The sequence below is a fragment of the Mustela putorius genome, unplaced genomic scaffold (assembly GCF_011764305.1).
Source record: "Mustela putorius furo isolate JIRA1106 unplaced genomic scaffold, ASM1176430v1.1 tig00537227_pilon_pilon_pilon, whole genome shotgun sequence".
NCBI classification, from domain to species: domain Eukaryota; kingdom Metazoa; phylum Chordata; class Mammalia; order Carnivora; family Mustelidae; genus Mustela; species Mustela putorius.
Genome location: NW_025422368.1, coordinates 5,643,009 through 5,912,540, shown reverse-complemented (window position 1 = coordinate 5,912,540; position 269,532 = coordinate 5,643,009). Strand labels below are relative to the sequence as shown.

The following is a 269,532-nucleotide window of genomic DNA, read 5'->3' as shown; positions in this document are numbered from 1 at the left end:
CAATCAAAGCTGGTTTTTATACCACTTGGGTTGAAACCTTCGTAGCTGCTCCCCTAATTGGGTTTCCCTGCAGCCACTGTGTAATGTCTCCACATTGCTGCGGCTGCCTCTCAAAAGCACAGATCTGGAACTACCACTCCTTGCCTTGAAAATCATCAAGCCCATCCAATCTCAATCCCAGGCTAGCTTAGCTCCTATAACACCTGGCTTCTACCCAGTGAACCACAGCCCCAGGGACCACTTTCAGGCCCATAAACATGGTCTAAGGAGGCTTACAGTGTTCTGTTCCCTTGGATTCTCCTTGGTTCCCCTACTCCTGCCCCCCGCCCACCGCCGTGGTAGTTCTACCTATCCTTCAATGTTCTTTTGAAATCCCTCTTAGCCCTGAAGGCCTTTCCAGACCTTCACTGCAAAGAACATCTCCTTCCCCTGTTCTCCATTTTACTCTGTACCTGTACTACTGGATCACTTGCCCCGAATTGTGTTTGTTCTATCTGCCAGCTCCTCACTATTTACTCCTCTGTCTCCACTCTGGAGTGTGAAGAGGGATTTTGTCTCGAGGTCATCATCACACATCGGGACTCCGGGCAGTACCCTGAGTGATTGCTGAATGAGTGACAGACAGATGAGTGGACGGCAAATCCCTGGTGCAGTACAAGGACTTAATCCTATTTATTTGAGCATGCCAGTGCTTTGCATATGGTCTGTACCCTGTGTTCTTAGTAAGATCCTTGGAAGCTTGTTTTATTCACTTTGATACTCTCACTGCCTAGTGTAGAGCACAGCCCCACAGTAGCTGCTCGATAAATGTTTAAGGACTCAATAAATAATTACTCATTTAATTTGCTCCCAGAAGCCTCCAGAGAGGCCAATGGCTTTGGCAAACAATGTTTTGTATGTGTTTCCTGCCAGTTCTGAGAGCCCGCCTTAGCAGGGCAGTGACAAATGTGTCTTGGAAGCATGGCACTACTAAGGGACTGTGAAGTGTGGCAGACACACCGGATTAGGGCTGTTATAGTGGTAAAGCATTTAACACAAAGCTGTGGCTCTCCGGGCAGAACCACAGCCCAGAAGAAGCCTCTGAGGTAAGAGAAGGCCGAACAACTATAGAGGAGCAGGATCACTCATTCCTCAGGGAGGGTCTCACATGGTTTCTGTGTCCACAGCCCTCTGTGCTGGGAGAGCAAGCTCTGTGAAGGCAACTGCCCGAATAAAGGGGGTCTTAGGGAGGATGAGGAGGGGCTTCCTGAGGGGAGGGCACTTGAGCTCCCTTACTAAGCTTTCTGGAATGGGGTGGGAATTGTAATAGCTTCCAACTGGTCTCCCTACTTCCCCCTCCCAGCCTCCATCACTGTTCTTGTCCTGGTAACCGCCCCGTCTGCTTTTTTTCCCGAAATGAAGTATAGTGGATGCACAATGTTATATGAGTTTCAGGTGTACCAGAGCAATGCCCTTGAAGTGTGGCTCAGATCATGTCACTCGTTTGCTCCCAATTCTACAGTGGTTCCCATTTCATTCAAAATAAACATGGCTGGGGCACCTGGGTGGCTCAGTGGGTTAAAGCCTCTGCCTTCGGCTCAGGTCATGATCCCAGGGTCCTGGGATGGAGCCCCGCTTCGGGCTCTCTGCTCAGCAGGGAGCCTGCTTCCCTTCCTCTCTCTCTGCCTGCCTCTCTGCCTACTTGTGACCTCTCTCTGTCAAATAAATAAATAAAATCTTTAAAAAATAAAAAACATGGCTGCTGTTCCTTCAGCGTGAAAAAGAAGTCCTTCCAGTGGCCTGCGGGGCGCTGATCTCTCCCCCTCACCTCTCCCTCATCACTCCTTCTATCCCCTTCCTTCACCTGGTACCAGCCACACTGGAGACTTGCTGGAACCTGAGTTTGGCAGGCATGCTCCCACCTTGGCTGTTCCCTTGCCCAGCATGCTGTCTTACCCCATGGCTCGCATCTCACCTCAAGACTACTCCACTGTCACCTCAGTGAGGCCTGATGTGACCTATTTTAAACAGTAACCCCTTTATTCTGGTGCCGTACCCTCTTGAAACGCATGTTTCTCCATGGTATCTTTTACCCTCTAAAATCCAGTGTATTGTATTCATTTTTCATTTCTTGTCTTTTTCCCCTCAAAGGAATGTGGACTCCATGAAAGCACTTAAAAAACCTATTTTCAGGACGCCTGGGTGGCTCAGTTGGTTGAGCAGCTGCCTTCGGCTCAGGTCATGATCCCAGCGTCCTGGGATCGAGTCCCACATCGGGCTCCTTGCTCGGCGGGGAGCCTGCTTCTCCCTCTGCCTGCCATTCTGTCTGCCTGTGCTCGCTCTTTCCCCCCCCCCTCTGATAAATAAAATCTTTAAAAAAAAAAAAAACCTATTTTCTTCAGAACTATATCTTTCATGCCTAGAACCATGCCCAGTAGTAAGTGGCCAATAGGTTATCTGTTGAATGAATGAATGAATGAATGAATGAAGGTGGACGCCTCGCAGGCTTGAGGAAGTCTATGCGAAGGGCCTCCCGGCAGAGTTCCTAACAAACAGTTGCCTGAAGAATCATTTGCAAGGAAAGATCTCCGAACTGCAGAGCTCAGGACCCTGCAGGGGTGCTCCTCTCCCACTGCGGGAAAGGACTCCAGCTTTACCAGGAGTTGTCTGCAGGATCGAGATGTGCAAGGTGAGTCAGAAATCCCTTGTCTCTTTCCCCTACCTTTGCCACACTTGCTCTCTGCACTCAGCCGAGCACCTTCTCAGGGGAAGCCCACCAGCCTCACTTGTGTCTTTGGGTAGTTGCCTTATTGTAAATCCAGCCCCTCTGAGTCCAGGCCCGCAGAGGCCTGAAGCAAGCTCTTTGGCGCTTCCTTGTGGCTTCTCTAGGAAAGGATCTCTTCTGGAAAGTGAGGCCCCAGAAGCCAACACAAGGACGCTCTGAACAGGGGTTGCAGGGGAGGAAACCTGAATCTTCCTGATCCGACCCTGAATTACTGGCAACACTCCGCCTCTCACAGACATGGCCACCAGTGATGATGACCGTGTCCTCTGCAGAGCCCTGACGGGGCGGGGCGGGGGGGGGGGTGTCCCGGCGGGACTCCGGCTTTGGTTGTTCCAAGCTGGTCATGTTTGAGGAAAGGATTTGGAGCGACAGATCCCAGGGCCTCCCTTGAGGGCAGTGAGGCCAGTGACTAGTATGTCTGGCCTCCACCTGATCTGCCTCTTTCCAGTTCACAGCCAATCAACAGTCTTGGAAGGGTGACAGGGCCACAGCCGGGTTCAAGGCGGGGTGTGGAAAGAGGGGAGGGTCTGGGTGTGGCATGGTGTGGGGAGTGATGGTTGCTGGCTGGGGACTGGAGGGCTGGTGCCCACTGTGTTTTGCAGGTAACAGAAACCTGTCCAAGCTACTATCAGTCTCCAAATGGGGAAACGTCCTGCAATGCTCCTGGGGTGTCTTGTGGACCTGTAAGCAGGGATACAGTTGGGCCTCAGGAACCATCTGGTTGAGTTGCTAATAAGATTATTTCTTGTGTTTCTATGTAATTTTTTTTACTTTCTGGCTTCTTTCTTTTTCCTTCCTCCCTCCTTCCCTCCCTCCCTCCCTCCCTTCCTTCCTAGAGAATATCCAAGTGGGGTGGGGGGGCAGAGGGAGAGAATCATAAGCAGACCTTCCACTGAGCAGAGCCAGACAACGGACTGGATATCTCATGACCCCGAGATCACGACCTGAGCCAAAATGAAGAGTCAGAAACTCAACCGACTGAAGCATCCTGGCGCCGCATCTTTCTGGCTATTTTCTTTTCTTTTCTTTTCTTTTTTTTTTTTTTTTTTGGCTATTTTCAAGATGTTCCCTAATTTTCTGTGTCAACGGTTTGACTGTGATATGCTATTGTGTTTTTCTTTCCATTTATCCTGTTTGGGGTTCTCTGGGCTTCTTGGATCTGTGGTTTGTTGTGTTTCGTTAATTTGGGATTCTGAGTGATCATCTCTTCAAGTATTTCTTCTACCCCATTCTGTCTCCCCTGGGATTTCCATTACATACGGGTTAGACCAGTTGTCATTGTACCATACGTCTTGGTGCTTAGTTTTGGGTTTGCTCAATTGTTTGTTTGCTTCTACTTTTTGGGAGACAGTCTGGTTCATTTTTGTTGATCTAGCTCCGTTCACAGATTTTTTTTTCCCCTCTGCTTTTATCCTGTTGGATAACTCTGTTGAAGGAATTCTTCATTTCTGCTATTAATGTTTTCGCTTCTAGCATTTCCATTTTTCCATTTGTTTATAATTTCCTACTCTTTGCTCAAATTCCCCACCTGTTAAGCATGTTGTCCACCATTTCCACTAGACTGTTTATAGTAAATATAGCTATTTCAAAGTCACCAATTGATAGTTATATGTTAGCCATGCTCTTTTGTATTTATTTTTATTTTTATTTTTTTTAGAAGCTAACTCTTCCAATCATGCAGTCATGTTCATCCTTTTTCTGACTTTCCAAGTTGGCCTCCCCAGTCCTTGGAAGACAAGACCCGGCACGGCTTTCTGCTCCCTGGCTCTTGGCTGGGTTGTCTTCAAAAGGTTTTTGTCCTCTCCACTTTACCAGTACTTCCTTGTAGGTCGTGCTTAGGGCTTAAAGCAGGCCCTTTCCTCATGTCCCCTTCTCCACATTAGTATTGGCTTGTCATTTTGGAAGCCCCAAGGCCATGGGCCTCACAAGCAGATCTATGGCCAATCCCTAAATCTGGCTTGAAGAAATATGCCAAGAAGTATTCCTTTCCATGCCTCAGGCTTCTTGGAGGTTTTTTTGGGAGGTGGAGGTGATATCTTATTTGACCACATACATCAAGTTTGCTCTGAAAAAAAAAAAAAAGAAGAAGCTCATATCAAAAACCTCATAACTTGGGGCGCCTGGGTGGCTCAGTGGGTTAAGCCTCTGCTTTCGGCTTAGGTCATGATCTCAGGGTCCTGGGATCAAGCCCTGCATCAGGCTCTCTGCTCAGCAGGGAGCCTGCTTCCCCCCTCTCTCTGCCTGCCTCTCTGTCTACTTGTGATCTTTCTCTCTGTCAAATAAATAAATAAAATCTTAAAAAAAAAAAAAAAACCCAAAACCTCATAACTTGAAAACACCATATATATCATAGAGAGACAGAGATAGAGGGATATCTCTCCTTGGTGTCCAAACCTCTTGGCTTTCCAGCTTGGACAATCCACAGCTTCTTTGCCTTCAAGGAGATGGACCGTCGACAAAGCAGAAGAATCTGGCAGACATTCTGCTCGCTTGCCAGAGTGCTTGCTAGAGGATGTCCAGAAAGTCCCAAGTTCACCATCACCAGACCAGGTGTAGCCACTAGGCACCTTAAGCCCAGTGCCAAGAGCCTATAAAAACGTACAAAACCCTTAAAATGTCATTGGCTTCAAAAAATCTGTAAAAACATTAATATGCAATTGTTGACAAAACATAATACTGTCAGTTTCATTACACTGTCAAATTTAGTATTAAAATATCCTTGTTACATTTACAAAACTTGTTAGATTTCATCCCTATGCATGAAGATCGTTGAGGAGTCACAGCCAACGACATGTTAAAAAAACTCCTAGCGGGTTATTTCCAAAGCAAAGTTATATAAATCCTTTCAAATTATATAAAGCAGTGCATTTAGCGTGAGGGCATTTTATTGTGGGGGATACCACTGGGGCAAGGTGTCCAAAGAAAGAATCAGCCTGGGACCTGAAAGGCCAGGAGCGGAGGGGTTGCCTGAGCTGTCCTGTGTGAGACCTGCATCAGGAACACCTCTCACCTTCCTCTCCATCCTTGCTGTGTGCTAAGCCATTGCTCAGAAGTCATCTTCTACTCTGACATCATCGAAAGGCCAGCTGTTCACATCCCATAGCCTTTTCTTCCTTCCAGAGTCTCGACCTTGAGGGGAAGCCTGGATAGCACGGTTCCTGATAAACAGAGTCACCGGATTATGGGTTCTCTGAGGACAAGGTCATTTCCTGACCAATGTCAGGAAAGGTGCAGCTGGGCCAGTGGAGAAGAGGCGAGGGTGAAGACCAAGTTCAAGATGGGGCAGACAGCTGTGTGCCACGAAGGGTGGGACGGGCATCAGTGCTGGTTGGCTGAACTCACAAAGGTAGTGTTGTAACTGCATCGAAGACAATTTCCAGAGATGGCCGCCTTGGCCCACACCATCTAGATCTGGAACTTGTGTCCTCTGTCTTCCCTCCAGCCCTCACTCCTCAGAGACCTACACGCCTCTGCCTCCCACCCAGTGACGCTTGGCCTTGACTGGTCCTTGATAATCACCTTTTGTTCTTATCTTTTGAGTTTTCCCGCTACTTCTCAGCACAACAGTTACTTATCTGTCCAGGACTGTGATTCAGTGAAAAGTTACTGGTGTCTGCCGGCCACTAATCGTGGCCGTCTCAGCTTGTTGGCACCCAAAAGGGTAGAGACACTTCTTGGGGAAAGCGCCCCAGTGGGCTTCTCCAGGTCAGGGGCTAAGTGGTCACGGAGCTGGCTGGGGAAATGAGTCGGGGAGGGGTGGGTTTTCAGCGACAACACAGAAATCTTTAAAAATAAACACACCGCTATTTTATTTAAAAATGTACAGTTTGGGGACCGAAGGAGGAAAGTAGTGTTTCTCAAAGTTCCAGAACTACTTAGCGATACCCAGGATGTTTGTGTAAAAACACCAGCTGGGAACCTGCCTTTGAAACAAGTTTCTATGTGATGTTTAGTCACCCTGAAGTTTGAGAATCACTGACAAAGGGAGGAGTGAGGACTGAGATTATCTCGATCCTTCTGGCTTTTTAGAGTTCCAGGAAAGGACTCATTGGACTTCTTACAAGCGAGCTCAGCTGACTCATCTGGGGCTTCCTGGTGTTCCTTTCTGTCAGCTACCAAGTCACTGAAAAAGTCAATTCAATTATGGGTTGGAGAGCAGCTGAGAGGAGGCCACCCAGCCCACCCAAGAGCTTCCCTCGTGGCCTCTGGGAGACAGTACAGGACATCGCCCAGCCTGGATCCCGATGTGGAACTGCTCACCGTAACACTTGTGCCACATCCTAGGGGCTCTACCTCTTGTCTCACATCACAGGGTACTTCCTCTTCCCTCCCCTTATCCTTTCCTGCTCCTTCCTCTCCATCAGGGTTCCTTCCTCCCCACTCCCTGCTTGCTCATCTCCTTCCCCAGAAACAGTTACAAGCCCTCTCGTCAGTCCGTCTGCAGCAGGGTGGAGGTCTGTGTGAGTCTGTGCTCGCTGCACCTTGGCGGAACACGTGAACCACCGAGCTTGGGCGGTGCGGGAATAGTCTGCGAGCTGAGGAAGGCAGAGCACTTAGAATCAGCCTTGAGATTCTTCTGTCACAGCAGACAGTGTTTGGTGTGTGCGGGCACTCAGTGATCTCACCTGTCAGACAGGAAGCCCAGGGGAGAGGTTTACAAGACAAGGCAGAGCCAGCTCTTGGTGGAGGGGGTCTGCTGGTTTTTGAGGGACAGGGCCTTTCTAGTGTCCCAACCCATGGAGGGACAATGAAGAGCCCTTCCCCGTGTTTTAAGGGGACACGCCAGGGACCTGTAGATGAGACAGGCTGTCCACCGCAGACAGGAGAATGGGGAAGGCAGTGTGCAGCTTATCCCTCCTTAGGAGACTAGATGGTGCTGTGACCTGGGCCCTGGGAGCTGCTGAGGGTGACAAGAACACTAAGAAATGAGTGACCTGGGATCACACCACAGCTGGATCTGAGGATCCTCGGTGAGCCAGGGACAGGTGGCCAGAGAAAAGGTACCCTCTAGTAGGAGTGAAAGCGGAGTGTGTCTCCATGCAAGGAGCCCTTGCAAAGAAAGCAGCACAGCCAACCCCACCATGCCCCCAGGCAGCAGTAGCCTGGGCAAGCAGCAGAGAACTTTCATTAGAGAGTGGCCGATTCCCACGCCACAATAATGGGGTCCCAAGACAACGTGGGAGCCCCCGCACTGAACCATTCCGGACCAGCCTGACATGCAGGGAGGGGACACCCATCTGGGATGTGGAGCAAGAAGACAGAAGAAGCAAGGCTTTGCCTCTACACCTGATAGTATGAAGCACTGAACAGAGTTGTATCGAATTAAGAAAGGGGGGAAGAAAATTGTATTCACTTAAATTCCCCTGGAAAGGGGAAGCTGTCTTTGCCGGGAACAATATTTTGATAAGTGCATAAGCCTGAAGCTGAGATCCCAGTGGAGGCCTGGGTGTGGGAGGAACAGCTCTGCAGGAGACAGGAAGGAGTGAGTTCTGCATGTTTTGCCAGAGAGGGGGAAGAAAGGAGGCTGTCGCTCAGTGCCGTTCGCCGAGAAGCCCTTTCTTTCCCCATTACCCCGCCACCCGCCTCGCAAATTTTCAAGGGTCAAATGGAGTGTGTGTTCTTGATAGTCACACATATTTATGTGTGGGGGAAGAACAAAGGCCTGAGATTCAAGTGGACGCCAAGCCAAGCCCAGGCCCTGGCAGGGATGCAGAGAGAGGAGGAGCTCCGGGAGAAGAGACTCTACTATGGGGGGCCTTGGGCAAGTGTAGCCAAATCTTAGCAGAGCGTGGCCCCAGCTGACCTCTGGTTTCCTGAGTTCTGCCACAGTGTTGTTTTGGTTACGTTCAATTAATTCTGTTTGCCCTTTCCAACTCAGCTAACAACATACACACATACGGACACACACATATCTCTTAGCCACTCTCCACGAACTGGAAGCCAGGTGTCTGTGTACCATCTGGGACCCTTGGGCCTGCTTCAGAGCCAAGGGCCAGCCTTGTTTGATCTTATTATGTCATCCTCTCTTCCCTAAGTCCCCGTCTGGAGGGCAGGGCAGTAGCCGCATCCGATAGCCTTGGTTCTGGTTAGATCTAGACTAGCAGGCCTCAGTGTCCTCTCCCTGTCAAAGATCTATAATTGGGGCAGGGTTAGGGCCACAAGGGGCAGCTGGGATTGTCTCCAAATGTCTAAAAAGACTCCTTGAAAGAGCCTTGAGTCTTCAACAGTGACATCTTCAAGCCTGGAGAGCCAAAGGAGTGTGGAGGCTCCCTAACTAGAAAAGCCTCCTGTCAGCCCACTGAGTCCTGCCCCTTCCCCTCAACAGTTCTTCCTGGGAACAATTCTCGAAGGCAGTAAGGAAATGAGAACGCCAAAGACAGGTCCAGGCCCAAGTGTCAGCTTCATCACAGGATTCTTGGTCTCCCTCATCTCTCCATTCCTGCACCTGGTTTTCTCAACGAGAACGACCCCCCCCCCCCATCTAGGGCAGAATTCACCTCCTAAGCCAACTCAGGAAACAAGTGGCAGCTCAGGCAACAAGTGGGCAGTTAAGACTTGCCTAGTGATCTTCTGAGACACTACGTGAAGTCCTGTGAGAGAACTAGAATGGTGGCATGGGGACCCAAGCTGATGGCTGGTGAGGCAGCTGAACATCTCTATCTGATCTGGTATGATAAATGAGGTCGTTATGAATGTCAGGAAAGTGGTCTCTTGGGTTGTTGATCTGAGATGGTGTGCACTCTGGCCCCTGGCCTTGGTGGGAATGTCTCCCCAAATCCGGATTAACTGCCTAGGCTTACACCTTACCAGGTCTTGAGGGACTGTAAGCTTCTTCGATAGGAAGGCACATCCAAGGCCAACAGCTGGGGAATGTCAGGGCACCCTCCAAACTGGTCCCAGGTCAGTCTGGGGGGAGTCCTCTTTTCTATTGGGTGACTGAAGGAGGCCACATCAGTTCTCCAGATGGCCTCCATCTGGTTCTCCTGCTGGCTGGGGTGTGGAGGTCGAAAGCATAGAAAAGACACAAAAAAGTTAGATACACAGAGAGAGATCAAGAAACAATAAGCTCCCCAAGTCCGTAAGGCCCAAAACATTGGGTCTTGTTTTCTTGCCCTCTCAACTAGTTGTCACCACCGTCCTGTCACCTCGCTTCCCCTTGACCCTAAGCCTCATCTCCCTGGGGCTTCTCTGGCTGAGGGGCAGCTGGAGGTGCGCTAGGACGGCCTCTGTTCTTCTAGGCATGTGTCCCAGGGATGCCCCACACAGGGAAGGATGTGTGTGTTCTTGACACCCCCCAGAAGCTCATGGTATCCCTGTTTTTTTTTTAAAGATTTTATTTATTTATTTGACAGAGAGAGAGAGAGAGAGAGAGAGAGAATCACAAGTAGGCAGAAAGGCAGGCATAGAGAGAGAGGGAAGCAGGCTCCCTGTTGAGCAGAGAGCCTGATGCGGGACTCAATCCCAGGACCCTGAGATCATGACCTGAGCCAAAGGCAGAGGCTTAACCCACTGAGCCACCCGGGTGCCCCTCATGGTATCTCTTTCTGAGCCTGGAGGTTACATGGTGGGAAGGATCAGGTTTATTTATACAGACAGATCAATAGCAGGTGCTGGACCAACAATGCTCAGTTGCAATTTAAAACCTACTTGACCTGGCTGGCTTCTGAAGCCCATGTCTTGTTGTTGTCTCACACACACACACACACACACACACACACACACACATGGGCTTGTGAGCCAATGGGCAGAGTCAAGCAGGGTGGCTGAGAAGACAGGCATCTTGCAGTTCGTGAGGTAAGCTTGGCCTGTCTTTGTCCTCACCAAGCTGCCAGTCTCCCCAGTCTGGCCATCCCCAGTCTTGCTCCTAGTACCCCCACCCATCCCTCGGGCTGCCCGTCACCTACCGGGCCCGGCGCAGGGGAGCACATTCCCAGGGCTTGGGCGTGAAGCGCTCTGGGGACTGCCTGCTGAAGGGGCCACAGGAGTGGATGCGCCGGAGAAAGGATGGGGGTGGCTTGTTTTTCCTGGACTTTGGGTTGGTGATCACAGGAGTGTGCAGATGGATGTTCCACTCCAGCTGGAGCTAGAGGAACCAGCAGAGAGGCATCACAGAGACAGGAATTCATCCCCTCTTGAGAGCACAGCCTGACTTGGGGCTGAGAAGAGAAGGTAAGCCCCAGGGAATCCCTCCATACAGAGACTCCTGGGACCCCCGAGTATCAAAATTTCCTAAAAATTCCTTGAAAAAATTTTTTAAAGATTTTATTTATTTATTTGACAGAGAGAGGAGACATAGCCAGAGAGGGAACACAAGCAGTGGGAGTGGGAGAGGCAGAAGCAGACTCCCCATTGAGCAGGGAACCCGATGTGGGACTCCATCCCAGGACTCTGGGATCATGACCGGACTCAAAGGCTGATGCTTAACAATTGAGCCACCCCGGTATCCCAAAGCTCCTTGACTTCTTATTTGCTAGGTTAGCTCCTCTTTTCTCCTTTGTTGTGGAGAAGCTGGACAGTGAGCGAAAGAGCAAGGAAAAAAACTAAAGGAAGCCAGAGCAACAGGAACTCGAGACAGCACGCAGGGCTCATGACATGAGCCTGAGCTGTGCCTAGAATGCTCTGGGTATTTTTTTCTTCTGCCCCTGCCTTGGCATTGAGTGAGGAGTGAGGGAACCCTGCCTGTCCCCTTCCTTCTCAGCCTCAAAACCAATGTAGCAAGTCAAGCTACCTATAGCAGATGATCAGGGCTAGGGGAAAGTGGTAGGAAACTGAGTTGAGAGAATAGCCCCACAGCCAGGGCTCCTCCAACTGCCCAATGTCAGCACTTATGCTGTGTGCCTCAGCACACAGCTTCCCCCAAACTCAAATCGCCCTCTTGGCTCAACCCTCCTAGGGAGGACTCCCTGTGGGTTCTGAACCAATGCTGTGATTTCCCAATAACCCCCCCCCCAAACTGTCAGCTAGCCCTCTGTGGACCATGTCAACACTCGCTGCTTCTCTGAGCCTGCTAGCAGGGGAAACTGAAGCTGGCCCACAGAGAGTATGAACAGGTCAAACCCACAGATCAGGCCTCAAAAAGACTTTGTACTGTCAACAGCAACACCAAAACCCAGAAGGCTATGAGCAGAGCTGTTAAAATTGAGAAGGAAAATAATTCTAACCTAGACTTCTGTCTCCAGACAAACTGTCCATTCGGAGTGAAGGGACTGAGTGAAGACATTTTCAACCAGGGTCTCAGTGATTTTACCTGTCAGGAACCTTGGGCAGGAAGTGATGGGAAGAGACCTGGTATCTGGAAGCCAAGGGAGCTGTCCCAGAGAGCAGCAGAGTGAGACCCCGGCATGTAGGTGCCAAAGACAGCTGTGACCAAGCCGGAAGAGCAAGTAGAACCCAGAGGAGCAGGGCAGAGGGACCCATGAAGCAGAGAGAACTTGGGCACAAAGCTGGGACTGCAGGGTCCAGCTGCCTCCCCTCTCCCCAAGAGTCCTTCTTCTATAGCTCATTCTGAGGGCCTCTCTCTCTGTCTCCCAGACTCCCCCATATATGGAAACTGGAAAGTTGCCCTTCCTCCCACTCAGGCACTTGCAGCCTTCGCCTCCTCTTGCCTCAGAGGCTTTCACCTGCCCTCTTAGTTCCTTTCAGCTGCCCACTCCCCAGTTCTACTCCAGAGCCCCACTGGCTTACTTCCTGGCCCTGTCCCTCCTGATGGCGCTGACCTCTGGCAGGGGAGGCCCACCTTGGGGAACATGGTCGCCATGCTGCTCAGACACTCTCGGCGCTTCTCCTCCAGGTCCTTCTGCTTGTCTGCCCAGGCCTGCAGCCAGAGGTTCTGCAGGTGGTCGATGTTATCCAGGAAGACGTAGAGGTTCTGGGCCTTGTAGGCAGTCCCAGTTTCCCGCATGACTTGTATGTGGTCAGTGACTTCCTGTCTGGGAGACAAGGGAAGTGACTTCATGGGTGAAAGGGATTCCCGTTCCCCCAAGTCTGTTAAGCAGAGGGGACTCTGTGTTGTAGATGCTGACAGCAAGGAGAGCAACAGAGGCTGTTGAAAGCCAAGGAAAGCAGGAGGCAGAGAAGTGCAAGGTGGTGGCAGGTGAGGAGCCATGGGGCCTGGCTAGAAACAGAGAGAGAGAGTAAGGCAGGCCGGGGAGCATAGTAGGTGCATTAGGGACAAGGTGAAAGGAAGAGAGGAAGAAATAAGGGAGCGGGCTTTGAGGAAAAGCAAGTTGCTGACCCGCCAAGGCCCCAAGGCCAGACATCCTTTGCCAGTTCCCTCCCTCAGGGGACCTTGTCTGGGGGGACCTCTCCATCCCCATTCGCCCTGTGCTCCTCCTATTTAGGTGTTGGCTCTGCCCACACATGGCGGGGGGCTTGGGCGCCAGGGGTACCTACCGGAGGCTCTGGAAGCGCCTGTAGAGGATGTACCTGTGGCACAGGCACTGCAGCCGGAGTGTGCCGAGCTCCATGGTGGTGGTGGTGAGCTCCAGCGCCTTGCTGCGCAGTGAGTGTGGCAGCCCCGGCTCAGCCTCCTTGCTCAGGAGCTGCAGGTTCTTCCTCTGGGCCTCTGCATCCATGTGGTATACTTTGCCCTTAAAAGCTGCCGGGGAGATATGCAGCGGAGGCCGGGACACCTTTTGGATGGAAGTCCCTGCAACAGGGAAAGAGGCTGATTTCTTGGGCTTCATGGGAACCTGGGAGGCCCATGGTTTCTGGGTAGACTTGGCGGAACGCAGGTTCCTCTGGTGTCTGGGGGCAGGCTGCGGGGTACTAGCGGACCTAGGCTGGCGTGGCCTCCTGCCTTGGTGAGCAGACTGGGCCCGGCTTGGGGGAGGTGCCAGGGATGTCTTCTCCAGGTCTTTCCACCGCCTGGTGGTCGTGAAGATCATCCTCTCCACGTCCTCGCCCGACCGCTCCAGGTCTCTCCGTGGGCCCCCGTGCTCCTTCTCCTGCTGGCCCAAGCTCTGCTGCTGCTCCCTCGCCGCCGCCTCCATCTCCCACTGCTGCAGTTTTTCCTGATGCTCCTGCTCCAGCAGGGCCCATTTCTTCTGCCGCTGCAGCCACATCGCCTCCTCCTCCAGCCACTGCTGCCTCTGCTTCTCCCAGCTGAGTTCTTCTTCCCAGTGCTCCACCTTGCTCTCCAAGGCCACCTTCTTAGAGCTCTCCGGGGACAGCTGCATCCTAACACGGTACTTAATTTGGAGTCCTTCCTTCTCTTGGACTGCTTTCTGGAAATCCTTCTGGTCTTTGACTTGGTGGCCTGGACTCTCTGCTGCTAGTCCTTCCCATTTCTTAGGAAACTTGTTATCTGCTGGGGATAGCAAGATGGGCTGGAGACACTCAGTGTCCTTGCTGCTGTACACATCGGCAATCCTTGCATGTGTGGTCATGGTGGAAAGTGCCTGAGACGTTGAAGGCCTAGTACCACTGTCCCAGGCTTCGGTCATGAAACCTGGGGGCAGTGACATAAGCAACCTTTCCTGCTGGGTTTTCTCCATGACTCTTTCTTTCTTTGAGAGGGTCTCTTTCTCAGTGGGGCCCAGGAGGTCGATCAAGATCTTGGCTGGTTCTTCTGCTTGATCTCTAGCAGACTGAGCCTTCTTCAGCTGGAACTCTAAGGCATGCTTTATCAGGAGAAGGTCATGGTATTTTCCCCCTAGAATTTCCACCTGCTTTAGTAGGGCATCCCTCTTGCTCTGTAGAACTTGGAGGGAATTCTGGAAGTAGAGCCTCTGGCTGCTGAGTTCTTTGGTCATCTCTATTTCCAGGTTCCTGTATTTGGTCTCTAGGTTACTGTTCTCTTTGTGCTGGAGGGTCAAGGCCTTGTTGAGGTTCTCCACCACAGCAGACATGTACCGGATGGCTCTGATCTCCCCCTGGTTGAACATGGTGGAGTCCAGGAGCTCCTGCAGCATGGACATCACCTCAGAGACCTTCATGCATGTAGTATGCTTGTCCTGGAGCATCTGCTCTGGGCTCAGTGGCTGAGGGTAGGATGCAGATCTGGGGGGGCTTTGTTCCCACCAGCCCCGCCAGAAGGTGTGTTTGGATACTAGGAGAGGTGGAGAGAACAAAAGCAATAAACTTCTATGGGTGCCACTGATTATACAGATTCTCTACACCCTGCTTGGCCAAATTCCCCATCCAACACTCTTAGGCCTTTGGCAAGAATAAGGAGCTGAGGCAACACGTGAGACCAGGGGAGATATTGTCAGGAGAGGTCTCTGCCAGGCTCAGAACTTGCCCAGAGCTTGCCCACTGGGGTCTGCCAGCTCCAAGGCACCTGCAGGGCCCATGGGGCCTGACACTATCTAATTCAATGTATTTCTAATCCTACATATTTCCCTGGAGTAAATTTACTTTTCTAATTGTGCTACTTCCCAGCCTCAGTATCCATGTTTGGCTCCCTACTGTCAACTACCCAAACTCTGGAAGCCTACCTGGGACTTAGATTCCAGATCATCTGAGAAGCTTTGTTTCCCTTTCCCAGTTACCACTAGACTGTGTAGTGAATTTGCCACATGATTCCGCCACTGTTCACACATTGGGTTTTTTAATGACTAATGTCTTCTTCCATTAGGGGGGTCATGAACTCTTTTGATACTTTGATGAAAGCAAGGACCTTCTTAGGAAAATGCACATAAGTACAGGCCGTGCACTCTTCAAACCCATTCATAGACTTCAGCTCCTCAGGACTGGGTCATGGTCCTAGCAGTATTCCCTTGATCTATGTATGTAGGTCTGTAAGAGTGATTATCTTGGAGCATCCATTCACTTGTCCATTCGACAAACATCACTGACAGAAAAAACACTAACTAACTTTGGATGACAGGCTAAAGGGTACATGGAAATTAAGTGGCACTGAAGTCAAGCTAGCACTTAGCTAATATTGTCAGAGAGGCCATATGGCCTAATGGTTCAGAGGTTGAATTCTAGAATCAGATAACTTGGGCTTGAATCCCCTCCTTACTATTTGCTTTAGGCAAGTTTCCTAACCTCTCAGTGCCTCTGTTTCTGAAAAATGGGGATCACCACAGCATCTACTCATAGGACTTCACTAAATCATGCATGTTTAATGGCAAGCACAGAACTGGGTACCTAGTAAGTGCTCAGTAAGTAATCCTTAAGAAGAAATCAATAGGACACAGCCTTTGCGCTCCGGGAGTTTATAATCCAGCAGAGAAATGCATATAAAAATAACTATTTTTCAAGACATAATATGCTAAGGATGGTAGGAGAGACTGTCTCCTTCTTGCACACCCTTCCCTGCTTCCTTCCTCCCCCAACTGTCAATCTTGCTTGATAGTTGGCCATGATAATCAATGATAAAACCCTAATATGACCGACCTACATGCCTACTGAGCATGGTTCCAGATGCCTCAGACCCAGTGGTCCTGGCATATGGGCAGTGCGCTCCTCACTTTGTGTATGACAAGAATGAGGTTCTCAGGGGTGCCTGGGTGGCTCAGTGGTTTAAAGCCTCTGCCTTCGGCTCAGGTTATGATCCCAGAGTCCTGAGATTGAGTCCCACATCGGGCTATCTGCTTAGCAGGGAGCCTGCTTCCTCCTCTCTCTCTCTCTCTCTCTCTGCCTGCCTCTCTGCCTACTTGTGATCTCTGTCTGTCAAATAAGTAAATAAAATCTTTAAAAGAAAAAAAAAGAATGAGGTTCACAAAGACGAAACAACCTGTTCAATGTCACACAGCCCGAAATTGGCACATGGGATTCAAACTCAAGTTCATCTGACTGTGAAGCCCATGCTCTTGAGTAAGATTAAAAAGCCAGAAAACTCAAGTGCGGGGTCTGGTTTTGCCACAGTTTTGTTTTATGGTTCTTCTTCTCTGAGCTTTAATGTTGTCATCTATAAAATGTAGGAGGAGGGGAACCTGGGTGCCTCAATTGTTAAGCATCTGCCTTAGGCTCAGGTCATGATTCCAGGGTCTTGGGATTGAGCTCCGCATCAGGCTTCCTGCTCTGTGGGAAGCCTGGCTCCCTCTCCCACTCTCCCTGCCTGTCAAATAAATAAATAAATAAATAATCTTTAAAAAAGAAAACAAAATGTAGGAGGAGTAAATAATCTCAGGTCCCTTCTAGGGCTGATACAAGTAGAATTTCAAGGTTGAGCCACGTTGTTGATTGACCATTTCTGGAGCAGCCACAGTTGAGAAGGTTCTAGAAGGGCCTCTGGCTGAGTCTCACCAGATTTCTTGGCTCTGCAGCTGGATTTGGAGTAAGGAAGGGATGGTCTTTGGGATCCAGCTGCATACTCCATCCAGCCTTTCTGGCTTATTAGCCTTGATCTCCCAGGACCTCCATGAGGCTACAGCCCCAGTAAGCACCAACAGGGACCTGTCTTCACATTATTCCTCGCCACAGCTCAGACCTGCTCAGTGCTCAACTTGGGTTCAACAGCCCAACCCCTCACTACTGCCTCTCCATCTCAGATAAGGCTTTTGTTAATGGAGAAGAATCAGAAAGACCCCCCATAGACCCCAGTATGGGACTTTTTCCTCTGAGATGGCATCCACCCCCACCCAATCTCCCCACCCCTCCACGCCTGCAACCTACTTTGTGTCCCTTTCTTTTGTCTTTCAATGAGAGTAGAGCAGAGGGAAATGAGAGACTCGATGCCTCCTTTGGTGGCAATGAGGGACAGAGGTAACACCTTCTCCATCACCTCAATCCATTCATCCAGAGCTTTCTCTTCCTCCTTACCCTTCCTGTTCCTGAGCTCATAGGTGAGACTGTCACCTGTAAATGGAGTGGGGGGTATAGGCTGAGTGCAATCTGTCCTCTAGGGAGCCCTAAGGAGTCCCACAGCATGGGGGTTACACCAGCAGGCTTTTAGGTTGGATTGGATTCACCTCTTACTAGCTGTGTGGTGTTGGGTAAGTTACTGATTTCTGAGCCTCGGCATACATGCCTGTGAGAGGGCTGGATGGAAATTAAATGAGATAATACATGTGAAGTGATTAACATGAAGTCTGCTGTGTAGAAAATATGCAATAAATGTTAAACTGTGTTGTTGTTTAACTATAAGCCCAGAGATGTGTCTGTCTTTTTTTTTTTAATGATTTTATTTATGTATTTGACAGAGAGAGATCACAAGTAGGCAGAGAGGCAGGCAGAGAGAGAGAGAGGAGGAAGCAGGCTCCCTGCTGAGCAGAGAGCCCCATGCAGGGCTCAATCCCAGGACCCTGGGATCATGACCTGAGCCGAAGGCAGAGGCTTAACCCACTGAGCCACCCAGGCGCCCCGAGATGTGTCTGTCATGTTTTGCTCTAAATCTCCTTTGCCTAGTCTGGTATCTGGACAATTAAATGAATTAATTGGAGTGAACAACTCTGCTTAGATCTTGGGGGGAGCTGAAGGACCACAGAACTGAGAGCTCCTTGGGGGCAGGGCAGTGTGACGGGCATGGGGCCCATCCCTATACCACCTTACGCCAACATTGCAGCATCTGCCCAAACTCATGGCAGAAGGTCTTGTGAAGGCATAACTCTGATCTTAATGCGGGTAGCACCTAGCTCTAGGGCTGCGTCTAGATGGTCCACATTCAAGTGGCTATACCAATTGTTTACAGCTGGCATCAGTGCTGTTTGGCCCAGTGCCCATGAAGTAAGGGTCATTAAGTACTTTGAATATCACCTGTGGGTTCCTCTATACACTACCTGGTGTGTTCCACCAAAAAAACCCTGTTAGAACTAATAAACAAATTTGGTAAAGTTGTAGGATACAAAATCAACCTACAAAAGTCTGTTGCATTTCGGGGCACCTGGGTGGCTTAGTCACTTAAGCAACCAACTCTTGATTTTGGCTCAGGTCATGATCTCCGGGTTGTGGGATAGAGGCCACAATCAGACTCCACATGGTGTGGAGCCTGCTGGGGATTCTCCCCCCCGCCCCCGCCACTCCTCTCCCCGACTGCATGCACATGTGTACATTCTCTCTCTCTCTCAAAATAAATAACAGTAAAGGTCTCTTTAAAAATCAGTTGCATTTCTATATGCTAACAATAAACTATCTGAAAAAGAAAAAAATAATCCCCTTTTCAACAGCATCAAAAAATAATAATATACTTAGGAATAAATTTAACTGGGGAGGTAAAGGACCTCCACACTATAAACTGTAAGATGTTGATAGAAGAAATTGAAGAAGACACATATAAATGGAAAGGTACTCCATATTTATGGATTGGAAGACAATCTGGTTTAAAATATCCATACAACCATCTTAGAGCCGTCTACAGATTCAGTGAAATCTCTAACAAAATGCCAACAGCATTTTTCACAGAAACAGAAAAAACAACCCTAAAATTCACAGAGAACCACAGAAGGCCCCAAATAGCCAGAGTGATCTTGAGAAAAAGAACAAAGCTGGAGGTGTCATACTATCTGATTTCAAACTGTGCTACAAAGCTATAGTAATCAAGACAATATGGTATTGGCATAAAAAGAAATACAGGGATAAGTGGAAGAGAATCAAAAACCCAGAAATAAACCCTTGCATTCATGGGCAACTAATATTTGACAAGCAAGCCAAAAATACGCAGCGGGTGAAGGATGGCTCTTCAATGAGTGATGTTGGAAAACCTGGACATTCATGCAGATTGGACCCCTATCTTACACCATTCTCAAAAATTAACTTGAAGTGGATGAAAGACTTAAATGTAAGACCTGAAACCATAAAACTCTTAGAAGAAAACATAGGGAAAAAGCTTCTTGACATTGGTCCTGGCAATGATTTTGACACCAAAAGCAGAGGCAACAGAAGCAAACATAAACAAGGGGGACTACATCAAACTAAAAAGTTTCTGCACAGTAAAAGGAACCATCAACAAAACAAAATGATGGGGTGCCTGGGTGGCTCAGTGGGTTAAAGCTTCTGCCTTCAGCTCAGGTCTTGACCTCGGGGTCCTAGGGTTGAGGCCCTCGTCAGGCTCTCTGCTTGGCTGGGACACCTGCTCCCCGCCCCCCAACCACCTTTCTGCCTACTTGTGATCTCTGTCTGTCAAATAAGTAAGTAAAATCTTTTTAAAAAATGATAAAGGCAATCTACAGAATGGGAGGAAGTATTTGCAAACAGGTTTATCTGATAAGGGGACAATATCCAAAAGAAGGTGCTCATACAACTCAATAGCCAACAAAACAAACAATCCAGTTTTAAAAAACCGGGGCAAAGGCCACACAGAAGCCATGATAAAGACCAAAGGAGGGGGACTCCCGGGTGGCTCAGTCAGTTGGGCCACTGCTTTCGGCTCAGGTCATGATCGCAGTGTCCTGGGATCGAGTCCCACCTCGGACTCCTTGCTTCGCAGGGTGCCTGCTTCTCTCTCTGCCTCTGCCTGACACTGCCACTCCGCCTGCTTGTGCATGTGCGCTCTCTCTCTCTCTCTGACAAATAAATAAATAAAATCTTTAAAGGAAAAAAAAAAAGAACAAAGGAGGCTGACCTGTTCTCAGAAAGCTTTCCTTTCATGCAAGCACCCAGCTTCCAGAAAGTGGCCCCTTGAAAAGTGACAACAACTTAATTGCCCAACCATAGCCATTCTGTGGCTACACAAGAGTCATACCCATATCCCTTTGATCAAATTTTCTGCACTAGCTCCAACACGTTCTGAACTGGTTTAAGTGTAAATGGCACAGAATCAGTTATCAAACAGCCTTTCAACTTGGGGAGAAAACTACCTACTGAGGTTACTCTCAGAGTTGTCCTGGTGTTGAGGAAAGCAGGAAAATGTGTGTCCCCTGTTGTGCTGATAAATGTGTCCAAGCCATGTGTCAGTGTGGACCTGGCTCCACACTGGAGTGGACCTCCACACTGGAGCCAGTGTGGACCTGGGTCCCGCTGGGACAGGACCAACATTTCCAGAGATGAGGAACCAGCCGTGCAGAAAAATCAAATGGCTTGCCTAAGTTCATACATCTCCTAAATGGTGGAGACAGACTCACATCTTCCCCAGAGCCAGTAATTTTAACCACAAAGGTATAGTGACTCCTGAAGTTGAAAAGGAGCTTTAGTGAAAGTGACAATAGTCCGTGGCCCTGAAGGGAGGGAGGGCAGGAGGCCAACAGCACCGGACAATTATTAAAATAAGTATCTTGAGAGATATTGAGGGCACACTAACATTAGAGATGACAACTTTAAAATGACACCAATTTGGACACACTTCTTTTGTTACTTGTCATATTAACAATGTAGAGCCAGAGTGTATTTATGATTCCTCTCAACCTTATGATTAAATACGTATATGAAAGAAAAAAAAGGCAAAAGATCTGAATAGACATTTTTCTGAAGACCCACAAATGGCCAAAAGGTACATGAAAAGGGGCTCAACACTACTCATCATCAGGGAAGCACAAATTAAAACTACAAGGAGATATTACCTCATACCTGATAGGGCGGCTATCATGAAAAAGACTAAAGATAACAAGTGTTGGTGAGGATGTGGAAAAAGGGGACACTTTTGCGCTATTGGTGGGAATGTAAGTTGGTACCACCATTTTGGAAAACAGTATTTAATCTAAAAATTAAAACAGGGACCTCGGTAGCTCAGTTGGTTGAGCAAACGGCTTCAGCCTAGGTCATGATCCTGGAGTTCCAGGATCAAGTCCTGCATTGGGCTCCTGGCTCACCAGGGAGTCTGCTTCTCCCTCTTACCTTCCCCCTCTCATGCTTGCTGGCTCTCATTTTCTCTATCTCTCAAATAAATAAAATCTTAAAAAAAATACAATTACCATATGATCCTGCAATCCCACTTCTGGGTATATGTCCAAAGGGAATGGAAGCACTACCTCCAAGAGATATCTGTATGCCCAGGTTACTGAAGCATTATCCACAAGAGCCGAGACATAAAACCAAGCTAAGTGTCAGCTGATCAATGAATGGTTAAGGAAAATGTGGTACACACAATGAAATATATATATTTTTAGTTTATTTAAGTAATCTCTACCCCTAATGTGGGGCTTGACCTCACGACCCTGAGGTCAAGAGTCCTATGTTCCTTCAACTGAGCCAGCCAGGTGTCCCCTTCATGCAATGAAATATTATTCCATCATAGCGAGGGAAATCCTGCTATTTGTCACAACATGGATGGAATTTGAGGGTATGGGCCAAGTGAAGTAAGTTGGACAGAGAGAGACAAACACGGTGTTATCTCACTTCCATGTGGAATCTAAAAAGCTGAACTCACAGAAACCGATAGTAGATGGTAGTTACGAGGGTCTGGGTGGGGGTGGGGGCAATGGGGAAGTGTTGGCCAAAGGGCACAAAGTTTCGGACATAAAAAAGTTCTGGGGTTCTAATATACAGTGTGGTGACTGTGCTAACCATGCCATATTGTAATATGCCATGCTTGTAATTTACTAAGAGAATAGATCTTAAATGTTCTCAGCAGAGAAAAAAAGGGCATCTTGTGAGATGATGAATGTGTTAACTAACCTGATTGTGACAAGCACCACACAACATATACATCTATCAAATCATGGCAGTGTACATTCTAAATTACACAATGTTATTTATCAATTATGTCTCGGTAAATCTGGGAAAAATACAAATAAAAAAATAAAAGAGCATGGGCTTGAATTTAATTTCAACCTTGATAAAAAAAATGAGATGTCATGAACAGACATTTCTGCAAAGAAGACATCCACATGGCCAACAGACACATGAAAAAGTGCTCCACATCACTTGGCATCATGGAAATGCAAATCAAAACCACAGTGAGATACCACCTCACACCAGTCAGAATGGCTAAAATTAACCAGTCAGGAAACAACAGATGTTGGCGAGGATGCAGAGAAAGGGGAACCCTCCTACACTGTTGGGGAGAATGCAAGCTGGTGCAGCCACTCTGGAAAACAGCATGGAGGTTCCACAAAGAGTTGAAGATAGAGCTACCCTACGACCCAGCAATCGCACTACTGGGTATTTACCCTAAAGATACACACGCACATGCACCTGAATGTTTATAGCAACAATGTCCACAATAGCCAAACTATAGAAAGATCCTAGATGCCCATCAACAGATGAATGGATAAAGAAAATGTGGCATACACACACACACACACACACACACACACACACACACACACACACACAATGGAATACATGCAGCCATCAAAAAACTGAAATCTTGCCATTTGCAATGAGGTGAATGGAACTAGAAGTATTACGCTGAGTGAAATAAGTCAATCAGAGAAAGACAGTTATCATATGATCTCTCTGATATGAGGAATTTGAAGGCAGGGCAGAGGGACATGGGGGATAGGGAGGGAAAAAAATGAAACAAGATGGAACCAGGGAGGGAGACAAACCATAAGAGACTCTTAATCTCATGAAACAAACTGAGGGTTGCAGTGGGGGAGGGGGGAGGGATGGGGTGGCTGGGTGATGGACATTGGGAAGAGTATGTGCCATGGTCAGTGCTGTGAATTGTGAAAGACTGATGATTCACAGACCTATACCCCTGAAGCAAATAATACATTATGTGTTAATTAAAAAAAGAGAGAGATGTAACCACAGACCTGTGACTTAGCTTCATCACCCATGCAGCTAATGTCACAATCTACTATGTTCTGGACAGTCACACATTTGTCCGTCTGGGGAGTAGACGTGATTGCTGTGACGGGAGCAGGGGAAGGTCTCAGTAGAGAGGCGCTGTGCCAGCTGCCCCACCAGAGCCCACCTGGGGTGGGGTAAGGAAGAGACGGGAGTGAGGGTGGAACCAGTGTCCAGCTGTCCCCGGGCACCCAGTCCGCAAACTCACCCCAGTCACCCAGCCAGTGGAGAATTTCGTACAAGTGCTTCTCTTTGGTTTTAGCATCTTCCGAGAAGGAGGCAATTTTCTCCAGCAAGATGAATCTGTTCTTGCCCTTTCGCTCTGTCCGGTCAGATTTTGCCTTTTCTTTTAAATCATACCCTAGTTCTTCCTGGAAGCGGTTGATGACACAGTTGACATTGTCCAAGATGTCAGAGAGCTGGGAAGAAATATCCTACATGGGAGGCAGCAGATTTAGGGGTGTGAACTCCAGTGCCGGACACCATGGCCTGGAAGGGGTGATCTCAGACAAGTCAGTTCACCTCTTGGGGCCTCTGGGTCCTTACTTGTAAACTGGGGATTGTTAGGGTACTGATGTCACCAAGTTTTTGTAAAGATTAAATGAATTAATATTTGTAAAGCACTTAGGATAGTGCCTGCCACATAAAATAAGTGTTAGCTCTTTTTTAAAAAATTTTTATTTATTTATTTGACAGAGATCACAAGTAGGCAGAGAGGCAGGCAGAGAGGAGGAAGCAGACTCCCTGCTGAGTAGAGAGCCCGAAGCAGCACTTGATCCCAGGACCCTGGGATCATGACCTGAGCCGAAGGTAGAGGCTTTAACCCACTGAGCCACCCAGGCACCCATGTTAGCTCTTCTTAATGTCCTTGTGATGATTAAGACCAGGTCAGGAAGGAAGATGTAGTGTGTGTGGGGCGCCTGGATGGCTCAGTGGGTTAAGCTGCTGCCTTCGGCTTAGGTCATGATCTCAGGGTCCTGGGATTGAGTCCCGCATTGGGCTCTCTGCTCAGCAGGGAGCCTGCTTCCCAATCTCTCTCTCTCTCTCTCTGCCTGCCTCTCTGTCTACTTGTGATCTCTCTTTGTCAAATAAATAAATAAAATCTTTTTTTTTTAATGTAGTGTGTGCATTTCTTCAGAATTTTAAAATTTTCTAGGGACTTTTGGATATCTTATAAGCATCCTGAAGCAACAGACTGAAAAACTGAGGCTCTAAGAAACTCTTAGCATCAGAGAGTCCCATTGAAAAAAAACTGCACTAGAGACTCATATGCAGGGTGAGTTCAGCCTTTGGCCATTTCTCTGTAAGCTTCTAGGGCTAACTGTGAAGGATGCTGACAGGTGGCCAAGAAGAGGCCCAAATCAGAAAGTCTGGGCCCCTCCTCTTGCCCTGCTAAGACTTATCACTAGGTGTCTCAGGGCCATCCTGGGTCTTCTTTATAGGCTGTTCCCTTCCTGTGCCCTGCCTCATGGGGGTTGTTTTATTTCAGTTTGCCCAACAGAGGCCAAGTCTAGGAGATGGATATTTTGGATTAATCTGTCTGCAAACCCAGCTTACTGAGGATCCCAGGACCCCTGAAGGCCCAGAGCTGGATTCTTGCCCCAATCTGTGGTCAGTTCCCAGTCTCCACATCAGATCCCAATAGAAGGGTAACTCCTTCATTTCAAGTATTACCTCCTGAGCCCGTGTTAGCTGGGCAGCCTCAATCCTTGAGATGATGGCTTTCACTGAAGCAGGGGTCATCAACTGTGGGGGCCTGTCTTTCTCCATTTTGGATCACCCTGGTAGTTGCAAAGATGTCCTGTGTCTCTGGTACCCAGGCCTAGACATGGGATGCTAACTGCTTTGGGGTTAATGGTGCCAGAGTGGTTCCTGAGTACCCTCTGCCTAGACACAGCTCTCTATAACTGCCAGACATCAGGTTCCAACTGACCTTTCTCCAGTGACATCATCAGTTTGATTAGAAGAAAGACTCCTTGTCAACTATCTGCATGGTTATCTAGCTTTTTATCCATTACCTAATATATATTAAGTTGACCTATTGTGGGTTTGTCTTTTTTAAAGATTTTATTTATTTGTCAGAGAGAGAGAACAAGCAGGGGTAGCAGCAGGCAGAGAGAGAACCAGGATCCCCACTGAGCAAGGAGTGATATGGGCTCAATCCCAGGACCCTGGGATCATGACCTGAGTGGAAGGTAGACACTTAACCCACTGAGCCACCCTGGCATCCTGTGTTGGCCTATTCTTTTTTTCCTTAAGTACTTAAATGTTCTGCTACCAAACTAAATGTTACTGGCTAAAAATAAGAAAAAGCAACTCAAAAAAGTTCTCTGCCCAAAGAAAAGCTTTTAAAAATTAGAGCCAATCAATAACTAAAGGTATTATGTTTGCATTTGCATCTAGGATCGAGGCTCTATCAGCACTTTTCCTTACTGAAGACTATCACTATAAGATGGCTTTTAGAAAGAAATCCCTAAAATGGACATTGTTGTATGCCTGGGACCTAGAACCAAGACTGGCACACACTAGGCACTTAATAAACACTTGCTGAATGAATGCATATGTAAGAACAAATATGTATAGTTGCAAATTATTCTTCCATACTACTTAAAAGTATTCTCACTTGACAGATAAGGAATCAAATATTGTAATCAAATATTGTAAAGTTCAGTTCTCAGCAGTGTCATGGTCATTTAATAACTTATCACCTGACACCCATCTTTCATAAACTATCATTCATTCATATACTCAAAGTTCGTTCTTTTATTGACTCTTTCACTCAATGAACACTTACTGGGAACATTCTACATGCCAAGCTAGATATACAGAAATAAGTGAGACCCAGTTCTGTCCTTCAGGCACCCATACCCTGTTTACAGATACCTCTCCATCCATATCTGGTACTGGGTGTCCTTGAATCACTTAAGATTTGAGAGCATCTTGTAGTTTACAGATAACTTATTCATCCTTAAAAACATGAATGAGCCGGTGAAGACTCAGAGAAGTTACGAGATTTACCTAAAGTTACAGAGCTGGGAAGTACAAGGTCAAGTCTTTACCTTGGTTTCCTGATTCCCAATCCAGGGTCCTTTCCTTTTTTCCTCTCCTTCCTCCCCTTCCTCCCTTTCTTCTTTCTTTTGAACCCAATCATACTGATAATTAGATTATGATCTAGGAAAGCTACTTAAAAGATAGAGATTGTAAGTCTCAAAAAAGAAAAACCCAAGCCTCAATTATGGGCTGTCTATAAGAAACACACTTTAAATAAATAAAAAGACATACATAAGTTAAACATAAAAGGACAGAAAGAGATAAACCATGCTAATAGTAATCAGAAAGAAAGCTGGAGTGGCTATATTAATACCAGATTTTAGAATAGGAAATATTAGAAAAGATAAAAAAGGAGGGATGTTCTGTAATGATAAAGGTGTCACTTAATAAAGGGGCTATAATCCAGGGCATCAAGGTGGCTCAGCCAGTTAAGTGTCTGCCTTCTGCTCAGGTCATGATCTCAGGGTCCTGGATGGAGTCCCACATCAGGCTCCCACTCAGTGGGGAAGCCTACTTCTCCCTCTGCCTACAGCTCTCCCTACTTGTGCTCACTCTTGCTCTCCCTCTCTCTGACAAATAAACATAATATTAAAAAAAAAAGAAAAGATTCTCTCCCTTTCCTTAGTCCCCTCCCCCTTCTCTGAAAAGAAAAGGGGGAAACAAAAAAAAGAGCCAAAGTTAGATGATTACTAGCCCAGAAAAGAGGTCTGTAGACCTTTTTTTTTAAAAAGCAGGCAACCTCCTTTTCCAAGCAAAATCTTTTGTAGAACCTCACTATCTAAGACAGATGAAAGCAGTATCTTACTAGAATACATTAATATAAGTTCAGTTTCATGACATCTCAGTGTTATAAAATTATTCACTGTCAATAACCTATTTTAATAAACTAAAAAATTTGATATTAGGACATGTGAGTGCATATATATATATATTTTAAGATTTTATTTATTTATTTGACAGAGAGAGAGAGATCACAAGTAGGCAGAGGGGGGGGGAAGCAGGCTCCCTGCAGTCTCCCCACTGAGCAAGAGCCCGATGCAGGGCTCAATCCCAGGACCCCAAGATCATGACCTGAGCCGAAGGCAGAGGCTTAACCCACTGAGCCACCCAGGCGCCCCTGAGTGCACATATTTTAAATTAATTTTTAAAAGTAATCTCTACATCCAATGTGTCACTCGAACTCAAGACCCTGAGATCAAGAGTCACACACTCCACTGACTAAGCCACAGCCAGGCGCCCCTTGAGTACATATATTTTTAAACTACTGTTTTAGAAACAGATAAAATATATTTAAAGTTTCTGGGTAAAAATGGCAGACTGAACACATGTATCTAATTTTGCTCTACTAAAAATACACTCAAACTATAGCAAAGGGATATTTTAAGCCATAAATCCACAAAGACAGGGAAACAGGAGAGGAGACAGGAGCAAAATACTTTAGGAAGTTGGAAAGCATATGGATGAGTGGTTACTGACTGAGACTAGAGAAGGACGAATCCTAAGGCAGCAGTGGGCCAGAGGACGGCAAACAGAATTGGTTGCACCAGATGGCTGACCACCCCAAAAGGAAAACCTAAAGATGTTAGTTAGCATCAGAGGCTCCCTGAGGTGAAGCTCTTGGCCACCAAGCTCCACCCTGAGCTCACAGAGCACAGATACAATGGGCTTTTTGGTAACCCATCCTTTAATGTGAGCAAACAACCAAAGATTATAAGACCTCCAAGAAAAGATTCTAACACGAGAGAGACCAAAACGACAGAAAAAGAAATTTGGAGCACACAGAGAGTACACGGAAAGAAGAAAATTGAAACAAAACTACCTTTAGTAGCTTCAGAGATAAGATAAACCATTGAGACACTGAAACAAAAAAAAAGATGCTATTAGAAAGGAATACTCAGAGAATAACAGTAACATGAGAGTACTAAAAATCTTTACAATATTGAAAAACTCAGTAGAAGAATGGGAAGATAAGATTGAGGAACTCTCCCAGGAAACAAAGTAATAGCAATAGAAAGCAGGAGAGAAAAACAAGAAATTGGTAGGAGGAGACCATCAGATCCATCATCTGGATTTCAGGAGTCCCCTGAAAGAGAGAACGGGGAAAATGAAAGGGAAGAATTCACCAATGGGATGATTTCAAGATTATTTCCCGGAAGTGAGGGGGCACTGAGTAACCAGCATGACAAAGAGCCTCTCACCAAGACATATCACAACCATTTTAGAACACTGGAGACAGGGAGAGGTTCAGAGATGGGGAAAAAGTCAATTACAAAGGAAGGACTTAAAAGGCTTCAGACTTCTCACAACAATGAAAGCTAGAAGGTAATGTCATAATGCCTTCATAATTCTGAAGAAATTCAATACCCAACCAAGCACTCAATCAAGTGTTGGAGTAGGATAATGGCAATGTCAAACATGCAAGTTTTGAAACAACTTACCTCTCCTTTTCTCAAGAAGCTTCTGGAAGATGGTCTCCAAAAAGAGGGAATAAATTAAACAACAAAAAAAGACATGGAACATGACAAATAAAAGATCCAACAAAGGAGAGGTCAAAGACAGTGCCAGGAAGATGAGAGAGGAAGGGCCAAGTTGCCAGGTGTGCAGCAAGGGTCAGGGATAAACACTGGGATTGGAGCAGGTCACAAGGCTCCAGCAGAGAGATCTCTTGAAGAAGATGAAGTTGATAGAGTATCTGCTGTGTCTAGATATTCTGAGTTGAGATTCAGGCAACTAGAGGAAGATTTTGAGGCAGATTTTGTGATATATAGATAGAAAACTAAACAAATGAAAAAGCAAGGTAAGTATTAATTTCAGGAAAAATCCAAAGTTGTGCAGGAGAGAAAGAGTCATCAAAACTTTCTACATGGTTCAACTCTGAGTAGCAGGTGTAGACAAGTGTAAAAACTGAAACTAGCGGATGAGAATGAAGGATCAGTGGGCTGGGGAGGAGACCTGAAGGGAACAAAGTTAATTCCTCCAATCTGTCCCTTTTATTTTGTGGGGGCTGGGGCAAGACTACAAATGGGAAACATACTTAAATATTTTAATGTTATAACTTAACTGTTATAAATTAACAATTTAAATTAAATTTTATAAATGAAATGTAATAAATTAAACTGTTAAATAAAATACCATTGAAACTCTTCACTTTACCAATATAACTTCATATGGACCAAGAAAGCCAGGTTCTAAATTAGAATTTTTGGACTCCTCAGAGTCCATACTAGAAAATAGGAGACCCCAGCCCCTGGATCTTGTCTCACTCCCTTTTCCTCTGCCCTTGCCTCTGTCCTACATTGAGAGAGCCTCATCACAGGGTCCTGTGGAGATCCCAATTTGTGCTCTTGCCTCTCACTGCAAATAACTGCTCCTTGGCTATCTCTCAAGCCTAGCGATGCCTATCAGCAAGGTCTTCCTGTGGAAGAGAGGTCCAAGGAGGCAAGCTGGGCAGGGAAATCCAGGGTCCCGGGTATTTAGAATATGGCTTATAAGGGGGTAAGTAGGCTTTGGATTGGCATATCCCCTTGGACTCAGTACCCTGTGGGGAGGGATGCAGCTGGAGGAGGACCAGGGTAATAAAGTAAAATGCCAAAAGAAACAGCTTTAGGGATGCCTGGGTGGCTCAGTCATTTAAGCATCTGCCTTTGGCTGGGTCACGTTCCCAGGGTCCTAGGATCAAGTCCCCACATGGGCTCCATGCTCAGAGGGGGGCCTGCTTTGCCCTCTGCCTGCCATTACCCTTGTACTCTCTCTCTGTCTCAAAAAGAAGAAACAGCTTCAAAGAGCTGAAAATGGCTGCCTCCAGGGAGGGAGAGATGATAGAGGCAGGGCTCTGTTGTTTATATTAACAAACTGTACACAATTATTTGACTCTTTTTTTTTTTTTTAAGATTTTATTTATTTATTTGTCAGAGAGAGAGAGAGGAGCGAGAGTGAGCAGCACAAGCAGACAGAGTGGTAGGCAGAGGCAGAGGGAGAAGCAGGCTCCCGGCTGAGCAAGGAGCCCGATGTGGGACTCAAGCACAGGACGCTGGGATCATGACCTGAGCCAAAGGCAGCCGCTTAACCAACTGAGCCACCCAGGCGTCCCAATTATTTGACTCTTTAAAGTAGGTGCCTACCTATGATGAGGGAACAGGAGGCTGGCTGAGGACAAAGCAAAAGCTGGCGCCTTGCACCCCCCCCCCTTCATCCGCTCCCCTCCATAGGTGTAGCTTCTAGAACTTCATCACCTAGGCTAAGAAATACTTCATTTGGGGGAAAAAAAAAATTAAATGTGACTGGTAAAAGTTTATGGAACCTCTGACCACTCCTGCTATGCCCAGAGGTCTCAGTAATAAAGTTTGAAAACCATGGGACTAGGCCTTCATTTGAGGCTATCTAGGTATTGTGAAGAAAACGACAGTGATCTACAATCGTCCCCAAGAACGAATCCCTCTTCCTTTTCTCCCATTTGTTCCCTTTAATTCAGGTGTTCCGCTTCCTGCTGGTTGTTTTCCTACCTCTCTCCCGGTAGACTCTAAGACGCTTGCAAGACTCTAAGACCCAGCTCACAGAGTTTTCAATCTCCAGCACCTAGCATAGCACTGAGTACAGAGTACAGGCTCAACTGTTGACGAATAAAGAAAAAAGGAATCATCTTTATACAGGCTTTGGAGAGAGGGTGCTCGATCCCTTTCTGCACCCTGCATCGGTATCAGGAGCCCTGTCAGTTACTAGTCCTAAACCTTCGGCATATTCATTAAATAATTTTGGGTTGTAATTCCCTTATCTGCACAACATAGTATTTAGCTCATATCTCGAACGCCTACAAATGATTGGCTCGCTTTCACCGCTTGGTGGAAGCCAAATCTTAAAAGAAGTTAACTTCGGGCTCACCTAAGAAGCACGTACGCCTCCGAGGGCAGGGTTTCAGAAGCTCTATCCGCTTTTTTTTTCGACTGCCGTTTGTCCAGTGCCTGGAACAGTTTGAGGCATTTATCAGATGTTCAACAAATACCTGTCTAATGAATGAACTTAAAAGTGCTAAAAAAAAAAAAAAAAGAACTATGCAACGAATAAAAAAACTCTCAGTGAGGTGCAAAGATACCCCTACATTCTGAATGAAAACATCGGTCCAGCCCCTGCGTCCCGGGCGCGAGCGCTCGGGATCCAGGCGCTCCGAGAGCCCATGCGCGGCGGACGCACCGGCTGATCCGCAAAGGCCGGGCAAGCTGGGGGCCCAGGTCTGGAGGCGGCCGGTGGGAAGGGCGGGAAGGCAGGAGAGTTGCAGACGCGCGGAGCCGGCCCCGGACGCGCGCTCTAGCCGCTTGGGGATGCCAGGCTTCTGCGACTCTAGCCGCCCGTCAAGAGCCCGGCAGCGCGCCCCGCCCCCCGTGGGCGGGCCCGGGACCTGGAGGCGCGAGGGCGGGGTCTAGCTGTCCGCGCCGGGGGCGGGGCCGGGCCCGGGCGCTCCGGGCCGGTGCAGGGCCCGGCTGGTCCGCGGGCGCTACCGGAGCCCCGGCCACCAAGGGGTGCGACCCCCCACTGGCCCCGCCTTCCCGGTTGCGGCTCGGCCAATCAGAGCGTCTTTTACTGGCGGGTGGGCCGAGCCGGCCCAGCTGCTCGGAGGCTCTGGCATGGTAACGTCCCCGCGCGGGGGTGGAGGGGGCCCGGGGCGGTCCCACAGCGCCCCCGGCGGCCCGGGCCGGGGCCGGGGGGCCGGGGAGGCCGCCGGGGGTACCCGGGACCCCGGGGGAGGGCGAGGGGCACGAGGGGTTGGGAAAGGGAGCCCGGGAGGGGGAGGGGAGCGGGGATTTGGGGGAGAAGGGGCGGGGAGGCCATGATGGAGGATGGCGGGGGTGGGGGAGAGGGGGGGTTGAGGGGAGCTAGAGTTGCGGGACTGGTTGAGGAGGAGGAAGGGGAGAAGATAAGGGTGGGTTTGTGAAGAAAGGTCAGGAAAGGAGAGGGGGCGGGAATGTGGGAACTGAGGGACAAGGGGAGAGCTGGGGGGCCAGTTTCCCCTGGTTGGGTATTTGGCGTGCAACCGCCCCTCCTCGGACCCAGTGCTTGTTCCCTTTGGAAGCCCTGGACTCCCCATAAGATCACTTGGAGACCCCCCTCCTTCGTTTTCCCCTCATTGTGTCGTGAGGTGAGGAGAGGGCATTGTCTCCTGAGGAAAGAAAGGCTAAGGTCCCCATCTAGTCCCGGATAGCCCAAGAAATGAAAAAACAGAGGACCCTTGATCCCAACCCTGGCTCTGCCATCAACAAACTGTGTTAACAACTCTGTGTGACCTTGGGCAAGTCACTACCTTTCCTTGGGCCTCAGATACCCCATCGATTTAAAAAAACAAACAAACAAGGAAAATGCATGAGAATGATACCACACGTCCTTTCCAGCTTCGAAATGGGGTGGTTCCTCAGGAGAGAGTTCAGGAGAATGGGTTCTAGGATGTGGGGAAGCAAGGGAAATCAGGCTGAGGATGGAGGCGAGGCCTTCAGCTGGGGCTGCAGAAAATCCCCAGGGATGTGGGGGATGGTAGGCACAAAGCCTGCAGGGCTGGAGCAGGCTAGCCAGCGCCTCTGGCATCCTATCGGAGGGATGGAAGAACTCTGGAAGTGGCCGAGGAGGTAGAGACCTAACCCAAGAAAATGAAGACCAGAATGAGGTCTTCATTCTGAGGAGATGGCAGGACAGAGAGAAGCAATGGAAGCTCTTTTCTAGTAAGACAGCCAATATCTTTGGGGAGAGGGAGGAATATACTAAGGCTGATGTAGAGGATTGGGGATTAGGATGGTCTTGAAAACAGAGGGCCTGGCACTGTTTGGGGCAGCTGAAGCAGGGCAGCAAGTAAGGGTTGACTGCAGGGGAATTAGCTGGTCTCTTGGCCTCCATGCTGTTTTTCTTTTTGATAACAGGTACCCTTTCTGAGAGGTACCTTCTCTCACCGTTCGGAGAAGTGTGCCTTCCAGCTTTCATTGTCCCAACACAAATCCCTTTAGGGAATGAGTCAGACCAGACCATCCTTGGGATCACCTGGAGGATTTCAGGATAGTGTGTGGATTAGGGTAAAAAGAAAACAGGAGAATCAGTTTGTGAGAAATAGCTGTGGCACCATCACCCTAGCTGGGAGACAGCTTTGTGGAGTAGTTGAAAGCTTTGGGGTCAGGCTGCGTGGATTCCAAACCTGCCTCTGCCGTTTAATCCTTTGGAACCTTGCTCAAATTAATCTCTCTGAACCTCACTTTCTTTATTTATAAAATGGGGACCATAATAACCTTTTAGATGGTTGCAAGGATTAAATGAGTTGGTATGATATCTGGCCCATAATAAGCACTCAATAAATATTAGTTGTTAATTATTCCCTCTTTCCTTGCTCTTTCTTCCGTCTCTCCATTCTTGTTTTTTTCCCCTTTTATTCTTTCTTCTGAGTCTTTAGTTCTGAGCTGCAGCTTAGATGTAAAGGCTCAGAAGAATTGATTGCACCTTTGGTGGTGGTGGTGGGGGGTGTTGTGTCCTTCCACTGGTACAGGTGAGCTCATGATGATAAGATGGTCAGTGGTTTCTTCATCTCTCTCCAGCCCACAGATGTGTTTTTGTTCCAGGGAAGACATAGATCTGCTCTTTCAGCCCATTTCCTGTATCCCTCTGTCACACGAGTTCAGTCTCGCCCCAAAGTGTAATGAGACCCGCACTTGTCCAGGCACTGCAGCAAGTGAGAGAGGGGCAGGGGTGTTTTAGGAAGAAAAGTATACACATTGCACAGGGGAAGCTCAGGGAAGGGAGGGCCGCGGAAGTCCCATGGTAGTTTATGTTCATTCCTTTGCTCTGTCCTCTGCGGGAACTGTCCAAAAGAGTCCAGCATCTGGATCCTGGCCAGGGCTCTCCATTCCAAGTTAAAGATGGACAGTGCTCGCTTCAGCGGCACATACACCAAGTTATAGATGTCCTATACAGTGAGTTTTTCACTATTTAGGTTTTCCCGTGCCAGTATTTGATTCCAGTTTTCTTTCCCCAGCTATACAGACAGCCTCTGCCGAGCTGTCCATTTCATTACAGGCCACCTTTACCCAGAGAATTTTATACAACTGTACGTGGGTACATGGGTGCACCTGCACACGTTTGCCTGTTCTGGGATATTCCAGGATGCAAAAATCGAGTAAGGTTAAGGATGAGTCTGCATTCTATCACAGCACTTTGTATGCAGGGTCCTGACTAGACACTCAAGAGGAGGCTTAAAAGGAGAAAACATAATCCCCCAATATGGAGAAATCTCCTCCCACGTAGAGAGACAGGCAGACCTGTGGGAAACACCCAGCAAACATCCACAGAGTAGCATGTCATCAGTGCCTAGTAGTGCTGCCTTTATCCCGAGGGGACACAAGGAGGTAGGAGTATGTGTATGTGTGGAGGATAATCATAAAGGTAATCTGAAGGGGGTGAATACTGGATCATCTTGAGCAAAGTGAGAGACAGTAGAGTAAGAGGAACATAGGGTGTAATCTAACAATTGCTGTGCAGAGAGGAGGAGGGAAGCCACTGAGTCAGGCTGAGCCAAGAGTAGACAGGTCTGTTGAAAGGCAATGTTAGGTGAGATTCTGTAGGGTGAGCGATAGGGAGCCACCACTAATTCTCAAGGAAGAGTTTGGATCCTTGCTGATTTTACCACATGGGAAGCAGGGAATATGCGGAGTGAAAAAAACAGACCGCTTCCTTGTGGCAAGGACAGTGCTGAGGATGACTGAAGAGGAGAATGGACCCAGTCCTGGCTCTGTCCCTGACCACGGTGGAGCCTGGGACTGATAATTTCCCTTAGTTTTCTCATCTGAAAAAGGAAACTTCCTTGGGTGGTCACCAGAGTCCCCTCCATCTCTGACATTCTGTGTTCTCTGAATAACTCCTAGGCCTTACCAGTGGCTGTGTTTTGTGGGACCTGCCAAGACCATCAAGTCAATAAATACTAACACCTTCTATGTTCCAGTCTGGGGCAGTGAGGAAAATACAGTGGGGCTAGGAGATCAGGGTGAGCCAAAACAGGCCAAGTCCCTGCCCCTTTAAATGTAAGATCTGGTGGAGGCAGCAATTTCATTGACCCTAAGACTCACATTTTAACATTTCTTGTCAAGACCTCTTAAAATCGTTGCAGTATCATAATTTAAGTGGTGGCATTTGTTTTTTATTAGTGGCCACATAAAATAATGGGACAGTCAGCACCGTGGGAGTAACTGTAAACGTCCAGTGGGTAATTGCTAAAGGGAAGGGTGCGTGGTACACGAGCCTATAAAAGAGGGCTCTGACTTAAGCCTATACCACTGGCCTGGGAGGAAGCCTTTCCTGAGGAGGTAATGGCTGGTAGATGTGAGACCTGTAGGCTAGGTGTATAGGATCGGCAGGAAATTGTGGCAGGCAGAGATGAAGGCCGGAGGTGGGAGAACTGGGAGATGGTGAGTGTGGCCAGAGCACACACTCAGGAACTCAACATGGATGAAGCTGGCAAGGCAGTTGAGAAGCAGACCTCCCACAGCCTTCCAGGCCTTGGGGAGGAGTTTTGGTCTCTACCGTAAGGACAGTGGGAGCCATTGAAGAATTTTAAGCAGGGAGTAACATGATCTGAGGTGCATTTTGATGAGCTTGTAGTGGATGTGGGGAGACTACAACAGAAGGTCAAATGAAAACGAGAGAGGGGTGGATGGATTCAAGAAATGTGTACAAGGTACAAATAGCAGGACTTAGTGACGTATTGACAAGAGGGAGGTGTGGAGAATGACTCACCAGTTTCTAACTTAGACAGCTGTATGGACTGTGGTGCCAGCCTCAGATGGGCAACTCTGGAACCTGGTAGGACCCAGAGAGATGGTTATGTAGCATCTGGGAGGTCAGAGAGGACCCTAAGGCAGCTTGAGGTGGGTAAGCATGGCACAGAGAATTGGATTTCCTCCCACATTGGTGAATTTCGGACTTCCCATGCTAAGGACAGTCTTGGTTGGGGCAGGTCTGAATACAGGGCTGGAGCAGTTGAACCCTGAGAAAGGTGATTCTGGGTGGAATAGTGTGGCTTACCCTTCTCTCTTTAGGACAAGATGGGTGGGAACAGAGGCAGGACAGATACTACAGGAGGTAGAGATTAGAAAGCATCTTTCAATGCCAAGCCTTCTCAGTGGAGGGGGTCACTGGGAAGGTAGGGAATTTGGGCATCAGTGGGGTGTCTTCTCAGCCAGCTACCACCTTTCCCTAGAACTCCTCCCTGATACCCTCTAACCATCGAGCAAAAGGAGGAAGGACAGGGCCTTTTAGCTGCATCTTGAAGCCTCAGTTTACTTAAAAAAAATTTTTTTTTGAATGGGTAATATAGTCACATGGATGCATATTCAAAAGTTACAGAAGGGCATATGTACAGCGAGAAGGTTCCTTTCCCACCTCCGTCTCCCTTCTACTGATTTCTTTCTTGTATGTCCTCTTTTCTCTCCAGTTTTCATACAAATGATCACACTTTGCTGCACTTTGCATTTTTTTCCACTTTTTAATGGATCTTAGAGATTGCTCCTATCAAGACCATGAATGGCTTCATTCTTTTTTAATGACTGCATAGTATTCCATGTTATGTTTGTGTATAATTTCATAGTTAGTGACGGGTATATAGGCTGATGCCAGTCTTCTGTTTTTACGAATAATGCTGGACTGGAAACATTGTATATGCATCATTCTGACCATATCTGTGGGATGAATTTGGCTATATTTATAGATAAGGTGTTAGAATTGGGAGTGTTTGGTCCTTTCTTTGTCCCTTCTTGCATTCATTCAATATTTATTGAGTACCCATTATGTGCCAGACACTGGGGCAGGTACCAGGAGTCCAGCTTTCAACAAGTCCTACAAATCCCTGTCCTCATGGAATGTTACTACACATGTAAGGCAAAACATAGTAATTATGAAACCCTATACACCAGGAAACTAAGAAGGGCATCAGATAGAGAATAAATTCAGTGGTCGGGAATGCTCTTGGGAGCGCGTGGTATTTAAGGCAACAACGGCAGGATGGGATGAGGTGGCTAGTAGGCGTAGGGCAGGGAGAGCAAGCTGTTCAAAGTCTCAGCCACAGGGAGAGGAGGTCGGGATCTGTAGGGGAAAAGGGTAGAGCTGCCGAGGAGCAGGTCATGGGGAGTGGGAGGTGTCAGAGTGAGCAAGGGAGTAAAGATGAGGCCAGTTGGGGGGTGCCCACAGTGAAGAGAATGGGAGGCTAGTGCTTAAGGTGTGGTGACTGTTTGGGCTTAGAGGGCTTTGGGGTTGACTCTAACAGTGAATTCAGGTAAGGGGACGGGAAAGGTCACTTCCTCCCTGGCTATTTTGGGAATGAGAGACCTCTGTTTAAGGCTTGAGGGAGGCCCAGCCTTGCCCACAGATAGGAGAATGGATGCAAAGCCCTGGGAAAAGCCACACTGGCCCTATAGTCCAGCCGCCCTCATCTGTTCTGGGGCTCTGGTGCGATAAAGACCATGTGGAAGGGGACCGGCAGCCTGGCTCTTGGCTGGTAGAAGAGAGCAGACTTAGCCAGGGCTCGGAGCTGGGTGTGAGCAGGAAACCGGGCCAGGAGACCCTTCCTCTGAACTTTGTGCTCCTTTTTCATCCTCATCGCTCTGCTTCCCTTTTGCAAAAGCCCATCTCTTTGCCCATCCTGGGTCCTATGACTTTTCTCTCCCTCAACAGTCGGTTCCCGATTCTGGTCCCCGGCCCCCAGCAGCGCCTGCCCCCTTCCCACCGGGGCCCCCCATGATGCCACCACCCTTCGTAAGTTTTATGTCTTTCCCTGGGCTTGGCTTTTCCAGCCTGCACCCCGATTTCCCCGGTCCCTAGCACTGCTGCATTGCCAGCACGGTTTTGTGTCCTGCTTCCCCTGCCACCCTTGGAAAAGGGGTAGTGTTGCTTGGGCATGGGGGTGGGAGGAGCTGCTGTCAAGCTCCCTGTCCGTCAAGTTGACAGCTCCCCCTTTGTCTTTTTGTCCTTGGGACACACGGGCTGGGGTAAGAGAAGTGGAAGGGAAGAGACCCTCTTAGTGTAAGCGCATGGTGGGGCTGCCTTTCTCTTTCACTACTCCTTCTCTGTTCTTTCAACATGCCACTGAAGTCAGGCTGAAGTAGCAGCTGGTGGTCATTGAACTGGAGAAAAAGGGATGGGAGGCAGGGGACTGGGGGGTCTGGGGACCTGGAATCCTGCCTCTGAGAGGCCTCTTTGGGGAGAGTTGCTCAAGGGATGGAGCCTTCCAGCCGCGGTCTGGTGGCAGTTAGACGTTTCCCCTCTCCCTTCCCTACCTCTGAAGAAGCTGTGGTGCTTGCCTCTTAGACCCAGAAGACCCCCCCCCCAATTTTCAGTCTTTTTCAGTGGTGGGGAGCAGGCAGTTTCATGCTTTGCTCTTCTTAAGCTAAAGCCTTGGAATTGCCTCAGAGCCAGGCGGTGCGGGGAGTTGAGAAGGCGGGAGACAGGTGGATATTCCCTGACCGGTCCAAGGCGGGGTCTTCTCTACTCAGTGTCCCTTCCTTTCCTCACTTCCAGATGCCCCCTCCAGGAATTCCCCCACCCTTTCCTCCGATGGGACTACCCCCCATGAGTCAGAGACCACCAGCCATCCCCCCAATGCCGCCTGGCATCATGCCCCCAATACTTCCACCAATGGGGGCGCCACCACCACTCACGCAGGTAATCCTCCCTTCTGCCCCAGAAGTGCCTCAGAAGACCCCGTGAGTCCGGCTAGGGTTGGAGGGGAGAAGGGGCATCTGGACTTCAGGAAGTAGGGAGAGAAGGGAGGGAGCTTTGGCCAGGCCCATGTGGATTTGTCCACTGCGTGACGGGAGGAAACTCTGTGGTGGGGCTGAGAGCCTAGAACCTAGAGATTGTCTAAGGCGGAGCAGGGGACCATGCGAAGGTCATGGCCCCAAAGGGTATCTCTCGGGAACCTGCCTTGTCTCTGCCTGCCCTGACCTCGGTAGTTGTTTTTTATCTTCTTTGTGTCCCCAGATACCAGGAATGGTACCTCCCATGATGCCAGGAATGCTGATGCCAGCGGTGCCTGTCACTGCAGCGGTAAGCACGAGGGGGGCTGGCAGGAAGCAGGCCCCGCAGCCCTGCGGGTCTGACTCGGAGGACAGGGATGCGGCCTCCATCCTTTCCCTCTTCTCTTTGGTTCCGTCCCGGTCCCAGCAGCACTCCCCACACTCAGGTCCTCCTCTCTGGCCACATACTCTGCTCTTGTAGTTTCTCACTCACCCCCAAAGACATGTTACTCTTTTGTCCTTGCTGGGCCCGGCTCCCTGAAGGAACACATTCATGGCTGACACTGCTTGCCCTCACAGAGCTGGCACTGCGGACACTTGAATACAGTCCCCCCTCACACCTTTTCTGTCTCTGGTGGAAGCAGCAGCACCTGGGGATCTCACCAAACCTTCTGGTGCCATTGCTCATTGTAGTAGAGTCTGGGTAGGATGTAGTGTGGTTGGCATCTGCTGTGGAAGAGGGGCCTCGGAGGTGGACTCGACAGAATGCTCTCACTTGAGGAAAACCAAGCACAGCTGCTGTGCGATTCCCCTTAGGATCCTATAGCCACGGCCCCAGAGGGTGGGGGATGCCTGTTAGGGGGCAGAGGTCCCTGGGAGCAGGACACACGGATCCTGGCCTGGCCTGCTTCTTCATCCCCCATGGCCTGGGTCCTGGGGGCCGCTGGGCTTGGCCCCAACCCTTCCCCCTCCTCTTTCTTCGGCAGACGGCTCCGGGTGCGGACACAGCCAGCTGTGAGTCTTCTGGGGGTCTGCTCCCCCCAGGCTCGGAGGTTGGGGGGTACAGGGGAGAGGGGACCGTGGACTAGAGCCCACCCTGGATCATGCCTGTTGGGATGCCAGGGAGCCTGGGATGTTGATGGGACCAGGGGATATTTATTGGGGATGGAGTAGGGGAGGAATAGGTGGGATAAAATGGGGGTTGGGGCAAGGACTTAACATTTCCCTTGACTTTTTTTTTCTAGCTGCTGTGGCTGGGACAGGCCCTCCGGTGAGTTCTTCCAGCTCAGGGGTCTCTGGGTAGAAAAGCTGAAAGTTGGGGAAGCTGATGGTTAAGTCTTTGGGGTAAGGAGGAGAAGCTCTGGGGATGGGGCCTTGACCACCATTCTGTGCCCCCTCCCCTCCCAGAGGGCCCTGTGGAGTGAGCATGTGGCTCCTGATGGACGCGTCTACTACTACAATGCTGACGACAAGCAGTCTGTGTGGGAGAAGCCCAGCGCTCTCAAGTCCAAGGCAGAGGTCCTGAACAGGGCTGTTCGGCCCTTCCTTTCAGCTTCCCTGACCCTTCCAAGTCCTTGGCCTCCCCTGAGTCTTTAATTATACACATGGTTCCTCTGATCCCAAGATCCTTGACCATTGCCCCAGGCTCCCTAGGATCTCAGGAAGTATATCTTCCCCCATGTTGAGCCAGGCTAGGTGAGAGCTAAAAACTCCCTGCTCACAGGATCCTCTTCGCTCCCCTGACTGTGCCTCCACTAGGGGGCATGCCCAGCCCACTGATGTCCTCTGACCCATCCTCTTGCAGTTGCTGCTGTCCCAGTGCCCCTGGAAAGAGTACAAGTCAGACACGGGCAAACCTTACTACTATAACAACCAGAGTAAGGAGTCTCGCTGGACCCGGCCCAAGGACCTGGATGACCTGGAGGGTGAGGAGTGGGTAGGGCCCGGGCTACGCTTCTGGGGGGTGGCCCTTGCCACCCTGTGACCATGTTATTTTTTTCCCATTGCAGCTCTAGTCAAACAAGAGGCTGCAGGGTGAGTGACTTGCCCACCTATCTCCCTATACGTGGGGCCAGCAGAGGGGTGGGAGTGGACCCTTTGTCTGTGGTCCCCACTCCGTGGAAGAGCCAGCGCTCAGTCTGTACGTGGAGTGGCCTGCTCTGGCCCCCGTCCTTCACAGGACAGACAGACCAGCTGGTCCCTGACTGTCCCACTATCTGCTCCGCTCCTGGACACTGCTCTTCCGGTCCGCCTGCAGGAAACAGCCACAGCAGCCCCAGATCTTGCAGCCGCAGCCACCTCAGCCCCAGCCTGAGCCCCCACCTGGGCCACCTGGTCCCACCCCTGTGCCCCTGGGCCTTCTAGAGCCTGAGCCAGGTGGGAGTGAAGATTGTGATATGTCAGAGGCCGCCCAGCCTGTGGAGCAGGGTTTTCTGCAGCAGCCAGAGGAGGGCCCCAGCAGGTGAGGGCTGCCCCTCTGAGACATTCCAGATGCTGGCTTCGGGCTCCCTGCCTAGTTCAACCCTTGACTTCTGCCAGGCCTCTTGGGAAGGGTGTGAAGATCTGGGCATAACCTCTGGAGGGCAGAAGGGGGCTGCTCTGGGGAGCCAGGCTGTACTCTGACCACATAGGCACTGAAAGCTGGGGGACCTGGGAGATGCTGTGGCTGAGTCCCCTTTGCCCCCCAGTGCTGCTGGACAGCATCAGCCACCACAGCAGGAGGAAGAGGAATCAAAGCCAGAACCAGAGAGGTCTGGCCTCAGTTGGAGCAACCGGGAGAAGGCAAAGCAGGCCTTCAAGGAGCTGCTGAGGGACAAGGTGCGGGGATGGGGCTCCCAGGGTAGGCCTGGAGGGGGCTGGAGGTGGGCAGGCCCCGTGACCCCTGCCTGCTCCATTCTAGGCTGTCCCCTCCAATGCCTCGTGGGAACAGGCCATGAAGATGGTGGTCACCGACCCCCGTTACAGGTAGGCCTGGGCAGAGGGAGCCAGGCCCTCCAGACTGTGTGTGAGCAGCTGGGCCAGGGCCTCCCTGAGAAGCCCCAGCTCAACACTCTGACCCCAAGGGGGCCCGAGTCAGGGGAGTGATAGAAGGGCAAGGGCACAAGGAAAAGAAGCTGGAGGGCCTCCGGGAGGAGGAGGGGAAAGGTATATGATATGAGACATTCAATAAATGCTTGTTGAATTGAATTGATTCGAATTGAATTAATTGGGGTAAGGGGGCTGGATAGGGCGGAGGCCTGAATGCACCTTGAGAACCAACCTCAGAGCAAAAGGGCTCGGTGTTAGTGTCTTGGAGCCCCGTCTTCCCCTCACTGCCTCCCATCCTTCCTCTCATCCCAGAGACCCGTCTTGCCTCCCTGCAGCCTGCTGTTCCCATGCATGGACCCCTCACTCAGTTCTGTGTGCCGTGACCCTGCTTGGTGGGCTGTGCAGGGTGACTCCTCTATTCCCCCCCTGCCCCCAACTCCCACCCTCTTCACCCCAGTGCCTTGCCCAAACTGAGTGAGAAAAAGCAGGCATTCAATGCCTACAAGGCGCAGCGGGAGAAGGAGGAGAAGGAAGAGGCCCGGCTAAGGGCCAAGGAGGCCAAGCAGACCTTGCAGCATTTCCTGGAGCAGCACGAACGCATGACCTCTACCACCCGCTACCGGTCAGGAGGCCGGGCTGGGGTGGGGTCTGGGAACCCTGAGAACATACGGGCCCAGAGTCTCTGTCCCCTGCCTGCCTACCCATGACCCATATGCTCCACAGGCGGGCAGAACAGACCTTTGGGGAGCTGGAGGTGTGGGCTGTGGTCCCTGAGAGGGATCGAAAAGAGGTTTATGATGATGTCCTCTTCTTCCTGGCCAAGAAGGAGAAGGTAACAGTCACTGGCTAAATCCGTCAGTCTGTCCTCAGGCTTTTTGTGTCTTTGTGTCCTTGTGGAGCCTGGTCATTCATTTCTCAGCTGCCCCAGGGTCTCAGCTCCTTCCTTGGAAGCTAGTGTGGCACTTGCACACCCCCCGCTTCTGCTCGGGGCTCAGGGCCTACAACCTCGGTGTGGGAGGGCAGGAGGGCATCTGTGAGGGGTTGGTCTGTAACCCGTGCTGCTTCCCCTTTCTGGGGACGGGAAAGTTTTGAGTCTGGCCCTCCTAGGGTTCCCTAGCTGCCTGCTTTTCCCCAAATGCTCCTCTGCCCAGGCCCACCTGAGTAGCTCCAACCTGCCCTGACCCTGTGGCTCCCTAGGAACAGGCCAAGCAGCTCCGGCGCCGCAACATCCAGGCCCTGAAGAGCATCCTGGATGGGATGAGTAGTGTCAACTTCCAAACTACATGGTCCCAGGCCCAGCAGTACCTCATGGATAACCCCAGCTTTGCTCAGGACCACCAGCTGCAGAGTAAGCCTGGGTCTCCACTCCCGCCCATTCCTTCCCTTTTCCTCACTGACCTGGGAGCCCAGGGCCTGCCTCCTACTGCTCCCCTGCACTTACTGCCCTTGTGGATGTCTGGGGTCCTCTGCATTCACTCTGTCCCTGTATCTCTTCAGAGTCTAGAGATGCTGGAATACTGGGACACCCTTCCCCTCCCTCTGGGGTCCACTGTTGACCTGGACATTGTGTATCCTTGGAGGAAGAGCTCTAGGATAGGCAACAGAGGACCAGGAGAGGATAATTTTTCCAACTCCTGTGAATATGGTCTTAAATTGTCTTGATGCCAGGGGTCTCCACTGGTCATGTGTTGTCATGATGAGCTCTAATTGGCCTGCAGTCATTGGCAATGTCAGAAATTGACCTGAACTTTCATCAAAGCCTGATCCATTTCCAGTTCCGTAAAACATAAAACATTAGATCCCGAGATTGCTGGTTTCATACGATTCTTTCCAGTAACTGAATTCACAAGAGCTGAATACTTGCTAGTTTTGTTCTCCTGTATTAATGAACCCTCCTCCAGAACCACCATTCCAGTCTCCTCTCCCACAGAGGCTTCTGCTCCCTTGCCCCACCACCCGGGGTGACCCCGGCACCTACTGAGGCAGCACCCTCAAACACGGGGTAGGGGTGTGGGTGCTGGGGCCAGTGAGGGTGCCCCACTCCTGCAGCACCTGCTGAGCCTCCTTTCTGTGCTTAGACATGGACAAGGAAGATGCACTGATCTGCTTTGAGGAGCACATCCGAGCGTTGGAGAGGGAGGAGGAGGAGGAGCGGGAGCGGGCCCGCCTTCGGGAGCGGCGTCAGCAACGCAAGAACCGGGAGGCCTTCCAGGTATCTTTGCCACCTGCTGGTTAGGTGCTCATCTCCAGCGGGGCCCATAATCTCTTCGCTCGTGCCCTGCCTTGTCTTGGCTAGGCCTGTTGTTTCATCTCCGCCCGGTCCTGTGCCACCTCCACGAGGCTACTCTGCTTCTGCTGTGTCCCTTCAACTGGGGACCATGCTCCTCTAGGGAGACTGGATGTATGCAACACCCAGAAACTGCCAGCAGAGAGCACCCTAAAGGCACAACTTGGCAGCTCAGCCAAGTTCATTTCCGTTTGGTGGGGAGCCATACAGGCAGAGCTCGATTGTCCCTCAGCTTGGAGGTGGCGGCAGTGGGGGTTCCTTAACTCTAACACTTTGGGAAGCTGAGAGCAAACCTCAAGCAGGACATGCTGCAGACAAGTTCCTATTTCTCTGCCTCCCAGACCAGCTGCTTGTCATGTTTGAGTCTGTCCCTCTCTGTATTTACATTCCCTCTGTTTTCGCTGCTCTCTGCCTTACCATCTGTAGCTTTTCATCTCTGCCTCCTTCGCCTGCATTTCCTCAGGTGGGATTGTCCCTCCCATCCCCTGTTTTCCTCCCTAGTCTCTGCCTCTGCCTCTCTCCATGTTTCCCTCTCCCTGTAATTGGCCTCTCCCCACTCAGACCTTCCTGGACGAGCTGCACGAGACAGGGCAGCTGCACTCTATGTCCACCTGGATGGAGCTATACCCAGCGGTCAGCACTGATGTCCGCTTTGCCAACATGCTGGGCCAGCCGGGTAAGGCAGCCAGGCTCCCCCTTCTCTGGCCTGGCTTCCTGCCCTGCCAGCCTCTCTGCACCCCTACTCCCTGTCCTGGACCCCTCCCCCAGGCCTTGGGAAGCTGCCGCCCGCCAGGCCCCCCCTCCCTCCCTCCCCCGCAGGCTCCACCCCTCTGGACTTGTTCAAGTTCTATGTGGAGGAGTTGAAGGCACGATTCCATGATGAGAAGAAGATCATTAAGGACATTCTTAAGGTGAGGGAGGCCCAGGGTTGTGGATGGATGCAGATTGGGTGCAGGGCGCCTCTCCGGACAGGACTCCCTGCTAAGTCCTGTTTTGCAGAAGCAGTGTAGCTCCATTCAGCAGAGATCTGCCGTGATCCCTGACTGCACTGGGAACACACAAAGAAGAAAGATGCGGTTTCCGTCCCTAAAGAGCTCATGGCCTAATAGGAAGATAAACATGAGACCTGTTATAGAGAGGGGCAAGTGCTATTAGAGACGAGAATCGACAGAATTGACACTTTGCACTATGCCTTTAAGAACGAGCAGGTGGAGGAGGCTGACATCCTGGGTATGGGGTATTACAGGAGCAGAGGCAAGGGTGTGAGAAGGGCATGGCAGGTCTGAGCATTAAGGGGCACAGCTCCTCATAAACTGGTGGCCCACAGATATTCCTTTGGCCCGTACAGTGTCCTGGAAACATTTCAAAATGTTAACATTTTAAAATTAGGAGATTGTACAGAAAAATCGGGGTCTTTTAGTTCTCTTAAAATTATGGCTTATCTAGCACCACTGGGCTGGTTTTGCAAAGCATTCCAGGGCCTCAGACTGAGATGCCACTGCTTTTTAGAAGGGGCAAGCCATCCTTAACCTCACGCTCCCGCCACCCATCTGATGTGGCAGTAAGCAGCTGCCCCTTACCGCTGAGCAGGCACCTTGCTTAGACTGTAGAGAGAGACCTCTTAGACTGGAGAGAGAGTTCTCAACGTCTATGTCCTTGAAAGGTGGAAAAGGGATTGCTGCACTAAGAGAGCCTTGTGTTTCAGAAGGAAAAAACAAAGAGAAAGCGTATTTCTTGGTGGAAGTGAAGAACGTGCAAAGGCCCTGGGGAGGCAATACACCCAGCAGTTAGGAGCAGCACTGTGGAGACAGACTGCTTGGGACACAAGTCCAGCTTAACTGCTGGACACAAGTCCAGTAGTTGTGTCACCTTCGGCAGACTATTTAACCTTTCTGAGCCTCAGTTTCCTCACCTGAAAAATGGAGGATTTTCCACCAACCTACACCTAATTACCAAGGGCAGTAACTTGGTACCTGGGGCAAGAAGGGTCAAAAATAAAGCTAGGAATGGCCCACTGCACACAGAGCATTTCTTTGAAGTTCCGTATTTTGCTTTACAGATTCAGGTGTTGCATCTTCACACCCTTCACTTTTCTGTTTAATATAAACGTAATGTTTTAAAAGTTCTTATCATTAGGTTAGACGTGCCCTATTGTCCTGTGGCTTCCTGTTTCTCTGAAAGAAAGAGCCCTAGATGTAAAATACCTTGAATACTAAAATAAGAAGTTGGGTTTTTATCTTGTAAGTAATGGGGAGCCAGGGAATGCTGTGGTCAGAGGATGTCTTGGAAGAACCATGGGGTAAGAGTATAGAGTAGCATCCCTCAGACTGAGTGCTTGTGTCCGTAGAGGTAGGTAGTTGGAGGACAGTTTTTGAAGCCTCAGGACACTGAAAAGTCACAGTGGCAAGTGATTCAAACAGATCTGGAACTCGAGCCTCCCCTGCTGTTAGGACCCTTTGGTAGGAAAGTCGGAGCAGCACAGGACTCTGGAGGATAGGTTAGAGGTTCGGGAGGTGAGAAGGGAGGCTAGTCGGGAGGCAGTCTAGGTGGTGAACGAGCTCGGCGGAGGCAGCAGAGACAGCAGATGAGGGAGAGCTGTGCTCTAGCTGTGTTTTTCTGAGACCCCCATCCCCTCCCCTGAGTTTCCTCAGGGGAGCCTTGGGACAAGAAAGGGGGAAGCTAATGCTTCTTCATCTGTTTTGTTTGTTTTGTTTTTTAAAAAGATTTTATTTATTTATTTGCCAGAGAGAGAGAGAGAGGACAAACAGAGGAAATGACAGGCAGAGGGAGAGAAAGAAGCAGGCTCCTGTTGAGCAGAGAGCCTGATGTGGGACTCGATCCCAGGACCCTGGGACCATGACCTGAGCTGAAGGCAGAGGCTTAACCCTCTGAGTCACCCAGGCACCCTTCCTTCGTCTGTTTTTAAGGATAGCAGCTTTTCTTTTATATACTGAGGTTCTCTGTAAGATTTTTGTGGAATAAAGATTTCTGCTGGTAAAAATAAAAAAAGAGAGAGAGAACTTTAAAATCAGGAGGATGGAGTCACTCAGAAGTCAAGTGAATTGAAGTTGGCGGAGGTGGGACAATGGTACCATTACGGAGGATTTGGCAGGAACAGGGCTAGAGAGAGAATAGAAATTCCATTTAGGGAATTAGTCTCAAAAGTAACCTGGGGCAGGGAGGAATACAGCAAAGACCACATTTTAAATAGGACATTTGTGTAAAGTATAAATATTTAATCCCAGGAGAGCTGTATTTTATTGGATGCTTACATTTTAGCCACAGAGTGGCTGGTCCTGCCCACTGGCCTGCAGGAGTCTCATCCTTGCTGTGTCCTGTCTCTCCACATCTCCTGAGAAAGAAGCTTCTTTACATGGTTTCCCCACCGCTCCCCCTTTTGGGCTCCTGCTTACAGAAGGCCGATGAGCCCAGGAGCCCCTGTGGCCAACCGCTAGCTGGGCAGACTGTGAGGGCACCTCTCACCCTATAGGATAATGGCAAGAGCCTTGGACTTGGAACAGCTGGAAGCCAGAAGATCTGGGCCCGCGAGATCCATGGGAGTGGGGAGAGGGGTGGCTCACAGGGAATGAATAATTTTGGGGTCTGCTGAATTTGAAATTTCTGTGAAACATCCAGCCTATTATGGGTCTGAAAATCAGGAGGGAAGTGGGGCTGATGTCGCTAGGGACAATGTAGATTGAAAAGACCAAGTGCTATTCTCAGGGGAGCAAGCACAAGCAAGAGAGGCAGTCAGAGGTCAGAGAGACAAGAGGGCGGTTGTTGAAGGGAGCAGCACACGTGCAAAGACCAGTCAAGTGAGGACTGAGAAGGGGCCCGTGGAAGTTGTCTCTGAGCACATGAGCACTTCGAGGAAAGTAGTGTCTATAAAGAGGGTGGAATGGAGTCACGTAACTCCTGGCTTAGACCTCTGCAAGTCTTACCAAATTTGAGCCTCAGTTTCCTCATCTGTAGAATAGGAATAATTTACGCACATGGTTGTGGGAAGTGCTAATATTTGTAAAGTGCTGGGCTTATAGCAGGCTCACTAAATGTTGATTCGTTTTCCTTTGTGCTGCATTTAAAGATTTTGCACCAAAGGGAAAGCAGCACAAATTGTTAGCTTCAAGAAGGTGAGAGCAAGGTGGACAGGCTGTTCCCAGTCAAGTGAGGTACGAGTTTGAGGGGAGTAGCCAGCAGAGAGGTGGGATGGACGCTTTCACTCTCCTGACAGAAACTGGGCTGTTTGAGAAGGGCTAGAGTGTGGGTTGAGGAAATGCTCTCCAAGACGACAAGAAGAGCACATTCCGCCACAGGTGGAGGACCGGAGCAAGTTCATGCTGTGTGGAGGGAGAGGAAGGGAACCAGGCCGGTGCCTCCACTGGCGCAAACTCCAGATCGGCTTGGGCCCAGTGAGATACTGCTCCGAAGCCCCTGCTTTATTGAGGTGTTGGGAGGCATAGATGAGCAGCTCAGAGCCAAGCCCAAGGTGCTTCAAGAAGGGGAGGTATTTTTAAGTGTTCTGGAGTTGCACACCTGATGGCCTTGAATTCCCCAGAGGACTGAGGGATCTGCATGGGTGTAGTGCTTCAAACTATGGCTATGGTGATAGGACCCGGGGTAGAGTTCTCAGTCACCCACCAATGAGCTTTGAGACCGCGGGCAAGTGTGCAAGTTTCTCTAAACCTTGGTTTCTCCTTCCATATAAAATTAGGAGGCCAGGACCTATGCTTATATTTCAATTCTGAGGATTAACAGAAATAAGGTGTGTGAAGCACTCAGCACAGTATCTGGCAGCTAGTAAGCACCCAAGAACTAAGCCAAAGGATGGGACCAGCAGATGTTGGCAGAATGCAAGGAAGTCACGGAGCAGCAGGAGGGCCTGAGTAGGGCCCAGCCTGAAGCCAAAGGAACAAAGAATTACTTGTGGGAAGCTCAGGCATCCGTCAGCAGACATGACACACACACATGCCCTCTGCCCTCCCCCCATGTGATCCAGTGCCCCCCTCTGCTCCCTGCGACATCCAGACCAAGGGTAGGCGTGGGAGGCTTAGGTGTCAGATGGTGAGGATATGGACAGCCTGGTTTCAGAAGTGCATCTGAGTCCTATGGGTTGCTTCTGGGGGCTGGGGGACTTCTCGAGCATCCCATCCTGTAGTCCAACCCTCTGCCTGCCCCGGAGGCCAGCTTCAGGCCTCGGGCCCATGGTGGCCCCTGCTTCACACACCACTGTGCCCACAGGACCGGGGCTTCTGCGTGGAGGTGAACACAGCCTTTGAGGACTTCGCCCACGTCATAAGCTTTGACAAGAGGGCTGCTGCGCTGGACGCGGGCAACATCAAGCTGACCTTCAATAGTGTGAGGGCCTGGGCGGGGCGGGGCTGCAGCCAGGGCTCTGGTCTCCAACTTATCCCCTTGTCTTGTTCTGTCCCTTTTCACTGCCCCTGTGTGACTGTACCCATCCCCCTGCTCTGTTCAGTGAGTGGCGGCAGGAGCCCCCAGACCCCACCTTCCCATGTCCTGCAGTGTGCCTGAGTGGGGCCTGGCCACCCCCTCTCCTGGGTGACCCTGCTCTGCCTCCTTCCCGTCCTCAGCTGCTGGAGAAGGCAGAGGCGCGGGAGAGAGAGCGGGAGAAGGAGGAGGCGCGAAGAATGCGGCGCAGGGAAGCTGCCTTCCGAAGCATGCTGAGACAGGCCGTGCCTGCCCTGGAGCTGGGCACTGCCTGGGAAGAGGTCAGGGCTGCAGCCTGGCACCAGACACTACCCCCTCGGTCCTGAGGGCAGCGGTGCTTCTCTACCACTGGGGGCCCGCCCCAGTCATAGCACAGCTCGCGGCCAGCTTCGGCCCCCTTCCTTCCTCTGCCCCAGCCCTGCCCTGTGCTCCTGGCGGTGTCCGTGCCTGCCCGGGGCTGGTCTCATCAGCAGTGCTCTCCCGTTCAAGGTCCGTGAGCGCTTTGTGTGCGACTCAGCCTTTGAGCAGATCACCCTGGAGTCGGAGCGGATCCGGCTCTTCCGCGAGTACCTGCAGGTACTGGAGGTGAGACAGAGCTTCTGACTCTATGTGTCTGTGCCAGGCTCATGAGCAGCCTGTCCAGCTCAGCAGAGACCCCAGTGGCCTCCTACCCTCAGGGGCGGTCCTTGCCCTGAGGTCTGACGTTGGCCTGGAGAGAGGCCTGAGGCCCTCATTTGAGGCAAAACCAGATTTTTGGGTGCAGGGTGCATCCTGTGGTGAACCCTGGGGCCTTCCTCACCCCTCCCTTTGCCTCTACCAGACTGAATGCCAGCATCTCCACACCAAAGGCCGAAAACACGGCAGAAAGGGCAAGAAGCACCATCGGAAGCGTTCCCACTCACCCTCAGTGAGTTGGTGGGCAAAAGGGATGCTGGGCCAGTGGGGGGGGGCTGGATTGATTGTCTTGGGGAAATAGGAACCACGTTGCTTGTTTTTTCCCTATACCACTTCTCCTCGGAGTGAGATTTGAAAATTCCTTTGGCCCTGGATCCTCCTCTCTGTCCCCAGTTCCCAGACTTGAGGGCTTCTGGAGGCCAGAGAACCTGTACGCTGACATGTCTGTGCTGATCTGCCCAGGGCTCGGAGTCAGAAGAGGAGGAGCTGCCCCCGCCATCTCTCCGACCCCCAAAGCGGAGAAGGCGGAACCCCTCGGAGTCAGGCTCTGAGCCCTCTTCCTCACTTGATTCGGTTGAAAGTGGGGGTGCTGCCCTTGGAGGACGGGGCTCCCCATCTTCTCGCCTTCTCCTTGGATCAGGTGAGCCATTGGGAGTTGGAGTGGTTGACTCAGTTGAGAGGAGACAGCACCCTGAGGGTGGAGGGGATGAGGAGGTCTGTACCTATCGGAGTGGGAAGAACTGCCCTGCCCTGCCCTTGCAGAAACTGGGAGAAGGAAGGAAAACAGTACCAACAGAGACTTCCCCATCTAGCTCCCTGTCTAAAGAATGAGCCCCTCCCACCCCCACCATGGGACTTACTAAGTATTTTCTATCTCCAGATCATGGCCTTCGGAAAGCCAAGAAACCAAAAAAGAAAACTAAGAAGAGAAGACACAAGTCGGTGCGTAGAGAAGGGACTGCTACTCAGGGCCCTGCTATGCTGAGGGAGCTCTTCAGCCGCCTCCCGGGCTATCCTTCACAGGAACTGAGCAGGCGGGGTCTGGGCTCTTACAGAACAGTCCTGAGAGCGAGACAGACCCTGAGGAGAAAGCTGGCAAGGAGAGTGATGAGAAAGAACCAGAACAGGACAAGGACAGGGAGCTGCGGCGGGCGGAACTCCCTAACCGCTCCCCAGGTTTTGGAATCAAGAAGGAGAAGGTGAGAGGCAGGCACCTGGTCCCAGCCCAGTCCGTACCCTCCACAGGCCTCCGTGGCCCTCAGCGGAGGCTGTGGGTGAGCTGTGCCTTTGCTCCACCAGACGGGCTGGGACACGTCGGAAAGTGAGCTGAGCGAGGGTGAGCTGGAAAGGCGGCGGCGGACACTCCTGCAGCAGCTGGATGATCACCAGTGACCCGGCGAGCCACTCTGCCTCGGGTCTGTGTGAGGCCGTGGATCCTCGGTCACCCTCACTGTCTGCACTAGACTCCTTTCTTAGTCTGGTCTGTGTCCACTTTTCCTCAAGTAGCCCCGCCCCCAACGCGCCACGACTGGCACCTCCCCAGGTTGCTCGTGGTATTCCAGGGTCCTCCACTTCCCAGGCAACTAGTGCGGTCCTTGCCCTCAGCCCCAGACCAGAGATTGGGATGCCATGTGGAGCGGGTGGTGCCAGTAGAGAAAATGTGAGAAGGGGCCTCTAGGGAAGAATGACAGGTTGGTGACAGGCGGGGTCCTTAGCCTCTAGCATCAGTGCCTGCTCCTGCCTGCCTGGGCCCTTGGGCTCCACCACTCCTTCCTTCAGCCCCGGGACCCAGTGTATGTGTGTTTTGTTTTGTTTTGTTTTTGTTTTTTAAATAATATTTATAACATGGCCAGTGGCTCTTTTCTCTTCGCCGTATCCTGCTGGGGCATGCTGGAGACTGGGCAGGTGCACGCGTGGCCAGCAGAGAGCACTAGTGTCCCGTCGCAGGCCGGCCTCCTTTTGTGTGGTTGGAGCCCAACCAGCCTGGTTCCCCTTCCCCAGGCTCTTATGCTTACCTCCCCCAAGGAGACGGCAGGCTCCATGTGGCCTCCTTTCTGTCCCTGTGGTTCAGGTCAGACTAAACGGCCACCCTAGGCACCCTGCCTCCACTCCCCCAACAAAGAGGAGACAAAGTCAGGCCTGGTGCTTCAAGCCTTTGTTGGGAGAAGGAAGGTCTGGGATTTATGTACATGAGAGAAGGGAGGTGGTACATGTACAGAAAGAATTGGGTCCCTGTATTCCCCTGCGGGGGCTGGGACAAACTTGCAAAAGACTGAGAAAACAGCTAAGACCGCTGTGCCCCAGTCCCCTGCCAAAATATCCTAGTTGTGGAAAGGGGGCGAGGGTGCTGACCGTGCGCCCTTTCTCTAGCAGTCCCGGGAGAACCTCTACCCTCTGCCCACGCAACAAGGACAGAGCCAGCCTAGAGTGGAAGGGGCTAAGGGCAGTAAGCATGGTATCTCTCCTTTACCCTTATTACCAGGGCCCAGCTGGGTGGGGACCAGGCTTAGGTGGGCCTTGCTCCTGGTAAAAGATGATCTGAGACTTGTAGAGTCCTGGACCCCCCCGAGTCTGGATACTTACAGACCACAGCTGACCAAGAGCCTGCAAAAAGGAAGGGGGGAAAAAAAAGAAGGGGTATCTGCTTTCCCTTCTTGTTCCTCTGACCTAGTGACAAAGGGGGCTGTGGGCCCCTATACAGGCTAAAGCTAGAAATGCCTTTTCCCAGCTCTGAGCTGACCTTTGGTGACCTTTCAGTTGGGAAATGAAGCTGAAGACCGTGGGGCTGAAGTGCAGTCCTAGAGGCACCAGGGAAGTGCCAGGCCCCAGGAGACCCAGGGCCCCTGGTGGTGTCAGGCACATGCAGCTTTGAGAGCTGGGGTGGATGCTAGGCAGAGAGCAGCACAGCCCTGCACTGCACCCTCGACTAGTGCCAGGGCCCCAGGTCCACAGGTTGAAGAGCTGAAGTGCTTCTGCCTTCAGGGTGTTCTTAGTGGGGGCCTGGAGCCCGGGGGGGCCCGCTGGGCGGTGCGGCACTCCTGGCTTGGTGGCGAACGACAATGGGCTGGTGGTGAAGGCCTGTGGGGAAGACAGAGGCCTGTAAACAGGCAAGGAAGCTGGGCCAGGCCCACCCTCTGTCAGAACATACCCTTGAGGAGCAGCCCCACAGGCAGGGCCAAAGAAGAGCCAGTCATGAGGCCGAGGAAGGAGAAGCCTTAAGAGAGGCCAGAGGGAATGGTCAGGGAGCCTGCCAGGACTCTGCATCTTCGGAGGACCAGGTTGTGACTAGAGGCCGCTGGGCAGCGGCAGAGACAAAGTAGACTTGGTGATAGCCAGATGCTGAGGAGAGCCCCCAGGTAGACTGAGTGTCAGGAAACCGGTTAAGGGACATCAGTTGCTGTTGGCAGGGCAACAGCTACTGCCAGCGTTCTGTATGGCGGGGGCGGGAGGGGGTGGTACAAGTCACAAAAGATACCCAGGCCTGGGAATGGAGGGGGCCTCGGCCTCAGCATGGAGAGGTGGTGTCCAGGTCCTGCCCACTGTGGAAGCTCCCTACCCTTCGGGGCTTAGTAGAAGCCAGGACAGCATTAGTGGGAGACACCACTTCCCCAAAGGCACATGCAAGGGGACAAGCCATGCTTCTCGGAGCACTGGGCATGCAAATGGAGAAGTATGTGCCCCCATCACCGTGAGGCTGCCAGAGGACGGTTCCAAGTCATGCAGGGGAGGAGGTGCCTGCGGGCCCAGGAGGAACCCGGGGAGGTGGGCATGCAGAGAGGGCAGCTGTGGTGCCCGGTACCTGTCAAGAGCCCCAGCCTTGGGGGTTAACAGTTTGACTCATCATGGTGGGCTGCATCGCAGAAGAAGCGTGAGCCCCGCTTGGCAGTACGGGCCGTGAAAGGGACACTCTTCAACACTGTGGCCCAGGAAAGAGACACAGCGGTCAGGCCTCGTGGGGATGGGGTGGGAGGAGGGCCCAAAGGGGTGAGGTTGGAGTTGGGGAGCCAGGCCCAGTGGCCAAGCCCGAGGGAGGGACGAGGGCCCCACCTGTAATGATGTCCTCAATGGTACCATCCTTCCCCTCGTAAACAGGCCGATGCTCCTTGGCCTGGCGCCGCCTCAGCTCTGCGATTAGCTCCTGCTGTTGCCACTTGTTCCGCTGAGATGGGGTCTAGGGCCGAGCATTGAAGGGGAGGGGAGTTATCCCTACCTACCATGGCTGGTTCCTGCCCCAAGATGCAGTCTGAGGATGCCCTTGGTTGTACACAGCAGCCCATCCCCGATCCCTGCCCGGGAATCCCTTCCCAAAGCCCCCCATCGCTTTGGACTCCAGTCTCGGGCCCTTTGGGTGGTCTCTGGGCTCCAGTTTTCCATCTCTCTAGTTCTCCCTCCACCCCCTCCTAATCCTCTCCTCCAGGCCCCAGCTCTTGGTCCCACCCACCTTGGCATCCAGTTTCTTGGCTTCCTGAGCCAGCTGCTTCTCCCGCATTACCTCCTCCTGCTTCTTTCTAGCTTCATTCTCTTGTTCTGCTTCCTAAGAACCGTGGGGGGTGGGGTGGTGAGGCTCACACAGGCTGTGAGGGGCGGGGCTGCCACAGAGGGTGGAGAATGGGTGGCAGTGGGACCAGCAACCCCAGGTGGCCACCCTCTGGAGGGGCACTTCCTGCCCCAAACAATGACAGGAAGCCTGGGCCCCCACCCTGCCCACCAGTTCACAGCTGAGAGGCCTGTGGCCAGCTTCCATTGCTCCCTCCCAAGACTCCAAGGAGGAGACAGAAAAGGCCCAGACTTGGAGCCCAGCCCTCCCTCCCCCTACCAGTTTTCTTTCAGCTAGATTCCTTTGTAAAAGCCTCTATTCCGCTCACCTTGTAAGAACGAATGAATCGGACGAACACTGGGAAGAATACAGAAGGGGGTGTGGTTTTGGGACTCTCACCGAAGTAGCGCACAACCGCATTATAGGCCTCCTGGGAAATGGGTGAACAGAAGGGGGTCGGTCTGGCAGAGCAGGACAAGCCTGGCTCTCCAGCAGGGACAGGAGGCCCACAGAATACAGTGCTTGGGGCCAAAGGAGGAAAGCCAGCAGCCCCCAGCCCCTGTGGGAGGAGAAAGAACCTGGGGCTCCCCAAGGTCCATTGAGTATGTCCTCAGACATGGCTGCTGGCCACGCTCAAATCCCCTCTCCCCCACATGCAGTCGGTCAACCACGTGAGAAATGTTCTTCGGTCCAGGGGCACCTGGGTGGCACAGACCGTCACATTCAGAGCATGATCTCAGGGTCTACTTAAGACTCCCCTTCTCCCTCTGCCCCTCCTCCCTGCATGCACTTGCCCCCTCTATCTGTCTCAAATAAATAAATCTTTAAAAAATAATAATAATAAAGTTATTCTTTGGTCCAAGAAGCAGAACAAAGCCCATCTGGAGGGGCACAGGGCCTTGGCCCTGGCTGTTCGCCTGCCTCCACCCTTCGCCCACCTCGGCCGTCTTGGCGTCACGCTGGAGCTTGTCCAGTTTGCCTTCATTAGTGCTAAGGAAGTTCCGAAGGACGCTGTTGTCATGGATGCCGCATTCCCGCCGAATCAGCTCCATGCCCCGGCCCAGCTCCTTCACGTCTAGCAGCACGTTCTCCAGGGACACTGTGGTCACCAGAGCCTGGGCTGAGGCCTGCTTGGCGGCAGCCTCAGGTTCTCTTGCCCCTGCTTCCTGAGCCACCTGGTGGCCACCAAGAACCATAGACCCAGCTAACGGGGCTTGCACAGAGGTAAGGGAAATGGGGGCTGTGAGCTCATGACCCCGAGAGCAAGATAGCACAAGAAGGCAAGCCAGAGAGGCTGCTGGTCTCCAAAACGGAGCTGCCTCAGGCCTGGGGCAGAAATATCAGCTGCCTTAAGTCTATGGGGACCTTATGGTTTTTCTAAGCCCTTCACACATCACAGAGAAACAGAGTGTCCAGGGCCAGCTCCGGGGAGTTGGGAGCAGAGAGCTGCTTCTGTCCCTCTGCCTGGGTCCCACGGGGGCCTGCAGGAAGACTCCCTCTGAGGTGGCCCCTAACCATGGCCCCAGCGGAAAGCTTTGAAGGGGTCAGAAAGGAGACAACGAAACCCAGAACCGAAGGGACCCAAGTGTTCCCTCTCCTGAGCTTCCTGGGATTGTCCTGGGCTAGACACGTGGGCAGGCTGGCCAGGCCAGGCTCCCCTCACCTGCCGCGGCCTTCTCCACGAAGTGTAGCTCATGCCAGAAGTTGGCCAGGTCTGGATACTTCTCCTTCACCGTCAAGGCGATGAAATGCAGCAATGTCATCTTCCTGTCAGTGGACTTGGTGTCCAGCAGCTGGGAGAGGGCGGTGAGGGGTGGTGAGAGACAGGGCCGAATGCCACAGCTCCTCAGGCTTCCTGGCCCCAGAGTTGCCCCCGCCGTCTTACCAGATCCAGGCTCTGGAGCTTGAAGCCATACACAGCACCTCGCTTGCTGCTATTCATATAGTTCCCCAGGGCAAGTATGATCTGTCCAAGAGATGCAGGGGAGTAGGTCAGGCCAGGCCCTGCAGGCTCCTCCCTCCACCCAAGCCGACAGGCACGTGCAGGTGTTCGAAACCCCTCCCCACCTCCAACATCTGCTTCAGCTTCTGGGAGGACTTGACAGAGGCAGAGGCGGCAATGATGGCGTTGAGTTGCTGGAAGGCAAGATGAAGAGTCGCGTCAGCCCAGGTCCCAATGGGGCAATGTCAGCCTGACAGGGCGGGCAGGGGAGGGGGCTCACGAGTGGGGTTGGGGCCTTGGGGGCCTGGACGGAGGCTGTACCGGTGTGAGCATCTGCAGGTTGTCCTGGAAGTTGCCCAGGAAGGCCATGCCGGCCATCCGCTGTGTCAGCCGCTCCACCTTGCTGAAGAGCAGCATGAAGCGGTCCTCGGCCGCCAGCTCATCCAGCGGCTGCCGCTCCCGCTCATACTGCCGCAGCAGCTTCACCTCGGCCTCCGTGGGCAGGAAGCGCATCAGGCACTCCACAAAGTCCACGGGCAGCGTCTGGAGGTCAAACCTGTGTTGGAAGAAGGAGCCACCTCAGGTCTTGTGTCTGCCTAGTATCCGACACCCCTTTATTCTCTGGGCCCTGGAAGGCCTAAGCATGGGTTCTGTGAGCAGGACACAGCCAGAGGTTGAGTGCCCATTGCTTCACTATCAGAGCATGACTAACTATCCTAGGGGAACATTCCATGGCCTATTTATTTAAACACCCTTCAGTGTCTCCCCTCTACCCCAGGGAGAAATCTTTACACCTGAGCGTGGCTTACGAGGCTCAGCCTGCAAGACTTCTGCCCACCTGGGTCTACCCTGTCTCTCCTACTCTCCTCCTACACTGAAGTCATAGTCAATTTCCAGTCCCTAGGGCATCATGTTCTCCCTCCAGGCACTGAAATGGACTTCATCTACTTCCTCAGGTCAGGTCACAGGTGAGATTTCACCTCCTCCAGGAAGCCTTCCCTGATCACCAGGCTCAGCTACCTGGCCTGCTCTGTTCCCCCGAAGCTGCCTATACCTCCACCACCTGGGTAGTTATCACCCAGTGTTACTGGACTGTTCCCCAGAGACTGGCAGCAACTTGAGTAAAGGTCTGGGCTGAATCTCCAGCACCTCTCTATGTGCCTGGCACACAGCACAGATGCACTGAGTTCTGGCCAAACCAGGGGATGACTGAGGGGTGTGAGATGTTGATGCCCTGGAATCCAGGGAAGGCCAGGATCCTGGGTAGAGAACTGGGTTGCCAGCTGACTGGGACCAGGATGAGGTCAGCGGGAGCCTCACGTGTGGATGGCCCTGCAGATCTCCTCTGCCGAGCGGCCAGCCTTGCGGAGGGTGATGGCCAGGTTCTTGGCACGATTGGCTTCCAATAGGGTCACCTTGCTGGCGGCCTTTTGCGCTGTCTTGTTCTTAGAGCAGATTAGGTCAAGAGCGGGGCCCTGGGCTTTTGTCTTGAACAGTTCTTCAAATTTGTCCAGGTCTAGGTCCTGGCAGGGGGTAACGAGAAGGGAAAATGCAGTGGGCTATCTGACTAGAAGACCCCCTGGACAGTGCACCCAATGTCTGCTCAGCTCTGGTGCGCAGATGCCTGAGTCTGATGGCATTTCTAAGGCCAGGAGATCTGGCTAAAAGCATGATCTGGTCCCCAACCCACAACCCCACTGCTAAGGGCTCCAGGTCTTGCTACCTCCAAGATCTTCTCATCGTCAAGTTCACTGAAGACAGTGCCGCTGATCTGGTTGGGTTTCAATGCTGTCCAATTGAAGACAGGCAACCGGAACTTGGTTTTGATGGGTTTCTTGATGCGAATGGCTGATTTGGAAGGAAGATCAGTGAGGGCTGAGGACACTCTTCCTCCGTCCCTCTAGCCCTGCCCAGAGACGGGGCACTCACCTGACAGGCCTACTGTCAACACCACAGAGGGAGCAGCACCAGGGAGAGGTGGGGCTGGGGGACACTTATCTGGGGGAAAAGAAATGCCACCATGACCCAGGGCCCAAAAGACTCTTCAGAGATCCCTTCCCTCATGCCACCCCACCTGTCTGCAAAGTCTCCAGGGGAAAGAGAATGTGTGAATCCCTGCCCCTGTGGCTCCCAGGGGTCCTAACTCTGGTAGAGCAGATCTCGCTGGCCTCTGGCCCACTATTTCCTGCTCTGGTCTGAGCCCTCTCCGTGGCCATCCTCAGAAGAATCAGGAACGGCTCCTTTACGATCCTTACAATAGACCATGTCTACTTTCATATGCCCCTTCCCCAGTAACCTGAGACTCTTTCCCTCCCTCAGCGCGTTCCCACCCAACTTCACATCCTTCCACCCATGTCCCTGGCTTCTCCCTAAGGGAGGCACCGCCACCTGGGGTTTCAGTGTGGCCCTGAGATGGGGCTGCCCCTTGGGGCTGCCACAGTCTTCCTCACCTGGTAACGGGGGTGGTGGTGGGGGCAGGGGAGGAGCTGGCGGTGGAGGCAGCGGCAGGGCCTCCTCGGGCGGTGGGGCTGGAGCCAGGAGGTCCAAATCAGAGGGCAGAAGGCCCTCACCCAGCTCTGCAGGGCCTATCCGGGCCAGAGCCTCGCTGCCCACTGACTCCAGGCCCCGTGCCCCAGGCTCCAAGTGACATCGGCGCTGGAAGGCCTCCTCCTTCTCTTTAATGAGCCGCCGCAGCGTGTGTACCTGGTGGCTGGTGTTCTCGTAAGTCTCCTAGTGGGAGACAGTGGGGAAAGGGTAAGTGGAAGACACAGCCGGAGTTGCTCCTGAGAGTGGCCCTTCCAGGTTTCTCCACTGGGGTCTCTGGGAGGGTACCTAGAGGCAGAGAGCAGCAGGAACCCAGGTGGGGGCCAGGGAGCCTGGACTGCACAGAATGAGAGGTGAGCTACAGAGCCGCTGGCCCAGAGGGTACCCTCCAGGGTGCTTCCTCTTGGACCCGGCCTTAGACTCACTGGTTCCTCAAGGCCAGGGCCAGAAGCTGCTACTGGGCACACCTCCTGGGCCTGACTCCAGCCGGCCACACCATCCTCAGCCCTCTGGGCCTCCACTGTTCCCACTGCATTTCACCTTGTGTAATCACTCCTGGGCAGCCCCCTGTGGACAATACCCTGCCCTAGCCATCTCTGTATCCTCCATACTCCCTAGAACAGCACTCTGGACTCTCAGTAGGGTCCTGACGGATGTATATCAAGCCCCTGGCCTCCCAACTCAGGATACCTGGTGGATAGCCTCGGAGCTACTCAGCCTGCCCATTACACAGGGGAGGGAAAAGCAGTGAGAGGGGCTGGTAGAAGGAGGCCTGGATACCAGAGGTGCCTGCGGGTACCCCCTTGCTCCCACCCTCCTCTGTGAGCATCCGGCCCACTCTGGACTCAGGTTCCTTCGCCAACTAAAAAATGGGGTGAAGTCATCAGCCCACCCTCCTCTGAGTGCCTCAAGTATGAACCAAGATCTGGATTTTCAAAGACTTGACACGACTCAAGACAAAAAAGCCAAATAAAAAACTGATTTTCAGGTGCGTTTCTTATAATAGGATGGAGCTGACTGTATGAAAGAACAAAGAGGAGGTGCCTGGGTGGCTCAGTGGGTTAAACCCTCTGCCTTTGGCTCAGGTCATGATCCCAGGGTCCTGGGATTGAGCCCCGCATCGGGTTCTCTGCTCAGCTGGGAGCCTGCTTCCCCCACTCTCTCTACCTACTTGTGATCTGTCAAATAAATAAAATCTTCAAAAAGAAAAGAAAAGAAAAAGCAAAGAGATAAAAAATAAATTGATAAGAGAAATATTGAAAATAAAGGAAGAAGGAAAGGAAGAAAAGGAGAGAGAAAGGAAGGAAGAACGGAAAAAAGAAAAGAAAAGCCAAACCAAGCCAGGTCCCCATGCCTGCCTGCAGTTTATCAACAGGGCCTTCCCCCAGATTACTTGGTACCTTGACGCTCTCTAGTTCCTTCTCCCGCTGCAGCAGCTGCTTCTCTAGCTCTGCCACACGCATCATGTTCTCATTCTCCAGGTCCAGAAGCTTCTCTGTGAGCTGCAGGATGGGAAGAACAGGTCTGGCGCTGGCCCTAAAGCCTGGGTGCTTTGCATAACTGGAGCCTCCGTAAGGACCTGGGCCCAATCCCCGCATGCGGGGCTCCTGAGGCCGAGGAGCCCGGTGGCTTCCCTGCATCACTCCCATGGGCCCAGGGTCTGAGACTCTGTGAAACAGACCACATCTGACTCTCTCAAGCCTGAGGCCACCTCACGCCCAGTCCTAGAGGTCAGTGTGTGTCCTAACCTGGCCTCGGCCAGAGTGTGTCAGGTTCTGAGGCTTCCCTGGACCTCAGTATGGAACTGAGACAGCCTCGTCCTCTTCCCACCCTCAGTGGTAGTTCTGGCAGCAAAAGAGGACTACTTACATGGGACACATGTTCCTCCAGCTCCTCCACCTTCTCCAGGGCCACGTTCTTGGTCTCCGCATCCTCCAACAAGCCTCCCACGTCAAACACATTGTCCAGGTATGCCTGGATCTGCACCTGCAGCTTCTCGCTCTCTGTGTGCCTTGACTTCTGGGAAGAGCAGACACGGTAGTAGTTGGAGGAGCCTTCCGACAGAGACGTGGCCCTCATCACCCTCCATGACCACTTCCTAGACAGGAAGACCCAGGGAGTTCCTTCTGCAGCCATGCAGATTCTCACCCTGTGGAGCTGCCAAGTTAGACAGCGCCCCCTGCAGGAGGGCCCCAGGCCCCGGGGCGACAGAAAGACAGGCATCCAAGAGCGTCCATGACTAGGGTCTCATAGAAGAACACACTTGGTGATAGGACTAAGCCGATCCTTTGCCCCCAAGTTCGTCCCAGGCAGAGGCTTGAGTCCAGCTCACCTGCAAGAACTCCTCCAGCCCCAGCTTGGTGAACTCATACTGCAGGTGCACCCGAAAGTTCATGTCCTCTACTGAGTGCACCACGATGTTGATAAACTGCATGCAGGCCACCTGGGGAGAAGCCGGAGGGTCAGAGGCAGGGCAGACCAGAAGAGACTGCAGAGCCCGGGCGTTTGAACCACTATCCTCACGGGGGTACTCAAAAGAGTGAATTAAAAAAGTCTTTCTGGGAACAATAAGAGTATTTTAGCTTAAAAAATATCAAACTTAAGATTCAGTGTACGGAAAGAAGTAAATTACGTGAGAAATAGGCAGAAATGAAGATACAACTGATTTCCTTTAAAGTTCAACAGGTATTTCCGGAGACAACACTACGTAACTAAAGATTGGAGGCTGAAGGGAAGAGAGGCTAGAGGAAAAGGTTGGGCGAAGCAAAGCAGCTTGAAAGGAGCCAAATCAGGTGCAGTAAGGCCACATAAAGGGGGAAAGGAGAGGAACCCAAGACACAAAAATGTTACTGTCCTGAAGTTCCTAAAAGGTCTCTGGGGTAGATAAGTAGACAAGGAGCACTTACGAGTGGAGAGAATCATTCTAGTTTCTAGACAGAATACCAAGATAAGCTGTTGGCTTGGACCTGTTCTCAGGGAGCATGGGAGCCTACTGGGCATGCGCCTGACCCAGGCCCAGCTCCTCACCATGAAGTCGATGTTGCTGTCCTCATTCCGGAAATACTCCATCAGTTTCTCAAAGCGGTGTAGCTCCTTGCATACCTGCCAAGCAAATTTCTCAGTGAGAAGCTCTAGCCCGTGCAGAACCTAAGCCCTTGAGCCCTGCTCCCAGGAACATCACAGCAAAGGGACTTGTTCAGACTAAGCTTAACCACGACTCTTTCTAGGCAAGGAAACATTTGCAACACATAGAAAAAAGCCTGTAAGCATAACAAGCTGTCCAAGTAGAAGAAAACCTGGGACCTGCCATTGCCTTGGGTCACTGGTCTCCCATCAACTTGCCAAGGGTACCCAGTAAAGCCTGGGCCATTAGTCTGGCCTTTAGGAGCCTCTGGGGGGTAGGCCAAGAAGAAACACGGTTGCTCAGTTATTGAAGGAAGGAGGAAGGAAGGAGGGAGGTGGGAAGACATAGCTGAGGTCCTAGTGGGGACACAGGAGAGGGTCCAGGGTGCAGGAAAGCTCCTGTGCTGAGAGGGGTCCAGAGACTCTGCTGAGCCTCTGGCTTCAAGGAGGAAGAGCCATTTCCTGGCTTGAACAATGGATGCTAGGGAAGAGGTCCAAAGAGGAGGAAGGGGTGGGACCAGCTGCTGCAACTGGACATCGAGGAATCCTATGTTCAAGCAGATGAGGGTTTCAGAGTCAGGCCCAGAAGCTGGGGAAATTCCAAGTAGGAGCTTCCTCTCCTCTCACCAGTAACAGCCAACAACTCAAGACAATCCTTGCTTGCCTTCTCCCCACACTGCAAACATGCCTGCCTTGGGTTCTACCAGTGGGTTCTCTGCCTCAGAGCCACTTGAAGGGCCCTGTTAAAGCACAGGTCCTCAGCCCCGCAGGAGTAAGTTTAACAAGCTCCTCAGATAGGCAGATGCATGGCTAGGTTAGTGCCACTGGACTGCAGCCCTCAAGTGAGGGCCTCTTCAGGGGGCCATTCAGGAGCTGTCTTACCATAAGATCTGTAAGGCAGAAGTTCCAGTTTTGGTGCGGGGGAAAAAAAAAAAAAGTAGACAGGGCAGGCTTCTTAGTTAAGCACAGGCTGTGAAAAATCATCACTGGGCTGTGTGAGATCAGAGCAAGGGGTGCTTCCCTGGCTAGCTCCCCACCTCCTCAAAACACGCACAAATGTAGGAGACTGACCTCTTTGAAATTGTCAAAGGCAGCAAGAATGATTTCATGACCTCCCCGCACCAAACACACAGCTGCCAAGAGCTCCAAGACAAGGGCTTTGGTCCTAAGGGGTGAAGAAAAAGGATTAAGCTCCTCGTTCCCCACCCTGGCTGCCACACAGTTTGCCTCCATGAGGAGGTGAGCCCTTTCAGAGCAGACACAGCCTCAGGAGTCAGGGGAGTGGGTTTCAAAAAGAAAGCAGGGGAAGGAAGGCTTGTCCCTCACTGAGCTGTGCAGACCAGAGGAAAGCCAGGGACATTCCCCGTCCTCTGGAGGGGAGGGGAGGGAGCAGAACCAAGGCTCTGACATAAGCCACAGGCCCCCGGAGGCCAGGCAGGTGTGACTGCATGTCAGGGCCAAGTGGAGCCCCGATCTCTAGAGCCCTGTACACAGTCAGGAGGAGAGGGGAAGGAAGGAACTCACCTTGGATTCTTGTTGTTGAGGCTGAGTGCGATCTCATTGACAGCATGAGGGTGGGACATGACCAGGTTGAAGCCATACTGTAATAAGGGGAAAGGACAGAAGGAAGGAAGGAAGACCTTGATGGTGGGGAAGGCAGCTCCCTGCTGGACCTCCTGGTGCCCTCCCTGCTCTTTGAGTTCAGCAGATGAGGCAGGACGGGTAGAGCTTCCGCGGCTAGTGCTGCCCACTTACCTGATAGTTCATGATGGCTCTGAGGCAAAGGATGCAGACATGGACATCATCCTTCTGGCTCACCAGGCGGGAGTTCTTCAGGGCCCTGCGCCCAGGGAGAGTGCTGTACCTGGGGAAGAGGGAGCTGCTGGTGAAGGGACTAGGAGTGCTTGCCATCACCCTGACAGCCAACAGCTGGCTGTGCCTCTGCAGCTCCCAGAAAGGGGAACAGGGGGCCTTGAACTGACGCCCTTGAGAGCGATGGGGGAGGGGCAGTCAGGGTGCTCAGTTGTTTTCATCGCTCTGCCATTGACCTTTGGGAATAAATATCCAGGATCCCAGCTTTATAATCAGTGCCCAAACCGTCCTGAGCCCAGGAGCCCTGCGAAATACAATGGCAGGTGTGCAGGCCTTCCTGGGCCTCAAGATGGATCCAGGGAGATGTTCCTCTGAGCCTTCCCTCCTCTTCCTTCCAGTCGCTGCATCTTCCATGAATTCCCTGGGGCAGGAGCATCTTGGCTCCCATCCCACTTCTATGTCTCAGAAAGGCAGACCAAACCCACCCCCCCAAGACAATAGGAGGGCCAGGGGCTACCTCTCGATTGGCCCCCAGAGATGTTTCATGAAAGAAAGAGGACGCACAAATGATGTGTGCTCAGGCATGACGAGAATGATGAGAATGACGAGCAGTGTCAGAGGGACAAAACCCAAAGGAAACCCAGAGAAAAGCATGGCCACAAGAGGGACACAGACCACAGAAAGGGGCACAGGGCCCAGAGGACAGCCTCCCTGGGTAGGAGGGGCTCTGAAAAGTCATCTGGTTTGTCCACCTGCCTCCAGGCAGGACAGCTCCTAAAGTACCAAAATAAATAAAAATTAAATTAAGCTAAATTAAAAAAAATATATATATATGTATATATATATGAACACAAGGCAGGCTTGGAGAGAAAAGGAAGAAATGAAGGGAAGGTGAGCGGCGGGCAGGCTGGGTGGGAGCTGGTCTCGGAGCAGCTGATGGCGCAGAATGCAGAGCCAGAAGGCAACAGACATGAGGAGCTGGATCACCAGTGACGACCAGGGAGCTGCAGGAGGGCTGGTCCCATCCAGGAGGCCAGCAGGAATGGAAGAATGAAAAAGAGGAATGGGGGGAGCCTCTCGAGGTGGGGTGTGGAGAGGGGAGAGCTGGAACCCCAGATGGGGCAGGCAGAGCCAAGGGTGATATACTTACCCAGGACAGATTGCTGGGCAGAGTCAAGGAGACAGAGAAGACAGACCAGAGACAGACTGGCAAGAGAGCTGAGCCTGGAAGCAAGAGTGGAGGGAGGAGCAATGAGCACTCACCCCTGGCCCCCAAGATCGGGACGGGGGGGGGGGGGCTAGGCAGCAGGCGGGCAGAGCGAGAGCACACATACCGGAGCACAGACTGGCGCGCAGAGCGAGCGAGGCTGTTGGTGAAGGGGGCTGACAGGGCGCTGGGTGGCTGCAGGTCCTCGATGGACCTGCTCCAGGACCGGAGCTTGTCAAACGCACCATCGTCACCACTCTCCAGACCCTCAAAGTCAAACCTGGAGCAGGAGAGGACACACAAGCGCACACACAGGAGAACTTCAGTGCTAAGCCCCCTGGCCTGCCCACCCCCACCCTGTAGACCTCGAGGGCAGTAAGAAGCAAGGATGGCAAGAACAGAAAGCGGAATTGGGCAGCAGAGACCCTGGTCGGGAGAGCCACTAACACAGGACAAGGGCAGCGGAGGCACAGGGAGCAACCTGGAGAGGGACCTGCAGGGTTGGGAGTGCTGACAAGGGTGAGCTGTGACTCCCCGCTGACCAGGCAACTCCAGGAGTGATCTCTTGGTGGGCCCCAAGGGAATCTTTCTGCACTCCCAGCCTTAGAGACCACGTCTCAAAGAAGCCATGGCTCCCTGTGGAGAATCCGCTCTGTGGAAGTGTGGTAGAGAACTGGCCAACGCTGGTCTTGCTGGTTGGCTAATGGCAGCAGCCAAAGGGGTCTCTCAGTACCCTGAAGGGGCCTGGCTGGTTCTGGATTGGGCTCACAAGGGCAGGTCTGAATGAAAGGAAATGGGGGTCCCAGCCAACCTAGAGTGGGAGAGGCCACTAGGTTCAAGAGTCCCATGGTCCCATCCCAGCACTGGGGCTTAATGGCTGGGTTTTCTGTGGTTCTACTGGAGACCGCTAGGTTTTCTGGAATAGAGGCTCCCTGGGCTCCAGCTTCCCTGAGGGAAGAAATCACAGGTCGAGGGTGTGGCCTGGGGTCCTTCTTTCCTACAGGAGTTGGAATGGTTTCTCTGTCACTTTGTACTTCTATGACTGCCACCAGCCATTTGGGAGTGCGGCCAGAACTAGGAGGATGGCTTGAGATCACCGGGGCCTAGTCCATTACGAATCCCCACATCAGGGTATACCCACTCTGGAAAACCAGTCCCACTTTTCTTTCCTGTCCTCTTCCCCCAAGTAGATCATTAAGGACTGAACAAGCAGGGGCCCTCCTACAGGCTCCTCCTCCAGGGAACCTTCTGCTCAGACATTCATAACCCCAAGGTCAAAGGCACAGAGGCCAAGGCTTTCTGAAATAGGAAATGATTTCTGCAGATGACTGAATGTTCCAAAGGAGCCAGGGCAGCCTACAGAGCCCCGAGGATGAGAATTTTAATGGGGTTCTCAAGTAAACATCAGAGGAGGCTCCCTGACAGGGAACCTTGCCAGTGGCTTCCCTCAGTCAGTAAGAAAACTCCCTAGCACTGGTACAGACAGTTTACAAACCAATGTCTTCACCCAGACTCTGCTTGGCTTCACCCTTTTCCTTCCAACCCTTCCCAAGACACACTTTCTCTCCCCTTCACACCCTCTCTCTACCCTGGATCTTTCTTTCGAAAACAGAGTCAAGAGCGCAGCTGTGGACACTGGAAGACTGAGGATCCAGCGTATTTTGGTTTCAAGCAGCTGGGATTTGTTTGCTTTTTGAACGAGAAAGATAGGCTTATTTGGAAAAATGATCTACATCTTTTTACTATAAAAGCTCTGAATTTTTTTAAAAAATCACTTCAGCAAATGTTTTTCATTTCTTTCTATAAAAAGAGTCGTTTTTAAAAGGAGAGGAGGATCACGAGGCCTGAATTCTGCTGGGATGGGAACGGGGAGTAGGCCACTCTTGGTTTTAAGGAGGGATGACCTGGGAAGAGTGACAGGCCAAACCAAGGAGACGCGTTACTTCAAACCCCTAAAGAGCTAAGACTGAAAATCTGGGGACAAAAGAGAAGGGCCCGGGGTAAGGGCAGTAATAGCAAAAGCGAAAGCCAAGGCGAGGACTGAGTCCCAGAACTGAGGAGTTCCCCAGGACGTGGGACTTTTGGTGCCAAGGCTGGGAAAGGTCATGGGCAAACTGGGATGATCAGTCAGCCAAGGGCTGATTGAAGTCTTGGCTCTAAGTCTGAAGTATTCCCCAGTCATCACGTGAAAGATGAGTATAAAATCTCTTTCCCTATATTCAGGTAATTACGGTAGGTTACACCACCTTGAATAACAATAATTAATAAAGCAGCTAGGGCAGAACAGACTTCCCAACACTACTAGTTGCTTTACACACATTATCATCTCAACCTTACAACAACCCTGGAACATGGATCCCCTTTTCTATAAGAGGATGCAAATGTGCTTGAGGTCACCCTGAGAGTCAAGGATATAACTGAGACCCATGCCCAGCTTTGTGGCTGTCCTAGTCGAAAGTGCTTCTTTTCACTACCTCATACCACCTTCTCATCCCCCCCACCCCCCCAACTGATTGAAAAAGGCTCCGAATACTTTATTTTCCATCTGGGTCAAAGGTCATGCCCGCTGCTCCCCGGGCTCTGCTTCAGCAATGACCTGGAGTAACCCTCTCACATCTGGAGACCCAAAGGAGATTCAACTCTCCAAAGGCAAATGAATGACTCCCACCGGGCGTCTCTCCCAGAAGCCAGGACACTTCCTTGGACTGCTCTCAGCCTGGAGTCTGGATCCTTTGGGTTCTAATCCTGAGTTCCCTTTCCATATCTCCCTCCTTCTGCTTCCCAAAATGTACCTTCTGCTCTAGCCACCTGGCCTGCTTTACAGATCCCAGACACTCCTTGGCTGCCTGCCCACTTCCCTCCTGGCCTGGGACTCCCATACTGCAGTCTCACCCTTCCTCAGCAAATCAGAATGGGACTGTGTCCTCCCTTGCCGGTCCCCAACCCCGGCCCCAGGGAGGTACTCACATGACCGAACATTGGGCAAAGGACAGGTAATCCACCAGCACATCCAGGCCTTTGTTTTCATCATTCAGAAACTCCCGAACCCACCTGTGGATAGAGGACACATAGTGGAGGGGTTTGCTAAAGGGGGTCGAGGGTGAGAAGAGTGAGGGGCCTCTGACCCAACACCCACTCCTGAATCCTCTGGAACTTAGCACCAAGCTGGGAAAACTCTGAGGTTCCAAACCCATGGCAGACCCATCCATGGTGACATTATGGGCCTAGACCTTTGCTAGGCCAGGGAGCCAGGGATGGGGAAAGGTACAAGGCCTTCCAATACCATGTCAGGCACCAAACTTTCAGGTACGCTCTCCTAAACAGCCAGGGCCCTGGCTCAGTCTCGGTGAGTTTCGGCTCAGTTTCGGTGTCCTTGGTGTCTAACACAACACTGAGTGTGCTGTCCCCACTTGGTGTTTATTGGCGGAATTGTGGGGAGGTGGGGAGGTTGATCAAGAGCATTTACCACAGGCCCTTGTGCACAGCTGTGCCTGACGAGGGCTAGCACGTCTCCAACTGGACTGAAGTCGTGGTCGAAAAACAGGCAGGAAGGGCCAAAGAGAGCTCTGGAACAGAGACATGTTGGGCCAAAGGGCCCTTCTACCAAGTTCAAGGAAAGATAGTTTGGGCCACAGTGAGCTAAGAGGGATATGCGGCAATTCTGTGTTTGGTCAGGGTGAGTTTGACAGAATAAGAAAAGGATGGGAGAAGAGTCAGGGGCTCGAGTAACTCCAGAATGACTATGACCACTCAGAGCCAGACTGAGGACTCAGGCCCCTTCAGCCAGAGAGGCAGGAAGGCGGACAACAAAGACCCTAAAGACAATGGTCCCGGGCATTTCCACCCTTCGGCCTTCAGGCCTCTTGGCCTGAGATATGCCTGGAAGGAAATTCAAGAGCCAATCCCAGGAGGGCTATTACAGAACAGGTTCATTCCACAACACAGACAAACACTAAACTCTTAGGACAAAACCCTGACTCTCCTCAGTGCTCCATTCCCTTGGCTGTCTGGGGGTCTTCAGAGGCAGCTGCACCCAACAGCCCAACAGGGCTGCCTCTCTCCCGAGGCTGGGACACCAGCGCCATGTTTGCCGGCCACACCCTGGGACACAGTGAGAGCTTGGGCCAGGAGCATCAGGCTCAGCTGAGGCTGACTGACACCGGAGCTGCCTGAAGTTAGCTTCCTCTCTGGGGGCCGACAGGCCTCCCGTTTCCTGTCTGTCTGCTCTCCAGCTCCCCACCCCCTTCTCATTTCCTGTCTGAGTCTACACTGCTATTTTCGGGATCTTGACACTTTGAGGAGAGGTTAAAGGGCACTTCAGCAAGGCAGAGAAACCAATACAAACTGGAGAGAGGAGGAGCTGGTGAGGCTCTGGAATCCCACTTCCCAGCCCATCCAGCTCCAGGGCCGGAGTTCCCATTGGGCTGGCCCTATACACCAGGCTCCGGCAGGTCGTGGGGCGGATCAGGCTGGGACAGAAGCAGGAGCCTCCTCTCCCCTCCTTGCCCTGGGCTCCTACCACCCGGGAGCACCCACACCCTGGCCCGACAGCCTGACAAACTCTTCTTGCCTAGGAATCTGGGAAGGAGCCTGACCCTCCCACATAACTGCCCGGAGAAGCCACAGTTCAGACGACAGACAGGAGCTCCTAAAATGCCAGACGCCAAACTGTTCCCTGGGAACCGAGGGCCAGGTCCAGACCTCTAACTCGTGTGCCAGCTGCCAAGAGGCCCCAGGCCTGGGAACCACGCTGCTCTCGCCCCAGCTCCTGGCCGGTGGCCAGAGAGGCAGGCCCCAGGTAGAAAGGGTGAGCAGAGGGGAGTGTCGCACACGGCTCTGGGGTCTTCTCCTGTGAAGAATGGGCTCCATCCTCTTGTGACCAAGACTTACTAAGAAAGAACAGAAGGCCTGAGAGGGAGGGGAGGGGAGTAGTAGGCCCTGCAGGGTGCTGTGGAGGACGGTAGGTGGGATTTGGAGTCACTCTCTGTCTCACTGCCCCATCACCTCCCCTCTCACACACAGGCTAGCTGAGGAGGCCCTGCCACTCCTTCTGTGAGGACTCACCACATACAGCAGGAAGCTGAGTTTCACGTTTGCTAGCATGTCAGCTTTCACTCTGGTTCATGGATGGGGTGTGGAAGCCAATTCTGGCCACCAGGCACAGCTGCTGAGGCCAGGAACTATCCCTTTCCTGTTCTGTCCTGTGCCATTTCCCCCATGACTGCTGCCTCGGCAGCTGGCTGCAAACAGGTAGCCTCTCTGAGAGCCCAGGCAGGCCCAGCCCAGTGTGGACAAATGGGCAGGAGGGGAAAGGCAGATGACGTTATTTGGCTCTTTCTACCCCTGCTCTCAGGAAGCCCAGGACCCTGGGGACGGCACCTGCCCAACCACCCTCTCCTCCACCCCAAGCTCTACTTCTCACTCCTGTGAGCTCTCAGTATCTGTGCCAGGCCCCCCGGTGAGGATTGTGGCCCCGCCTGCCGTCCTCCATCAGGTTTCCCTTGATATCCTCTGTGTACACTCTCTCTGTCTCTATCTTGCTCTCACTTTCACTACATATACTCTGACTGGTTACAGTTTTAGAAAACCGAGACCACTTGCCATCTGTCACTGTACCTTACGCATTAGCCTCTGGCTTGTTCAGCAAGTTCGGGTTCCCCACTCAGAGACTAGCAAACAAGACCCACGCCGTTCCTAGGGACCTGTTAATAGGCTGGTGATACCACGGTCTGTAGATGCAGGAAATGTTCGATTCCTGGCCCCCACTGCCTTTGATCTACTTTCTAGGTGCCCTAGGAAGCTGCTTCTGCTCCTGAACTGAGATGGTCTTGCAATCAAGAAAACAGTCTTCTGGGCACCACACAGTCTGGGAACGAGGTCTCAGCTACCCAATGTAATGTGCTCCCCCATCTCCAGCACTCTCTGGGCCTCCCTTGGACCACCCCCAGGCCACAGGCAGACTGAGTCTCAGCTGCGACAGGAATGTCGTCTACTTAAAGCCACAGGCTGAAGACCCCAGGAGAGGCCCCCAGCCTGCCAACAGCATCTAGTCAGCAGCTGGCAGAGTCAAAAGGGAGAAAAGCCAGAAAAAGAGCACTCTGAAGTTCTGGGGAACCCAAAGTCGTTCAAGGGGCAACCGTGCCTCATGGCCGGGAGATCAACAAGCCACCCATCCTCAGAGACGCCGGATCCTGATGGCCGATTCTGACTCACCCAATGTGGTTGGTGCGAAGTGAGATCTCCAGCTCCCTCAGTACTTTGGTTGACTCCTGCACTCTCCTCCTGAACTTCTGTAAACATGGAATTTCCTGTCACTATTGGAGCGCCCCCCCCATCCAAGTTTACAGCACAAACAAAGGGGGTAGAAAAGGAAAGGGAGGGGACGCGAGAGGGCAGGTACAAGCCTTCCCTCTGTGAGGAGCCAGCCACTCTAGGCCCATGGCCTCAGAACCCAGAAACCCAACTCCCATTGCCCAGAAGCGGATGTCCCACCCCCAGTCACAGGGTCTGCCCCCCAAACCCCACAGGACTATAAGGGGCAGCAAGGTGGGGCCTCCCTGCCTCACGCTTCACCTTCCGGGTTACGCTGGGGTCCAAGAAGCTCTGGAGTTTCTGGATGTAAGTGTGGGGAGGATTCTTCACCTGGAACCGTTCCTGTGAGGGAAACATGCGTGTGTGCACAGACACCCACAGTTTGAGGAGAGTGTCAAGGAAGTCAAACCCTGATGACGTTCAGTGTCAGGGGACCCAGACTCCTCAAGTTGTCAGCTGGCCCCTAACATCATCCAGCCAGAGGCTCTCTTCCTTGACTTATTTTCAGGCGCTTCTCATCTACTGCCATCTTCCCCTTCTCTGATTAGTGATCTCTGAGCCTAAAATATTTTTCTATGTTGAAAATTATTTTAAGAGCCTGCTGCTTGCTAAGATGTGGAGATTAAAGAGCTGCTAACACCAAAATAATGGAACAATTGAGAAATGATGTCCACTGCCTAACTGACTGATGGCCCGGGACTAGGAGGGCCATGGAGAGAGGAGCGAGGCTTCATAGAATGCAACCTCTTCAGCCCTAAACCCAGACTTGGGGTTGCACTGGCTTTGTAGCACTAACAAATTCAGGGCTGGAACACACGTTCTGTTCCTTTCCCAGACCTCAGGCCCTGGGCCCCAACCATCGAGGCAACCTCAAATGCTAAACCTGCTTTTGGCAAGGTCATCCCTCGATCCCCTTCCACGAAGAGCACAGGATCATGGAACTCTGCCTTCCCCGTTTTGGTCCAACCCCCGCATCAGACCCCAGAGAAAACTCAGGGAAAACTCTTCAGCGTTCTGGTCCTATTAGGGCCTTCACCACTGAGATATCTGCAGAGTTGAGGGGTGGAGGGAGCGACACGGGGCTCAGGGAGAATGATCTCATGTTAGCAAACAGAACCTAAACACAAAATGAAAGCAAAAAGTAAGGTGTGAATAAGAGTCAAAATTAGGCGACCTGGAAAAGACTGGGAGATCATCAATTAAAGATACTCAGTGCCAACAGGCGACTGTTGTCCAATCCCAAGCAAGGGTCATCAAGCTTGCCAGATCTGCTTAATGCAGAACACGAGGAAACGGGCCTTCCCTGAAGAAGTGGGGAACAGGACAAGGAGGTCTCAAGCATAATTCCACCTCAGGTCAAGCAGCCTGATTTGGGGGGCAGCGGAACATAACAGCTAGCACAGATGGGGTTGGCTGCTTTGCCCTGGTGCCAGTGTCAGGCACGGAACTGAGCCGCAAGTTCTTCATCCATAAAACGTAATAGCACTTTCTTCAGGGGGGTTTTGTGAGGATTAAATGAGATATTTCAGTATATATAAGTCCTTGGTCCCCCGTAAGTACTTAATAAATGTTAGCTATTCTGGTTCTGTTCGGGGCTTGAAAAGAAATCGTCAATCTGTGAGCATGCCAGGCGAAGTTTCCATGCCTCCCAAGAGGTAAGGAAGTAAAAGCGGACTCTCCTAGCTATGCAGACAGGCCTGTCCAAGTTCAGAAACTCATGACTTGTGAAATTTAAATGCATGCAGGGTAAAGAGCCAGGCCATGGGTCCTGGGTCTCAGTTCCGAGCTAAGTAATAATCTCTGTAATCTCTTCCAGCTTGAAACACTGTTCATGTAGGGAGAGCTTCCAATCCTCATATTTTGAGATTTGGGAACAGAAGATAACAGAGGACTCGGTCTGCTCATTCTCAGATGCCTGTCAATAATGAGAAAAACCTGAGGTGCCAGGGCTGGGGCAGAGCAAGAGAGAGAGAAGATCCTTTGGTCTACCCTGCCAGGCAGGGCTCTCACCCTGGAAAAAGGCAGAAACAAGCTCTATTGGGAAAGACACCCAACTCCTCTGCAGACAGCCAGCAGGACCTACACAAACTTCCTTCAGGCTGCTGCCCATCAGGAGGAAACCAGGACAGCTCTTTGCAGGATTCAGAGGGGAACTTGGCCTGCCAGCCCTGTGTCTGTAAAGAGAACCCTCTTGGTACAAGAAGTGAGCACGGACTGAGGCCAAGCCCAGGCAAGGGTTTCTCAAGGGACCCCAGGGCTGTGGTCAGTGCCTTTGGCCCTGCTGCCTTGTCCAGTCCAAGAAACAGCTCCTACTCCTGGGCCTCGCCCCAAACCCCGTACCTGGTCACAGATCAGATCCCACTTCTTCTCATTGTCATACTGCCGCAGGAGCCGGGCCTTGTCGGGAGGCAGGTTCATGGAGCTCTGAGGAGAGAACCTGAGTCAACAGGGTTGAAAACTCCCTGCACCCAGAGGAGAGAAGGGGATAGCATGCAGGCCTTTCCCCTCCTGGGCCCTGGGCTTCACCTTAACACTCTGTGACTGATAAGGAGGGCTCGGAGAGGCGCGACGGTCTTGCCTCCCCCCTTCATATTTAGTTCAGTTTGGTTGAGTTTGGTTTTCCAATTTAGTGAGTTGAGATTAACTTTATTTTGAATGAAAACAAACATTAAAACCGAAGAGGCTAGAAGATAGGAGAAATCCCTCCAAGTAGGAAATGCAGTGTTTCACAAAGCTTTTGTTTCTTTTCTATTTTAAGTATATACATATACATAGGCACACACACCAGTTATGCCATAAAATGTGTTTCTTAACTTGGGACAGGGCAAAAAAGTTTGAAAGCTACTTGTCTAGAACAGCAACTTTCAATCTGCTTCTCCCCCACAGCCAGAGGGATGCCTGGCCTTCCTGTATCATACATGACCGTGGGTGGACGTCGAGCCAGCCACAGCCTATGTGGATGCCACGAGTCTACCCCTTTGCCCCATATCAGGATGCAAGTGCCTGAGAAGGATACTGACATAAAGATAACAGCTCATTTTTTTAAGGAAAAAATTTACAAAATTTCAGTTCTTTAATTTTTTAGTAACAAGTTACTTATGACACACTTCCCAATTAATGAAGACACAGGAAAGTGTCCCAATCCCTTCCTGAAAGACACTCTAACCTGGAATACAGAAGGCAGACCAAGAGTTATCTTATTTTGCTCACTACTGTTTGCTGAATGAATAAAGGAATAAAAGCGGGCATGAGTGAGGGAAGCCCAAGGCACCCATGGGCTAGTGCTATGCAGGCCAGCAGCCCTACCTTCCCCTCCACACCCAGCCAAGCTTCTCTTCTAGCCACTGGGACTGCAGGTCACAGCCTTTGCCTCTAAAGGCAGATCGTTGCACCTGCCCCTAGTGCCCATACTCCTGAATCAAATATGATCTCCTACCTGAAGTATGATAGCTGTCTGATAACCCATGTGACTTCCCACAAATCCAGCCTCTCCTCCGAGCCCGCCGCAGACCACCTGGAAGGCCTTCCCCTCCTCTCTCTCTCTCCCCACACTACTCACTGCTCCAAGTTCAGCTCTAACTCCCCGGGCACCCAAGCATGGCCAATGTTTACATCTGCCCACTCCTTGACATTCTCATCCCTGGGGACATGAATTGTGTGCACCCAGGATTCCGAGGAGACACACAAGCCCTGTGTTATTCCAGAAGTGGAAACATGCTAGGAGTGGGCCTTGCATTTTCTAAGAATCTGAGAGACAAACCTTAAATATCATTTATTTCTGTTAGACATATTATGCATTTGTCTACACACACTCTATTAACTAGCTAGACACTCATCTAGCCCCCCAAGGACGGTGTCTATTCATATGGTCTCCAACCCCTGATGATGTCTAATACTCTGATAGGCGTCTAGTGGCGAGGAAGTAGACGGTATATATAAGGTTAAGGCATCCTGGTTCTGAGTAATGGGCCCAGCTCTGGGCCAGAAACCCGGTCACTAAAGCTCAAAAAAGGAGAATAGTTGGGATTTTTGCTCAGTTTTTAGGTATAAGCCAAAATGGGGCAAGAGAGAGAAGACAAGAAGGGAAAGAGGATCCCGCATTACACCCCTCTTCAGTTTCTGCTGCCCTGTGAGTCTACCTGCACTCCTGCAGGAAAGAGGGGCTAATCAAATCCCCCCCCCACCCTGATGCAGTAGGGACGGCTGGTTGGGCAAATACAATCCCAAATGTTCTGTTCTCTCTGAAACTACTTGGCTCAGGGCCATTCGCAGCCTGTCTGTGTGGAGAAGAGGACAGGGTCAGGAAGCCACAACAAAAGAGGGACCCCAAAGTCAAAGGTGAGCCCAGACCAAGGTCTCCCTCCCAACTGTAGCCAGGCTGCTGCTGGCTAAGCCCAAGTGAGAGCAGAGAAGACACAGACCTCGGGCCTGGATCTGGCTCTGTGCACATCTCAAGCCCTTCGTTGTCTTCTGCCTATTTCTCCCCAAGTCTGTGCCATGGAAATAGAAATAGTTGTCCCCCCTGGAAGAAAGAGACTGGCGGAGAAGGGGGAAGCCTGCCGCTGCTGCGGCAGACATCACATCCGGTCTACACCAACTTCCTCAGCCTCCGGCTGTCAGCTGCTGCAGCCTCACACTACCCCACAAGGCGAACTGGGGAGAAAATGTCTGGTGCCCCAGGGGCTTTGAAGATGGAACAAAGTCACCCCCTTTGGGAGCCCTAGCCCAAGAGCACGGAAAAGTGGAAAAGGCATACCAGGGTTCAACCTTTAGATGCCCAGGAGAGACGCCCACCCCTCTAGGAGTATGGACAGGGGTGGTAGATGTATGAATCAGCTCTGACCACAGGCCCACAAGCTCCAGGCTCGAGCTTTCGGTGGCACTTTCTGGGCAGTGATGCTGGCTTCTCTGTTTTTTGGGGGCCCAAGTGTGACGGGAAGGAAGTGGGGAGGGGAATTCCCCCCTGCCACCAGCACTACTAGCACACAGAGTCCGTACCCACCCACCGCGGACTTCTCTGGGTGACAGACAAGGGCCCTGGGGCTTCTGCAGCTACCCGATAACAGGCATGAGCCCAGCAGGGCTCTGACATCCTGAGTTCCGGGGACAGCCAGTGTCACGGGGACAAACGTGACACATTCCTGTCTCCATCAAAGGTGCGTTTCCTTGACACTTTTGTTGAGTGGTTCCATAGAGATAGTGAGCTCTCGTAAGGGAGGAGCCAGGCTCAGTCCTTGCTAATTGCTCACTGAGACCCTTGCTGACCAGAAGGGGGCGGCTCGACTGTCTTGAAGCAGAGGCACTGAAAACAGGAGTCAGAGGGCCCAAGATCAACTGTGCGCTCTTCAGAGCTCATCCATAAAATGGAGATAATCTCATTATTTCACAGGGGTTTATGAGGATTAAATGATAAATATTTTATATCTGGATGTGTCTGGAACACCGTGGGTGTTCCACTGTCTTCTTCCCCTTCCTCCTGAAAATCTCGGGTATTGTTCTTGTTTCCCTGCTTCTGGGTTGTCTCAGTCTCTGCCTCTGTCCCTCCTTCAGCGCTTCTTCTCAACCACTCAGGACACAGCCACCCATTGCCCCTACCCCCAACCCCCACACCTCTCACCAACCCTAAGACTAGGAGATAGTTAAATACCAACATCCTCGAGAAAAGAGACCCCGGAGAGATGGGGGGTGAAAGGGAAGATGAACTTACACTGAAAGCAACTCGGAGACTGATTCTGAGACATCAGAACAACCAGCCAGAAATCTAATAATAAAAACCTATAACGGGAAGAAGCAGAAAGGGGAGGATCTGACGCTTCTCCAGCAGGGCTGTTAGGTTTACTGCCAGTTTGAGGTCAGGCACAGAGCCTTGCTCAGTGCCTAAACCCCTCCTGGGTTCTGTGGGAACAAGGCTTCCTTACTCCCCACCCAAGCCCTGTCAGACCCCGTGAAGTCAAGGAGGAGGAAGGTGACTCTGGTCACAGAGGTTCCCTTCCCTTTCCTGCTCTGTACCCGTAGCCCGTTAGCCCCTCCTCGTTTCCTTCCCATGGCAGGGGAAGGGAAATGCCGGTGGGGTTGGAGTTTCCTTAGAAGGTGTGGGTCCCTGCTCTGGAGCTCACCCCTGACTGTCAGCCTCCTCCGGCTGGGCCTGGGGAAAACCCAACCAACAGAAGTAGGAACCACCAAAAACTCCCAACTGTTTCTGTTGGTCCCAGTCAATCACGATGAGTCTTAGGAACAGAAATGGCACGGCTCTGCTGAGAGGCAGGAAGAGGGATGTGTGAAATTTTCCCGTGAAGGGGATTCTGGAGGCTTTAGGGAAGGCAGGCGGGGACTGTTTATTCTGAGCAAATTCAGAATGTGAGTTGGTTTTCTTCATATTTTCCCCCTCAAAGCCATCTTCCCACCAGGTCCCTTATGGCTAACATGTCTCCCACGTGTGGTAGGCCCAGTCCCCATACTCAGCCTGTGGGGTTGGTGAGCCTGGAAAGCTGAATCTAGAACTTCCCCAGAGACTAAATGAGACGACGTCCTGGGCACCACCTGCTGCTGAGCCCCTGGCCACAGCTGCCAACAAGTCCTCTTGGGCACCTACAGATCAGCCCATGGTACAGATGAGCAGAAGCAGAATGTGGTGAGGAGGCACAAGGTTGGGGAGCCCAGGAGATGGCTGTAGGTGGAGCTGGAGCCCTGTGTCTATGCCCTGCGTTCCCTCACAAACCAATAGTCCTGCCCAAGCCAACAGCAAAGCAAGCAACACCAGGCACAAAGGCCCGTCCCCAGTTGCCAAAAGGACAGAGTACTAGGAGTGGCCCAGCTCGCCCTGCCCTCCACGTATCTTTACTGGTGGGCAGGAGGCACAGCTGTGGCCAGCTGGGCACTGCTCCCAAAGGGCAAGAGCTCAAGGAGGTGGGAGGTACCAGCTCCTGCCGCCTTGGCCCCCTCGGCGGCCACAGCCAGCCCCGCTGCAGTAGCAGCTCCCAGACAATGAGAGTTATTTTCAGCCAGCGCTTTAACACAAGCCAGCTGGCCAGGGTGCAGGGCGGGAGTCCTCCGCCCAGCCCGCCCAGACAGCAGCCGCTGGCCCCGCCCACTGCCTACGCCCAGGCCGCCTCGGCGTCACTGTTTATCTCCTTTCCGCGCAGCAACTCCTGGCGCCCCCCCCCCCGTAGCCCCCACCGGGGTCAAACTGTAATCCTGTGTAAAAGAAACCAAAAAAATCAGAGAGTTTGATCACAGATCCAATAGCTGACATTCATTATGTCCGGATCCGGGAAGCAGAGCAGGCCCTCCAAACACGCCCCCTCTTTTCCCCAGTCCCGTGACTGGCAGGAGTCAGGCAGGGGAGGAAGCGGAGCGAGAGGGGGCCAGGTCTCCCTGCCAGCCAGAAAATGAGGCTCAGGACAGCTATCTTGACCTCCCTCCCTCCCTCCGGTCCGTCTTTCCAGACCTTAGGTTCGGAGATGATCGCTTGAGACAGCCTGGAATGAACCGGAGCCAACAGTGAAAGGTTCCGGGAGAAGAACTATATCCTGTGGCAGAAAGGCAACCTAAACCAGGTTTAGGACACTTGGCTGGAGGGAGAGGCAGCCCTCCCCACCCAGATGGAGTGGGGGCGAACACTTCCCTCGGACCCTGCACATCAGACAGTTCAAGGATGGGAAGGGATGGGCTCCAGGCCTCCAGCCCTGGTGCTGCCGCACCCCACAGCCTCAGCAGCAGGGCTCCCTCTGTTCCTCATCTCCTTCTGGCTGCAAGACCCTGCACAGGACCCAACTCTAGCCACACACAGCTTCCTCGAGGCCTGAGCTGCCCTGTTACACTTATGGGAAAGGTGCTGGGGTACCGCATGACAGAAGACATCACAAGAGGGTGCTCCTTGACTTGAGTGTCCACAGTGGCTATGCCTAGCCTCCTGTTTTTGTTGACTTGGAGCTGTCACTCGGGACAAGCTGCCAGGGGAAAGCCAGCTTGCATAGACTCAGAGCCCTGTCTGGAGAACGTGCTTCTGTGGTCACTGATGACTCTATAACCAGAAATGACTTGCTGAGCAGTTATGGGCCAAGTCCCTGAGCAGCCTGGAGGAAAAAGAGATGGATTCACCAGATGTCTCAGGCTGAACTCTGCAACTCACACCAGGGAAGTCCGAGGAAGGAGAGGCCCTCGAAGGCCAGCATCAAAGAGGTGGCTTTTTCCCAAATACGACCGTATCCCGGAGGCCTCTTCTTCACCCTGGAGGACCCTTCCAGTGGATCCTGAGAAGGCAAAGGAATTTGGCCATCTCCCAGATGCCAGCAAAACCCCCAGGTCTACCTCTATCACACTGGAGGCCTCACACCTGATATCAAATAACCTCTGTAGGTAACCTGGCCCCCAGCTGCCAGGTGAGGCCATCCCTTCTGGCCTCCTCCATCAGGATGCACACAAGCTCACAGAGAGGAACTCATGTTAGCTATTCCCAACTGAGCCCCCAGGCCCTTGCTGAACAGCCACTGCCACAGCAACCTGATCTGTCTGCTGGCTCCTCAGCCCCTCCTCGCGGTTAGCCAGACCCACACACTCCCCAGTTACGCAAAATGGAAACTATTCTGCTGGGGGCAGCTGGGTTTCCAAAGCTGAGGAGGCTTGGGGCAGAGCCTCCCATTCTCTCTGTGGCCAACCAGTGTCCCCCCTTCTCCTCATGAGATTTTCCCCTCCTGCCTGGGGAACCCTGAGAGGCAGCGCTGCCTCTCAGAGGACACAACATCCCACAACGAGCATTTTCCTCTCTCCCCAGACCATCACCTGTTACTCACTGAGACCCAGTATGTGCCCCTCCCAGGGCCTCGCATCCATACCTTCCCTTCCATTCCCAGTGTCACCATCAGATAGGCCCTTATTGTTTACTCCTGACATTCTAGGATAATCCTCCAGCTAGCATCCCTGTTTCCTGCTTCCAGCCCTCTTTCCCACCAACCTGCACATAGTGAAATTTCTCAACTTCTCAGCTTCTAAGAGAAATCACCTCTCTTCTCAGTTCTGACAGAACTCTTCTCTGACTCCTTAATCATTTACACAAAAAAACCGTCTGAACTCCTTGGCCTGCTGTTCTTAGCATCTTAAAATAAGAAAGAGCTTCAGAGATAAGATTCTCCCGCAGGCTGGCCCCTTGTCCTCTGACCAGCCTTGTCCTCTTCTGGACTTTCTCCTGGAACAGCCATGCTTGCCATAGGAGCTGCTTGTAACTGATGTTTCCCCAATCTTCTGAATCCCTACCTATGACTGACTCAAAATCCATCAGCTCTGTGACCACCCAACCTAAATCATCAGCCCCTCTTGTGAGCTCCAAACCCTAATCATACATGAAGAATGAAATGGCAGAGACCTTGTTATCCCTCACCCTCTTGTCCTCATCTTCCTGAGTAATGAATCTTCAATGTTCACTTGAGTACTTGGCAGCCCAGAATTGATGTATTTCTCATCTTCCCTTGAATTTAGGTACGGCTATGTGACTATATAGGACAGAAACAGAAGTAGTGTGTACAATTTCTGACAGGTGTCATTAAGGGGAAGGAGCATACCCTTCTTTTCCCCTTTCTGCTTCCAGCTGGGGAAGGAGATCTGAAATGCAGAGGTAATGGCTGGAACTTTAATAGCTATTCTGGACCATGAAGTGACCTTGGAAATGAAGTCCAGATAGATGAAACAACAAGAAAGAAAATACTTGGTCACTGATATCATGGACTTTAGCCCAAATTAAATGTCTTCCCTGTAGTGTCATTCATGTGTGTGTTTCCTCTATTCACAAGGAGAACATGAATTCCTTGAGGGTAGGGGTCATGCCTTATCCCTTTGTGAATCATGTGCAGGTGCTTAATTAGTAACTGATTTATCCTGCTACTACTTCTCCTCCTACCACCAAGTTCTTTTTTGGCCCCTGGTTATTTTTGGAGGGGAGTACCCAATTTCTCACTATTGCCTTTCCTATTTCTGGGCTCTCTCTCCTATCATCTAATTTAATATAGCCCAAATCACTTTCTTTATTTGCTGCATCTCCCTCAGCAAGCTCCCACTCCTCATTCAGAATTTCAACTCTGTCCTTCAGTTCATGCCATAAATCTGAGCCACTCTCCTGCCCTTCTTTTTAATCGGCCTCATCTTAGAGCCTGCTAGACCCTAGGCTCTCCAGCCCTGGGATTACCACCAGATTATTTACCACAGTAGTGCTCTATAAATATTGGGCAAGTTGAATTTCCCCATGCATATATTCCTCTTCCTCCTATTTTTAAGTGTTCTGCTCCACGACACCCCAGAGAGATCATTCCCAACTGTCAGCAATGCCTCGCCTTCAGTTCAAAATAGATGGGATCCTACCTTTGCCAGCAAATCTTTCATAAGTGGTAAGATTCCCACCCCCTCCCCCAACAGTTCTCCACACATGTACTAAGCCTTAAAAATGTAGTCAGAGAGCTGTGATTTATGGCGAATATCTTCTTGCCTTTTCTTGGACATCCAATAAATATCCTATCATAACCTCTGAGTGTGGTTAAAGCAGTGACTGATGGGCCATACCGCTCTGGCATGAATCCTGACTTTACCATTTACTAGATATGTGGCCTTGAGAGCATCATTTAACCTCTATGAGCCTCAGTTGCCTCATCTATGGAGGTAGAAATACTATCTCCTTCGTATGGTTGCTCTGATGATAAAATCTGTTAATATATGTAAATTATTTATTTACTATATGTAAAGCATTTAAATCAGAACCTAGGTAGTAAATGTTACATAGAATGCTAGCAATGGGGGTGCCTGGGTGGCTCAGTGGGTTAAAGCCTCTGCCTTCGGCTCAGGTCATGGTCCCAGGGTCCTGGGATCGAACCCCGCATCGGGCTCTCCGCTCAGCGGGGAGTCTGCTTCCTCCTCTCTCTCTGCCTGCCTCTCTGCCTACTTGTGATCTCTGTCAAATAAATAAATAAAATCTTTAAAAAAAAAAAAAAGAATGCTAGCAATGTGTTTTTGCTTGGGTTTTTTTTATTTGGCACATAGCTGGAAAACAACCATACACCAAGCACTAAGCTTAGAGCTGGAAATATTAAAATAAATAGGGTGGGATCCCTCCATTCAGGAAGTTTGTATCCAGAGAGCAAGGTAGATGAGCAAAGCAGGGGTGAGTGTAGGTAGCACTGCTGGGAGAGAGCGGTGCATGGCCCTGTGGGAACCTGGGGAGGCAACATCTAATTGGACAGAGGAATCAAGGAAGGCTTCCCGGAAGAGACCCTGGAGGACTTAATCTTTTTTTTTTTTTTTAAGATTTTATTTATTTATTTGACAGAGACAGAGAGGGAACACAAGAAGGGGAGTGGGAGAGGGAAAAGCAGGCTTCTTCATGAGCAAGGACCCCGATGTGGGCCTCGATCCCAGGACCCTGGGATCATGACCTGAGCCGAAGGTAGCCACTTAATGACTGAGCCACCCAGGCGCCCTGGAGGATTTAATCTTAAACATCAGGCAGAGGGAGTCAGGCAAAGGCAATGAAGGAGGGGAAGATGGTGATATTCTAGGCAAGGAGACAGCATCTCTATGACATGGAAGTGCAAAACATCCTAAAAAGTCCAGAAGGCCCTAAGTGATTTGCAGAGATGAAATGACAGTGTATAGGAGGAAATTATTGTAGGCGGGGAACAGTCTGAAGACAAAGGGGCTTAGGAGCTAAGGTAATCAGGTGGCCATGAAGAGAATAATGATGCCACTATTAAAATGAAAATAGTAATAATGACAAAAGCTACCATTTATTCACAGAACCGTGATAAGAGCTATCCATGAATTATCTCATTGAATTCTCACAACAAGCCTATGAAGCTGGGACTATCATTACTCCCATTTTAGAGGTGAGTTAGCAAAGGCTTGGGAAGGCTGTGGAACCTGCCCATATTCACAGAGCAAATATGGGGTGGAGCCGGGATTTGAACCCAGGTCTGACTTCAAAGCCTGAGCTTGTAACCCAATACAATGAGGCAATGGATTACATTAGGCCTTCTCTGTGCCTTTTCAAATTGCATGTACCCTTCGGGATCAACACAATCAAACTTCCTCACGGATTCCCCTGCCCCCCCCAAACCACCCAGAGTTCACACACTGCTCCTTCCTCTGAATTTGCTCCTTCTTCTGAACTTGCAGGAGGTTTACTGCCCTTCACCTCCTATTGGCAATCGTATTCAATCACACCTTCAACAACGCTATGTTATCACACACTGTGCCAACGGGAAGACACGTTTTGCTTTGTGGTCACTCCTATATATTTACAAAGAAAGGATATTGCAGTTTATAAACACCTGCTCTGGGCCAGGTGCTGTGCTAGATCCTTTAATTACAAGATGTCATGGAAAAAAATCACTTCTGTCTCATATTGTTATTCACCTTTCATATTTTGTGCTATTTCCCAAACTATGCTGTAAGCTCCATGAGGGCACAGACTTTGCTTTGAACACACTTTTCCTAGACAAGAGTGTCTGGCTCCCAGAGGAAGTTCCGTAGACACCGAGGGCCAGCCGTGTGGACAGCAAAGGCCAGCTGGGGGGCAGCACGCCATCTCACCCAGTACACGGGCGAGGGACCCAGCTCTGGCTTTCCCGGAGTCTCATTATAAAACCAGGAGCTTATTATCAAACCATAAAACTTAATGAATCCCTTCCTTCCTCCAGATGATATGTGGGACAGGCACGACTCCTGCTTTATGGAAGGATAAACTGAGGCCCAGCATGGGCACAAGTGATATGAGCCCGGGAGAGCACTCCAAGTCTTCTGTCTCCTTGCTTTCTCAATTGCTCTCAAATGTGGGGCTGTCCTCAGGGCTGCCGTGTTCCTGTCCTCTTAGGGGAGGAATCATAATGACCCCAGTCTGCTCTTCCCCATGAGCAGTCTTCCCAACACGGCCCCCCTCATGCCTTTAAGGACGGCCAGAGCTTGACACAGGTGTCATGGGTGCCCACACCCCAGTTCCATCTTTGAGTGTCCCAGATTTTTTATGTCTCGTTTGACCGTCCCCCTAGAAAAACAGCAACAACAGCATCTCTCTGGGGTTAGCCTTCTGAGAGTTACCACCCCATGACCCAAAGAGATCTTGATTCTTCTCTGTGTTTTACAACGTCTGGACCCCTCAGAACCGTTTCCACTCAGGGCCACAGATGTGGAGGAGAACATTCCTGAGCATCTCGTACACACTAGGCACTTTTACTCCCATAATCTCCCTTACTGCCTTCAACAACCTCTGCAGGGAACTGTTATGCCTGTTTAATTGGTGAGAGGATGTAGAATCTGAAACAAACTGGTTCGAGATCATACAGAATGTGGCAGAACACAGATTCAAATCCAGATAAATGGCCTCCAACATAACTTTTGCCAGAATGTGGCTCTTTCTACCATGTCCTGCCATCTCTTTACCAAAATAAATAAATAAATAAATAAAATCTCCATTTCTAACTTGGGAAGGTCACCTGGATTCATCAGACTGGCTTTGGTTGATCATTAAACAGTGGTTCCTTGCCCAGCACAACTGGGGTAAAACCAGCCAAACAAGGTGTGCCAGGCACCTCAAGTTCACGGCTTTCGTCTCAGAGTAAGAAGGAGACCCTGCAGAGCAAAGAGACAAGGGAACTGCCTTCTTGAACACCACATGGTGACAATGCCCTTGTATAAATGGCATCTTAAGCATTCAGAGTACTATGGGTAACAGCAAGGACTTTGCAATCACAATGACCTAGATTTGAATCCTGGTACTTTTTAAGAGATAGTGGGAAAGTTACTGAATTTCTTTCTTTCTTTTTTTTTTTTTTTAAGATTTTATTTATTTATTTGACAGAGATCACAAGTAGGCAGAGAGGCAGGCAGAGAGAGAGAGGGGAGCAGGCTCCCTGCTGAGCAGAGAGCCCGATGCAGGGCTCAAAGATCCCAGGACCCTGAGACCATGACCTGAGCTGAAGGCAGAGGCTTACTTAACTCACTGAGCCGCCCAGGCGCCCATTACTGAATTTCTTTGAACTAAAGTTTCTTCATCTAAAAATGCAAATTATGGTATCTACCCCTTATAAGAATTAAGTGAAGGGATGAATGAATGAAAAGGATTTTGCATGGCACCTGGCATGGGAGAAGGGCTCTATAAACAGCACCTGGGGTGAGTCACAGCTGACTTGAGGTGTCATAGTCCTTTAAAATACATCAAGGTGAGAGTATATTGATAGAGTGGAACAATATAGGTTAAATATATTTATTTATAAGTTTCTTAATTCTCTAGGTTAGAGCAATTGCACACACATCCCCTTTGAAAGATCAGACCGAGATACCAACGACCACTCAGGAGATTCACAGGAAAGCTGGGACTAGAATTTGGGGAGATACAAATGAGTCATTGACGAAGGGTTGCTGAGTGATCTGGAACAACTTCTCTAACCTTTTAGAGATTTTGCTAAGCTGTCTTTAGTGTTCCATCTCATCGCAAATCCCTTATTTCCCCATTGTCTCCTGACTTCCTCAGGTTAAATCTGCAGCCCGCAAACCTGAGGTCTGATTTCTACCACAAATCTCTATTTTTGGCCCCCTCAACTAACGACTCCTCTAGCAAGTCTGTCCTCTCCTTGAGATTGTGCCTGCCCTCCCAGTCACTTGAAGGGCTATGCTGTCTGTGGGGACAGAAAAAAAGGCAAGAGAATGCTTCAGCCCCCAATTTTATTTGACCAATAGACACTGATGATTGTCAAGTATTTCTTTCGATCCCAGACTTCTCCTTTGAGTTTCAGCTTTAAAAACCCAACTGCAGGGGCACCTGGGTGGTTCAGTGGGCTAAGCCTCTGCTTCGACTCAGGTGATGGTCTCAGGGTCCTAGGATCCAGCCCTGCCATTGGGAATCTCTGCTCAGCAGGGAACCTGCTCCCCCCTCCCAACCCCGCCTGCCTCTATGCCTACTTATGATCGATCTCTCTGTGTCAACTAAATAAATAAAATCTTTAAATATCCAACTGCCCATTAGACATTCCCCTTGACTTCCACAATCTCCATGACCTCACGTGCCTCAAACCAGCCTCATCGGGTTTCCTTCTGTTATTTTCTCTCCTGCATTCACAACCTCCATTTAACTCGTCCCAGCAAGCTAGAAACCTGCGGGGGGGGGGGCGCATACTTCATTCCCCCCATATTCCTCATGTTCATCTTCCCAAGGTCAAATCTAATCAGTTGTCAAGTCCCCCACATTTCTTTTCATAACCACCCGGCGACTCTGTTGCACAGTCTCCATCACGCACTCCAGCCCTCGTTCAGGCTCCCACTGTCATCACCACACCATCCAGGCCTTGACCACTCTCGCTGCACCCTCCCCTCCCGCCACCACTCAGCCTGACACCTCACACTCCAACAACACTGAGCCACTGCACAAGGATTCTTGACATATCTATCTGCTCTGCCTCACCTTGCTGCCTCTACTCAAGTTGTCCCCTCTACCCAGAACGCTTTTTCTCTCCGACATGTCTCTCCAACTCCTAATTATCCCTTTAGCCAACCTTGATTTCCTCGCACAGGCAGGAGTCCCCGATCCCCACCTCTCCTCCGTGCCCCCAGATGCTCCTGCATTATCGATCCCGCTGCACTTCCCAAACTGTAGATTGCAATTACATGTTTAGTGTGTTTGTCTCCCTCTTTAGACTACACTCCTGGGGGCAGACACTGTCTTAGTCATCTTGACTTTTCTGGCACTTAACATAATTCTAAGTGCTCAGTAAGTGCTTATGGAGTGAATGAAGGCTAGGCTGCAGTCAGCAAGTCTGTGAGGGCTGGCGCTGGGTCCTTCTCTCCCTCTCCAGCCAGGGAGAATGTGAGCATTCTCAGCTCACAGCCTCAGGCCCTCCAGAGTACTGACGTGACTGTCACCTGCCCTACCATAGAGTAAGAAGGGAGTAACTTTCTGCCCTCTTGCCTCCAGAACAATCAGAAACAACTGGTGGTGTTTTCATACTGTTATGACATCACCGTGATATTTCCCTGGGCCTCTGCAGCAACAGGTACGAGAGGATTTCTTTACGATTCTTGGAAAGAATCAACTGAGAAGCCAAATGGCACCACACGCTGTCTAGCTGGCTACCCCTCACCTCCTGAGGTTATGCTCTAAACATCTAACAAGGATATTCTGGAGAAATGACAAATAAGTGCTCTGGGAGCCCACCAGGACCAGCTGCCCCATAAAAGCACAGATTCTTAATTCCTTAGTCACCCACGATGCCAGTAGTAATTAGCCAACCCAAAGGGAGAAGCAAGAGCTGCTATTGGACCATCATTCTGGAACTCGTGCCAGATGCACTGGAAAATAATCTGCAGACGTGAGCACTTTACAAGGGATTCACCAAGTGCCCTGGCTGCCAAGGGCCTGAGGATAATGAGCGCTTGTGTGATGCTGATTCCGCTGAGCAGTGAGTAAAAACAAAATAACCACAACCACAAACAAGAGGCCTGTCCAAAGTAAGGGGCTCAGGAATATCCTGGACACATAAGGTTCAAAAAAGACACTCTTCCCCAGTTAGCTCTTATCCATCCATCCCTTCTAGGACATTGTCTGGACCTTACCCTAAGGCTGGCATCAAGGGTAGGGGAGTATGTGATCTCCAATCTGCAAATGAACCCATATAAGAGTGGCCCCTACACCGCAGGATTCACTACTGTCTAGGAGCACACGTCTGGACCTGGGCAGGCCTATGCTAGCTCTTCTGGCCTTGGTAAATGCCCCAGTCCAGAAGCCTCTTAACATCCAGTCCTTCTGGGGCGCCTAGGTGGCTCTGTTGGTTAAGAGTCTGCCTTTGGCTCAAGTTATGATCCCAGAGTCCTGGGACTGAGCCCTGCATGCGGCTCCCTGCTTAGCAGGGAGTCTTCTTCTTTCTCTCCCTCTGCTGTTCTCTCTTTCTCTGTCAATTAAAATAAAATCTTTAACGTCCAATCTGTCCACGGCTATACAAGAAATGAAATGTGCTAAACGGTGGGCCAAGGGTTACACCAGTTCCTAAGGGCCCTAAGGCCTGTGGGTAGGTCAACTGGGAAAACAAGGGGACGACAGTGCGGTGTTTAGTTCAGTGATCTGACAACTTGTGCCACATAAAACCAGTCCCTACTCATCAATGGCAAATTCATATGTCTTGACTATTCTTTTTGGGCTCCTTGATACTAGATACCTGACGTGAAGAGGTTAGTGGTCTTAGAACATTTCTACTTAAAATTTACTAAGTGCCCACTATGCCAGACACAGCCCTGGATTTTTTACATCCTATAAAGTCCTTAGAAGCCAAGTATTATTATCCTGATTATTCAGATAAAGAAACTAAGGCTCAGGGAAATGAAGGCACTGGCCCAAGGTCACAGAGATAATAAACGGCAGAGCTAGAATTCAAATCCAGACCCGCAGAGTCCCAAAGCTCTTGAACACGCAAAAGGAATCCCTGAACTCCTTGCAGTTTCCCAGGCCAGACTTCTTATTCCTCCACCAGCCAAGAACACAGAGTGACTCCAGGAGATCTTGAGAGCATCAGGCTTGAGGAGCCGCGGAAAGAAAAGTATTTAAAAACTCTACTTCTATCCCAGTGGGCTACATAAATAACAAGACTGAATAATACTGACTTTACAGGAAGCCCTACAAAACTCTTGTTTGATCCTAACATGCCTCCCAAAGAGTTCCCCAAAGTCCTGCACAGCTCAGGCCCAGGCCTATGAACCCCAACCCTGCCCAGAGCAGGTACTAAAGGGAGAAAATGGAACAGCGTGTGGGGAGGAGACACATTTCTCCTCCACTTAAATACAGCCCAGGACCTCTGCAAATTAAAAGCTCCCTCTTTACTGAATCCACTCAGCTTTAGTTATAGGTCGTACTTTTTATTTTTGTAACCAGCCAACCCGCCAAATTATAGGCTCGGGCCACTGGTAGGCACGCCAAACACTGGGGCCAGTAGAGGCACTGCCCTTTCTGGCCTGAGGGTGGGTAGAGGAGTGAGGACTGAGCACCAGTCAAACCTGAAAAGGCAGAGGGCATGACCACTCCGCTGTGCTAAGTTGAGTGAGGAGCCTGGCCTCGCTTAGGCCACTGTGCTGCCCAGAGGGGAACAGGGTTCTAGAGGTCCCACACAGCAGCCATAGTGAACTCTTCTCTCATCCAAGTACTAACCATGCCTGACTCTGTTTAGCTTCTGAGATCAGATGAGATCAGGTATGTTCAGGGTGGTATGGCCACAGACCATAGTGAACTTTTCATACTATAAAGCAGATGGAGTCATTCCCCCGACAATCATATCCAAACTCCTTACCAAAGCTGATACAGTCTCCCATGATCTGGGCCCCGCTCAACTCTCTCCAGCATCCTTGTCAACCAATCTGGCATTCCCTCAGGTCCTGAACTGTGCAAAGCTCCTTCCCACTCCAAAGCTTTGCATGGGTTGTTCTCTCTTCCTAGAAAACCCTTCCCTGAGGTCTTTGCATATGGCTACATGATAGATCAGGGCAGGTGGGTCTGCAGAACCAGAGTAGAGAGACCACAAAAGGATCTGTGACAATACCGCAGGCAAGTGATGAGGACCAACTACAGGGGTGGTAGTACTATGGAGAGAAGGTGGGAGGAACAGTAGCCTAGCATGACTCCTGGGGGTCTGGCCTGGACGACTCACTGAAAAAGGGTGCGGTGTCATCCTTCTGCCCTCTACACCAGTAGCAGGTAGAAAGGGGCTCACAAACACTGGACACTATTACTATGTGACACTATTACTATGACATTTATTAAGCCCCTACCATGAACAAGGCATTGTTAATAACACAAATTATTTAGTGCAAGACAATATTTCACCCTAAAGGAAGGCAAGGCAGTCTTGGCAAAGGAAAGAATTAGCCCAGAACCTGGTAACTAGAAGCAGAGTCTCCTAAATGTTTGGACTCCTGCAGTTCAGGGTAATGTCCGGATCATCTACCCAGTTTTGCTTACATCAAATTATTATTCTGATTTTGTAACCTTTAAGGACTGAGTTGGCATCTATTTCTCCTATATTACCATCGTTCAATTTAAAGAGCAAACCCATGAATGGCCAACCTATCTTACCAACCTATCTCTATTCCATGTTGGAAGCCGGGCAAGAAGGCCTCTTCTAACAATCAGACAAAACTCTCTGTGAACTGCCCATCTGTCCTGACCCACACTCAGCTCCCTTGTCTGCACCTGGGCTCCTCTGTCCCAGCAGCGGGGCTCCTGGCTGCCCCCTACATGGCTGGCTCATTTTTTTTTTTTTTAAGATTTTATTTATTTATTTGACAGACAGAGATCACAAGTAGGCAGAGAGGCAGGCAGAGAGAGATGAGAAAGCAGGCTCCCTGCTGAGCAGAGAGCCCGATGTGGGGCTCGATCCCAGGACACTGGGATCATGACCTGAGCCGAAGGCAAAGGCTTTAACCCACTGAGCCACCCAGGCCCCCCTGGCTGGCTCATTCTTCTCTTTAGTTCCCTCCCCTATGCTCTGGCCCGTATCTGCCTCCTCAACCACAGCTGCCACCGTTAAGACCCGACGGAAAGTCCATGCCCTCCTTAGAGCACTGCCTGATCAGCAGTCCTCTGTCACAGTGATTTTTCCCTAACTCTCCAGTCCTTCTGTGCTTGTAGCTGCGCGACACCCCATCACTTCGGGATCTCATTTGGTTTTCCCATGTGCATGGGATGAGGTGAGACAAAGAGCATCCCCAGGTTACGGATAAGATAACGGAGGTACACAAGGAGTCTCATAGACGGTCTGAAAACACACACTTGTTTTAATTCTCTGGCTGTTCAAAGTACAGTTCTAAGTATATAGTTTTGTCTCTCCGACTTAGATAGTGAGCACTGCCTTCTATTTCTTGGTATTTTCCCAAGTACTCAGCAAAATGGCATGTTTACAACAGGCCCCTAAGACCTATTTCCTTAATAAATCAAGAAAGGAAGAAAAATGAAATGAAAGCAGAAAACCTCTCATAAACTTCCAAGGCTATTTCTGGCCTTCATTTAGAGGGAGGCCTTGTTATGCTCTCTCCTAACAACTTGTTCTTTGCCTCCCAAGGACATATCGTAATTTGCGATGAAGTATTTATTTGCTTAATATCTGTATTTCCCTGTAAACTCCAAAAAGGCGGAGGTGATTATTTATTTTTTCACCATTGTATACCCAGTGGTATTGCTGGCACATAGTAAGTAAAAAACAAAACAAAACAAAACCTCCAAAAACCAAAAATCAAAACCAAAACTCTTGAATAGCCCATGTCCTAGTGGGGTAACTCTGGCTGACTCCAAAGTGCAAATCTTCCTACCACACCTCTTGGCAAAGGAAGAGTTGTTCTGGAACCTTCCATCTATTCTGCCGTAGCCTACACAATCCCCTCCAAAGCAGCAAGGCATCTGACCCCGAGGAGGGAAGGAAACCCTAGCTCACAATGTGGGCTTAGAGTCAGATGGCTCGGATTCACAGCCTGACTTCACTGCTTACTAACTGTGTGATCCTAAGTGAGCTACTTAACCTTCCTGGACCTCGGTTTCCTCATCTACAAAATGCAGATAATAAAACTACTTTGATAAATTTGTGACGATTAAATGAAATAATATGTGAAGAGCTTTGCAGGGTGCCTGGCATACCGTTAGCACTGGAAATGTTGGCTGTGAAAATGATTAGCTATCTGTATTCCTGGGAGATAAGAATCTAGAGAATGTGGCTTCCATGGGGATCAGGGCTGCTAAACGGACTTGACTTTGAGAAACTTAACAGCAGTGAAGCCCAGAGCTCACATTTATTCTCTTTGCTCACTTGACCCGCTACAGCTCTGCTAAGGCTGAAGGTGTGGCTTTCATCGGCCTAGAAATAAAAGGGGCTAAAAATATACAACCTGTGTCTGGGGGACCAAGGTCATGCCTACATTAAAGAATTTAAAATGCAGCCTCAGGGCAGAAGAGCATCTCCTAGGATTCTTTCTACTCCAAAAACTAGGGCCCGCTCAGCACAGGGCAGGGAATGGGCTATGGCCAGTTGCTGACCCCACTGGTGTCCTTTCTCCCTCTTGCTCTCTCTTGGTTCAGCGCAGAGAGTAAGAGGAGCTATTTTTTTTTTCCCCCGTAAAAACGTGCAGTCCTCATAAAAAATTAAAAAAAAAACAAAAAAAAAAAAAAAACAAACAAACAAAAAAAAAAAAAAAAAAAAAAAAAAAAAAAAAAAAACGTGCAGTCCTTCTCACTTATTTTTTCCCCTCCTTTTCCCTCAGAAGAGGAATAAATACATGAGTATATATTGTTAGAAAAAATTCAATCAATGCAAAAGCTTACAGAATAGAAAATGAGTCACTTTTCAGCCCCCGACTCTATCCATTGCTCCCCCTCAAGGGTCACCACAAATAACAGTTTGTTGTGGATTCTTCCAGGCCTTTTTCCTATATGTTTACATATAAACATATATGGCTTAAAAAGCATTATACATAGACTTCTTCTTTTTTTTTTTTTTTTAAAGATTTTATTTATTTATTTGTCAGAGATAGAGCGCGAGCGAAAGCGAGCACAGGCAGTCAGAGTGGAAGGCAGAGTCAGAGGGAGAAGCAGGCTCCCCGTGGAGCAAGGAGCCCGATGTGGGACTCGATCCCAGGACGCTGGGATCATGACCTGAGCCGAAGGCAGCTGCTTAACCAACTGAGCCACCCAGGCGTCCCTAGACTTCTTCTTTTAATTGCCTTTTTAGATGATTATATTTACACACACACACACACGTGTCCTGGAGATTCCCATCAGCCACAGCCATTAATATTGAGTGCCTATGGGGACACCTGGGTGGCTCAGTGGGTTAAGCCGCTGCCTTCCAGCCTGGGTCATGATCCCGGGGTCCTGGGATTGAGCCTCGCATCGGGCTCCCTGCTCAGCAGGGAACCTGCTTCCCTTCCTGCCTCTCTGCCTGCTTGTGATCTCTCTGTGTCAAATAAATAAATAAAAATCTTTATTAAAAAAAAAAAAAAGCTGAGAAAGTACTTTCTCCTCAAACATGTTCTCATTCTTTACAACTTACAAAATGTCTGAAACTGTTCTCTATCTTTACCTATCTTCTCCAAAGAGAGGCATTAAAAAAAAAAAAAAGAAAAAGAATACAAAAGAAATAAACAGCATGCTAAGATAGAGAATAATAAGTGAGGGAGGACTGAGAGGTGGGATTTTTTTTTTAACTGAGACCTGAGGTCTAAGCTGGGTAAAGCCACTTGAAGATCCAGGAAAAAGGCATTCCAGAAGAGGAAATGGCTTGTGCAAAGGCCCTGAGACAGAAAGGAGACTGTACTGAAATGAAAGAAGGCTAATGTAGAGCTTGGTAAACAGGAGGGTGAGTGAGGTTGAAGAGGTCTGCAGGACCAAATAATGTACAATCTTAAGGGCCAAGGCCAAGAGTTTGCTCTTTTTTGTTGTTTTTCTCCTGTATGTACCAAAGGAAGCCATTAAAGGTTTTAGGCTGGTGGAAAAAAATAAAAAATACAGGTTTTAAGCAGTTTTAAATGCTATGTGATTTCTATTTTGAATTTGTTTTGTGGAGAATGAATGGGGAGATCGAGAAAGGGGAAATAGAGGAAGCCAGTTGGTTGGATATAATAGAAGCAAGAACTGATATTGCTTCAACTAAAGCTATGGTAGTAGAGATAGAGAGAATGAGTAGATCTGAGATATACTTTTGGAGATGGAATTGGCAGGGCTTGCTAATAGGGCATAGTAAAGGGAGAAGGAAAAAATTAAGGATAACTCCCAGCATTTGCCTTGAGTAGGTGAATGGAGAGAAATTGGTATTTGGGCACAAAATAGACTATCAGGTTGTTCCCAGTTTTTTACTGTTGAATAATGCAGCCCTGAGGATCCTTTATATGCACCCCATGCATGTGTATTAACAGTTCTGTAGGACAGTTTCTTAGAAGATGGCCTGGTCAGAGGATATGGACATTGGAAATTGCTGTACACTATAAAATACCTTCTACAATGCCTGTACTGAATCGCCCCATTATTAATAGTGTATTAATGTACGATTAGACACCCATAGACATCAATCTCTCAAATTTCACCTAGATGATCAGCATTAAAAGTACATAGTTTAAATGTTCATTTCCTTAACTTCTAGTGAGATTAAGAATTTTTTCTTTTTTTTTAATTTTTTATTTTTTATTAACATATAATGTGTCATTAGCCCCAGGGGTACAGGTCTGTGAATCACCAGGTTTACACACTTCACAGCACTCACCATAGCATATACCCTCCCCCATGTCCGTAACACAATTACCCTATCCTTTCCCCCCTGCCCCCAGCAACCCTCAGTTTGTTTTGTGAGATTAAGAGTCTCTTATGGTTTGTCTCCCTCCCAATCCCATCTTGTTTCATTTTTTCCTTCCTAACCCTCCAAGCCCCCAACATTGCCTCTCAAATTCTTCATATCAGGGAGATCATATGGTAATTGTCTTTCTCTAATTGACTTATTTTGCTCAGCATAATACCCTCTAGTTCCATCCACGTCGTTGCAAAAGGCAAGATTTCATTTCTTTTGATGGCTGCATAATAAATAATTTTAAACTTTTAATTACATAATTAATACATAAGTACTTTCTCCTTGTAAAAAATGTAAACTTTATAAAGCTAAATTAAATTCCCTTTGACTTTCCTATTCCTCCAAATATGGTTCCTTCAGTCTCCATCCCAGAGGTAATGGCTGTACACTTCTAGAAATTTTCCTATGCATTAAAAAAATCTATATATGCAGGGCACCTGGGTGGCTCAGTTGATTAAGCATCTGCCTTCGGCTCAGGTCATGATCCCGGGGTCCTGGGAATGGAGCCCCATAGCGGGCTCCCTGCTCAGTGGGGAGTCTGCCTCTCCCTCTCCATTTTCTCCTTCCCTTGCTTGTTCTCTCTCTCACTCACTCTCTCTCAAATAAATAAAAATAAAATCTTTAAAAATAAAATGAAATAAAAATCTATATGTGCAATCAAGGATTGAGCATTTTTTTGAAGTTGTATTTCTAGCAGTCCTTTTAGCATGAGCAAAAAATCTAACTGAAAATTTTTGCTAAAGGCCTAAGTAAGTGACATTTCAGTTGAGACCTTCTCAAGGTTAGTTAACTGCTCTGAGCCCTGGTTTCCTCACCTATAAAACAGAAGTGGCACAAAGGCCTCACAGAGTTGTTGACAAGTTAACTGATTAACACACATAAAAGCATGCGGCATGTACCCAACAAATGTTAATTCTCTTTCCTTAACCTCTACAGTTAAATTGAGGCATTTGGTGGAGACCAGAAACTGACCCATTCCTGTAAGGATGAAGTAGACTTCACTCAGGAAAAAAACATTTTTAATGTTGTCTTGAAAGAAAACTTTTCTTTGTAGTAAGGCCCCTAAAAACTGAATTTTCCTTCAAAAATTTCAGTATGAAATATTCTGAGCAGTCAAAAAAACATATAGGTCATTTAAAAATTATTATTTTTTTTTCCAGTAAGGCAGAAAGCAAGAGGATTTAAGCATAAAAGCAACTGCTAGAGACTGGTTGTTCCCAGTTCCCTCTCAGGCACACCCTGGGAAGTGGACTGCGTGGATATTCCCAGAGAATTTGGGCCTGCAGGAGACAGTTACCGCTTGAGACAGGTGGTACCTCCAAACACAGGATACGACCTAAATTTGGGTCTCACTGCAAGGATGCCACTGGTTCCCCTGGCTTGTCAAAGTACATCCTGTCATCCCTACCTAGATGTTCCTGGAGGTTGAGGGTGTAGTTCAAAAGGGCAGACCCCATCACAAAGTATCCCTAATCAGAATGAAATCAAAATGTCCAGGAACCAGGGACCAGGGACCAGGGACCAGGGACCAGAATATCTCCCTCTGAATGGGATCAGCCAGGTTTCAACAAGCTCTCTTGTTTGGAACCACCAACAAGAGACATCATTTTATCTGAACTGATAACCAGGGCTGCTTCACCTTACAAAATATCGAGAGTACTTATATCAAGGAGCTCTTGCTACCTTCTCGCCCAGCTCTACCTTCTCACTCCTCTAGGCTCAAAGCCAGAAATTTCTTCAGCAGATGCAAGAATAAGCTTTTTTCTTTTTTAAAGATTTTATTTATTTATTTGACAGACACATAACAAATAGGCAGAGAAGTAGGCAGAGAGAGAGGAGGAAGCAGGCTCCCTGCTGAGCAGAGAACCCCATGTGGGGCTCGATCCCAGGACCCTGGGATCATGACCTGAGCCAAAGGCAAAGGCTTTAACCCACTGAGCCACCCAGGCGCCCCGCAAGAATAAGCTTTAAACCCCCAAATACTGTGTGTGTGTGTGTGTGTGTGTACATATGCATTAGGGCAAGGAGAATTAGGGGTCACAGGTCTAATCAGATTTTCAGAAGGTTGGGGCGCCTGGGTGGCTCAGTGGGTTAAGCCGCTGCCTTCGGCTCAGGTCATGATCTCGGAGTCCTGGGATCGAGTCCCGAATCGGGTTCTCTGCTCAGCAGGGAGCCTGCTTCCCTCTCTCTCTGCCTGCCTCTCTGCCTCCTTGTGATCTCTGCCTGTCAAATCAATCAATCAATCAATCAATCAATCTTTAAAAAAAAAAAAAAAAGATTTTCAGAAGGTTATTTTACCCGAAAGATTCAGAAGCATTGTTCAAAGATCTCTCAAACATATTCCCAACCTAAAAGAATTTTTACCTTGACCGGAGGAGCTATTCAGGAGTGGGTAAAGACCAGAAGTGGAGAATGCAAACCCCAAACTGCTCCTTGATAACATTTACCATAGGGCCCAAAGTACAGAGGCAATCAGGGAATCAGGCCTTAAACCTAAAGACAGAAGTCATAAAAGAGGTCCCTCTCTTGCCTGAGGGTATAAGAGGAAATGGGGAAATCAAGAAAGTACCAAAAACCGATGGTTCTGCCTTCACTTTTACTGCTCCTGGAGCTTGTTCCCCAACTGGGACACAGGATGATGGAGGTACAGATTAGTAGAAGATGATTCTCGGCAGGTGGACAGAACCATTCTTTACAGTGTGGGACTGACCCAAACACAGGAGGATAGTTAATATGCCCTGCCCTCAGGCACAAAGTACCAGCAGCACCACTCAGCCAGCATGATAATCAAAACACCCTCTCTTCTTTCCAAAAACTTTCTCCTGGAATCATACCTCCCCCACACAGCAACCACTTTTATTTATTGGAACACAGGTTGGTGTAATGGATAATGTGTATGGCATAAACATTTATTGGTAGAACCTTTATAGGTTACAAGGTATTTTCACTATGTTTTCTACTTTAAACATCATCAAAACCCTGTAAGATAGGTATCATCATTACCCATTTCATAAAGAATGAAATTTGCTCAGAAAGAAACATTTTTTAAAGATCTTATTTATTGGGGCACCTGGGTGGCTCAGTGGGTTAAAGCCTCTGCCTTTGGCTCAGGTCATGATCCCAGGGTTCTGGGATCGAGCCCCACATCGTGCTCTCTGCTCAGCGGGGAGCCTGCTTCCCTTCCTCTCTCTCTGCCTGCCTCTCTGCCTACTTGTGATCTCTGTCTGTCAAATAAATAAATAAAATCTTTTTTAAAAAATCTTATTTATTTAGAGATAGAGTGTGTGTGCAGGAGCCTGGGGAGGGGCAGAGGGAGAGGCAGAAGGAGAGGGATCGAGAACCTCAAGGCGACTGCACTGAGTGCAGAGTCTGACATGGGGCCTGATCCCAAGACCCTGAGATCATGACATAAACCAAAATCGAGAGGGATGTTTAATCAACTGTGCCACCCAGGCACCCTTGTAGGCAGTTAGTTCTTAAAACAAGATAGCCATCACCTAAAGTAGGGAGCCACACTCATCCTCAGCTCTTCCTTAAAGAGGCACTGGTTAACTGGAGGAGGGAAGACATTCTCTAGTCTAGACCTGAGTAGATGAGCAGGTAGGGAAGGAAGAGAATACATACCAGCTCTGTTCATGGTTTTAGGAACCCAGGGGCAAGATGCCCAGCCCCAACTCCAGACCCCCTGGTGGTAACTCCGAGTGAGGGTGGGAAGGTGGTAAAAGAGATGGGGAGTGGATAGGAGGAAGAGACGAGGACAAGAACTGAACCATCACATCGTAAACACTCTAAACCCTTCCTCTCCTGGCAAAACTCATCATGTAAATAATTCTGCTAGCCCCTTGTGGTTCTGAATATTATTTACAACACTATTCAAGGACCTCAAAGTGCTTAATAAACTGAGAAGAATATGAAAATTCGTAAAGCTGGTCAGGGGGCGGGAGGGTGCTCCTTCCAAAACACCCTACCTATCTAGGTCCTCTCCTGCCCAACACACAACTTCCCAGCCTGTGGATTTGCTGAGAGGGGATGGAAGACAGAAAATGTGAGAGAATCTGGAAAGAGGGTATTTCTGAAAGGTGAAAAGAAAAGTAGAGAGCAAGGTAGGAGGCAAAGACAACCAGAGTATCTCAAGGGCAGAGAGACAAGCTTGACAATTGGACGTCTTCCTTGGGTGATTCATTCTCTCATGTGGATGGAAAACAACACACAAAGATGTGCCTTTGCTGAGGGAGGCAAAAGAGAGCCTGAAACTGAGAACTTGGGAATTCTAGCTGCTCAGGTCATCTCTATCCTGGAATACACTTTTCTTCATGGACAACGATCTTAAAACCCACAAGTTCCCAACTGGTACTGTTCAAAGAGGGAGCCCTGAAGTACCCAGCAAAGAGCAGGAGGTGGGGGTGCCGTATGGAGACAGCACCCCCTCTTATCTTCAAAGTAAAAGGTCCTTCCTCTTCTCTGAAGTGCATTTCCGAACTGGAACGGCCTTTCCCTGCTTCAGCTCAGCTCGGATTTGGGAGAAACATTTCCCCCAGAATGGAGGTGATCAGCCTGGTGGACCAGTTAACTCACTGACGTCAGGCAGCCAGCACTGCTGTCCCCTGGGCTCACGGCAGCCGATTCTGGAGCGGAACTCCGGTCTTGACCACAGAACCAAGGCCCTGGCTCCAACCAGCCTTCCCAGGCAACCTCAGGGGGGCAGGGGAGGATCTGTGGTCTCATTTCCTCTCCACCTTGGCTTCTTTTTTCACTTCATTGAAGATTAGCTATTTCCACCAAGACCAGTTCCTGTTCTCAGCAGCTGCAGCGGTTGTTTCCCCCCCAGACAGAGCTCTGAAACACTGCTGTGGCTGCCACCTGGACCGTCCCAGCTGCGGACTTGTCCCAGGCCCAGCAAGTCCTGAGCTCAAGGGCTTCTTCGTCCCAGATAAAAGAGCAGGGAGAAGAAATTAAGGGACATGAAGCCAATTCCAAGAACTCCATAGTAGATATACCAGCGTCCGTTTTTTAGATTATTTTAATCTTATATAATATGCTCTTTCCTATGTGAAAAAATTTTATAATAAAAATGTGGAAATGTATACATTTATTACCTAGGAATCTGTACATGTAATAAATCCCCAACAGAGAGCAAGGATTGCCAACAGAAGATGGCCAAAACATTTACGAAGAAATGTTGAAAGAAATGCAAAGCAAAACAAGACACCATTTCTTATTAATGAAATTGGCAAAAGTTTTTTAAAAAGTTAGTCGATTCAATAATGTTTAGCTTACAGAGAAAGGGAGAGTGAAAAAGCCAAGTAGTACAACTTTTTTAGAAGCATATTTCTCAGAGGACTTTAAAAAGCATATCCCCTTTGGCCCAATAATTATACTTCTAGCAATTTATCCTAAATAAAAAAGCAGAGATGCACACAAATATTTATGCACAGGATATTCTTCACAGTGTTATTTTCAGTAGCAAAAAAAAAAAAAGAGAGAGAGAGAAATAAAAGACAGAGCACTAATAAAGTATTATATGATGGAGTACTATCCGGCTGTGAAATCATGAAAACAAAGAATGTTTAAACAAAAGAGAAAATGCTTAAGAAAGTAAAATAAAAATCAGTTTATAAAACAATGTGCCCAGTATGATCCTGTATATATATATATACATACAGGATCATATACATATATATATGTATATATATATAGATATATATATAGATAGATAGATAGATATGAGATATATATATATATCTCAAAATGTTAATAGTAGACAGTGAGGTTAGAGCTGACATTCTCTTTTTTATACTTTTCTATATACATTATACTTGTTACATGTTTAACCTCAATTTGCTTAATAAACATGCATTATTGTCATAATCAGGAGAAAAGAAGCTATTCTCAATGCTCTTCCCTTCCTGTGAGGATACTCACACACATGACTCCCTTTTTAAAAGCCATTTGGAGGGACACCTGGGTGGCTCAGTCGGTTAGGCATCTGCCTTCGGCTCGGGTCATGGTCTCGGGGTCCTGGGATCGAGTCCCACATCAGGCTCCCTGCTCAGCGGGGAGTCTGCTTCTCCCTCTCCCTCTCCCCCTGCTTTTGTGCTCACTCACTCTCTCTGACAAATGGATAAATAAAATCTTAAAAAAATAAATAAATCTCTAAAAAATAAAATAAAAAACATTTGGAAATATGTATTGAGGACCATAAAACCTTTATATTCGACAACCTAGCAGGTTCAATTTGGGATTTCTATCCTAAGGAAAACTCTAAATATTGAAAAGGTTTTGTGCACCAAGATGTTCATCACAACATTGTTTATGATGGCAAAGAGAACAACATACATGTCCAACAATAGAACAGTTAAGTACACAATGGTACATTCACTGGAGGGGCCACTGTGCAAGCATTTAAAAGTGTTTACAATGACTGGTTTGGGAAAACTAGTGAAATAACAAAGCCAGAGGGGGAAAAAAAACAAACCCAAACTGGATTATAAAATGTATACCAATATTACAACATTGTACAAAACCTTATGCAGACAAAAAAAAATATGAAAGGCTTTAAAACACATTGGCTCCATTTGGTAAAGGAACTACAAAATAAGGATTTTTTCTTCAATATAAACCTTTAATCTTTTCTTTCTAAATTGCCCATGCTTTTCTTAGGGAATGAACATTACTTTAAGAGAAAAAAGAAAAAAAGGTGAAACTCCCTCTGAGCAATGAAAACATTCCCAAGTGACAAAAAGCCCACTTCATCAGTCCTATCTACCCCCCACCCCAACACACCTCCCCCAGGCTAAGGCAGGGTCATATGGGAAGATCAAGGAAATAAGGTTCCTCTCTGGTCTTCTAAGGTCTTCTCGGTGGGGTCTCCAAGCAAGGGGGTTCCTCTGACCAGCTGCTGTCAAGGGTCTTCTCCCTCCCCCATGTCCTATTCCAGCCTGAACTAATTCACTACAATCCCCAGGGCTAGGAAAAAATTTCCATCGTGGCCATTTGGAACTTGATATTTAGCTCAAGTTTTTCCCAGCCCCTTTCTGTGTCATAGGAGGCCCTCAAAGTCTCTTAGGCAGCTAGCACCCAGACCATCTTAGCTCCCACATCAACACTACACTTACAGCAAAACTCAAAGCCATCAGTCATCACCAGGAAAATGTGAGCGGAGGACCCATGGCAGGGACAGGCTCTGTCATACAACCCCACCCTGAGAGCCTCCTCCTGAGGGATAACCAGGGCTTTTTCTGGCATCAGAACCTTTAGACTCTATTTCAAGTCTATAATAAGTCAGCAAAGAGAAAAATAAGGGCAGACAGCTATCCTTTCAAAGCCCTTAAAGCCCTCTGCTTCCCCTCTCTATCTTGGCAAAGGCCTGTACTGTCCAGATATTAGCTCTGATAAATGGAGGGTGGGTAGTAATCTAGTTGGACCCAAAACCCAGACTGGGGCTCTATCAGACCAGAGATGGGTGCTCATTCTGATACTGATAAAGAAGCTCCAATAATTGCACCACCCCTTAAACTTCTCAGTACTCAACAGAATAGGAGCTGCTGCTCAGACAAGAATTAAGGAAGGATCCCAGAGAGACAGCAGAACACAGCTTCACAACCTTTTTTCATATCAGGACACACCAGAAAATAATACTATTTATACAGCACACAAGAAAAATGGTGGAAGTGATCCCAGTCAGAGGTGACCAATCAGGGACCTTGGCTGCCCCCAGGGATGAGGGGATCAGTATGTGGCAGAACAGGACCAGGAAGCCTTGGATTAGGGCACTGGGCCTAGTCAGGACTCTTGGGATCAATGTCCTGAACAAATCACCTCATGGCCTCAGACCTTGAACTCTCCAACCTCAGCTATCAGGCTGTGTGTCAGACCATGTGTCTCTATCAGAACTCGGGGAGCCTGTGGTCTTGACTCACTATGATACAACTTCCCCAGCCAGTGTGGTTTTCGGGGTTGAAGGGGATGTTCCACAGTTACACTGGAACTGGGGGAAGCCCTCCATCGGAGAGCAGGAGGCATATCCTGAGACTAGCTATACAAGATAGGTAATTGGTTTCATCATATTGCTAAACTTAAAATCCCTTTTGGGAATACAAAGGATCTCAGATCTGAGTCACTGCTGAGAGCTACAGATTTAAAAGCTACCATTTACTGAGCGTAAAGTAGTTGCCAGACTCTGCTATCTAAGTACTTGACTTCCAGTTTCATTACATCCACACAGTCACTTCATGTGGCAAATACTATTATTATCTTCATTTATAAGAAGAAGCTGTGACTCAAAGAGATGAAGCAACTTGCTTAAGGCCAAGCACTTTTTAAACTAGAGACTGTGGAGAGGCCAGTATTTTACCCCACTTTGACTTGAAAGTCCATATGCTTAACCAGGACACCAGTATGTCACCTCAACAAACTTCCAAACAGCTTTTTCAAAAACCAAATCAATCATAATGATGCTGACAATCTGGGAAAGAAAAGAGTAAGAAAGGAGCAACTTGTCTGACTCAATGCTATCAAGAAAAAAAGTTAATCTATATGGAGCATCTACGGGGTACCAAGGGCTTTATATACATGGCTCATCTAATTCTCATAAGCCTACTAGGACAGAAATTATTTCCCTATCTTCTAGGTAAGGAAATCTAGGTATGGATGAGGCTTAGAGAGGCTAAGACAGCTACTAAGACAGCCCTTGCCTTTTTCTACTACACATACTCTACTTCTCCCGACTGTTCAGGAAATACACCTGAGCTTGCTTCAGGCTCAAACATCCAACAGCCAGTACTGTTCCCCAACAGCAGGACAGTAGAAAGGAGGACAGTAAAAAGGGCATGTTTCAGAAGCAGAGGAAGGAGCTCCCAGAGAAGAACTCAAATCCCCAAGAAAGCATGATTTCCCTGTGTTGGAAAAGTGAGGAAAAATCCCCTCCTCCCCTAAAACAGCTAACTAGCCCTGGCCTGCCCTGTTCCAACCCGGAATCAGTAACAGCTCAGACACACAGAAATGAGACCAAAACAAAGGCCAAGAGGAAACAAATCAAAACTTTATACAGAAAGTATAACTTGCAAGTGGGTGGTCCCAGCTCTCTCTTGACCTGTGCTCTCTGGGTGCTCTGGTTAGTAATCAGGACACCACGTGCATTTTGTGGATATTAAGCCATTGGTTTGCCAACTAACTAAACACTTGTCAACCAAGCTCCAATGAGGACACGACCAACTCTGGTTCTGAGCGCTCATGACCAACAGCCTGGAAGCCCCTACCTAAGGCAGTCCCCCACCCAGTCCACCTCAAACCATCCCTTTCTCTCCAATCTCTGTAACTACCTCGTGACAACATAGTGTGGCGGTGGGGGGGGGGGGGTTTCCACACCCCCACTGGAGTGCAGATTCCCTCCCACTCTTTTCCCCAACAGTTGAGCTCTTGTTCTCAAGGGCATCAAATCCCATTCTCTCCTCAGCCTCTGAGTTGGCCACCGCACGTTAGTAATCACTGACTCACCCATCCCCTTGAGGAGGCCAGGGGAAATGCAGAGGGCCACAGGATGTGTGGCCCAGATCCCTTTGGCCTTCTGCAGAGTTGGTGGGCAGAGAAGTTCCAGTAACATCGCTTCCCCTCAGCTAGGCTCTGAGCTGGCTGTGGTGCCAGTGGGCTAATGTCAGACTCTCCACCATTGGAGAGGCCAGGATCTCTAGACAGTCCCACTGTTGCCAACAGATCTAATCTCCCTATTCCGAGGCAGATGAAATCCAATAAGCCTGCTAAGTCCACAACTATTCCCTCCGCATGGGCAAAGGCAAAGTGGGCCCTTCAGGCCATACCAACAATAACAGCAGCATTAACACAGTCCCTTTAGAGAGTTCTTTGAGGAATGAGGAACTATTTCCCCAAGTTTCTCAAAGGTTTACCTCTGCCAGCAAATGCTCCGTCACCTTGTTCACTTTCTTTTCCCAAAACTTCATTTTTACCTCCAACATATTTCCTGGCTCCATTACAGTGATGCCAGCTCAGATCCTCCCTATCCACAGGGCCACTGATACCAATGCCCAACTCCCACACCAAAGGAGAATCCCAAAGTTATCTTAAAATTAATCTCTACAGATCTTCTGGGAACCTACAGAAAGTAAAAAGAAGCACAGGCAAAGAACACAAACCAGCCACTAGGGCTTAACATAAAGAGGGAGGAGGCAGGATGGTTTGTGTATTGTTTCAATTGGAAAAATACACTGGTGAGATGGCTTATCCACATGTTCTGCCTTTTAGACAAATCCACTATAACTTTGCAGGATGCCTGCAGGCCATTCTGAAAATAAGTAGAATGGCATCACTCTTTATTCCACACCCTTCAAGAGCTCCCAGCCCCCTCTCCATTCCTCCATCTCTCCCCCAAACATCTGGTCTGGGCTGGAAGTGGGTCCCACTCCCTGGGAAGCCTCCATGTTAACGTGAGAGGCGGTCTCCCAAGCCAGAGAACCCTGACTTAGACTGAGGAGTGGGCCGGCCCCAAGTTTCTGACTCCCCAGGCACCAGCAAGAGGTTTAGAAATGAGAATTCTAGGGCCCCGGGAAGGCTGGCGGGGAAGTGGGGAGAAGTGCGAGGGCTGCAGAAGGGGGAGAAAGGAGGAAGAAGTGTGGATCCTGGGGAGGTCCCAGGCTGAGGACCCCTCCTCCTAAGTGTCCAGCGGCTGAGGCCGTGGTCGGCCAGTCCCCGACGGGGCTGTCGGGCGGCCAGCGGCTGCTCAGAGGTTGCCAAGAAGGCACTGAGTCTATCGGAAGCCCCCCTAAAGTAGGGGGGCCGGATAGGGGCACCCGAGCATAGTCTTACCCCGGGCACTGGGAACTCAGGGATGGTGGGAAGGGGGAAGGGACTGGGCTCAGCTCTCACCAGCACCAAGGCGAACCTCTCTTCCAGTTCACAGGGCTCAGGCATCGGCATTTTGCCGGGCGGCGGCAGCAGCGAGACCGAAGGCGGCTCGCCCGCGCCCCCCTCGGCACTCTCCAGGTTGCCCATCGCGGCGGGGCCCCCTCGGGGGCCTCAGCCCCCCACCTCCACGCCCGGGGGCCTTGGGCTCGGCCGCTCCGACCCGGCTCCTCCCTCAGCGTCGGCTCCCCTAGTCCCCACTCCTCTGCCCCGTCGGGGGCGCTGGGAGCTCCTCCGGGTCCCGCAGGCGGTGGCGCGCGGCGAGGGCGGAGGCAGCGCAGCGGACAGCGGCACCGAAGCGACAGAACCGGCGGCCACCGCTCTCGCTCACGCCAGCCGTCTCACAGCTCTTGGCTCGCCGCTCCCGCGCTGCCCCTCCCCGCCCCCTCGCGCTCTTTCCCTCCCCCCCCCCCCCCTTCGCTTCCTCCCACCCACTCCCGGCCGAGACTCGGGCTTCCCCCCCAGCGCCGACTGCAGCCCGCGCGCCGCGCGCCCCATTCATGCAGGGCCCGCCTCCCGCCTACAGGCCTCCCGAGAACTCTGCCCCGCCCCCCGCTCCTGATTGACGACCGTACCTGCCAATCACAGTGCCTCCCGCCCCCGGCGGCCTCGCGCCTGGCGCCTAGCGCGCCCTGGCGGCTCCAGTGCGAATGGAATCACCGTGGACGCTGAAGGTGTGAGGAGCTGGCTTGGACATCCGGGAAATGGACCTGGCCCTTTCCACAAGGAGCTCGTAAAACATATAAATATGTAAAATGTAGGGCACGGTGAGTAAAGCTAGCTACAAGAGTAGTAGAAACAACTAGGATGCTCAGGAGAGGAAGAGAGACCACATCTGTTAAGAGTTAGACTCATTTGAATTGGGCACTGAGAGGTGAGGAAGACCTTAAGTGACAGAGACAGGTGAAACGGCATTTAGGAGAGAATCTAACCAAAGTTCAGAGTTTAATCAGGCTGGTTGTGAAAATGGAGGTGCCGAAGAAGAATGCTATTCTGGGCTAGGTCTGCTGATGGGATGAGCATCTGTTGTTTCTACTAGCTTAGCTTCCATCCCTTTTCTTCAAGTAATAGCACCCCATTTCCTCTTAGGGAACTACCAGTCCTCTGTTCTTAGTCCACATGGAGCTGAACTTCACCCCCTTTCCATGGGGCCCTATGACCTAGGCCCTGCCAGTCACAGTATTTTCTTTCCCTACCCTCAGAGAATGTTTTAGGGATCAGCACTTGACCCAAACCCAGAAAAGAGACACTCTGTTTCCATTAGGGCTGCTGGAGCTGCTGGTAGACATCATGACATGACACATCACATCTCAAGCCTGCTGGGGGAAGCAAAGCTTAGAGACAGGGACAGAGTTCTACCAACAAGGTGAAAACCTGAATCTAACCACACCCGAAGTTATCACATTTACTTTTGCCTTACTTATTCAACAAATTTTTGCTGAAAATCTTATTATATGTCAGATATTGTTTTCGGCTTTGAAGATACATTTGTAAAAAAAAAAAAAGGCATATACCTTGCCCTTTTGGAATTTACACTTAAAATCAAACAAGTAAAATGTACAAACATTAATGATCAGTGTTAATAAAAATAAAACTAAAAAGGGACAGAGGTGGAAGAGAGGTTAAATTTTTCAATAAGATGGTTAGAGAAGGCCTCGGTAATAAGATCACATTTGGATTTAGATAAAGATCTGAAGAAAGTAAGGGAGTAAGCCAGGTGGATATCTGAGGGAAGAATGATCCAGACAGAGAGGATGGCAAGTCCATACTATGTGTCATGTGTTAGAGGAACAGCAAGGAGGCCAGTGTGAGACAAATTAGGTGAAAAGATGGTGGTGGTTTGAACCAGGGTACCTGTACAGGTGGAAAGCAATGCTCAGATTCTTTTTTTTTTTTTTAATTTTTTTCTTGCCATGTTTTGTCTATAGATACAAACATAGTTATCTCTAAACTTATTTATTTATTTATTTACTTACTTACTTATTTACATAAGCTCCATGCCCACTTTGGGGTGTGAACTCACAACGCTGAGATCAAGAGTCACATGCTCTACTCGCTGAACCAAGCAGGAGCTCCAGAAATGGTCAAAGTGGAACCAATAGAATTGTTTGGCACTTTGGAATTATCTTTTATTCACCCTCCACATTCAAAGGTTTTATTTGACCTGAGCAACTGGGAAGGTGGAGTTTTCAGTAACCAAAATGGAGAGAGGAGTAGGTTTGTTGAGGGAAAGCCAGAAAGGGAAGATTAGAAACCGGGTGTTGGCTGTAATGAGTTTGATTTGATGGACGTCCAAGTAGAGGTAGTCACGTGGCAATTGGATATAAATGAATCTGGCGATCCAGGGTGGTAGTATCAGTTTGGAAATCATTATCATTTAAAGCTGTTAAATTCTATTTAAAGCTGGTAAATTCTCCTTCGCAAGTCAGTCTGCATTGTTTCTATTGCTTACAACCCAAAAGTGGAGGAGTTTTCCTGTCTTGTCAGACCACTGAAACTCTCCTATGAAGTTCAGCTCCTTCCAAACAGTTGGACAAATTAGTCAAATCATATCTTATCCCATCTTTTCCTCCCCCTCCACTCCAAACACATGCTTTCCCAACTGCTGTAATAGACTTTCTTAAAGCAGAAGAGTTATAATATACTGAAGACTTGTACTAAACAAAAAAATGAGAATTCAATAGAAGAAATAATTTATCAATCACTTTAGCAGTTGCTCGAAGAACATCCAGCAGAAAGAAGAGACTCAATAGGATAGTAAACAACAGAGTATTTACTTTTGTGTAGTCTTTTGGTCCCCAGTCTTTTATTTTTGGTTTTGCTTGACCATCAAATTTATATACTTTAGGGACTTCTGGAGTCTGCTAGATACTGCTTTCACTGTTAACTCTTGGTCACACAACTTCAAAGTTTCTAACTTTATAAAAGATAAAGCCAAATCAGGGAAATACAAATCAAAACCACAATGAGATACTACCTCATACCAGTCAGAATGGCTAAAATTAACAAGTCAGGAAACAACAGATGTTAGAGAGGATGCAGAGAAAGGGGAACCCTCCTACACTGTTGGTGGGAATGCAAGCTGGTGCAGCCACTCTGGAAAACAATATGGAGTTTCCTCAAAAAGTTGAAAATAGAGCTACCCTACAACCCAGCAATTGCACTACTTGGTACTTACCCTAAAGATACAAATGTAGTGATTCAAAGGGGCATGTGCACCTGAATGTTTATAGCAGCAATATCCACAATAGCCAAACTATGGAAAGAACCTAGATGTCCATCAACAGATGAGTAGATAAAAATATGTGGTATATATGTCTACAAAGGAATATTACTCAGCCATCAAAAAATGAAATCTTGCCATTTACAAAGACATGGATGGAACTAGAGGGTATTACGCTAAGTGAAATAAGTCAATCAGGGAAAGATAACTATCATGTGATCACTTTTATATGAGAAATTTGAGAGGCAGGGCAGGGGGTCATGGGGGGTAGGGAAGGAAAAAATGAAACAAGATGGGGTTGGGAGGGAGACAAACCATAAGAGACTCTTAATCTCAGGAAACAAACTGAGGGTTGCTGGGGGTGGGGGATAGGGTGGTTGGGTTATGGACATTGGGGAGGTTATGTGCTATGGTGAGTGCTGTGAAATGTGTAAACCTGATGATTCACAGACCTGTACCCCCGGAGCAAACAATATATTATATGTTAATAAAACAAGCAAACAAAAAAGCAGAAACCTGAAAATTGTATCCATTACAACGGTTATCAAACTTTAATGTGCAATAAGAACACCCCATGATCTTGTTAAAAAAAAAAGATAAAGCCAAAACTTAATCTGGTATTCAAGGGTCTATATCGTCTTTACCTCATTGCCCCTTCAAATCTATTTTTCTTATCTTACCTGGCTCTAATATTTTGTGAAACTTTTGCTTCAGCTGGAAATATCCAGCCCCAAAATCAGTTGTTCATTCTTCTGTCTTCAGCTTAGCTCTCTGTGCTATGCATAATAATGGCTCCCCCAAATGCCCATACCCTAATCTCCAGAACCTGTGAATGTTATTTTACATGGCAAAAGGGACTTTACAGATGTGATTAAATTAAGGATCTTGAGATGGGAAGATTATTGCGGGTTATCTGTGTTTGCTCGATGTAATCCCCAGGCCCCTTCTAAGAGAGAGGCAAAGGGTCCGAATGAGAGGAAACAGGGCAAGAGAAGCAGAAGTTGGAGGGATGCATGGCCGTAAGCCAAGGAATGCAGCAGCCTTTAGAAACTGGGAAAGGCAAAGAAATAGATACTTCCCTAGAGCCTCAGGAAGGAACACAGCCCTGTTAATACTTCAATTTTACCCCTAGAAGACCTATTCTCAGACATCTAACCTCTAGAACTGTAACATAGTAAATCTGTGTTGTTTTAGGCCACTAAGTTTGTGGTAATTTGTTAAAGTAGTAGTAGAGAATGAATATAACCCGGCTGGGTCCCTGCTTTGGATTTCTTGCTTTCTTCTACTCAGCCTCTTCAAATCTCACCCAGACTCAGCATAATCTTCGGTTTTTAACAAAAATGCAACCAATATCTACTGGATGTCTGTCTTGTGCAAAGCATCTGGCTAGATACTAGTAAGTAAAGAAAGAAAGCAGGATGCAAAGATGAACAAGAGACACCCTGACTTCAAAAGAGCTGACAGGCAGGGGAGACAAGATAGAGAGGAGAAGGAATATGGACTGAGTTTGAAGGCATCAGATGGAATCAGTGGTGGATACTAGCTTTTAAGTCCTATCCTGGAGTTCTCCCAGATTTAAATGATCATGATTCTTATTTTCTTAACTTTTCATTTACAACTTTTACTTTTTATTTAGATCAACATTTACTGAGAGTCTACTACATGCAACACACTGTGTTGGGTGCTATGGAGGATACTGGATACATAACTCTTTGTTCCTCCCCGGCTCTCTGTTGTTTAATTTTGTGTCTGCGTCTTGTCTGGACTGTGGGATTTTTTTGTTTGCTTATTTGAAACATATGTATCCAGTAGCTCCTTTGTTTTATAAGTATGACAGGAGATTCAATGATGACTAGGTTTCTTTCTTTCAGGTGCTCACAATCTCCTAGGAAAGAGTCTCAACATATTTACAAAACAATGTCATAAGTGTTGAAAGAGAGGGGTGTGCCAAATGTTCCCAAGAGAACTGAAGGTGGGTTTATAAAGGGGGAACTTCAGAGAGCAGAGGACACTTGAACCAGGGCTGAAAGATAAATAGATGTACCCGAGGGAAAGCTGAGACAGTCTGATGAGAAAGTGACGGAAGGAGTGATGATCAGGACGGGAAGGGGCATTTCAGGAAGGAGGAAAAATTATAGGCCAAAATTTCATGAATTATCAAAGTGCATGGATGTCTGAGCAATGGTAAGGATTTCAGTGAGGCTGAAGCATAGGATGTGTGTGTGTAGCAGGAGGACAGGAGACAAAGCTAGAGAGGCATGTCAAATCAAGTTCAAGAGGACACTTGTGCTCCAGTGAGGAGTTTGTCCTATGCGGTGGATAGTTCTGTATCCTAGATAGTTTTCCACTGTATGCCCTTTGGAAAGGTTCCTTTATAAGAACTGAGAATACAGAAAGGTTTACAGAGATGATATGGAAAAGAGAAGGGCCTGAACCAAATAAGGGCGGGGGAATTAAGAGAAATAGTTGTAGGTAAAGATTACATTTTTAAAAATTTTTAAATTAACGTATAATGTATTATTGGCTCCAGGGGTACAGGTCTGTGAATCGCCCGTTTACACACTTCACAGCACTCACCATAGCACATATCCTCCCCAATGGATAAAGATTACATTAATTAGCCTGCTTGGGTTGCCATAATAAAATACTGTAGACTTGCTGTCTTAAACAACAGAAACTTCTTTTCCCACAGTCCTGGAGGCTAGAAGTCCAAGATCAAGGTGCCATTGGTATTGGTTTCTGGTTAGACCTCTCTTCTGACTTGTAGATGGCTACCTGCTTGCTATGTGCTCATATGGTCTCAACCTCTGCTCAGACTTGGAGAAAGAGGATTGTAGTGTCTCTTCTTAGTAGGATGCCAGTCTTATTGCATTAGGCCTCACCCTTATGACCTCCTAACCCTAATTGCCTCCTTAAAGGCCCTATCACCAAATACAGTCACCATGGGGGTTAGGCTTCAACATATGGATTTAGGAAGGACACAATTCAATCTATAACAGAGATACACCTGAGACAGAACCAGGAAGACTTAGTTATACCTATTATATAATAGTGACTAATATTTTTACAGTGCTTTATAATTTACAATATTTTTTCACATCCATGATCTGATTTTATCTTTACAACACTGTAGGAGGGGGATATTATTATTATCCTCATTACATAGATAAATAAAAGACTAAATGAAGTTAAATAATATGTTCAAAGCCATATGCTAGTAAGTGGTGACCCTGGCGCTGAATGTGACCTCGACCTTGGAATCCCCTGCCATTCTGATTCTCTTGTGAGAGGTGAGGGAATAAAGAAGATTGAAAAGTTGAGGCCAGCTTGAGGATGTTGTATCCTTAATCTTTAGGGACAACCAGAATCTCTCTAAGGTCAAATGCTTTCATCTCCTTACTCGAAACACTTTCTTTTTTTTTTTTTTTTTTAAGATTTTATTTATTTATTTGACAGAGAGAGATCACAAATAGGCAAAGAGGCAGGCAGAGAGAGAGAGGAGGAAGCAGGCTCCCTGCTGAGCAGAGAGCCCGATGCGGGACTCGATCCCAGGACCCTGAGATCATGACCTGAGCCGAAGGCAGCGGCTTAACCCACTGAGCCACCCAGGCGCCCCTCGAAACACTTTCAAACTCCTGCTTCCACCTGCACCCTCCCCATTGAGGAATTTCCTACATTATTTCTAGCCTCCTCTTCTCAAGTCTTGAGAAACACACACTTCCTTTCTCCTTCTCTTTCCTGGGAAGGTGCGGAGAGGGTAAGGGGGATGTGAGCACATTTAAAAGTTTTTCTTAATAATTCACCCTTTTACACATAGAATGCTCTTTCCCTCCCTCTTTGCTGGCTAATTCCTCCCATCCATTAAAATAAAGCTTACAGATCACTTCTTTCATGACTTCCCAAGTTTAAGTGAGAACATGTCCATGAGCACATAGTGTCCCAACGTATTTCTATCATCATCCCATGAAATCATCAAATTGTGTAAGCTCCTTCAGGGCAGGTAGATATTCCTAGTATCTAACAATACCACCCACTTCATGTCTGTCACATGCTCATTGAACAGATGAATGGCTTCACATATTATCACATTCTTCCCACACAACGGCAGTCCCTTTATTCTTTACCATTCTTCCCAGATACAATCTGTCTGCTCCTATCACTCAGGGTTCAATGCAGGAGACAAAAATTCCTCCAAGTATTGTGAGGACACTAGGACACAGTGCTTACAAAATCAACTGGACATTCTAGAGGAGCCCACTGCAAGCCGAAACTCTGCCAAGGAAGCTGCTCCCTCTGCCACAGTCAGGGAGCGTGGTATATCTGGAGGTCTCCGCCGATGACTGGGTCTAAGAACAAGTGGCTACAAGTGTGATCCAGAGATCTGGAAGCGATGATCAGGACATTGCTGCTGCTACACTCTGATGCAACCACCTCCCAATATTTACAAAGCAGGAGACATCACTGAATCACTGCTGTACAAATATATCACATCTCCATGAACTTGTCTGCCGGGAGAAATAGCCAAAGTTGCAGTACAACGCCCTTTGTTTCACTTCTGCCTTCTAAATCTCACCCAAATACATCTGACTGCCTGTGAGGCCTTCTGAGAAATATAATCCTTATCTTTTCAGCTTCTGCAGTACAGGAAAGCATACCAGAAAGAGATGGGAATATATGATGAATGTGAACTAACCGTATCCTGCACTCTACTAGTCTGAAATTCACCCAAAGTGTACAACTGGGTCTTTCCTTCCTTCCCACCCACCTTGCCCAATGCCTACCCTAGAGGTTCGTTTAACCTTTGGTCTTGTTCTCTTTAATCTGCTCCTTCAGGCTATAGTTCACCCTTTTCTGTGATGTGGGTGAATTATTAGCTATGATTCCAAAACACAATATGTAAAAGAATAAATTGACATATTGGGCTTCATTAAAATTAAACACCAATGCTCTTTGAAAGATATTTAGTTTTTGTTTTGTTGTTGAATTTTAAGGAGGCTCCATGAGCAGTGTGGGGCTTGAACTCACAACCCTGAGATGAAAGTCACATTCTTACTCAGTGAGGCAGCTAGGTACCTCTGAAAGGCATTGTTAAGAGAAAAACAAGCCATGAGCCAGGAGAAAATATTGCAAATCACATATCTGACAAAGGACTTGTATCTAGAATATATAAAGAAGTCTCAAAAATCAACAACAAGAAAATAAACAGCCCAATTTAAAAAAATGGGCCAGGGGCACCTGGGTGGCTCAGTGGGTTAAGCCTCTGCCTTCAGCTCAGGTCATGATCTCAGGATTCTGGGATCGAGCCCCGCTTTGGGTTCTCTGCTCAGCGGGGAGCCTGCTTCCCCCTCTCTCTCTGCCTGGTTCTCTGCCTACATGTCATCTCTTTCTCTGTCAAATAAATAAATAAAATTTTAAAAAATTTAAAAATGGGCAAAAAAATTGAACAGATCACTCACCAAAGAAGATGCATGGATGACAAATAAACACATGAAAAAATATTCAATATTATTAGTCATTAGGGAAATGCAAATTAAGACCACAGTGAGATACCACTATACACCTAAAATTAAAAAGTCTGATCTGAGTGTTGGTGATTATGTGGAGAAAACGAACTTCTCACATACTACTGATGGGAGCGTAAAATGGTAAAACCACTTAGGAAAACAGGTTAGCATTTCTTAAAAAGTTAAACATACACTTACCAGGGGATGCAGTCATTCTACTTTTAGATATTTACCCCAGAGAAAAGGAAACACATAGGCACACAAAGATTGGTACACAAATATTCTTAGTTCTTGGAATAGATACTACAATACTATAATGATGGTTGAATCTCAAATAATTATGTTGATTAAAAGAGGCCAAACGATTTGACCATACAGTATGAATACAGATATAAAATTCTAGAAAATTAAAACTAATCTACAATGATAGAAACCAGATCAGTGGCTGCCTAGGGATAAGGGAGGATAAAGGCAGGAAAGATGATGAAGGAGCATGAAAGAGTTTGTGGAGGGGGATATTGGATATGTCCATTATCTTGATTATGATGATCGTTTTGGGGCACCTGTGGCTTGGTCAGTTAAGTGTCTGTCTTTGGTTCAGGTGTTGATCTCAGGGTCTTGGAATTGAGCCCCACTTCGGGCTCTTTGCTCACCGGTGAGTCTGCTTCTTCCTCTCCCGCTGTGAGCTCTCTGGCTCTCACTCTTTCTCAAAGAAATAAAAAATCTTTAAAAAAAAATGATGATGGTTTCATGTTAAAACTCATGAAATTTGAAGCTTCAAATGTATGCAATTTGTTATGTATCAATTTTACCTAAGAAAAAAATTAAAGCAGAGACAGTTGGACTGGAAAGAAACCCCTACACTCCTTGGATATATTCACTTACGTGAGTTTTGGTTTGACGTCTCTTTCCCACTAGCATGAAAACTCCATGGAGGCAGGGGCTGTACCTCTTTGCACAAGCACATCTCCAGTGTTTAACATGGATTCTCGTGCATATTAGGTACTTGACACATATTTGCTGAAGAAAGGAGAGAGAGAAGAGTTGAGAACACCTCCAAGTTTTCTCAGTTTTAACCTGAGTATAGGAGAGAATGTGCTGCTGATAGATATGGAGGAAGCAGACGTAAGGATGGAAAGGAAGCAGCAAAGAAGAAGGAGAGCCAAGTAGTGCTGTGGCAGCGAAGCCAAAGAAAGTGGTAGTTTCAAGGAGAAGGATTAGAAAAAGCCCATTTGATTTTTGGTTTTGGCAGTTAGAAGGGATTGGGGCCTCGAAAAAAATGATTTTGGACAGAAACCAGGTTGTTTTTCCTTCCCCTCCCCTCCCCATACACGAAACAAAAACTTCTTCATACAGTGAAAAGTATCAGTTTGCTTCACTCTGTCTTCATCTTCACTAGTTGACTCCCGTCCAAGCCCTCATTCTCTGTCCCTTGTTCTGTTCTGATAGCCTGACTCTCCTTTCTTGGGTGCCACTCTCATTCTCTTACAATCTATTTGCCACAAATCAGCTAGAATGACGGTGTTAAAACATGAATCGGGTCCTGTGCCTCGTTCTTCCATGGACTCTAGTTCCCCCTGTACGCTCATGGTTAATACGCTCCTGTGCTCAAACTCCGAGGCCCTCAAAGTTTTGTCAAATTGTCAGCTGGAATCAGGGGAGGACGGAGTAAGACTCTTAGTTATATATTTCTGCCAAACAAACTACCCAAACCTTTGAGGCTTGAACCAAACAAAAAACTTTATAATCTTATAGTTTCAGAGAGTCAGGCATCTGGGAGAGGCTTAGCTGGGTGCTTCTGGCTTAGCCTCTCTCAGAAGGTTGCAATAAAACTCCTGCCTGGGGATCTAGTTCTCAGCAGTCTGGACTGCTTTGAAGAAGCCTCCCTCCCAGGGCTGTCAGCACAATGCCTCTGTTCCTTGCTAGCTTGTCAGCAAAAGGCCTTAGTTCCTCACCACCTGGGCCATCCCACCAGGTGCTTGAGTCTCCTCCTGACATGGCAGCTGGCCATGAGTGATCTGAGAGCAGAGAGGATGTCACGATGTTTTTCATGATTTAGTCTTCCTGGCCATCATCTTTTCTACTTTATTGTATTTGTTAGAAGCAAGTCCTTCTATCCAGCCCACACCAAAGGAGAGGAGAATTAGACTTCACCTCTTGAAGGGAAGAATCTTAAAGAATATCAGGACCTACTCGAACACCATCACAATAAGGCCAAGAAAAAAAAGTATATCAATGCCTTAAGGATGAAGAAAAGGTTTGATCATCAGTTGTGAATAGCAACACAGGAGTTAATGCAGTGAACAATTGTTATACAAGTGTAGTACCTTTCCTATCTGTGCTACGTGACAGGAGGAGGACCAAGACAAGCAGATGGAGAGGCTGGCATAGGATTTGTGGCTTGGAAGCAGCAAGAGAAGAGGAAAATGTGGACATTGGAGGGGTGGGAAATACTCAAGTAATTGACCTGAAGCTCAGGCAGGAGGCCCACAGTGATATGGAAAGAGCTAATTACTTCCAAAAATGAAGCATCTGTGATAGGTCTTTAAGGAGACTAACTTAATCTGGGTTCCACTTTCCTCATTTGTAAAATGGGATTAATCATGTCTACATTATCTTCTTACTATTATGCAAAGCGAAACACTGAAAATTACTTTGAAAAGAGTAAAACATTCTTCTAATACTCTTTTATTATCACTGCTTTCCAAAATTAGAAGGGGCTGAATTAATATTAAAAATTATTGCAAGCTATATTTTTAGGCATTTCTTTTCTCCTGCCAGTCTTCAGTAATAATTGCCCATAATGCTGAGGTTGGAAAAAAGAAAACTCAGTTGTCTTCACTCCTGTCCTTCAGGTGTCAATGGATATGCAAATGAGATCTGGGAAGTGAAAAGCCTCCTACTGAATTTTAAACAGAATATTAAATGCTCACACACACTTATAAGTGATGGTGTGGATTTTAATGTCCTTTATTCCTGTGAGCTGCTTATTCTCATAACCACTGGGCAGAAGAAGGTCGGTGCATTTGAGATCAGAAGAAGGTATGGAGGCTGTAAAAGTAGACAAGGAGAGGTGTGAGATACAGAAAAAATGACTTCAGGGAAGCCATGTTTATCTCTACTTGCTGGGAAACCACAGTGGCTCCCCTAAGGTTGAATTTAGACCAAGGGGCTCAAGTCATTCCCAGATTGCCCCCTCTTCCTGTTCTCCTCTTCATCCTTGCCCTAGGCTGAGGAATCCAGGCTGCTTTCCCTCTCTTTAACTCCATCACATTCTCCTCCCCAACTTCTGGAATGTAGAACCTATTGCTATCTTACCACCTTCCTCCCCACCATCTTATACATCCCTAGCGATGCAAGTCAGGTAAAACTGTCATTTTCTTTCAAAGGTTTTATTAAATTAACACACAAACACACACATACACACACACAACTTTACAAAAGTATATTAACAATACATGTCAATTTTACAATGACAGGCAGTATAGCTTGATGATTGGGAATACGGGCTTATACCCCTTAATCCCCTTCACCTATTTCCTACCCCCCACCATGTTCTTCATGTTCTTTGTCAAATATGTCATTCCTGGCTAATGTTATATCTCCTACCAGGAGAAGATACAGTAATACTGTAAATATAATGTCATGGCTCCTTGGAAACTTTTTATATTGAACCAATAAATATATTCTTGTCTTGGTAGTTCTACACTATTTATATGACTATATGACACCATATCACTTACCACGTTGCCCTTGACTTTCTCAAAAATTATTACTGTGCTCCGTTGATGATGACCACAAATGGAAGTCTTACCCAGAGTATAAGGAAATTTTGAACAACAATTTTTTTGTAGGCCCCATTCCCACGTTAAATTTTCATTCAGAATTTTATAACACAAACACAGACCAACACCTATTCCCACCATGTCTTCTCTTGTATCCTATAATCATAGCATTTCCAGACTGATTTCTTTCAATGTTGACCGCATCCCTATCTTCCATACACCACCAGAAACAGGGAATATATGTGGGGAGATCCACAGGTGCAGCAAGACAGCTGAGGCCATTTGTGCATGCCTCATATGGCATGACTTAAGACTGACATGGGAGGGGCATTTTATCACCACATCATTTTTTTTTTTCACCACATCATTTTGAAACAAAAGAGGACATCAGTTGGAAAGGGCCTATTGGTACCGTGAAGTGACAGTCTCAAAAGCACCTCAAAATGATATTGGAGGAGAAGGTGGGGCTGCTCCCAAATGACTGCCTGATATGTGTCCCAGGGCCTTTGGAGGGAATGGAGTTACTGCCCTGGGTGCCAGTGGTGGATTAGACACTGGGGCAATGGTATGCAGTGATACAAGAGAAAAGATGCCGGGTGCCTCTCTACTGTCCTCTGGCACTATGGACCACCAGTAGCTCCACAGTCAGAACACTGAAAAGAGAGGGTCAAGGCAGGGACCCACATATACGACTCAAATCCAAGGGCTGGGGAAACTCTGTTCGTAGACCAGAGGCCTGACCTCATCTTCCATGTGACTACAGATAGGGTTATCAGCACCATCCCAGAGATAATCTCACCTGATTCCGCAAAAGGAATACTGTGCTGGCCAGAAAGAGCAGTTGGCTCCTCAGGACGCCCTGTTAAAACTGAGACGTGGTCTCAGGCCCTTGGGATGACCCCATGAGTTCCAGAGTTTCTCAGGCAACATGGGATTAGAGAATGCCATGAAGGAGAGAAAGTGGGGTCAGGGCTCTTTCGGGGACTGGTCTGGGCTCCTCTTAATAGCACTGCTGGCTCTGGCTGGTCCCAGGCACATAAGGGACACCTAGAATATTTACAGGAAGGCCCTCCAAAACTGAGGCCCTCTGGGGCACAGGATCCAAGGCAAGAGCCTGGGAATAGAGTGTTATTATAAGGAAGTGATTGCTCTGTGATTTATGAGGCTAAGTTTTAAAGAGAGTTTCCATCTAATTCTCATTACTGGGATTTCTCACTCTGGAAGAGAAGCAGCCACTTCTCTTGCTATAAGGACCTTCAAGCAGCCCTAAGGAGGAGCCCACATGCAGAGGAACTCAGCCTTCAAGTTAACAGCTAGGACCTAATTGTCAGCTATAGGAGTGAGCTACCTTGGAAGCAATTCTTCCATCCTCACTCAAGTCTTTGGATGACTACAGCCCCTGCTGACAGCTGACAGCTGACTGCAACTTCATGAGAGACCCTGAGCTGGAAGGGAATGAATAATCTGTCACCAGTGGATGAGTAACCTCTATTGGTCAATACTGAACAGACCAATTCCTTAGCAACTTAATTCTTCTAGGTGGAGAATTCAACACTAGCATGACAAAAGTTTCTTGTGCCTTAACTACGGCATGGAATAGAGCTGCTGCGCTAGTACAAAGGTAAAAACCTCTACGGCAGCTTGTGTGGACTGACCACCAAGAAGCAGGTAGGCCCCATTCCCAAGCACTTTAGCCCAAGAAATGTAGCAGACATAAGGGTGGGGTGGGGAGAGAAACCCTAAGGAAGACAATAATTATTTTCACCCACTCTGATGGAATGAGATTCAGAGTAAATATTAGGTTGTACTGTAGAAAGTAAAAGTATATTTATTGCATACCCAAGTTTGGGTACCAAGAATCATATCCTGCACATTTGTATTCTTTACTGAAAGGATAACTGTTCTAATCCTTCTAGAAGGATAGATTCTGATCTCATCTCCATTCATCCAATGCTTAATCTACATTTCTTCCCTTACTTTGCCAAAAGTTTTTCAGTCAGAGGCCTGTTTCCTCATCTATAAAATGAGAGGGGTAAATCTGTATTCTGTGCAGCCTAAAAAATATGCAATTGTGGGGCTGTATTTAGGAAATAGAATATGAGGGATGCTTGAGTGTTGGTTAAGCATCTGCCTTTGGCTCAGGTCATGATTCCAGAGCCCTGGAATTGAGTCTCACATCAGGCTTCCTGCTCAGCAGGGAGCTTACTTCTCCCTCTGCCTGCTTTACCTGCTGCTGCCCCTGCTTGTGCTCTCTTACAAATAAATAAAATCTTAAAAAAAAAAAAAAGAAATAGAATATGAAGTTATATAATAGTCAATATTTATTTATAATGAGAAATAGAAGCATTGCCCATTTTAAGATGCTGACAAAACGAAAAACATCACACAATTCAGAAAAAAAAAGGAAACAAAACCCAAAAAATATTTTTATCTGGCAATCACTATAAGCTCTCTTTCTCTACATTTTTTGGGTCTACATACTCTTTGCCTCTTCATATGTCAATTTTGTACTATTTTTATAGAGATATTAGGTAAAATAGTAAAAAAGTAATTTAAAACATTGATAGTGTAGGAACTTTTTTTTTTTTTTTTTTTAAATTGGCTTCACACCTCCTTACGTGAAGTTCTCGCACCGTGGTGCTTCTTGGCCCCTACAAGCTCTTGGGGAGCTCAGCCCTTTGATCTCCCTTGGTTTAGTTTCTTCCCGGGCCGCCTGGGCAGTTCTGCCGGGTTGCCGCCCTCGTTGCCTCTCCCATCCACCCTACTCCACAGGCCGGAGTGACTGTGAAGTTGTTGCCTTCTCCTCCAAGCAGGCAAGGTGACCCTGGAAGCCCAACAGCCCCGCACGCGGCCCCAAGACCACCTTTTGGGCTAGAGGGTGTCGGTGTTTCCGGTGCAGGACTGGGACTGCTCTGTGCTCCTCGCATTCACGTACGATTCGCAGAGACTCAAAAGTGCTCTGAAGCCTAAGGCCCGCTAGATTCAAGGAAGATCGGCCTTTTTTTACGAGTTATTCGAATCTCTACTCCCTTTAACATTCCATGAGAAGGCTAAAACCAGAATCCCGGGACTTGATTGCGCTATCCTGTCATGCGTCGCGGGGGCTCGGTGACACGCCAGGTATCTTGGGTGGGGCCTGTCCCTTCTTCACTTTCTCCACTAGGGGCGGCTTGAGACCACGGTCCTACGTAACTACGGAGGAAGAGGCGGAGACCTTTTACCACGACGCCGGTTGGTGGCCCGAGTCTTGATCGACAAGCGCATCAGCTAATGGTGCTGAAGTAAGCCGCCGTTGTTTACGCACGTAAATCCAATAGGAAGGCAGAGGTGTGGCCAGGGGCCAATGAGGACTGGCCTTAAGCCGAACGCAGGGGCGGAGCTTCCCTCGAGGGGCAGACGCTTGGGTAAAGAGTCTAGAGCGGACTCTGGGAGGGTCAGAAGCACATCCGGTGTGAGGAGAGCTGTGTAGGCTCTTAGGAGGCTGGTAAGAACGTACGTCTGAAGCTGGGACTGCTTAAGGCGGAGAAATGGACAGGGGGCTGGCGATTATTGTCTGAGCAAGAGTGGGAATAGTGTCGGTTTTCGGACAGACTGCACCTTCGGCGAATGGGGCCTTGCTCCGCGACTGGACTGCGCAGGGAGGGGAGAAGCTCGGGAACTAGTACTGCGCATGCGCAACCCTACCGTACCGGAGCGGGGGAGGGGTTGGGGCGCGTCCGCTGGGTTTTGGGGGACGTCGAGGCTCCCGCTGTGAACGCGAGTGCTAGCCAAGGGTGGTTGTTAGTCCGTCTTCCTTCCTCCTACTCTGCGTTCCTTTTCTTCCCCTCCCCCCGCCCACCCTCCAGGAGTAGGCGCTGAAGCCCTTTGGCCCAGCCTCGACTACTTGAATTCAGGCCACATCCCCCACCCCTTCCTTCCGAGGCTAATGAAAGCGAAACCTCCCGCGTTTGTGGTCACCCCTGCTTCACCCGACTGGTTGTTTCTCTGCTGTGGGCCCTCTGGCTGGGCCCCTTGGGGGTGAGCCGCGAGGGCAGGGACAAAGGGCCTGGTCAGGCAGGTTGCCCTGTCACGGCCAGGCGGGTGATGTCACACTCCTCTGTGACACGCGAAGCTCCTTAGTTCCTTAGTTCCTTGGAAGCCGAAAGCAGAGGCAGGAGGTGAGAAGATCCTTCCTGGTTTTCCAGCCCCGTTCCGGTCTGATTGATTACCTTTGGACAGGTGAGGTGGCCTTGGCTTTGCTTGGTCCCGAGCCTTGTGGGCGTCTTTCTCAGAGTGAGCACAGGAAGGGCGTCGTTGGACGTTTTTTTCTTGGACCTACTTGTTGGAGTTATGGTAGGCTTTGGTATTTTTGTGTATTTATCAAGTGTGGAATTGTTACTCAGTGCCAGCCCATTGCCTACCCCCTCAGCCTTTCACTGACCGAAGAACAGTAACAAAAACCTCTTTGAACTTGAGACTGTTCTAGCAATAGTTAACTTGTGAATGTGTAACTCAGTACAAGAACTGACTGTGCCTGAAATACAAAGATTATAAGGCTGAAAGTTAATGGTGAATAGACTTTTCTAGTTATTTATTGATATGTAGGTTTAGTTTATCTTCTGGTTGAATGTGTAGTTTAAGAATTCAGTTCAAGCAAGATTATTTCCGTTGCATAACCGAGTTCTTGTGGCTTCTGCAGATAACACTTACTTCTGTAATTATTACTAGGTTTACTCTCTTTGGTGGTTTATTTCTCTTGTCCAGTATTTCTTGTTTTGTCTTCAAGAATATGTTTATAATTTAGATTTTCCATTTTCTTCCAGTGGGGATACAGTGGTGAAATCCTTGAGAAACACTCTCTGTAATTTGTATTCAGTTTCCTTCTTCCATTATTCATCTTGTGGAAACATGGCTGAGTGAACCCTCTTTTCTTCCTCTCTCCCTTCCCTACTATTTTTTTTAAAAGATATTTATTTATTTATTTGCCAGAGAGAGAGAGACAGTGAGAGAGGGAGCACAAGTGGGGGGGGGCAGAGGAAGAAGCAGGCTTCTCCCTGAGCAGGGAGCCCAGTGTGGGGTTTGATCCCAGGACACTGTGATCATGACCTGAGCCGAAGGCAGACGCTGAACGACTGAGCCACCCAGGAACCCCTCTCCTTTTCGTGCTATTGATGTGACTGAAGTCTTACTCTTCTAAGAATAAGAAAGGTGAAATTAGTCTAGATATTAGTCAGCATTTCTGTTTTTTTCCTGGTTATGCATATAGTTCAAGCTTATCATAGAAGTGCTGAAAAATACAGAGAAGTGTAATAAGAATCAGCATGTGTTAATATTTTTAAAATTTCTCTTGGCCTGTGGCTGGAACTGCCTTCATGAAAACTTGCTTTTCTACTATAGGGCATAATAGTAGGGAGAGCACCAGGCATTAGAGGTCATAAGGCCCCTAATGTGGTTCTGGCTCTACTGTTTAACTTTGTGGTGTTGGTAAGTCGATACTAATGTCTTTTTAGCACTTCACAGTGATTTCACACAGCTTTTCGTTTTCTTCCTCTTTTTTTTTTTTAGTTCAGGTGAAGGACATACTGATTCAACAAGTCTGTACATTATGCTGTGCTCACGGCAGGGGTAGCTACGGTCCCACCATATGGGGCTGTTACAGTATCGTTGACTGCTTTTCTCTATGCTGTACTTTTTATCTGTCCCACAGATTTTTTTTTTTTTTTTTTTACTGGCATTCAGTAAGTTTGGTAGAGCTGGTGTTATTTAATCATCCTTATCATACAGATAAGAAAGCCCAGATGACCTTAGGTGAAATGATTTTCCCAGAGTTCCGTGGTAGAAAATGGTAGGATTTGTGACTCCAAAGCCAGTGCTCCTGCCACTATTAACACTGCCTTTTGGAACTTTCTTTTTAAAGTGAGACTAATCATTTTTGCCCTTTCTTTATGGATTGGTGTGATGATCAAAGGAGATAGTGTATATAAAAGCACTTTAAAAGTTGTAAAGTTTTATAGAAATGTATTATAGAAAGTACTGCTGCTGACCTGAAGTTTCACTTTATTTCATAAACTACCCAAGGGTATTAGTCTCCTTTGGGAAAATACTGAGTATTCTCTTGATGTTCTGTCTGCTAAATTTTCCTTTGCCCCTTTGACTTGACTGTAGAAGATGTTAGTAGTGTCTTCCACTTCACCCTGTTTTGTTCCCCCAGAGTTCTTTTTTTAAGATATATTTATTATTTGAGAGAGTGAGCACGGGCAGAGGGAGAGGGAGAAGCAGACTCCCTTCAGTGCAGGGAGCCAGATGTGGGACTCAGTCCCACTACCTTGAGATCACGACCTTAGCCGAAGGCAGACATTTAACTAACTCAGCCACCCAGGTGCTCCCCGCCCTCCCAGAGTTTCTAACCAAGTTTCATGAAGTAGCTTTAGTATTAAACACATTTTTGATTTCCAAAGATAGTGTTCAAACCACGGAGAGAAAGACTAGAGATTGGCTTTTAGGGCCACTCAAGTTACTCCTTAAGATCAGTTCCCCTTTAAGCCAGCTGGGAAGTGTTGATTTGAGGTTGCAACACTCCTGATTAGGTAATGGGGTCTGCATTTGCTTTGGTGACTCCTGGTTGTGCTTAAATATGGGGGGATAGAAGCTGAATCAGATGCAAGCTCTGCTCTCAAGGTTCTGCACAATGAACTGGATTCCAGAACACTTAAAAAGATCTTCAGGAATGAGAATTGAATGGGTGTGCTCTTTATCTTCATCTATGCTTGCTCTCACTTGGGCTAAATATGTTGTTATTCTGGAGGGATTACTGGCTTACACTGGAAAATGAGTATATTTAGGACACTGGGGCCTCTCTATGATTCAGTCTGTCAAACACTTGTTATAGAGAGATTCAGTAGTGTCAAAACCCAATATAAAAAAATAATTTATTGGGTCCCCTGGGTGGCTCAGTTGTTAAGCATCTGCCTTCAGTTCAGGTCATGATCCCAGGGTCCTTGGAATCCAGTGTCACGTTGGGGCTCCTGCTCAGTGGGAAGCTTGCTTCTCTCCCACTTCCACTCACCCTGCTTGTATTCCCTCTCTTGCTATGTCCCTCTCTGTCAAATAAATAAATAAAATCTTTAAAAACCAATAATGTATTGAAGGCTGTAGGCATTCCATCTCGAGTTACTGGCTTGGTTCTGCGGCAGCACCGTGGAGAGACGGGATCCAGTGTTAGCTAGCTAACCTAGCTAGCCCAGGAGTTTGGGCCCAAATTAAGGGAGGGGCTGGGACATCTAGGGTTCATATCTAGGACTACCAGAGCGCAGGCCTGTCAAAACAGTTCTTTGGACTTCCTGAAACCAAACTGACCTACCTTTAGGGATGACAAGGAAAGCATCAAGCTAATCACCATTTACTTCATCAAATTCTCTTTCACAATGGATTCTCACTTAGTGGTTATTAGGGTGTCTCAAAACACCTTGTGGCCCTGTGGGACAGGAGGTGCGGTATAAATGTGCCCAAGGAGAGACATGGCATTTAAACAAAAGTAACTTCAGCTAGTAAAAAGATTTATCAAATTCCTTTAAATTTTATTTCATAAGTTTCTTAGACTCTTCCCTCTCCCCCAATTTAATTTTATTTATTTGGGTAAATATTAAGCCTTCAGGATATAGTTAGCTGTGAGTTAGTGGTCGAATAATATTTTAAAAAATTAATATATAGGGTATATGAAAATTAGACCTACAATAAGTGTTTTATAAAACTAGGGGAAAATAATGCACTGAAGACACAAGAGTAATGAGTATTTACACTGGTAACAACAATAGTTAACTTATGGAGCCAGTCTTATGTATGAAGCACTATTTTTTTTTTTTTTTAAAGAGAGGAAGCACGTATGCATGAGATAGTAGGTGGGGGGGAAGAAGGGCATAGGCAGAGGGAGAGGTAGGGGCAGAATCTTAAGCAGATTCCATGCCTGGCACAGGCATGAGATCGTGACCTGAGCCTAAGTCAAGAGTCAGATGCTTAACTAGCTGAGCCACCCAGGCACCCCTGTATGAAGCACTGTTCTAAGCACTTTATTTGTATTATCAATCTCAAGCCTATGAAGTAGAGATTATTATATTTTACTCTCTGCAAATGAAGAAACTAAAGCACAGTGAGGTTCAAGTGCCAGAAACTTGGTGTGGGTCACACAGCTAAGGAAATACCAGTTAGGATTCAAGAGCTTGCAGCAAGCCAAGCTCTTACCTACTATTCTAGATACTTGGTTATACAGAGTCTGAAAGCTTTTCAGTAGGAAGAACTTCCCAAAAAAAAAAAAATTCTGCTGCCTCTCCCGCACCCAAGCTTTTTAATAACCGTAGAGGGGTTTTCTTCTCTTAAGTATCAGTTGGTTCCTTCTGGATATGTGGGAAGAGGACTCCAAATGGTCGAATTATGACAGGAATGAGGAACCATATAATTCACAAACTAAATGTTTAATTAAATGTGTGAATAATGTTTCTTTGACTTGCTGTATTTCTTTCTTTCTTTTTTTTTAAGATTTTATTTATTTATTTGGCAGAGAGAGAGGAAGGGAAGCAGGCTCCCCGCTGAGCAGAGAGCCTGATACAGGGTTGGATCCCAGGACCCTGGGATGGTGCTGTATTTCTAAAAAAAAAAAATACTTTTTTTTTTTAACATAGGCTCCACACCTAATATTGGGCTTGAACTCATGACCCTGAGATCAAGAGTTGGAGGCTGTACGAATTGAACTACCCAGGTGCCCCTGACTTTCTGCTTTTGTTTTTAAATTGTATACATTAAGGCAGCCTGCTGCCCAATAATCAGCAGGCTTTTATCTTTCAAAGCTAAGGGTTTTTTAAAAAATTGTGATTGTTTTGGGGCATCTGGGTGGCTCAGTTGATTAAGCGGCTGCCTCCAGCTCAGGTTATGATCCCAGAGTCCTGGGATCCAGCCCTACCTACATCAGGCTCCCTGCTCACCTGAGAGCCTGCTTCTCCCTTTCCCTCTGCTTGCTGCTCTGCCTACTTATGCTCTCTATCTCTCTGTCAAATAAATAAATCAAGTCTTAAAAAAATTGTGGGTGCCTGGGTGGCTCAGTTGAGCAGTTGAGGCTAAGATAGAAGCTTGGTTAGCTTAATCCCTCTGGCAAAACTTTAAGAACCCTTTTGACTCTTTACTCATCTGTATAGTAGTTCCTCTCTGTTTGGAACATAGAGTGAACTATCCCATTTCCTTGATTCTAAGACCTAACTTTTTCCTTCTCATGTCTTTTTTTTTTTTTTTTTTTTTTACGATTTTATTTATTTGACAGAGAGAGATCAGAAGTAGGCAGAGCGGCAGAGAGAGAGAGAGGAGAAAGCAGATGTGGGAGAGCCCGAGGTGGGACTCGATCCCAGGACCCTGAGATCATGACCCGAGCTGAAGGCAGAGGCCCAGCCCACTGAGCCACCCAGGCGCCCACCTTCCCATGTTTTAACAGTTCTGAAATAACTTGTGTCCTGTACATATTATGTCATTTAATAAATGTATACTTTATTGTGTTTTTCCCCTACAAAGCTATCATTAAAATTGTTACATGCCTTGGGGCTTCTGGGGGACTCATTCGGTTAAGCATCTGACTCTTGATTTTGGCTCAGGTCATAATGTTCAGTGTCATGGGATTGATCCCTGCATCAGTCTCTACACTGAGCTTGGAGCCTGCTTAGAATCTTCTCTCCCTCTCTGCCCCCCCACCCCAATACTTGTGTGTTTACATGCACACACTCTCAAAAAAAAACTGCTTGTGTGCCTTTGTATCTAGAAAATTTGATTCTTACATATTGCACTTAAATTTTAGAATAAGTACTGGTGTTAGAAAACTGGTTTTATTTGGTTTATTTTTTATTTATTTTATACCACGAGGCAATATTAAATCATGGAGAAATTGCTATTTGATACTCTCTCATGTCCTCACTACCTTTTGATAGTTTTGGTTTTTCCATCAGCAGTTTTTTTTTTAAAGATTTTATTTATTTATTTGACAGAGATCACAAGTAGGCAAAGAGGCAGGCAGAGAGAGAGGAGGAAGCAGGCTCCTTGCTCAGCAGAGAGCCCTACCTGGGGTTTGATCCCAGGACCCTGAGATCACGACTTGAGCTGAAGGCAGAGGCTTTAACCCACTGAGCCACCCAGGCACCCCTCCATCAGCAGTTTTAAGAGGCAGTACCCCCTGGGAAATGCCAGAGAGCAAACTGGGAAAGAGGACTTTCTGACATTATCCCCTCCCATTGTTTCCACACAGTGGGGTCTGGTTACAGCCTGTTGCCCCTTTCTGACTAATAGTCCCCTGGGTATTTGAGGATTTACACTGCTAAACCCATTCATAATCCCCCTCCCCAATCCTTTTTTTTTTTTTTTTTTTTAAACTCTTGAAATTGGAAGCAAGAGGTGCTTCAGTGTTGTTGTTGCAAATACTGAGAAACTTGGCTCTGAAGGTTGCTTCAGAATTGTTGCAAGTTCTGTCTAGGGATGTCATTAAGGGTGTTAATGGAAGCCTTGAACAAAGACACTTCCCAGGTGCTGGATTCTGCCATCCTGTAAGTGTGCTCTCTAGAGGATGTGAGTTCATCATGGTTATGAAATACCTTGGTTGGTCCTGCAACAGACTGCAATAATTGCACCATCTAGATCAGGAGGGCCGGGAGCCCTGTGACTTAGAGGGGTGAGCAGCTTACATTCTGCAGCTTCTCACTGTATATCCATCCTTAAGAACAGAACTAACAAAAAAAATTGAGGTGAGTAGGATATTAGTGGGAAAGGAAAAAGGAAATCAAGAGAGAGCAAGCTAGCCATTGTAATGGTTGCATTTGTGAGAGAGCGAGCCTCAGGAAACAAATGGTAATGATGTGTGTGAACCAAAAGATTGGCATCTTTCCACTGGCGCAGGATTTCTCAGGAGTCATTTTGGGATTGTAATTTTTATTGCCCAGATTAGTTTTGCTGAGTATTGGGCTAAGTGCTCATTAGGATTGGCGTGACTAGTTGGCTGGTCTTTCAAACTACTTAGCTTTGTGTTTTGATACCACCCCGTTCCCGTTTTTTGGTCAATTTGAAATGAATAGGCATTATGGGTCTAATAAGAATCTAGGTGATTGCAGAAGATTGATATTTAGGAAAGATGAAAATTCTTGATTAGGTTTTTTTTTTTTTTTAATTTATTTATTTATTTGACAGAGATCACAAGTAGATGGAGAGGCAGGCAGAGAGAGAGAGAGGGAAGCAGGCTCTCTGCTCTGCAGAGAGCCCAATGCGGGGCTCGATCCCAGGACCCTGGGATCATGACCTGAGCCAAAGGCAGAGGCTTTAACCCACTGAGCCACCCAGGCGCCCCGGGTTTTTTTTTTAATCTATAGATTGAGTGTAGGTTTTTTTGTTTGTTTTTGTTTTTTTAGGATTGCATGTGCAGTAGAGGAGGGAACAAAATTTAAGATCTCAACTTGATGGTATTGATGGCATGTAACCTGGGTATAGTTCAGTTAAAAACGTCCTTTCTGTGACATATTGGGACAGTTGGCAAGATCTGAATAGGGTGTATATATCAGATAATAGTATTGTGTCAGTGTTAATTGCCTGGATTTGATTATGGTTTTCAGGTGTACACACAAATACTTAGGGGTACTTGTAAGGTTGGGAGAAAAATATTTTAGTCTCTATATACTGTTACATAGAGAGGGGATAAAGCACCTATGGTGAAATATTAACGGAAAATTTGGGTAAAGAGTTTCTAGGAATTCTTTGTACTATTCCAACTCTTCTGTGGTAAAGTTTATGAAATTATCTAAAAAAATTCATTTCTGCACAAATTACTTTTTCACAGAGGAACTTTTCTTTTTTTTTTAAATTGTAAATCCCTTTCAGTTCAGTTTTAACATGCATTGGATGGAAAGTTTCTACATATATTTACATATATTTAAAATTCAAGACCTGGCATGCTTGGGTGGTTCAGTCACTTAAGCGGTTAAGTGCCTGCCTTCGTCATGATCCCAGGGTTCTGGGATCCCCACGTTGGTGGAGGTGGGGTGGGGGGGTGGTCCTTGCTCGGCAGGGGGCATATTTTCCCTCTCTCTCTGCTGCTCCCCCTGCTCATTCTCTCTATCTCTCCGTCAAATAAATAAAATCTGTTAAAAATTTTTTTTTAAAAAATTAAACTCAGGACCTAGTACCAGGCCCAGCTCCTTCTTTCCTCCCTCCCCCCTCTATCCCCTTTTAAGGTTCTTTGTCTTTGCTGAGAGAATTCCGTAGCATCTCGATACAGTGAAATAAAATTGCTTTATGTTGTAGGGGTGCTTAATTAAGTTTCAGTCTTAATTTTGCCTCAGGTCTTGATCTCAGGGTGGAAGCTGCGGATTCTCTTTCTCCCTCTTCCTTACCCTCTCCCTTCCATCAAAAAATAGAATAAAAATAAATATCACCTTATGTTCCAGTTACTGGGTTCCTTTAACTAACTCCTAACTGGTAATTTCTAAAGGGAAGAAACTATCTATTAAAGGGACAGTTACTTTCTGAAGGAATAGAAATCAAATGGTAGTAAGAAAATAGTTCGTGAGAAGAAGATGGCTTCATTTCTTCTGTGTCCTTTAAAATGGTGGAGTATAATTGCAAATGTATCTTAGAAGGAAATGCATAAAAATGAAAATGGCTGCGTCAGGACAGTGGGATTTTAGGTAACTTTAATTTTCCAAACTTGGATGTTGCTGTTTTTCATGAGAAAGTTGTTTATGTTATTTTGTATATCCTTGTATCTGTAAAATAACCTTCTTTTTATCCTTAATTCTACAGAGCGGAGGCTGTGTCCCACAGACTCTGGCATCATGAACATATTTGATCGGAAGATCAACTTTGATGCACTCTTAAAATTTTCCCACATGTAAGTGTTATGATCTTGACTTCAGTTTATTATATTTCCTTTCATATCTTGTTCCTTTTCCTAGTTTATTAGCTTTTATATGTATTAACTACCATATTAACTTTGTTAGAATCCAGAGGATCTAATAAAAGCATCTAGATTCTTTTTTTTTTTAAGATTTTATTTATTTATTTGACAGAGAGAGTTCACAAGTAGGCAGAGAGAGAGGAGGAAGCAGGCTCCCTGCTGAGCCAAGAGCCCGATGCAGGGCTCGATCCCAGCACCCTGGGATCATGACCCAAGCTGAAGGCAGCGGCTTAACCCACTGAGCCACCCAGGTGCCCCAAAAAGCACCTAGATTCTAAAGGCTGCCTGTAGTCACTGAGAAACCATTTAGATATTCTAGTTTGGGTACTGATTATTCATAATTTGGGACCTTTGGCTCCTACCCTGCATTTAAGATTCTCAATTCATCTATTTTCAAGGCATTCTTTTTTTTAGATTATAACTTATACATACTCCCTGGGAAGAAGAGAGGAAAATGATTATTAGCTTAGAAATAAAATTGGTCCCAGAATAATGGCTGTTACTAACATTCTTTCCCAGAACCCCATCGACACAGCAGCACCTGAAGAAGGTCTATGCCAGTTTTGCCCTCTGTATGTTCGTGGCGGCCGCGGGGGCCTATGTCCACGTGGTCACTCACTTCCTTCAGGTAAGAGCACTTTCTCTCGTAGTGTTGCTGTGGCATAAATTTAGTAAATTTAGTAAATGTAGATGGCAAATGTATGTGGCATAAATTTAGTAAATGTAGAAACTAGCGCAGCAGGGTGGTGCAAGCCTGTACCTCTTCGTAATCCTTTTCTGTAGTTTGTGATCTGAACTCAGCCAGAGCCAGCTGGTAACTATGGACATGCGGAGCCATTTAAATTTTCTGGTAGATATGCCCTCTCTAGGTGCTGAAAACAATGTCTTAACCTGGACACGGAATGGTGTGCAGGCAATACGTAAGACCCCAGCCCTTTAAGTTGTGGCATGATGTGTGTGCTGGGGTTTGCGCAGTAGCCTTTTTATCTTTTCCTCCCTTCTCTAGTTGCTTGTGATTATGGGGTTCTTAGATACAGACCACTGATTGTACGATTATCAGGAGAGGCAGGGTCGAGACCTTCAAGGATTTGACTTAATTTTATTTGCTGATGCACTTACATCTGCATAGTTGCATGAGAACCTTCAGTAACTCACCTTCCTGTGTTGAAAGAGACCTTCAGTTGGCCAGTAGGAATAAAAAGGACAGTTGATGAATAATCAAAAAGTTTGAAGTTCCCACTAACCACGACTTGGCCTTTGCAAATGTCCTTTTTTGTGTAAGTGCAGAGAGTGTGTCTGTGTTGGCATTTGCAATACTGAGAACTGTCCCTGTGCTCAGGCATCTCCTGGCAGGGGTTGTATGAAAAATTACTCTAGATACTTAGAGAATAAGACTTTGATCCCTGGAGTTTAGACTAAAACATACTCCAATTTCTAGGCAAGAGTGGCCATTTTGGTTTCCGGTTGTGGGTGTTCTTTGTTTTCGGGGGGGTTTTGTGTGTGTGTGTTTTGGTTTCATTTTGTTGTTTTGTTTTTAAGCAATGTAGTAAAATGCAGTTCTCATTATTTATGGATTCTATGTTTATGAACTTACCTACTTGCTAAAATCTATTTGTAACCCTAAAGTTAGTACCTACGGTGCTTTTGCAGACATTCGCAGTCCTAAGCAGAACGGCAAAAACTTTGAGTTGCATACAGCCGTGTTCCAGCTGAGGTTGAACAAGGTGCCACACTGCCCTACTTCAAACTCTTGTAGTATAAACAAGGATCTTTTTCATGGTCTATGTAGTGCTACATTTTTTGCATTTTTGTGATTTTGGTGGTGATATCTTTATTTAAAATGGACCCCAGGCATAGTGCTAGAGTGCTGTCTAGTGTTCCTGAGTGCAAAAAAAAAAAAAAAAAAAAAAAAAGTACACTGAGGAGCACCTGGGTGGCTCAGTGGGTTAATTCAGCTCAGGTCATGATCTCAGGATCCTGGGATCAAGCTCTGCTCGGTGGGGAGTCTGCTTCCCTTCCTCTCTCTCTTCCTGCCTCTCTGCCTACTTGTGATCTCTGTCTGTCAAATAAATAAAATCTTTTTAAAAAAGAAAAAAGTACATTGAGACTGTGATGTGTCTTATGGAGAAAATATGTGTATTAGGTAAGCTTTGTTCAGGCTTGAGTTTATGGTGTGTTGGTCATGAGTTACAGATTGGTGAACCAACAGTATATATCAAATAAAGTGTCCTTAAACATAAACACACATAAAACATGTATTTTTCAGTTGAAGAAAATGTAAGCAGAGGTATGTGAGAATTTAAATCTTTATTTTTCTCAGGAGCAGTTGTTCAGTATTATTAATTCATTATTCACAGTAACTTTATAGACCATAACTGTGAGAAATGAAGACCAGCTGTGCTTTTAAAGGAAGGAAGGAACTTCAGTATGTACATACCTCCTTCATTATTTTCTTCTCTTTCTAATTGACTATAGCTTTTCCCACTTCCTCCTCCTTCTTCTTTCTTTTTTTAAAGAATATTTTTACTGGGGCTCCTGGGTGACTCAGTCATTAAGCGTCTGCCTCCGGCTCAGGTCATGATCCCAGGATCCTGGGATCAAGCCCTGCATCGGGCTTCCTGCTTGGCGGGGAGCCTGCTTCTCCCTCTCCCTCTGCCATTCCCCCTGCTTGTGCTCTCTTGTCTTGCTTTCTGTCAAATAAATAAAATATTAAAAAAAAAATTTTTTTTTCTCTTAGAAAACTAATGCACGTTCATTGTAGAGCATTTAGAAAACAGACTAGTGATAAGAAGGAAATAAAAACACCCGGACATAACCTAACATTTTGATTCTTACTCTGCCTCAGTCCATTGAGGCTGCTTTAACAGAACACCTAGGCTGAGTAGCTTAAACAGCAAATGTTTATCACAGTTTGGGAGGCTGGATGTCCAAGGTTATGTCACCAGCAGATACTTTGTGTGGGGAGGTCCTGCTTCCCGTGTAAATGACTGTCTTCTCACTGCATCTTCACAGAAGGGGCAGGAGAGCTCTGGGATCTCTGTTGTAAGGACACTAACGAAGGTTGCACCCTCATGACCTAATCACCTTCCAAAGACCCTCCTCTCCACCCCCTACACACCTTGAAATATCAGCACATTGGGGGTTAAAATTTAACCATGAATTTGGGGGGAGCATAAGCATTCAGTCTCTAGCACCTCTCAGTCATTTTTCTCTGTATGGGTATATATATTTGTGTGTGTGTTTTAAAGTGATCAAAAAGGGATCGTTCCTACTTGTCCTACAGATTAGAAAGTGCTTCAAACACTTGTCACTTTGATTCATCTTTTTCTTGGACAAGATTTGTAGTTTGACTTGGGAAGTTGTGGCTGATGGACTACCTGGGTCAGAAGAGCCTCTAGGGGCGCCTGGGTGGCTCAGTGGGTTAAGCTGCTGCCTTCGGCTTAGGTCATGATTTCAGGGTCCTGGGATCCAGTCGTGCATTGGGCGCTCTGCTCAGCAGGGAGCCTGCTTCCCTCTCTTTCTCTGCCTGCCTCTCTGCCTACTTGTGATCTCTGTCAGATAGATAAATAAATAAATAAAATCTTTAAAAAAAAAGAAGAAGAAGAAGAAGAGCCTCTAGTATCCACCACAGTCGTCCTAGCCCTGTCCTGCAGGACTTCTAGTTTCTCTTTAGCCTTCTCTGCCTTTCCACAACCTCCAGGTTAGAGGGAAATATTGGGAAGTTCAGATGAATATTTGATCCCAGTAAGGTCTGCAGAATAAATTTGGTATTTCCAGTACTTCATTATTAACTCTGGATTTGACAGGCTGGCCTGCTCTCTGCCTTGGGCTCTCTGGGGTTGATGATCTGGCTGATGACAACGCCTCATAGCCATGAAACCGAGCAAAAAAGACTGGGACTTCTTGCTGGATTTGCTTTCCTTACAGGTATGTTAGAAATTGGGCTAATTTGGGGTGGGAGGGGGTACTGTATCTAGCCTCTCTTTAGACTAGGGCCCCAGATTTGTATGTATTCTGATTCACCCCAACTGGCACACTGTGCTAATCAGTCTTGTATTTGAGTGTATTTTGCCTGGTATTGCTTTCTCACCTCATAGAGGTGCATCTTTTCCGCCCAGGGGATTTGCTCTTTAGGACTAGTGACTGAGACTTCTACCTTTGTATTCAAAAATAAGCATTTGTGTTCTTGAATGAATGAGGTTCAAGAGCTTAGGTAGCATAACTTGTTAATGGTCAACGTGGGGCTAGACCTGAAACTCTAACTTAGTTGGACTCACACTGCAACTCACTCCTGTGAGAATTTATTCTCAACTTTGCGGGCAGTTAATTAAAGCCATACATTGAAATCCATCCAGCAGAGCACTTTGCTGATTCTCAGGATAAGAATTAAAAGCACGACCCTTCTAGAATTATCGTTAAGAAAAACAGGACTCAAGCTACAGAGTAAAAATACTTGCAGAGCAGCATTTGACTTAGTACATCTCATTTTGAGTGTGTCTCATCTATGTAGTGTTGAAATAGAAAGGAAGGGATTTAGAGATTAAGATTTTTTAAATATGGAAAGCTAGTTTTTGAAGGCTTTAAGGGGTGGAATTAGCAGAAGGAGAGAGTAGCAAGAGTAGAGGAAATGCTGGGGCTGGAACAGGTTGCCACTGCACCTTCCTCTTGGCAAGTGTCCACCTGCAAAACCACTCGGGCCTTTTCTACAAAAGGCTGGCCACAAGGCACTGGTTTGCTCTTGATCCTTCTGTTCTAATTCCTGATCTGGCCCACATTATGGTCTCACATCATTCCTCTTTGGAGTATGCAGCCTTACAGCTTTGCTCAAAAATGTTTGACTTGCCTGCTTTCTTTTTCCTAATGTGTATCCATCCTGGGCCATGCATGATTTTCAGCTCAGAGAACAGCTTTGTAGCTCTGTCTGTAAACAAATAATTCAGTCATGTGTATGTTCTCTGGAAAACAAGGCAGATAGAGGAGTGGAGATTTAGTTACTTCAGTGTATATGTTTTGGTTTTTTAGGAGCGGGGGCATGCCTGTGCATTTGATGGTCAGCTTTTGGACGAGGGTCCTTTTCAGGAGTTGACAGTAATACTGTGTTCTGGGGCTTTTGTTTTCTAGGAGTTGGCCTGGGCCCTGCTCTGGAGCTGTGCATTGCCATCAACCCCAGGTAGGTGTTCTAGTAGCGTCTTATGTCTCTATTGTTGCAAATATACGTCCTCCATATAGTTTTGCAGACCTGTAGCCCTCAGTCTAATGGTGTTTTCCTCTCACAGCATTCTTCCCACCGCCTTCATGGGCACAGCAATGATCTTCACCTGCTTCACCCTGAGCGCCCTCTATGCCAGGCGCCGGAGCTACCTCTTTCTGGGAGGTAAGTGTGGATTGGAAATCAGAGTCTCTGCTTTAGTCAAAATTCGCACTAAGACTCTTTCCCTACCTTCTACTTTCTTGGGATTGTTGGTTTGAAATTGAAAGCCTTAATTTGTCGGGGGAAGGTTGGTAAGTAAGGAAAGGCTTTAATAGGATTGTCTTCCTTCACTTTTGTTTTTCTCAGCATGGCTTTTTGTCATCTCTTACAGGTGTCTTGATGTCAGCCATGAGCCTGATGCTCTTGTCTTCCCTGGGGAACCTTTTCTTTGGATCCATTTGGCTTTTCCAGGTAAGACTTGGCTATAACTTTCTAGCAGCCATTTGCCTGGCACATCATATACTTGCTCCACCCTAAAGCAAGGTGGCTAAGAATCTTCCAGAATGCTCACTTTGTTGGCAGTGCAGAGTTGTGCTTAGGGAAGCAATGTGGTCTTTACCATAGCCTTCTGTTCCCAAGAATGTTAATGCCAGTAGGGTTAGCATTTGTCATGCTTTCAAAAAACCAAGAGCCAAAAAGAGGCACAGCTGGGTTTTTCCCCTCTGTGGTGTCTTCCACATGGTAACCTCATCTCATTCTCCTCTTATTAGGCAAACCTGTATGTGGGGCTGGTGGTCATGTGTGGCTTTGTCCTTTTTGATACTCAACTCATTATTGAAAAGGCTGAAAATGGAGATAAGGATTATATCTGGTGAGTGAAAAACTGGTCTTTACCGCCTCCCTTTATGTGGCTTTCGGGAGGGGTAAGAGTGGACTGGGTGGTGCTGGCTGGACTTCATGGCCAGCCTTTGGGAGCATATATGGTAGGATGCCCATGGTTTTGGATGGGAACCAAATAGCATAGTCTCCTTCAATTCCTGAAAGACATCAGCTCTTTTTAAAATTGAACTAAGACGCATTTAATTATCCTTACTTTTAATAGTGGTTATCTCTAGGCATGAGAGAGGGAAAGGATCTTTCCCTTTTTACTCTGTATTTTTATATTCTTTAAACCTTTAATAATGAAAGATACACATTCTTTTTCATATGTAACTTTTAAAAAATGTAATCTTCTCTGAGCCTCCTAACTAATTAATGGTAGTCCGGGCCCCTGCAGAGTCTAAAAGCTCAGCTTTGCTTTTACCTGGGCTGATGGCTTTGTTGATTTCAAAAGAATCTTGGACCTCAGAGTTTTACTTAGTGGGTGTTGGAGTATTGGCGAAGCTCTCTCATAGGGTGGGAGAGGGGTTTTTATGCTCTGCTGCTCCGTGGGCTGTGGAAAAGGAAGGTGGGATGAGCCAGTTGGTAATCTGGTTCTTCTATTTCAGGCACTGTGTTGACCTCTTCTTAGATTTCATTACTCTCTTCAGAAAACTCATGATGATCCTGGCTATGAATGAGAAGGTTAGTCCACCTGCTCCTGAGCATGAGAGAATGGCACCTGAACTTAGCATCTGTGTAGACTGCAGGTTTGAAAACTGACATAGTGTGTAGGTCTAGGTTAACCGTAAGGCAGGCCACCAAGTAAGAGGTGAACCAGAAGCCCATGATAAAAAAGAACAAGTAAAAGAAAAAAAATCTTTAAAAAAAACCCAAACAAACAAAAAACAAGGGCTGAACCATATGACTTTTAATCTTAGGGTTATAAATTCAAGCCCCACGTTGGGTGTAGAGATTACTTTAAAAAAAAAAAAAAAAAACCCAGGGGTGCCTGAGTGGCTCAGTGGGTCAAGCCTCTGCCTTCGGCTCAGATCATGATCTCAGGGTCCTGGGATCAAGCCCCACATCGGGCTCTCTGCTTAGCAGGGAGCCTGCTTCCCCCCGCCCCGCCGCCTGCTTCTCTGCCTACTTGTGATCTCTGTCTGTCAAATAAAGTATTGGGAAAAAAAAAACAACCCAAAACAAATCCTAAGATTAGTATCAAAAGGGAAAGGGGCTTAAGTGGCAGCAAGGAACAATCTAGTATATGAAGAATTTAAAGGCTGTGAAGATAGTTATGATTCAGGAAAAGATATTCTAGGGGACTTGTTTAATACTGGCTTTTATAAATATGTGTCAGAAGTAGATTGGTTTTATTCATTTGTTGGTCTTGTTTCCAGAGAATATTCTGTGTAAGGTTAGTGAGTGTCACACATAGTCTACTCCAGCAGCAGGTCAACGAACGAAACCATGAGGGTTTTCACAGACCTTCTTAGGGAACAGGAGACTGTGTGGTGGCGGTGGAAGCCGGTGAGGAGGTGGGATTGGTGGCTCTCGGTCTCACCTGTGCCATGACTAGACAGAGCACCAAGCAGGTTTCAGCCAAAGCAATCAACTTGGCGTCCACTAGAATGGGCTGAAGAGTTCACTGGGCTGGATTATTTCTGGGTTTGGTTTGTGCCTGGGATTTACACTTCTTGGGCTAATGGAAAGTTGGTCTCGGCCTCTTGTGTAGTTGTTCTAGGGTGGACTGCCAGTCTAGAGCCTTCATGGGTTGGGATTGGAGCTGTGGTGGTTATCCGTAAACCAGGAGTGTTCTTGGGGTAGAAGTGGGAGCACCTGCTTAACTTTTATTCCCGTCAGGTCTGTCAACAGCTTGAGGGACCATTAGTGGAAGGTGGTTAAGATTCAGTTCCTACCACAGCGAGGGAGTATTTCTCCTTCCTTTTTATTGTCCTGTTCCCTTCCTTTCCCTAACCAAAGGCAGCCAGGTGTTGGCTCACTCGAGTGTTTTAGGTTGAATGTCAGATGCCAAAAATTAATTGGGTAATTTTTCTCCATTTTTAGGACAAGAAGAAAGAGAAGAAGTGAAATGACCATGCAGCCTTTCCCATTTTGACCTCTCCCTCCACCCCTCATTTCCTCTTCGCACACATTGCAGGTGGTGTGTTCTGTGATCATGAAAAGCATCAGAAAAGCTTTTGTACTTTGTGGTTTTCTCTATTTTGAATTTTTTGATCAAAAAACTGATTAGCAAAATATAGTTTGGAGTTTGGCTTCATATTCCTGGGGTTATTCCCACTCCTCCCTTGTCTGTCTAGTCCATCTTAGCTTCTCCCTCTGCTGGGGCAACCGGTCACCATGATGAGGAGTGGGACCCACAGCAGAGTAAACTCCAGGAGTCCGCTTTCTACCCAAGCTTCACCAGGTGCGCCTGAACTTTCAGTCGAGCTGCTTTGGCTCTTTCCTCAGCATCGTTTGGTTTGTGCACAGTTCCTGGTGGGACTGGGCTGTGTGTTCTCCGTCGGAGAGGAGCTTGGTGTCCTCTTGTTCCTCAGGCTTGTTACATCTGAGCTGCTGTCAACCCCTGTGAAGAAAATGAAGAGCTTCTTCTGGTGGATGCTTTGCTTCCTCTGAGCTGCCCAAGCGGCGGGTCTGACAAACATACCGTTCTGTCTTGCTATTCCAAAAGGAATGTGGACTGTTGTGTTCCCTTTCCCTGTCCCTGGTCTCACCCTCAGGGAATCTGCAGGTTTTTCCATCCCCGGGGCTGGAGGATTTCAGCACAAAGGAAAGACTGATTCTTGTCAGGTATTTACGAAAAGGCTGGTTTTGTATGGCAAGACAGAGCATAAAATTCCTGAACGTCCCCTGTCTTTACTTTTTATCACCTTAGTTGTTGAGTGGCCTCTCCCACCTGGCCTTGATTGAAGATCCCAGGACAGGAAGGATAGGGAAGGGGAATGGTTGAGCCTGGGGGTAAGTTTAAACTAATCCTGCCTGACAAACCTAGTTGGCCTGTTTGGGGCAGTGAGGCAAGTAGGAGGAGATGCTGCTAGCTGAATGGTTCTTTGTTGAGAGCTGCAGAACTGGGTTGTGATGACTTGGGAGGCCGCATTCAGAGCAGTCCGGCGCATTTCTGTCTTCTCCCGCCTGGACGCCAGTAGTGTCAGGCCAGAGATTCCGGGCAGTAGATAAAAGTTCATTTTACAGATGCACTTTAGTTTTTGGTCTCTGCAACCTGTTCCCAGAATCCATAGCCTTCCATCCAGGGACAGGTGACCAAACCTGCAAAACGAATGATTCCCTCCAGCTCGGTCATTGTGTGGGAGGCCAGTACTAATAGGGATCCCTGGAGCTTTCCCAGGGAGCTGCCACAGGCTGCTGACACAGAAGGTTAAGCAGCCTGGAGAGCAGTTAATGTTTCTGGCTGTTCACAGGACTTCCGTGGAACGGGACTGAGCCATCAAAAGCTTGTTGCCAGTAGGATACCATTTTTGGTTCTCCCTGTTCACAAGCAGCACGCAGATTGAATGGCTGCTGGTTCGCGGTGCACCATGTCATCGTGCTGTCCTGTGAAGCAGTTTGTCCCCAGGGTGTGTGTATTTCTGGGGAGCCGTGCTGCCAGGAATGGCTGGCATCTGCAGAGGATGCTGCCCTCTGACCTAGCTGCTGCCTCCAGCCTCTGGCTTGAGAACTTTTAATAAAGGGACTTTCCATTAAATGCCCAGTAGCACTCTCCATACATTTGTTGATTCTCTGCAAGGCCTGAGAATCTGAGTTGAATCTCTTGAAGCCAGACTCCACCTCTTGTGCTTTTTTGCTTGGGATAAAGGAGTTTTTCTTTAGAAACAGTGCCAAGAATGACAAGATCTAAAAAATGACTTTTAAAGAAAATGCCTAACAGGTTTTTAATACAGTAATCACTGTAATTATCACTTTCTTTTCTAGTTCCTTGGTTTTCAGCTCAGGCTGCATTCTCTAACTCATACTGTGAAGACAAAGGTGTTTTTGATTCAGAAATATATGAAATCTACATAGTCTTAATTTGTAAAAAATAAAGAAAATTCCTTAACCTTTCCTGGTGTGTGTGCGTATTAAATTCAAGGCCACAGCTGAACAGGGCTTGGGGACATTCTCACTTGCCTTATAAGTAGGGCCTGGGAGTGGAACAGGATTGAGTTTCTGATCTAGACTTAGCAGACTGGTGACTAGAAAGAAACGGACCACAGAAGGCCTCCCACTCCAGCTTGCCACAAATGTTAAGAATTTCCTCTGTGCAGTCACTATAGAGCCCAGGCTTTTTTGTGTCCCCAGTCTTCAGGCGCTTTGTGGTGGTGGCGTGTGCCATTGTTCCAGTGGATAGCCAGGCTCTGGAATTTGGGGTGTATAATGGGAAAGGCATGGTAATCTAGTGGCTCTGCACATCTTTTTGGTCACCTGCTCTGGCCAGGTTCTATTCTAGGTGATAGGAATCATCAGTGAAAAATACAGAAATCCTTGTCTTCACAGCTTATGAGATCATAAACCACTATTACAATCAGGTTACTCTGTTATGGCTTGCTTGCCCTCTAGTTGCTGTGTTCCTTGCAGATGCAGAGCTTCCTCTTAGGGTTTGACTGTTACCCTGACTGGTTCAGGTTTCTCCCAGTTGACCTCTTGGATTCCACATACCTCCATCCCAGCTAATGTTAGCCACTCTCCCCAGCTGAGAAAGCGTACCTTACGCTCTCCTCTCAACTTTTTTCTCTTCCTGACTGAAAAAGTCCAGTCTCTCAGACTAAGCCGTTTTGTTTGGGGGAAGTTGCCTTCATCTGCCAGGCACAAAGTAGTGCTTACAATAAATCAGGCATAGCAAGGTGCTTTCTGTGTTGTTTAATACTCCTGATAGCTTAAGAAGGTGGGATATTGCTCTGGAAAAGAGCATGGAGGTTCCTCAAAAAGTTGAAAAATAGAGGGGCACCTGGGTGGCTCAGTGGGTTAAGCCTCTGCCTTCGGCTCAGGTCTTGATCTCAGGGTCCTGGGATCGAGCCCCGCATTGGGCTCTCTGCTCAGCCGGGAGCCTATTACCCCCCCCCCCACTTGTAATCTCTGTTTATCAAATAAAATCTTAAAAAAAAAAAAAAGTTGAGGGCGCCTGGGTGGCTCAGTGGGTTAAAGCCTCTGCTTTCGGATCAGGTCCTGGGATCAAGCCCCACATCGGGCTCTCTGCTCCGCGGGGAGCCTGCTTCCTCCTCTCTCTGCCTGCGTCTCTGCCTACTTGTGATCTCTGTCTAATAAATAAATAAAAATCTTAAAAAAAAAAAAGTTGAAAAATAGAGCCACCCTACGACCCAGCAATTGCACTACTGGGTATTTACGCTAAAGATACAAATGTAGTGATCCAAAGGGGCATGTGTACCTGAATGTTATAGCAGCAATGTCCACGATAGCCAAACTATGGAAAGAGTCTAGATGTCCATCAACAGATGACTGGATGAAGAAGATATGGTATATATACACAATGGAATACTATGCAGCCATCAAAAGAAATGAAATATTCTTGCCATTTGGAATGACGTGGATGGAACTAGAGGGTATTGTGATTAGAGAAATGTCAATCAGAGAAAGACAATTATATGATCTCCTTGGTATGAGGAAGTTGAGAGGCAACAGGGGGGGCGGTTTGGAGGTTAGGAAAGGAATAAATGAAACAAGATGGGATCAGGAGAGAAACCATAAGAGACTCAATCTCACAAAACAAACAGGGTTGCCTGGTTGGGGGGTGGGTAGGAAGAGGGTGGTGAGGTTATGGACGTTGGGGAAGGTATGTGCTATGGTGAGTGCTGTGAAGTGTGTAAACCTGGCGATTCACAGACCTGTACCCCTGGGGCTGCTAATACATCATGTGTTAATTTTTTTTTTTTTTTTTAAAGGTGGGGTATTTACTACTCATGATCAATAACTTCCCAAGTCATGCCAGCAGGTGGCGGCAAATCTGTGTCCAAAAATCCCTGGCACACTGTCCAAAGCTCCTGTTCACTGTTGCTCTGTGTAGGTGATACTACATCGTGTTAGTGCCTCCTGACTGGTGTCATCCTTTCCATCCTGACTATCATCCTGGCTGGGGATCCAGCTGCCTAAGCAGGTGATCAGATGGCATCCACTAGGCACCAGATGACGTACTCCACATTGGGGGTAAAGATGGATAAGGCATGACTGCTTTCTAGTCTTAAACAGCTGAGCCACGCAGGAGAGCTATGTGGAGATGTTTGGTGCTTATACGGGTCTAGGCTCAGTGGCCATGAGGCGTGGGAGATACCCCTGCCTGGCAGTTCAGGGGAAAGTATTTTGGAGAGAGCGCCTGGGTGGCTGAGTCGATGAAGCGTCTGTCTTCCACTCAGGTCATGATCCCAGCTTCCTGGGATCGAGTCCTGCATCAGGCTCCCTGCTTTGCGGGGAGCCTACTTCTCCCTCTGCCTCTGCCTTTCTCTCTCCGTCTCCCCTGAGTAAATAAATAAAATACTAAAAGAAAAAAAAAAAAGTGTTTAGGGGATGACACCTGAGAAGACCAAATCTCCGAAACTGTGTTAAGGTGCGATAGGCAATGAGGTGAAGGCAGATGCTGGAGCAACAAAACTTTAGGTTCTGCTGGGTTTTAAAGTTAAGGAGACTGGGAGGAAGTGGGAAAGAGGGGGAAATGGGGAGACAGTAAAAGGGCTGGCTATTTTTTAAAAAATATTTTATTTATTCATTTGAGAGTACAAGCAGGGGGAGAGGCGGAGGGAGAAGCAGGCTCCTCTGGACCTGGAGACCATGACCTGAGGACCTGGAGATGAGGACCTGCGCCAAAAGCAGATAGTCACCCTTTCCAGCCACCCAGGCTCCCCAGGACCGGCTATCCTGTGCTTAGGAACAGACTTTGTCCTGGGGGCGATAGAGTCAGGGTGTTAGGACTTTGAGGAAGGGAGTGATGGGATTTGCAGTTTTACATCTCAGGTGACTGGAGGATGGACAGGGTGGGCTTCCACTGGAAGGTAAAGACACTCTGCCCAGACGGTGGCAGAGAGTGAACAAGTCAGAGGTGGCTGGTGAACTCAGGAACGGAGGGGCTGACTTGAAGAGGCACATCTTCAAGTCAGCCCCTCCTGGCTGACATGCGATCATCTGAGCATCAGTACAAATTACAAGTTAATAAAGGGAAAGCAAAATGCATATATCTTTTCTGTATTAACTGTATTAACTGTGCTTCAAGGTAATCAAAAAGTGAAAGTTTCTATCTGCAGCAATATTCTAGCTAATAGATGATGGAATTATTGGGTTAATTTATCACTATTCTGTAAACCTCTAATGAAATAATGAAGCCAGGCCATGACAGCAGCCACATCATATTAAGAGAGACAACTGGACGTCATGTGCATTACTTTTGAAGCTTTCTTGGAAAAAAAAAAAGAAAGAAAAAAAAGAATCAGAATTGTACTAAGTTCTAGATCTAAGTCCTAGTTTACAGGAAATACATGAATCAAAGGACCATGTTAAATGACATCATGGGGATGTAAGCAACAAAATCCAGTAAATGTAAAATTAAGGACAAAGAACCTGACTTCTTTGAAAAAAAAAAAAAAAAGGTAAAAGACAAAATGGGGGCACCTGGGTGGCTCAGTGGGTTAAAGCCTCTGCCTTCGGCCCAGGTCATGATCCCAGGGTCCTGGGATCGAGCCCCACATCTGGCTCTCTGATCAGCAGGGAGTCTGCTTCCCTTCCTCTCTCTCTGCCTGCCTCTCTGCCTACTTGTGACCTCTGTCTGTCAAATAAATAAAGAAAATCTTAAAAAAAAAAAAAAAAGACAAAATGAAAAAAACAAGAAGGAATGAAACCTAGAGATTAAGATTTATGAGACAGATCAACAAAATGCAAGCGTGGATCCTGGTTCAAACAAACCCAACTATAAGAATGGGAGACAATTGGGGCAATTTGAACCTGTGGTTACCATTCTCTAGGACGACCCCCTAAAAGCCTAGCCTCCTGGTATTCCTACTCTCTCACAATGAAGCAGGCTGGCATATGTGACCCAGGGAATGTTGTAGATGTGTGTGACTTACGAGGCTGGGTCATGAAAGGTCTTGCAGCTTCCTCCTCTTCCACCGTGGATCCTTGGTTTGCTTGCTCTGGGGGAAACCGGGCAAGGTTCTGAGGGCATTCAAGCCCTGGGAGAGCCCTCGTGCTGAGGACCAGGCCCCTTGCTAACTGCCAGCACCCACTCCCCAGCCTGTGTCGATGAGCTGCATGGGAACACAGATCCTTCCGGGCCCGTTGGGATGACACTTGGCATCTCAGCAGACACTGATCCAGAACCGGCTAGCTCATCTGCTCTCAGGTTTCCAACCCAAAGAAACTGTGAGCAGCTAATAAAAATAAATGTTTATTATTGTTTTAAATCACTCAGTTACACAGCAGTGAATAGCTAATACAATTACTGATTAGCTAATGACTGAAAGAAATACCTAATGCATAATGTGAAGAATGTTACGTGATTTTTTTTTTAATTAGAGAGCATGAGCAGGGAGAGCAGCAGGCAGAGGGTGAGGGAGAAGCAAGATTCCCCATTGAGCAGGGAGCCTGATGCAGGACTCGATTCTGGGACCCTGGGATCACGACCTGAGCCAAAGGCAGACCCCCCAACCAACTAAGCCACCCAGATCCTCTGCTATTGTGCTTGTCATTTGAAAGTTGTTTTAGAGACGAATACTGAAATATTTATAGATGCATTAATATGCTGAGATCTGCTTCAAGATAATGCAGTTATGGGCGCCTGGGTGGCTCAGTCGTTAAGCGACCTCCTTCAGCTCAGGTCATGATCCCAGGGCGCTGGGATCCAGTCCCACATCAGGCTCCCTGCTCAGCAGGAAGCCTGCTTCTCCCTCTCCCACTCCCCCTGCTTGTGTTCCCTCTCTTGGTGTGTCTCTCTCTGTCAAATAAATAAAATCCTTAATGAACAAATAATGCTGTTAGGCGGCAGCAGGGAGTGTGCGGTTCAGATGGAGTGGTTGTAGAGATGGGCATAGTCATTGTACTAGGCTCTGCTTTTTCTATTGTTGAAATCTTCTCTAATAAATACAATAAAAAGTTTTTTTAAAGGTACTTACGATGGTCCAGACAAGAGAAAAGATGGAGGTACCAGAGCAGTCGTTATAAGGATTGGAGGAAAGATGATGGAAGTAAAATGTTCAGAAGGCAAATGTGTGGGTTTTAATGATGGAACAGACACTGGGGAGTGAGAAAGACAGGAGAGTCAAGGGTGATTCTGGGATCTGGATAGACTGACCACCAGATGCCAGCTATGCAAGCTTGGTGAGTTACTCAACATCTCTGTGCCTCCTTTCCCTCTCCCTTTGGTCCTCCCCGACTCCAATAAATAAATAAAATATTTATTTATTTGTGAGAGAGGCGGAGAGAACAAGCAAGAGAGCACAACCAGGCGGAGTGGCAGAGGGAGAGAGAGCCTGACATGGGGCTCCATTCCAGGACCCTCGGATCATACCCTGAGATCAGACCCTGGGATCAGACACTTAAGTGACTGAACCACCCAGGTGCCCCAAAATAAATAAAATATTAAAACAAACTAGGGGCACCTGGGTGGCTCAGTGGGCTAAGCCTCTGCCGTCGGCTCAGGTCATGATCTCAGGGCTTGGGATGGAGCCCGACATTGGGGTCTCCGCTCAGCAGAGAGCCTGCTTCCCCCTCTCTCTGCCTGCCTCTCTGCCTACTTGTGATCTCTCTCTCTCTGTCAAATAAATATATAAAATCTTTTTAAAAAACACAAAACAAAACAAAACAAAAAATACTCAGTACTACTCAGAGGATTATTGTGAAGATTAAGTTAATTAAAATATGGAAAGCACCTGGAACAGCGTTTAGCACAAGGTAAAGAGCTAGAAGTGATAGCTCTTCCCCTGGGGAGGCCCAGGACCTCTGCGATGGGATGGTGGTTTTGGCTTTGGACATGTTGAGATCACAGCGGTGGGGGACTTCCGTGAAGACGCAGGAGGCATTTGCAGCATTTGCTTCCCCATCTGAAGTCCAGCAGGGAAGTTAGAGATAGAGACGTGGATGATTTGGCACAGTTTAAAACCATAAAAGTGAGTCAGCTCTTTGAACAGACACTTTACCCAAGAAGATACACAAATGGCAAATAAACACATAAAAAGGGGCACCTGGGTGGCTCAGTGGGTGAAGCCTCTGCTTTCTGCTCAGGTCATGATCTCGGGGTCCTGGGATCGAGCCCCACATCAGGCTCTCTGCTCAGCAGGGAGCCTGCTTCCCCTCCTCTCTCTCTCTCTGCCTGCCTCTCTGCCTACTTGTGATCTCTGTCTGTCAAATAAATAAATAAAATCTTTAAAAAAATAAACACATGAAAAGACATTAAATATAATTAGATGTAATTAGATATTAGGCAAAAGCAAACTCAAGCAATGATGAAATGCTGCTCTACACCTACTAGAATGACTAAAATGTTAAAGAAATGGTGATAAGACCAAGAAGTGGTAGAGGCCTCATACATCTGGAAAATCACCTGGCACTTTCTCATAAAATGAAATACCCATTAACCACACAACCCAACAACTGCACTACTGGATGTTTTTCCTAGAAAAACAAAAATATGTGTTCACACAAAAACCTGTACCTGAGCGCTCACAGAAGCTTCATTTGTAATGACCCAAATCTGGAACAATCCAAACCTCCTTCACCTGGTGAATGGATAAACTAACTGTGGTACGTCCATACAACAGAATACTACTCTGCAGTAAAACAGGATAAGCCATAGATAAAGGCAACAAGCTGGATGGATCTCAAAGGCATTATTTTAGGAAGAATGCCCAAACCCAACAGAACCCCGGGAGCCTCATACTTAAGGAACATATGGAAATCTAGTCCACGGTGCTCCAATACAACAAATCCTGTCTGCATTCAGGCCCTACTGAATCTTGCCTGGGTTATTGTTTCTGCCTCCTCATTGGCCTCACCCCCTAGCTGTGGGTGTCCACACACTGTTTCTGGATGGATCTTCCTGATAGCAAGCACTGAACTTTTCATTGGCACCTCTTTGCTGTCAGGTAAAAGTCCACACTTCATTGTATAATCAAAAATCCTCTCATAGTTCAGCGCTCCAACCATAATAAATCATCCGTATGCTAGAATGTTCCATTTGGTCCCTCACTGCTAGGCTTTGGCATGGACATTTTTCTGCCCAGAACTCTCATCCCCAGTCTCTGGGCATGACTCAGTCACACCGACCCTGCAGGTCTGGGTCCTGATATCAGCTCTTCTATGGAAACTGGGTTAGACCCCCATCCACTGCCTCCATAGCACATGGGTGCCCAACATTACAGCACCCCCCACACCCTCCTGTGATCACCTAGTGACTGGCATCAGCCTCTAGAACTGTGAGTCCTGAGGGAAGGGGCATGTCACAGTCCCCTCTGGGTCCCTGGTGCCTAGCTCAGAGCTGCACACCCACGAGGAGCCCAACCAACCTTTGTTATATAAACAACAGCGCAAGTAGGTGAGGAAATGAAGGAAGGAGAGGGGAGGTCCAAGTACATTCTCTGTCCTTTTCGTGATTCTGAGGGCATGGGGAGACCAGCAGCTGATTTGGGGCATCGGTGACAAAGGAGGGAGGGCACCCTGCATTTCCTCTTCTCTCCACTGGGCGGCAGTTCAGGCCTGCGAACCTCTCTGATGGCACAGCCATCGAGGCGCCACTTGGTGGCAATATATTTCCCAGCCGTTTTGCAGGAAACGATTTTTTTTTTTTTTTCCAGGATAAAGACTCTCAAACAAAGAAAATATGTGGCAAACTTAAATTAGGGATTTTAAACTCACTCCTTGGAGTGCTCCTGACTGAGAGAAGGCGCCTAGGACTACCCTGTTGGGTTCCCCATGAGTCAATGACAGAAATCCGCTTTCCTGATGGCTTCTGCCACCGTGGACCCCAGTGGCTCTCTGCCCAGACTCTTCCCTGCCCACCCATTCTCCTGCAGGAACCTTTCTCTGTAGTTATCAGAGATCTACCTCCAGTTGTCCTCTCCCTCCATGTCCATGTCACTTTGGGATACTTCAGTGTCCCATGATGTCCCTCCACCACATGGCTCCCTGATTCCTCACTCTTCCTGTCCCCTCCAGTGACTTTTCCCTCTGCCTCATTTCAGCCAGCTGCCCCAGATATAAAAGTCACCTCTTCTGCTCTCAGACCACAACCACACATGGTTCCAGCTCTTACTACCACTCTCTGCTTCCCCCCCTGCCCTGTGGTTGCACGGAAACACCAGCCCTGCCCCTTCACCCCTCCACTGTATCCTGCTCCTTGCGGAGCCCTCCTGGGGGCCCCTCCCTCTTGTTTGTGCTGCAGAAAGCACCCTCTGGAGCCGCACTGCCTTGTTCAGCTCACAGCTCCTCCGCAGATAGGCTTGGAGCTCCGACAGCATCCTGAGCTCTCAGAGCCTCGCGCTCTCATATTAAAGTGGGGATAAAAGATTGTGGTGAGGGAAACTGAGTTACTATGGATAAGCACTCAGAACCGTTCCTGGCACACTTGACACACATGACATTTGCTCTGATTTCTTACTATTCTTGCTCAAGACGGAGCCTGTGGTGGATGACCTCACAGCCACCTCAGCCCCCTCAGCAGCAAAACCCATCCTTGCACTAATCCCTCAGCTTTCAATCTCCTGTTCACAGACTATACTGCTCACTGTACCTCTCTTGCCCGCTCACCTACTGACCCCTGGGTTACTTCCTCTCATTTCTCGAAGGCTTTTGGCTCCTGCCTCTTGGTCATTCCCTCTGATGCTAATCCTGTCCTAGTTCTCAGAGATGTCAACATCCACACAGATAGTTCCAGGATCTCTTCTCCAATGACCTTGCCCTTCAAGCTGTCTGAACTACTCACTCTCATGGTCATTCCCTGGTTCTTGTCATTACCAGACAACTGCAGCCCCTCTGTGTTAGTGTCCCAGGGCCTCTGTAACCAACTCCCACTGACCGGGCAGCTGGATCAACAGAAGGTGACTGCCTCACAGTTCTGGAGGCTGGAAGTCCAGGGTTGGCTCCTTCTTGAGGACCGTGAGGGAGCGTCCGTTTGCTTCCGACCTCTCCCCTGACTTCTGATGGTTTGCTGACAATCACAGATTGGCATTCCTTGCCCTGTAAATGCAACACCATGATCTCTGCCTGTGTCATGTAGCCTCTCCCCACATGCCTGTCTGTCCTTATGTCTAATTTTCCGCTTTTTATAAGTCATACGGGAAGTAGGGCCCTCCCACACGATTTGGTCTTAGCTGGATTACCTCTGTAGAGTCTCAGTTTTCAAGTAAGGTCACATTCTGAGGTATTGGGGGTTAGGAATTCAACATCTTTTTTTTTTTCCTTAGGGGGGCACAACTTAACCCAGTACACCTCCCATCATCTCAATCTCATGCACCCCACCTGATCACCACTTCACCTCTTCCCAACTCATTCCTTCTAGTATCTTATCCACAAAAGTCCTCTGGTCCTGCCACACTTGTCATCTACTGATCGTACCTCTGTCATGCCTGTCTTTTATCATTCTCTCTTCCCTCTTTAATCAGTGTAAAGCCCACGGCCAACTGATAGAATCATTCTCTTGCCTGTACCTTCAGTCCCCTGGCCTCCCTCTCTCTCTCCCCGATGCTGTAGTCATTTGGTGAATCGGCAACCCTGACTAGACCTGTCTATTCTGCACCTACCACGGCAGGAGAAAATCCCCAACACATTTGTGTTAATAAGTCTCACTTTAAGGGATGCCTGGGTGCCACTTTTGGTTGAGCATCCGACTCTTGGTGGATCCGAGAGTCACGTCCACTCAGATCGTGATCTCGGGGTCATGGGATCGGGCCCATGTTGGGCTCTGTGCTCAGCATGGAGTCAGCTTGGGACTTTCTCTCCCTCTGCCCCTTCACCCCCATTCTCTCTCTCTCTCTAAAATAAAGAAATAAAATCTTTTTTTAAAATAAAGTAAGTCTCACTTTAAATTCCTACGCATCTCATGTGAACCCTTCATGCTGCTTCGTACCCCCACTCCATTCCCTAGTGTGTTCACCCTTGACCTTCTAAATGACTACTCATACTATCTCCTCTCTTCTCAAATCCCCAACACTTCCCTTTCCCATCCTTCCCTCTTAGCTGATGACCTTGATTATTTCCTTGAGAAAACGAAAGCAATCACAAGTGTCCTTCTCTAAGCAGACACTTGTATACTCAGCTGCCTCCGTGCCTTCCTCCCTCCTGTACCTGTAGACACTATTTGGAGCCACACATGCCCTAGGGCCCAACAATTCCCTTTTCTCTCTCCTGGAATCATCAAATTTTCTCTATTTTTTTCTTTCCCGTAAGTACAAGAAAATACCTTAATTTCTTCCACCTTTAAGAAATCCTGGGAGTGGGCGCCTGGGTGGCTCAGTGGTTTAAGCCGCTGCCTTCGGCTCAGGTCACGATCTCAGGGTCCTGGGATCAAGTCCCATATCGGGCTCTCTGCTCAGCAGGGCGCCTGCTTCCCTCTCTCTCTCTCTGCCTGCCTCTCTCTCCATCTACTTGTCATCTCTCTCTGTCAAATAAATAAATAAAATCTTTAAAAAAAAAAAAAGGTTTAAAAAAAAAAAAAAAGAAATCCTGGGAGTTCAGTAGATTAAGTATCTGACTTTGGCTCAGGTCAGGATCTCGGGTTATGAGAACGAGTCCTGCGTTCAACTCTACACTCAGCGGGGAGTCTGCTTCTCCCTTGGCCTCTGCCCCTCTTCCTGCTTGTGTGCTTTCTCTCAAAAGAATAAATAAAATCTTGAGAAAAAAAAAAGAAAGAAAGAAAGAAAGAAATTCTCTCTTATGGCCTGGGAATCCTGAGGAACAAATCCCCAGTAGCAATAAGCATACCCAGTTTCCAGATCTTGGTTTCTAAATATCACTCTCCACCAGAAGATCCAGGGCTCTTTGGAGAAATAACAGATTCCAGGTTTGGGTTGGGGAAGTCCAAGATCAATCTTGAGCAAGTTATGCCAGGAAGTATATCCTCAAAGAATGATGGGGGTTTGTCAAAGAGATGGAGGCCATATTGAAGGGGCTCCTACTGACCAAATCATGGACAACTTGACACCAAAGTAAATAATGATGGTAATGGATTACAAACCATTGAATAACATAGGAAGTCACGAGTTCATACTGACATAAACAAATGCATAAATAGAAAGTTTGATGAAAATGAAACATTTACAGTGTCAAAGTACTTTCCGATTATGTTATTAATTAAACAGGGAAAAATAGTAAAAGTATAATGGAGAAATCTGGCATACACCAACTTAAGTAAGGAAAATGAACATCCTTAATAATGAGATAAATGGAAATTATGGCCTGCAAAGTTAAAAAATGTCAAGTTCTCAGGATATCTGGGTGGCTCAGTCCATTAAGCCTCTGCCTTTGGCTCAGGTCATGATCCCAGGGTACTGGGATTGAGCCTCACATTGCGCTCTCTGCTCAGCAGGAGTTTGCTTCTCCCTCTGCCCCTCTCCTTGTTCATGCTCTCTCTCTCTCTCAAATAAACACATAAATAAAAAAATTTTTAAATGTCAAGGTCTCAAAAGTCAAGGACAGTTTGGGGGCACCTGGGTGGCTCAGTCAGTTAAGAGTCTGACTCTTGGGCGCCTGGGTGGCTCAGTGGGTTAAGACGCTGCCTTCTGCTCAGGTCATGATCCCAGAGTCCTGGGATCGAGCCCTGCATCGGGCTCTCTGCTCAGCGGGGAGCCTGCTTCCCTTCTTCTCTTTGCCTGCCTCTCTGCCTGCTTGTGATCTCTGTCAAATAAATAAACAAAATCTTTAAAAAAGAAAAAAAGAAATAGTTTGAAAAATAAGACTAAAAAAATAGTAAATATTGCATTTCTTGACCCCACTCTCCTCTCCCCCTCTCTCTCCACTACTTCTTAGAGGAGTCGTCTATACTCCCTCCGATCCATCCTGGCACGTTTCCTTCTTGAACCACTCCAGACAGCTCTCATTTCCACCAGAGCTCTCGCTAAGGTCACCAGTGACTTCTGTATTACTAAATTGGAGGAACAATTTTCAATCCTCATCTTGACAGATGCATCAGCAAAACTTACCGATTCATCTTTCTTGAAACGTTTTCTTTTTTTATATCCCAGGACCCTATTATATTCTTATGGTACTGTTTTTTCAGTCTCCTCTGTGATCTCTCCTCATTTCCTCTGACCTCTGAAGCAATGAAGGATCCCAGGATTTAGGACTCAGACCTTTCTTCCTCTTACTCCTTTGTTGATCTCATCCAGCCCCTGGCTTTAAATAACATCCATATGTTGATGACTTACTAATTTATATCTCTAGCCCCGGCTTCTTTTCTAAACTCTGGACTTCTATAACCAAATGCTTACTCCACATTTTCCATTGGATGGTGTCCAAAAGACATCTCAAATTTAACATGGCCAACACTTAACTCCTGATCTTCTCTCCCCCAAGTCTGCTCTATTTACTCTCCCCCTTAATGGTTAATGGCAACTTCTTCCTACCAATTCCTACCAACTTCTTCCTAACCCTTGGAGTTACCCTTGGCTCTTCTCCTTTCTTCACATCAATTACATTAGTGAATTTTAGTGTCTACAGTGTCCCCACTGTGGTGGAATAGGTCGCCACCCTCTGTCATCAGAGTTACCCAAGGGGCCCCCTTCCTGATCTGCTGCCATACTTGCCCTCTCTAGTTCATTCTTTATCCCTCTCTAACGGCTTCTTATTTCACTCTGAGTATAAGTAAAAGTCGCTAACATTAGGCCACAAGACTCTACATGGTAACTTACTCTGACCACATTACTTGAGAATACAAAGTTTAAAATACTGAATGATGTAGAAGGATAGTCTCACATACATTGTTAGGGAAATGCAATTTGTTAATATCTGCAGAAAATTTAAGTTAAGCATATGCTGTGACCTAGCAATTCCTTTTTTTTAAAAAAGATTTTGTTTATTTATTTGAGAGAGAGAGAGCACGAGCAGGGGAGGGGCAGAGGGAGAAACAGACACCCCGCCAAGCAGGGAGCCTGATGCAGGGCTGATCCTGGGACTCTAGGATCATGACCAGAGCCAAAGGCAGACGCTTAACCGACTGAGCCACCCAGCCCCCCCCGCCCGACCTCGCAATTTCATTGGTTAAAAAAAATCTTGTGAAAATACACGAGTGGCCAAAGACACACATGCAGTATTCACTGCAGCCCTGCTTGCCATGGCAGCACAAATGAACATGGCACAGCCATACAATAGAAGACCATGTACGGTTATGGAGATTCATGGACTTTGGAAAAATCCCCAAGATATATTATTAAGTGCTAAAAGAAGCAGATCAGTAACTATAGGATAATTTCATTGTTTAATAAAAGGTCAACATAAACATGTTCCGTGTGTGTGTATGTACACTCGTGCATTTAAACATGATTTGAGGGGCGCCTGGGTGGCTTAGTCGTTAAGTGTCTGCCTTTGGCTCAGGTCATGATCCCAGGGTCCTGGGATTGAGCCCCGCATCGGGTTCCCTGCTCAACGGAGAAGCTCCTTCTCCCTCTACCACTCTCCCTGCTTATATTCCTTCTCTCGCTATGTCTCTGTCAAATAAATAAATAAAATCTTCTAAAAAATGAATTAATTAATTTTTTAAAAACCATGATTTGAAAAGATTACCCATCAACTTGGATTATATCTGGGGAGTGAGGTTGGGCGTTGCAGTATGAAAGAGATGCTTCTTCCTTCTAAAACATTCTATTCAATTTCAATTACTTTTTAAAAAAGAAACAAATGCACTTTTTAAAAAAGTTTTTAAAGAAACATGCACTTTTATAATGTGTATGTCTTTAATAATTACCAAAAAGATCTTTAAAAGTTCATCCTCATCCCAAGATCATAGAAATGCTCACTTATATTTACTTGACATTCACAAGTTTTTTTTTTTTTAAATTCCATGTTTGAATTAACTCACACAGGATTAAAGAAGGAGTGTGTATATCTAGAGTTTGCTGCTGAGCATGACTGTTTCTTTTTTAAAATCTTTTTTGATAAAAAAAAAACAAACCATACTCTTTGTAGAAAATTTAGCAATAAAAGCTCTTGGCAACCCAGAGAAAACCTGTTAACACTTTAGGACATTTCCTGTAAAAGGCAGGGTGCCCAGTGATGTGAAACCTGAAACCTTTTCAGTCTTTTGCTGATGCCTTGATGCCCTTTGAAGAGGGAGGAGGGGCGCCTGGCAGTTTTGGCTTCCTCTGTTTGGAAAATTCGGCAGAAGGGGTCACACACAACGGTAAGACAAACATCACACCCATTGTTCCTAGAGAAAACGGGGAGGTCACTTGAATCCTACCAGCAGATGTTGCCAACCAAGATAGGCAGTATCATGTCATAGCCAAGACCGAGGAGTCTTTTAGTCAAACCATCCCTCAAAGTACAAGGAGAAACTGGTTTCCCAGGAGTGTCTCTAACTCGCTTGTGTGACCCCCTCCACAGGACTGCTTCAGATGGAGGGCACACACGGTTCCGTGGGCTGGACAGGGAGGGATCATCAGTGGGGCAGGGCTGACTTTGGTTGGCCCACATTGTCACCTTGCGTTTGCAACCCTGTGGAACAGAGCCTGAGAGCAGACGGGCCAGACCCTGGGGACAGAAATATAGATGGGCCATTTGGTCTCAGCTTGCCAGAGGTGGAGTCTGGAGTCAAACCCACCGCACCAAACTCTTTCCCGGAAAGGAGAGAGAGTAAATATCCGGCAGGCAAACAATTCTGGGCTGACAAGGAAATGAGGTAATACATCAGGTTCAAACAGAGAAAGGCGCTTGAAGAACCCAGAAGCAAGAAGTTAGAAGGATGTAGCCTTTGTATAGCCGTTGTGGTAAGAGGCAGATCAGCCTCTTGGCAATATCAGATGCAGGCCCGGGAAAGTGGAAGGGACATTGGGATAGGAGCTGCAGGTAGAGGACAGAAGTGAGAAAATGGGATTGGGACAGTTAGAGAAAAACCAAGACATCCAACCTGACCCTTCTCTAAGTCTTGTTAATGTTTTCCAGGACATCAACCGAGGGAAATGGGAGGGAGAGAGGCCGGCTTAAAGGAGGCTTAGGAGGAACTACAGAGCTACAGACAAAGATGGTCTGGCCCAACCTCCTAATCTTCCTTCTATCGATGAGGAAAACCAAGGCCCAGAGAAAAGATGCTACTTTCCCCCACAAAACCAGACTTAATGGTTAAGACTCTTATGTTCCCTGTCGAGTACTGTTAAGCCCTGTCCATCAGGAGTGATCCACAGGCCAAAAAAGGAGGAGAAAATTAAAGTCCTGCTGGAAAAAAAGGCAAGCTACACACTCAGAAAGAAATCTCCCTCATTAGGCTCCATCACTTCTCAGCCTCAGAAAACCACTGGATGCTTCCGAGCCTTGACGCCTTCGTCTCTGAAATAAGGCTCTGGTGGGTATTGGGAATCAGGAGGCTGGTGGCATGGCTGGTGTTTATTTTAATGGGAGAGTTTCTTCTACCACTCTCTGGAGCATTCTGTGGCTGGAGATGCTACTAGGAATTAGTAGAGAGGGAGGCCCTGACACCCTCCCCATCCCAACCTGCCTTGGGCTGGCCAGGGCACAGAGCAGCAGCCAGTGGTATCACCAACGTATGGATGGGCACAGGCCTACTGGCCGCCAGGCACCCCAACCTCAGCTCTGTAAGCCTGTGCTGCCATCACAGACCATGTGGTCACCAGAGGGTCCCCACCCCCATGATGAACCGTCCAGAATCCCCATAAGGCCAGGGGTACCAAATGCATGCCACCCACAGGGACTTCAGACCCTATGTCCCAGGGAGAGGCTGAGTGCAGGCTTGGTCTGGCGGGCACTCCACAAGTCACCCCACACTCACACCCAGCAACCTGGGCAGGAAGGAGGCCCGGCTAAGCCCAACTTGGCTGGCTGATGTGTGACGGTCTGGTTCACCTTCAGATGTGCCCAGCTCCATGACCAACAGGAAATCCAAGGGCTAGGGAGCCACCCCCACCCCATGGCCTTTTCATGCCATCTGGGGAGTATGAAATTACTCCTAGAAGCCTAGACCCTTCCATAAAGCCTCATTCTTGGCCTCCCCTTCCTAAAGTGAGAACTTCAGAGCCAGGGGAACTCCTGGTTGAAATCTGAGGTAGAGGGGTGCCTGGGTGGCTCAGTCGAGTAAGCGTTTGCCTTTGGCTCAGGTCATGATCCTGGTGTCCTCGGATGGAGCCCCACTGTCTTGGGGCTCTCTGCTCAGTGGGGAGTCTGCTTCTCCCTCTGCCTCTGTCCCTCCCTGGCTCATGCTATCTCTCAAATAAATAAAAGAAAAAAAAAGGAGGTGGCAAGTTTGAGACCCAGCTGTGCTTTGCTTTCTGGCAACAGGAGGCTACTGACACTTAAGTCTGTCTACACAGCAGCCCCCAAAGCTCACTTTGCACATCCCATCCCCCCAGCACGTGCAGGAGTTGGTGTGCACGCCCACGGCCACCCTTCCCACAGACAGCCCAGCCTTCCGCCCTACCCCAGGAAGAACGAATCCCCCTGACCCCAGGAACCAGTCCAAGCCTAAGCAGGCCCCACTTCCCCGATGTTTAGTGACCTTCTAAGGTGACAAGGGCACCTGAGGCAAAGTCTAGGTCCCTGGGGTCCCGCAGCCTGGTGCCCACACAGCCTCCACCCCTCTGTCCGACCTGGAGTCCTCCCAGAGAAAAAGCGGAGTCCAGGGCAGGGAGGGGCCTCCACATTTTATTAGGAAGAGGGCAGAAGCAGAGGCTGGAAGCCGAGCAGCCGAGTTCTTAACGACAGATAAATTAACCGCAGCACAGGGATGGGGGCTGGGGACTGGGCCAGGCGCTTCAATATAAAAAAAACAACAAAAAGACAAATGGACCCCAAAGACATGGGGTAGGGAGGGCAGCACCATCCAGACAGCAGGGAGGACCAGGGCAGACAGAGAGAGAAGGCAACTTGACCCTTTGCCCCTAGACTCCACTGGCCCGGGGCCTCTGGGCTAGTCCCACGGGGCTCCAGGGCAGGGAGCAGCCGGGTTGGGCAGAGATGGCACAGCTGGCGGGCGGGAAGCCCAGCACCACAGGATGGCTCAGCCCGAAAGGGGGAGCGGGGACCAGGACACAGCGACCTTGAACCCCCAGTCCCTCGGAGGAAGAGCCTTACTCCAGGTGAGAGAAGGGACCAAGGGTGGGGTCTCTCCCTGAGCTGAGAGCGGTCATCTCCTCCACAGCAGCGGTGGGCAGTGGGGTGTGTCAGGGACCCCCTTCACCTTCTGATCCATCTGCCTCCTTGGTCCCTGCAGGGAGGGGCCCCACCTGCCCCAAGGGATGGGGCAGGAGGAGAGCTGGTCCAGTCAGTGGTTTCCAACTCCAGAGAGGGGCCGTCGTGCGGCGTGGCCCCTCAGCCCTGACTCCCACAGGAGGAAAGCGAATCGTAGAGGGAGTCGCTGAGAGACTCTGAGGTCTCCAGACCTGGGGGACCCCCACTGGCCACTCTCCCTTCCTCGCCCATGTCCGACGTGCTGGGCGTGCGGCTACCTCCGAATGCCGGGCCCTGGGGAGGAGGGGCTGGGCGGCTGGGCTCCAGGCTCCGCTTCCGGTCAACGGGCAGGGCCTGGGAAAGGAAGGGAAGCTCAGGAGGAGGCGCCTTTCACCTCCCAGCCGGGCCTGAGAGGTGCCGGGCTCCTCCCACCTGATAGGGTGCTGCCCATGGGGCCCACCAAGGCGACTAGAGGCACAACTGAATGTGGTCCTGCCGACGTTCTGCGGGGAGAGAAACCCTTTCTCCAAGAGCAGTGTGAGAAAGGGCAGGTGGTTGGGCTGCCCAGAGGGGCATCCAAGGGAGCTCACCCTTCAGCCTCTTCGAAGACAGGAACTGGGCTCCCCATGTCATCCCCCCGCCCTCTGGGCCTGTCCCTTTCCCCTCTGGTCATGCTCACCATGGGGGTCCTGGGCAGCCCCTCCAATTGTCGGGATGGGCAAAGAAAAGGGTCAGTGGAGCTGTTGGTTGCCCTTGCGTTGGGGAAAGTCCAGTTCTTAGCCAGCTGGACGGGAGGGGGAGGACCTGGGTCTTCACAGGGATCTGCAAGGGGACAAGGGGAAGGTGGATGTTGGCAGGCAGAGCTCCAGGGATGACACACGCTTCCGCGCAGACACTTACCGTCAGGACAGGGCTGATGGCCCCGGTGGCCCGGAGTGGCGGTGAGCAGCGCGGGGAAGGCCGGCATGCTAGGGTGCCGCCCACTCACCAGCAGCTCCTCTATGCCTGGCACCTCACGCTCCAGCGTGTGAGCACGGCGGGGGACTTTGGTAAGGGATGGGGGCCGAGCCGGGGGCACTCCGGGTGGGGGGTCCAGCCGTGGTGGCTTTGTCTTGGGAAGATTCTTGCTGGGGGTCCCATTGCTGCCATGGTCTGGGGGTGGAAAGGTCCCAATGCCACTGTCCAGGGTTCGAGTCAAGGAGCCACAGGCTGGGGAGGGGAGGGGAAGTTGGGGATGTGAGGCCATGGTCTCAGCCCCTCCGCCGCCTTCTTCTGGCTTCCTGCCTCAGTCCAGGCTCCCCACCTGGTCATAGCCCCTCCCTGCCCAACCAGCTGTCAGCCCTGCAAGTCCTCCCCCTCCACTACCCTAGACTTGCAGGGATACCTTTGGGTGGCTGGCCAGGGACCCGAGGGCAGGGAGGGATTTAATTCTGTGCAGCCCCAATGCCCACCTGGTGCTTGGCCCCAAGATGGTACTCAGGGCCTGGCACCTGCTGCAGTGACAGGAAAGGAACAAAGTGGGCAGGGGGTGAGGGACGGCTCCCATCCTTGGCCCCTGACCCTGCTGACCTGTGAAGTGTGAGGTGGGCACTGGCTCAGCCAGGTTGTCCTCTGAGGGCATCTCTTCCCGCCTTCCTGATTCGCTGTTCGGCTGTGTGGGGGTACGGGAGACCTCAGGACCCCTTCCTTCCGCCCCCTCCCAAGCCCCTACCCAAGCTCCGTCATTAGGACCCCTAGAGCCCACCAGCCCCCAGAGACCAAGAGCATACCCACCAGGTTCCACACCCCAGGGAAGTGGACCCTCCAAGGGTGGGACATTGAGTCAGGCCACAGAGCCAGGCCCAATACCTAGCGGTCAAGAGCCTACCTTTCCAGGAGGTTTTCCACAGCCCTGAAGAGGCCCCACCAGGCCATTTCGAGGCCCACAGGCTGGCCAGGGGTTCTTGGGGTCAGAGGACACTGGCTGGAAATCGCCATACTCGGGTTTGGGCTCCCGCCAGTTCTTGGGCGGCAGCTCCTTGCCATCCACCCTACGGGCAGCAGTGTAGACGAAGGTGAAGGGAGGCCTGGGTGCATCCACTCCAACCTCACTCCCGCTGGTGGGGGTGGGTCTTGTGAAATCCCCACTGCTCTCTGCCCCTGGGATAGGGGATGTAGCCCTGGTGGCTGCTGCCAGCAACCCCTCCTGATGCTGGGGACAGGCAGAGACTCTAGGGAAAACCTCAGAGAAACAGCAGGGGCAGGAGAGATGGGACAAGTTTCCCAAAGCCATACAAGGTTAGACCCAGAGATCTCGTGATACCATTTGCTAGTAGATGGCAGCCTGGTCACCTCCTGTCCATACATGACACACCCCACCTGGTACCCAACCCCCACAGACATTCTGCCTCATCTGGCCCGGATGAAGCAACCCCGAGACCAGACAGATGGCCCCTTCTCTGCAACCCTGCTCCGGCCACCGAATCTGAGTGGGCAAGATGGGAAGGGGAGCCCCCTTGTGCTATAGGGCAGAAAATCCCAGAGTGAGCTATCAGCCCCCCGTTGGGAACCAGCAGTCCCCTAACTTCTTGTGCAGGCAGCACTTCCGGTGCCTCGGCTGACGCCAGAGACGATTTAGGAAACCGTGGATGGTCAGCTCCCCTTAAATGAGATGCCGGGTCTTAGCACGTGCAACACCACACAGCCAGAGAGGGGTGGACCTGGGGCACAAACCCCAGGCTTCGGACCCAAGACCTAGTCTCTCCTCTGGGCCAGGCTGTTAACCCCCAGCTGCTCTGGTGGCATTGTACTTGACCCCCTACCCTTTCTGCTCTCAGGAAAAGCAGTCCCAGCCCCAGGCGGGCCCAGGGAGGGAAGAGTGACCCCCAGCCACTCGCACCCGCAGCCTGGTCTCCGACCACCCTCACCTGTTGAGGAGCTGCTGCATGAAGGTGTCAGCGCCCTGGTACATGCCAGCCAGCTGGCCCTGCACCTGCCCCAGCCCGGTACTCGGTCCCGGGGCTGGGCCTCCGGGCCGTGGCCGTGCCCTGCTGCTCAGGTAGGCCTTCTCTTCCTCCAGGGCCCGGCGCAGGTCTTCCGCCTTAGCCATCAGCTTGGAGATGTTGAGGCTCTCGGCCTCCAGTTTCCGGGCTTCCATCTTGCCCTCCTTCCGGAGCGGGGAGCCCCCACCGGCCCCTTCCTTGCTCTTGGTGGTCTCGGTGCGGCGGTTCAGCGCCGGCAGTTTGCTCTTCTTCAGGCCGAACCAGCTGGCGATGCTGCTGGCATTGCGGTGCTTGGCCTCAGTGCCCGGCGCCCGCTCCTGGCCCTGCAGCCGCAGCACATTCTCCTCGATGCCCTTCATCACCTTCTCCTCGATGGCCGAGTGTGGGGCCCGGCCCTCGGGGCCTTGGCTGGGGTCCGCCGGGCTGAGGGTGGGGGCCGAAGGCTGGGCTGGAGCGTCACCACAGTCAGCCCAAGGCGGGCCCTTCCCCTTGTCAGGCTTCGGGGGCTCCTTGGTGGTCGGTGGGGCCACAGGGCGCGGTACCATCTTGGTGGGTGACTTGGAAGGCAGCTTCGTCGGGCTGCCATGGGGGCTCTTACTGGGCTTGCCAAGGCTGGGGGCTGAGGTTGGTGCTTTGGCAGGGGTGCGGGGTGCCTGGGGGCACAGGGCCCCTGCCAGCCGGCTCTTGGCCAGCTCCACTTTGGTGAGGCAGCTCCGCGGTGAGACGGGCTCCAGGTCCACCCGGGCCCCCATGGAGTGGGAGGAGTAGATGCGGGCCCCGGGGTCTCCCAGGAGCCCAGGTTCTTGCTGCTTCAGGCTGCTCGTGCCCAAGGCCACTGCCCCCCGCAGGGCCCCCTTGGCTTCTGGCCCCTCAGGAGGCCTGGGGGTGGGAGGTGCCACGTCTCCAGGGCTCTCCCCTGACCTCCCTGCTCCCCGGGCCTTCTCGGCGCCAGGCTTGGCTGGCACCCCGTTTTTCTCCAGCCCCTCGGGGCCAGTCTTCAGTTTCCCCAGGGCCGCCAGTCTGTCCCGCAGAGGGGTGTAGCCAGGATCCCCAGGTCGCCTCCCGGCCCCCTGGTTGGGTTTCTTGGATGAGCTGCTGGGGGTCCGGCGGCCAGGATGGGGAGACTCCGAGCCAGTTTTGTCCAGACTCTTCTCCTGGGCACTCCCATAGGAGCAGGGTTCTGGGAGGCAAGGGCTGGAGGGAGCTCCAGGACTTCTGAGGACCTCAGGGGCCCGTGGCACCTCCAGGGTTAACTGTGGGTAGGTGGGTACCTGCAGTGGGGATGGAGGTGGCTCTGGGGAAGGCCCCCTAAAGGTGCTCCGGGAAAGGTCCAGAATGTTCTCATAGCAGGGAGAAACCACGGGTCCTGGGGACAGTGTGGTAGACAAGGCTGGTGGGGGTGGTCTGAGCTGTGCAGAGTCCAGAGCTGCGGAGCAGGGGGAAGGGCTGGTGGGCAGGCCCTGTGCTCCCTCCGGGGATAGCTCTCCTCCACCCAGACCCCTGCGGGCCAGTAGTGGGGAGGGGCTGCCATCAGAGCCACTGTTTCGACAGGGAATTCGGGAGTTCCGGGGAAGCTGGGGGCTGAGCTGGGGGCCTCCTGGGCTGGGGACCTTATCTGAAGCTGGAGGCAGCTTTAGAAACTTGAGACCTCTGGCTGGAGAGGGCAGAAGTGGCCCCTGGGCTTCCCCAGGAGAAGAGGGGCCAATTTGGAGCTTGCTTTTCACCTGAGATGAGGAGTAGGGGTGCCCAGGCCGTGAGCCAAGGGGGGCATCACCCGCACCCATGAACATGCTGAGGAAGGGGAGGGGCCCCTGGCCCTCTGAGGTAGCACCAAAGCCTGGCCTCTGGGCCTCTGGAGTAACCCCACCCCAAGCTGACTTGGGGAGGCCTTTGGACTTGGACAGCTGTGGGGGCCCCTGGTCTGGAGTAGATGGCTGACCGGGACCTGGCAGGTCCCCACTGAGTGGGCCTGCAGCCCCGGCCAAGAAGGCCTGCAGGTAAGACTCTGTGTCCTCAAGGAGCTGGCCCAGGTTCAACTGTTTGCGGGCCAGGGCCCCAAGTAGGGTGTCCGGGCTGGGCGCCTCATTGGGGTCACCCGCCTCATCAGAGGAAGAGGAGGAGCTGCTGCCTGGGGCACAGGGGACCCCAGAGCCAGTGCCTGGAGCCTGGGAGGCGCCCCTACCAGGGCCCCAGATCCGCCCAGCACCCTCTTCCTCCCCTGGGCCCCCCAAGAGGCGCTCCCAGTGTAGCAGGCCTCCCAGGCTACCAGGGCCTAGGAGCAGGTAGGGGGCCCAGGAGGAGGGTTCAGGTTGGGGTGGGCCACACAGCTCGCCATTGATGGGCTCTGGGGAGCCAGGACCCTCACTGGGAGGTCGCCACGGGGTGGCAGGCGAGCAAAGCAGCAAGGGGTCAGTCTCTTCCAGGGCTCTTAGCACCTCCAGGATCTGCGCTTTCTTTCGAAGGAACGGGGACAGGGCATCCAGGGCCAGCGGTGGGGCGGCTGGGGGTCCTGGGCCTCCTGGCCGTAGCTGCTGCTCCCAACATACCTTTGGGGAGAAAGGATGTGAGCTGGAGCCCATGTGCAGGCCCAGGACCTGAGCTGGACCAGACTGACTGTGTCAGGAACATAGCAGGCCTGGTTTTGTTGGGAGTCCCCACAAGGAACGAACAGCTTTTCTGATAGGACAGCTCAACTTCCTCAAGTCACTGGGCCCTGGTTAGCCCACCTCTTCCTCCTGGTGTACCTGAGGCGGGGTACAGACTTCCCCCACTGCTATTTGGGTTAGCAGGGCTGACACCACCTACAACCTGGATATCTATGTTTGCCCCAGGGGAGGGAGGCCTGTCTGTTTTCCAGGCTCCAGAAAGAACACAGACTCAAGAAGGGGAGGCAATGGGGCCAAGTGCTAAGTCAGTCCCTGCCGGCAAGCCCAGGCCTTCTCAGGTCAGACAGCTGTGCTGCAGACCTGCTCCCCCGGGAGGCGGGAACTGGGGAAGCTCCATGGCAAGCCTCTCCCTGTTTCTGCCCAGCTCCTTCTTGGGCCCAGCTTCTCTGGCAAAGTGGTTAACTACCTGCGCCCTTGAGCCAGACTATGCAGGTTCAAGTCCCAGGTCTACTGCTCAACTAGTTGTATGGACTCAGCAAGTTTAACTTGAGCTTCATGGCATTGCCTATAAGATGGGGTGGTGATTATGCTTAACTTCATAAAATAAAGCAAACCAGAGAAGCAAAAGAATAAATGAATAATAGTTCTAGACTTGAATAAATAGACAACTGTAGGGGCACCTGGGTGGCTCAGTGGGTTAAAGCCTCTGCCTTCACCTCAGGTCATGATCCCAGGGTCCTGGGATCGAGCCCTGCATGGGGCTCTCTGCTCAGCAGGGACCCTGCTTCCTCCTCTCTCTCTGCCTGCCTCTCTGCCTACTTGTGATCTCTGTCTGTCAAATAAATAAATAAAATCTTAAAAAAAAAATAGACAACTGTAAATATAGGCCAAAAATTACTAAAAAATATGTGAGACCCAGGTGTGCAGCACCGAGTGAGAGCTCAGGAAAGGTGATCCACACAAGTCTACCACTAACTAACTTTGCTTGCAAGGCTAGCGATCGCCAGTGGGATCCTGTTTCTCTCGGTCTAAGGCTGACCACTGAGGGCTCACACCCAGACCGGCATCTGGGCCCCAGGAAGCGGGCCCTTCCCCTGGGACTCCTTAAGAAAAAGCAACGCAGTAGTGACTGAGGAGTCCGTTGCCAGTGAAACCACAGACCACTGTGCCCAGCCCTCCTACCTCTCTCTGCCCCGCACAGTGCCCCAGAGGCAGCGAGGTGGTCGGTCCCTCGACAGAGCTCAGGGACGGGGAGGCCGGGGGCTCTGGCGGCGGCTGGAGCGGCGTTAGTGGGATCTGCAGGTAAGAGGCAGAGTCAGCCCAGGGGTGCTCTGTCCAGAGACCCTGCCCCCTCCTGAAGTTCGGCCTTCCCCTTGCCAAGTCTGCTCCTTCAGGGGATGTCTCTTGGCTTCCAGTGTGGCTTCTGCCACTGTCCCCACCACTTGGACAGAGGAGCCCTGGGAGACCGTGCACAGACAGAATGAAGCCATGTGGCCCCAGGTGACAGGGAGATGGGGCTGGTTTGGGGCTCTGGAGAAAGAACAACGTCCCTGGGGCAGAGGGCAGTGGCCAGCCTAATTTGGGTGCCCCCGGAGACTCCAAGGGCACTCTGCTTCTCTGCGGGGCCCCTTCCTGTTGACTGCCTGTGTCCTGAGCTTCCCCGGGACGGCTGAGACTAAGGGAAAGGCATTTGTTACTGGGTCGGAGAACAGAGGTGGCAGGAATTATCATTTCTGTCCTCCCCCAACTGGTCCCTGAGGATGTCGAGGGTACTACTAATCACCGGTCACTTCTCTCCATCCCTGAGAATGTCGTTTTCATCTCTAAGGCATCTTGACTAGACAGGAGTTAGCTTTAAACTCCTGCCTCTGTGGCCTTTCTCCCTCTTCTGAGGGGGTTGGGGGTGGGGGCCGGCTACAGCTCGGATCCTCACTCTTCTGGTCTGGAAGCTGCTCGGCTATTTGTCTCCCTGACCTGGTTCGGTGGCTTTACCAACCCCTTATCCACAAAGCAGAAGTGATTTTTCCTTTTTCATCTAAAGCATCTTTGTGCTCCAAGTCTCCTACCCCTGTCCACTGCCTAAAGGAGATGGTCTAGACCCCTCCACCAGCTTTCTGGGCCCAGCCTGCTGGTCCTTCCCTCCACTTCTGGTTCTCACTCACTGCCCTTCGCACAGCCTTCATTCCAGCCCAGCCGAATAGCTGGCTTCTGCCGAGGTTACTCCCACAGGGCCTCCTTTCTCCCGACCCCCAACTCTACTTTTCAAATCACCTGTGCAGCAAGGCCCAGGTCCAGTGTTACCTCCTTAAGGCCACTCTGCTGGCCTCTCACCCCTTTGGGCCCCTGGAGGTTACAGCCCCGTATGATGGCTATCTGTGGACCTGCTTTAGCTTGGAGCAGTACCGCCCCAAGGGTTTCTGTGCTCGGCACAGACACTGCCTCATCCAATTCCATGTCCAATTCCATATATGTGTTGGCAAAGGCACTGCTCACTGTAAGAGCTTAATTAGCATTTGCTCAATGGAGCTTTCATCATAACAAAGCACAGCCTGAGAGTAACATTAATAATGATAAGCAGCTGCTAGTTATTGACCACGACTAAGGGCCAAACACTATATAGTATTTCATTTCATCCTCATGACAACCAGCAACATAAGGATCTTAATCTTCACTTATGAGAAAAAAACTGGGGTTCATAAGGTTAAATAATTTGCCCAGGGTCACACAGCTAAGAATTAGCTCAGTTAGGGACCCCATCCAAGCGTATCTGAGGCCAAGGTTCATGCTCTTTTTATTATGTCATGTTACTGCTGGGGAAGATAGAGCTATTATTGCCCCAAACCCTCAAAGGCCCCAGATTTCATTTTAGTGATTTAAGCATGCTCCACACCTCTGTTATCACTGGTCACCAAGGAAAGGCATGGACAGGGTAGGCTTGGCTAGTGGGCTTAGGCCTCTGGGGAGTCCAGGTGACCTTGGTAGCAGGGACAGATCCAGGACAGGAAGAGCTACATGGTCACTGTCACCAACTCAGACCACTCCGCACAGGCTTGGGAGCAGAGCCTCCAAAAAGGCCAGAGTGATGAGATGCCTCAACCAGGGGCTGGGGCTTCCCAGTGAGCTGTGGAACATCCTGCTTAAGGTCTGGGGGCCAAGAGCTGCCTGGCTTGCATCAGGCAGATACACACAGAAGGTGCTTCTCTTGTTGTTAAGGTTGGGGGTAGGGCAGGGATATGCTGACCTCAGAACCCAAGGTTCACCTCCACTCCCTGGGGCTGGGCTTGGTCCTCCCACCCCCCATCTCACCCAGCCTTGGGGCTCCTGATAGAGAGACTGCAAGTGACATCTTTTTCTGTTGTTGTTTTAAGTCCAGTATAGAGCATGAACTCACTACCTTGAGATCAAGACCTGAGCTGAGATCAAGAGTCAGCCACTTAACCGACTGAGCCACCCAGGCTCCCCCAAGTGACATCTTGACTGAGTTCAGGATTCACTACCAGTAGTTTCTGCTTTTCCTGGGTAAGGCAGGTCTACGATCAGGGGCTAGCGTTTGAGGACATGCCTGCATGTCACTGGGCGAGCGTAGGCAACTATGTGCACACACAGAGTGACCCGGGGGGAAGTGCCTTTCCTGACCTCTCTGTGACACCCAGCACTGGGCGCCTTACGCCCAGCCCCACCCCTGCCCCTGGCCAAGAAGAAGCAACTCGATGGCCAAAGGAGCCCCTTGGGAGCTTGAAATCATTGCATTTTCAGCCTCCGCCCATCACCCCACACAGAGCCAGAGCCAAGCAAGAACCTTCTCTGTCAACAACAAGGGATGCCCTCCAGCCGGGCAAGGAGCACCTGGGAGGTGGGGAGGGCCAAGCTTGAGGGGACTCAGGGAATCTTTCCCTCCCCACCTAAGGCTCACATCTATCAGGCTTCCCCATAGGGCCACAGCTCCCAGAACGGAAGGGATGGCTGGTGGCCTGCTTCTTCAGGTGTCAGGAGAGAAGGAGGTGATGAAGCTGATGGGGCTGGGAGCAGCAGGAAGCAGAGGTAGGAGAAGGGAAGGTGAAGCTTGTGCCCACCTGAGGGAGGGAGCCTGTCGTCAGCTGGAGTTTCTGCTGAAACAGGGCACTCAGCATCTGGTTCTGCCGTTCCAGGTCAAACACCCTCTTCTTCAGCTTGATGCACTCCTCCCGCAGGTCCTGAGCCCGGGGAGGTGGAGGGAGACAAGGAGAGGATGGCAGGGAGGGGGTGAGGGGTAGGAGCCCAGTCTCCTTCACCAGAGTGACAGGCACTCCCGCTGTGCGTGCCCTTCTCCTGCAGCCTCCTAGTCTAGGGGGAGCTGAGCCTGCCTGTGTTGATAGCTGTCACATTTTCTGGGGATGATAAATTCTCTAAAGTCTACCACCCCCAGTGGGAGGTAAATCCCACTCCCTTTGGCATCTTTCCCATCCCTTGAGCCAACCCCGGCCTCTTAGAAACCACACATCAAAGAAGGGTCCATATAAGGCAGAGGAAGACTTGGGGGTCAGAGTGGCTCAGAAGTCAAGAAGTTCCCACAGTACTTGAGTAAATATTTAGATGCCACCTTATGCTCACAATATTAACACTGCGATCAGGGCCATCACAATCTGGAGAAGCCTGCTGGGGCCAGTACTGGGGAAGGGTTCAAGCCCAAATCAACGTTACTCAGAGACCTGGCCTTACCTAGCCCACCTGTGCCTCCAGGCAGAACAGTAGGGACCTGTCCGAGGTGGGGAGAAGGAGCCTTGTTGGAGGGTCAATAGTCCATTTCCACCAAGCTCCCTCCTCTAGCCCCTGCATGAATAGGCTCGGGGTCCTCAGGAAGGACTCCCCCTGCTATATTCAGGGCCTCTCCCCAGGGTGTCTGGGCTTAGGGGTGAGAAGATCTCCCCATCTCCCCATGGCCGCTTACCTTCTGGTTTAGCAGTGCCTGCACCACATGGTTGGCAACCTGGGGACAGAGGGCCCAAGGCAGAGCTTCAGCCCATCGGCCTCTGCCTGGAGCACTGACGGCCCGTGCCCCTCCCCGCTTCCCCAGCTCCCCCTGCATCAGTCCCCCTGGAGACCTCACAGACCTCATCTAGACAGCGCTCATAGGTCTCCCGCTGGTTTTCATTGGCCTGGGCAAGCGCCGAGTTCTCTGCCTGCAGGAGGGAGAAAGAGGGCCAACAAGGAGGCTCTGGGATCAGTCCTCCACCTGGGCAAACTCCTTAGTGAGGAAAGGGAAGCATGGAGTCTACCAGCTACACCAGCTCTGGCTGGATTCCCCATAGCAAGGCCTACAGAGACGGATGGAAGGCGTCAGAAAGGCAGAGCTGAGATAGCTGGTTTTCTATAAATCCCAACCTCAGTCAGGGAGGTTGGAGGACTGCAGAGACATGGTGGCCAAGAGGACCTAAGCTGGGAGGTGCCAGAGTAATCCTTGGTTCCCTGGAGGGAGGGCAGAGGAGGCTGAAGGGAGGAGGGCAGTGTCTTAAGAACATGGCGAAGAGCTTGGTGGAGGGATCCTTGTCCCTCAACCCCTAAGTCCTGGGTCATCTAAACCCTTCTTCCTGGGGCCTCTGTGACCACACCTTTCCTAGACCGGCAAGGGCATGAAAACTGGGGGGAGACAAAAGGTAAAAGGTAAAAGGATAAAGAAGGGAGCCATCTGGGGGCCAGGACAGCCCTGCTCCTATGCATGCTCTTGCCGGCAAGCTGCACCCCCTTACCCCCAGTCCAGGTTGGAGAGCTCAGAGCAAAGAAAGGGCTTCTCAGAGGAACTTTGCTAAAGAATGTTAGGCTCTGCTCCAGCCCAGCAAAACCGGTTGAGAGGAAGGTCCACCCACATGCATAAAGCCTACCCAAGCTCCGGAGGGCCCTGCCACCCCCACCCTGCCTGGTGCCCCACCTCTAGCTCCCGAAGTCGGTGCAGCAGCTCCTGGCAGGTGCCCGGCTCCGTGCCGCTGTCACCACCCTCTCCCGGCCTCGGCTTTCCAGGACTCCCAGCGGGCTGGTCCATGGCCTCTGACATCGGGCCCTGGGAACACGTGAGAGACACCCGGCAGGCTACTCCAGGGCACAGGGCGGAGGAGAGTGGAGGAGGAGGACGACAAAACCTCGTCAGCATTCTGGAAGCTTAGTGTGACTGATGGGCCACTGACACTGTAACAACTCAGGCTCTTCTGATCCCAGGACAGACATACTCTTCCCATTTTAAGAACGGAGACCATTGTTTTACAAACCTCAGTCCCTGCGCTCACCCTTTCACAGGTCACACAGACGCTGGCCACCGGCCAAGAAAGCTGAACTCTCTGCTGCAATCTGCCTCAAACCGGCACACTCCATCTTCCAGGCACAGTGGGAGTGAGCCCGCTGCCTCACCAGTTCCCTGCTCCTGGCCAGGGCCAGGCCCCAGTGGCCCAGTCTTGGGGTGCATGCCATTCCCTCTGACACCTCCCCGCTTTCCGCCCAGCAAGTCCTTCCTATGTATTCTTCAGGGTTCCTGCTCCAAGTCCAGGTCAGGCACCGCTCCCTTGCGGTTCTGGAACCGCCTTCCCGGGAGGGTCGACTCATGAAGGCAGGGACTCTGCATTCATTTCCCTGCCCAGACTCCCACTCCTTAGTGGGCTACCTGGCATGTCTGGGACAGACTGATGACAAGCAATGACTCGCTTGTCACTGCCTGCGAACAGCACAGCCAGGCTTCTGTCCTGTGTCGTGACATAGAGGTCACTGGACTGTGGCCATGGTTCCTGGCTGTACCTGACAAGCCTTCGGCTGCTATTTGAGTTGCAATTTCTCTTCTAGAGGAAAGTCCTCATGTCCTTCTTTTGCAGAAATAGCGCAGAAATTTCCAGGAAATGGGAAAACCCTTCCTAATGTAAAAGGGCGGAGGCCCCCAGTCCACCACAGATTATGTGCCTCTCTACCCCCCTGTAGCCCCCACAAAAGGAGTTTAGCACTTTCAGACCAAGGAAGAGAGGAGCCCTCTAGCAGCTCAGTGGGCAGGCATCTGAACCACCCCTCCTCTGTCCCCTGCAGTGAGGCGCAGGGAATGCCTTCCCCACCCACCACCCTTCTCCTCCAGTCCCCCTCCGTCCCCCACAACAGGCACAGGCTCTCAAAGCCCCTCACCTGTCTCTGCCTCCTCACCCAGGCTGGCAGCCAGAATGGTCACACTAGCAGCCAGAATGGTCACCTCACCTATGGAGAAAGAGGGAGACGACATCAGTCATGCATTCCACAAGCATTTACTGGGCTCCCGTTGTGTGCCAGGCACTGGGTCTTGGGGATCAACAAGCCAGAGAAAGCCCTGCCTCTATGAAGCTTCCATTCTACTGGGGGCGGGGGCAAATAATGCACCGAGAAGCCAATGGACATACGTCAGGTCCCAATAAGGCACCGAGAGGTGACACCAAAACAGAGAGCTCGGGGACATCCAGATGAAATCCTGGAGCAGGAAGAGCACTGCAGGCTGAGAAAAGAGCCAGTGGAAAGGGCCAGCTGTCAGCTGGACATCATTCAGATACCAAAGAGGGATGAGCAGCAACACATGAGGCTTTATGGCCCTTTGGCAACACACACTGGCTTCTTTAATCCTCACAACCACAAAGGGGACGCCATGCTCTCGGCAACACCTATATCAGAACTAAGGAGGGGCGCCTGGGTGGCTCAGTGGGTTAAGCCGCTGCCTTCGGCTCGGGTCATGATCTCAGGGTCCTGGGATCGAGTCCCGCATCGGGCTCTCTGCTCAGCAGGGAGCTTGTTTCCTCCTCTCTCTCTCTCTGCCTGCCTCTCTGCCTACTTGTGATCTCTCTCTGTCAAATAAATAAATAAAATCTTTAAAAAAAAAAAAAAAAAAAAAAAGAACTAAGGAAACCAAAGAGCAGGAAATTATGCTCCCAATGGAGTGTATCCTGTGTGCCAAGCAGCATGTTGGCACTTTCTCAGACACTACTGCCCCCAATCCTAACTTTACGAGGGGAGGCACCGTCCGGGGTGAGGGAGTGGTGCCCGCAGGTGAAGGAGGCTACCTGTGACACCCGGCTGTTTCACGAAGCCCCCCTGGCCCGTCTCCCTTTCCCCCTCCCTAGCCGGGCCTCTCTGTACACATGTAAGTTGCACTGTAAGCTCCTGACCTTTGATAAGCTCCTTGGAGTCTCCGGGCTCCCAGAGCTAAGCCAACAAGACAGATCTGGATGAGAATCCCGACTCTCCAAAATCTGTTTCTTCACCTAGAAAAGGGGCCTAAGAATACTTAGCCCAAACGGATGTTGGAGAATGAACTAAGATCGTCTGTGTAGAGGGCTTATATGAACTCTACAAATGGGGACTTTTCACGAGCCTATCCCGACAGGGGTATGATGCGAAGTCCTGCCTTGTTCCCTGCCCCTGCTGGATGTTTATCTGTAAGGAACCCCGAGGCCCAGGCTCTTTCCTGTAGGGTCTGGGCAGTGGGGGCACCCTGCAGACCTGACTGTGACACCCACTAACCCCGCGCTCAGGGGCTCCCTCCTCCTCAACCTGCCCCCCCCCCCCGACCAGCTGCTCACCAAGCCTTCACCCCAGAGGGAGAAAGGGATGATTGCAAAAGGAGAGAACCTTCTTTCCCAGTGAGAGAGACTATGTGCCCGTGTATGGAGGACAGCGGGCAGTGGCCTTCTGAAAACTGCAGGAAAAAACTTAGAATACTTATTTTTAAAACACTCTACAACAATCTCAAGTCCTTTGTTATTTTAACATCATGAAAAATGTATTGAGTATAACTTCATTTGCTCATGACATTATCGTGTTTGGTATTTTTAGAAATGGACGGGCTTGGAAAAAAATGAAAAAAATTCAGGAAATATCCTCCTTCCCACATACATAAATAGGGGTTAAAACCAAAAAAGGCCTCGGGTTACCTCCACCACTAGAGTTAAACCCCACCCCAGCACCCCAGCACGCCCTTCTCCTCCTCTCGTTAGAGGCTCCCAGTGCCCCCAGTGTGCCCTATCTTTCCCCTCAATCCCCTCACCCTTTCTCCCTTGTGGATAGCTCCACGGGGTAGCGGGGGATGGGAGAGACAGACCCAGGAGGGTGAAGGAAAGCAGCGGGGTGAACACGCCGTGTCCAGGGCCAGAAAGGGAGGAAGATAAAACTGACGAAAACTGCCCATGTCTTGGAGTTCCCAACAGTGATAGCAAAAACCAAACTACGGGCGAAGATGCTTTGGGAGAATATCTTTTCCTTAAGAAACAAAAATAAAAACGCCTCCAGGAGGCCCAGATCGTGCGGATTGGCTGTGGATGATGTCTGTGGTCGAGGACGGTGGGGACCCGATAGGCAACCCCTGGCCCCACCCCGGGCCCCAGAGCTGACTGCCATCACTCTATCCATCTAGTTTCTGTGGATCCCAGGGTGGGGAGGCCAGAGCCCCGCTGTGACCTGGAAGAGACCCTCCAGGTGATAAGTCACCCCAAAGCAGCAGCTCTGTCACATGGAATGGTCTCTGCCTCCCCAGCTGGGCTTCAGAGAGGCTCCGGAAATGAAGACAGGCTGTGACTCAACCTCACTTTAGGGAGAGGCTTTCTGCCCTCAGTTGAGGTGGTCTGGCCAACCCGGGACAGAGCGGCCTTCTCTCCATCTGCAAGGTCACAAGCAGAGGGCCAGGAAGCTGGCAGCCCAGACTGCTTGAGTCACAGGGAAGAGGCCTGCATTTAAACTTGGTGCCCAGAGCAGGGCAGGCTATGAGCAGGACCACAGTCAGAGTTCAAGATTTCTATGGCGGAAGGAACACTTCCTACAGCTTCTCTCTCTTCTAGAATATCTAAAAAGCTACTACCACCTCAGCATCCAGTCTGAGCCCAGTCAAGAATCTGGCCTATCACCATCTGGGTTTTTGGCCTAAATCTCATGGGGGAAAAACCAACCCACGTTTGCTCCCCAACAGCTATCCCTGCCGGGAGTCAGTGGGGTCCCTCTCCCGGGGGCTGCACACCCACCTCTCCCTCAGGCCCCACAGCTCCTACTCACAGCTTCTGGACTCAGCCCCACCCCGAGCCTGGAAAACCCCCAACCTGGGTTCTTCAGGATGGCCCTGGCTTCACACATTCCTCCCGTGGTCCCACGACGCGCCTGGATGTTGGATGTTGGGTCTGGAACACATGATGTGGGCCACGTTGGGTAGAGATGGAGCTGCAGCTTGAACTGGAGGCTTCTCCCGCCAGAACTGCCAACAGGCAGCCCCGCCCCCCACAAAGGCCTGATTCAGAGGGAGGTGACCTCAGTGCCGAGGGGAGGGAGGGAGAGGAAGGGAGGAAGACCAGAGCCTCCTGGGCCCTCCTTCAGTGGGGGTGGGGGGCTGTTGGCAGCAACCAGGGACAGGGAAGGGGGAGCAGCTGCTCAGAGGGCTCTGGGTAACCTGGGGACAGGGCTGGCTCAGCCTGATCGCTGAATGAATCTGGTGACTTGGTCTCTTCAGCCCAGGCAATCACAGGGCCTCAAAGAGAGCTGACTGCCCCGGTCTTTCCATCGGTCAAAGCAAAGGAGTAAGATCTGCAGCGCCCACCCTCTGCCTAGCCAGGGAGAAGCCAAGACCCCTCGCTGAACTCTGGGCCCAGGCCTAGAAGGAAGGGACTAGAGAGGTGGCAGCAAGCCTGTCTTCCTCACTCCCTTGCTCCCTCATCCCGGCCCTTAGCCAAGGACTCTGGGCCCTGATGAGCCCCTCACTCACCAGCTGTTCCCCCCAGAGTCCTCTAGGGACAGAAGCCAGGGACCAGGAGGTGGGGGAGGGTGGGCAGCTGTGGGAAGGCAGAGATGGAGAAGCTCACTTTAATAGCAGAATCATCCGTAACAACAACCGTTTCCCCCCTGCTCCCCCCATCCCCCAGCTGCTTTCTGGAATCCCCGTCACACCCAAGAGTCCACTTGTAAACAGCGACTTCTGAACCCAGAGCAAACACTCCTTTCCAGACATATCAGCCCGGGGCTGCCGTGGGTGTGGGGAGGGAGCACAGGGACTGCTGCCCCAGGGCATTCCTGGCCTGAAAGTAGCCACCTTAATCCCAGCCCAGAGCATCCTTGAGCCCGAAGAATTCCAGCTGGTCTCCTCCCCACACAGGGAAGGAGGACAGACAAGAATTTCCTTCCCTCCTCCTGACAACTGGCCCCAGGACACAATAGCCCCACTGAGAAGCATGTGTCCATGGGGAAGGGGCCTCTGCAGCCCTGTCCAGCTTCCTATTCACAAGCACTGCAAGAACCTCCATCTCTTGTGTAGGTTCTTTCTGATCCACAGTAGGATCAGTCCCCCAGCCCGCCCAGGCAGGCAGGAGGAAGGGCAGTCCTGTTGAGCCCCAACACCCCTTACCTCCTCGCTCCCGGCCCACAGCATAACCCAACAACAAAAAAAGCAGCTGCTGGACGTGGGGAGAGGGAAGGCACTCAGAACACAGACACTGAGCGTAGCCAAGTCCCCACTGACCAAAGCCTAGCTGGGCTCATTCTAGCCAGCAGGCAGCCGGAGAGTCTGGTCCCAACACTGCAATTTACTTCCTGTGTTGCTTCAGGCAAATCACTCAGTCTCTCAGGGACAAGTTCCTTTGGGCCAAATGGAAGCTGTTCTAGAACACTGGTTCTCAAAATATGGTCCAGGGACCCTGACGTTCTTCCAAGGAATTCACAGAGTTGAAACTATTTTCATACTACTACTAAGACATGATTTGCTTTTTTAACTCTCATTCTCTCATGAGTATACAGTGGCATTTTCCAGAGACCACATGATATGTGATATCACAACAGACTGAATATAGAAGCAGATATGAGAATCCAGCTGCCTTTTATTAAGTCAGACATGACATAAATGCAAGAACATATATGCCATTCTTTTCAGTTTTGTTTTTTTTTTTGTCCTGGAAAATACATAGTTACTTTTCATAAAATATGTTAACATATAATGGGTTTATTATCTTAGTTAATTAAATGTTTCAAACTCTGAGTTCTAATTTATATGACAGTACATGTCAAAAGGTATAACATATATAAACCAAAGTTCTTTGGGGTTCCTCAATTTTTAAGAGGTTGGAGGGTCCTCAGGCCAAAATAGTTTGAGAATCACTTTTCTAGAAGTGTTGTCCGGTAGAACTTTTCTGTGATGATGCAACATTTATTCTGTGCCATCTAATATGGTAGCCATTAGCTACATGTGGCTATTGAGCCCTTGAAATGAAGCTAGTTCAGGGTGCCTAGGTGGCTCAGTTGGTTCCAGTCTGCCTTCAGCTCAGGTCATGATCCCAGGAACCTGGGACTGAGTTCCTGCTCAGCAGGGAGCCCACTTCTCCCTCTCTCTCTTTCCTGCTTTCACACTCATGCTCTCACATGTTTTCTCTCTCAGATAAATAAATAAAATCTAAAAAAAAAAAAAAAAAAAAAAAAAAAGAAGAAGAAGAAAAAAAAAAGAAATGAAGCTAGATCAACTGAGGAAATGAATTTTAAGTTTAAACAACCACATGCAGTTTGTGGTTACTGTCCTGGATGGTACAATTCTAGAAGATCCCTGGGATTCCCTGACTTGAGCCTTCTAGGTCAATGCTTTTTTCCACAGAGTCTAGAGGTTGAGGATAGAACAGGATGGGGTTTGACACTCACTTCTGTCTTTAGGCTTTTGCTCACACTGTTTCTTATTCTGTCCTCACCGAAGGAAAGCCACCACAACCAGCTCATCAGCACGGCCTGGCACTCCCACCGAGGTTAACTGTTAGAGTTGCACTCTTATCCTCTAAGGGCTGCTTCACACCCACTCCGCTTTCCTCCATTGCCTGCCCTCCTTTCCCCAGGGGATTAAAGCCAGCAGAGGGAAAACCCCTAAAATCTGCCACTGTCCTCCCAGCCCCATCAGAACCCTTGTACCCCCCCTCTCCCCATCTCCTCCAGGTACAGCAGACCAGCTGCCGCCTTCCCAGGCAAGGCCAGTCCTTCCTGCCCTGGTCCATCCCCACTTAGGTCTTCAGTATTTACCTCCTCAAGGGACCTTTCCCATCCGCCGTTAAAGCTTCTCAAGTGTCTTTCATCTACAAAATAATTTCCCCCTGACATTTCCCCAGACAGTGCCCTCTTCTGCCCTTCCAATTCAAAATTCTAGAACCAAACCAAACAAAACACCCAGCCTCACTTCTCACTCCTTCCTCGACTCAGTCCAACGTCAGCAGTTAACTGCCTCAATGCTCAACCCAAACAAGATTTTCCCACCCCCATCGCCTTCTCAGGCACAAGTGCCCCTGGTGGCCACTTCCTCCTGGACTTTTTTTTAAAGCTTCGAGACACAGTTCACATCCCCTATGACTCACCCGTTTAAAGTGTGCAATCCAGTGGCTCATGGTGCAGTCACAGATCTAGGCCATCGTGACAACTGTAGAATATTTTCATTACCCTTTAATTAGCACCCCCTCGCCCCCTGAACTAATCTGTTTTCGGTCTATAGATTTCCCTCTTCTGGACACCTCAGATGAATGGACTCAAACAGGCGGTCTTTGTGACTGGCTTCTGTCACTTGCCTCATGTCTGCAAGGCTCAGCCATGCTGATGCATGGATCAGCACTACGTTCCTTTCGTTGGCCCAATAATATTCTGACGAATAATTGATGTGCCATCAGGTCTTTATCTCTTCATCTGTTGATAGACGGGCTTCCACGTTTTGGATCTCAGGAGTAGTGCTGCTGTGAGTGTTCGTGTGCAAGTTTTTGTGTGGATGCAATTTTCACTTCTCTTGGGTGTGTATACTCAGGAGGGGACTTGCTGGATCACATGGTAAGTTTAGGTTTACCTTTTGGAGGAACTGCCACATTGTTTTTCAAAGGGAAGGCACCGTGTATGAGGTTTCCATTTCTCCATGTCCTCAGCACTGGTAACTGTCTGATTCTCAAATTCTAGTCACCTGAGTGTGAAGTGATCCCTCATGAAGGAAATAGTTTATATTTCCCTAATTAAGGATGTTGAGCATCTCTTCATGTGCTTAATGGCCATTTATTTGTATATCTTCCCTGGAGGAATGTCTATTTAGATCTTTTGCCCATTTTTTATTTGTTTATTGTTTTTTTTTTAAATCAACTTATAAGGATTTTTTATATATTTTGAATACAGTCTCTTATAATAAGATATATGACTTGCAAATATTTTCTCCTATTCCATAGCTTGTCTTTTCACTTTCTTGATGGTGACCACCTTCTCCTAGATGACTTTTGCCTGGTCTATGATGCTTTCCCCCTCCCCCCAGCCATCTTGCATCTCTACTTCTATGTATATGTGTGTGTATTTTAAAACTTTGGTTTTGTATGGTTGTGTATACACATACACAACTCTAAAAAACACAGACACAGCAATGTTCTCACTGTCCTACAACCTTCTTCAGAAGAACAACTAAAAAAAACAAAACAAAACAAAAACAAAAACAAAAACAAAACCCGGAACCACAGACTTTATTTGGATCTTCCCGGTTTTTCCACTGATGTCCTTTCCACTGATGTCCTATTCCAACATCTAATCCAGGATCCTACATTGTGCTTAATCACCAAATCTCCTTATTCTCCTATGATTCATGATAGTTCCTCAGTAGTCTTTCATGACCTTGACATTTTGGAAGGGAACTGATCAGGTCAGTATTTTGGACAGTGTTTTCTTATTGGGATTTGTTTGGTGTTTTCTCCAGTGAGACTGAAGTTATTAATTTTTGAGAAAGAATACCGCAGAGGAGATGTGCCCTTCTCAGTGCATTGTATCAGGGGGTATAAAGTTGAGATGTCTTAGGACTGATGAGATTAACCTTGAGCAGCTACTTGGGTGGTATCTAGTGGGCTTATCTGTTGTAAAATTACTATTTTTCCTTTTGTAATTAGTAACCAGTTTAGGGGGCAATATTTGGTGACCATGCAAATACCCTGTTTCTGCTTCAATTTTCACCCACTAATTTTAGGATTCACTAGTAGGTCTTGCTTACAGCAATTATTGCAGTGTTCTAATGATAATTTTTGACTTCCATTATTCCTTATACATTTATTAACTAGAAATTTTCTGTAAGGAAGAGCTGTCCCTAGGGTGCCTGGGTGGCTCAGTTGGCTGGGCACCTGCCTTTAGCTTGGGTCATGATGGATTGAGCCCCATGTCAGGCTCCTGCTCAGCCAGGATCCTGCTTCTCTAAATCTCCCTACTTGTGTGCTCTCTCTCTGTCAAATAAATAAATAAAGTCTTTAAAAAAAAAAAAAAAAAAAAGGAAGTCCCTTCTCTGCCTCTGATTTACTTAATTATATATTTATATTAGCATGAACTCATAGATATTTTATTCATTAGATTAGAATCCAATATTATCATCACTTATTTCATTGCTTAAATTCCAGCTTTGATCATTAAGAACTCTCTCTGGTCGGTTCCTCCTCTTTCCACATGCCTCCATTTAAAAAAAGTTATTTACCGGGCACCTGGGTGGCTCAGTTGGTTGGGCGTCCCCCTTTGGCTCAGGTCATGATCCCACATCTGGCTTCCTCTCTCTCTGCCTCTCCCCTTCCCGCCCCCACGTGCCTGCTCTTTCTGTCTTAAATAAATAAATAATATCTTAAAAAACTGTATTTACTTTTGAACATCTGCTTGCTTCCTGGCATCATAAGATATTCCAGACTAATCTTATATTTTCCCTGCCATAATCACTTTTCCAAGGAGCTCCACCAGAGCAATCCTCTTTCTAAAACTGTACCTCTGATTGTGTCCCTACTGCCTCAAACCTTCCCATGACCTCTGATTGCTTTGGGGACAGACCAAAGTCCTCAACACAGCGTGGAAGCCCAGCCCCGGCCCCAGAGCAATTCCCCCACAAAGCTGACCTGAATGGACTCGGTCCACACTGACTGCAGCTTCTTGAGGCGCCTTCCGCAGGAGCGGTGTCTCCAACCATCATGTGTCCTGTTCTCTAGTCCTCCCCCATGAAGACGAGGGGACTTCCCGTGCTGTTAGAAGGGGAGTTCCCTGAGGAGGAGCCCTGCCTGCATTTCTGTGCTCCCCCACACTTTCTGCCAGTGAAACCCCAACCCTGGTCACCTCCTTTTCTTCCGGACAGAGTAAGACCAGAAAGAAGGGACGATGGGCTCCTCAGCTTCTCTTAAAGACCCCCAACTGTCTCCGTCCAAATGGCTCTGAGGACCCAGAGGACCAACCACGAGGAGAGGTGAGCAAGGGACATTTTCAGCTTTGTCCCTAACGTTGATAAGACCTTCTCCGAGCCCTCAATCCACTCCCAGGCCTCAGCGACTCCCTCTGGCAAATGGGACTAATCTGTTCCTTCTGCAGATACTTCCAAACAGATCACTCAGAAGGAGGCATGAGGCTGGGGACTTGGGGGCAATTCAGAGCTGGGTCAGCATTTCTGACTTCTTGGGGTGTTCAGTCTAGTAGGGGACATAATACATGTGGGTCACAGCTGTACAGCAGAGGACATGGCCCAAGAGAGGTCATCTGGAGAACTTTAAAAATCAGGAGAGAAACATTAAGCTGCAGCTACAACCATTTTTCAGAACATAAGGCATCAGTGCACACTTATAGACCGGTGGGGTTTAAGTACAAGGGAAAGGCAAAGGGGAACATTCTAGGCAAAAGGAAGGCAGAAACAGAAGGAGGCAGAAATCTGTGGGTCTGGACGGAAACACAGTGACTCAGTGCAGCTGGACTCAAGGGCATCTGAAGGTGAGTGTTTCCCGGCCCCCTGGCCCATGCCAGTTACTAACTCCTCTCCTATCTCCCGACCCAACAGCAGAGTCAGCATATTTTCAACACCCAGGGTGTAACCAGAGAAATGTGCTGGATCCCACAGGAAGAGCTGAGGCAGAGAGGCAATCATGGAGGTGACTGCTGAGTTGACTACTGGAACGTCAGCTCTCTGCTCTCAGATCCAAGAGGAAGAGGGCCTGGGAGGCCACACGGCCAGCGGGCTCTTGGGCTGCACCTGCTGGCTATGCCGACCCAGCCCCCAAGCTTGGCCCCCTGTACTCACTCCCCCAGGTTCCTATCCTGGCCTCTTTCTTCAAAGAGAATAGGCTCTGGCCAGCCAAGTGCCTTCCAAGTCCAGGCAGCTTCGGTGTTGACTCAGTGGGTGCCATGTGGCCAGAGCGTGGAGATGACCTCGGCTGTGAGCTCTGGCAGGAAGCAAGCAGCTTTCTCTGGGAATAGAGAGTAGCTCTGGCTCACCCACAAAGCCCTAACTGGACTTTGCTCTTACTTGTGCCCACAAGTGGGAGTGAGGCTTCCTGGATTCTGGTTCTGGCGTGGCCTCTGAGTGACTAGTGACTAGAACTAGGGACTAGTGATTAGAACCCATCTGGGACTCAGTTTTCCTATCTGTAAAGTGGGGTGAACTCGCTCTAACTTTTCTTGCAGGGCACAGAAGGAGGAGATCATGTCTGGAAAGGGACTGCAGCTGTGAAGACAGATCCCCTCATGTGGGGTAGGGGGTTGAAGACGAGGAGCTCAGCAGGGCTTTTAGAGAGAGGTCTTTGTTTTTGTTTTTTGCTTGCTTTTAAGATTTTATTTATTTGAAAGAGAGACAGAACAAGTGTGGGGAGGAGCCAAGGGACAATCAGACTCCCTGCTGAGCAGAGAGCCTGATACTGGACTCGATCCCAGGACCCCGAGATCATGACCTGAGCTGAAGGCAGACACTTAACCAACTGAGCCACCCAGGTGCCCCAAGAAACCCTTGGTTTTGATTGTGTCTTCCTCCTGTAGGACCCATGGGCTTCCCAGGAAAGCGGGGGGTGGGGGTGGGTAGTAGGCAGAGGAAGGATCAGCAAACTCATAAGCTTTTAGCCTTTTTCTGGGCCCAGGAACAGGAAGTGAGGTGCCGTCTAGAGAGGAAGGTAGAAGCAAACACCCCCCAACTTCCCTTCGGCGGACAGGGGAAAGGAAGGCTCTGGCTTCAGGAGCCTGCAGGCCCTGAGCTGGGGAGAGAAGGCAGTGGGGTGGGGGTGGGGAGGAGGCATCAGCAGCACCATGTGGCAGAGGAGGGGGTCTCTTGTCTTGGACATAATAAAACTCAAAGGGCCTAGGACATCCTACAGACTGGGAGATGGGGGAGAAGAGAAGTCACAGAAGTCAAGTTGAAAAACCCAGCTTTCCAGGTCACATGGCACTATACTTACAGGCCTGGCCGCAGCCTCCTGCCCTACCCACCCCTTCCCTGGCTTCCTGCTGTGCCATGCCACATGCCTCCCCACAGTACCTACACACTCCCGCACACCCCAAGGCGGCCCAGGGCCTCGGATTACTTGCTCTTACAGCATATTCCCTTTCTTTGGAGGCTGCATGATAGCCGTGGCTCTGTAACTGCTGAAATATTTGATTATGGTAGCCTTTTGGGATCACCACTGTACCCCCAGAGTCTAGCACAACACCTTGCACACAATGACTGCCGAGAATGCCTCAGAGGCTGATTTTGGCCTAAACCTTGGCACCTGAATGAAGTTTAGAGTACGAAGGTGAACAATCCTTGCTCATTGCCTGGGGTCACTGGGTGACCCTGGGCTGGGCAGTAAAGATCAGAAACCAGAGAATTGAGAGGTGGTGGGAGAAATCCATGCCCACCCAGATACTGCCAACAGGTAAGAGAGAAAAGACAGTGTATGCTATCTGCTATCTTTTGGATAAGGGAGACAAATAGGAGTAGGCATTTATATTTGTTTTGTGTAAAGACATTCTTTTTTTTTTTTTTAAAGCTTTATTTATTTGACAGACAGAGATCACAAGCAGGCAGAGAGGCAGGCAGAGAGAGGAGGAAGCAGGCTCCCTGCTGAGCAGAAAGCCCAACGCGGGGCTCGATCCCAGGACCCTGAGATCACGACCTGAGCCGAAGGCAGAGGCTTTAACCCACTGAGCATTCTTGAGGGATAGGTGAGAAACTGGTAAGTGACTATCTGCAGAGGGAAAAGGGGGTGGAAGTGGGAGCACACTTTTTCAACACAGACTTTTCTGTATCAGTTTAATTTTTGGACTATATTTCTTAAAAAGTCTAGTGAAAAAATAAAATATAAAACTTGAAAAAAAAAAGTTACAAGGAACCACCACCTGCCTAGGTGATTTCTAAAGCCCCTCCCAGCTGGGGTGATCTACTCTCCTCTCTTAGTAGGAAGTAGGGAACAGGCCCTTGGGACAAGGGAGAAGTGAGGAGGTCTGGCTAGATGAGCATGGGGACTCTGGCCAGAGGACACGGGTCTTCACTCCTTCTCCCCCTGGGCTAGGAGAGAGGTCCTGCCACCCCCAGCCTGTGGTGAGGCAAGGGAGCACCAAGACTGTCTGGAAGCTGGTCAGGGCCCCTTCCACCTGGGTAAGAGCGGAGTTCATTCTAGATCCCAAAGGGCTGGGGCAGAGGTGGGTGGTTGGGCAAGGGGAGACTTTGGGGCAGGTGGGAGGAAGTTGGGGTAAAGGAACCAGGAGGTTGCTGCAGCTGCTGCGGGCAGGTTCTGGGGGTGTCTCAACAGATCCTCACACAAAAGGACCAATTACAGCCCCCACATCAAGCCAGCCGGGGGTGAAATGAATCAGCCCATAGGAACAATGACTGCTGAGAACCCCAGGGCCACACCCCCGGAGTTCTGGGGCCCCTCACAGTCCCATCGAGGAAAAACCTCATCATTCTTCTACCCAGAGGGTCAGTGGAGAGGGACCATTTCAAGCCCTGTGTGAGAATGAGAACTGCGGACCAGCACCCCGGCAGCACCCACCACCGCTCCAGCCTTGCAGGCATCAGTGTGAGAAGCAGAATGGGGTCATCTCTCCTTTTAAAATATCTCTCTAGATAGAGACAGAGATATTTTAAAAAGCCTAGTGAGTACTGGAGATCTCCCATAACTGAAGGACCGCCATAAGGGTCCAGGGAGCTGTGCCTGCCTGGGCTCTCCTCAGTGGCTGCTCGACTTTTAGAAATCAGTAATAACAGCAGTGATAATTCACCTTAATAACAGCCTGGCCTCCTCGGGCCTCTTTCATCCATGTAGCTCCCAGAGCTGGGAAAACCGAGCAGGTGCCACACCCCAGTGATGAGGTGTCATTAATCCATCCACACAGACTGGGAAACTGAGGCGCAGGAAAGACTTCCCCTTACACGCAACTAAGGCTATAGGAGCTGAGGGCCGCTGGGCAGTGAGGAACTGGAGGAGCTGGCTTCTTATTTGCTGTGTTTTGGGAAGACGGGGTGGGGGAGGCTCTCCCTCCAGAGTCAGCAGGGTCTGGGTTTAGGATGAAGGTGAGGAAGGTGAGGAAGACCCCCAGATGTGTCCCAAGCCCCCTCCCTCAGCTGCAGCAGGGCTTGGGGTGGTGGCCTTGGCTTGGGAGTTGGGGCCTCCGATCTTGAGCCCACACGCTCACCCTGCCAAAGCATGGCAAGGCAGGCCAACAGCTGCTTTGGGCATCACTGCAACGCTTGAGGGCACTGTGGGGTAAGTGAGGGCTCAGCCCTCCCAACGGGCCCATGCCGTCTGTGAAGCGCGAACAGGGGGCATCTTGCAGCTGGCGGCGGGTGGGGGTGTGTGTGGATCCGATCAAAGACATGTCAAGAAGTGGGGAGACTACTTTCTAGGGACCCGAGCCCATCTCTGCAGCCCCCTTCCAACTTTGACACCAACCTCAGAATAATGAGATCCTTCTTATAGCAAGAGCAGGGGAGGGGAGGCAAAAAGTCACAGGAGCCTAAGATCTATTCCCACCGTAACCATGGAGGGAAGCAGTGGAGACTCACACTCGGATGGGAGGGGAAAGCCAGAGACGTGTGCCTGTGCGGAGCCATCCCAGCCTACTGTGTCCCTGGTACTGTGAGAGATGCTGGAACAGACCCAGTCTCAGCTCTGGGAAAACCACAAGGACCAAGGGAGGCACAAACCAACGACCTTGTCCTCCTACCTTCCAGGGCAGGGCCTGGGGAAAAACAAGGGTGTTGTTCGAAGGGATCTGAAGTTATTTTTCCTCAGCATGGCAGATCTGACCAGAGCCCCTGGGGAGGCCCTGAGATGACACCTGACCCTCCAAGGGTCCAGCTCTCCACAATCTCAGGTTCCAGAACTGCCCTTTCTGCTTTAATTCAGCCAAGCACTTCACGCCCGAAAAATTAAGGCTGAGTGGGATCATGCAACACACTAGCCCAGGGTCAGGAGCCCTGCCACTGACACTCATCATTGTATGAATCACTTCCCCCTCTGGACTCTAGTTTCCCCATTTTTAACACGAGGGCGTTGGACTAGATGTCTCTAGGATTCCTTCCAGCCTATGACTCCAATGTTGTTTTGATGTGGTGGCAGATCCCAGGTTGATTTACATAAATTTGCATGTTCAATCAGAAATCCCAAACTCCAAGTATAGAAAAATCCAATCAGTCCATTAGTGCAGCCAGACTGGGGCTGCAGGAGCCTGCCAGGTTCGGGTGAGGATTTTCAAAAGCAGGCTGTGGTGCTGGTGGTGAACCAGGGGAGGAGCTGGGAGAAGAAGCAGGGTGAGGAGTGGTGTGTGTTCTGAGAGATGCAGTTCTGGTGACCCAGAGCCGATGGGGCCAGGGCTCTCTTCAGCTACTGGGCAAGGGTCCTTTCTCCTCCTGCTTCTAACGGGGCCTCTGGCTGGCCAGCCTCGGAGCCACACCCCAAGAGGAAACAGCAGCCTCTGCCTAGCAACAGCCGCATCCTTCACTCTGACAGGGACTCCACCATTAACCACTTTCTGGGAAACTGACCTCCCTGGGAGCTTCCATTTTCCATTCCAGGGGCTCCTCGCAGTGAGGAAGGTTTCCTTGGGGTCTAACCTAAATACCTTTTGTGGCAGCTTCAGTCCATGGACAGCAGGGCCCAGGGAAGAGGGGTCCCCAGGCCCGGGAGAGCTAGCAAAGGGAAAAGGAATACAGACAGTGTGTCCCACATCCAACCAATCCCACAGCCTCTCTAACCACCAGCTCCTGGAACATCCCTCTTGGCACCTGGGAGATCAAGGATGAAAACAAACAAGGAAAACGTGAAGGCCTTTGGCTCCTGGGCTAGAGAGCTAGAGAGCAAGTCCCAACCTGGAGAGCCTGACTCCCGAGAAACCATAGCCCCAGGAGGGAAGGAGGCTGGGAAAGGTGGGGCTGGGGCAGTCTTTCCCTGCTGTCAGGCTGCCGAGGAAAGGCCCCGAAGCCTGGCTGGGCTGGGTGAGGCTAGCAGGGAAAACTCCTTAAGCCCACTGCCTAGGCACGGGAGGGTGGGAGTGCACAGGTGAGGTGAGTAGGGCCAGGGAGGGAGATGGCCAGCGACAATGGGGCTCTCATCCTCTTCTCATAAGAGGGTGGATGAGTATACTGTGTTCCCTGGCTCAGATCCTAAAACAAGTCCCAACAGCTGAGATGCAAACTGTCTCCTGGGAATCTGCTTACCCGGCTGGCCCTTGGCTGCCTACCCTTCTCTCAACTCCTCCCCAAAGGCCCAACTCAAAGACTGGCCTGCCAGGATATCTCAGCAGAGACCTTGATGGGTGGGCCAAACCCCAGCCAGCAAGAGTTCATACCCCAAACCACCAGGGGTGAGCAAGACAATGGCTATTCTTAGGCAGAATAAAGGAGTCTGCAACCCTCCACCCAAGGTTCTAGCACTAAGTTACTGTGATTTCAAACTACATCAGCCAACACCTACCTCCTCAAACTAAGTCACCCAGCCAGGGGACCTTTCTCCCTTTCAGATTCACTTATCAGTGGAACCACACAATGTCAAAAAGTGAAAGGGAATGTGAGAGCTTTCCAGTACAACAGCTGAATTTTACAGATGAGGGAAAAGAGCCCCAGAGAGGCGGGCTGTCTGGGTCAAAGTCACACAGCAAGCTGGGAAGAGCAGGGACCAGGGCTTCTGACTCCCAGTCCACAGGGACAGGAGCCTGGTCCTCACACATTGGTTTCTGCATATTGTGGAACAACCTTCTTCCCTGCAACCCAGGCCATCTGCCTCTCCAGGTTCCCACTCTGTTCCAGAGACCAAAGCTTAAGAAAGATGCAGGAGGGCCTGAGCCACCTCATGCACAGACCACGGACTTTGAAAACAAAGTTGAACTATGTGCAACTATATTCCCAGACAGGAACATACATGTTTCTCTGAAGCAAGAAACCCACTAAACTAGGCTGTTCCTAGAAAGACAGGAAACCCATATGAGTAGTGAATTTTGTGTCTCCCTTCCTGAAAGACAAGGGGTCTTGCAAGACAGGGTCCGCAACAAGGCAGCTGGGCTGGGTTCATTTTCCCCATTAAGTACAGACCATAGAACGGTTAGACATTGACTTCCTCTCTACTGTCTCCCAATATCCCTGTCCCAGGTATATCTGCCTCCAGCCACTACCTCTGGCCGACAATTGTGCTTAGGCAGGAGGACCCGAGGGGAGGGAGAGAGCGGTTGGGAGGGATTTGCCTTTACAGCCAGGAACCCATCAGTCTAAGACCCCTGGTTCCTCAGAAAGACGAGCATTTAAGTCGCAGCTGGCAGGCTGGGTGGATAGCGCTGAGAATCTGGAAAACCAAGCCTGTGGGAGGTGAGGGACCTCTGCGCCGCTGGGGCAGTGCCAGAGCTGGAGACCTAGAATCTTGAGTCCAGAATAAGGAAAAGGGGGCTGGGGTTCGGTGAGCCGCTTTTCTAGTCGGCCTAGGCCAGGGGAGTGTCGGGCACAGATAAATTCTCTGCATTCTTCCGGCACCGCAGCCAGGACCCAGAGAGGCTTTTTTGCAGGCGCTGCCCTGGCCCCACACCCTGCCCAACCCTTCTCCCTCCCTAAGCCTCTCTTCAGTGTTCAGTCTGCCGGCCCCCCGCCTCCTTCCTTTTCACAGCCCCTCAATGCCACCGAAGGATTGTTCCTAGAGACCCTGATCTCTCCGCCTCTCCCCATCTTCCCCACGCCCTACCGCCCCAGGCCACCGGGACTGCAAGGAGGGCGAAGAGGAGCCCAGGGCTCGTCTCCGCGCCTGCGCTTTGGGGAGAGTCTCCCTCCCCGCACCACCCCCCAGATTCCCCCCACCACGCAACAACCCGGCACAGCTAAGCGGCACCCGGACGGTGGGATGCGGGTGGGGTGGGGTGCGCAGATGGGGCAAGGTCAGTGCTTTCAAAGAGGGAGGGAGACCGGCCCCCGGAACATCCCCCTGTCCCAAAAGTTTCCCTTCCGGGGCCATGGAGTGTGCGCGAGGAGGGCGCGGGGGGCGGGAGGGGGTGGGGTGGGGGTGAACAGAGTCGCAGCCGGACCCCCCCACCACCCCCGCCGGGGACAGTGAGGCGGGAGGGAAGGACAGGCAGCGAGGTCCGGGCAGGAAGGCGCGCCGCCCCCTCCGACCCAAGCCTGCCACAAGAGCCTTACCCTTCAAGCAGCCCACCCCCAGCCCACAGCTTACAGACCCTCCACTCGCCGCCCTTTAAATCCCAAGTAGGCCTGGAACTCACCGAAATCAGGTGTTGAGCTGGGCCAGGGCAGGCCGGATCTGCCGGGTCCATGGCCGCGGCTCGGGGGCGGGGGGCAGAAGAAGGGGGGTGCTGGGGCCGCCTCTTGATGTCAAGGCTTTAAAGGGGCCAGTGAGCCCCGCCCCTCGCCCGGACCCCGCCTCCCTCCTTCCGTGCAGCCAATCCACGTTCGCCTTGGATGCGCGCCCCTCCCAGCCCCCCGCCTGATGTTCCCAGGAGGAGAGCTAAGTCCGCCGGTCCGGAGAGCGCCGCTTCCTCCCCGGTGGGAAGGACCTCCCCTCCCCCTATACTGAAACGCTGTCCTCGGGCCCGGTCGGGTCCGGGTTGGTAAACCTCCCGGGTGCGGGGGTTGGAGAAGCAGCGCTGGGCCGAGCGGGGGTGGAATGAGGGGCATCTATAGCAGAGAAAACTAAGTAGGTGCTCGCCGAGCCACGGGCATGCGCGTCAGCTTCTGTGGGGCTGGGCGTGCACGTGTGTATGTGGTTGTGAGCGTTGGTGTTTGTAATTTGCCTTCCTGCTTACGTGTTGGGTGTAAATCTATGGGAAGACGCTTCAGTGCCTCCTTGGCCTGAAGTGCTCCCTCCTCACTTTTCCTCCTCCGGATCGGGATTAGATCCTCCCAGTAATTCGGGAAACGGGGCGCTGGGAACAGGCTCCGTTGCTTTCAGAGTAGGGCTGGTCGTTTCCTCACAGGAGGAGGTAAGGCTGAGCAGAAGAAAGATAAAACCTTGTTCTCAGCGACTTGCTATCTTGGTGGGGACAGGTACCTGTCCTGTTGAACTAACCACGTGCTTAAAAGAAAAAAAAAAGTAAACAGCCCACTTAGACCCCGGCAGGGCCTCAGAACTCCGTTCAGTACCATTCTCATTGGTCCTTGATTAAATATCGATTTGTCCTTGTCTCGATACCGTATGGTCTTCACAATTTGCATGGTGGTGACCAGCCCGTTAATGCAGGTTCTGATGGGGTTATTAAAGAAATACAAAGGGATCCCTAGCCACAGTCTCTGCCCATTTTTATTAAAATAGCTTCTGTTGTGGGTGTACACAGAATGTATTAACGCATCATATTAGTCCAATAAAGGAACATAAAAGCTGAGGGATCTTGGGGTGCTTAAATTGGCTAGGATTAACCAAGAGTTCCTCTCTGAAGGAGGCTCCCTAATTTAGAATGGGATTTGAAGGGCATAGATAACTTGAATAGATTCAGGCACAGTAAGGACACAAGGAGACTCAGGTAGCAAAGAGCAAATTAGCTGCCTGGGACAGTGAGCAGATCACCTTGGTTGGGTGAGAAGTGGAAGTTAGTGGAGGAGATTTTATATGGAGAAGATCAGAATGAGGGTACGGATTTGACAGGGTAAGTGATAAAGAAGTTATTTTATGTTCTTGAGCAAAGAAGTGAGTGTCTGAGGTCAGTTATTACTGGAGCCTAAAAGATGCCATGACGGTTATTCCCACCAGCTCTCTCACCTTTGGTTTATAACAAATTTATTGATTGATTTATCCTTAACATACAATAAAATGCACAGATCTCAGGTGTTCTAATTGGTGAATTTCAACAATAATATACACCTATGTAACACTGAAAACAAGATAATGAGTTGTTACTCCAGAAAATTCCCTCTGCCCCTTTATATGTATTGTTAACTACGCTGCACCTACCACACCACCCACCCCCACAAAGTCCTGAATTCTGTCACCATAGTTTTGGCTGTTCTTGGATTTCACGTAAGTGTGATCAAATAGTATGCGCTCTTTTTGTGTCAATATTCTTTAGCTTAGTAATGTTTTTCACTAATGTGAATCTTTTCTTTTTTTTGTCACTGAGTAATATTTCATTGTATGAATATATCACAATTGTTTATCCATTCTCCAGTTGATGTTTATTTGGGTGTTTCCCAGTTTGGGGGTTATTAGAATAGGGCTGTTCTTGTGCAGATCTCTTCGTGAACATGTTTTCATTTCTGAGAAAGCTCACCTTATCTTTTTTAAAAATTGAAGTATTATGACTGAAATATATTATCATATTAGTTTCAGGTATACAACATAGTGACTCATTTATATATACTGCAAAATGATCACCAGTCTAGTTATCATGTGTCACCAAAGTTAATACAATGTTGACCATAATCCTCATGTTATAAAATATGTCCCCATTACTTATTTATTTTATAATTGGGAGTTTAAACCTCTTGATTCCCTTCAAGCATGTTGCCCACCCTCTTACCATCCTCTTTTCTGGCAACCACCAGTCTGTTCTCTGTATCTATATGTCCCATTTTGTTTGTTTTGTTTTTCAGATTCCATATGTAAGTTAAATCATGGGGTATTTGTCTTTTTTTGACTTACTGGACTTAGCATGATACCTTCAAGGTCCATCCTTATTGCTGCAAGCAGCAAGATTTCATTCTGTTTTATGGCAGAGTAGTATTCCATTGTGTATGTGTGTATTTTATACACACACACACACACACACACCCTCCACATCTTATTTATTCACTCATTTATCGATGGATACTTAGGTTGTTCCATATCTTGGCTTGTAAATAATGCTACAGTGAATATGGGGATATTTGGTTTTCTTGGAATAAAAACCCAGAGTGGAATTGCTGGATTATAGGGTAGTTCTTTTAAACTTTTTTTTTTTTAAGATTTTATTTATTTGTCAGAGAGAGAGAGAGCGAGAGAGAGAGAGAGCGCGCGCGCACAGGCAGAAAGAGTGGCAGGCAGAGTCAGAGGGAGAAGCAGGCTCCCTGCCGAGCAAGGAGCCCGATGTGGGACTCGATCCCATGACACTGGGATCATGACCTGAACCGAAGGCAGCTGCTTAACCAACTGAGTCATCCAGGTGTCCCCTTTTAAACTTTTTAAGTAACTTCCATACTGTTCTCCATGGTGGCTGCACCAGTTTACATTCTCACCAACAGGACACAAGTGATTGTTTTTCTCCACATCCTTGTCATCACTTGTTATTTTTTTCTTTTTCTTTCTTTCTTTTTTAAGATTTTATTTATCTGGGAGAGAAAGAGCACAATCAGGGGAAAGGGCAGAGGCAGAGGGACAAGTAGATTTGAGCAGAGAGCCCTATGCAGGGCTCGATTGCAGGACCCTGAGATCATGACCTGAGCCAAAGTCAGATGCTTAACCCACTGAACCACCCAGGTGCCCCAACACTTGTTATTTCTTGTTTTTTTTTTTTTTTTTTTGAAACTAGCCATTCTGTGAAGTGATATCTTATTATGGCTTTGATGTGCATTTCTGTGATGGTTAGGTGATACGGAGCATCTTTCATGTGCTTCTTGGACATTACTATGTCTTTGGAAAAACGTCCACTCAGATCATTTGCCCATTTTATTTTTTACTTTATTTGCCCTGCCCCCCCACCAATTTTAAATCAGATTTTTTTTTGCTTTTTCTATTTTTTTTTAAAGATTTTATTTACTTATTTGACAGAGAGAGATCACAAGTAGGCAGAGAGGCAGGCAGAGAGAGAGGGGGAAGCAGGCTCCCTGCTGAGCAGAGAGCCGGATGTGGGACTCGATCCCAGGACCCTGAGATCATGACCTGAGCTGAAGGCAGCGGCTTAATCCACTGAGCCACTCAGGCGCCCCTGCTTTTTCTATTTTTTTTTTTTTTAATTCTATTTATTTGAGAGAGCACAAGTAGAGGGAGCAGCAGAGGGAGCTGCAGAAAGAGAGAGAGAGAGAGAAACAGATTTCCTGCTGACCAGGGAGCCCCACGCGGGACTCAATCCCAGGACCCTGAGACCGCAACATGAATTGAAGGCAGATGCTCAGCCAACAGAGCCACCCAGGTGCCCCTGCTATTTATATATTTTAGAAATTAGCCCCTTATCACATATATGACTTGCAAATATTTTCTTCCATTCAGTAAGTTGCCTTTCTGTTTTCTTGAGAACTTGCTCTGCTGTGCAAACAGGTTTTTAGTTTGATATAGTCCCATTTGTTTATTTTTTTGCTTTTGTTGCCCTTGCCTGCGGAGTCAGATCCCCCAAAATATTGGTAAGACTGATGTCAGGGAACTAATTGCTCATGTAAGGCTTCAGGCCTTACATTCAAGTCTTTAATCCATTTTGAGTTGATTTTTTTGTACGATGTTAAGATAGGGGTTCAGTTTCATTTTTTTGCATATTATTGTACATTTTCCCAACACTGTTTATTGAAGAGATGATCTTTTCCCTCCCTGTTGTATATTCTTGCCTCCTCTGTTGTAGTTTAATAATCGTATTATGTGTGGATTGATTTCTCGGTTCTCAGTTCTGTTCCATTGGCCTTTGTATCTGTTTTGTGACAGTACCATTCAGCTTTGTAGTATAGTTTGAAATCAGGGAGCAGGGAGTGTGATGTTACCCACCTTTGTTCTTTCTCAAGATTGCTTTGGCTATTTGGTGGTTTCTGTGGTTCCATACAAATTTTAGGATTATTGTTCTATTTCTGTGAAAAATGTCATTGGATTGCATTGAATCTGTAGATTGCTTTGGCTAATATAAACATTTTAACAATATTAATTCTTCCAATTCATGAGCAGGGTGTATCCTTCCATTAATTTGTGTCTTCTTCAATTTCATCAATGTGTTACAGTTTTCGGAGTACAAGTCTTATTACTTCGTCGGTTAAATTTATGTCTAGGTATTTTATTCTTTTGATGTAATTGTGAATGGGATTGTTTTCTAAATTTCTTTCTGATAGTTTGTTATTAGTGTTATAAAAACACAACAGCTTTCTGTATATTAAGTGTATATCCTGAAACTTTATGGAATTTATTAGTCACTTATCTTTTTAAAAAAGATTTTATTTATTTATTTGAGAGAGAGATGGAGAGAGCATGAGTAGAAGAGGGGCAGAGACAGAAGGACAAACAGACTCCCCACTGGGTGCAGAGCCAGACACAGGGCTTGATCCCAAGACTCTGACTCCATTTCCAGAGCCAAAGTCAGATGCTTAACTGACTGAGCCATCCAGGTGCCCCTATTAGTCATTTATTCTAATAGTTTTTTGTTTGCTTGTTTTTGTTTAAAGATTTTATTTATTTGACAGAGAGAGATCATAAGCAGGCAGAATAGCAGGCAGAGTGACAGGGAGAAGCAGTCTCCCTGCTAAGTGAGAAGCCCAATGCAAGGGCTCCATCCCAGGAGCCTGGGATCATGACCTGAACTGAAGGCAGACGCATAACTGACTGAGCCATTATATTCTAATAGTGTTTTGGTGGAGTCTTTAGGGAGCTTGATGATAGATAGTGGCATTTTTGGAAACTTGCAGCATTAATTAATTCTTATTCAATCATCCAATATTTATTGAATAGGGATCAGAGGGCTAGTCCTGGGTTTACACCAAAATTTAGACATGAACTTTTCCTCACAGGGCTTAAAAAGCCTGTAAGACTCCATGTATCTACCTCATTCCAAAAGCACAGTGTAGAAAAACCTTAATAGTATGCCAAGCATTTCTAACTATTTTGGGATCTTTTCAAATAACTAAATTTTGGGAAATAAACAGACCATCTGGATTTTTTAACTTTTCATTTAGGTGTTTACCCTTAAAAAAAAAAAACAAAAACCACAGCCAGAACATCTGCACTTGTCAGAGCAAGTATCTGCCCTCCTTATTCAAAGGCTCTTGTACATTTGGAAGTTTAGGCGTTCAGATTTTGGCAGATTCACCATACTTTATAAACCTTCATTTTCACTGACAGGAGGTAAATGAGGTAGAACTACTATTATCCCATGATCACTTTCTGTCTTTGATGGGCCTTAAGACACTTTTAATTCCTCAGTGGTATTCACTTAAATTATTAAAAATTATACAGAAGTCCCATGGTTGGTTTTCCAAAAAGATTTATTTATTTTAGAGAGGGAGAGAGAGCCGGGGGGGGGGGCAGAAGGAGGGGGAGGGACAGAATCTGAAGCAGACTACCTGCTGAACTCGGAATCCCATGTGGGGTTCAACTTCCCGACCCTGAGATCATGATCTGAGCTGAAACCAAGAGTTGGATGCTCAACCTCTGAGCCACTCGGGCACCCCATCACATATTGGTTTTTACTTGAGCTGTCTGTTATAAAACAGGCTGGGTTTCTTAGGCCTCTTGTTGCTAGAAGCTGCTAGTAGTAAAACAGTTTGGTAGCGTAGCCTAATGGTGCATGTGGTGCTGATGAGTGAACGGTAGATCACTGCTCCCATCAGTCCTTTGAATGGTTTTAAGCCGGGAGTTGACAGAATCAGAATTGCATTTTAGAAAGATTACTGTGGTAGCAATGTGGAGAACGGTTTAGAGAGAAAGCAAGATTGAAGTCGGAGAACAGACAAAGTTTTTATAGTAATTGAGGGGAAAAATGAGAAATGATGTACTCTGGACTAGGAAAGTGATAGTGGTGATGGAGAGGAGATCACTTCAAGAAATAAAGAGTAGCAGAGTCGGCAGGTCTTGGGCTTGGAAGGGGAGGGAAGCAGAGAGCTAAGCCAAGATTTCCAGACTGGGTAACTTGCAGATGGGAGGGCCACTCACTAAAATGGCAAACAGTGGAGGAACAGCAGTTTTGGGAGATGATATGCTCACTCCCAAATATGTTCACACTGAAATGCCTGGGGGATGTCCCAGTGGAAATGTTTGTGCAAGAGGTAAGAGCTTCCCAACTGCTGTGCCTCAGGAAGAGGGTATAGATGTGCTACATATTTTCTTAGTCCTCATGGCAGCATGAACTTCCTCGGAAAAGACATCGGTCTTGGTAAACTGTGTTGCCATGAAAATACCATCATTCTTTATGTGTGCCACGATATGGAAAAGGTTGGAAAGTATTAATGTATAAAGCTTGTTGGATAAGAAATTCTGAAGCTCAGGAGAGAGATCTGGACTAGAGATAAAAGATTTGTATGGCACGAGAACATTAGAACATAGGTGGTAACTGGAGCCATGGAGTGGAGATCACGTGTGGAAAGAGAGACTGGAGCAGAACCCTAAAAAACAGCAACATTAGAGAGAGGCCTCTAGAGAACGAGGAAGACAACTGGTTGAGTGCTGTCACCCGAGCCCAAGGGGTTTCCAAAAAAAAAAAAAAGAAAGAAAGAAGTTCCTGATATTACTAAGCTCAGGTGGGATCAGGACTGAGACACACTTGCTGACTTTAACCACATCATTGGTGACTTTGACAAAACCAAATTTTGAAGGGTTGAGAAAGATGTACAAAGTAGGGAGTATTTAAACTTTTTCAAGAATTTTGACTATGCTGTAAGGGACAAGTCAGTCAGGTGCGTGGGGCAACAGGGGATGAGAATTCTTTTAGAAAGCTATTTTTAGAAAGATATTGCTTAATTTAATTTTAAAACATTTAAAATTCATTTTTAAAAAGATTTTATTTATTTATTTGATAGAGAGATCACAAGTTGGCAGAGAGGCAGGCAGGCAGAGAGATAGAGGGGGAAGCAGGCTCCCTGCTGAGCAGAGAGCCCAATGTGGGACTCGATCCCAGGACCCTGGGATCAGGACCTGAGCCGAAGGCAGAGGCTTAATTAACCCACTGAGCCACTCAGGTGCCCCTAAAATTCATTATTTTTAAAAAGCATCATGTGTATATGGTTAACAAATCAAATAATACAAGAGCAATTATGTGCTGCATTTCCCACCTCAAGTAATGAGCCATTTTAACTTTCCGGCTGATTCTTCAGTATGACTAAATATGCTCATAACTGCTATTCTTTGATCTTTCACTTTTAGATGTTTTATTTCCTCCTATGTATATATTCTCTTTAAAAGGTACAAAAGTGGAATCTTACCATTCATTCTGTTCTGCACCTCACATCTTGCACTTAAAATACCTTGGAGACCGTTCTATTTTTAACCTGGATAGATCTATCTTGTTCTTTTTAACAAATGCATAGTAATCCATTTATGGCTGTACCATATTATTTGTTTCCTACTGGTGGGCATTTAGATTGTTGCCAGCTTCTCAATTTCATCAGACAACTGTAATGGATAATGTTGTACATACATCCTTGCATATTTCTGTGAGCATATCCACAGAACAAATTCCTAGCAGTGGAATTCCTAGGTTTGTGCAGTGTACGTTTTGATAAATATTGACAAGTTGCCTTCCACACGGTCATGCTAATTTACCATCCCCACTAACAGGGTGTAAGAATACCCACCTCCCCACATTCTCACCATCGCTGTTTAAAAAGTTTGTGAATATTGTTGTAAGTGCTGAAATATTCTTGCATTGTTTTTATTTGCATATAATTGGTAACACTAAACAAGTTTTCAGGTGTTCATCTGCCATTATTGTTTTTTGTGAATGTCTTTTCTAACAGCGTTGTTTTAACGAAATTTACCCTTTGTCACATGTACTGCCAAGTGTTTTCCTAGCTGGTAGTGTGTCTTCTGGCTTCACTGTATTTTTTTTTTCCTTTGCCATATTTATTGGTCTTTTCCCTGATGGCTTTTAGGCTTTTTATGTTTAGAAAGTACCTTTTTTTAAAAACTTTTTTTCTAGTATGTTTATGGGTTTTCTTTTTACTTTAAATATTTCATCCAAAATAGACTTAAATGGCAAAGACCACTGTCATTTCTCACTACTGCTCAGAATGACATCTCCGTTATAGAACAGTTGGTCTGTTCTCAATGTACACAGTACCCATTCCTTTGTACCTTTGTTGAAAGGTTCCTTTCTCCAGGCTCACATGGCATGTGCCTTTCCCTCCTGTCCATCACTGCAAAAGCTATATTCCTTTCAGGAACAGCTCAAATCCCATATCAGCTAGAAAGTCTTCCATGCCCACTGTAGCCCACAAAGATCTTTCCTTTGCTGAAGCTCACAAGATCACATGCTGCCTTGTTTGAGACTCTCCTTTACTCAACTTTAACATATTTGCTGAATGAATCAAATATAACCTTTGGAAGTCCAGGTTCTTTCATCTACTTTTTCCTACCCCCAAAACAGCTAAAAGCACACTGGGTAAATGGAAGGAATTTGATAAAATACTTCTTGATTTGCCACATAAATGTATGCATTGGCTGCATATAGGATGGAATAAAAAAATAATGTAACGTATCTCATTAATAATTTGTATACTGACCGCATGTTGAAATGACCATTTTTAGAAATATTGGATATATATATATATATATATATACACACACACACATATATATATATATATATACACATACATAAATATATATATTTTCTTAAGTTAAAGAATATCCAGGACCATTGTCGATTCTTGTCCTCAAGAAGGCTCATCATGCTTAGTGTTGGCTCCTACATTATGCTGGTTTGAGCATAAATAAGATGATCTCTTGGAGCCAAAGACAGTCTCATTGTCTCCAAAGGCTCTCATGGGCCAGTCTACAATCTGTACCTTCATGGATTATGAACACTATACATCTTTGAATGTAACTGCTACAGACTTGAAATACAATGGTTCCTTTCAATAGGTCAGGCAACTGCTCAGCCAATAGAAGAGGTCAGGTTCAGAAGCTGAAGTGATTGAGGATCCTCAGTTAACCATGTAGATGGAGCCCTGGCCTATTGCTTTGGTCACGGGGGCCATTTTCTGCCATTAAGAAGTTATTTGGGACAGGTGCCACTTGGCTTGTAGTCTAGTCTCACTGCTGGTCAGAGCCCCTGTATTAGTTTCCTGTTTCTGTTGTTAACAAATCATTACAAACTTACTGGTTTAAAACAACACAAATTTATTTTCTTACAGTGCTGGAGATCAGAAGTCTAAAATTAAGGTGTTGGCAGGACTGCATTCCTTACCAAGGAAATGGAAAATCCATTTTCTTGCCTTTTTTACCTGCATTTCTTGGCCCACAACCCTTCTTCACATCACTCCAACCTCCTGCTTCTATCATTCTCTCTCTCCTGCTGTGGTCAAATCTCCCTTTGCCTCCCTCTTATAAAGACACATGTGATTACATTTAGGACCCATCTGGATAATTCAGATTAATCTTTCGACTGGAAAATCTGTAATCCTTAATCTATGTATCTACACATCTGTACACATCTACAAAGTCCCTTTTGCTACCTAAGGTAGCATTCACAAGTTCCAGGGATTGGGATGCGAACATCTTAGGGGACCATTATTCAACCTGCCACAGCTTTATATACATTTCTTTGCACTGCCCTGGTGAAGGGAAAGAGCACCAGCTGTAGAGTCACAAGGTTTCCAAAGTATCCTTAAAATGTACAGACAGGTAGGTAAATTCGCATCTGTAACCACTGTGATCACTCTGAGACCATCATAAATTGGCCTCATTTCCATCAGCAACAATAATTCCCTCCCAGCATTGCTTCCTTTATTTTTTTTATTTATTTTTTTAAATGTCTTTATTTATTTATTTATTTGACAGAAAGAAATCACAAGTAGATGGAGAGGCTGGTAGAGAGAGAGAGAGAGGGAAGCAGGCTCCCTGCTGAGCAGAGAGCCTGATGCGGGACTCGATCCCAGGACCCTGAGATCAGGACCTGAGCCGAAGGCAGCGGCTTAACCCACTGAGCCACCCAGGCGCCCCGCATTGCTTCCTTTAAAATGCTCTGTAGTGCTAAAGCTGAACTCATTACTTCCTTGTCCTAAAAAACAAATTATTAGAGACAGTAAGACGCTTTCTACAGAGATGAGATGTTTTTCTCATAAGCTTTTAGTCCAACAAACATAGTCGTAGTTTATGGCATGCTTATAGAGTGTCACAGCACCTTGTTTTGTTTTAATACTTTATATTCTGTAAAATACCTGTACACACTCCAGTTCATTTGGGCACAGGAAAAGGAAGGTCTTGTGATTTTGGTTGCACCGATAAGTAAACTGAGGTTCAGAGAGGTTAAGTGACTTGAACAGGGTGGTTATGCAATGAGTTACAGACAGATCTCGATGCCAAACCGGATTTTTCTTTCCACTGCACTGTTCCTGGGTCAAACTTGATCTCGTGGGGCTGAGAAGGAACAGACTGATATCAGGATCTTAATACATTCTGAAGTTGGCCTTGGAATCCCCACCTCCTAAGCATGAGACAGACTGAAACCCACTTTTTGGAGGTCCTACTCAGAGATCAAAGTTAGGGGCAGATTGGGAATTTCAGGAATTCAGGGGAAGATCAGGGTAGCTGGCGAGTCAAAGGTACAGTGAGAACGTAATTAGAACTAATTAGAACAGTGTCTGTGTGTGCTCTGTGTAGCTGCTGACTGCTTTTCCAAAACGCTCAGGTGGGCCAAGTCTGTTTAAAAGGTAGCCAGCAGCAGGGGTGCTACTCAGGTACTCAACCTAGAGTACTGCTCAACCTAGAATTAGCCCTGACTTCTCTGAGGGCATTTCAAAGACTACCTGGAATAGCTGAGAGTTACCTGTTTGGGTCTCCTATTCTCAGGTTTGAACACTTAACTTAAGGAAGCACAGTAACTCCAAAGCTCATGCTCTTTTACACCGGCTTTCTGGAGTCTCTTCCCAGTCTTGGATTTCTGTGACATCTCAAGGCATGGTAGCCGAGGCCCAGACTCTGCCACTGCACTGCCTAGGTTCAAAGCCCAGCTCTGCTTTGGCTTTGTGATGCTGTTTGGCACATGGTGATATATTATGATCTCTTCTTTTCTTTTCCCCTGTTTCTAACCAGACCTCTTTTGGTTCTTCCTTCCCTCTCCCCCACCCCCAAACTCAGTAACTACTGGCGGCCCTCAGACTTAGGATCTGGTCCTTTCATCATATCCATGTATTTTTGGAATTTACTACTCTTTAAACCTCAATCACTGTATATGACTGACTTCCAAATTTTTCTATCTAGTCTTACTATCTAGATGCCCAAACCAGGCCTTGGAATGGACATTTATTTATTTTTATTTTTTAAAGATTTAGTTGAGAGACAGAACATGAGCGGGGGGTGGGGGAGGGCAGAGGAAGAGGGAGAAGCCAACTCCCCACTGCACAGAGAGCCCAACATGGGGGCTCAATCCCAGGACCCTGGGATCATGACCTGAGCCAGTCAGATGATTAACTGACTGAGCCACCAGGTACCCCAAATGGACATTTTATTGCAAAGATATGTTTGAGAAAACATACCTCAAACTTCCATGCCAAAGGCTAAGCTTATCTCTTTCTCTCTCAATTTTCTAATTTCTCCCCATTTCAGTTTCCTGGGCAGTTTTCTGCCCAATAACAGATCTCCCTTTTCTTCTCAGTACTTGAATCCAGGTCCATTTCTCTTTTGTTCATTCATATATTAATTCAACAAGTACTTCTCAGCTACCTGCCATGTGTCAGCCATTGTGTTAGGCCTCAACATGCAAAGATTAGTCAGGCTTGAGGAGATCAGTCTTATGTGGGGGGGCAGAGCCATATAAATAATTATAATATAATGAGGTAAATACTATAATAGAGGCTTCCACACAAAGTCCCCACTAGAATGTAGTAACAAATGCAAAGTGTACAGGAGTTGGGGGGAAAGATTTCTGACAAAATATAACATTTGAGCCATCTTTTAGTACAAATGGTTTAACAAGGTTGCAAGGTGCCAGAGCTGGGGGAGAAAGAAAGGAAACAGAGGGAGTTTATGCTACGTCTCATAGGTATGAAAGGACATGGCAAGTCTGACAGGGTGGTATGAGAGTTCAGTGTGACTGATGTGAGGAGGAAAATAATTAAGACCAGTGCTGCTCAATATACCTTTTTGCAGTGATGGAAATGGTCTAAATCTGTACTAATGAAGGAGCCACTAGTCACATCGCCTACTGAACACCTGCAATGTGGCTAGTATGACTGAAAAGCTAAACTTTAAATTTTATTTCATTTTACTTCATTTAAATTTTAAATAGCAAGTGGCTACTATTGAACAACAATGGTTCAGGCACAGGATAAAGGACAGGACTCTAGGCACTAGGAAACCACTGAAGGTTTTTAAGCATAATACTGGCATAACTAGGGGTGTCTGGGTGGCTCAGTGGGTTAAGCCTCTGCCTTCAGCTCAGGTCATGATCCCAGGGTCCTTGGATCGAGCCCCGCATGAGGCTCTCTGCTCAGCAGGGAGCCTGCTCCCCCCACCCCCCGGCTCTCTGCCTGCCTCTCTGGCTACTTGTGATCTCTCTCTCTATCAAATAAATAAAATCTTTAAAAAAAAAATACTGGCATAACTAGATATCTGAGGAAGGGAAAACTGGCAGTAGGGGTTAGAGGGTAGATGACTTAACACAGAAATGCCTGGTAGGCACCAGCCACCTGGGATGGAATAAATGGCATTTACATGTTATGGGTAGAATTTACTGGACTTTGTGACTTTGTCAGTGAAGGGGGGGTATAGTGAAGAGACAACTGAAATTTGCAGATTGAGCATGGGTGGAGGCCACAGAAAGGATTAGGTTTGGAATGAGGGTAATGAGTTTGGGATATGTTGACTCTGAGGCGACTAACAACTATCTAGGATGGTATGACTACAAAACAGGAAAAATATTAACCTACAACTGTGGAGGTAGGGCCACCAATATATTTGGGAGTGATCAACACATAGGTGGTTGCTAAAGGTAGGGGAGTGGAGGAACTCACCCGAGTAGAAGTGGACTGGATGGACCCTAAGGAACCCTAAGCAATCAAAGTGTGGTCTATTTTGGTTTGCAACAGAGTCACCTGGGGTTTTTTAACAAAAAGCTGACTCTTCATTGTGAATGTATTTAATGCTATGGAATTACACACTTAAAAAATGGTAAATTTTATGGTATATGCATTTTAGCACAATTTTTTAAAAACGCAAAAAAAAAAAAAAACAAAACCCCAAATCTAATCAAGCCAAACCGATTGCCAGACCCCATTCCTAACCGGAATCACTGTTTCTGGAGATGAATCCAGGACTCTCCAGGTAACTGAAGTTCAATTAAAACTTGAAGTCCTTCAAGAGTAGAGAAAAACTAAGAGATAGGAAGAGAAAAATGGTTAAGGGCATGGTGAAGAAACCAAGGAAAAGCAGTTCAAAGAAGAAGGGGTCAGTAGTGACTACTGCCTTGACCCAGGGAAGACTGAACAAGGCCTCAGGATTTGGCAATAAGGGGGTCACTGATGAATGGGAAATCAGAGAGCAGCGGCTCTGGGGTTTATTCTTTCAAGGACTTCGCTCATGTTTGGTGGTAAAGAGATAGAGGGAGAGAGACTGAATAAACTTGAAGGGAGACTGGACAGAGGAAAAGTTGGTTTTGAAGATGAGAGAGAACTGAGCATGCTGGCAGGTGGACAGGAGAAGGAGTCAATGAGACCAAGGAGACACCCAAGGGAATCCTCAAAAAAACACAGTTGGGGAGAGGCAGTAGAGGTTGGGATCAGGAATTCGGGCCGAGATTATCTGGGTAAAAGCTCACTGGGTAAGTTCAGAAGTGAAAAGGAGGGAAGATGAAGGGGTTTAAGATAGAGGGCAAGAAAGACTTTCTGACACAACAAACAAGAATGGCGCTGGTTGGTGGCTAAGGTCATCTGCATAGATGAATGGAGCTGGGATATAGTCAAGAACCTGTAGAAGGGTAAAAGTCTAGAAGAGTCACTAGGGTGAAAGTGATCAGGAACTGGAATATAAAAAGATTGAAAAGTAGTACTGGAGTCTGAGATTGGAAATGGCACCAACCACATAATTATCCTGCACAAAATAGAAAAACTGGTTTTCCTAAATGAAGGTTTTGGTTCTGTTCTGCTGTTTAGGGACTGCACTAGTTGTTGCTCTGTCATGTATAAAGCTCAAATTCTCTAGCAGGAACTTTTCTAACTTCTCCAGCAAGAGATCCAATGTCGAACTGGTGGTTCAGACTCTCTTATTCCCTACTCCTCCTTCTATAACTTCAGAAAATAATAGGACCTTAAGGATTTTGAAGCTCATCAATCTAGTCTCCCTTCTTAGCTATATTTTGTTTTCTCATCTTCTCTCCACCAAACAAATCTTTCTCCATCTTCCACTTTCCCTTGGACTCAAGTCACAGGTGTCAAAAACCTGACAGACATCATTGACACCAATTCCACAGCATTTATGCTGAAGTCATCCAACTGTAGACTGCATTTTATGCCTGCTTCCCTGCACATATTCCCACCCCTATACTGGTATGCTTTGGCAGAGGATGCTAACGAAAAAAGTCCTGAATTAACTTACTCTCTGGCGTATTTTCCATTCTGAGCTTGGGTGAGGTTCTTTTTCTTAGCTGAAACCTTCCCTGGATGGGAGTGGTTAAAAGCAGAAGTTTCCTACCAATGCCAGAATCACAGGACATTCTCAATCATACTCAAGTCACTTTTATTATACATAATTATACAATCCCACTTCATTAATTTCTTTTGGACCAGCTGGATATTGGGTTCATAATTTAAATCTTTTAAACATTTTATAAATGCTAGTCAGTTCATTTTGGCCAGTATCTGTTACCTGCTGTGCTGAGCCAGAGCATGTTGGACACTTGACCTGCTCTGGAAAGATAAGATGTTTTTCTTACCAAGCCTCTCCTTTAGCCAGGCCAGTGACTCTTCTTTCCAGATTGTATTGTGAGGTTTTGCCTAAAGGCAGGGTGAATAAATTCAGAAATGCCTGAAGAAGCCAGATTGGATTCAAGTTGCCCATGGACCTGACACATTCTAAGGCTAGCCTGGTCTACGTCTCAAACCATTAAAAGCAGCCCCTTCCATATCCTAGAACCATGATCACTTTCTCTAGGCCATCTCAATCTGGACAGCCCAGCTCATTGCTCCACAGTAATCCTTCCAGGATGAACTCAAACAGTAGGAAATAGATACTGATTCTTTCAAATGCATGTCCTGCACATTTGCCAAAAGCTTCTGCCACCTTTTGAGGCTGCCTCACAATCATGAATTAAGTTAACTTAATTCTGAGTAAAACGCCCTTTCAATACCTCTTTCCTGGTCTTCCCACTGTCCCATCTCACTGTCTCCAGTAGCCTAATCTATTCCTTTCTTTCCCTTCCTCTGTCAGTAATTCAGGAATTGGATGAGTCTCTGGTTTCTTTTGCCCTGAAGAGCAGAAGGCTTCGGTCCCAGCTGGTGTTGCCAAAGCAGCAAACTAATTCCATGCCATGGTCCTGGGTTAAGATCTGCACAATCTCACTGGCCATATCACCTCGGATGGTAAGGGAACGGAAGTGGTCAAAATCATGAAGACCCAGCTTCCGGAGACGCCGTGCAGCTGCCCGGTAACACTTCCAGGGCTGTGGCTCCACAAGGAGGTAGTGGCAAAGGGAGGAAAGGTGGGCCAGGAACTCCCACAGGCCATGGTCCCCGTGGTTCAGATGAATCCACATGGTTACTGACATGCAGAAGCCAATGTCAAAAACTGAACGTCCAAATTGGCTTAAGAAAGAGCTCAAGAGAACTTTCCGGGTCCTTTGATTCATAAAGTCCAGGGTGATAAAGGTCAGGGCATCAGGAAAAGGGCATTCTTTTTCAGCTCGCTCCACCAGGACTGGATCTATGTCGCAGCAGAGTAGGTGGAGTTCTCTTGAGGCATCTGAGCAGGTCTCCCCATCACGTAGGGAAAGGAAGTGTTTGTATAGAGCCACACTCAGATCCTAGAGAAATCCAGAAGAGCTTTGTCATTGCAGCTCTCAACCAGTGAATAGAAGAAAAACCTCTATTTCTCATCATCCCATCAGACTGTTACATACTCTTGGCTTTATAGGATGTGAAGCTACTAGACTAAGGAGGTTGCCAAGAAAGTTTTCCACAGAGCAGATTCTCAGCACCCTCCAGGGGTCTCCGGCTATAATGTACCTCTCTATACTTTCCTGACATTGATGGTACATTGGGTTGTATGGCTTAAAGTTACACCCAAATGAGTGAAAAAAGGAGCCGAGAGCAGTCTTTTCCAGCTTAAGTAATATGCTGGTAAACTCACTTTTTTCTCCTTTCTTTTTTGGTATCTCAGATCCCAGGGAAGAACAAAGAGTTCCAAGGTAATAACCAGTGTTCCTTATCAGGAAGGTGAAGAACACAGCAAGCACCGTATTACAAAAATCTGCTTTTCAGACTTGTGGTTGGGTAAGTCTGGATTCCAAAGATTCCTTATTTAGCCTTCACTCTACAGCCTCAATATTATTACCTGGCTTATGCTTCACCACCCGTTCTGGGATTTCCTTTGCTTCTGCACCCATTACTCCCCAAAGTCCCTGCTGATCTTCCTTCTAGCCAAGTCTAATGATTTGTGATTTTCACCAACTCAGCACCTTTCTGACTTGTAAACAAGTCACCATCTCCCTTCTCTAATGATGACTTCTATAACCATTATAACCAATTCAAATTTGTGTTGTTCTAATCCACTTTTTCAAGGCATTTTTATGTATCACCTCATTTGCTCTGTGCAACAATTCTGTAAAGAAAATATTCATGCCCTTTCTGCAGGTGAAGAAAGTGTGGCGGGAAAACTCCTAATGTCCAATAATAGCAGCATGGATAAATAAATGTGGTATATTAATTAGGGTGCTCTAAATAGCAGTTACAAATGAAGGAATTCAGCTCAGTGTATCAATATAGATGACTCTCACAAATATACAATGCTGAGTGAAAAAGCAAGACACAAAATAAAATACATGGCAACCTTCCATTTATATGAAGTTCAAAAATGGGCAAGATTAAACTACATTGCTTAGGGATACAAAAATAATGAGCTATAAAGAAAAGCAAGTGGGGCACTGGCGTGGCTCAGTGGGTTAAAGCCTCTGCCTTCGGTTCAGGTCATGATCCTGGGGTCCTGGGATTGAGCCCTGCATCAGACTCTCTGCTCAGCAGGGAGCCTGCTTCCTCCTCTCTCTCTCTGCCCGCCTCGCTGCCTACTTGTGACTTCTGTCTGTCAAATGAATAAATAAAATCTTAAAAAAAAAAAAAAGGAAAGAAAAGAAAAGTAAGTAAATAATAATAAATGCCAGACTAGTTTTTACCTCTGGATGGAGAGGGGGGTTTATGAACAGGGGTAGTGATATGAGGGATTCCTATGACAATGTTTTATTCTTGATCTGGACAACTGTCATAAAGGCGTCAACATTATAATGATTCATAAAGTATAAATTTATGTTTTCTGCTTGTGTGGCATAGTTCACAAAAAATTCTACATTTTAAAAATTATGATTCAGAGGCTAATGATTGTCCAATGTCACATAGTTAGTATATGGAATGATTTAGGCTACATTAGGTTCTTTCCTCTATACCAGGCTACTCACATTTTAATATGTGTATTAATAATTAATGACATGCATATCACCTATGGATCTTATTAAAGATGCTGATTTAGTAGACTGTGGGGGAGGGGAACTGAGGTTCTGTATTTCTAGTTGTTTTTTCTTTTTAAGATTTTATTTATTTATTTGACAGAGATCACAAGTAGGCAGAGAGGCAGGCAGAGAGAGAGGGGAAGCAGGCTCCACGCTGAGCAGAGAGCCCAATGTAGGACTTGATCCCAGGACCCCGAGATCATGACCTGAGCCGAAGGCAGAGGCTTAACCCACTGAGCCACCCAGGTGCCCCTGTATTTCTAGGTTTTTTTGGTCTTTTTGTTTGTTTGTTTTTTAAGTAGGCTCTATACCTAGCATACAGCCCAATGTGGGGCTTGAATTCACAACCCTGAGATCAAGACCTGACCTGAGACCAAGAGTCGGACTCTTAGCTGTCAGAGTCACCCAGGCACCCTGAGAGTCTGCATTTCTAGTAAGTGTCCAAGTCATACTGATGCTACAGATAAAGGACCACATTTTGAGTAGGAAGGTCCTATACTATGCTGCTTAATTTTCTCCCCATTTGTATGCTTCTATCTTTGTTTACTCCCTCTTCCTCTATGATCTTGGGTATGCCAATTTGACTAGTCATTTTGTCACATCAGTCCCTTCTCCACATCTCTTCACCCTCTCCATCCTCAATTCCCCAATCTCAGAACACCCAAGAAGCTTAAAAAAGAAAATACAGGGGTGCCTGGGTGGCTCAGTCAGTTAAGCATCTGCCTTAGGCTCAGATCATGATCCCAGGGTCCCGGGATGGAGCCTCACATCAGGCTCTCTGTCCATAGGGGAGCCTGCTTCTCCCTCTCCCTGTCGCTCCCCTAGCTTGTGCGCTCTCTCTCTCTGTCAAATAAATAAATAAACAAAATCTTAAAAAAAAAAAAAAAAAAAAAGACTCAAGGGCTCAATCACCCCAGATCCTCAATCAGTCCAGAGTGGGACCTGGGAGTTTTAGAAATGTGAATAAAGCACCCTATAAATTATGGTACATCCATACAATTTTGAAGCTGCTAAAAAAATGTAGTGACATAGGTGACCTCCAAATTATCAAGTGAAAAGCAAGGTGAAAAAGTGTGTTACTATGTATAAAGCTAAAAGAGGTGGGATATTTATACATACATAAATGCTTGTGTTAACATTGGATGCATACCCAAGAAATTATAAAGAGCGGGTGCCACTATGTAGGGGGAAAGAAGAATTTAGGGTCAGGAATAGAGGCTTACTTTTTATTACATGCCTGTGATTTGCAATCATAGGGTTAGAAAGTCTGTTCCTTTAGGATATGCTAGTAGTTACAGATAGGTGTCTGAGATACATTTTGATATTCTGGACGTGATTTCACTATAATCACTCTATGCCTAAGAATACTTTGTGGTAAGAAGACGTGGCAATGCCTTCCTCCGCCAGGAAGCTGTATTCTCCCTCTCATCCTCTCCACTGTACTCGGTCAACACACTGCTTTTTAAATAAATATCCACTTGGCTCCAGTGTCTATCCTACACTATATGGTACCCGAATCTAAATTCCAGACATGAGGGGCGCCTGGGTGGCTCAGTGGGTTAAAGCCTCTGCCTTCAACTCAGGTCATGATCTCAGGGTCTTGGGATCAAGCCCGGCGTGGAGCTCTCTGCTCAGCGGGGAGCCTGCTTTCCCCGCCCCCGCCTGCCTCTCTGCCTACTTGTGATCTCTGTGTCAAATAAATACATAAAATCTTAAAAAAATAAAAATAAAAATAAATTCCAGACATGATTCTTTCACCTCGGCTCACCTCTCCCCAGAAACCAATCCCAACCCTGTGATCCCAAAGGTGGGTCTCAGGAAGCCCCCACTCTGAAGCCAGGTCGCCAGCCACGCTGGACAGAAGGCAAATGCCAGAAGCCCAAATACGGTGGCCCTACCCACATGAGGTTTGGCCGTGAGGGGGCGAACTCAAGAGAGGGACGCAGAATTTGGAACGGAGTTAAAAATTGTTCCTCCCCACGATTCCTAAGAGAAATAGTCGTGGGACCCTGGAGGTCCGGTAGCTGCAGCCAAGGGGTTGGCCCAGGCGACGCCTTTAAACTCATTCTGGAAAAGTCGTGGTGGGTGTAATGCCCCGCCCAAACCAAAGCCCCAGCGAAAGCGGAGGAAGCCAACCGCCCAGCTCCCCGACCTCAGCCCCCGCCCCCGCCCCCGTCACTCACCCCAGAGTTACACCCCACGTCGAGCCCCAGGATCGGCCTCGTTTCGGAACTCTGAGGAAAGAGCCGGCGAAGCAGCTCCGGGGGCAGGAGGCGGAGCCGTTCTTCTGGAGGATGGAAGCGGGAATAATGAGGGAAGTTTCCAAACGGTGCTGCCCCGGGTTCCAGAATTCGCGGTTCCTCTTCTGTCGCGGCCTCTTCAACGCCCCCGGTGGTCTTTTCCATGGACGCCGCCATTAGTCGGTCTGGCCTCCGGGTCCCGGCGGAACCGGAAGTCGGGAACCGGCTAGCGAGCGGCAGGGACTCCAGCGCGCATGCGTTGAATGGCGGAGGCGGGTGGGTCTGAACCTGAGGCTGTCTGGGAAAGCGCTGCCAACCGGGTTTGCGTTGCCATGTTGAACTATCAGCACAGTCTCGGAGGTGGTTATTAATATTATCCCATTTTACGGTGAGGAAACTAAGGCAGAGAGGTTAATCGACTTCCCAAGCTGACATAGTTTCACCTTGAGCTAACCAGAACAAGGAGTTTGTTGGGATGTTGGAAATCAATTTTGGCCCAGCTACCTTCCTTTACAAGTGCATTAGGGGAGAGAGACCCAGAGGGTAGATATTACTTACCCAGAGTCACGCAAGGAATCTGTGATACAGGAACTTGTACCCTGTTCATCTCATGGTTCCAGGAAAAGGTAGCTGGGAGCTGTGGGTCATTTGAAGTGTCAAAAGAGCAAGATGGCCCTGACTGCCAAGTAGGTCAGGTGGATAGGGGCGAGTATAAGTTGTAAGCTTCTTGAGAGGCAAGGACAATGCCTTAAGAGCCAGCACTTGAGAGTGCTTATCGGGTGCCAGACACCCGTCTAGGATCTCTACATATATTCTTTCAATAATCACATCAATTTTGTGAGGAAAAGACCGTAGTTACCCCCCCCCCTTTTTATATAAATATGAGGACATTGGGGTACCACTAATTTGTAACCTGCTCAAGGTCATGCAGTTAGAAATGATGATACCAGGATTTGAGCCTAGGCAGTCTGGTTCCAGAGGATGTGCTTGCAACCATTATGTTATTCAGCCTTGAATCCCCTGTACGTACCATAATGCCTGGCCCAAAGATGCTCAATAAGTATCTGCTGAATGAAAACTCAGTATCAAGAAATGGGGGTGGGAAAACTGGATACTCGTATGCAAAATAGTGGATGAAGAATTTAGATGTAAGACCTGAAACTGTTTGATAGGTAGAAAAAAAAGGAAACACTGATCTTGGCAATGATTTTACAGCTGTGACACGAAAAGCAGAGACAACAATAGACAAGTGAGACTACATCAAACTAAGAAACTTACTCACAGCAATGAAATCCATTGATAGAGTAAAAAGGCAACTTACAGAATGGGAGAAAATGTTTGCAAACCATAGATTTGATAAGGAATTAATTTCCAAAGTGTATAACAAACTCTCAAACTCAATAGCAGAAGAACTAATAACATAACTTTAAAAATGGGCAAAGGATTTATTTTTTAAAATATTTTATTTATTTATTTGACAGAGAAACAGTGAGAAAGGGAACACAAGCAGGGGGAGTGGGAGAGAGAGAAACAAGCTTTCTGCTGAGCAGGGAGCTCCATGCAGGGCTCTATCCCAGGACTCTGGGATCATGACCTGAGCCAAAGGCAGCCACTTAACAACTGAGCCACCCCGGGGGCCCCTGGGCAAGGGATTTTTTTTTTTTAAGGATTTTATTTCTTTATTTGACAGTTCACAAGTAGGCAGAGAGGCAGGCAGAGAAGGGGGTGGGGAAGAGAAGCAGGCTCCCTGCTGAGCAGAGAGCCCAATGTGGGTCTTGATCCCAGGACCCTGGGATCATGACCTGAGCTAAAGGCAGAGGCTTTAACTCACTGAGCTACCCAGGTGCCCATGGGCAAGGGATTTAAATAGACATTTCCCCAAAGGAAAGCATATAAATGACCAACAGGTATATGAAAAGACACTCAAATGTTACTAATTATCAAGGAAATGCAAATCAAAACCACAGTCAGACATCTCATCACATATGTTAGGATAGCTATTATGGAAGAACAAAAACAAGGCAGATGTTTTGGCAAACATGCAGAGAAAGTGGAACCCTTGTACACTGTTGGTGGGAATGTTAAATGGTGCAGCCTCTATGGAAATCCTTCTAAAAATTAAAAACAGAACTTACCATATGACCCAGCAATTCCATGTCTGGGTATTTATCCAAAAACATTTATATAAAGTTTTCCAAGAGGTAATAGCACTCCCATGTTCATTGCGACACTATTCACAAGAGTCAAGATGTGGAAACAACTTAAATGTCCACTGAATAGATCAATAGATAAAAGAAATGTAGCATTATATATAGTGGAATATTATTCATCCTAAGAAAGAAAGAAATCCTGCCATATGTGATAACATGGATGAAACTTGAGGACATTTCGCTAAGTGAAATAAGGTAGTCATGGAAGTCAAATACTGTATGATTGCCCTTATGTAAGTTATCTAAAATAGTCAAATTCACAGAAACAAGGACTATAATGGTAGCTGCTAGGGACGAGGGGAGAGGGATAGGGAGAATTGCTAATCAATGACTGCCAAGTTTCAGTTATCCAAGATGAATAAGGCCTGGAGATCTGTTGTACAATATTGTGCCTATAGATAGCAATATCGTGCTGTACACTTAAAAATCTGTTAAGAGGGTAGATCCCATATTAAATGTACTTACCACATGAAGTAAAATCTAGGATAACAAAAACAAACTCAATAAAAGCTACAAGTACATGTTTAAAGCCAGGTTTGTTTTGGGAAAATTAGAACGGAAGGAAGAAGGGAGCTAAACTGAAACGAAGTAGAATGGAGTTAGGCCAAAACCTGGACTGAGCCAGAGGCAGGAAAATAAAACAGAGCTGGTAAGGAGAGAAACTGAGGGTTTAGCCCAGGGAGCAGTTTCCAGTTAGAAATCAGGATGACCCAGAATATGCAACAGGTTCAGCCAGGGGTCAGCAGAGTTGTGTTGACCTCTCCCCACCTGGCCTGCCATCTTAAAGGGCCTCCTGCTACATGAAGCCAGTGGCTGGCTGAACTTCTAAGGGACAGAGGTATGACCCCTACAGATAGCGTATCAGAGGTTAAAATGGACCCTGTCTCTTGCCCTCCCAGGTTGTACTTCATACTTCCATCTCTGCCTGATCTATTTGGGGTCATAAATTAAAGACCAAAAGGCATAGTGGAATCGAGTAAACCACAGTACTCTGAACAGCTTCCAGAAAAGCGTGGGACAGCACCACTGGTATCATTTCTCTCCCCAGTGTTTTGACAGGTTTTGGTAAGCCAAACTTACCTCTTTTTGTCACTAGATGGTGCTAGCACAAACCCTTGACCACCCTTAATTTTCAAGGAGACAGAATCACCTTGCTTTTTTAAACACCCTTTTGTTGTTGTTGTTGTTGTTGTTGTTGTTTAAACACAGTATATGTTATTGCCAGTGAAATGTTTGATTACATTAAGGACATGGGCATATTTCTGCGTGTTTAAAACACTGTTCACGGGGATGGGCGTGCGGGAGTCTCTAGGCCTAGATAGGGAATGTCAGGCTCCTTTTAATCTAGGGATCCTTGAGAAGCAAAGATAGAGGTGGGTCTGGTAATGTTACTGGGGACCTAAAATACCTCAGAGATGAGCCCATAAAGAGACATTTTAATTTGATCCACTCTGGTGACTTTTTGAACCTGGGTTCATTTTTTAATTTTTGATTGGCCCAGGATGACCTGACAAGTCAGCTCCTGGGCTTGGGGCCTGAGTCACCAGGCCCAACACCTCAAGTAGCTGTAGCAGCACCTGAGAAAATGTTTTACACTGCAGCTGGTCAGGTTTTGTGGAGCCTGATGCTTATACAGTTGTGGAAGTGGGTGTGCTTGGTGGGTGGGTGGTGGGCTGGGTGGGGGCTGGAGATGAAGGAGGGCACTTGTGATGAGCCCTGTGTGTTGCATATAAGTGATGAGTCACTGAATTCTACTCCAGAAACCACTGTTGCATGGTATGTTATTAACTAGAATTTAAATAAAAACTTTTAAGATTACAAATATAGAGACATGTAGAAGTGAATATTTATTTACAGTGAGAAAATAAATCACAACAAAACACATTTTTAAAAGCTCTGGGATTTTAGCTCATAGATCAAAGAAACCTGATCAAGTTTTTCCCCAGTTTGCTAACAGACGAAATTTACATGACATTGTCAGTAACAAATTGTGAACCCCAAAGAGACTATTCCAAACGATCAAATAATAAAAGGCGAATTTGGGGGTGCCTGGATAGTGAAGCTGGTTAAGCATCCGACTCTTAGTTTCAGCTTGGGTCATGATCTCAGGGTTTTGGGATTGAGCCCTGCGTTGGGCTCCATGCTCAGTGCAGAGTCGGCTTTCATTTCTCTCTCCCTTTCCCTCTGCCCCTGCTCCCCAAATAAATAAATAAATAAATAAATGGCAAATTTAATCTGCCATGCTAAGTAAAGACTGAATTATCTTTTTTGTCATCTCTAAAAATTGCCATATGAAGAAGCCACCAAAGAGTATGTAACCAAACATGTAAGAAAAAGGTAATATTCAAGTGCGACCTTCTTTTATTTATTTATTTAAAGATTTTATTTATTTATTTGACAGAGATCACAAATAGGCAGAGAGTCAGGCAGAGAGAGAGAGGAAGGGAAACAGGCTCCCTGAAGAGCAGAAAGCCCAATGTGGGGCTCAATCCCAGGACACTGGGATCATGACTGGAGCCGAAGGCAGAGGCTAACCCACTGAGCCACCCAGGCGCCCCATGACTTTCATTTAATTCATCAAATTATTATAGGATTTTTTGTGATAATTTGTCAGCTTTAAAAATTTTTCCCATGCAAAGACTAATCTTAGATATACTCTTCAAATTGACTACATTCACTACCCAATTTGCCTTTGAGAACCTCATTATGATTGGTGTATTTTGGGTTTTTTATTAACTGTTTTGATATTGGTAGTTTGTGTCATGAAAAAAATATAAAGATAGGAATTCTGACAAATTGTATTTTGAACAGTTCCCATCAAAAGAGAAAAGAATGCATGGTACATTTATAATAATATACTGTGTTATTGAGTATATTACCACCAGGGCAAAACTTATTTTGACTAGATGTCAATATGGACAGAATCCTCTGTTCATATTTTTGCACAGCTGACAATTGGAAAAATTTTCTTCAGACTAGCTTCTGCTTTGTACATCTTCTAAACTTTATTTTCCTCCACTCCTGCACACCTCTGGTACCAGATGCTACATGTAGGACACGTTTAGGTCTTGATTTGAACTCTGGCTTTGTATCTTTAGGCTATAACATGAGGTAAGTCAGCACATGGGTGGATAAGAGACTTCTAGAGTTATTCCTTCAGCTGGTGAAAGTTCAGCTATACATGGAAGTAGTTTTAGACTTCCATGGAGTGTATCTCCAACTAAGCTTCCCCTTAGCTGATTCCAAAAATGCCTGTAACCATTCCAGTGCCATTTAACACAAGGGCAAATGTGAAGGAAGGGACATCAAAGTGGGAAATCAAAGTTTTAACCACCTGCAGTTAACATATCTTATTTTTTCAAATTGTACAAAAACAAATGACCTCGCAGACACATTTTTTAGGGCCTTAGAAGTGTTCTATGTGTGAATGAGGTTGCTGAACCTTCAGCTTCATTAGCCCTGTGGAAAATTCATCTCTGTCCTGCACAGAACATATACACAAGAATAGTTAAAATGCAGAGGTGTGTATATAAAGAATTGGAAATATCCAAGACAGGAATGATTGACATGTATAATGATTTCCATGGCTTCCTAAGGAACCTTGTGCAGCTGATGTCCTGGCCATGGTCTGGTCCATTTCTTTTTAATTAATATATAATGTGTTATTTGCCCCAGGGGTACAGGTCTGTGAATCACCAGGTTTACACACTTCACAGCACTCACCAAAGCACATAACCTCCCCAGTGTCCATAACCCAACCACCCTCTCCCTACTCCTCTCTCCCCAGCAACCCTCAGTTTGTTTTGTGAGATTAAGAGTCTCTATGGTTTGTCTCCCTCCCAATCCCATCTTGTTTGATTTTTTCCTTCCCTACACCCCAAACCCCTCATGTTGCCTCTCAAATTCCTCATATAAGGGAGATTATATGATAATTGTCTTTCTCTGATTGACTTATTTTGCTCAGCATAATACCCTCTAGTTCCATCCACGTCATTGCAAATGGCAAGGTTTTATTTATTTTGATGGCTGCATTATATATATATATATATATATATATGATGTGGCATATATAGGATGTGGCATATATATGCCACATCTTCTTTATCCATTCATCTGATGATGGACATCTAGGTTCTTTCCATGGTTTGGCTATTGTGGATATTGCTGCTATAAACATTTGGGTGCACATGCCCCTTTGGATCACTACATTTGTATCTTTAGGGTAAATACCCAGTAGTAGGATTGCTGGGTCGTAGGGAAGCTCCATTTTCAACTTTTTGAGGAACCTCCATGTTGTTTTCCAGAGTGGTTGCACCAGCTTGCATTCCCACCAACAGTGTAGGAGGGTTCCCCTTTCTCCACATCCTCGTCAGCATCTGTCATTTCCTGACTTGTTCATTTTAGCCATTCTGACTGGTGTGAGGTGGTATCTCATTGTGGTTTTGATTTGTATTTTGCTGGTGGTCTGGTCCATCTTAACCTCCCTTCTTTCCCTTTCAAATGCCCTAGAGCCTCTGCTCAGTCCCTGCTCTTCCACGTCACTCACTGCCTCCACCAGGGGATCAGAGGGCCTTAGAACTGAGGGTTAAGCAGAAGTTGGTGTATATTTTAAAATATTGAATCTATTTTCTCACAGAAACAACCTTCCAACAAGGGAGTCCTACCTGCACTTTTGGAACCCAACTCATCTGTAAACGGAGAACTTACTCCTTATTATAATTTAGAAATTCTATAATTAGTTCTTGCAAAGTTTGAAACTACTTGGAAACAATACACAAGACTCTATAAATGGAGTGTTATTGTTGAAACCCAACTAAGAGAGTCCCTATTTTGAACCCCTCATTATCTGATGAGGAAACTGAGATCCAGGAGTTAAAGGCAGTTTCTCCAAAGATGGAGCCAAATTAGGGCAGGCTAAATGTTGTAGCAAATAACCCCCAAATCTCAATGCCTTACCGTAATAAAGGTTGATTTCTTCCTCTTTGTCACAGTCCATTGTGGGTCAGTGGGGAAGAGGGGAAGGACTCTAAATATACTAAAAATATTACATCGTATAATTTAAATGGGTGAACTCTATGTTATGTAAATTGTATCTTAATAAATCTGTTTAAAAAAGAAAAAATATGAACAAACACCATACGACCCAAGCCATCACAGTCCTGGGCATTTATACTAGAGAAATGAAAATTTATATCCACACAAAACCTTTACATGAATGTTCATAGAATTTATTTGTAATTAAAAAAAAAGATTTTATTTATTTATTTGAAAAAGAACAACAGAGAAAGAGAGAGAGAAAGAATGAGCAGGGGGAAGGGGCAGAGGGAGAGGGAGAAGCAGACTTCCTGACGAGCAGGGAACCCCATGCAGGGACTTGATCCTAGGACCCTGAGATTGTGACCTGAGCTGAAAGCAGATACCCAACGGACTACGCCACCAGGCGCCGCAGGGCTTTATTTGTAATAGCCAACAATTGGAAACAACCAAAATGTCCTTCAGTAGGTGAATGGTTAAGTGAACTGTGACACAGCCATAGTACGGACTCTTACTCAGGAGTAAAAAGCACACACTACCGACACATGCAGCAGCTCAAATGGATGTTAAAGGCCTTAGGCTGTGTGAAAAAAAAATCCCCCCCCCCAAGTTAAGAACTGGAATTCCATTATATAATGGAATTCCATTATATAACATTTGCAAAATGTAAAAAAATTATAGAAGAGAGAAAACTGATTAGTTAGGGATGGTAAGGGTGGATGTGACCATAAAGGGTTAGCTCAGGGAAGATGTTTGTGATGATGGAATGGTTCTGTGTCTTGACTACAGTGGTAGTTACATGAATCTACATGTATGATGACATGTCACAGAACTGTGTACACACATACCAATGTTAATGTCCCAGTTTGGGTAGTACGTTCTCAGCACAGAAGATGGAATCATTGAGGGAAACTGGTGAAGGCTGTATGGGACCTCACTGCCCATATAATTATTTCAACATAAAACTTTTTTTTTTTAAGATGTTATTTATTTATTTAGGAGACAGAGAAATTCTGAAGGAAAATTCTTTCCAGCCTTTCATTTGACACACAGCCAAATGATGAATGGCGAACACAAAATGAAGACGCTTCTAGACACTCAAGAAACCAACACTATTATTTCCCATTAACTCTTTCTCAGGAAGTTGTTGGGGAAGGTTTTCTACCAAAACGAGTAGAAACCCAAGAAAGGGAAGTCATGGAATCTAGAGTGCAGGTTTCCAACAGAGGAGTGTGGTGAAGGAGGTTCCTGGGGATGGAGATGAGGGGAGATGCCCGCAGACCCCCTGCATGACAACCAGGGCAGGCTAGAGAAGTCCGAAGATTTGGAAAGACTATATAGTGTCAACAAGATGAAACTGATAGAACACCCAATATATTTGAACATATTGGGATGATATTTACCCACTTAAGGTGGCAAAGAAAAAAAAAACAAGGACGTAGGAAAGTAAATGTACAAACAACTAACAACGATATCTGATTCATCTCCAGAAAAGCAAAATGTGCAAGAAAGGAAAAATAATCACCATATACTACATAGTCCCTGGTCAACAGGGTTTATAGTCTTAATATGTAAATATTTGATAATTCGTAATTATCAAATTAAATATATCAATAATTCATAATTATTGATATAACCAAATCAGAAGCGCCCAGGGAGTAGGTGGAAAAGGAAGAATGTGTGTGTGTGCATGTGTGTGTGTGTGTTTTCATGCCTGGACTTCCACCTCTCTCTCCCAGTTTGTTTTGAATACTTTCTGTTTTCCCCTCTGAATGCCCTTTTATTTTCTTCTTTAAACTAATGTATTTCCCATGCTTTCAATAATGGACACATATAGGGGCGCCTGGGTGGCTCAGTTGGTTAAGCAGCTGCCTTCAGCTCAGGTCATGATCCCAGCGTCCTGGGATCGAGTCCCACATCGGGCTCCTTGCTCAGCAGGGAGCCTGCTTCTCCCTCTGCCTGCCATTCTGTCTGCCTGTGCTCGCTCCCCCCCCCCCGATAAATAAATAAAAAAATCTTAAAAAAAATGGACACATATTAGTTTTTATAGTCAGGGAAAAAAAAAACACAGCTTATTACAAAGAAAAGGTCAGGAATGATGTCTCTAAGCATCCTCAGCTCCTTTTCTTAATTCACGATGGACTTTAGCATCTATATGTTTTTCTTAATGTTATTTGGATGTACGTACATTTTCAACATGTATCCCTGCTTGGGTATAATGAGTTTCATAAGGTCACCGTACTGTGCAAAGCATTCCTTCATAGAATCATTGAATCCTACCTTTTCATTTACCATCTTTCAGATTCAAGGGGTTCCCAAGAGTCAAGGGTTTTGTGAGGGGTGTTTAGGGCAACGTGGCTGAGGCAAGGTCTGTGAAGGGAACAGAGCAGGAGGCCTGGTCTGCTTTGACATTGGTGGAGGAGAGGAGCTGGTGAAGAAACCAGGAAGAGAAGATGAGGAACCACCTACTCTCCCTACTGAGGACAGGAAGGGAAGACCGATCTGAGGGCCAGCTTGCTGGTGCCTATAGAACGAAGTCCAAAGTCCTTACATAGGGCTTCTGAAACATGGATATGCAAATAAGTCACCCTAACCTTTTGTTAAAATGCAGATTATGATTTAGAAGGTCTGCGGTCTGCATTCCTTCCTTCCCTCCTCTCTCTCTTTCTTCCTTTCCTCCCTCCCTCCCTCTCTCACTCTCTTTCTTTCTTTCTTCCTGCCTTTCTCTCTCTCTTCCTATTGTTGGGTCCCCCAGTAATGGGTCCATGATCAAAGGAGCAAGACTGATACAAAGCGAAGGTCAAGCAAAGCTTTATTTCGCGCCAAGCATCAAGAATCAAACCGACTGTCAAACCGACTGGTCGGGCCGCCCCTTACAGAGGACGACCCCTCCCTGCCTCACAGACTAACTTTTATAGAGCAAAGGCCATGTGGTTGGGCCTGGCCACACACAGGTGGCCAATGAGATTGTAGCACACAGAGAAAGCTGCACAGTTATGCTAGGGCCCACACGGGTGGCCAATTGAATTACAATTTACCCTAGTAGATATTTGAACTAGCCTATCACCTTGGTCAGAATTGGCGCCCAAAAGGTGGGGCCCACACTCCTTGGTAGCTAGGGAGACGGTATGCGTGCCCCACTGATTGGATGTCTCCACCTGACCCGACTCATCCCTGCATTCGGGCTATTACCTCTATCTGACCTGACCCACCCTTGTATTTGGACTTTGTTACATGGGACTGGTTTCCCGGACCTGTTTTTTAAGTAAGTCCCCTTGGTGGGGGGGCAGAGTCAACTTAAGTTTTACTGCATGAACAACAAAATGGCTGTTCAACCGAGGTGGGGCCGCTCTGGCTAAGTAGGCCCTTACATTATCTTTCTTTCTTTCTTTCTTCCTGTCTTTCTTTATTTCTTCCTATTTCTTTCTTTCTTTCTTTCTTTCTTTTCTTTTCTTTTCTTTTCTTTTCTGTTTTTTTCTTTTAGAGAGAGAGAGAGAGAGCATGTGCTCTCCTGAGTGTGAAGTGGGGGAGGGACAGAGGGAATCTCAGACAGGCTCTTCCCTCAGCAAGGAGTCTGATCTGGGGCTCCAACTCATTACCCCGAGGTCACCACCCGAGTTAAAATCAAGAGTCAGGATGCCTGGGTAGCTCAGTCGGTTATGTGTCTGCCTTTGGCTCAGGTTATGATCTCAGGGTCCTGGGATTGAGCCTGGGATTGGCTCCCTGCTCAGCAGAAAGTCTGTTTCTCTCTCCCCCTGCTCATGTATGTGTGCTCTCTCTCTGTCTCCCTCTCAAATAAATAATATCTTTTAAAAAAATAAAATAAAATCAAGAGTCAGATGCAAGACGCCTGGGATAACTCATTGGTTAAGTGTCTGCTTTCAGCTGGGGTCATGATCTCAGGGTCTTGGGATGGAGCCCCACATCAGGCTCCTTGCTCAGCAGGGAGTCTGCTTCTCACTCATCTTGTGCTCTCTCTTTCTCTCTCTCTCTCTCTCAAATAAATAAAATCTTTTAAAAACCCACAAAAGAGTCAGACACTTAACTGACTGAGTCATCCAGGTGCCCCTATTCTTTGAATTTTTCTTTTTAGTATATTCATTATACAAATTTTGTAATTTTTCAGTATATAAAAATTAGCAAATCTAGATAAACCACAAGAAAAGACCTAAAGTCTTATTCACCACCTGGAGATAACCACAATTAACCTCTTAATGTATATCCATCCATCTAGATTTTTTTCTTATTCTTAAGTATATGTAAAATGTATTCGTGTATCTATATATTTAATTAACATTAAACAAGTCAACTTTTATTTTATTTTTAAAATTTTTTTAAAGATTTTTTATTTATTTATTTGAGAGAGAGACAGTGAGAGAGATCATGAGTGAGGAGAAGGTCAGAGAGAGAAGCAGACTCCCGGTGGAGCTGGGAGCCCTATGTGGGACTCGATCCCGGGACTCCAGGATCATGACCTGAGCCGAAGGCAGTCGTCTAACCAACTGAGCCACCCAGGTGTCCCAACAAGTCAACTTTTAAAATATTACTCACTGAGGGGCGCCTGGGTGGCTCAGTGGGTTGGGCTGCTGCCTTCGGCTCAGGTCATGATCTCGGGGTCCTGGGATGGAGCCCCGCATCGGGCTCTCTGCTCCGCAGGGAGCCTGCTTCCCTCTCTCTCTCTCTCTGCCTACTTGTGATCTCTGTCTGTCAAATAAATAAATAAAATCTTTAAAAAATATATTACTCACTGAAATGCAACAGTGGGCACACTCCTTTGGAGATAACACCAAAAGCTTACATTTTGGAACATTAAAAAAAAATTTCGGTCCTTTTTGTATTAAGTTTTTCATTTTAATTCCAGGATAGTTAAATACAGTGTTATATTAGTTTCAAGTATACAATATAGTGATTCAACAACTCTATGTTATTCCAGGCTCATCATAAGTGTACTCTTTAATCCCCACCACCTATTCATTTCAGAACATTTTTAAGGAATAGAAGCGTTAGCTTGTGGAATAACCCTCATTTGGTTTTGTCTAGTGTTTTCTCATAAGACTCAGGATTTGAGAATTTTTGGTATAAATTGCATGAGTAGAATGTGTCCTTGTTAGTACATTGCACTAGAAGAGGCACAGAGTGTCAATTATTTGGCTTCCCCCAATCGCCCCCCGCACCGCGCACACACCAGGCCTTTGTTCGAGCTGTTCCCTCTGAATGGCCCTCTTTTCTCTAGCCTACTTGACTAAAATTTGTTCCTCCTTTAAGATCCAGCTCAAAGTTCTCGGAGAAGACTTTCCTACCTCTTTGTCTAACCACATTCATGTGGCACCTCCCCCATGACAGTCACTTCCCTGTCATCTCCATACTGTTATGCTGAGTTCCCTGAGGACAGGCTCCCTGTCTTAAGAAGGTAGATTTGTGCTGTTCTCGCCTACTTGACATTCAACATTCTCCTGGGAGCCATACTCTGGTTTTCCTTTGGGGAGACACCCCTCATTTTCCCTATCCTTGCCCATGAGGGTGGCTCCAGGCTGAATGTATGGCCTGGGTCCGGTCACTCAGTGCATTTCACTCCAGTGCCAGACAGATTGGTTCAGTGAAGAACTAGCTTCTGAATCAAGGAGGTCCCACCAGGGGCAACCAGGACTTCTGCCAGAATTGCTGGGCCAGAGAACTCGTGGAACACAGAGTGGCCCTTCCATCATGTTCCATTAGTCAAAGAACTGTGCTCATTGTTTTGAATTGTTCCATTCCACCCTCTGGCCTCGTGCCTCTCCCAAGATACCACGAAGTTTCATTCCCCTACTACACCAGGCTTAGGCTCGAGGTCCAAAATCACTTCTTAAAAAAAAAAAAAAAAAAAAAAAGATTTTATTTATTTATTTGTGTGTGAGAGACAGAGGGTGAGAGAGAGAGAGAGCATGAGAAGAAAGAGGTCAGTGGGAGAAGCAGACTCCGTGCTGAGCAGGGAACCCGATGCAGGACTTGATCCTGGGACTCCAGGATCATGACCTGAGCTGAAGGCAGTTGCTTAACCAACTGAGCCGCCCAGGTGCCCCCAGAATCACTTCTAAACGAAGTCTATGTGCATATGAGGCTCCTCAGGTTTGGTTCCTTAGGAAAGGCTGTTCTCAATCTGAACTAAAGACAAGTTATTTACCTGCACCCACCTACACACATACACACACAGCGTATAATAGCAAGACAGGCATAGGTCCAACAGCCTCTTCATTTTGTATTATTTCTCTCCCTTTCAGGTTGAGCTGGTGGTGCTTCTACCAGTACAAGTCTTTTTTTTTTTTTTTTAAAGATTTATTTATTTATTGGTGCGGGGGAGAGTAAGCCAAGAGCGGGTGAGGAAGGGGCAGAGGGAGAAGAGAATCTCAAGCAGACTCCGTGCTGAGCACAGAGCCTGATTCGGGGCTCCACCTTATATGACCCTGAGATCATGGCCTGAGCAGAAACCAACAGTCAGAAGCTTAACTGACTGCATCACCCAGGTGCCCTCCTCCCCGCAAAGAATAAAAAACTCTGAGTTAAAAACTCAGAGTTAGAAACTCTGTGGTTTTTCTCTGAATCTAACTGGGGCTCAGTAACCAGCTTCATTAGACAAGTCACACTCATAAATCTAAGGGAAGGCCTCCTCTGTCTTGGACCCCCAGTAAAGCTGCTGAAGACTACTATCTTTAAGCTCTGGAGAAGCCCCATTGTCTAGCAGAGATGCTGTGGAAAAAACAACTTTAAGACTCTTAGGAGTACTTCTATCTGTTGGAAAGATTCTATGAGGCAACATCTTAGATCTTCCTGAGGTCTTAACAAAGGGCTTTGTAATCACACTTTTGGCCTCATCTTTACCAGAAGACTGTGTTTTCCTGATAGTGTCTTGGATTTGATTTTTGTTATGGGACCCTTTATTACTCTGAGAATTCTTTGCTGGCTCAAAAGACTAGGGGCTTCTTATGTCTCCTCTAAATTCTGCTTAAAAACAGAATAATTCCTTCTTTAGTATTCCTCTCACTACCTGTTTCTTAGGATACAAAGCCAAGATAAGCCATTGCCCCTTCAACATTGTGCCTGGAAATCTTAGCCAGATCCTTCCATTCATTAGGCACTTTCTCTGTTTTTTTTTGTTGTTGTTGTTGTTGTTTGTTTGTTTTGTTTGTTGTTTTTTTTTTACATTGGCGCAGAGAAGAGTTTTGCTAAACTCTATCATGATGCAACAAGGGTCTTTGTTCTTCCAGGTTCCAAGTACATTTTCCTCAACTTTCCTTTGAACTTTCACCTGCCATCTCCTTGAAACCCTTCTAGCCTGCCCTACTGGACTCATTGAGGCCTGTCAGGCATCTCCTGCCAGATGTTTTAAGTTTGGTTATGGCGGTGTCTCACTTCCAGGGACCAAATTCTGTTCCAGTTATCTGTTGCTGCAAAGCAAACCACTTCAAACTCAGTGGCCTAAAACAGCAACTATTTGATTATGCTCATGGGTTATGTGGATTAGGAATGTGGACAAGGATGGTTAGACCATGCTTCATGGTATCTTGGGCCAGAACTAGGAAAACACAAATGGCCGGGGGTTGAAGCAGCTAAAGTGAGGGACTCTACTTCCAAAATGGCCTCTTCCCTCCCATGGCTGCCTCTTGATGGGCATGGCTGGAAGACTGGACTCAGCTGGGTGCCTTGGCTGGAGCACATGGCCACCTCAGCATGGAGAAAAGGGAGCTAACAAAGGGGCAGAGAGGGACAGGATAAGGCTCACTTCTCTTGGCAAGGTTTTCCCAGAAAGGAAAGCAGAGAACTTGGAGAGGATTTGGGAATAGTAGGCTGGGAAGAAAGTAACTTGGCTGTGTGTGTGTGTGTGTGTGTGTGTGTATGTAATCAGCAAGAGGGCAAACACCCATTTGCTGGGAGTTGCTGGACTTGAGTGAAAGCAGATGGCATATTTATGAGCTGGATTAAGTCCACTCAGCTCTGTAATTTCTCCAGCCTTAACTTAGGAGCCTGGGAATGTGAATGAAGAGTCTTGGTGTGAGGACCATCCCAGGCATGGGGGTGGGGGGACGTGGTTGGAGGCCACCGCTTAAGACAGTAGCTGCCAGAAGGGAACGGATGGTATAGTGGGTTGTATAGTGATACCCAAAAAGAGAGGTACAAGTGCTAACACCCTTTTACCTGCGAATGTGACTTTCTTCAGAAATAGGGCTTTGAGGAGAGACCTTGAAACCTTGAGGAAAGATTCTCATCCTGGATTGATGGTGGGCCCTAAATCCATGACAGGCAGCCTTATGAGAGAAAGGAGAGGGAGACTCAAGACACAGAGTGGGGGAAGACTGTGTGAAGACAGGTGGAGATTGGAGGGCGCCCCAAGCCGGGGAACAGCAAGGACAGCGGCAGTCGCCAGAAGCTGGAAGAGAGGCCTGGAATGGCTTCTCCCTCAGGGCCTCGGAAAGGAGCCAACCGTACTGACCCCTTGATTTCAGGCTTCTAACCTCCACAACTATGTGAGAATCATTTATTTCTCCGGTCTTAAGCCACCAGTTGGTGGAAATTTGTGACCCTAGCCCTAGGAAACTAATGAAGAATGAATGGGCAGACAGAAGAGCTGGCTGGAAGCAGGAGGAGGTGAGGAGCCTGGTGTTTCCAACTCAGCCCCCACCTCCTGCAGGGACCGCCTTCCCTCCCCTTCCACCAGTGCCCAGGCTCAGCCTTTCATGCGCTTCAGACCCTGACTCGGAGGCCCCCCACCGCCTCGCCACTGTTCCACATCTCCTCAGTACTTGCTTTCCTGCCAGGCCTGCTTTCAAGAGCATTTACTTGGGACCGTGAGCTCAGTGGTCGGGAGCTGTCATCTACGTTTTCTATCCTGCAACACCGCTGTCTTCTCCCTCCCCTATCTAATCTATGGATGTGCTTTGTACACAGTGGGTGCCTAATAAGTGTTATTTATTCTCTCTGCAGAGTCCCCTAAACATTGCTCTGTTCCTTCCCCTGCTGCAGCTGAATTTATGCCAAAACCTTGTCACAGGTGAAGATAATTTCCCCCTTTGCATCAGTGTGGTGTGTCCCCCTCCCACATGGCACCCTGGGCCCCAAGTTCCCTGAAGGAACTTGGCAATGTAAGCATCACCCCCATGTGTCTTCTAATCTCACTCTTGGCACTAACTTATGTGTAAACTCGGACAAGTCAAGGCACCTCTGCTCCTCAGTTTCCTGTCAAGTAAAACAAAAGGATTGGAGCAGGTTCATTCATTACCCCATTTATACAAAAACCACTGTTGAGACTATTTGTCTAAGTTACATGAATTCAAGGGTGAACAAGATTTCAAGGATCTAAAGGATCATACATACAAGCAGACAGGAGGAGAGGTTAAAATGTGCCAGGGTGGTACAGGGCAAGGGGGCTCTGAGGAGGGAGTGGCCAGAGCACGGGGCGGGGGGCTGAGAAAGGCTTCATGGGAGAAGTAATGCCTAAAGCTGCCCATCTTCAGGATCCTTCCAGCTACAACATAGGCTTCCTTCTAGGGACATGGGTTTTCTAGGGACAGAACTAGAAGGAAGGCCTGCTATTGGAAGTCACCTCCAGCCAGGCAGTGACAGGTACAAGCATCCTAAGAGCCGCTACAAGGGGTATATATTGACAGAAGGACCAGTGTTTTTTAAATTTTGTATTCACCTGCGGGGGCAGGGAGCATGAGCAGGGAGAGGGGCAGAGGGAGAGGGAGAAGCAGACTTCCCGCTGAGCAGGGAGTCTGGAACAGGGCTCGATCCCAGGACCCTGGGATCAGGACCCGAGCCTAAGACAGATGCTTAACTGATTGAGTCACCCAGGTGCCCCCAGTGTTTCTTTTCCCACATCAAGGTAAGTGTGGAGATTTAATTTACACTTAGCTCTGTGGGGACAAAGAGCTCTGGTATGAACATTTCACATCAAATCTGAGTTAAATCTCACGAACGGCCTCCTGGCCAACTGAGGCGACAAGCAAAAGGCAGGCGAAGGAAACGGTTCAGATGTCATAATTTTATTATTATCTCCTGTCAGTCACAGACCGGGAAGGTGATGCCAGGAAATGGAACAGACTCGGACCCTGGGCAGCTTGAAGGGGCTGAGGCCAGAGGGACTGTGTGTGGTGGCAGGTGTCTGCCCTCAGTCTCTTGAGGGAAAGCTCTGGGGCCGGGGCTGGGTGGCACAGGGTGGTTTCTAGGAGATGGGTGAACAGTGTCCCAAAGATGTGACAACGGTTGGACTAAAGGGAACAATCAGAGGCTGATGAGGAGAGAGGTCTGGGGAGGTCTGAGAAGGGTGGTGAATGAATCCTATCTGAAGCCAGCAAGCCACACAGCCCTTCTGCTTCTCGCCCGCAGAACCAGGCCCTGCTTTTCCTCCAGCGACCACCGGGGGGCAGCAAAGCGCTGGCGTGAAATCCTGCTCTCGGGAGCAAGGCTAAGTCTTGGGCTAGTCCCAGGAGGGCCAGGGAGGGAGAGGCAGAACCTTTTGAAATAAGGGTATCTGTGGGTTCCTGACTCCCCTGGGAGGAAGAACAAGATTCCTGGGGCTTCCTCAGACAACACAGGAGCCACACACGTGCCTGGGAATTGGGGCAGGAGTCCGGGGAATTCCCTGTGCCTCCTGGGACCCCAGACGCAAAGCCAGGAGAGGATCTCTTGATCTGTCTTTCTGTCTTCCTCCTGGCAGGAAACCTCCGACCTGACATCACAGATTATCAGATTCCTGGCTGCCTCGAGCTCTATAAAATCCAACCTACCCCTTCCTTGGCCCAGCCCCTCCCCTGCCAAAAATGTGAGGTCCCACAGGTTCTCCTTTTCCTTGGCAGGTTGTGGCACCTGCTTAGCTTTGGTTTCTCAGTTTCTCCTAATCCTGCATTCCTGTTCCTCTGCCCTTCCTCCTTCAAAGGCGCAGCCAGGTGTTCCTGGGCTCTTCCTGGCCTGAGTTGGGGGCGGGGAGGCGATAAGCAGGGCTCCCAGCCCCAGCTCTGCTGCTGGCTCAGCATGTTCTGGATCCCTCAGGGGCCTCTCACAGGAGAGTCTGTGGCATACTGCCCCTGCTTCCAGAATGCCAAGTTGCCCAGTCACATTGTTTGTTGCTGAGGGCTTACCTCCTTCCCTCAACCTTTCAGAGCTCAGCCCCAGATCAGCTTCTCAAGCCTATTTCTGCATAAACTGTCCTAGGGAGAGGACAACTTGGACAAGAGGATTCTGGGAAGCATGACCAAGGCCTGGGCTGAATGACCCTTTTGGAACTGGAGAGGAAGTGAACAGACCTTGGAGGAAAGGTGGCAAATGGACCCGGAAGTCAGGGGAAATGTGTTCTGGTCCCTCTCCCTGCACCGCCCAGGCCGAGGTCTTCCATCTCGTTAATCTGGAAACTACTCGCAACTTAATACCATGAGCCTGTCGGCAGTGAGGCTGGGAATCAGCCACCAGAATCCTGCTTCCCAGCTTGTGTCTAGAAGATGGAAACGACAGAGTACAAAATTTGGTGGTGGTAGTGGGGGGAAGGGGGAAGCCGGGGAGACACAGAAGACAACAAATCCTCCGGAGACCTAGGATGTCTGGCCTGACCACCCGGTCTCATTCCAGCCCCAGTCTAGTAGGTTAGCTGTATGCCCTTGGTCTTGCTCCCAATCCTCTCGACCACCTCAGCTTTGCCCTCTGCGATCAGCATGTGCAGACGACTGCCTTTACAGGATTGCTTTAATGGACGGATTTAGACCAGCACACAGTAGGCATCCAGCCATGCTCCCAGTTGCCTTTGTCTCATGCACAAACACTACCATCCGTTCTTGCTTCCCTCTTTCCTCAAATGCCCAAGGGGGAACAAAATTTTAAATGCTTCTGCAATATTTCTTGAAAGCTGAAAACAGGAAGGGTGGAGAAGGAAGAGTCAAAACAGACTGCTAACATACCTAGTCACTCTCTCCAAGGGCAAAAGAGCCCCCAGCACCGGGAAGAGAGGTGAGCCCTGGAGGGAAAGCCCAAGGGAAGGTCCAGGTATATGAACCTCGCTGACCCCACCCGGTAACTTTCCACCCGCGCAGAGCTGGCTTCGAGGTGCTGGCTGCACACTTCCCCCTGGTATGGCCCCATCATACCCTCCCCTGCAGGCCCTGCTGGGGGGCTGACGTACACCCTGATCGAGTCTCAGCTCTAAGAGGCCTGGAGGCTGATAAGGAGACCCAACCTCATCACATGGGACCAGCTGGAAGGACCGGCTCTGGCTGTTAGCATCAGCTGAACGGCTTCCAGAGTCCAGAGATAAGGAGATAAGGAATGAAGGGGGGGGGGGGCTTAGGCTTCTGGGCTGAGTGGCCAGAGAAGCCAGGGGGAGGAATATGGGCACTGCCAACTGAGGCCTCAGGAGGCCTGGCTTGGGGATCCACCAGCGCAGGGCAGCAGTGGGTGGGGGAAAGTTTAGGAAAGAAGTGTGGAAAGACCTCAGGGCAGGGCAGGATTCCCTCCCAGTGGGGCTAGTTCAGCAGCTAGTATAACCTTCCCTCTCTATCGGAGCATCTAATCCTCTAGGGTCCACGCACTCCACTCAGCCTCAGGCCGAGGTTGGGGGACAGCCCAGGGAGTCCAGGGAAGAGGGTGAGAGGAAGTCAGTCCTGCCAATTTCAAATGCCGTCCCCCCACCAACCGTGAGATGCAGGGCTGGGTGTCTTGGTGTTACTACAAAGCCCATACCTCTCAAAGGACCACCTGCCCCCCATCTCCCTTATGGCCCCTGGACAGGTCCCCTGTCCCCACCTCCTGCCCCAACAGAGTTCTTTCATGACCCAGGAGGGTAAACCAAGGCAAGTGCAGATGGTTCGTTCTGGCTTCCTGCCCCTCTTCCATGGGCCATAGTGCTCAAGTGCCTAGAATATGCTGCTAGTCTTATAGTTGCCAGGATGGGCAGCCTGGGACAACCATTGGGTCAATCCACATCCCCCCACCAGCAGAACAGTCTCACTTTCTCTCCCAGCTTCCTCACACCCCCTTATAAGTGTCAATGCCTGATCTAGAAGGAAAGAACAGAGGAGTGGATTTGACACAGGACAATGTACCCCACACAGCTGGGGCAGCCTTAGGAGGAACCTCAGTGGGGTGCAGACTTCAGCTACGGTCCTGAGATCTCTTTTCCACCTCTGGAATCCTGCTGGACTCCTCCCACTCATCCCTTCGGTCCTCAAACCCAGAGGAGTCTCCAGTCTTGACTGTTCACTTCAGGAGATGTAAGTGGGAGGAAGGGGCAGCACAGAGAGAGAGGGTGTGACCTCGGTTCTGTGGGGCCCCTAATGCTGGGGTACAAGGCTGCAGAGGGTGAGGACAAGCATCGGGCTGAGGGGAGGCCAAAAGATGGGCTGACAGCTAGTTTCACATCTGGGCTTGCAGGAGAGTACAGGGAGGGACAGAGGACCAGCAAGGGGGACACTCTTGAAAGGAAGGAAGGAAGGAAGGGCTCCTCATTCCCGGTTGGTGCCAAAAAGCTGCAGGAAGAAGGTGAAGATGTAGATGATGTCTAGGTAAATGTTGAGGGCTCCAAAAATATACTCCTCGGGGCTCAGTGAGTGGCGTCGGTTACCCATCAGCAACTGGGTGTCGAATGCCAGGAACTGAGGGAAGGGGGAAGAGAGAGAAGTCAGAAGTCCAGCCAGCAGCTGTGACATTGACCAAGGGGGCCCAGTGTCCCCATCTGGGCCACCCCCCAACCAATTTTGCTACCATCATCTGCTGCTTGGCTGCTCAGTGACCCTCCTGGAATGGCCCAGAATCTGGAATTTTCCCAACACCTTCCATCCCTAATTAACACCTATCTCCCCAAGCACCTACTATGTGCCAAGCACAAGGAAAAGTCAAGAACAAGACAGACAAAGGCGCCTGGGTGGCTCAGTCATTAAGCATTTGCCTTCAGCTCAGGTCATGATCCCAGGATCCTGGGATTGAGACCACACTGGGCTCCCGCTCAGCGAGGAGCCTGCTTCTCCCTCTGCCTCTCCCCCTGCTTGTGTTCCCTCTCTTGCTGTGTCTCTCTCTGTCAAATAAATAAATAAAGTCTTAAAAAAAAAAAAACAAAAACAAAAACAGAAAAACAAATAAAAAGACAGACAAGATCCCGGCCTTAGAGTCTAGAGTGGAAGTAATCATTAATATGAGTGAAATCAAAGAGAAATGGGAATTGTCCCAAGAGGGTAGCTAATAATAAGGAACTTGACCTATGTGAGTGTGGCAGGGAGTTCGGGAAGGCTTTGAGCTGAAACCTAGTCTCCTTGCCATTGCCCCAGGGCCCTCCTTTTAGCAGATGAACAAACACTTCATTTAACAGTGAGCAGAGGCACTTATTCTGTGTTGTGTAGACATTAGCCCACTTAGTCCTAATAACATCCCTAAAGTAGGGATTATTCCTAGAGGAAACCATGTCCCAGAGATGTTAAGTTCTTGCCTGAGGTCACAGAGCTGGGAAGCAGCAAAGCTAGGGTTTGAACCTGAGCAGCCCAGCTCCAGAGGTCCACTATTCAGGAATAGCACCGTGTCTCCTGACAGGAAATGCCTTCTCCCCAGGGCACCTTCTTGGCCTAACAGACTATGAACAGTGATTCCCTTGAGGACAGCTCTTCCCTGCCCGCCCCACCCCCAACCAGGTCTTCCTACCATCTACACTGACTCAAGCTCTTCCCACTTGGCGATTCTCTGGGGTCCAAGCACAGGAAGCAGAACCCCCTAGAAACAGCAGATGATGTTTCACAGGCATAGTGTAGTTTTCGGGGAGAAGGAAACCCAAAAGTTCCACCAGTGTCTCAAAGGTCATGAACTGGCCCACCTGGGATTGGAATTCTTTAAATCCATTCACATTCTTGCTAACTGGGCTGTGCCCCGCTCTTCCGTCACTCGTGTGTGGAAGACCTGTGTACCTTGGGTCCTCTGGAACATTCATTATGCAATAAATAGGTATGGGGCAAGAGCTGGCGCCGGCCACTTGCTGGCAGAGTCTGCCTTCACTATGCTGTGCCTGCCTTCCGGGGCTCACTGCTTTGTGGGATGATCACAATAAAACTCAGTAAATGCCATCATTAGGGCAGACTGAGCAGGAGGAAGGTGGGCCAGGAGAGGTGACATTTTACCTGGAGCTTGAAGGACGAGTAGGAGTTTGCTAGACTGAGAAGGCCTGGGGAGGTACGGGCTATGGTGTGAAAAGTGAGGAATTCCGCATGGTGGGGGCAGGGGGGAAGGGGATGGAGGGAGAGGGACTAGAGCCTTGGGGCCAGAGGTTCCTACAGGGAGCATCTCCCCCATCCGGGACATCAAGGCATGACTCCCTGGAACGTGGGGAGGTGGGGGTGGTTATGAGCACGGGCTTGAAAGTCAGCTCCAAATGAATTGTGGCCTCATCTCCACTCCTCACTAGCTCTGAGCGCCTGGGCAAGGCGGTGTCCCTGAGCTCTGAGCACATATCAGGAAAGGGGAGACGAGTGGGCTTGCCTCCTGAAGTTGTGAGGAGGAAGAGGCACACAAAGGGCCCAGCCTGGAGGCTGACACATGGCAAGAACCCAATGCACTAGCTCCTAGTGTGGGTTTGTATTTATCTGCAGAAGCAGGGGTGCCCCCTTAACATCTTGTCATAGGCGGCTGCCGAGTCCCAGATGTCCCATCAAGGAGGAGGAAACGTTACTAGGGGACGCTGTGTAGGCTTAACAGAAGGAATGGGGTGGGTGGGGTGACGACTGAAGAGGGGCTGAGGGGGGACCTTGTGCAGCACAGGTCGGGCTCCCTGAGCTCAGCAGCGTTGAGGGGAGGATGCAGGAGAACCCAGGACTGGAGTCAGAACTCTTGTATTTGAGCTCTGGTTCCATCCCTCCGTAGCCGTCCCCTCCTGACCTCAGTGTCTTCGTCTGCAAAATGGGACAGCACCTGTGGTGTGGTGTTCAGGGTGGATGTATGTCTGAGTGTGGCCTCAACCATTCTCATTTCGCTCTGCTCCTTCTGATTTGGGATTGGATTCCCACGAAAGTTTGCCCTCTCCAGAGAGAATGAGCAAGGAGAGGGACCGACTCGAATGCTGCAGGCTGCTTAGCGGTCATGCTGCCAGCAGAAGTTAATAAATTGCTGATCTGGCTTATCAATCAGTGGCTTGCTTCGTTGATTTCTCAGAGCCCGGTCACCCCTGGGTGAGCTAATGAAATTGAATCTCTCAACCTAGAAGGCTTGGACCTGACCAGGTACGGGGGGGTGCAGGGCGCTCCTCCAAGGAACCCCCACCCAGGAGGCCTCCTAGAGCAGCCAGCAGGCTTTGCTCGTGCAGAAAAGAGGAATGAAATTATTTCTACTCCTGCCCTTGGTCTGTGGCCATGGATGCTTATCAACGTGGGATAACCTGCCCCAGATTTCAACTGCACTGCCTGGTACCACCCAGCACGGCAGCCTCACACCTGTAAGTCAACTGACAGCTTTTCACTCAGTAGTCCCAACAATATTTATCGAGCACCTACTATGTTCTGGGGAGTTTGCCTTTAGATAGCCGAAAGTCTAATGAAGCAAATGGTCAGAGATTCCTTTAGGAGCATGTACTTATTGCAGGGGAAAGGAACCTGATGACCTTGGGTGGTGGTGAGCAGTGCTGACTAACGTCTTGGTCGAGAGCAGCTATGTTGGTCATAGCTAACGTCTTGGTGGCTAAGACCTGAGTTGAGCGCTAACAGCCAGGTTGACTGCTGACGCCTGAAAGGTCCCAGCTGAGCACAAGAAGGAAGGGCAGTCTCGGGGGCAAGAGCCAGAGGGGAACTAGGAGGCTACTAACTTAGCCCTGAGACGCCCTCTCACACACTAATCCTTTCTCTCGGCTCACTCTTAGGAGGTGGGTATTATTATCACTATTTTACATACGAGGAAAGGCGTCTCTGAGCAAGAGAGTGGCTTGCTAATGATCATTTCCCTAGTGCTGGGTCCAGACCATTTGTCTCCCACTTTGATAGAGAAGCAGGTCGGGGGTGGGAGGGGGGCGACTGGCCAAGGGGGCTGGGCACAGAGGGCAGAAGAGCCAAAGGCCAACTTGCCTCAACTTGCCTCATCCACCCTGTTGGCCAAGCTGGGCCTGGTCAGGGCCCCCTGGCTACACACCTGGCCTCAGCCTGCTGTGTCCAGGACCTAGGCTTATGTTTGCTGTCCTCCCAAAGGACATGGGGAGCCATGCCATGCAGAGGCCCTCTCAGAGCCATCAAGAAACAGGCACTGGATACAAAAAGCTGGGGTTACCATGCGCTGAATCAGTAGGACAAAATAACACATGGATGGCATCCATCCTACAGAAATGGCGGTGCTAGTGTGCAAAGCAGCACATGCCCCATGGCGCAGCATGGTTCTAACAGTGAAGGACTGGAAACCCCAAACACGCAACCAGGGTTGGTTAAATAAACTGTGGGCAGCAGTACTGAGGCAGAAACAGCTCTGAAATAGGATTTCATGAGAAAAGAACAAGCTGCAGAAAAATCTACATCATAAAATCCCCTTTCTGTAACAACAACAACAAAAACCTGCACAAAACCATGTCATAGAAGTCTAGCTAGCAGATACCTATAAAATGCATATAGAAAGATCTGGGATCTTTCTAAGATTGCTTACCTCTGAGGACGGTAGTGAAGGCCGTGCAAGTGACATTTGCTTTATCTACAGTATGTCAGAGTTAAAAACTGAAATGTTTTATATTTGATTTTATAATACATTTTATATGAATGTATTCATATATAATTTAATTAGAAATTTTGAAAAGAAGGATTAAAGTAACACACACAAAAAAGAGTTGGGGAGTGTTTTCACTGAATCGTCACACAAGCCTCCAGGATGGGTGTTCTGTTATTGTGTCCATGGTAAAGCTGAGGAGTCTGGGGCACAGAGAGGGTAAGTGACTCGCCTGATTTACACAGCCAAGAGGACAGACTGTCAAATCCTGTTCTCCTTCCACCTTGTGACACTGCTTTGGGTGGGGGTGGGGGGTTGCGCGCACACGCGCGTGCGCAGAAGGCTGGAAGAGGTGGGACGAGAAGCACAGAGCACACAGCCAAGAGGGCTGCAGGCTTCCTGGGGAGGGCTGCAGTGAGCACTGTGCCTACCTGACCCTGCCCCCACTTTCTGGGCTGGAGAGTGAGCCTGGGCATGGGGGAGTCTATAGGAAGAGGCTGCCAGCCTTAAGTCCTTGTGCCCTTGGCAGGGATGCAGGACCAGGTGAAGGAGTAGGGGAGCGGAGGAGAGGCTGGTACCAATAGAAGATACTCGTCTTCACTGGACTGAGTGTCAAAAGTTTCAATGGCACAGACAACACCAGCATGTGGGCCTGAGCACCTCCAGGTGGCTACTAGGGAACAGGGTCTGGCAGGCACATGAGCCAGAAAGCCTGGCCCAGGATAAAGGGGATGAAAGTGTGTAGGAGAGTGTGTAAAAGAGCCCATGTATGGTCCTCTGAGGAAGGGCACGAGAGTAATACAGTGCTTAACAACACGGACTGGGGAGTCATGAAGACCTGGGTTCAAATCTTGCAACTGACTAATGCTAACAGGTGATATTATTGATTAATGACCCGCCAGGCGCTTTCCAAGTGCTTTGCATATATTAATTCACTCGCAAGTCTCAACAACCTACAGGTGGGTACTATTATTATCTGCATTTTAAAGATAAGGAAACGGAAGCACAGGGAAGTGATATGATATTATCAGTCCACAGGGCTAGATTGTGGTGGAGAATGTATTTGAACCCCAGGTACTCTGCTCCAAAATTTGGTGCTCTGAGGTACAAGGTTAACATTTATGGTAAGGGTAAAAGCTATTATGGGGCGCCTGGGTGGCTCAGTGGGTTAACGCCTTTGTCTTCGGCTCAGATCATGCATGATCCCAGGGTCCTGGGATCAAGCCCTGCATCGAATCGGGCTTTCTGCTCGATGTGACCAAGGGGCGCCTGGGTGGTTCAGTGGGTTAAAGCCTCTGTGTTCGGCTCTGGTCATGATCTCAGGGTTCTGGGATTGAGCCCTGCATCCGGCGCTCTGCTCAGCAGGGAGCCTGCTCCCCCCGCCCCGCCCACCTCTCTGCCTACTTGTGATCTTTCTCTTTGTCAAATAAATAAGTAAAATCTTTTTTAAAAAGAGTAAAAGTTTGAAAAACTTTGAAAAAATAGTTTGAAAAAGTACCAAGTTCCAGGTGCTAGGCTGTTTTCATTTTTCCTTTCATAAAGTATCTTATTTAATTATTACCACAGCTTTGTGAACTAGTTCATATTAGCCCATTTTATAGATGAAGCAACTGAAGCACAGAGAAGTCAAGTAACCTGCCCTGGGTCACAGTAGTTAAGATGATGAGCTAGATCTTGATAGCACCTCTTCCCAGCTCTGCATTGGATAAGAGAGCAGCGACTGGTGCCTTCCCTGCCCCAGCATGCCAGTTAGATACTCCTGCTCCCTACAGGAACTCTGAGCCACCCTTCTCCATGAGTCCCCCATCCCTGGGGGCTGGGAGAGGGGCTTCTTTTGCCTTCTCTGGGTCAAGTTGTGGGTTTCAAGGGCTTGGTTTGAGCAGGGGGTTGGTTGCTGAGGATTTGCGCCTCAGGAAGTGAAACTGAGAAGAGTCCTGGGAGGGGGACACCAAGAGCACTTTCCCCCTGAAGGAGCAATTACCCAGCATTCCACCCTCCAACCTGTAGCCCTCAGAGGAAATAATAACTCGGCTTCCAGAGGCTTCAGATGAGGCCTCAGGTGAGGTGTTAAGGCTGTTTTAGTGGCCTGAGGGTGGGTGGCAGAACAGAGAAGGTTCTCAAAAGATCTTTCAGGCTCATGTAAAAAACTGATGCAAAAGAGCTTCTAAGCTCTGGATGAAATAGACTAAAATAAAAAAAATATCATACCCTGCCTTGGGTTTGTGTAGCCTCTTTTTGCTTTTCAAAGTGTTTGTCTAATCATGAAGAAGATAAGATATATATTGTGGCCCTGACCAGAAAAGCAGGGAGAGGGGTGAAGTGGGAAGACAATCAGGAGTCTCTTTCTAGAAACTTTCAGAAGCTGTAGGGGCTGACCTAGGCCAGTCATGGGGCACAGGGGACACATTCTCTGTTGGGGCTGGATAGAAGTAACTGCTAAAAGCCTGGTCTCAGAGGTTGAGAAAGCCTCTCTGGGTCCTTCTGCTGTGGAGTGAGTTAGTCAGGAGGCCTCTGTTTTCCCTGTGAAACGGGCAGGGAGGTAGAGTTGAAAGAATACTGAGCTGAGAGTCAGGAAAATGGGGATTTCATCCAGCCTTGGCAGCTAACATTGTGTGCCCGTGTGTGTGTGTGTGTGTGTGTGTGTGTGTGTACATACATGGTGTGCAGTATGTGTGTGGTGTGTGTGGTACATGGGGTTGTTGTGTGGTACATGTGGTATGTGGTATGTGGAGGAGTTGTGTGGTGTGTGTGGTATTTGGTTTATGTGTGGTACATGTGTGGTGTGTGTGGTACATGGGGGGTTGTGCGGCACGTGTGGTATGTAGGAGTGTATGTGGGGTGGGGGGCATGCTCTCTTGAGGCCTCAGCACAAATAGGTCCACACCAGCTCTGAGGACTCAGTCTCTGCCCTCCTTTCTTCCAGGGGCTGAGGACAGATGGCTGTGCACATCTTCCCCATGGTCAGGGGCCAACACCCAGGTTTGGAGACCCAGCACCTCTATAAACAAAGCATCTTCCTACCTAAGTTTCACTCATCCGAACACCATTGGGCCCTGAAGCATCCAGTTCTGACCAACATATGTTCTTCCTGCCACCCTGTCCCTGACTCTGGGACTCTGCAGTGGCCTCTTATCTGGTCTCTCTGCCTCTCCTCTATCCACACTGCTTCTTGATAATCTTTCTTAAAACAGAGACTGTGATGTCTTCTGAGGTCCCCAGACTGGCCAGGCTGGGCAGGGGAGAATTCTGTTCCTACTGGGCTTGTCAACTAATTTCTGAAGTCCTGTGCCTAGTTCCTTTCCTAAGTCTCCTGGTTTGGCTTCTTCATTCAGGTGGCATAGAGACCTTAGCTTCCCCAGAGGAGGCCCAGCTCTGAGGTAGAGCCTATAAGCACAGAGGCTCAGCCACAGTGGGCAACCAGCTGGCCAGGCCCTCGGCCCCACCTGCTCTCTCCTTCTCCCTGCCCCAGCCCTCCTGCTCTGTCCCAGCCCCTCTACCTTGCCCCATCATCCCACCCAGGCAAGCCCTCACGCTCCCCTGCCTGACCTTCCATGAGCTTCTACATGAAAGCACTACATGAGAGAAGAGGGAATGCAAAGGGTGAGGAGGAGGAAGCCACCCTGAAGTACCTACCTGTGGGCTGACTCACCTGCTTCTATGGGCATTTGGGTCTGGTGCCCAGTGGGGGGTATGAGATAGGGGCGAGGCAGAAAACCTAAAGCCTCTTGAGAATGCGCCAAGGCTCGACAGGTGAGGTGTTGGAGGGGCCTGTTCCTCAAGGCAGGACCTCGGTTCCAAGAAGCCTAGGCTCCCCACCCCCAAGCTCAGCTTCGTCTAGCCTGGCAGCTCACAGATGCCAAAGACTGTCAGGGAGGGGCTGACAGTCTCCAGGAGAGGAAAAGCTTAGATTCTAGCACCCTTCCAAGGCCCCAGCTGGGAGGATTGGGTCCGGGAGGGAGTTCCTCACTGGGGGTCTGGACCCTCCTCCGACAGCACTCTCCTTTCTCACACACCCTCCTTGGGCAGCTGGGCAGGGAGGCTCTGAGTGCTATCTCCTCATTGGAGCCACAGTGCTGGGAGGGCCCCTCATGGTGCTGAGAATTCTCCATCTCCTGGGGTAGGAGAGGCCAGGGTAAGCAGATGAAGAGACTAGGGGACCACAGTTTCCTTAGGACAGAGCGGATGCAGGAAGCAGGGTCAGACTGAGGCCAAGGAGATTCCGAGTGGGGGTTAATGGAAAGGCCCCAAGACAGTTCTTGTGGGGCTGGGCCTCTGATGGCCTCTGTCCACCTGAAACTCAGGGGAGGAGGAGAACGAATCCAGGGCCCCTTCTCAGTTCTTTCCATTCCCAGGGGACCCAGGGAAGCTGTGGCCTTCAGGGATTGCTTCCCCTCCTGGTGACCCAGGAGAACGAGGGGCAGGGGATGGATCTGGGGGCGTCACACAATGTGCTCCTAACCATTGTTTACATAATCTGCAGGAGGAGCCTGGCCTTGGCCTTTCTGTGTGTTGTTCTCCTAATGAGACATTAACTTGTAATTAGGCGCTGTGGTTTCTCCTCCCCTGTGACTCACTATGCAACTGAGGCTCTTTGCCCTGCTCTGACCAGCCCCGCAGCCGGCCCGGCCCCTCAGCCAGCTGGGCCTCTCAGGTAGCCATTCACTCCACAAACACCAAGGGGGTGCCTCCTGCATGCCAGGCACTATTCGAGGCACCAGGGATGCGGAAATCCCTGCCCTCAAGGGACTTCAATTCTGCTGCAGGGAGACAATCAACTAAACCAATCAGAAAAATCAAAGCATATGTCAGAGGATGAGAAGTGCTATGACGAGAAATAAAGCAGGGAAGAGGAGGAGGGAGTTGTGTGCGTGTGTGTGCGTGCGTTCACGTGTGGGCGTGTGTGCAGGCTCAGTCACACAGGATTGTAAACAAAGTGAACACTTGAAGGCGGGGACATGAGAGCTGTGAGGGGATCTGAGGGGATGGACGGAGGCAGGTGCAGAGGTACTGGGCTGGGTGTGAGCCGGCCATGGTCAGGGGCAGCAAGGACAGAGTGGGGGAAGGGGCCATGGGAGGAGGTGAGGTCAGCAGGGGCTGGCAGGACTGGGAAGCGATCCCTGAAGGCCAAGCAGAGGAATGATCCGACTTCATTCACGGTTAACAGGAACCCTCTAGCTGCTTGCCATTGAGCACAGACTGTGAGGACCCCACCAGTGGGAGCACTTTGGGACATGGCCCAGGGAGTGGCCATGTAGGTGGAGACAAGTGGTCAGATTCTGGCTAGAAGGTGGAGCCAAGAGAATTTGCTGCGGGGTCAGATATGGTGTGTGAAGAGAGCGAAGGAGTGGAGGATGTCAGCAGGGCGTTTGGCCTGAGTGACGGGAAGGATGGAGTTGTCATTAACAGAGATGGGAAAGCTGTGGGAGAAACAGGGGTTCAGGGAGAGAGCAGGTGCTCAGTTTTCTGCATGATAGGTTTGGGGTGCCGCGTAGATTTCCAAATGTAGATACTGAGTAGGCAACCGGAAATTCTAGTCTGGAAGTCTGGGCTGGAGATAAGGTTTTAGGGCCATCAGCATTAAAAGATGGTATTCAAAGTCTTGAGACAGTCTGAGATCCTGTAGGCAGTGAGGGTAGAGAGAGAAGAGCCGATGGCCTCATGGTGCTCAGTGCGAGTAGGGAGGCTAGAGGAAGACCAGACAGCTGGTGTCCAAGATGCCTGGGGCAGAAGGAGCTTCTGGGCGGAGGAATGAGCAACTGTATCAAAGAGGCTGAGTCTGGCAAGGTGAGGGCTGGGGGATGACCTCTGGATTTAGCAACATGGAGGCCATGGCTGACCTGGTGAGAGCATTAAGAGGGTTGAGAGAACCGGAGAAGGATTGGGAGGAGAGAAGGGAGGAGAAGAATTGGAAATACAGGTCCCCACTCTGGCCGAAAATTCAAGTTATGCCATTTCATTTTTACAAAAGACCTGCAGTAGCACCTGATTTCGCTAGCCAAAAGAAATCCAAAGAGGATTTTCACTTTTATCAAAAAAAAAAAAAAAAAAAAAAAAAAAAAAAAAAAGGCAGCTGTAGCATCTCCAGCATTTGCTTTGCAGTGAGAGCTGTAACGGAGACAGCTCGCACCCCCAGCAGCGAGCGGCGCCCCCAAGCTCCTTACCTGGGAACTGTACCCAGCATCTCTGGCATCAAGCCGCTGCAGCTTTGAGCTGCGTCTGTGAGCTCCTGTGCTTTATCTCTATTTATTTTGTGCATAAGGTCCGCAAGATGTGACCGAAGGCAGCAGAAAAACCCAAGAGAGGTCATTTTTGGGGTCTGGGACACTCAGAATCTCTTCCATAGAAATTAATGGTGATTGCTTCTTCACTTTTCGTTCTTCCAGTTTACGAAAGGTTTCGTAGGAAAGCTCTACTTCCTGGGGGGGGCGGGGGGTGCCTATAGTCAGTGTAGATTCCTTAATAGAGCTTTTTGCTCTAAATGGGGGTGGCTAGAAGGGGGTGTGGGTCAAGAGTGTTGTTGTGTGTGTGTGTTTCCAGACGGGAGAAATTCTAGCCTGTTCCCACGCTGACAGCTGACGGGAATAACACAGGAGAGAGGGCAATGCCGTTGGGGGGAAGAAGCAGGGGGGTGGCTGGAGAGAACGCTCCAGCTTCTTACCAACTCCAAGCTTCTAAGAGTTGCCTTCTTGAAGGGGGACTGCAGGGGTGCTGGAAATGGCACCAGGCTGGGGACAGGGTCCTGTCCTACATCTGCCCCTTATTGGCAGTGAGAAATCTGTGGCAGCCTGTAACACCCAGGGCTTCAGATGTGGAAAGCAGGTCTTGTAACATCAGACGCTGCCTCCCTCCCTGAGTTGTGGTGGAGATCCAATGAGGCAACAGGTGTGAAAGTGTTTTGTAAAATGTAAAGGGTGGAATAGATGACTGGGATTATTTTTATTATTCTAATAATACAGGGGATTATTAAACAAATTTAAGAGATTACTGTTCATCCAGCCCTACATGTATATACAGCCTTCCTGCTTAGCAGACACACTAGCTGTGCCCCGATCCCCATGAAGCCACATAAACTCCCCAACTCCCCACCGAGGCTCACCCACCTCTCACTCCACCCAGCAATACTGACCCCGCTTCTTCCATTTGTCCCTGGCAAATGGCGCCCTCTGAAGGTCTCCAGGCTCACTCCCCGCAGTGTGACCTGGCCTCTCTCTTTCCTCCTGGCCCTATTCCCTACCCCATCCTCCTCACTGAAATCTGTTTTAAGTAGGTGCTGCCTGGAGGAGGGAGTGTTGGTGCAGGAGCCAAGAGAAGTTAGCGCGGTGGGGTGACCAACCTTCCCGATTTGCCTAGGATTTAAGGGTTCCCTCAAGAAGTGGGATTTTCAGTACTCAAACTGGGCAAGTTCTGGGTAAATTGGAATGAATGGGTTAACCTAGTTATGACCAAGACCATGGTTAGTTGATATGCCCTTATCTTGCTAGGAAACCAGAGGGTCATTTAACTTCTTTGTGGTCTAGTTTTCTCCTCTATAAAAGGGAGGGCTTGGAGTTTCACTAGATTCCTTTTCAGTCCCTTCCAGCCTCGGCTTCCAAGCCAGAGGTCATTTCCTCATTCCGAAAACAGTTCCTGAACTCTACTATGTGCCACGCACTGTGCTCTTCCTGTTGACCACGGTGCCCTGGGCACAGAGCTCTGAATCTCACATAGTAATTGCTCAATAAAGACCCGCGGAGATGAATGATTCAATCTATCAAACCTCGTTCCTTGTCCACACCCCTCAAAACCCCTGTTCCTGGTTCTGACCCTCCATTTTTTCCAGTGTGTCACCCACAAGCCGGTGGACCCTATGAATGAGCCTAGAACTCTGGCCAGACTGAGCTGAGCTAAACATTCCAATGGGGGAGGGACAGGAGGCTCGGGTGGTGGCTTGTGCTAGCAAGGGATGTTTACCTTGTGTGTTCTCTGAGAAATCACCAAGATGGGCTTGCCCACCTCGGGTGGTAGGGGGTGTCCCGGGGCAGCATCACGTTCAAGTGCTTGGAGCCCACCTGAGCAAAGGGCCTGTGGTGGGCTGCTCCAGGCAGTTGTCTGTCCCTGGAGACCTCCTGTCTCCTGGGCCTCTGCTCCAGCCACGCCAGCCTTCCCCCATGTGGCCTTATACCCAGACTGGGGCTCTGGAGTCAGACCATCCGGGGTCACAATCCCACCCTCCACTTCCGAGGATTAACGATGTGAACTTGGGCAAGTCGTTTAGTCTCTGAGTTTCAAGCTCCTCATCTGAATCTGATGGCAATAGATCCCATTTTATAGAGTTACGGTGAAGATTAAATGCACACAGAGGGCTTGCTGGTGGGGGGACGTACTCAATAATTATTAGCTATTGCTCTTATTGTCATTGTCATTGTCCTCAACACTCTCAGTTCAGTGAGAGTCACCACAAGTGAGCTTGAACTAAGTGCCTCTCTCACGCTTGGGATCTCCCTGGCTCCAAGAAGCCTTCCCAGATTACCCCTAGGAGACCATTGACTAACTTAGTCCCTGTGGCCAGGGCACCCTCATTCTCCCATCCCCACAAGCAGCACTGGCCTCCCCAGGGCCTAGGAGTGCGTCTTCTCAGCTCTGTCCGAAGCTCTAATCCTGTTGTTACAACCTCCCTCCCTACCCACCCTCTGCCAAGCTAAGCTGGTGTGTCTTGGAGACCAGAGAGAGTTCCCTGAATGTGGCATTGAGCCCTGACCCGCCCACAGGAGCTTCCTATGGTGTCAGGGAGGAGGACTGTGAGGAAGACAGGGACAGTGGAAGGACCTGGGGAGGTGATCAGAGGCTGAGAAGGCGGGGCCCCCCCCCAGGGAGCCACACTCACCAACGTAAACACGCCTGCTCCCAGCACAGCATACACTGCGTGAAGCCAGGGCACCTGGGGAGCAGACACAAAATGGGTTTAGGGGGATGGGGATGACGGGTGCAGGGAGGAGGGCTTTGTCCAGAGACCAAAGGACACAGCACAGACCTCGCTGGTGGATTCCATCTCTCACAGGACCTCCTGACCCTCAGCTGTCCCTAAGAAGCCCCAGAACACCGAGGGGTCCGTGATTCTCTGTGGGCTCCAGGTGGGTCTGGGGAACCCCAGGATAGCGGTGATCATGGAGGGACTGGCAGGGCCGTTCCCAGGTGATGGTACTTGTTCCCTGCACGCACAGCCCCAGATTCAGGCTGGATGAGGGAGACTCACCCTGGAGGACCCCTGTCATCCTCCCTGCCTGAGCCTGGCCTCAAGCTGCTGACTTCCCCCAGGGTGAACTCATCCCTGTCCTGTGCGGGGTCTGTCTGTTCCTCTGTAGGAGCACTCCTTAGCTTTGTCTGAAGGGGTGAAGGACTCAGAGGGGTGTGGGAGGGTGGGGAGGGTCCTCTGGAGCCCCTGGCAGCTGTGCATGATGGGACTGTTTGCAGAGACAGGAACAGCACCCCTGCCCAACCTTGGCTCCCCCTAGGTCTCTGGGGCGTCCAGATGGGTATGGAAACCCTGCAAGTTTCAGTTGTGCCCCCCTCCATAGGGCCTTCCCCCAGAATATTCTTGGAAACACAAGCCTCCCATTAGCCTCCCCTGAGTCAATAAAGGGTTCTTTGAAGCTCTGAGGCCCCTTCCTGTAGTCGCACCCCCATCCTAGATACACAGAGGGCCCCCAGACCAGCTCCGGCTCCTCCCTTCGTCAACAGGATCCTGGAAAGTGCCAAGGAAACGCTAGAACCAATCCTCATGTCCTGGACTTGAAGCCAATACCCTGGGGGCTGGGGCTGGGCAGGGTGGGGTGGGGAAGGGGAGAGCGAGGGTTGCTGGCCCTAGCCTGGCAGAAAAGGGGCAACGGGGGGTGAGTGGAATTTTGCACCAAAGGTGGCTAAGAAGAGCCTTGGGTGGGGGCTGGGGTGGGGGTAGAAGCACTGAGCCCTTAGTAGAAGTCTAATAGCCTCATCCCTTGGGTTCCTAGGATTAAACCCCAGTCCCTCCTGTGATGCCCTCAGTCTGCCCCCTTCTCCATCGGCAGCAGCCTGACTGCCTCAGTCACTGGAACCTGTTCAGGGCTAGTTGGATTTCCCAGGCCCAACTGGACAGCTGAGATGACACTCTAATGGGGTAGGAGGTAGGCTCAGTGCCCCACTGCCCCACCTCCTGCCTGCCTGGCCAGCCAGATTCTGTCGCTCTGTACTTGGCTGATCCCTTGAGAGCTCCAGGGCCCTTCCCCAGGGTCCTTCTGGGCCACGTGGTCCTCTGGATCTCCTGTGCTCCCTTCTCTGTCTAGGGTTTAAATGTGCTATGCTCCCCACACATCCGGCCTCCCCTTCCCCCCAGAGGGGAGAATGAGAAAGGTGAAGCCGGATGTGGCTCATGGTGCAAGCAGGTGCCCAGGCCTGCCAAGAAAAGCCTCCTTGTTTGTTTGCTTATCCTGCCAACCAGCCCAGGACAGGTGCCAGGAGGGCTGGACAGGACGGCAAGTTGGAGGCCTTTGGCTCGGGGCCTTCCCTGGAGGGTGGGGAAGGAAACAGCAGCCTTGGGCGAGGGGGGCTCTCCCTCCCTCCCCGGGCCTGGCTGGGAGGCAGGACTCACATATTGGAAGGGCAGGAGGACGGCCAGGATGAGTCCACTGAAGAAGAGCGTCATGAGCAGCACGAAGATCACGCCTTGGCAGGAGGTGAAGTCGAACTACAGGGACAGGACAGGCGTCAGCTGTGGGGCCTGCCCCGGAGGGCTGCGCATTTCTGGGGGCCCCCGCTGGGCAGCGTGCTGGCCAGAAGGCGGAGGCCTACATGGCAGAAGCCTGCATTCCTCTTCCAGGAGGCGTCCCCAGACCCCACTCGCCCCTCACCTCTCTCCCTAGCCAGGGACCCAAACTTGGAGCTCCCCTCCACCCCCATCCCAGAGGCCTTGCCCTGCCCGCGAGCCTGAAGCTGACCTTAGTCTGGAAGCTGAAGACGGTGACAGAGAGGCAGACGAGAGCCGTGATGCCCAGGCACAGCAGCACAGATGTGGTGTTGTAGTAGCTGCAGGATGCAAGGCCAGGAGCTCAGCTTTGGGCGGGCCTTCTGGTCTCCCCGGCCCTCCTCCCAGGCCCACCATCTTCCTTCAGTCCCTGATCCCTTGACCTCAGGTCCTCACCCTGCCCCCTTCCCAGTGTCCTCCCTCTCCCTGCTTTCCCAGCCTCTTCCCTGAGAGCCTGCTTAGACTCAAACTTCTGTCAGAAGGATCTTGAGAATGTGGGAGTGGAGGAGGGTGGGGAGGGCTTGGTGCTGCCGCCAGGAGGTGGCTCACAGGGAATGGGGTGATCAGCCAGTCTGGGGTCTTCTAAGCTGCAGCGCAAGAGGTTACCTTGCTCCTCTCCATTCCCCACCTCTGCCTCGCTGACCTGGCCAGGTCCCACTGTCACTGTTGAGTGGAATGTGTGAGAAGAGGGCTCCAGGCCAATGTTTCCTGCCTGCCTGAACCCCCTCCCCATCTGACTGCTGTCTGAAGGGATGTGTTCAGGAGCAAATCCCCTCAGAGTGTGGCCCATCCCCCTCCACCTGTTCCCTTTACCTGGACAACATCCCAGTGAGGTAGGCCATGGACAGGGTCTGGAAGGAAAAGCAGGATGAGGGAATGCTCCAGAACTCAGCCTTCGGGGACCAGACACCTCCAAGGCCCAGCCTGGGTCTCCACCCCTGGTGTGCTTCCTTCAGCTCTGTGTCTGCCTCGCCCCCCACCCCCCCCCCCCCCACACTCACTTCCACAGCTCAGGCCTGGTTGAGGAGTGTCCTGACAGGCCAGCACTAGCTGTCCCCTTCGTTCTCTGGCAGCCCTGTTTCCACCTCCTCCCCACCTTTCTATGATCTACTGTTCATTATCGGTAGCTCCTAGGATGCCTCATTCAAACCTCTTAAAAACAACATCACAGGGCGCCTGGGTTGCTCAGTGGGTTAAGCCTCTGCCTTCGGCTCAGGTCATGATCTTGGGGTCCTGGGATCGAGTCCCGCATCAGGCTCTCTGCTCAGCGGGGAGCCTCTTCTCTCTCTCTCTCTCTCTCTCTCTCTCTCTCTACCTGCCTCTCCATCTACTTGTGATCTCTCTGTCAAATAAATAAATAAAATCTTAAAAAAAAAAAAAAAACAACATCACAAAGAAGAGAGACAGTGGATAGAGTTGGGGGAGACTAAGCCCATCTGGAAAGAGAGGTGGGATGTCTTTGTGGCAGAAGTGGGATGAGGATGCTCTTGCTTCCACCAGTGACCTCACATTGGACATCCCCAGCCCAGATTTCCTGGCCCTCGAAGCCCATCCTCTTTCCCTCCCCCCACCATCTCCACTCAGCCTCTGTCCCCAGTCACCCCTACATCACTTACGAAGATGGTCAAGAGAATCAGGTTCCAGGGGAAATGCCTCCTGCAAGGCAAGACACCAAGGTCAGAGGAGAAGGTGGGGGGCACCAATAGGCACAGGCCAGGGTCACTGCCACGGGGAGGGGTTCTCGGTTTCGCCCCCATCCCCACTCCTCAGAGTCCCTTCCTTCAGCCACATCCCCAGGCACCCCCATCAGTGGATCCACGCGTTCCTGTTGCTACCTCAGAGGCCCCAAGTGAAGGAGAGAGGGGCAGGCTTGACAGAGGCAGAGGATAGAGCCCTCTCAGACATGCACTGTACCCTGGGGGCGGGCAGGACAAGGGCCTGAACTTTCAAGACCCTGTTCGTGCTCCCACAAGTTGCTCCTCGAGCCATCACATACCTAGGTCCAGAACAGCAGGCCAGGGTCAGATAGGTCGCAAAGAATACAGCGCTGTGAGAGAGAGGGAGGGGCCAGTCAGCCCATGCCCCAAGGTCCCTCCAGCCAATGCCCTGCTCATTCTCCTCTCCACCACCCCTGCCCTCAGGTGTCAGGCAGTAAGATTGGGCGAGGGGAAGGGGGTTGAAGACTACAGTCGTCCTAGAACCTGGCAACAGGCAGGTGGGCCATCCAATCCCAAAAGACAGGAATGGGCATTGGACGAGCTTCAGGAAATTCTGGGTCAGGGGTGCCATGGGGCAGCTCATACCCGGTCCAAAGTGGCCTCCCCAGACACTCAATACTCCATAGTAAGTTTGCATATGGAGTTTTCTGTGTGCCCGGCAGAGTGTGAAGTGCTTTAGGACTAATAATTGATGTAATCCTCGAACCTTCTTGCCCCAGAGTCTTAGCTTGTAACCACTGCCCTACACTGCCTCGGTCAGTCCCCTCCCGCCCTGCTCACTACTTGTCATCACCTTGTTGCTTTCTTGTTGGTCTCCCCAACTAGACTGCAAGTGAATCAAGGGACGGGCCCTCATCTGTCCCGCCAGCACCTGGCCCAGGCAGGAAATACTAGTGACGTGAATTTCCGGATCAGGAGGCCATGTCCAGTGGATGACCGGCTGGGAGGTCAGGTGCCATCCAGCAACAGGAAGGGCTGAGGACTGAGAATTTTCTAGACAGCAGTGGAGGTGAGGACCAGTCTAGGAGGTGGAAGACGAGGGGCTGAGGACTCCAGGCGTGTGTCCATGCCTACCTAGATTGGTGCCAGCATCAGTGCATGGTCTCCAGCCCCCAGTGGGCCCTCAACAGGGCCCTCTTCCTCCTGGGTTCATCACCTATCCCACCAGCAGCAATTCCAACCATCTTTCCCCCACCCACAGACATCCCAGGCTGCCTCATTCCTGCATATCTGGCCTGACGCATCCCAGAAAGATTCAAGATGACGTGGGGTTCCCTTGGTTCCCCGCCTGCCATCTGCAAACACTGTACTGTGCATTTGTGTGCCCTTTTTCCTGTCCTTCCATCCCCGGCCCATCGCCCCAGCCTGGGCTCCAGGCCCCACCCACTCAGGGGTCCCACCATCTCTCTCTCTAATACCTCAGCCTTTCTGCTGGTGCCTCTCCTCCCACACAGCCCTCCTCAGTTCTTTCCCATCTTCGGCCAACATCTTCCCCAGTTCCAGCTACGGCTACTTCATCCAGCCTCCTGGAGAAGCTTCTTGAAACAGCTGTCCCCATTTCATAGTATCCATCTCCATCCCTGCATTACTCCCCAACCCCACAAACCCAAACCCAGCCCCACTTAATGAGAGCCGGCTTTGCCACAGCCCTGTGACCTTGTTGAGTCCCAGCTGACACTTGTTAGTCCCTGTCTTAACCTGACTTTTCAACATCTGATCACTCCCATTGTTCCCCTGGTTCCAAAATGACACACTCCTGGGGCCCCTCCTATGCCCCAGGCCACTCCTTCCCAGTCGCCTTCAGAGAATCTAAATAGTCCCCGTTCCTTTGATATAGCGTCCCAGTCCCACCCAGGCAATGTCCCCTCATGCTCTCCCTGGGGGCTCACTCCCCCAAAGGACTCCCTCTAACAGGCAAAGGCTCACGGCTCCCACACCTTTGTTTCTCATCTAGATGTTCCTTCTCAACCCCAGACCTGAACAGGCAACTGGCAACTCGGCAGACACGGCCATTCAGAAATGTGCCAAACCCAGCAGGTCAGGAGTGAACTTGTCCTCCTCCCTGCCCCTGCTCCTGAGTCTCATCTTGCAGAGGACACTACGCACATCCACATCGCCCAACCAGAGAACTCTGCATCCTTGACTCTCTGATGGCCTCGCCTGATTAATCACGGGGACCTGCCAATCCTCCTACCCAGGCTGCGTTCAGATCTGTCACCTTCTCTCCCTGCCCAATATCACCCTTTCAGGTGGGACCGCCTCTCTCTGTCTGGTCCTGTTGTCTCCAGCCCTCCCTTTCACCCTTTAAGCCCCAGATAGACCCGACCCTGGGACTCCCTTGTTTAGAATTCCCAAAGACCTGGCAAAGCCCTGCTTGATCTGCCCTGCCAACCTCCTCCCTGCCCTCTGTACCCTCTTAAAATGCCCACCACCCTCTGCTCCTGCTGGGAAGGACCAGCCGGCAGGGATGCCTGAGGCTTGGGTCAGAGGGGCTCCCTCCGTGCACCATAGACATTGCTTAACTGCAGCCCACGCCCCACACCCTACGGGCCTGTTCACCTGAACCCCTGCCCAGATGTAGCATCTGGTGTGACCTACTCATTTTGCATTCCTCAGATTAACCTGGGGCCTGGCAATGGTTAGGTGACCTTTAAATACATCTGGATGAAATCCAAAAGCATAGGGGATGTAGGAGCGGAGAAAAGCCTATTGGATTTAGCAAATAGGACCTTTCCATCATCATCTTCTCCTTTACTTCAGCTGCTCTCAAGTGATGGGGGACAGTTGCCCCAGTGACTGAGGAGTTCTTAGCGCCAAGGACCAGTGAGGGACAGCAGAATTATCCGGCCCCAGTTGAGAAACACTCCAGGATCTACTCTCTTCTGGTCTCAACTTGAGTCACTGGTCAGTCACGTTGGCAATATTGATGATGATGATAATAATAATAATAATAACAACACCCTTGTCTATGTGCGTCCTGGGTGTGAGTCCTGCCTTCCTTCCAGACTGGGAGTATCCGAAGGGCAAGAGCCCACCCAGTCTCTTTCTCTTCCTGGCCCACAGCTCCTCAGCCCTCAAGACCAGGTATCAGAGGAAGGGCAGAGGGACATCATCCCCCCAGGGGTTACGGCGCCCGTTTGGAGCCCAACACCCATTTTCTTAGCCTAGCTCTACCACTTTGTGTGACCTTGAACAAGTTGCTTAATTGCAGAACCCCCTCGTCTCCTCCTTAGTGAAACAGCAATACTGGTACTGATTCACGGAGCTGTAGCAGGACAGAGAGTACGCACCCCAACATTTAGCACAGGGCCTGGCACAGGGTAAGGACTTGAGAGTGGGAGTTGTTATTACTTTTAGACTGACAATCTATTAGATTGACAATCTCCCAGAGAGGCTCTGACCCACCTCTCCTGGCTCTGGTCTTACCGTTTCCTCCTCTGCCTGTCAACCCCCACCCCCCATACCCACAGCCCCAACTCCTTCCCACCATAGGGCCCTGAGGGAGCAATCAGACAATAATCAGACAATACGGCAGGAGCCCTGCTAAGGGAGATGACTGGGGCCTCGACTAGGCCACCATCCCAGGGGGCAAAGAATGAGTCACAGAAGTAAAAGAAAGAAACTTGCTTGTCAGTGCTGGGGCCCCAGGGCCTGGGCTGGAGCCAAGGTCTGTTTACAGAGTGTCAGAACAAGGGAGTGAGGCTCAGGTGGAGGAAAGCGTCCAAACCCAGTGTCCTCCCTCGGTGTGTCCCGCTCTAGGGCCAATCCCGGGGCAGCAGGGAGGCAGCCAGCACTTAGGGGAAGTGCGCAACACTACAAGGCTTAGGAAGCAAGAACTTCTCCACGAGCCTCAAGTCTTCATCTGTAGAATGGGGATAATCCCAGTATCTGCCTGGTAGGCTTGTTTTCCGGATCAAATGATAATACCTGGAAAGCACTGACACGGTGCCTCACCATGGGAAGAGTGGTCTTATTCTTATTGCTATTAGGGGCTTGGTATGTGGTAGGAGGTGAGACCCATAAGGTCTCAGACCCAGAAGCAGGTTCAGGGGGGCAAAGGGGAGAGAGCTGAGAAGAGGGAAGGGGCTGGGGTGGGGCAGAGCCACAGGCTGGCTTTCTGGAGAAGAGGGCAGCATCCTGGTGGTAGAATTTGCAAGTACTTCCAAGGCTTTGTGACACCCCATAAAAAGCGCAGGGTCCATGCCCACTCCCAACGTCTCTCCACCCACCCCTTCCTCCCCCAAGCTGGGGGGAATATCTCCGCTTTCTGTCCAGAGATGTGGAGGTGAAGGACCATTCAATCTCGCCATCCATAGGCCAGATTCTCATGCCTGCCCTCAGTGGGGTGGGCTCTGCCCCCACTTCCGAGTCTGCTCATTCCTGGGCTGTGTCCCTGCCACCGTCGGCTCAGGACGTGGAGTCCTGCCGACCTTCCCACAGAAGGCCTGCTGAAGGGCCTGGGGACTCCATTCCTGAGTCCTCAGGGCACCTGAGTCTGCCAGGCGGTGCTGACGTGCTGGGAACCATGCCAACCTGCCATGTGGGCTGGCCCGGGGGCAGTCCCTGGGGTCTCATTAGCTTACCACACAGTGCCTCCCCGTTCCCCTAGTTGTATACCTTTCCGTCTGGTCTGCAGACAGGCCCTCTGCCCTACGCCTTAAGTAAGGTTCCAGGTGTGAATGTCTCCTCCCCTGGGACTCCCAACTTGACTGAGCTACCTCTCCACTCCTCTGCTCCTCTAAAGAGCTGTAGAGGCCAGGACGACTCTCCTTCTTGTCAGTTTATGGCTGGCTTGTGTTAATTCAAAGCCTACTCTGAGACTGTTCTGGACTTGGGGTGGTCCAGGAGGCCAAGCCAACCTCTCCACCATATCTCCGCCCAAAAGCAGGCCTAGCACAGCTGGAGGGTGCAAGCTCCTCACCAGACATCCAGAACTTCCGCCCAATAAGCCTTCATGGCTCTCTGAGGTGTCTCAGATTCCCTTACATGGCACCTTCCAGTCCTCTGCCAGTCTCGTACCTTATTTACCAAATGGACCATAGGCTGAACAAGACTTAGGTGAGAGCAGTTCTGCTTTGAGCCCAGGGTAGTTTTGGCCTAGAATTATCCAGAATGACCCCTAATTGCCCAGATAAGAGGGTCAGGAATCAGCTACCCCATCAAACTTCTTCTCTTAAGTTACCTGCCACGCTCCAGAGGACAAGCAGGAGCTGAGTGGCTCGAGAGGAAGGGAACCTGCCAAGCAGAGTGATGAAGAGCACAGGCCTCAACCTGAACCCTAGGATTTGAATCCCCAATCCACCACTGACTAGCTGTGTGACCTTGGGCAAATTACTCAACCTCTCTGAACCTTTAGTTTTCTGAAGTAACCCTTCCCAATTGACTCGAGGATCGAACGCAATACTGTACATCCAGCACACAGAACAACGCCCAACCCTTATTAGGCACTCCGTAAGTGGTACCTATTACGATGAACAATTCATAGGCATTAATAACAACATTAATTAGAGTAGCAACATCATCATTAGTGTGGGCCAAGGTGTTCCAGGCCCCCTTCCCCTCAAGGCCAAGGTCTGGGTCTCTCCAGCTGGGGCCCCAGCCCCACCCTCCCTTCTTTGTGCAAGCACCAGAACCTCAGTCTGCTTCTTCCCTCCACCTCAGATCTAAACACCAGAAGGGCCCTTCTGGCCATGCTCTTGTGAGGACAGTCTCCCTTTAGGGTGGGGAGGAGCCATGGGCCTGGCTTCTGTCAGGGGAGATTTCCCACCTTGTGCCACTGAGGGTTCTCTGAGAAGGGGCCTGGAGGCCTAGGGTATACTCACTAGGATGCCCAGTACCATCCTGGGTTGGCCTGGACATAGTCCTTAACAGGGTCACTGCAAAGAAAGGAGAGGGGAGAATCAGAAAGTGCCCTCTAGCTCCATCTCTGCATCCACCCTCCAGGGCTCCCAGGACTGGTGAGGAGAAAGGAGGAAGGTACCCCTGTGGGGCACAGGGAGCCCCACCACAGTCCTGGGCTGGGGTGGGGAGGTACCAGGTTGTGGGGCTGGAAGATCTGTGAGGATGACTGCCTTGTGGACACCTGATGGCCCAGAAACCACCAGGTCCTCTCCACCCCCTGCCCCTGAGTCGAGGACTCCTTGTGGGCACTCACTGAAGTTCCTTCCCAGCATGAGGCCATCTGCTTAGCCAAATCACTTAGCCAAACATTCCCAGAGCCATCTAGCCTCACCACGGCTGTCCCTGGAAAGTGCCAGGTCCATGCCACCAACTCACCAGAAGGTAAAAAGAGCCACGACACCCAAGGTCACCAGCAGCTGGATCAGCAAGATTGTATAGACCTAGGGGTAGGAGGGAGTTCTGTTCAGCTTTGGAGAGCCCCATTTGTGGCCACGGAGACTTGGCCCCCCACTGAGGCTCAGGGGGACCCCAGCTTCCCAGTGACTCAGTCTCCTCTCTAGACCTGCATCCCATACCCTCCACTCTCCTTCTTGGGGGTCACTAGAATGGACTAAGGACAAGGTATAAAAAGAGCAAAGATGCTCCAGAGCCCACCCCTACAGGACGAGAGGTCCCAAGTATTTAGAAAGAGGATGAGACACTGGGTTAGGCACAGCAGGAGGAAGTAGGCTGAAACCTAGGGACATGCTTCCCAGTAGGTACTGCCAGCTGGGGTCATTGGAGAGGGGGAGAGGGGGAGCCTCTGTACGAATCTTCAGACAGAAGGATGGACCAGGGCCTTCCCAAGGGACTCTCCCCACCTAACCCCAAGTCCTTGAGAGTTGGGAGAGGTGGTTACCTTTCTGATGAAGACTCGTCGAACTTTCTGGTCATCCCAGCTGAAGGTGGTGAAGAGCTCATGGTCTCCAGCGGGGAAACCGTTCTCATAACTAGAGCTGCCTGGATGGACATGGGGAGGGCCATGAGGGCTCCCAGACATTTAAATCATTTAAATGCTGCTCCTAGTGGCCACCTGTCCAGAGTTGACTTTTGTCAAAGTGGCTCTCAGGACTGGGCATGCCTTTCTCTCTAGCCCCGTTCTCAAACATCTCACCCAAACCCATCCCATCCCCAGATCACTCTCCCCACCTGCTTCTCCTGTCTGAGTCCCGAGAATAAACTGTCATCTCCTCTCCACTTCCTACACGCTGGTTGGAGCTCTCTGGGGCCAAGCCCGGGCAAACAAATAACCACCCTTTACGTCCCCCATTTGTTTTCCCTGAACCTGCTGGCTGTTCTCCCCTTGAGGCTGAGAACCAGAGAGGGAGTCACCTAGCACATCCCAGGGTCAAAGGTCCTACCCAGCTTGCTCTAAGGTCCTTGGGGTAAGAACTGGGGACTAGCTGGGGAGGAAGGACCTGCTGGTACCCCAGCCTGGAAGCAAGGCAGGGGGAAGACCAGAGAGGGAAGGAAAGCCAGGGCAAGGAGGGTATGGATGGAAATGAAGTTTGGGGGCTGCTCCCAGAACCCAGAGCCTAGGTATCAGGCCTGGGGAAGAGCATGGGATCCACAGTCAGAAAGACCAACATGCAGATCCTTCCTCTAAGGCTGACTAGCTGTGTGACCTTGAGCAAGTCACCAGCCATCTCTGAGTCTTCTCTCTGCTAGGGTCAGTGATACTCACCTCGTGGGGACCAAACTAGATGAAAGTGAAAGCCTATGGCTCTGTGCCTGGTAGGGACTCTGCTGCCCTCTCCTTTCCACCCCTCAGCTGGGCCACTCCTAAGACTAGGCTCTGTATTCGTCCTCTGTCATTTCAGTTCCCATTCTCTTCCTGCCATTTCTCCATGATCTCACTCTCCAGAGCAAAAACATCAGTTTTGGTCTTTCAAAGCCAAGCCTGCATCAAGCTCTTTGATGGCTCCCCACTGCCTTTTACTCAAGTTCAAGATCCTTAACAAAGCCTCCACAGCCTCCCCTGAGCCCTCAGCCCTGGTGCACATTCCTCCCTCCTACACGTTTCTCCAGCTGACTCTATTTTTCCAGCCATGTGCTTTCTTGCCTCTGGACCTCTGCAAATCATCACCTCCCAGCCTGAACACTCATTTCCCTGTCTCTTCACCAGGCTAACTCATGTAATCCTTCAGGACTCAGTGCGGATATCCCTTTGTCAAGGCAGCCTTCTCTGACTGCCGGGTGGGTTAGGTCAGCTGCCCAGGCCTCTGTCACTGCATACTTGTCTATGGAGTCAGGTCTGCAAGGGCAAGTCTTGCAAAGAGATGCATCCCTGGAAATTTAATGGGGGCTGGACACAGTGCTTGGCACACACTTAAATGTTTGTCACATGTGGACTAAAATGAGGTCCCTTCCTGCCCCAGCAGTTCCCTGGAAAACATTACTTAAGGCAGCTAATCTCTGCAACCCGGAAATGGAAACTGAGGAAGGGGGAGAGAGGGGAAACCCACTACAAACCTGGGGCCTGGAGGCTCTCACCCTTTAATGTTGCACTTCTCTTTCACATTCTGTCTACAGCCCCTGCCAAAGCCTGAATGGTCAGGACACAGAGTGGGAGAAGAGGAGAAAGAAAGCAGTCCTGTGGGTATCTGGGGCAGTGAGAAGGTTCCCACAAACACCAGACTTTCATTGGCCTTCCAACAGGTCACAGCAGGTGTAGGGCTGCTTAGCTCTGAGCCGAGGGATTTGTGGTAAGGGGTGTGGACCATGGTGGCCACTGCTGGTGAGTAGAGGCTCTGTCTGAGGTGTTATTCTTGAGGTTCCTTCTAGAATCTGCTGGAGAGGGTGGGAGTTGATAAGATGGGGGTGAAGGGTAGTTTGAGGAGCTGCTGAGGGAGGCCATAGGAGCTGAGGAAAGCTTGAAGGGGGTCCTTTCTTATAGCTTGTGGGGAACTGTATGTTCCCAGCCCTGAGGCAAAGCTCCCACAGTCTGCTCATCTTGACAGAGGGGCTCCCACTGGCTGTGATTCTTGGTCTGCAGAGAGCTGGAATTGGCCTGGGTCAGCCTGCCTACGAATTATGCCTGGCCATGAGAGGCACAGAGGCTGACATCCACACACCTCCCTCACATCGTGTCCTCCTATCCCCAGCAAGGACTTGGAAAAGGGACGAGAGACAAGGAAAGTGAGGGTAAAGTGAACCTCAGATCCCTGGCCCACAACAGTCCTGGGGTCTTCATGGGAACATGTCCCCACTAAGGTTTCAGGTTAGCCCACATGGAAACACACCACACCTACACTCACAGGGAGCCAGCCACGGCACTCTCCCTGCCCTCTTTATACACCCTGTTCTTTGAGGAGATGCTTTCTAGAACAGCCCCTGATTCTTCCCTCCCCCTCCACTCCGATCCCTTTATTTGCCCTAGCTTGGTGACTCGAAAAAAAATCCCTTCTTCCCCATCCAAGAGTACTGTGACTGCAGACACTGTGTCTCTCCCTTTCCATGGAGTCCTCCTTGACCTACCTTTGGAAGAGCCCTCCAAATCCCAAGCCTCTGACAACAGAGCCTCATATAACAACCACACAATGCATCTATTTACAGGCAACTTCCTCCTACCCAGGTTTCTCATCTGGTCCCAACACTCCCCTTAATGCTCCTGCCTCCAGGAGCTGAGAGACTTACTAGGGTCCACATAGGCCCAGCTGGGATGGAGAGGCACGGCTGATGGGGCCGGGGGGAAGGCCCCTGCCTTCAGCCCCTCCCCAGAGGTGGCCTCCTCATAGGAGGGCGGGGCCGAGGGCACTGCTGGAGTTTCCTTCTTCTCCCCACTGGCCTGCTGCTGCCCCTCTGTCCCGGGGGCTTTGTTAGCCACGGAGATCTGTGGAGTAGAGGCAAGGAGAGACAGTCACAGACAGTCACCAAGGAAAGGGAGTCTTCCAAGTCCTTCTCACAAACCCTAATTTCTGGTACTTTCTCACCTGCACTAGGAAGGTTGGGGGCACAGATGAGAATCTCCCTATTTTATGCGGGATAGGAAATGTTATTCAGCCTTAAGAAAAGAAAGAAATCGGGGCGCCTGGGTGGCTCAGTGGGTTGGGCCTCTGCCTTCAGCTTGGGTCATGATCCCAGGGTCCTGGAATCGAGCCCCACATGGGGCTTTCTGCTCGGTGGGGAGCCTGCTCCCCACCCCCACGTCTGCTTCTCTGCCTACTTGTGATCTCTGTCTGTCAAATAAATAAATAAAATCTTCTTTTAAAAAAAGAAAAGAAAGAAAGAAATCCTTCATTTGCAACCACATAGGTGACTCTGGAGGATGGTTACACTAAGTGAAATAAGTCAGACATAGAAGGACAAAAACTGCGTGATATCGGTTATATTGGGAATCAAAAGTAGCCAGACTCAAAGAAGCACAGAGGAGAATGGTGGTTGCCAGGGGGTGGGGGTTGGGGGGGGCACGGGGAATGGGAAGATGTCGGTCAAAGGGCGCAAAGTTTCCATTGTGCAGGATGAATATGTTCTGGAGATCTAATGTACAGTACGGTGATTATAGTTAACAATACTGAACTGTAGATTTGAAATTTGCTGAGAGGCTGGATCTTAAGAGTTCTCCTCACACACAAAGAAAGGTAACTATGTGAAGTGACAGGTTAACTAGCTTGATTGTGGTGATCATTTCACAGTACATATGTATATCAAAATATCTAGTTGTGTACCTTAAATATGTAGAATTTTTATTTGTCAATTTGTCAATTTTTATTTCCCTCCACCCCAATAATGCTGGGGTGGGGGGAAAGGCTCTCCCTTTTTCTATAGATGGTTCAACTGGGCTTCAGGAAAGCCAGGGTTGGTCTGGGGCAAACACCGAAGCTGGAATAAAAACTTTGGAAGGAGACATTCTTAGGAGAGCCCACCCTTGGCGGTCATTATCCCTGGGGCAGAGAATGGATCGGAATGGTTCCATTGTCTCCCTGTGGTCCAGGGAAGGGCCTGGCACAGAGTAGGTACTCAAGAATATTATGAAGTGAAAATTTCTTTTCCTTAATCTCCCTGTTACCTTTTGCTAGTTGTATTCTGAGCCCGGTTTTAAAATGGGGGAACTGAGGCTCAGAGGGGAAGAATGACTTGTCCAAAGTCACAGACCGACACATAGACCACTGGGCTGCAGAGCCCAAGCACCCTCCATTGGGACTGGTCTCCTTCGGTCAGGCTGGAGATGACACTAGGAAAGTGGGAATGGGCGAGCAGGGAGAGGGGTTGGGGGGACTGGAGGAAGGGCAAGAGGTTCCTGGTAAAGGATCCTGTTTTGGCCTTGTGTATTGGAATCTTAGCCTCTCTCCCAAACCAGAACAGAATCACAGGGTGTCACTGCTAGAACGGACCTGAGAAGTCACCTAGTTCCGCCCCTTCCTTCATCTTAAAGATGAGGAAACTGAGGCCCAGTGGGAAATGTTCCATGACAGGTTGGAAACTTAAGTCTATTTACACTCAGCTCTGCTCGCTGCCCCAGAGTGTCCACTTAAGCTTTGGTGAGAGGATGTGAGCTGGGAGGGCCTAAAGGCCGACCAGAGGGAAGACTGTGGGGGAGGGGCGGTATGAAAACTGAACCAACACCAAAAAGATTCAAACTCAGAAAATGAATGGGAGGGCGCCTGGGTGGCTCAGTGAGTTAAAGCCTCTGCCTTTGGCTCAGGTCATGATCTCGGGGTCCTGGGATCAAGCCCCACATCGGGCTCTCTGCTCAGTGGGGAACCTGCTTCCCCTCTCTCTCTGCCTGCCTCTCTGCTTACTTTTGATCTCTCTCTGTGTCAAATAAATAAATAAATAAATAAATAAGATCTTTAAAAAAAGAGAGAGAAAATGAATAGGAGTCAGGTCTGGCTGCAGAAAGAATGTGTTAAGCCTGAAGGGCCCTAGAGCAAGGCTGCAGAGTTCATTCTTCGCAGGATGCTTCTGACTAAGGCAGCCCAGAGGTGACTGAGCACCAGAAGATCTCTGCCTGCACACAGCCCCAAGGACCCCTGAACTGGAGGGTCCTTTTCACCCCCAGAAAGCCTGTGAGTAGGTGGGGGGAATCAGCGGGGGGAGGGGAGGAGGAGGGAGGACTGGGGGGTGAAGTTCTTCATTTTCACCAGCTCTTCATTTCCCCCCCTAGGGAAGGGCCTTGCAGAGCCCAGGCCTGTGGGATTGGGGCCCTGGCTCACCCAGGGGCCCTCCCACTCCCCATCCCCCTTCATCACCCAGACCAGAAGGGTCACATCCAGGAAAATCCAGTTCAGCCCACCGAACCAAGTCCTTGGAGCCCAGATCCAGGAAATGGGTTATCACCTCTGATTTCAGCCCTGTCCAGAACAGGTGCTGCTCACCAGCCCCCACCCTGCTGATCAGCTCCAGAGCCTCCAGGGCCCTGCCCCCTAAACACACACACACACACACACACCCGGCATTCCCAAGAGAGGTCTGCCCAGTGGCAGGAGGTGGTATCTATCACCCAATGACATCATTTGGAGGTCTCATGAGATCAAAAACAGAGAGAGGAGGGTCTGAGAGCCCAGGGAAGGATGTCATTGGCTCTGAAGCTCATCTTGGTGAGAAGAAGGGGGAGTGTAGGGGAGGGTCCTCTTCTGTTTCCTCTGCCCAATCCTTAGCACCCCCAAAACAGAGGGCCAGAGGACCCTCCCCCTTTGCCCCAGGTCCTGGCTGTTGTATAATTCCACAGGCTGTTGACGTTATGTAACTGTACTAGGCCAGCCAAGTCTCTGCCCCAGCCCCTCCCCTCCATTTCAAACCTAAAAATGGGGAAAAAGAGACGTTTCATCTGGTCCCATCTTGTCCCATGCCTAGCAAAAACAAAACCAAAAATCAGCATCCTGAGGCAGGATTGTCATGGTAAATGCCTCTCTGGCCCAAACACAAGGGCTGTGTCCAGAGGGGGACTCATGACAGGGATTTGGGGGGGGGGGTGTCTCTGTAGGGGTGTGAAAGATGAGCGGAGCGCGATCAGAATTGGGATTGGAGCAGGGGATCGGGCAGGGTAGGCATGACCCCTCGGGCATTAACCCAGGTGCCCTCCACCACTCCCCCCACCACACCGCGGACACCCAGGCTGATTCCTTAAGGGAACCAAGGCACCTGTGAAGGGTCCTAAGATGCCAAAGCGCACGGGGGAGGGGGATATGGAGGTGGGGGGTGGAAGGCAGGGGAGGTGGGCCTGTTGGGCAGGAAGAAGCCCTAACCCATTCTTTGAAATGGGCCTTTAGGTCCTCTGACTTGAACAAGGACCACAGAGGACCTTCGCACAAGCGCCAGGGGCGGATGCTCGAGTGATCCAGAGAGTTCGCTCGGGATGACAGGGAACTGGAAGCCCGAGGATGGAGGGTGGTGCAGGTGGGGGAGATGCCGATACCTTTCCTTGGGTCATGGTGCCGTGTCTCCGGGAAGGGGTCCCTGAGGCAGGGGCGGCCGCTTGGGTCACCGCAGCCTGCCTGCGTCTCTTCCCTCCTCCGCGTGGGTTCTAGCAACATCCACTGCAGCCGGGCCAGGCGGACCGGAACGTACCATTCCAGCGCGGGAGGGGGAGGGGGCCGGGGGCGGGCTGGGAGGTTGCTGCGGAGGCCGCTGCGGATTTACAAGCCCAGCGGGAGGAGGCGGCGCACCTTCCCCTCCCCCGTCCCCTCCGTCCGGTCCCCTCGTCCCGGGACGAGGGAGCGCGCGCTGCGGAGCCGCCCAAGTGGATGGGTCCGCGGGGAGGGAGGAGGCTCGGGCTCCGTGACACCCTACCAGCTGATGCTGCCTGCCTGGAACCGGAGCTGGGTGTCGGGGCCTTATCCCTCCACCATCTCTGGGGCTGACAGGCTCTCTCCAAGCCTCAGCCTCCCCCCTCCCCGCCTCTGGATGCAGCCCCAGATTTCTCTGTCCATCTCCACCTTCCTTCTCCTCTGTTTCATCATCCACCGCAGAGTGGGAAAGTCTCCCACGGCTTGTCTACCTTCCCTGGCTTCTAACAGGGCCCCTGGGCCCTAAGTTCCTAGGGGCCTTTGGGCAAGCCATGTGGGCATCTCTCTTGCCTCCATGTTCCTTCCTGTGAAATGGGAGCAATGGGCTTCTCCCCACCTTGTCACTGAGGCCTGGTGTAGGAGGATGCAGCTGCTGTTTTTTTCAACCCTGCTAGACCATTGGACCAGGCCTTTCCAGAAAGACATCTAGTTCTGTCTCAAAGCCTCTCCAACCTTCATCCCTACCCCCAAACTGCTCCCTTTCTGCCTCCATTCTCCGCCTCCATCACCCCCATCTTCCTCCCACTCAGGAGCCTGGCCCATCCGCTTTCCCAGGCTTCTCTTCTCTGGGAATCAGCCATCACCAGGCTCTGTTTTCTAAAGCTGCTGCAGCGTCACTGTGGAGTTCGCAAGCTCCAGAGCTGGGCTGGATTCCCAATTTAATCACCCACTGGCCTTGTGACTCTGGCAAGGCCTTAATGTTTCTGAGCTGCAGCATCTCCTATGGAAAGGAGGCACTCTGTCTGTCCCAGATGGACCGTAAGACACATAAGGTATGGCAGGAGAAGGACACTGAAGGCCACCGAGTGCTGTCAGTATGTGAGTTATTATTAACTGAGAAATCTCCTACGGGAGTGTCTTGGGCTGCCCCAGAGTGAGGACTCAGAGATCTGCCTAGAAGGATCGGAACCTTATTGGATGGGATGGGAAACCAAACCTGATGCAGGGGTGGCCGCTGACCTCCTGCTTCTCTGTCACCTCCTAGCTAGACCCACTTAATGATGGCGAGAAAACAGGTCCCTAGGTGGGCAGGTTGATTACTAAATCTTGATTCCAACTCTGCTCACTCTTTGTGCCCCACCCCATAGCTACCAACTGCCCGCATGCTTACTTAAGCCTAGGCCTTCCTGTTTAGAGGCTCTCTCAGCCCTCGAAACCCCGAGGCCCTCTCCATCATCCCCACTGTCCCCTCACTGTCCTCCCCAGCCCCTTTCCCAAACCCTTCCTCCTGCAAACTGTCCTCATAAGCCCCCACCCCAACCCCGACACCACTGTGGCCCAAGGGCTAAATGGCCTACGCTTCCCCTCTCCAAACATGTGAACATGTGTTCTGCAGTGGTTTTCTTCTCCTGTTTGACAGCTCAAGCACCCCCTCCTCCAGGAAGCCCCCTTTGCCCCTGATCCAGGTTAGATGTTTTCTCCTCTAGTCTCATAGCACTGGCACATGGCACTGTGGAGTTTCTTTGTCTGTCTCCCTGGTACATCCTAAGAGATCCTGTCTAGCAGTTTTCCCATCAGTAGGACTGAGTACTACTGTGCTAGGCATGCGGAATGAGCTCAATAAATCCTCACCGTGACTATTACCCAGACATATGGTGTTACGCAGAGACTGAATTTAGGTAGGCCTGAATTTATTTGTGAATCTCACGTGCTCCCCTTGCCCCATTTACTCCATTCCTGCCACACAGGCCTCTAGGCTGTTCCTGTGGGCTAAGCAGGCTGTCAGCTCAGGGCCTTTGCACTTGCTCTACTATCCTCTGCCTGGAATACCTACAGATTACTGCATGGCTCACTTCCTCACCTACTCTTCGGCGCTGCTCACACATTAACTTGTTGCGGAGGTCTTCCTGCTCCTGTATTAGTAGCAGTGCTCCAACACACCCCCACCCAGCTCATTGGACAGTCTCTTCCCTGACCCAGCTTTATTTTTCCTTCCTTGGCAATTGTCACCTCTGACACATACCTTTTGTTTAGATTTTTGCTTTCTCTCTCTCTCTTTCTACTAGAATGTCTGCTATATGAAAGGAGGGGCTTTGATGGGTTGGTCTATGCCGATGAGTTGAAATACTAGCTGGCATGGATGTGCCAGGAGTCTATAAATGTTCGGATGAGCGAAGTACAACAATATACAAAATCCCTATATTCCTCAGGCATTTTGACATTGTCTGTGCTGTGATGGCTCTCAGATGTTGGACTCTATTATCTTGACATCATTGATATGTCCCCATTTCATGGTCTTTGGCCAATGCCTGGAGTTTGGAATGTATGTTTCACACTCCGCTGGCTCCTAGAGACGGTAGGGTGTGATGTCATGAACTCAGACTCCCGAGTCAGGCAGCCTGGGTCTCCCTTCCCAGCTTCTCGACTTGAAAACTGTATGACTCTGGACAAGTCAGTCCTGCTCTCAGAGCCTCAGTTTCCCCATTTTTGAAATGAGAGATAGTGATCATAGGGACTTCCTAAAATTATACAGGGGATTAAGTCATGATAGAGAGAGAGCTCTCCACGCGTACCCAGAACCTGATTAACTCAGTGTCAGCAGCTAGCATGAGCCTTAAGGGTTCCACAAATGTTATTTAAAGATTTTATTGTTTTATTTATTTGACAGAGAGAGAAAGAGTACAAGCAGGAGCAGCAGGCAGAGGGAGAGTGAGAAGCAGGCTCCCCGCAGAGCAGTTAGCCCAATGCGGGGCTCGATCCCAGGACCCTGAGATCATGACCTGAGCCGAAGGAAGACGCTTAACCAACTGAGACATCCAGGTGCTCCACAAATTATTATTTTTTTAAAGATTATTTATTTATTTGTCAGAGAGAGAGAGAGAGATCACACATAAGCAGACAGAGTGGCAGGCAGAGGCAGAGAGAGAAGCAGTCTCCCTGCAAGGCAAGGAGCCCGATGCGGGACTCCATTCCAAGACCCTGGGATCATGGCCTCAGCCAAAGGCAGAGGCTTAACCGACTGAACCACCCAGGCGTCCCCACAAATGTTTAATGAAATAATTAATTTCCACCCTCAGAAGGCAGCTCAGTTCCACTGGCATTCATTCATCACGTGTGTCATGCCTACCTCTCTCTGTGTGACTGTGACACTGCGGTAGAAGCTTTAGTGGTTCAAAGAGGGTTCAGACATGCAGGCTTTCTTCAAAGAGGAAAGGTCCATTCAGAGCTCAGCCCTGTGCCATGCTGGGGTGGGAGCAGGCATGGGCAGTCCCTCCCCTCAAGAGGTGCCTGAGGGGAGCCAGGGATAGGGAGGGGTTCTCCAGGGGAGTTGGGAGCTTACTGGGATCACATCTCTGAATCCCTAGCCCAGGGAATGGGCTTTATTCTGTTAACATGAGAAGTGGAGGTGGAGAGAACTTTCAAGGGTTTTTGAGCAGGGGAATAGCAGGTTCAAAAATCATGCTTTAAAAAAAAAAAAAGCATGCTTTAGAAGGACCAAAGTGCTGTAGCAATTTTTGTCATTAAAGCATTTTCTTCAGCAAGAAGGGCAGAAGGATCAGCCTGGGAGTAACGTGGGGAGGGCCTGGAGCGGGGCAAGACTGAGGTGCAGAAAGGTGCTTGCAGACTCTGTGAGCTCTCGTGACAGCCTGGAGCCCAGACCTGGGAAGCAGCTGGATGTGGGATAAAGGGAGAAGGAGGGTCAGAAGAGATGGGGCTTGGAGGCTGAGTCCCTGGGAGAGTGGTGCTTTGATAAAAGGAAGGAAGGAGCTGATGTGTTTGGGTGGGGTGGTTGAGTTTGTGGTGCCCATGGGACACGTAGGTAGACATGTCCTGGAAGCAGTTAGCTAGAGGCTCCTGGTGCCCAGAAGAGAGGTTCAGGCAGGGCTTACAGAGCTCAGGGGGTACCTGCATCACATCCTAGGGGAATGCCTCATCCCTTCCTGCCCCGGAGCCCAACTCCGGGCCCCATCAAGCTGAGCAGTGCGGCAGGTGCGACCAGTCTGGGTTTGGGGGTTTGGGACTCCTCCGTCATTGGTAGAACAGCGCCTTGCCTTGCGGCACAGTGAGGCCAAGGAGAGAAGAGGGGAGAGCTGGCCCAGAGCAGCACCAGGAGGTGGTGGTGGGGAGTCGGAAGGAAGTTCTTCCCTCTCTCCAAAACCCCCTCACTGTTTCCGATGAGGTGAGAGGGAGAGACTATGGTGACTAATATAACATTAAAAGAATAATTACCAAAAAAAAAAAAAAAAGATCCCCAGGCAGTGTTGTCAGGACTGCCTCTCAGGGCAGGGGAAGGTGTGGGCCTCTGTGTTTCCTCCTCCCCCCTCCTTTCAGGCCAGCAATGGTGGGCAGCGCAGCCCACCCCCACCCTCGCTCTGCTCTGCTCTGCTCTGCTCACCGGCCAGCTCTGCAGCAAGTGCAGGGGTGGGTGTGAAGGTGTGGACAGAGGCGAGGCTTCTCTTTTCACAGCCATAGCAGCAAAGGGCCAAAGAGGGTGTGTGACTAACTTCAAGTTACATGACATGTTGGGGGCCAAGCCAAGATGAGAGGAGTGCACCTCACCCCAGCTCTGGGGCCATCACGTCAAGAGTGTTTCAGTGACAACACTTATTTGGGGTGTAGGGGGACTTGGGGGGTGGTTCTCACATGGACAAAAGCAGAACTATCCAGGCACTTCTTCCCAGATCCTCACCCATAAGTATGTCTCTCCAAACCTGCAGTAGCCCCTGACCCCTCAAGGATGGAGAGAACCTGAGGGGTGGGGGAGGCAGGAGGGCATTTGAGACCAGTGAGGGGGAAAGGCAGAGGCAGGGGCTAGAGCCCAGGTCACTCACAACAGACAGGTATCTCAGGGTGCTGGAAGAGCTGAACCGCCCTCCTGGTTTTACCGAGACTCAGCTGTGGCTGTCCCCCCCAGCCCCCCTCAACCACGCCCACACCAAATTTCAAAGCCTCTCATTGTCCTGCAAGGCCCTGGCCCCCTGCCCTTCTTACTGCTATCCCTACAGGCCCTTCCTACCTCCCCCTCCAGCAGCCCAGCAGCAAAGAAGTGGCCCTCCTATCATGGCCAGCTGTAGCCTGATTGTACCACTCCCCTGTGCTGGGGTTTGCATTCCTGCCCCACGACCCCCTTCCCCATGACACACTGCCTCCCCAGATATGGTCCCAAAGCACAGGGACAAGAAACCTTTTGCAAGCATCAGCACCCTGAATCACCCTTCTTCCCAGACGCAGGGATTGCTTACAGATGTGAAACCACATTCCTGTCCCTCTCCTCCCCGCCTCCCAACCCCTGGGCTTTTGCTGATTCCTGGCATGGTCATGCGTTCTGTTAGGATCCAGTGTTGAGCTGTGTGATTTCTATATGAGCATTTCTGCTTCTCCACCGAATGGAAAGCTCCTTAAAGGTAGGACTGCGTCTCTCCATCCTTCCAGCCCTGACTCCTCCTCCTCCACCTGGTCCCGAGCTCCATGATAAGATAGGTTTTGGAATTAGGTCTGTGTGGGTGTAGATTCTGACCTTACCACTTAGGCAAGTCATGAAATCTCTCCAAGCTTAGTTTCCTCATTTGTAAATGGATATTCACTAATTAATTCACCCATTCAGCCAATATTCATTGAGGGCCTACCACATCTCCAGCAACTAACACAAAAGACACAAATCCCTTCCCTGTGGGGCTTGCTTTTCAGTGGGGGCTAGAAGCACCTGTCTCAAAGGGTGATTGGGAGGGTTCGATGCGCTCACTTAGGAAGAGCTTAGCACGGTGCCTGACATGAGAGGCCCCACAGATGAGAGCCCTTGTTGAGCCCATTTTGGAGAACTTATTAGTGTGCCAGCTCTGTGCCGGGTACTAGGAGACAAAGATGTGGAACAGCCATCCACATTCTCAAGGAACTTACGGCGTAATGCCCCGATGGCTGTTGAATCAGCACTACCCTCATCATTGTTCAGAAGCTTAGGACAAGCACCAGCCTGTATTGCAAACGACAAAGAACCATAACATTCTAGAGTGTCGGGTGTAGCATGGAGGGGTTTATTCCCCGAAAAGATTCTTCAGACTAAGTCATACATGATTGATGTACTTGGGGAGGTTCAGAGAAAGGAGAGAGGTTATATTTGGTTAGGGGATCAGAAAGGATTTTGGGGAGGTGGCTTTTTGAACTGCATCTGGGAGAAGAGAATAGGATTCCACAGAAAGAGAAAGTGGTGGCGAGATAGGAAGGGCGGCCCTTCGGGGGACCAGAATGGCACACAAATCAAGGCTAGGAGGAAGGAAAACAGGAGGCACAAATGTTGTCCTTAATCCCAACATGGTTTAGCCCAGGGTAAGGACGGAAGTTGATTCAGGCAAGGCACTTATATTCACAAGTACAGGAGGCAACCCTCTAAGAGGTGGGGCTTGACGGACCCCCTGCGTCATCCTCTACCTTGGCCAAGACTCAGGGTTCCACCATTAGAAATTCATTTCTTAGGGCAAGCATCAGCTTCCAAGAGTCCCCTGGCAGAAGCAAACCACCCCCAGAGGAATAACATGAAAGGGTGGTTCCAGGAGGAGGAGAGAGCAGCAGGGAAGCAGGGCAATGACAGGAATAGGTAACATTTGTGCACTGTTCCTTTCAGTCCTGAAAACAGGGGGAGGTCCCCTTAGCGTCTTCCTCTGACAGCCGAGGAAATGGAGACTCGGGACCTTATGTGACTTGCCCAAGGTCTCCCATAGCTGCCGGTCAGCAGGCAGACCCTAAAGCCGGGCTCTCAACCACCATGCAGGCTTGCCGTGCTCAGTGGCCTCACCAGTTATATGGGGTTAATGGCTGCTGCTTCACAGAGCCATGAGTCCTCCAGGATGAAAGCAAACCACCCTCCCACCCGGAGCGGGATAGTCCACACGTACTTTGTCCCTTCCCTGGCTCCTCGGCAGAAAGCTCCATTTCATGAGCCAGGAGCCTTGTAAATATTTCAGTGGTGTCTGTGCGGCTGAGGCTGTGAAGCCTGTTCTCCGCAGCACTTGTGACAGTGAGGTCTGCGACGTGTCTCAGGCCCTGTTACAAGTGTCTGATCAGCCTCATGTTCAAAAAAAAAGAGCGTTCCCCCAGAACAGTTGACAGTCACCGGCATGAGACAGATCTGCAGACTTTTTCTGGAAAGAGACCAGGATGTGAACAAACAGAGGGTTTCATCTTACCAAAGAGGCCATGGCAGAGGCTGGCCAGCCATGCGTGGGTTCCCCACACCACCACCTCCCACACCCCCGGCCTGTTAACTGGGCCAGGCAAGGGCTTGGCCACACTAGGGGTCCCAAAAGGACTGCAGGGAGCCCAGGAAAGAAAACAAGGGAAACGGGCTGTGCCCCTCCATCTCAGACTGAAGCCAGAATTGACAGCAAACTGACCCGGTCAATGCCTTTGAATTCTTTTTTTTTTTTTTTAAATAAATGTTTTATTTTGATAAGAACATTTAACAAGAAATGTATCCACTTAACGTTTTTAAGCCCACAATACAATATTGTTCACTATAGGCATGATGGTGTGCAGCAAATCTCTAGAACTTATTCATCTTGCTTAACTGAAACTTTATACTCATTAAACAACAGCCCTCTATTTCCTCCTCACCTCAGCCCCCCGCAACCAGCATTTGACTCTGTTTCTATGAGTCTGACTACTTTAGAGACCTCATAAAACTGGAATCGTGCAGCATTGCTCCTTTAACAGCTGGCTTATTTCTCACGATGTAATGTCTGCAAGTTTCGTCCATGTTGCAAATGGCAGGATTTCCTCCTTTTTGAAGGCTGAGTACTAGTCCACGACATACATGCCACATCTTCTTCATCCACTCCTCTGTTTGTGGACATTGACCTTGTCTCTCCATCTTGGCTATTATGAACAACGCCACAATGGACCCCAGAGTCTACATATCTCTTTGAGACCATTTCGCTTCCTAAATTAACTTTATTTGGAAACATTGTCTTCTTTTTGATGTTATTGTAAATGAGATTGCCTTCTTACTTTCCTTTTCAGACACTTTATTATTAGTGTATAGAAAAGCAACTGGTTTGTATGTTGATTTTGTATCTCATAACTTTACTGAATTCATTTCTTAGTTCTGACAGAGGTTTTTTTTTTTTTTTTGGTCTTTGGGGGTTTTCTGTCTATGAGATCGTGTCATTTGCAAGCTGATGATTTTGCTTCTCCCTTGGTGTGGATGACTTTTATTCCTTTTTCTTGCTAATTGTTCTAGCCAAAACTTCCAGTACCATGTTAAATAGAAGCAGGGAGACTGGGCATCCTTGCCTTATTCCTGATCTTGGAGGAAAAGCTTTCAGTGTTTCAACATTGATTATGATATTAGTATGAGATTTTCTTTCTTTCTTTTTTTTTATAAAGATTTTATTTATTTGACAGACAGAGATCACAAATAAGCAGAGAGGCAAGCAGAGAGAGGAGGGGAAACAGACTTCCTGCTGAGCAGAGAGCCCGATGCGGGGCTCAATTCCAGAACCCTGGAACCATGATCTGAGCCAAAGGCAGAAGCTTTAACCCAGTGAGCCAGCCAGACACCCCATAGTGATGAGATTTTCATATCTTCCCTTTATTATGTTGAGATAATTTCCTTCCATTCCTAGTTTGTTGAGAGTTTTTATCATGAAAAGATGCTGAATTTTGTCAAATACATCTATCGAGATGATGATCATGGGATTTTTTTTTTTTTTTTAATCTTTCCTTCTGGGGCACCTGGGTGGCTCAGTGGGTTAAGCCTCTGCCTTCGGCTCAGGTCATGATCCCAGGGTCCTGGATCGTAGTCCCGAATCCAGCTCTCTGCTCAGCAGGGAGCCTTCTCCCCGCTCCCCCTTGCCTGCCTCTCTGCCCACTTGTGATCTGTGTCGAATATATAAATAAAAATCCTTATTTT

General features: G+C 49.1%; 7 protein-coding genes across 33 annotated transcripts; 2 read left to right on the top strand and 5 right to left on the bottom strand.

The window, feature by feature from the left end:
• Nucleotides 1-3,799: 3,799 nt before the first annotated feature.
• Nucleotides 3,800-25,256, bottom strand: FAM186B (family with sequence similarity 186 member B). 6 transcript variants are annotated; one of them, XM_004778866.3, is made up of 9 exons: nt 24,995-25,255; nt 23,529-23,754; nt 17,330-17,512; nt 13,157-14,813; nt 12,501-12,693; nt 10,669-10,847; nt 9,572-9,754; nt 5,159-5,352; nt 3,800-4,829 (listed from the first exon to the last, which is right to left on the bottom strand). In XM_004778866.3, the coding sequence occupies exons 1-9, from the start codon at nt 25,088-25,090 to the stop codon at nt 4,819-4,821; spliced, it is 2,922 nt and encodes a 973-aa protein (XP_004778923.1). In that variant the 5' UTR covers nt 25,091-25,255; the 3' UTR covers nt 3,800-4,818. The 6 variants fall into 6 exon arrangements, with proteins under 6 accessions (XP_004778923.1, XP_012904647.1, XP_012904646.1 ...); XM_013049193.2 differs by lacking the exon at nt 3,800-4,829 and having other exon boundaries at nt 5,076-5,352; nt 23,529-23,739; nt 24,995-25,256; XM_013049192.2 differs by lacking the exon at nt 3,800-4,829 and having other exon boundaries at nt 5,077-5,352; nt 24,995-25,256.
• A 6,605-nt stretch (nt 25,257-31,861) lies between these two features.
• Nucleotides 31,862-52,403, top strand: PRPF40B (pre-mRNA processing factor 40 homolog B). Of its 6 annotated transcripts, none has more exons than XM_045073170.1 (26): nt 31,894-31,992; nt 38,057-38,137; nt 38,900-39,043; nt 39,362-39,427; nt 40,104-40,131; nt 40,362-40,387; nt 40,525-40,635; nt 40,922-40,994; nt 41,127-41,151; nt 41,375-41,578; nt 41,805-41,934; nt 42,017-42,081; nt 42,602-42,766; nt 42,868-42,976; nt 43,342-43,492; nt 44,223-44,356; nt 44,993-45,107; nt 45,251-45,342; nt 49,670-49,786; nt 50,023-50,160; nt 50,369-50,464; nt 50,700-50,786; nt 51,017-51,194; nt 51,435-51,496; nt 51,610-51,753; nt 51,854-52,403. In XM_045073170.1, exons 1-26 carry the CDS (start codon nt 31,990-31,992, stop codon nt 51,944-51,946), a joined length of 2,637 nt encoding a protein of 878 aa, XP_044929105.1. In that variant the 5' UTR covers nt 31,894-31,989; the 3' UTR covers nt 51,947-52,403. The 6 variants fall into 6 exon arrangements, with proteins under 6 accessions (XP_044929106.1, XP_044929105.1, XP_044929104.1 ...); XM_045073169.1 differs by having other exon boundaries at nt 40,922-41,042; XM_013049157.2 differs by lacking the exon at nt 31,894-31,992 and adding an exon at nt 33,033-33,075 and having other exon boundaries at nt 40,922-41,042.
• Nucleotides 52,404-52,694: 291 nt separating this feature from the next.
• FMNL3 (formin like 3) lies at nt 52,695-106,697 on the bottom strand. 7 transcript variants are annotated; one of them, XM_013049154.2, is made up of 27 exons: nt 106,243-106,697; nt 74,372-74,455; nt 72,293-72,373; nt 71,933-72,009; nt 68,687-68,770; nt 65,847-65,999; nt 64,456-64,564; nt 64,225-64,301; nt 63,772-63,865; nt 62,605-62,679; nt 61,910-62,020; nt 61,447-61,593; nt 60,978-61,079; nt 59,484-59,763; nt 58,963-59,031; nt 58,757-58,881; nt 58,354-58,556; nt 57,355-57,589; nt 57,159-57,227; nt 56,977-57,057; nt 56,755-56,884; nt 56,030-56,190; nt 55,420-55,521; nt 54,996-55,088; nt 54,602-54,725; nt 54,354-54,470; nt 52,695-53,632 (listed from the first exon to the last, which is right to left on the bottom strand). In XM_013049154.2, exons 1-26 carry the CDS (start codon nt 106,366-106,368, stop codon nt 54,379-54,381), a joined length of 3,084 nt encoding a protein of 1,027 aa, XP_012904608.1. In that variant the 5' UTR covers nt 106,369-106,697; the 3' UTR covers nt 52,695-53,632; nt 54,354-54,378. The 7 variants fall into 7 exon arrangements, with proteins under 7 accessions (XP_012904608.1, XP_004778918.1, XP_044929100.1 ...); XM_004778861.3 differs by having other exon boundaries at nt 61,447-61,596; nt 106,243-106,696; XM_045073165.1 differs by lacking the exon at nt 106,243-106,697 and adding an exon at nt 76,453-76,558 and having other exon boundaries at nt 61,447-61,596.
• Nucleotides 106,698-122,134: 15,437 nt separating this feature from the next.
• On the top strand, nt 122,135-141,865 carry TMBIM6 (transmembrane BAX inhibitor motif containing 6). Of its 3 annotated transcripts, none has more exons than XM_004778859.3 (10): nt 122,135-122,274; nt 131,583-131,670; nt 132,256-132,364; nt 135,543-135,663; nt 136,858-136,906; nt 137,013-137,110; nt 137,319-137,398; nt 137,698-137,798; nt 138,415-138,490; nt 139,853-141,865. In XM_004778859.3, the coding sequence occupies exons 2-10, from the start codon at nt 131,615-131,617 to the stop codon at nt 139,874-139,876; spliced, it is 714 nt and encodes a 237-aa protein (XP_004778916.1). In that variant the 5' UTR covers nt 122,135-122,274; nt 131,583-131,614; the 3' UTR covers nt 139,877-141,865. The 3 variants fall into 3 exon arrangements, with proteins under 3 accessions (XP_004778916.1, XP_012904607.1, XP_004778917.1); XM_013049153.2 differs by having other exon boundaries at nt 122,159-122,282; XM_004778860.3 differs by lacking the exon at nt 122,135-122,274 and adding an exon at nt 122,885-123,008.
• A 16,708-nt stretch (nt 141,866-158,573) lies between these two features.
• On the bottom strand, nt 158,574-189,395 carry NCKAP5L (NCK associated protein 5 like). 9 transcript variants are annotated; one of them, XM_045072963.1, is made up of 15 exons: nt 189,141-189,384; nt 175,417-175,483; nt 174,761-174,838; nt 171,837-171,905; nt 170,611-170,768; nt 169,796-169,864; nt 169,633-169,671; nt 168,779-168,898; nt 165,888-166,001; nt 162,025-164,645; nt 160,986-161,148; nt 160,688-160,769; nt 160,107-160,327; nt 159,798-159,940; nt 158,574-159,472 (listed from the first exon to the last, which is right to left on the bottom strand). In XM_045072963.1, exons 3-15 carry the CDS (start codon nt 174,792-174,794, stop codon nt 159,112-159,114), a joined length of 4,194 nt encoding a protein of 1,397 aa, XP_044928898.1. In that variant the 5' UTR covers nt 174,795-174,838; nt 175,417-175,483; nt 189,141-189,384; the 3' UTR covers nt 158,574-159,111. The 9 variants fall into 9 exon arrangements, with proteins under 9 accessions (XP_044928898.1, XP_044928899.1, XP_004778909.2 ...); XM_045072964.1 differs by lacking the exon at nt 175,417-175,483 and having other exon boundaries at nt 160,107-160,270; nt 189,141-189,393; XM_004778852.3 differs by lacking the exon at nt 175,417-175,483.
• A 15,006-nt stretch (nt 189,396-204,401) lies between these two features.
• Nucleotides 204,402-209,870, bottom strand: BCDIN3D (BCDIN3 domain containing RNA methyltransferase). Its single transcript, XM_004778848.3, is given in 3 exon segments — nt 204,402-205,133; nt 205,135-205,700; nt 209,579-209,870. Coding segments are annotated over 3 exon segments (876 nt in total). The 5' UTR covers nt 209,813-209,870; the 3' UTR covers nt 204,402-205,057.
• A 17,004-nt stretch (nt 209,871-226,874) lies between these two features.
• FAIM2 (Fas apoptotic inhibitory molecule 2) lies at nt 226,875-260,617 on the bottom strand. The gene is made up of 12 exons (XM_004778846.2): nt 260,318-260,617; nt 256,597-256,792; nt 253,820-253,920; nt 253,297-253,361; nt 252,843-252,896; nt 247,299-247,349; nt 246,919-246,958; nt 246,116-246,153; nt 245,496-245,583; nt 245,150-245,245; nt 243,410-243,463; nt 226,875-230,489 (listed from the first exon to the last, which is right to left on the bottom strand). The coding sequence occupies exons 1-12, from the start codon at nt 260,330-260,332 to the stop codon at nt 230,340-230,342; spliced, it is 948 nt and encodes a 315-aa protein (XP_004778903.1). The 5' UTR covers nt 260,333-260,617; the 3' UTR covers nt 226,875-230,339.
• Nucleotides 260,618-269,532: the final 8,915 nt, after the last annotated feature.

Excerpts from the sequence above, each read along its gene's own strand:
- TMBIM6 (XM_004778859.3), top strand. The coding sequence starts at position 131,615 with ATGAACATATTTGATCGGAAGATCAACTTTGATGCACTCTTAAAATTT. Across the intron at positions 131,671-132,255 it reads CTCTTAAAATTTTCCCACAT|AACCCCATCGACACAGCAGC; the intron begins GTAAGTGTTATG and ends ATTCTTTCCCAG. Across the intron at positions 138,491-139,852 it reads TCCTGGCTATGAATGAGAAG|GACAAGAAGAAAGAGAAGAA; the intron begins GTTAGTCCACCT and ends CTCCATTTTTAG.
- FAIM2 (XM_004778846.2), bottom strand. Across the intron at positions 252,897-253,296 it reads GTGGCTCTTTTTACCTTCTG|TGACCCTGTTAAGGACTATG; the intron begins GTGAGTTGGTGG and ends CTTTCTTTGCAG. Across the intron at positions 246,154-246,918 it reads TGATTCTCTTGACCATCTTC|ACCCTGTCCATGGCCTACCT; the intron begins GTAAGTGATGTA and ends TTTTCCTTCCAG.
- FMNL3 (XM_004778861.3), bottom strand. The coding sequence starts at position 106,368 with ATGGGCAACCTGGAGAGTGCCGAGGGGGGCGCGGGCGAGCCGCCTTCG. Across the intron at positions 57,590-58,353 it reads ATCTGCAGGGCCATCCACAC|GTTTGACCTCCAGACGCTGC; the intron begins GTGAGGCTCCCG and ends CTTCCAACACAG. Across the intron at positions 56,885-56,976 it reads AGCTCCAGAGCCTGGATCTG|CTGCTGGACACCAAGTCCAC; the intron begins GTAAGACGGCGG and ends GCCCTCTCCCAG.
- PRPF40B (XM_045073169.1), top strand. Across the intron at positions 40,388-40,524 it reads TGGCTGGGACAGGCCCTCCG|AGGGCCCTGTGGAGTGAGCA; the intron begins GTGAGTTCTTCC and ends CTCCCCTCCCAG. Across the intron at positions 50,465-50,699 it reads AGTACCTGCAGGTACTGGAG|ACTGAATGCCAGCATCTCCA; the intron begins GTGAGACAGAGC and ends TGCCTCTACCAG.
- FAM186B (XM_013049192.2), bottom strand. The coding sequence starts at position 25,090 with ATGGAGAAAGACAGGCCCCCACAGTTGATGACCCCTGCTTCAGTGAAA. Across the intron at positions 17,513-23,528 it reads CCACTGGCTGGGTGACTGGG|GTGACAGTCTCACCTATGAG; the intron begins GTGAGTTTGCGG and ends CTCCATTTACAG. Across the intron at positions 10,848-12,500 it reads TGGCGACCATGTTCCCCAAG|CTCCAGCTGGAGTGGAACAT; the intron begins GTGGGCCTCCCC and ends TGGTTCCTCTAG.
- NCKAP5L (XM_045072963.1), bottom strand. The coding sequence starts at position 174,794 with ATGTGTGAAGCCAGGGCCATCCTGAAGAACCCAG. Across the intron at positions 161,149-162,024 it reads ATGCAGCAGCTCCTCAACAG|GGTGGATGGCAAGGAGCTGC; the intron begins GTGAGGGTGGTC and ends TGCTGCCCGTAG. Across the intron at positions 160,328-160,687 it reads GCCCACCTCACACTTCACAG|CCTGTGGCTCCTTGACTCGA; the intron begins GTCAGCAGGGTC and ends TCCCCTCCCCAG.